We start from the raw sequence: 270,610 nt of genomic DNA on the forward strand, positions 1-270,610 counted from the left end.
CAAGCACTCTTTCAACACAAAATCAAACCAATGGTACCCAAGTATTCTGCGAAGAGACACAGTACCGAAATTTCTTTTTTGAAATTGTATAATGGTAAGGAACCAACCCAGACCAGGGTTCGAATTCCTCATAGGACACTCTCACTAATACCTGCCAAATGAATCAACTTTGAGTCACTTATTAAATTAGTATGCATGTCTTTGGAGTGTTAGAAGAAAACCAGAATTTTGAGGGGAAAAAGTCCTTTAATAAGTTAGGCTGTCTCAGTGTTGACCATTGATGAAGTAGAAACACCTTGTTATTGTACTTGAGTATATTTTTTGTATCTTTCTACTTTATTTGAGTGTAAAATTTTCTGTTTACTTTCATTTTTACATCGCTGCATTTTCAAACACAGATTGGTACCGTTAAACCAATATATTTTACTAAATACATTTGGTACTACAATATTAAAGCAGAAAACAAATGAGCTATGCAAATATACAGAATGATTTGCTCAGTCAATCATCTAAAAAAACAGGCTTCTCCTGTTTTAGGAAAAACTTCAATTTAGGACAATTTTCAAATGTGCAATATTGGTGCTAACACCCAATCATCTGCGATGTCATTTCAAGTGAGTCTTGTAGGAGTTTGCAGAACTGCATGGGGCTGAACATTAGTGACCCACAATCACAATACCACTTACAGTATTTCCTCTGCTGATGCTGTTGTGTTCAGCCACTGCCCCACATCAGTCTGCCAAACAGGATGGGTCCGATCAGCAGGCAGCAGCGAAGTGTACTTGTGCATTCATGTGGTGTGGTTCACTCACCTATTGTCACGAGTGTTGCTCATGTGTCTTTTCACACTATCCTAGGCATTATGGCACCAAAACACACAGTGAACTAGCTGGAAAAGCTCCAAAAAAAACTGATAGGCCAACTATGAAACTGATAAAATCTAGGTAAAGCAATTTGTTTCTTATTAAACTAATTCTGTAAATTTGCATGTAACTTGGTGTTCTTTGAGCAAAAGCAGGGGTCATTTATCGGGCTAGGGAATGCTATACATATCTTCCATTTAAATTAATTGTAATTAGGTGTTGACTTTATGAAAAATCACTTCATGAAAGAGCTAAGATCATAAAAACATAAGAAACTTGACAAAAAAGAGGAGGCCATTCAGTCCATCAGCCTTGTTTATTTAGCTAATGATTAAGCTCTCCAAATATCTTATCCAGATATTTCATAAATGTTCTCAAGGTTTCTGCTTCAGCTACATGGCTTGATAGTTTGTTTCAGATTCCCTCAACTCTTTGCGTAAAGAAGCATTTTGTGGCCTTAGTCCTAAATGCACTTCCCGTTAATTTCCACTGGTGTCCCTAGAGTATGTAATTCTCAGTTAAGTTGAAAAAATTCTGCAGGATCTATCAGGGCCTTTGAGGATTTTGAAGACCTGGATTTGGTCCCCACGCAGTCTCCTCTGCTTGAGACTAAGCAGGTTTAATTCTTTGAAACTGTCAGTACATCATGTCTTTAAGTTCTGGGATGCTCTTGGTTACTCTCCTCAGGATAAATTTCTTGTAGTATAGTAACCAGAAATGCACACCGCACTCCAGATGCAGTTTCACTACTGCGTTATATAGTCTGAGCATAATGTGCATTGATTCATATTCAAGTTTTAATGATTGAATAACATTTTATTTGCTTTGTAAATCACACCTGCACATTGCTTAGATGATGAAAACGTTGTGTCAACATAAACTCCTAAATCTTTTCCTGAGGTTATTTCCTGTATGACAGTACCTCTCATTTTGTATTTATGATAATGTTCCTTTAGCCCACATGTAGCACTTTGAGCTTTTCTACATTAAATAGCACTTTCCAAATATTTGCCCAATTCTTAAGCTTGTCCGAGTCTTTCAGAATTGTTTTGCTGCCTCCTCAGTGTCTGCATTTGCTCCAATTTAGTATCATCTGCAAATTTTACAGGTTTACTAGGAATACTGGAATCTGTGTCATTAATGTAAATCAGAAGAAGTAACGATCTAAGGACAGACCCCTGAAGGAATACACTGATGACCTCACTTCATGTTGAGCATTCTCCCCTTGTCTGTACTCTATGTCTCCTACTGCTTAACCAATCCAGAATGGATTAGCTGCTTTTTAAAGCAGAGGATGCCTGTCCACCTCTTCTATTAGTGGCTAACCTACTGCTTCAAGTTGAAGTTACTTGTCTCATATCTTTAGTGACTATAATGTGGCTCACGTGCAAAAAGGTGTTAGCCAGAACTATTTTAAGTCTATAAGAACATATGACTACACATAAAATAGAGACAGATCTTATACTGTATTGCATTTTTGATATTTATATACCCTCAACACATATCTTACAACTTCTACTTGAAAAGTTTTACCATGGGCAAGTTTTCTTTTGAATGTATTCACTTTTCATAAAAGTATTTTTACTTTTGCTCAGGTATGGCTGTTGAGTACTTTATATCAGTGGTTCTCAAAGTATGGTCCATAGACCACTGTTAGTGTGAGAGCAGGCATCAGTTTGTGCCCGGGCTGACCTAGTTATCTTCCTTAGAAGAACTCTCTTGCTACCAAAGCCACATGAAACAAAGCTTAGGCTCCCTGCAGACAGTAACATCCTTTACTTCTGCACTTCTCCTTCCCTTTCTGATTCTGTATGGCGGTAGTGATTCCTCCCCTCTTTCTCTCTTTCAACATTTCTTCAAACTCAGTCGCTGTGTCTCATCCATCAAACCTAACTCCTTTACATGTACGACTATTTTTTAAAAATCTATCTTGCTGTCCATCTTAAGAGCATATCCCTGGAAATGAAAGTTTCTTAATTCCACTTTCAGTGCCTTACTGGATAAAATCTATTACTTTGAAACACAAACCTAGCAAGGTTTGAACATAAGTCTTGTAATGCAGATTCTCCTTCCAGGTGGGCAGGGTCAAGCATGTGGTTGCTTTTGTAACATTTGTATGTAATGACCATGTCTGTCAAATAGTGACAGTATATGCCAGCCAGACATGAGACAAGACACCGGATGAGAGGTGGAGACCAACAAGTAAAAGGCAGCCAGCAAGGTAACTCATACAATAGCAGTACACAAGAATTAGCTTACAACACAGAAAGAGACTGGGGAGCAGTGCAAGTTTGATAGAGTTCTGATTGTGTGGGATTTTTGTTGTATGTCTTAGGGTACCTTCCAAAGTGGAACAGCAGGAATAAAACAGACAGTTACATTAAAGAGGGATTTTCTAATAAATAGCCCTGTTCAGGACTACTAACTCACAATTGAAGTCTATGTGCCAACTGTTCTTCTTTTCATGTAGGGTCATTGCAGTATTTTTCATGTCGTAATGTAGAACAAATAATGAGATCTTTTTGCCACAAACTTTACGGTAGTAAGTCACTGTTGGTCATTGGTGGTCCTCCAGATCATTGACTTTGACAAAGTGGTCCTCAGCCCAAAACATTTTCAGAACCACTGCTCTGTATAACATTGAGCAACATTATGAAACAGTGTTTAATGGTGCTGCTTCATAGAACCGGTGTCCTAAGTTTGAATTTTATGTTTGGACATGGCTTTTGTAACATTAATATGCATTCTTCATGTCTGCATGGGTTTTCCTCCCTCATATTCCTAAAGCGTAGGCTAATGGGTAACTCTAAATGGACCCCTTGTGGTTGTGTGTATGTGTTTCTGTGGACCCAGTGATGGGCTGGTGCTCTGTCCTGAGGTGATTGCTATGCCTTGCACCTAATGCTGCCAACACAGACGCTGCTCTCTGCCACGACTTTGAGCTGAATTAAGTTGGTTTGGGAATATTATCTATTTAGTTAATGAACTGTTGAATAATTGACACTTAAAGGAAATAAAAACAGTTCAGTGTCTTAAAAGAGTATAAAAAGAAAGAAATAAAAATGTTGTTTTATAATAATAATAATGTGACACACACAGAAAGCTAGGGCAGAGTGGGGGCTCTGAGGCTAAGGATCTATAAGATTTGAATCTCCATTACTGCCAAAAAAGATCCTACTCTACTGGGCCCTTAAGCCCTTAACCTACAATTGCTCCAGGGACGCTATACAATGGCTGACCCTATGCTCTGACCCCCAGGGGTATGCAAAAACTAACAAACTCCTAATACAAGAAATTGTAAAAGGTGAAATTATATATATATATATATATATATATATATATATATATATATATATATATATATATATACAGTGGTGTGAAAAACTATTTGCCCCTTCCTGATTTCTTATTCTTTTGCATGTTTGTCACACAAAATGTTTTTGATCATCAAACACATTTAACCATTAGTCAAATATAACACAAGTAAACACAAAATGCAGTTTTTAAATGATGGTTTTTATTATTTAGGGAGAAAAAAACAAACCTACATGGCCCTGTGTGAAAGTAATTGCCCCCTTGTTAAAAAATAACCTAACTGTGGTGTATCACACCTGAGTTCAATTTCCGTAGCCACCCCAGGCCTGATTACTGCCACACCTGTTTCAATCAAGAAATCACTTAAATAGGAGCTGCCTGACACAGAGAAGTAGACCAAAAGCACCTCAAAAGCTAGACATCATGCCAAGATCCAAAGAAATTCAGGAACAAATGAGAACAGACGTAATTGAGATCTATCAGTCTGGTAAAGGTTATAAAGCCATTTCTAAAGCTTTGGGACTCCAGCAAACCACAGTGAGAGCCATTATCCACAAATGGCAAAAACATGGAACAGTGGTGAACCTTCCCAGGAGTGGCCTGCCGACCAAAATTACCCCAAGAGCGCAGAGATGACTCATCCGAGAGGTCACAAAAGACCCCAGGACAACGTCTAAAGAACTGCAGGCCTCACTTGCCTCAATTAAGGTCAGTGTTCACGACTCCACCATAAGAAAGAGACTGGGCAAAAACGGCCTGCATAGCAGATTTCCAAGACGCAAACCATTGTTAAGCAAAAAGAACATTAGGGCTCGTCTCAATGATTGCCAAGACTTTTGGGAAAATACCTTGTGGACTGATGAGACAAAAGTTGAACTTTTTGGAAGGCAAATGTCCCGTTACATCTGGCGAAAAGGAACACAGCATTTCAGAAAAGAACATCATACCAACAGTAAAATATGGTGGTGGTAGTGTGATGGTCTGGGGTTGTTTTGCTGCTTCAGGACATGGAAGGCTTGCTGTGATAGATGGAACCATGAATTCTACTGTCTACCAAAAAATCCTGAAGGAGAATGTCCGGCCATCTGTTCGTCTACTCAAGCTGAAGTGATCTTGGGTGCTGCAACAGGACAATGACCCAAAACACACCAGCAAATCCACCTCTGAATGGCTGAAGAAAAACAAAATGAAGATTTTGGAGTGGCCTAGTTAAAGTCCTGACCTGAATCCAATTGAGATGCTATGGCATGACCTTAAAAAGGTGGTTCATGCTAGAAAACCCTCAAATAAAGCTGAATTACAACAATTCTGCAAAGATGAGTGGGCCAAAAGTCCTCCAGAACGCTGTAAAAGACTCATTGCAAGTTATCGCAAACGCTTGATTGCAGTTATTGCTGCTAAGGGTGGCCCAACCAGTTATTAGGTTCAGGGGGCAATTACTTTTCACACAGGGCCATGTAGGTTTGGATTTTTTTCTCCCTAAATAATAAAAACCATCATTTAAAAACTGCATTTTGTGTTTACTTGTGTTATATTTGACTAATGGTTAAATGTGTTTGATGATCAGAAACATTTTGTGTGACAAACATGCAAAAGAATAAGAAATCAGGAAGGGGGCAAATAGTTTTTCACACCACTGTGTATATATATATATATATATATATATATATATATATATATATATATATATATATACAGTTAATTGAGAAAGAAATAGAATTAAGAAGATGGTGAGTAAACTGATTGATAGACATACCTATAGATAGATGCCACTAAGAGCAATTTCCCATTTATTGTTCAAGTAATGCATTTATTCTTATGTAGTATATTGCATTAAACTGATTTTTTTTGTCTGTAATTTACCAATGTATTTTAGCAAATACCATACTCTTCTTCGCAGCACTTTCTGTAAAATGACTGATATGTAAGATATTAAGTGTATCTAGTTGTTCTTGAGAGGAGAAGCTTCAAGAATTTTAGATGGGTTCAAATGCATTAAAAGTGTTTTAGTGAAATCGAGGGTTAAAAAAATGCATACCGATGAAGCATTGTAAGATCATCTCTTACTTTTCATGTAAATGAAGCACAACCCCAGGGGATGCTGCGGTCACATATGTACTGCAGCTCTGCTTAAGTGACACAGCATGATTGATTAATGGATTATACCTTTCCTAAAGATCTTATTAGGTGAAAAGTTAAGATTACCTAATAATGCTCTCCATGGGTCACAAGTATGCTACTGTTTTTGTAGTCCATCCAAACACTCCACCCACTGATATTTAAAAAGTGTGAAACATTCAAAGGTAAATTAGACTTTATTTCAAATTCTATGAAGTGTATAAATACGTTATCAAGTTTAGTGAACTTTTATCAACACTTTAAAAAGATACGAGATCGCTCCCTTATACTGTAGCTATTTATTGGTTATTTAGTTTTGTCTTCAAGTACCGATTTCATGCAATACTATCATGGGATACCTGTTGTCAGTATAAACTTGAATACCAAAAGAATGGGAAACAAAATCCATAGTCCCGTTGCTTAGTTGATTTTAACTGTATGGGTTACCTAAAGAATTTCCAAAACGTATACTGTATTTCAGGACAGCACTCATGCGATCCAGTACGGAACTGGTAAAATTAATGTATTTATTTAGGAATATATTTGTTACGCGTTCCAGCAAAAAGATTAAAAATAATGTGATTTATTCTCACAATATGCGCTTTGTATTCATTGTTTTTTTTTAAGAATATTTAAAAAATTCTTATTCAGAAGACAATTCTATCTTTTAAGTCATGCACGTACAGGAAACGATGACTGTTGCTCTTATTTGTTGCTCTTACCCTCTTATCACTAAAGCAAAATCTTTAATGTCACTTTCCCTTCGCATATGACAGAAGATTAACATCCAAGGTGAGCGCTCCGTTTCTCGTCTCTTATTTAGCGACATACAGCCAATGGTAAATGAAGAGGGATTCAGAGCCGCTGATCCTTGTGCTGCTCCGCTTGATCTGCCGCTGTCCTTGGTGATGTACGGCCCAATCCAATTAGGTTTCACCTCTCTCTCGGTGATGCGGTTTGTTCACCCCCCTTACCAACGTCTTCTCCTTTCTTTTCTTAACGCTGTGTGGCTCTGCAGTTCACTACATGGTGAGCTTCTGCCCCTCAGCCCTGCTGTTATTACTCATCCGACATCCGCAGGCACCCCATCTCACCGTATCAACAACAGATGGAGCTTACACAGGGTTTGATCCGCTTTTCTTACAACAGGAGCGACAACCCAGAGCACTAATTTCTTTGCTTGTTAATGTACATTTTCTGGACGTTTATTATTTTTTAAGGAAATGCGGAGCTTATGTGCAACGGACGAGGGTGTTCACTAAACGCTTTGAATCTCGAGCATCAACAGGGGGTGGGAATCCCGGAGCATTACTCTCGTCTCCTAACAGACGATTTCTTATGCAAAAGGTGGTTTCTTTCAGCAAGGTAAGAGGTACGATTTTGCTTAGCTGCAAGAGCCACTTGCTTGTTGCTGAATGACTGTGCGAGTCCTCTGTCTCTAGTTTATCAACATGTGAAGTAAATTCCGCATCGTGTATAAAGTGTAGAAGCAACACAGTTGAACTGAGAAGCAGGGGTGAGGTGGAAGTCTACAGGGTGCTTTGAGAAAACTGCTTGTGAGAATTGAGCGATCGGAATAAAACCCACAATGACGCGCGCATAGAAGTGAGTAGCGCACCTGTTTCAGAATAAAAGTAGTTTCATATTCGCCGCTAGGAATGCGGGATAACACGCGCGGGAAGTGATTAAAATAATTCAGCAATTTTAGTTAAAATTCAGATTCTTAAGACCTGTTTTACGCGCATTATGTTTAATTTACTTTTACTCTTTTTGACGATTTAGTAATGCTAGATGCACGCATACATTTTAGATTCCAGCAGCTGGCGTTAATCGATTTCCTAAATCAGTTCGTAATTTCAATTATTTTATAGGTCGGTTACCTACCCAGTACTTAATTTAACGCTCCACTTTCAACCGGTAACCGCAAACCTCGTTTTGCAAATTAACGGAGGAAAAAAGCTGCTTCTGATTGTGTTTTTTTTTTTCAATTGCATGCGCATTTTCAGGGTTTATATAAATAAAGTGCATGGAATGCAGTTGTTGCCTATATGTGCCCAGAAGATGATACCGCTGTATATGTTTGTATGGGACGATAATAATAAGGGGATGCTCGGAAATCAAGTTAAAGTAATCGCTTTATAAACATTTTAAGGTTGACTTTGAAAGGCGCTATATGAAACTGAATACCGATAAAGAGAAAACACTTACATCTAATATAGGATTTAAAAACTATTAGTTGTATCCTGAAAAACACTTATAATTAGGTTCTGTACGCAGATTATGTACACAGAAGGCTGCTAATATCCATACTCGACGTTCTGCAAAAATGACAAAAAATGTTTTAATGTTGCTTTATGTGTAGCGCTTTTGCGCACTTCTGTTTCGCTCCTTACTTTATACAATGATTGACAATGATATAAGTTAAAACAATTCCTTTGAAGAAGTCGGTCAAGGTGAGACACACCGAAATATGAGCAAATATCAGTTTCATTAAGTGTATCTCTTACTTTTACTTTTGGAATGGATGAACTCATTCCATTAAGAACATTGTTTTTTAGCGGAAGGTTTAGTGTATGGAGCAATATTGTTAGTATGTGTTATTTAGAAATATACCTGCTTGACGTGATATATTCCCTATAAAAACATTTTTTTCTGGCTGATTGTTAGCAGAGATTTAAAGAATGCTGTGTAGGTGTAGTAAACAATAAGCTAATGACTATACGGTGGATTTACTGCTCTAAACAGACAGCTAAATATGCAAAGGCATTTCAAGCTTCCTTTCTTGGAATGATATCACAACAGATGTTATTTTCTTTTTAAATAATGTGAGGCCTTTAAAACCTAGGGAGAAATCTTTGTTGGAAGATGCTGATGACTAGCAATCCTTTTAGGAAAAATAAAAAAGATAGATATTCACGGTTGTATTGCTTACAAGTGGTAGGAAATGAAGTTGACAGTGCTTTAGGATACATATAGACAGGCCTGAAGTTTGTGAACTGTAAACATAATGTGAATTTTATTTATTTTGCATACTGTATGACTTTCCTTTGTTATTTTTGATGTTAAGAACTGCTTTGATTTGATAGGATGTGATTTGCAGCTTCTTCACTAACCTGTCTCCTGTTTTTCAGTTTCAGCCATGCAGGAACTTGTCTGAAGGGGACCCCCCATAAATTGTTATTTTTTATTTCTAATTTATTTTTCAAATTATTCTTTTCACCTGGATAATATTCTACATTTGTTTCGTTCATCATGGCTGAAAAGATTACCTCTGGCCTGACAAAAAACACATCCAGATCAACGGCCTCTCTTCCACCAGAGCCGATGGAAATTATTAGGACAAAGTCATGCTCTCGGAGAGTTAAAATCAATGTTGGGGGACTCAATCATGAAGTTCTTTGGAGAACTTTGGATAGGCTTCCTCGAACCAGATTAGGAAAGCTGAGAGACTGCAATACACATGAAACCTTAATGGAAATTTGTGACGATTATAACTTGGGTGAAAATGAATATTTTTTTGATCGACACCCAGGGGCATTTACATCCATCCTTAATTTTTACCGGACAGGAAAGTTACATATGATGGAGGAAATGTGTGCACTGTCATTTGGTCAAGAACTTGATTACTGGGGCATTGATGAGATCTACCTTGAATCGTGTTGCCAAGCTAGGTATCATCAAAAAAAAGAGCAGATGAATGAAGAGATGAGGCGGGAGGCAGAGACTTTGAGGGAGCGGGAAGGAGAGGAGTTCGACAATACATGCTGTGCTGATAAGCGAAAGAAATTGTGGGATCTTCTGGAGAAGCCCAATTCTTCAGTGGCTGCTAAGGTAGGCCAAACATTAAATGGTAAACGGGGAATATGGAACAGTAGGGTTGCTTAGAAAATTGGTGTTTTATCATATTTATTTATATTCAGATATTTTGTCAATACTCTGTTGAAGATTATGACTTGTGGCTGAAAGTTTACAGAAGTATCAATTTTTTTAAGGGAATTGTACTACTGTAGTTTGAATGGTACACTGGTATGCCATTCTGAAAAGAGGCACATTAGGAATCTCCAAGTTTTTGAATTGTGTAAAATCAGGATTATATCCTGCTAATTTATGTCTAAACTACATTTTCCTCTGATCAGCAATATAGAGTTTGAAGTATGAACTGATAAAGTGCGTTGCCCAGTTAGGACCCGAGTGCAGCTGTGCAACGGGTTACATCTCAGCACCAACTAGTTTGGATGGAATTGAACAGTGTGAGGTTTTTTTTTTTTACACTGGCTGGAGTGCCAATCCTGCCACCAACTCCCAAAACTTTCCCTTGCAAGTTGAAGGACCTCCTTGCAGGGCTGGATACAGGTCAACGTCATACCTAGGGCGGAGCAATTGCAGGTTAAGATCTTGCTCAAGGGCCCAACAGAATGGGATCACCTCTGGCATTTATGGGATTCGCAGATCCCTAGCCTCAGAGTCACCATTCCACCTAACAACCATATACATTGGTGAAATTTGTGTATGATACACTAATATATTTCTCATTATTTCCAACCTATTGTGTGGTCAGATACTTACAGAGATAGACAGAAAATGAAAACCTTCACTACAGAAAGTTTCATCCTATCCTTACTCAACTGATATTTCACATGAGAGTTTAAAAATAAGACCTAATCACAATTTTACAGCTATAAAATGTTGTAGCCAATTTTCATGGCAACTTAATTTAGAAAAAAATTAAAAGTACATCTATTAATATCATCCTGTCATGTAACATTTTTAGCATGTTCCTTTCTCTCTTTATGTTGCATGTTGCGTGTCTAGTTTGAATGTAGTGCAGATGCCATTAAAACTGGTATGATAGAACACCGCAGTTGAACTTTGAAAGCGTTAATGCTACATTACTTAAAGAATACCAATAAAGTTGAGCTGAGTATTTGGTCAGGAATGGTGTCCCACAAATTCAAAGCAACATTAAAGATAATTGCTAGCTGTCTTTGGAAATGAAAGCTTAAGTCAACCAAACAATATATCATCAGAATTGCAACCCTGCAATGGATCTGGGAGCACATTATGCTTCAGGAAGTGAGGGAGTTCATCTGCTAATTTTCTGTGGTGAAGAGTTCAATATTGATATACATCCATTATATGCCTAATGCATACATCTTGTTACACACATACATACACATATACATCCATCTTCAAGACAGATTTTATTAATCGTTAAGACATCAGATTAATCGTAAATATAAGTGATATAGTACTTTATATATCTCTTGTTACAAACATCCTCTCACCCTATTCAAACATTTTAGGAGTAATGTACATTGTATTTATTTTTTGCATGGCTATGTTGTGCCAAAACAAACACACATGGCATAGCAAAAACTACGTATTCATATGTTTTGTCTGGGCTTTCTTGTTCAGAATTTTGGATACCTTTACTAATATGATGGCAGCTGGTCTGCGTTCCCTTCTGCTAAGCACACTTGAATAATCCCTCTTCTAAATCCTTCCCTTGTGCACCATCCTGTTCCCTTGCCACACGTCATCGTGCTGACACTTTTATTCTTTTTTTCAACTTCAAGCTTGCCCTGGCATTCTTAGAGTGAGGTTTACTATTCCCCTTCATGTATTCATTTGTTGAGTGTCAGAGGTTAAACCAAAACACTATAAGTCATCACATATCTTCTTTCTTCTTCAAGGTTCCCCCTTTTGTCAATGCACCAGTGTTACACAAGGTCATATTTTAAAATGACTGGCATCCCAATAGAATAGCTCACTCTAAAGCAGATTAAACACTGTTTTCAGATGCCGCGTCTTCATTTTTTTCTGTATTCTTGTGAAAGCTGTACCTAAACTGTCTCTTCTAACTTTACCCCACCATGTAAAACAACATGTACTATAATTAAGGATACTGTACCACCTGGCTTATTCAGGGAATTTTGGTTTTGTACTTTGCCTGCCTTAAATTCCTCCACTCTGCACACAATCCTGCTCCCTAGCACAATAAGACTTTGAACCCTTCTTGTAAGAGAAGTCATTAGCATGTATAATTTCATTTTTTTGAGTGAAGTGACAGTAGTGCTTTTCCTTTTTTAAGAGACTTCTTTATTATTCAGTGATTTTGGTAAAGCGAGTTTAGTTTTAGTTCACAAATTACCGTTCATTCTGTGACATATGACAATAAAGCAACTAAACTCTAGGGTAGGAATGCTGTTGTTGCAATACATGTAATAGAAAAGTAATTTAGCTTTTTTGAGATGCGTGGATAATAGAAGTTCAGTACTATAATGAAGGGTCTTCATCTCTTTACTAATGGTAGGGTGGTTAGTGACAGTGGGATAGCTTTATGCAGTTGATACTTTTCTGACATTGGTGAAAAGGAGTTTAAACAATGAAGAAGTATGTATATGATCTTTGTTTTGATGGAAACATCTTGAATGGTAGTGATTGCATACCTAAAAAAGTAAGGCTACTAGACTTGTCTTTCGCAAGGACCTAATGCATTAGAAGTAGGTTGGAAGAAAGACTGCAAAAGTTGCGGCTCATTGTGCAGATTATTGAGTATCTGACTGAGAGTGGTCTATTCTCTTGAATGTTTCATGTATGCAGAAAAGTAAACCTTGACTGAATGATGAAGGGTAGATTATACTGCACTGTCCTTTTCACAATGTACTGTACTCCATGACACTTTTCAACACCACCCTATATGGCATGTAATTATTTTACCTTAGAGGAATCTCCCATCTGGCATGAGCTTGATAAGGACAGAGGTACCATCATGATGAGATACCCAACCCTTTAAGAGTTATGTAGGGTTTATGGATGTAGAAACTGTAGTCCAGGTACCACTGAGGCCCCGGAATTGAACGTAGGGTGCGGTTAAAAGCTACCCTTAGGTCACTGGATCTATAAGCCTAAAGTGAGGACAAGAGCTGGAGCAATGGCTTACTGACAGGTGTTAGAAAGTCCAGGGTTAAGTAGGCAAAAAGAGACATGAAGATGAAAGTGCCAGTACTTGAGTGAAACTTGAGTGGTGGACTAATCTGTGAAACAGGATGGAAGCTTACGTTAGTAGTGCTCATGTTTGACCATTTTCAATGATGCTCTGTAGTCTATTTATGTTTATCCGTGTTCAGAAAGAAATGCATCATTTTTGAGAATTCTGACTATGCCATTATTGTCAGTGTGGCGACCTGCCAGGAGGGCACTCTTCTGGTTATATCTAAAGCATTTGTTTGTTATTAATCAATATACTATTAGCTAGAATATTTAAAACAGAATGAGCACTGTAAAAATATTTCTTAAATTTTATTTTGGTGTTTGTGGAAGTTTGTACTCATATAATGAGATTTTTCCCTTAAATACTGCATATTGGTGAAGTTGCTTAAATTGTAAAATTGCATATTTTTAACAACAAAATCTTTTCTTTGAGTTTTAAAATTGTGTAAGATGAGCAGTATCATATTTCAAATGGATTTTTTACATATTCTAGTTCTAGTGGCAGTCATACAGTAGAACTTTGCCACCTCATGTAGTATGAACACAGATTTATCATATGTTAAAACTGCATTTAGATCCTTGTAATAGAAAACATCATGAATAGTTAATTGCATTGCATTTTAGCTGTTGAGATGTTAAGATGAACAGGATGTTTAACAAATTTAAATTGTTAATTTCAAGGTTTAATTTGATACTATATCTTATATTAATCACAAAGATAGCATCCATTGTTTACCATTAGCTTGTATAGTAGCAATTTGAACCCATCCAGCCATTTATACCCTTCCATTCCTATCATAGTTACAAACAATAAAATGTAATTTTCCTTAAGTTAGGATGTTTTTGAACTGGTACAGATATATTTATTGGTCACAATGGTGAAGTGTACTTTACCTGCTTAACATGTTAGCAGGTGACCAGAAAAAACTAGACATTTGTTTTGTGCTCGCTGTGTATAGTATAGTTACTAAAAACATTACAATTGATTTAGTTCAACCTCCCTCATTGCAATAAAGATAAATAAACCCTTTTAAGCAAAGCATTTTAATGTATTAAAATTGACAGAAGGCAGTCGAGCAAGAAAATCATATTAGAAATAAAAGGTTGGCATGGACCTTATATATTGGCCTTGGCAAAATGTTCCCTTCCTAGTATAAAACAATGTAACCATAAAAATATATAGAAGCCATTTTGTGCCAGAAAGATTGCTTAATGCTTTCAGGTTTGGGGAAATTACCATAATTTGAAGGGTTGTTAATTTAGTTATATTAGTTTCATGATTGGTTAAGAGGCATGTTTATTGCAGTTTATCATGATAGATAAAGAAAGATTTCTAATTTATTTTCTTACTGGTGTTATGGTATTGTAATAGAAAACACTCAGTTTGTCTTCAGCAGAATTCTCCTTAAAAAGCTCAGGATATATTATAAGATTTATTCATCCATTTTCTGACACTGCTTACTCAATTGAAGTTTACTTTCTAATATTGGTATAGTGTAAAACTTCATGATTATTATAGTACTGTTTGTTGTAAAAGATGTCATCTGCGTACAGGTTGCTAGTTCAATATTAAGTTTTTTTTCCAATTTTGCCTGGCCAGCTCTTGACAATACTTTACTATATTTTATTCTTTTTCTTGCTGTCTGTTTTAAGTTATATGGCACATAAGAGGGCCGTCAGGGGCATGTGACCAACTGTTTATTGTGGCTTTAGGGAAAATATTTTTTGAGTTATTGAGAGGACACTCATTATATGATTCTGTATACAGTATGTCTGCAATAAAATGTAATTATTAGAAATGACTCTAGATGCACACTTTTAAGACTGGGATGTGGTGGCCAGTGTTTTAAAGCAGAAATCATCAGATTGAAAAATCACTTTTTATTACTTCAAAATCAGTCTCAAATTCCTTGTATATCTGAAGCTTTCATCCATGCATTATCCAACCCGCTATATTCTAACTACAAGGTCACGGGGGTCTGCTGGAGCCAATCCCAGCCAACACTGGGTGCAAGGCAGGAAACAAACCCCAGGCGGTGTGCCAGCCCACCACATATCTGAAGCTTTGATAAGCAAAATTAAATTGCATACCTAAAACTCCAGTTCATGCAGCACCTCACTGCTTGAGTCTTGAGTTCAAGTCCTGCCCATACACTGTATGTGTCCCTGTGCAGCGACAGTGCGTTGAGTTGTGTTTTTCCTGTAATGGACTTCCTAGTACCAGATGTGTGTTGAATATGATTTTCAAGGCTTCCCATATTGAAATAAGTGGTCTGGAAAATGAATGAAGTAACAAATGAATATTGTGTATAATATGTGCATGAAAACAAACTATATTTTCCCTTATAGGCTAAATATCATCTTAATACTTTTTAGTTTATTACACAATGTATACTAAGCACTATACTTTTACAGGTTCATCTAATAATATTTTTATATTAATGGTGATAAACATGATTTACAGTGATAAAGAATTAATAAATGGCAAGAAAGACTCCATTTAAATGGAATTGTCTGTTGTGTTACATTTTTTTAGCCTTTAGGTTAATATAGCAATTAATGTGCTGGCAAACCTGTTACTGCAACCTGTGCAGATGTACAGTATAATCACAGTTTATAAAGAGAACAAGGAGATATTACAAAATGCTAAAAAAACATTCACATAGATTAAAAAAGGTAAATTTTATAAGAAGACTAAAACACAAAATTATTACACTTGTGTGCATGTTCATAAACTGCATTCTTGACTACTAAAAATCAATCTATAACTTCAAATAAAAAAAACATACAATCTACATTCAAAGTCCTGGGTGTGCAAAGGTATAATCATGAAGCAAGTACCAGGTTCCCTGTTGTGACATTTTTTTAACTGACAATCAATATGTCAATAAACTTTGAGCACCCTTTATAATAAGGCATGGGAATAAATAGCAAGAAGGAAACGGTAACTGTGATCTTTGATAAGTAACCTGAGCCATAGGGGAGATTATAACCAAGTGTGAAGGTGGTCACCAGAAATGTATTGTCTTTTTCCACTTAGCAAGACATAAAACATATATATGCAATCTACTAAAGAGCAGTGGCATTATTATTATTATTACTTTATTATTATTATTATTATTATTATTGCTGTGCTCTTTATGATAATATACATCAAATCACTTTATAGAATACTTCATAAAATTTGAAAATAGTTTTTTGTGTTGCCAGAGAGTGGTGATCTGTTGCACATTACTTGTAAAAATTTCAGTGTGCTTAGTTCATGTGACAGTAACTACTGCTACTACTGGTTTTACGTAGATGAATTATAAAAGCAAAAATGTAAGTGATTACGAAGCAACCGAGAACCGTCCTCTTAAGGTTATGATCACTAACACACTCAAATGCATTCAAACCTTCAGTAGTACAAATATGAATGTGAAAATAATTGTAAATATATTGCAAATGACGTTAAGATGAATCTTCAAAGAAAATAATATATCTCTATATTAAAAGTATATTTTAAAGTTTAATACATTTTGTAGTGGCAATAAAAGTTTTTCACCTAAAAAATCAAAATCTGAATACAACTGTTGTCTAATTTAGCTTGACATGACAACCTGACCTTATGACTTTCCTTTTTTGCATTTTCATTTATACACTTGTCTCAACTGCATAGACTTTAGTTTTACTTAATTTACTTTAATTCTGACAGGATAATACTTACAGTATGTGCAATGTGACAGTCTTGCACGTTCAAACTTTTAAGGTTTAAGTAAGAATGGTAAGATGTTGCCCTTTGGCAGGGTTGCCAGACATCCCTTATATACTGTATGGGGCATGTCCCATATTTGATAATTTTGTCCCCTGTCCCATACTGACCTTTCAGGGATGTCCCGTATTTAGTTCATTTTCAAATTTCATAATAAAAATATATTTTTGCTACCTTCTTACGGTACTTAGTTGTAACTTTAAAAGTAATTATACTTTCTTCTCTCAGATTCTCTTGATAACCCAAATGTAATGAGGAAACTAGTGTTTGCTGCCTGTTTGCAGGTTGTTCAGTTTCTATGATTGGCTGAGGACACGTTACCGTTTTGCTCTCTAGCCGAGCTGTTGTGCAGCTCAGTATCAACATTGCAACATACAGTGTCAACAAAGTGTGTTGTTACTACTTGTCACGGTCAAATTTTCAAATTGCCTGTATTAAATAATAATAATATTTCTCTGTTGTCTGTATTAAATAAATATTTTCAAATGATTTCACTTTTACAGAATTTTTTTAGCTTGTATTAAATAATTTTCAAATGATTTTACTTTTGTTTTCCTCATAACTCATTAAAATCCTTGCTTTATGTTTTTAACTTATGTCTCTACTTTTATATAATGTATTGGTCTGGGTGTGTAGGGGGCATGAATAAATGTTTATATACAGTAATATAGGGAGAGATTTTAAGAGTGTCCCGTATTTCTAATTTTCTAATCTGGCAACCCTACCCTTTAGATCTATAGATGTACTGTGTTTTAAATGCTTTGTTTCACCAGCTGTCCTGCCTGATCCGCATAGAACTGCTGGCAGCATTAATTAACTGTGTATATTGGCATCATATTATTTGCAATATGTAGGTGATAACACCCATAAGGTTTTCACACTGTTCATGAAAGTTTTTTTTCTCAAATTTTCACATTTGCAAGAAAATCTGAGATTGACGCTTTACTTAACTTCAAAATGACCCCTTTGCCAAATGTTCACCATGTAAACTGTTGTATTGTCCTTTTGCATAGCTGCAATGATGAGACAAGCTTGTATTTGGCAAATAGCATGTTTTGAAGCGGAAATACCTGCCACTTTCCTTGATCATTCCTTACTTGTAACAGGTTTGTTTCAGATCTGGCTAATGTGGTTGGGACAAATTTATCCATCCATCCATCCATCCATCCATCCTCTTCCGCTTATCCGAGGTTGGGTTGCGGGGGCCGCATCTTGAGCAGAGATGCCCAGACCTCCCTCTCCCCGGCCACTTCTTCTAGCTCTTCCGGGAGAATCCCGAGGCGTTCCCATGCCAGCCGGGAGACACAGTCCCTCCAGCGTGTCCTGGGTCTTCCCTGGGGCCTCATCCCGGTTGGACGTGCCCGGAAAACCTCACCAGGGAGGCGTCCATGGAGGCATCCTGATCAGATGCCCGAACCACCTTATCTGACTCCTCTCGATGCGGAGGAGCAGCGGCTCTACACTGAGCCCCTCCCGGATGACTGAGCTTCTCACCCTATCTTTAAGGGAAAGCCCAGACACCCTGCGGAGGAAACTCATTTCAGCCGCTTGTATTCGCGATCTCGTTCTTTCGGTCACTACCCATAGCTCATGACCATAGATGAGGGTAGGAACATAGATTGACTGGTAAATTTAGAGCTTTGCCTTACAGCTCAGCTCCTTTTTCACCACGACAGACCGATGCAGAACCCACATCACTGCAGACACTGCACTGATCTGCCTGTCAATCTCACGCTCCATTCTTCCCTCACTTGTGAACAAGACCCCGAGATACTTGAATTCTTCCTTTTGGGGCAAGATCTCGCCTCCAACCCTGAGAGGGCACTCCACCCTTTTCTGGCTGAGGACCATGGTCTCGGATTTGGAGGTGCCGATTCCCATCCCAGCCGCTTCACACTCAGCTGTGAATCGATTCAGAGAGAGTTGAAGGTCACGGCCCGATTAAGCAAACAGGACAAAATCATCTGCAAATTCCCATCTGGCAAGATGTTGTAAAAGACAAGGGTAGCAATAAGGTGACAAACTCTCACAAATCCTCTACTGGGACATAGACACATACTTACAGGAAAATTGAAAATCCGCATGGAATTTAGGAAAATGGGGACTTGAGACCTTCTTAAGTATGGTTCCCCATAATGTTTTACAGGCACCAGTGCAAAGAAAAGCGACTGGTTGCCTGGTTGGAAACATTTTGCATTTCCCTTAAGGACATGTGAGCCACCTGATGCCAGGTGCTCCTGACTCTCGCCTTAGGGAGTGAGGGAAGAAAAAAAAAACCTGACAGGAAGCCCTTTAGACCACAAGGCTGGCAGGTGTGAGCAGACAGCTAACATATGAGATCTATTGGATTCTATTGCTCTAGAGAAAGACAGCAGCATAGATGGAAGCTGTGATAGAGACCTGACAATTTAACAGTTGCTGAGCACTAAGGCATGTAGACGCACTAGGGAATGCTAGGGGATGTTCTTGCGTTGGAGCCCTATAGCCATAGAAAGATCATCTCTGACAGAATACCAGATGAGATTCTGGGAATTTTTATGAGTGACCCCAAATATGTTACAGAACATATCTAATTTTCAATTTGAGACTAGTTCAGCACAAAAGATAACTAAAGTGAGTACAGGATCAGGATAGAGACAGAAAGGGAGAGACAGAGAGATGTAGAGTGGGTGATTAGTATGATTGCCTCTGAACTCTGTTTCCTCTGTATTTACCCCTCATTTCTTTAATGTCTTATAATAAACACTAGAAAACAAGTGGACCTCCAGTCATCCTAAGGTTGACATTCCAGCCCCAGTACTGCTCAGGTTCCTGCAATTTGCACTACATGTGCTTGTCATTCTCCTTCTTCTTGTCATGTAATCGGCTACTGCAATTTGCTTTATGCTCAGTAGCCATATCAGCTTCCTGATCATTTTGCCTATTCAGTTTACCAGCAGAAAGACATGGAGGTTGTAATCATCTTCTGCAATTTGCCTCATACTCAGCAGATCCAGCCCAACTACTTCACAAGTACCAGTAGGCTGTCATTCTTCTTTTTCTTCTTGTCACATAATTGGCTTCTGCAAGTTGCTTCACTGTCAGCAGATGTTGCTGTAGATCCTTCCCTGTGAACCATGATGTGCGTGGCTGTGATGCTGCTTGCCATAAGAAGCCATATTACTTGCCGTGGTAGCTCTAACTTCCAGTTGCGTGAGTCGCGTTATGCGTATCTTGTCATAAGCTCTCAATTAAGACCAAGATCAAGGTGCAAGGCCCAGTGGTTCATTAGGTTTTACAGGACAGATGGACTAGCCTTAACATTTTACATATATACAGTAGATACTGTATACAGTCAATACCATTCATGTATATTTTGTCACACATTATTTTTGGCATGAAAAAGTGCAATTAAACTGAGAGTTTCCAGGCTTATTCAGGTAGATATTCTTGGCTCAATGTCCAGCTCCATGTTTCTATTTATTAAAATGCGAACATAATATATCAAACCATGGTCTTAACTATTGGGATCTTCTCAGGATAGTGGCGGTAATGCAATACCAACCAAAGGCGTAGCTTACATACTTAGAATGCAACATGTATTTACAGTTATCTACTATTAAGAGCATCTATAGTGTTTCTTATTATGACTCGCTGCTCAGTAGCCTTATGACATGTGAATGGAAGGTCTGTCTGACCTGTGCTGGATGGCAAAGGTCTCCAATACTAATTTTTCCAACTACTGTAAAAGCAGCACTAGTTATCTAATTTTCAAGCTTCATTCATCACTTTAAGTCAAAGCAGCAAACTAAGTTTAAATGTGACATCCACTTAGAAGTTATAAGTACTGTAGCTAAATGATGGTATGCTGTACAAGCTGTAGGAGGAGCTTAAGGAAAAATGACATTTTTTACTATAAAAATAGATGTGACATTGGGAGATGAACCCATTCATTTGAGGTTTTGGAAATAAATACTGTATTTTTTGACAATGTATTTATATTAATGGATAGAGAGCAGGGCTGATTTACTTTAATTCTTGTATTAGCTACAAAATGGATTAAAATAATTTAGTGGTACATGGGACTGCCACATAATAAACCATAACTCTCTTCTGTCTCTGCTGCCCTCAGCCTCCGACTCTAGGAATACTATATCACTTCATCATTAAGTATAAATTAATGGATGTAGAAAACTGAATGCAGTATGATCAGAATCTACTCAGTATTTGAATAACATACCCACCAATTAGATGTATCATACTGTCAAAAAAACTTTATTATAAATTATCTCCTAGGTAATGAAGGGTAAAATATTATAATCAATAAAATACCATCTGGTAAAGCAACCCTTCTTCTTTATGTTACTTTCTTAATTTGTTCCTTCTGCTTTTTTACTTCATATTTGCTACATAATTCATTGTACTGGTTAAAACAGTAGCTTTTTAAGCAACATCTTTGGAAAAAAAGTTGTAAAACTTTCTTATAATTTGCCAAAAAGACTACAATTAAACTTAACATTACATGTCATGTCATTTTCTAACCTGTTAATCGAGACAAGGGTTGAAGCGAGCGTTTGGGTAGAGCCTATCACAGCCAGCATAGGGTGCAAGGCAGGAACAAAATCTGAATAGTCATTGGGCCAGCATGGACATAATTTGCTCTGTATATCTTTAACAATGCAAAGAAGTGCATGTAGAAGATGCACAATGTAGTGGGAGACTGTGTGAGGTAATCTTTAGCATCTCCAATATGGGCGCTGATAGAGCGGATGTTCAGAGTCTTGGTATGAAATCCTGCCCCAACACTGTCTGTGGAATGTAATTTTCTTTGTTTCAGTACAAGTTTTCTGTTTCCTATACATGCTCTAGTTTCCTCTCATACTGTTTTAATAATTTAGATTTTTTATTTAACAGGCATTTTATCTAAAATGTGAACCATTCTATGTGCTATAAATTAGAAGATTAGAAAATACAAAGTTTACAAGCAAAAGAAAAATAAAACCTGCAAGAACATGAAAAATGTACTGTAGTTAATCCTAATTCTCAATGAAAAACTACATCTCAGTCAAAAGATGAAGATGGTTTATTAGGTCAGCATAGCTGCAGTTATTCATGTGAGGAGAAAAGAGGTAGAAAACCTAAGAAGTGTGTCCTTGACAGCCACCTGAACATCTACAATTTGGATGGTCCTGTGTAGGTCATGGCACAGTGGTAGCGCTGCTGCCTCACAGTTAGGAGACCCGCGTTCGCTTCCAGGGTCTGCCCTGCGTGGAGCTTTTATGTTCTCCCCGTGTCTGTGTGGGTTTCCTCCGGGGTGCTCCAGTTTCCTCCCACAGTCCAAAGACATGCAGGTTAGGTGCATTGGCGATCCTAAATTGTCCCTAGTGTGTGCTTGGTGTATGGGTGTGTGTGTGTGTGCCCTGCGGTGGGCTGGCGCCCTGCCCGGGGTTTGTTTCCTGCCTTGCACCCTGTGTTGGCTGGGATTGGCTCCAGCAGACCCCCGTGACCCTGTAGTTAGGTTATAGCGGGTTGGATAATGGATGGATGTGTAGGTCATTCCAAAACTTGAGAGAGAGATCTGTCATTGTTCATTTTTAACGAATCTAGTGAGAGAAGGCAAGCCAGCTGATAGGCCAAAGGGAATCAAAGACTTCCTGTAGGGATGTATTCAGATACCAGTGACCAAAGGAGTTGAAGAGAAATTGCATGTAGAAACTTGAAGATCAAGAAATGTTTTGTCAATGGACAGAGTAAAACAGAGATAGAGGTGGTGTGGGTGAAGCCTAGGTCAGGTTGACTGCTGATTATGAATCATTATGGCAATATCCGTGCCAAATCCTGTTGCTCTTTTATATATACAGTATATGTAGTGTGCTGAGGTGGGGTGCTCTGATAGCCATGCAATAAAATCAAGCTACAAATGGCACAGTTTCAAGTTATTTTGTATACTTCCAAGGAATCTGCAGTGCTTTCTGGCTCTATACCAAATCTTTTACAAAGACTATTGATTGTTTAACTGAGCATGTCCTTGTGTCTGTCTAATGCAAAGTGTACACCCTGCACAGGGTGGATTTCCTTCTTGATAACACTCTTCTTTGTCAAGTACTATTTAAGGAGGCTGCCAACTGAGGACCAATAGCGGGTCTGTTTCTTAAACTGCAGACTCTGATGTAATTATCCTATTGGTAATTTATGCATCTGGGCCATCCACTCCTTTTTTATCCTGGTTAGATCGGTTTGCCCTCTTTTCTCAGGACAATGATGGACACTTTGGTATGGGATCATCAGTTTCTTGGCAGTCTATTACATGAACTAACCTTAATTTTGCAAAATAACAATAGGTTGATATGTTTCTTGAGGAAACTGTTTTGTTTTGGTCATTTTTGAACCCACAATTGCACTTTAGGAAAGACAGCTTTGTTTGCTTTAAGGAGCAGCATAGCAGTTTCAATTGTGCTACCTCAATTCCAAGTGCCTTTCTAGAAACCATTTAGTTTTTAAACATAATTAATTAACAGTGAGCATTGAGAGTTTACCATTAGGACACTGGAGTAATAGCTCTTGAAAATGGGGCTTCCCAGTCATATATGAAAAATATGTAGATTATAAATCACTTCAAGCAATTGAAGCCTTTTAAAACATTAGTAAGTGTCTTGACTATATTTTAGAATCAATTTAATTGGACCTTCATGACAAAAAAGTATAAATTCTATCAAAAACTTGACAGCTTTTTGGTGATTCCAAACTTTTGAATGCTTGTGTATGTGTGTGTTTATCTATCTATCTATCTATCTATCTATCTATCTATCTATCTATCTATCTATCTATCTATCTATCTATCTATCTATCTATCTATCTATCTATCTATCTATCTATCTATCTATCTATCTATCTATCTATCGCAAATTTGACTGACTGACTCCGTTACTCACTCATACACAAAAACACTATTTCTTGTTTAGTTAAAAACCTAAAATTTGACAGGATGGTGCCTCTAAGTCAATAGGTATATGGCAAGAAAGGACATTATTTTGATATATCTACTGTATATTTAGTGGTAAATCACCACCACAACAGAAAAACTAAATACCCCAAAATGTCAAAAAACGCCTTGACGGATTTGATTGAAATTTATAGATGTTATAGATAAAATAGAGTAGCCAGCACTGTTTTTTATTATTTTGATATTTGTCTGTAACAAAGCTGTAACAAATGAGTATTCTTAGTCAACCCATCCTTTTTGCTTCAGCAAGGATTGGGGTGTGTAGTTCATGCAAGTGAATGCTGCAAGCAGAACCTCACCACTGTACAAGCTAACGCTGTAATCACACAGTGAAATGGGTCTGGAGGATAGTGAGAAAGAGCAGCTGCCCTGTGCAGGAAAAAGAGACATGATGGTGAGTTTCATAAAAAATGAGATGTAAAGTGGATGTAGAAAAGGTAGGCGAAAAAAGAAGAAGACGTGCTTAGCAAGTGGCCTCCTTGGGTAGACTCCGTATTACCTATTCTTCTTACTCCTCACAATGTGGTATAAAATACACTTAAATTCAAGCTGGAGTGTATTGTTGATTGCTCTTCTATGCATAAACTTCAAAGAATGGAGGCTTGGGGAGTTGGCTCGTCAAAATACATGCAATATTGCAGGGAAATCAGGTGTCCCCTTCAAGGTCAGACGGTGATGTGCCACTGTTCTCCAGTTTCAAAGGCAGAAACAGTGAACTGCTGGTACAGCGCACCAACCCACTTGAAGCCCTATTTACAACACAAGCCAGAAGCAATGACATGCCTTGGTGAGTTTAAATGCTTGCACAGCTAACTAAAGGTATCTGCCATGGACAAAACATACAGAGGGTGGACATTGTACATTAGCGTTTCTCAACCTTTAAGTATTTGCGACCCGAGTTTTCATAACAGTTTTAATCGCCCCCCCCCCTAACATTTTTTTGAAATGTAGATGCATATTTTATTATACCTACTTAACTTTTATCAACATTTACCTAACTCTATATTTATTGTTCTAGTATCAGAATGTAGTTTAAGTTAATTTGTTTTGGTTTCAACAGATGTTTTTTTCATATTTTTGATTCTTCTTTTCTTTTTTTCACATCTTTGCGCCCCCCTTTTTGTTACTTCGCGCCTCCCTAGGGGGGCCCGCCCCACAGGTTGAAAACCACTGTTGTACATAGTTCACAGTATTATTTATTTTTTACCTTTTCTTACCTGTAAAGTGCTTAAAACGTTGAGTTCATTCCATGGGACAATTAAATGTGTAGTCTGTGGACATCAATGCTGAATGTAATAAGTTCAGGTAAACCACAATTCAGTGTGTATGGCTTTTGATCTAAACCCTCCCAAACTTTGTAATGGTTCAAGATTACAGATCAAAGCGATACATTCAAATTTGACCACTTTAACAGGATCTGCTATTGGGTGAAATTACATTTATACCAAAAAGTTGCATTTTGCAATGACCATCAACAAAAGCAAAGTCACTAGGAAAAGCAAGAATTGATCTATGGTAGGTATTTTTTACTCATGTGCAGATGAAGTGGGCAGTACGGTGGCACAGTGGTAGTACTGTTACCAAGGGTTATGTCCTGGGTCCTACCTTTGTGGAGTCTGCATGTTCTCACCGTGTTTACGTGGGTTTCCTCTGGGTGTCCTCCCACAGCCTAAAGACATGCAGGTTAGATGGACTGGTGACGTTAAATTAGTCATGGGGTGTGTGTGTGAGTGTGTGTGAGTATTCACCCTGCAATGGGCTGGCACCCTGTCCAGGGATTGCTCCTTCCTTACTCCTTGTGCTTGCAGGTTGAGGCTCCAGTGTCCTTTAGACCATGCTCAGGATTAAACGGGCTTAGAAAATGTGATGGTGTGATGGGTGAGTAAGGAGCTTCAGTGAACTAATAATATTAGCCCCTGGGTGGAAAAAAAGCCCAAATATTGTACAAAGAAAAGTACTCATTTACTTACTGTACATAGTACTTCTGATAAATCTGATTAACTATACTATAACTATTGTTTTAGGAAATGCCCCATATATGTGATGGTTTCAGGACCCATCAGGGGATATGCTGACTTGGTACCTTGTGATACTATCAAACTTTTTTTAACGGTTGCCCCCATAAGCAGTATATTAAATATAATTTAAGGTTGCAGTCTTGTTGAATGAAGGATTTTAAAGTGTATTTTGTAACTGTGCAGTGCAAACCTACCACGGGTAGGAACAGATATTGGTGCTTTTCCAAGGGTATATGTGTGACCTTAAATATCTGAAAAGTCCAGTCCTTTAGCTACATACCTGGGGACAGACAGAGTTCATGTTGGCAGCAGCTAAAGCTTCTGTAACTAATCTAAAAACCAAGTGAAGTGACTGGGTTTCCTATGCCTTTATTTTTGTACAATTTTTGTTACTTAAGCAACTCTTAAAGATCATTTGATTTTCCAAATAGGCTAACAGGATATCACCACACACATCAGATTTGGCTGAGGCTTAGCAAATTGAAGAAAAGATATGCATTGTTTGCTAATCCTGTCCTAGGGCTTTCCCTGCCAAGTTTTCTTTATTTCTGTGTTCTGAAATTCTTCACTGTGCTTTATTTGAAGAGAGGGGTGGTTGTGATGGGAGACTAATTAGAAGGGGATGGTAAATTGTCTTTGTGAATGCTTTTATTTTTATTATATGTAATCAAAACTTGATTACGTATGTCCTTTGGGGTTGCTTACCTGTATCTAAGGTAGAACACTTAAAAATGACCAGTCATTCAAATATAAATAATGTGCAGGCTTTTTTTATTTTCTAAATGGTATCATTTGCCTTGTCTGCCATATGCTTGTAATATAACAAAAAGTAACTCTGGCCAGGGTGGGCTTTTGTCCTCCCCTTAGTAGGCTACTGCACATCCTTCTAAGGGTTATTATTTACCATTTTCATTATTGATGTTTTTTTTTATTGACTAGTGTTTTGAAAGATGTTGACCTCTCCAGTTTTAAGGCAGAGAAGCAGAACAATGTCAGATTCTAGAAGGGAACAGTTTAAAGAATTGTCTCTGCATGCCATCCAGAGATGGCATTAGAATCAGTAGCCTTTTCTAATTTCATTGTTTAGTTGTTTTAATGGGCCTAATAAATGGGCATCATTTATTGTTTTTTGATTTTTTTCCTTAGAATGGAGAAGGATTTTAACATTTCCACCGTGCCATTTACTGCTTGTGATTCATTGATTTTGAATTGATTTTGGTTATGTGCCTCCTCTTAACTAACTGGTCTGATGAAAGGTTCTGGCATAAAGAATGGCTCTTAACAGCGATCATAGTGCTATTTATTTAAGATCATTTTGTAGATATGTTGAATGGTTATGATTTTTATCTAAACTAATGATTCATGAAGAAATTAATGTTTTTGGGTGTTATGCATTTGAAATTTTATCTCATTTTATATCTGGTGTGTGCTTTCATCATTTAACATATTTTTGAGTCATTAAATGGGAGAATAAGAATAACAGCTAATAACAGAACAGGGATCAGCTAATTTTTTATATAAACATCTACACGTGGAAGTGTGTGTGTCTGTCTGGCTCGGAAGTGAGAGGTGGAGTCGGAGTAAGGGCTCTGCTCTGAGGAAACTGAAAACTTGCTAAGCTGCTAATAACACAAGCGAGGCGAGCACATCAGCAAAACGAAACCACACAAGAAAGACAAAGTCGCTTAGCCGCTAACATCAGCAATATGGTATCCCTTTTACTTTTCCACCTGCTGCTAATGCACAAGTGATACAAGCACGTCGGCACAACGAAACCTAGGAGAGAGATGCCCAAAGTAGTTCCTTTCAATCACCTGACATCTCTACATCTCAATCTTTTTTCTGACTATTTCAATAGTTTCTAGGACCCTGGGCTTTTTACAGCGCAGGCTAGTATGATATATTTCAGTGGTCGCCAGCTCCAGTCCTGGAGGACCACTGTGGCTGCAGATTTTCATTTTAACCCTTTTCTGAATGATTGATCTGTTTTTGCTGCTAATTAACTTTTTTTGAACTAATTTTAATTGATTTGTTCTTGAAGACTCAGACCCCTTAATTGTTTCTTTTTCCTTAATTAGCAGCCAAACAATAATAAGATACAAAATGAGCTAAAACAAGTGGTGTCCGAAGTACAATATCTATAAATAAAGAAAGATTAAGGTCTCAGAAATGCCAATCTGTTCAGGTCGCCAAAACATTTGAACAGGGCTCTTAAAAAAAGAGAAATTCAACAATTTCAGAAATGTCTGCTAATGCACCAGCAACAGAGCCACATAATTAAAGAAAGGGTTTAATTAATGACAAGAATTGGCACCTCATTAAGCAGCTAGTTGGAGTGAAATTGGCTGGAGTTTGTGGTCCTCACTCCTGTTGTCTTCTGTTGCTCTCTCACTTCACATTTCATTTCTGTTTGTGTGCCATTTAAGGAAAGAAATGAAGCAGTTCAGAGGAACGATGAAGAAATTCAGGGGACCAAATCTTAAATAAGCAATTCAATTAAAATTAATTCACAAGAAGTTAATTAGCAGCACAAACAGGGCACTCATTAAAAAAGGGTTAGAATGAAAACCTACAGCCACAGTGGTCCTTCAAGACCGAACTTGGCAAACCCTGATATATTAGGCATGAAATAAAGCACCAATATTTAACCAATATATTCAATTCCTTAAGACAACTAATTAGATATACCATATAGCTAAAAATGATTTGTATATTACATAACCAGATATGTTTTTGAACATGGCAACATGTTTTCTAAGGAGAATGACTTAGACAGATAGATAGATAGATAGATACTTTATTAATCCTCAAGGGGAAATTCACATACTTCAGCAGCAGCATACTTCATAAAAGCAATATTAAATTAAAGAGTGATAAAAATGTAGGTATAATAGAGAGTAACTTTGTATAGCGTTAACGTTTACCCCCCGGGTGGAATTGAAGAGTCGCATAGTGTGAGGGAGGAACGATCTTCTCAGTTTGTCAGAGGAGCAGGACAGTGACAGCAGTCTGTTGCTGAAGCTACTCCTCTGCCTGGAGATGATACTGTTCAGTGGATGCAGTGGATTCTCCATGATTGACTAAAGCCTGCTCAGCACCCGTCGCTCTGCCACAGATGTCAAACTGTCCAGCTCCGTGACTACAATAGAGCCTGCCTTCCTCACAAGTTTGTCCAGGCGTGAGGCATCCTTCTTCTTTATGCTGCCTCCCCAGCACACCACCACGTAAAAGAGGGCGCTCACCACAACCGTCTGATAGAACATCTGCAGCATCTTAATGCAGATGTTGAAGGATGCCAGCCTTCTAAGAAAGTATAGCCGGCTCTGACCTTTCTTACCCAGAGCATCAGTATTGGCAGTCCAGTCCAATTTATCATCCAGCTGTACTCCCAGGTATTTATAGGTCTGCACCCTCTGCACACAGTCACCTCTGATAATCACGGGGTCCATGAGGGGCCTGGGCCTCCTAAAATCCACCACCAGCTCCTTGGTTTTGCTGGTGTTCAGGTGTAGGTGGTTTGAGTTGCACCATTTAACAAAGTCCTTGATTAGTTTCCTATACTCCTCCTCCTGCCCACTCCTGATGCAGCCCACAATAGCAGTGTCATCAGCAAACTTTTGCACGTGGCAGGACTCTGAGTTGTATTGGAAGTCCGATATATATAGGCTGAACAGGACCGGAGAAAGTACAGTACCCTGCGGCTCTCCTGTGCTGCTGACCACAATGTCAGACCTGCAGTTCCAGAGATGCACATACTGAGGTCTGTCTGTAAGATAGTCCATGATCCATGCTACCAGGTATGAATCTACTCCCATCTCTATCAGCTTGTCCCTGAGGAGCAGAGGTTGGATGGCTTTGAAGGCGCTAGAGTAGTCCAGAAACATAATTCTTACTGCACCACTGCACTCTGTCCAAGTGGGAGAGGAATCTTAAATCTGAATCTCACATTTTGGAGTGCCAAGAAAGTGAAGTGAAGCTTCAGTTTTTAACATAACTCAGGATCTAAACATCAACATTTTACACTCCTTGGAACAGCCACCCTTGAGGCTTATTTACACCCTTATACTCTAAATGTCATTTTTAAATCTATAAATCAGATACATTTTCCATTTCCCTATTGAAATCCAATTCACAGTCAAGTTAAGCCTAGCTACAAACAGGAATGAGAAGTACTTGGCTGAAAAGAGAACGGAAGAGGGAGAATTTGGAATACATGAAATCTAAGTAAGAAAATATTGAAGCACAGCTGTGAAACTGAGCATTCGGCCATCTATAGTGTTAACTCATTAACTAGCCACAAGTAATCAGTATCTGAAACTGCATAAGAGTCAGGCGTTATCTATCAATAAAGCATGCATTGATGAACAAAATGTATAACCTGCAATACATATCAGTGATAACAGCAATAATTACAGCAGAAGAGAAAGTTTTGAATACTCCTTTATTCTCCCTCATCATGCAGCATAGGTTATTCATCATCTCTGAATGCGTCCATGTCTGGGAACTACCTTGCACTTAATTCGACTAGGATGTGGTCAGACTCTCTTACAAAACTGTACTGAAATAAGAAAGCTCAGAAAATGGATGGATGGGTAATTATGTTTTGTAAATTTGTATTTGAATAGACAAATATTTCTTTATCAGTTTGACATACATTTGATTGAATCTTGGTACCTTCACCCATTCATTTTAAATATATCATTCATTTTTGCATAATGTGTAATTCAAAAATTTTGTATTTTATTGTATTTTGTATTTTATACTGTATATACAATAAGAGGCACTGCCGAGTGCTACCAAAAACTGAATCATATCAAAAAACATTTACTTTATCATAAATAATAATAAATAGGGAAAAACAGAACTGACAAATAATCAAGATTAGAAAAAAACAGCAAACAAAAAGAAACAAAAACCCTGCTGTCCCTTTGGGTCTCATTCTTCTGGTATAAACTTCCTGTTTACTCAGTGGGGTGGCTGGTCCAATTGCCTTTACCAAATAGCTCTCCGCTCTCCACCAAAACACTTTTTGTTCTTCTTCTTACTGCACAACTTATCTTCTATCACCTCAGCCTATGATTATGGTATGGATTTATAACCCTCTCTGGGTTTTTTTTTCCCCAGGGAATCCTGTGAACCAGTTGCCACTTCTAGTTTCAGGACGACTCTGAGGAATTCCTGTAGCCTTCTACCAGAGATTCCTGTATTGGTCCCATATCTCTTTGCATACCTGAGCCTCAATACACAGTTAATGGACCACATGCACCAGATAACACAAGAAGTGCCCGCACCACATAAACTGTAGTAGGAGCCTTGCAACAACCCCTCCTCCTATGACCTGTTTATCGAGTGGCCACAACTACAGTATGTCCGGGGGACACAAACTTCAAAGGTGCATAGCCATCTAATGGTTATTTAAGCATACAGTGGGTTTACCTGTCCACATTCCTGGTCTGTGACTTGCGGGCTAGCTGTCACCATCCCACTCTCAGTGAATTAATCAGGTCTGATTATATTATCTGATTATATTTCATGTTTGGATGCAACCATGTGAAACTTTCCTAGGAGAATGGGGAATAAAAATAGCAGATTCTCACAAAGAACAGCTCTCTAATGGTAAGGTTATTATGAGGTTCTGGGAAAGTTGCCTCAGATTGCCAGGTGACAGTGAAGGATGGTAACATAGGACTGGATCAGCTTTCTGTCTTGTTATAATGAATAGACAAGGTCAGCAATGCTAATGTGGCTAGCACCTAAAATAGTTATTAGGATTAGGGATGCAAAACTTGTGGCCTTTAGTGGAACTTTGAGGAAAAGGCTATAGCGCATACTAGAGACATTCCCGACTGTGGAAATGCTTCCTGAGTTTTCCTCAGAAATAGTCATATGCTGAGGTATAACACAATCTCAATCACATTACTCAGGTGTTCTTGGCAAGAGGAGGTATGTTGGAGTAAAGGCTCAACACAGCAGAGAGGTAGCATGGAAAGAGAAAGAAAGAAAGAGAACGAAAGAGAAATAGAAAGAAAGAGAAAGAAAGAAAGAGAAAGAAAGAAAGAAGGATAAACATGGAAGAGGTTGGAAGGAGCTATTTAGTGCTAGTGGTAACAGTTTTGGATAGTGGCCAACTGAAGCAACCATGCTACTTTTGACACATACAGTGACATTTTTATAGAAATACATACAGTATGAAGAATCAGTAGGTAATTTGACTCTTCAATGAGCCAGTCCATTATTAGTGAGCCAATGCATTACTGGTTAAAACAAACTGTGACGCTCAAACTAAGATTTGTAGAATCATAACAACATACTGTAACATGCTACAATCTGCTTAATCAAATTTAGGAACAACATCAAATGGGGCTCCAGTCCATCTCAGGACCTACACATAATTAGTAAATCAACTTGACAGGCATGTCTATAGGGAAGTAGGAGAATAACTAGAGTATCTGGTGGGAAACCCATTTGAAGAAGGAGTAAGCATGTAAACTCTAGAAAGAAAATAAGTTTTAGTGGGTCTCATCTATCTATCTATCTATCTATCTATCTATCTATCTATCTATCTATCTATCTATCTATCTATCTATCTATCTATCTATCTATCTATCTATCTATCTATCTATCTATCTTATATAGACTGTACATAAATGGAGTCTCAAAACACCTGATTCATCCTGAACAGGTTTTGGGGAAGCTGGAGCCTATCCCAGCAAGCACAGAGTGCAAAGCAGGAATAAACCCTGGACAGGGTACAGTCCAACACAGATTAAATACTGTACATGCATACTCACACACACACACTCTAGGGCCAATTTAGCCTTTCCAGTCCACCTAACCTGTATTGGAAGACTGCAGCATCTGGAGGAACCCTAGCAGACATAGTAAGAATATGCAAACTCCATGCAGGTGGGATCCAGGACATTCAAAGATACCAGACTAAAAAAAATGCCAATTACACAGCCTATCATTAAAAAAATTGGTGGTGCGTCTAGTCATGCTGCTTTATTTCGACCTGTTCAAGAATACTTAATTAAGCAAACTTCATTGTTTTAAATAAACTTTGGGCATATGACAAGGTCCTTTGTACTCATTCTGTATCAGAACCTGGAATACTTTTATGTGAATCACAAATTTGTGTACAAACTATAAATATGTGCATTTGATAATTAAACAACAATAAAAAAATCGGTCTAAGAAAACCCATATAACATCCCAAAGGGACCAATTGTTTGAACAGTATTAGATCCCTTAGTAACAGTATTAGATAGTGTGGCCAGTTTTTTCATACAATTACTTTGTTTGCTTTGTCTTCTTGTATTGTTCTAAACACCTTAAGGTTTGAGACTTGCTAATGCCAAGCCAAAGTACGCTAAAAGACATCATTCAGCTTACAGTTGTCGGTTTAACCCTGCAGCCGTTTAGCTTAAACAAGCACAGGTGCAGAGCTCCCAAATGGCCAGCATAGGGAACCTCCATGGCAACCATAGGAGACAATAAAAGAGAACCAACAAGGGGCATAAACAGGGAGTCAAACAATTAGAATATTGGTGGATGCAGAAATATCAATGAGGTACCTATAGTTATGGTAAATAATTTCATATTTTGTTTTACTCAGTTAAAAAAAAAACTTTACCATTTATGGAAAATAAATAAATATCTTGTGCCATTTTAGTGAATAAAAGAAAGTTACAACTGAAATAATAAGGTTAAAAAAATACATAATATGAAATAGGAATGCTGACGGTGGGTTACGTCAAAGCAATTCACTTAGCCAAATCTTATGTTTTCAAAGAGATAATCAAAACACCAGACTAATAAACAAAAGCACAGATGGTCGCACAGAAGCATGTCCAAGCGGAGGGAAAAGATAAATTGAAGTGTGTGTGCACGCCTGTGTGTTTGTGGGATAACAAAACAAACTGATGCTTTCATGTATACCCCTGGCAGTTTTTCTGGGGGTCAGTTGGCCTTCTAAGGAATAAAGGCCTTTAAAAATGGTATGCTTAGAGGCACCTGTTTGTGGAAATGAAAACACAGGGATGAACAGTGAGGTTGGCAACATGTCTGTTCACTTTTAATTCACGCAGCATCAGAAGCTGCATCTATTTAAATCTAGACAGGCACTCAAACAGTGCACAGTTTAAGAAAGTCTGTCCTTTGAGACCCCCCATGCAGAATTATTTAAATTACCAGCAAAAGAGGAAAGTTGCAGCAGCGGGAGTAAGCAGACCAAAGCTATACTGCTTATGCTATGTGCCGGCAAAGTCATTAGACAAGAGTTGGAGGTTCCAACTTGGCTGAAACTGACAAGAAGTTAGAAATATGTTGACTCTCATTAGCTGAGAATTTCTTTCTTTCCTTTTTTTTTTTGCACAGTCTGTTTCATAATCCAAATTTACAATCCATGTAATGCAGTTTATCTGTGAATTATTCAGTTCTTGACTTTAACATTGAAAGAAACTTTTTTTTTTGTTTATTTAATTCTTTTTAGGGCTGCATGGTGGCTCAGTGCTTGGCACTGCTGCCTCTTGGATTCATCCTCTTTGTTTTGAATCCCACATAGTTTCCATGTTCTTCATGTGTCTGGATGTTTTTCTCCATACACTCTGTTATTTTTCCATATGACAAAGACGGGAGTGTCAGGTTCATTGGCAGTTCTCAATTAGCCTAGGCTTAGCATATGTGTGTGCATGTGTAACTGAGCTCTGTTTTGGTTCCTGCCTTGCATCCAGCATTGCCAGGATTGACTTTGCCTTTTGACTTTGAACTGGTTTAATCAGACTACATAGTGGAAGGCTATATGCATTGGAAAATTGTGTTTTTCTTATAGATGTTGTGATGGATGAACCGGTGTCCCAGCCAGGATGACAACTGTTCCCTTACCAGGTCGAGAGGCCAGTATAATGGGTGGTCAGGAATGGAGGTGTGACATTCCCCCACCTGTCTAGGTGGCGGGCATGGAGGGGCACTGCAATAGCTGGTCCACCGGGTCTGGCATCCCAGCTACAATGGATGAGAATCCCTTACCCAGCTAGGAGGCCAGCATAGTGGATGAATGACTGGGTTCAAAAGCATCCTGACTGGGATTATTGGAAGTCCCGTTATACATCTGGAGGCCAGGATTATGGAACAGTGCATGACTGCCTCCTATGCACAGATCGTCACCCATATGCTGGGTGGCAGCATTCACTGTGACAAGCCTCTGTATGGACACCTGCAGGCCAGCATTGTAGCTGAGGTTCTATATGGCTGCCCTGTTAGTTCCCATAGGGTCAGCCAGGGGGAGCTAGTGGGAGATGAATGCCTTTTCCCTGGGGAGTTTTGTCGGATTCCTTGAGGAAATGATTTGGTCACTGGAAGTACTAAAGTACTTGGGAGTTGGAATCAGGAGAGGAGAGGTTCAACACTCGCCTGGGAAGAGTGGAGGAGAAAGTCAAGGAAAGCAAAGCTAGGCTTGTGCATAGAAGTGTGCAAACTGAGACCAGTAAAATGGTACTATTGTGTTAATAAAAAATAATAAAACACTTATTTGAACCTGGGACTGTCTGTGTGTAGTTGTTTCTGGGTTTTCGGCTCAGTGATGTTTCCTACAGGCCACAGTGTTAAGTGCTATGAAACAATACTCACCATTATGTTGTACATTCAGTATGAGCATCTTTTTCGATCATTCTTCTTCTTTTGGATTGATTTTGTTGCTTGATACTAAGTTACATTTACTAAAATATAGTGAAGATAGTCAAAGACAGTGCAGTTTACCCCTACCTTACATCTCATTCTTCCTCCATGGCAGGATTGCAGAAAGGTAAAGTCTGTTTTGGCAAAGGACAAACCAAACCCAGAATGAGCAGCAATCTGTTGTATTACATAAAGACACACCAATACTATAATGGTTTAAAATCTCTGATTGTGTTAAAATATATTACGAGACTTTGACAAGTAACAGAGACAATGAGAACGCAACATTGACTGTCCTGGAAATTGAATCCAGATTTCTGGTGCTGTGAGACAGCAGTGCTATCTATCCGCAGCACCTCTGTGCCATCTTGTTAATCATTCTCCCCTCCATTCATTTACTGAGACCAAGTCTGGGTGGCATGCCAGTCCAAATCATTACCCTGGACCCGAGAGGCTGCAGTTTCAAACCACTGTGCTCCCATTCTTTCTCTTATATCCTATCATTTTGTCTTTACTTAATAAAAAGCTGATCTTGAAAAAAAAATAATCTGTAAAGCACTATTTCAATGATGAACATGATTATGCAATTTAGTAGCCAATTGCACTTGTCTACTTTGAACAAAGTTGACAGTCACTTTAATACGAAAAAGATAGATTTGAATTTTGGCAATTGCAGACTACTTATACAGCATGCAGCAAATATTACTCAGACTTGCCTTTGTGCCAAGTGGAACAGGTTGCTAATACAATATGATCATTTGTTCTAAAGGCACAAGAACCAGACTCCACAATTCTTTTTTAAAGCTCAAAGAGATATGAATTAGTCCCAAACTCTGTTACAGAGCTAAGAGGAGAGACAAAGCAAAGGAAATCAAATCAGTAGATTATCATTGACATCAGTGCACAATGTGATGCAGAGAAATCCTTCTCCAAATCATTTTACATAACCTGCTAAAAGAGTTACATTTAGGGTGAACATGTGCAGAGCAGAGCAGATTTGTGTTTCACAACTATGAGATTGTCTTTTTCCTCATTCGACAGTTTTTGAGAGACAGGTAAGTATTTATGCATGGATAGGAGAGCCCTCATCTTTATTTATAATTTTTCAGTTTTATGTATTTGCTGAATGCCAGCAGTGTTATCGAGTTATTACTCTAATTTGCAAATTAATAAAAATATTACATAAATGATGAAGTTTACACAGCATATTAGTATTAACAATCCATGACAGTAAACAACAAGGACCAAAAAGGACTGTACCTATTCGTGTTTGAAGGCACTCACATGCCACACCAATGTGGTTCCAAGTGCCAGGAGTTTCGATAAATGACGATTAGTAATATGAAGGAACTCAAAGTCCTCCATTAAACTAAAATATATGTAACAATTTGGTGTTTATGAGTTTTTACAACTAAGCTGGTAGTCAAATCGAGAATTCTGGTGGTGCTGCAGCAGCAGTGTATATACAGAACCCCACTTGTAGGGAATGGTCAGAGTGCTGATGGGACAGAGTTTGGAGGCCAAGTAACCACAGATTGTACCTTCTACAGCAGGGTCACTATCTTTCAGATTGTTAGAAGGTTTGCATCTAGTGATATTCTAGACTAGGTATTATTTCATTCTTTAAACTTAAGAGAAATAAACGCATTTACTACTTTAAATGTCAAAAGGACAGGTTTCACAATGGGCTGCAAACCTTCCTAGAAACAGTAGTTGTCCTTCCTAGATCTTACATCAGTATTCCAAATCATTTATCATACATATCTATGCTTTCTTGAGTATTTCTATTATTTTCTTTTCATTTAATTATGTAAAAACTCTTGCCCAAATTTAAAAAAATCTGTCAACTCTTCCAACTCTGTTTTTTTTTATCAGAAAATTGTTATTAGAACAATTGCTTTACTCATTCCTCAGTTTTTCAAAAATCTAAATTGTGTTTTACTGATGAAATGATCTTTTGTGGGGTGTTTAGTCTCATAGAGCCAGTGGTTTAAGTTTAAGGCCTATGCCAGCCACTTCACATTTATGTAGTTTGCATGATATCCTTGTGCTCACTTATTCTGGTTTCGTCTAACATCACAAAGATCTGCACATTAAATTGTCTAATTTGTCTCTGTCCATCATATTATTATAAGTAACAGTGTTTCAGTATTGGATGTTTTAACTGAAGCTAGCTAGTTAAAATAATTTAATGTGTTGGTGGAGGAACACTAAAATATTTTTTTTCTCATGATGTTAGATGTTTTTATTGATCATTCTTAACAAACTCATTAAGCATTAAGGATTGAAGATAACAGAGATATTTTATAAAAAGTTAGAAAATGTACGGCTGGTGTAACATTTAGGCGTGTTCGAAGGCTGTTCAAGCACTGTGGCCATCAATAGTCTGAGTTTAGTAGGGAAGTTCAGGAACCTTCTCTGTCAATTTCAGGATTGTGGTGGCCAAAGATTATCTCACTCAAATTGGGATGAAGACTGAAAACAGGCCTAGGCAGGATTCTAGTACATCACCAAGACCAGGGGTGTCGAACTCCAGCAATGGAGGGCCGCAGTGACAACAGGTTTTGATTCTAACCTTTTTCGTAATAAATGACCAGTTTTCACTGATAATTAACTTCTTTTCTTTAGCCCTGTTTTTAAGGCTTCAGTCCCCTGAATTGATTCTTTTCTTCATTAAATGACAACCAAACAGGTAAGACCTGAAACGAGCTAACAGATGACCAGTTAAACTGGGGATTCAAACTCCAACCAGTTTCACTCAAACCAGTTTCTTAATGAGATGCCGATTCTTGCTGTTAATTAAACCCGTCATTTAATTCCATAGCTTGTTGCTGCTTTCATTCTGCCACAGCAGACATTTCCAGAACTATTGATTTTCTGTTTTACTGAGATTTTCACCTTTCTTTATTTTCCGCTATTGTGTGATGGGAACAGGTTAGTTGGTCATGTGGTGGCTTGTTTTGGGTCTCATTATTGTTTGGCTGCTAATTAAGGAAAAAGAAACAAGAAACTAAGGGGTCTGAGTCATGTCAATTAAAACAAAGGCAAAATAAGTTAATTAGCAGCAAAAATTATCACTAACAAAGGAGATGGTTAGAATGAAAATCTGCACCCACTGCAGCCCTCCAGGACCGGAGTTTGACACCCCTGACCAAGACCACTTTAATTCACACACACACGTAAACACTTACACGCACACCATATTCACACGCAGGGACAATTTGCAAAAAGCAAATTAATTCCTTTTTTGCTTGAGGATGCCTGGCCATTGTCATTTTCATGAAATGGTACTTGCAAAGCTATTTAATTATATAAAATGCTAGGAAATAACAGAAGTGAAAGGCAAATGTTATTATAGCATCTGTCCATTATGCATACCAGGTCACTCTGGTGGTAAAATATAGGTTGACCAGATTTTCAAAGTCCCAAGCTGGTACACTTATGTAGCATTCATGCCTATGCATAAAACCCATCTTCATTTTTTTATTGCCTGCTTTACCTCCTCATCAACAGTGAGGATTTGGTGCAAAAAAAAGGAACACTTTCACAAATAAACACATATGAATCCAAGCAGTACTTTCTGTTTTCATCTACTTCTTGGTCATTTTTGTGATGCTGTTCAAATTTAACATAACCTCTTATTTAATCTTTTCCCCTTGGAGTATTGACTCTGCTATTATACGTACAAGTACATTACACTGAAGTAGGAGCTGGGGTATGGGGGTGTCCCTCTTGGTTTTTGTGAGAATGCAGCAATATATTTTGAGGATATTTGTTTTGGTGGAGCAATGTTTTATTAGATTGGCAACCTGTTAAAACATTTTGATATTCCTCAGTTATTCATCAGAACGCATAGTGTGAAATCGGGACTGTTCCTGTCACCTGGATGCCTGGCCACACTAGTAAATTATAGTGACAATGAAATAGTGAATCATTATAATCTGCAGGTAATGGAGCTGGGAATTTGGTTTAATGACTAAATGTTTTTTGCTCTGTGCACAATGACTTACATCCCACAGGGTACTTAATTTATATCTAGATAACTTTTTGTTTTTGTTGCTTGAATTGTATACTTTGTAAATTGCAAAGTTTTCTGCATGTGCCCAGCAGGACCTATCTCTCTGAGTGCATGAAAACAGCCACTGACAGCGACTTCCTTTCCTGTACATGCAGTCTGCCAGCTTTTCATTAACTTGTGTTAGGGAATCTGTTTGCCATCAGTATTGTCTGAAGGAGGTGAGAAAATCAAAGATACACAAAATATACAAGTTGTTGGAACCACTGTCAAGGTAAAATTGAAAAAATAAACTAATTCATAGTTGAAGTCACAAAGAACATTTCTGAAGACAGGCAAGCTTTAAAATTTGCTAATGCTTTACAAAGAAAGGTTTTGAACTTTTAAAACTTATAGGTCAATCTGTTCAATATATCTCTCGAAAAACCAAACTCTTTCAACAAATTATCTTGAAGAATAAGACCAATAAGAATTGCTCCAAGGGAAGGATGAGTTGTTTCATACGGACAAACAGACATGGCTATTGCAGAAGGTGCTTTAAAGTTTATATACGAATGCACCTAAAAATAAAGACAGATAAGTAAATAAAAACAATCAGCCTCATCTCTTTGAGTAATAATGTTAGTGTTTAGAGCCTAAGTACATTTTATATTTCTGGAGTGTGGAGTGTTTACTGACTACTTCCTAGTTTGTGGCAGCCATATAAGCAATCTCCTCAAATTTTGCTATGACTTTTTGTGATATGGGTTTGCTACAAGGCTGACAACCAGTGTCCTTAACTATGAAGAATTAGCTTTAGATTTAACTTCCATTTAAATTATCACATAGACTCCATGGTCAGAGAACAAAAAAACCTCACCTTGCAATAGAGATGAAATCAGAGAAATTGAAAACACATAGCCACACGGCAATGGCCCAAAATGAACAACTGTAAAACAGAATGAGAATGCCAACAAAATGTTGGTCTGAGAGTGTGCTCATCAACGAGGTCAAAAAATGAATAATAGAAGTGAACATAATTTCTTTCATGGCTGTCTATTGAGCTGTGTTGTGTTTTGTTGGTCCCATTTTTCATCACACAAAGTACAAGTCTCCAAATGTTTAGATTAGTTGTTAGGCAATGTATTGGTACTCTTTTTTTTTGTCACCCAGCTTCAGTTTGATGGAAATGTTATTCATCTGGATTTAATTAAATAATTTTGCCAATGAAATACTTGTCGTTGTATATACTTGTATTTGTATATATTTCATAGTGTTTCTGAAATAAGAATATGATCTTGCTTTACCCCTGGATGACTTCTCACACTGACTTCATGTTTACTCTTCTCGCTTGTCTCTGAATTTAAAACAAGTTCTGCATCCAAAATAAATCACAATTTGTCTTATATTCAGCTCCATACCTTCCAAAGATCGTGCTTTAGATTTCTGAATTCATATTAATATTCACCCCTGAGCTTCATTCTTCACCACATATCAGACAAATTTGGGTACACAACCAGAGCTTCAGCAATAGCTGATCTGGATAAGAAGGTTTGGAATATGGATAGATGGATGGTATGTGAAAGGTTGCTTGTGGCAAACACCTAAAAATGTATTAGTTCTAAATATCAGTCCTTACATCTTATGCCATTAGTTACTGAGAGAGGCTGCAGCTGTCTGTAGCCTAAATAGAAAAAGGCAGATATAAAAAATTGAAATGAAAATGATCAGAACGATTAATAATTTATAATAAGAGTATGTTGTCTGTAGGTTTAATATGGTGTCATTCTGTTAAGTCCAAGTCAGCTTTTAAAACGTTAAAATAATAATTCTTTGTATTCTTGTCTCTTGCTAAAACTGCTGTTATATTTACCATAGTATTTTCTTTAGTTTTACGTCACCCAGCTTTGTATTTAAAAAGCGTGTGCAGCTTGGTAATTGTGTGGGTGAACCTACTCATACAGTAGTACTGCTTTGCAGTTATTCTTGTTCCTGCTTTACGTCACTTCATTGAAAAGACATAATTATTATGGCTGAAGTGTTAGAGTAAGTCTGACAGTAAATCGTAGTCATTCAAGAAGAAAGTATCTTTCACAGTTTTGTGAAAATTTCTTTAAATTCATTTGATTTGCTAGGTAGCCTGAATAAATGGACTCTTTAGGGCATTTAAATGTGTTGCTTAATGATGAAAATGCTTAGCAAGTTCAATGTCTTGGTCTCTCAAAGCACAGTTGTATACATGCTGGATTTTATGACCGAGGACACTATTTATGTCATACGATGACATGTTATAAAACTATATAGTAAATAGAATGATATGAAAATTGGTAATGTAATTTCATATCTTTTGTTTAAGTTTTCACTGTAATTTGAAGTATAATCTCTGACTCATATGTATATGTAGCAAATCTACAGCCAGGTCTGGATAAACTCTAGCTCTGTACATCCTTGATTTGGATTTAGTGAGTTTATAAATTAAATGTTACTGTATATGTTTGAAGATTGAATATAAACATCATGACCTGAAAGTGTCTGTTTGTACAGTGGAAAGAAAAGGGTAGAAACTGTCATGAATACAGGGGGCAAAATGCAAACTACTGTATATACCAATGAAACCTTTACTGGAAATCATAATTGGATCCAAGCACAATGCTAAATTCAGAATAATTTTGCTTAATCTCTTACAAATGGATGTCTGTATAATTCCCTAGTTTGATATTTGATATATTCTGAGCAACAAATAGGAGGTTAAAATAGGAGAGATTGATCCAAAACAATGCTGCAAGGTTATTGCCAGAGCTTTGCTGCTTGCTGGCTACAACAATTTTCTCTAAGGATCCCAAACTGCAATCTTTTCAACCAATTTTTTTCACAATAACATTTTAAAGTTAATAGATATCAATCCTGTAAAATACATCTTGGTGTTTTAATGTTTAATTTATATTAGCCCTTGTCAAGAATGTATTATACTGAAGTAAAACATACCATCCTCAAAAATACTCGGTGCAGGGTTGCATGGGCAACACAGCCTTCCTTTCTAGCATCAGGCTTTATGTGGGAACACAGGCTGAACAGTTTATTGCAGGACCCAATAACACCCATACTCAAGCTTTTATGTGGCCATTACAGAATTCCCAACCAAACTGCACTTGCATATCTTTGGGGACGTGGGAATAAAATCAGAAGACGTGAAGGAATTGTCATATAGCCATGGGAAGAAGGCACAAGCTTCACTCAAACAGCATGGGATCTGAACCCAGTATTCCATATCTATCAGGTAATGGCACTAACCACTACACCAATATTTTGCCTTGTTTACTGTAGTTTGTGCCAAATAATTCTTCCAAAGCCAAGTAATTCTTTATTAAGGACAGAGTTCTGTGGTCTGCTTAACTATGTGTGCACCTATATAGTGTATCAAACAGAACAAGTGCAATACTATGGAGCACTCAGATTTATAATTTGCAGTGTAAACTCTGTGAAGACACATTTTATTGTTATAAATATACAAATGGAGAGGCTGAAAACAAGTGAAGCATGCAAATATTTCCTTTATTATTATTATTGAAATATATGAAAATGTGAATAAACACTTCTAGTAGAATCATATTTTTGGTTTATGTTTTGGGTCATCTTGGTGGCATACCCTAGTGGTTAGCTGTGTTGCATTTCCTTCCATACCTTTATGGGGTCTCCAATATCCAAAAATACTAAATATTGGGTTAATAGGTGGCTCTGAATTAGCTTGGTGTAAGCATATATGAGTGATTTCTGCTAGGTTGGTTGTGTCCTTCTGTAGCCCAAAGAAAATGATTAAGCTGGTTGAGAAGATGACTGTATATTTTCTTTGTTATGTATAGGTTTATTTTTAAATGATAAATTTACAGGCGACTACAAGTTTGTTTTCTTTGACAAATGTCTGATCTGTGCATGTCTTCTGCTTGTCTGTGATCAACCCTCTGTGCTCCCTGTAGTCAGCCACTGCTTATTCATTAGTCTTTTAGTGCTCATTGTCTTCCTCACGCTGTTTTTTTTACGCATGACTAGCCGCAACCCAATCAAACAATTTATAGCTAGAAGCAGCTGGCTGATATTGTCTCTTTCTCTTTTCTCTTCCGGCACCTACTTGCTTGTCTCCCTCTCTCTCTCTTTTTCTCTCTCTCACTCTCTCTCTCTCTCTCTCTTTTTCCCTTTTCACAGTTTGTTGTATGGATTACTCTTATACTAAAGAAATAACAGCTCACATTTACTTTCCCATTGTACACTTCAACCATACTACTTGCAATCGCCGTTTTTGTAATGGAATGTTCCATGTTCATATCCAGTACTAAAATGGCTGTTTATTTTGTGATGTGCTTCAAGAAAATCTTTAATTACATTTCAGGAGGATTTAAGTTATTGTTATAAGCCATTAAATTCCCCCATTGTTGTGTGCCATATTGTGCATTTCTAACAGATCAGCCTAGAGTCAGGATGAATTCTGGCACGGCCTATGACTAATCTGACCTGTTTGCAAGTGGACATAGTGGAGTTAGGAAGGTTCCAGGATTCAGGTAAACAGTGGGTTCCAACTAATGGCAGATGTCCTATGGAAGAGACAGAACAGGTTCTGGCTGTCTAGGTCTGTGTATGTTGACTATTCACTTTCAAGGCAGGCCCATCTAAACTGAGTGTGCATCACCGCCCTACTCTGAAGAGTGAGGCAGTTGCACCATGACCCATGGAGCAGGGTGGCCCGCGATGACTGCATGGATGTTGTTTGACAAGGCTTGCGTGTCTGCCTACTTGACATTGGAATAAAAAGGTTAATGGTGTCATCATTCCTATAGCTGCATAAAGCTTAATTATGACCATTTATGCATCTTATATGCTTGACATATGTTATTTATGGTTGCCATTTTTGAACTGGATTTAATTTAGCTTCACAAAAGACATGTAGATTAGGAGCGCTGGAGTTGTGTGTGTTCATGCTGTGATGGACTGATGCCATGTCCAGTTCTTGTTTCTGCCTTGTGCTCCCGTTTAAGCTGTCCCACGACCCAGTCCTAGATAAGAGAAGAAGTTAAGAAAATGGATGGATGGATAGATGGATGGATGAGGGGGATTTAATTACTTTTTTTCACTAAGACCCATCAAATTCTAGTTATACCACTATCCATGCCCTTTTCCAATACAGTTACTTGTTAACCTAATAATCTTTTTCCTTCTCATTGATCTGCTATATATTATCACACATATATGTACTGTATGTATGTTTAAGTAAATATATATTCTATTTCTAAAGGTGTTAGAGAAGAGCTTTATAATTGTGGCATAGAGGCTAAGGCTTTGGTCTTAAAAATCTGAAGTTGTAGATTCAAATCCTGCCACTAACACTGAGTGACAACGAGCAAGTCCCTTCACCTATACACCAGTTAGATATACAAAATAAATATAATCAGTTGTATCGCAAAATGTTGTTAGCTGCCTTAGATAAAGGCAAAAGTCAAATAATAAGTAATAATATGTGTGTGTTTGAGGCAAGAAAAAATCAATAAGGCAACTCATGACAAGTAAAAGTTTTGCCAGATGAGCTATCTGACAAGTATACTTTGAACTACAGATATTGATTTTAGTATTTAGTGTATATTAGATATTTTCTTTATTACGCATCACAGATGGGTAAAGCACAGTTAAACATTAACTTTATTTAACAATACTAAAGTTTGATGCAATAATGTCTTCCGATTATAAAGTTCTTATATTAATGACTTGTTATTTAATCTCCTGTCTTTATGATCAGTTATTGCCTTGACAAAGTTTTCTGAGCTGATTATTGCTGCTGCATTCAAGTTCACAGCTTTTTTAATATGTGTTAGTATTCAGAAATTGCTTTCTGATTCTTTTGCATTGTTCACATTATCATTAGATTATTTAAATGTGAAGACCACTTTAGAGACCTCATGCACTGCTAAAATGTGCTTATTTGTGTCAGAGCCAAGCACCTGTTAGATGGACAATCATATCTAACTTTGAATTGAAAGGTCACGGTTTTTATTGCTTTCCTTGGTTGACATTAAGCTCACAGGAAATATACAGCATTGTGAAAGACTTTTGCAGGGACTTCCTAGAACTGTCTAAGAGGAGATGGGGTGTTGAAGATTATAGTGCAGAATGGAATTTGTGACATTTTTCAGAAGCTATTAACAATAAAGAATATTTTTGATTAACTGGATTTTATTTTTTACAGATATTGCGTATTTCAACAATGCTAAGAAAGCTGTGTTTGGTTTCTTAGCTGTCTTGGTACAGATATTAATTTTGGTACCAAAATTATTTGAATTGATATGAATTGTGAATTACAGAAATATATTTTCTGATGTGCATCCTGTCTAGGATTTTTCAGCTTACACACCTATGGTATAGTTGATTTGAGATGAAGCAAATTATATGAACATTTTGAAATCAAACTTTACCAGCTCTGTGAAAGGACATTATCATTCTTCTTTACTATTCTGATTGCCTTTATTTGACTCCATGCCTAAAGTAAGGAAACTGAGGCGGAAAACTTGCATGTTAATTTACCTAAGCCTCGGCTTCCTTTAATCTGAGGTAAATATAGCACTCTATTTTAAGTCCTGTTTCCATTGCTGTACGTCAAAGATAGAGTGATACACACAGGGATAGTATCACTTATTTGATCTTGTTAGTATAATCTTGTTGAGTTTGATCAGGTCTAGTTGTCAGTGGAAGTTGGAGATTTCTTAATTAATGACAAAAATAGATTATCACTAAGCAGAATAGAGAATATTGAGCAAGAAATTGTGTGTAATATATCATTTTTGTTTGTTGTAGTAGGCTATCTGTTTTGTTGCACTTTAATACTCGACTTCAGTTGCATCTGGCTGGGTTTACTTGGTTTGTTCTGCTAAATAATTAAATGCAGTGAAGTTCACAAGTGTACTTTAGAAATTATTTTTATATTTCGTATTTCTGTATACACTTTCTGCGGTGGGTTGGCACCCTGCCCGGGATTGGTTCCTGCCTTGTGCCCTGTGTTGGCTGGGATTGGCTCCAGCAGACCCCCGTGACCCTGTATTTGGATTCAGCGGGTTAGAAAATGGATGGATGGATGGATGTATACACTTTTCTGAATACACAAAAGTATTGTTTTTTGTCCTATTTGTGACAATTTTTGAGTTACTGACATAAAATTCCACATTTTTTGCCACTTATTTCTGATTTTATTAGGAATGTGGGCAAAAATAAATGCTAAATAAAGGCATGTTCACCCTTGTGTCAATGTTGTTTTTAAGAAGACGTTTTTATGAACAGTGTCAACTGGTAGATAGATAGATAGATAGATTTGTTTAGCTTCCTTTAACATGCTTGATTTTCTTCTGTGAAAGTAAATTTATGGATATATACTGCCAAAACCAGCTTAAAATAAGTATAAACTGTTACATAAGTACAAGACCCATGATTATACACACAATATACCCAGTATAGATGTCCTACTGCATGTATAACTGCAAGTCTTTATACAGAATGATAGATGTGAACAAAAAGAATCCATGAAGAGCAACAAAGATCACTATGGTGGAATCAGCCAATGGCTAAAGGTGCACCAGGATGAGGCATCATGTTCAAGAAAACATTAATGTAGCTGAGTGTAAGATTTCTTAATGTAATGTATAAATAAGGTAGCCTCAAACCATTCATCATTTCACATTAAACACTTGCAGATTATATCTTTAAGATTATATCTTAAAGATTAGTTAAAAATTAAAAAATGTAGATGTATGCAGATTCTTCTTCAGCTTATTTAGAATGAAATATTTAATTAATCATTATAAGCACTTCTTATGTAGTTATTATTTTATAATACAAGTGTTGCAATTTAAATCATATCTAACGATAACTATCACCTATAACTATAACAAGCTATAACTATTACCAATGGTTATACATCTTTTTAATTTTATAATAAAAAAAACACAAAATGAAAATAATAGTGCTACTTCTACTACTTCTACTACTATTCCTACTATTGCTTCAACTAAAAATAATAATCCATACAGTAGACTGGTAACGTGTCCATAGCTATATACTGACTTGCAGCCAGGACACCCTGCCTCTTGTTGCGACCCTGAACAGGACTAAGTAACTTTGATAGATCAGATGAGACGTGAAACTGAGGTCCTAGCTATCTGTGGTTATAAAGGATCTCTGGTCAGCCTTCAAAAAGAGTAGGGTATTTCCTGATGTTCTGGCTAAACTGCCCACCACAGCCTGACCATTCTGGCCCACTAATCATACCTTCTCTGTAATTGGCTAATCATATGCTCTCGTACCTTTTCACCACCTAATAGCTAATGGGTGGTGAGGGTACTGGCACAAAATGCCTGCTGTTTCATCATCCAGGTGACTTAAGATGTCCGCTATTATAAATGTCATAAATTATTATTATTTATGGAATAATAATAATAATGATGATGATGATGCTCATCAGAGAGGCTTCAGTAATAACACTTCCCAAACATTTAACAGGAAACGTTTCATCTGTTTTTTCATCTGGCTTAGTTCTGTGCTGCAAGTTGGAAACCGACTCCAGTACATCACAGGTCATACTAACACACACATACTAAAACCCATACCAGGCTAGTTTACAGGTGCCAAACTCAAGAGACAAAAATCATGTAAATGCATGGAAAAAATCCACACTTTTTTCTTGTAACTGTGATGCAACAATGCTAAGCATTGTATCACTCTTCCATCCTAAAATAAATAAATCTATCCATTTAAACTGCAAATCCAGGACAGGGTCATGGGGCAGCTGGAGCCTATCCCACTCATCATCAAGAACAGTGCTGGAAGAACACCTGGACAGGGCACCTGCCCATTGAAGGGTTGAACACACATAACCACACTCACTAAGGCTAAATCAGCAATGCCAATTCACCTAACCTGCATAGCTTTAGATTGTGGTAAAAAACAGTGCAGTCATAATGTGGAATCGGGGAGAACATGCAAACGTCTCGCGACAAGCACATGGCATGTGAACTCCAGCGCTACCAATAAAAAAAAAAATGAATTACATGAAAAGTTTGGTCTTGCAGCAGGAAACCTCCTCCAAAATTGGGAACTCATTGTGCACAGTGGACAGTCAGTATTCGTTTGTGCAAGGTCAGCCACTACTTTTGGGCTTTATGAAAGATAATCTTTGAAAGGATTAAATATTGCGGCAATCCACTGGTGTAAATGTGATGAGCTACAGCAGCTCTAGAGAAATAATAGACTGCTAAGGTTCTTCGGGTTTCCAGTAAATGATGGATTTACTAGCTTACTGTAAATTTGTTGCTGCCTAATGGAGTATGAAAAGAAAAGTTGTTTAGAGTTCTACAAGTTCAAATAGCACTGTACATTTCTGAGCATGCTGAGCTAAAAAACAATTAAATATGCATAGACTATCCAGGTGCCATTATCTTACTTTGTAATGCTAATGCAGATCTATTGCTGGCTGCCAGAAGAGATCTGTGAGGTTAAAAGTCACAAAGAACACTACAACGCACTACAGTAGTCCTTCCACTCACAATAAGTTCAGTGTGCTTGCTTAACTCATTTTACTTTATCAGTAAGATATAAAATACAGATTTGGTACATTTTAGTTGATATGAAAAATATATGAAACAGTTCGGTAATACACAATCAGTAGTAAACTAACCTAACCTGCATGATGTATGTTTTTTTTTTGTAAGGGACTCAGGTCTAACAATCTGAGATTCATCTGTCCAAGTCACTCACCAGATGCTGTTAGTTGAGGCTCAGGCACTAAGTGGATGCTGAAGGACAGCTAAGGCATAAACTTAAGATCGATCCAATGTAACAAAGAGAAATGTGACACTTACAGTGACAGAGGAAACATCTAGTAAAGAGATAAGCAGGAATGTCTGCCCAAATTTAAACCAAAGCAGACGTGTTCAACAGACTAAAACAGTGAAATGACTAAAATTATAAAACAGAATTATGATGGCATCAAAAGCAAGCAGTGCATTAAGTCTGAGGAAGAAGTATAACTTAAATAATAAGAATAGTTAAGTATATTTATGTAGCATTTTTCTCACTACTCAGTGCGCTTTACTTTGAGAGTGGGAAGCCATTTCAACCACCGCTGTGTAGCACCCATCCAGATGAAGTGATGGCAGTGATTTTGCACCAGTACGCTCACTACAAATTAGCAGTTATGGGGTTAAGGGATGAGAGAGCGAAAGTAACTTTAACCAACAGTAAACTTAACTATTTTATGACTATTTCCATATGGTTGTTGCCAAGTTGTTTACAGTCATTATACTATTCTTCCATCTTCCGATCCTTTCCCCTGGTAATAAATGAAAAATTTTAAGAGCAACTTCCTGGGTGTTCATTACAAAATGCACAAGGGTAGATGAAGTGTAAAACACAATGTCCAATGATAACACAAACCACTTGTGGAAACAAAACAATGTTGCAGAATTGTTCAAAATGGAACAAAGCGCATGTATTTCCCCCATTTTGTTGCAGTCTGGTTGCATCACAAGATGGCTTATTCATTACTTTCCTCCCAACATGTCTGTCATAAGCAGTTTCTTGTACCACACAACCTTAAGCAGCTTTTAAAATGTAATGCTATGTTACTATTGCTTATAGTAAGTTCTAAATAACACAAAAAAGTTCTCAGTGTAGTTTCTTAGACTGCAAATTCAATCCATGGAAGATTATAATGCTGTCTAGAGCATGGAAATGAGACAGTTGTGGAAAATGTTAGCTGTTGTGTTGTAATTTATTAGTATTCAGTTGAGAAAGAACAGGGATGTACTGAAGTGCATCCTCATTTACACTTGGTGTCGCATGCAAGTGGCACAGAAAAGGGAGACATTTTATTTTTCAGGTAAGTAAGATTTAACTTCCACTCAGCAGTTGTGGGTCTACAACAACAACAACGCCAACATTTACTTATAAGGCAAGTTTTCATACAGATGATATAGCTCAAAGTGCTTTACAAGATGAAGATAGAAAAAAGAAAAATATAAAATTAAGAGTAGGCAATGCTAAGTAACAAAGAATAAAGTAAGGTTCAATGGCCAGGAGGACAGAAAAAACAAACAAAAAAAGCACCAGTGGGCTGAAGAACAAAAACAAAATCTGCAGGGGTTCTGAGGCCACGAGACCACCCAGTCCCGCTGGTCAATATCTTTGTCTTTTTGATAGTTAAAAAATTTTTAAGTTTAAGTTACATGCTATAAACTATTTAAGCAACCGGTCACCGAGGACTGTTATATATCAGTGTCCATTATTTATTTGATTTTTTTTTGTATGTTTCTTAAAAGAACAACAAGAGAAATAAACAGAGTAAAGGAAGATGTTGCTAGTAAGACACATTTTTAGGGCCATGAGAATGAAGGAAGTATGTCCCTATAGTACATGTCTAGTACATAAATGTCTATTTCTCAGAGTTCCTACGTGACGCAGTAAAACCAAAACTATATTTGTGCATACCCCGTAGGTAAACTTTTCAGGAAGCAAGACTTTTCAAAAAAATTGTTGTGCAGTTAGCAACACTGTTGGCTAGGCTACACTGTGCACCTCAGGTGTTGAATAACTCATTGGTTTCTCTATATCGCTGAATTAGAAATGACAGCAATAAAAATATCTCTAACTAAAACATTTTAGCGTCCAAGATGTATACTGCTGCTACTCTAGATAGGACAACACCTTGGCTTTTTACTAAATAAAAAAGACCAGGCAGAATGACTGCAAACTGCAGACTGGTCTGATTGGCCCAATGCAGATGCTAACCCACATGATTAATAATAATATGAATGTGCCTATATGTAAGGAGAAGGGCAACATCCAGGATTGTGGAAAGTATAAGAATATAAAGCCGACAATAAAAATATGAGAATAATCGATAAAAGGCTGAGAAGAAAGAGAGAGACAGCAATAGGGGAAGAACAGTTTTGTTATTTGACAGGAAAAGGTGCAACAGATGCAATTTTCACCTTGAAACAGATTATGGAAAAATACAGAAAGAAACTGAAAGAACTGCATGTGGTATTTATAGATTTAGAAAAGGCATATAATAGGGTCCCCTGACAAAAAATGTGAAGATGAATGAGAGAGAAGAAAGTAGGAATAACAGATAGATTTCCAGTTAAGGTTTGGTTACATCAATGATAATCATTAGGCTGAAGTCCTTTTACTGTAGTTATGGATGTTTTTGCTAGGAGAATAATAGATCAGCCCCCTGGTGCATGCTTTTTGAAGATAACATTATGCAATGCGGAACCGCTAAGAATATCGTGGATAGGAAACTGGAGGATAGAGGCCTTAAGATTAGTAGTAAAAAGACAGAATTTCTAAGGTTTAAGGGACAAGAACGAGATGGAGAAGTTCACCTCCATGGGGAAAGGAGTGGAAAAGTTCAAACGTCTAGGATCAACCATAAAGGGGATGGAGAGCATGATTTAGAAATAAACTACAGAATGCGATCAGCTTGGAAAAACTGGAAAATGGTATCGAGAGTGTATGTGACTGAACAATCAATGTAAAAGTGGACAGTAAGGTGTATAAAACAGTAGTCAGACCAGCATTGTTGGATCAGAAATCTGGGCAGTCAAAAAGGAATGGGAAAAGAGACTGGATGCTATAGAAATGAGGAAGTTGAGATGGATGTGTGGAGCAAGCAAGTGCAATAAAATCAGGAAGGAGGAAATCAGAGGTGCAGTTAAAGTTAGGGTAATCGCGGAAAGAAGACTAAAGTGGTATGGACATGTATTTAGAAGAGAAGTAAACAATGTATGGAGAAGAACCATGGATATGAAGATGTTGGGACAGAGAAGAAGAGAATGACCAAAGAAACAGTGGATGGATTGTAAAGGGGGTTCTAAGGGAGAATGAGGTATCAGGAGAGGAAGAGTACAAGACTAGAATGGAAGAGACTGGTCAAACATGCTAAGTATTCACAATGGAACTGTTACAAAAAGTGGTTTTCTTTATTTATTTAGTTAGGCTCCTTGGATCAACTGAAAATATACAGCTTTGAATATCTTTAATAATTTTGTGGCAAATCAGAAATATTATTATGATGAGTGTTTAAGATTAAATTATTCATCACAAAATAATACTGGGAGAATAAAGTGGACTGCACGGTGAACTACATTTATTGGTTTCACTCTCAGTCTTTATTTCAACTTCAACTGGAGCGCAGACAAATCAAGAAAAATAATCTGTCTTTGGCACTTTAATAACCAGTTTGACAAATACAAATTGCTTAAATATTAAGTAAAAAGCATAACATTAATTTTATTCAACAGCATTCAACAAATTAATAAAATAAAAAAAAAAAAAAAAATTTTATTCAACAGCAACATGGCCTTGGGTTAGGAAAATAGCCAGCAAATTTCAGCCTCTTGTTCTGGTGTAGTGGTTTTACCCTGGGTGTCCAACGTCTACATATTTATGAGAAACTTCTGATGTTCAGTAAAGAACCAGCTTAAAAAAACTGTGCATTTTTTAACTACCTTATAAAAGTGGATACATTTTTAGATGTTTTTTTATGTCACGAAGTTGAAGAATGAAAAAGTCTGCTTCCCATGTTATGTTATTTAGGGAAGTTTCTAGAAGCTTCTGTGTCAAGTGAGCATGAGAGCCGTGAGACTGCACTGGCTGAATCTGGTGTTGACTGAGGAACATGTGCTGCAAAGTTTAGCCACTCCCAGAGTATAAGGCAAAGTGATGGATGTTCTTTCATAACTACGTAATTAGTTTTGTTTCATGGACTTGCAGATACTTTGAGGCAGACAACTCTTTCAGTTTGTGAATCAGCAGGGGTTAGGCTTAAGCTGTACACTGTATTTGTGATACCTCTACCATCAGTAGAGTGGCTCAGGGATTAGCACTCAGAGTTCCAGAGTCCTAGCCATTGTTTGTGTGGAGTTTGCACATTATCTCCATATTGTGTAGATTTTCTCCAGGTACTCCTTTCACTCTTCAATTTAGATATGACAGTTAGATTAATTGATCTGAATTTTTTTTTGCATCACTTCAATAGACTGATATTCTGTCTAAGGCTGTGTCCTACCTTGCAACTACCTACTGTGTGGTTAGCCAGCTGCAAAGGGATAAATGGATGAATAAATTCTATACCTACATGTCTGGTGAAATCGAGAGAAAAAAAATTGTTTATTTGGTATAATACCACAATGAGCAACTTATCTATATTTAAAGTTTTCCAGACAATATTTCATTATATAGTGTTTGAAAAAAATATATGAGGAAAATATTAAACAGTGTTCCTGTTGACTCTTTCACATTAAATATTTTCAGCATATGCTGGGCATTTCATTTCATTGTAATTTTGCGGCTAAGCTAATTATTTCAGCAATGTCACAGAGGTTCCTCCATTCCTTCTTATGGCATCATAGTGCCCAGGCAGTTTTATTCTTGCTGCTCAAACTGTTTCATTGAAAGAGTAGTGAAATTCTTTTTAAGTATAACATTGGTCTGTCCTAAAGCCAGCTATTTAGTTAAAAAGAAATATATCTATAAATAAATGTCCACAACAAACTGCCTGCAGTTTGAAAGGATGGGAATTTGCCAAGCCCTTTCCAATAGAATTCTGTGCGTCAGCTGGAACGTCACCTGCTGTGACTACTCAAAGCCATTTGTGAAAGGCTTAACTGCAAAAAATAGCAGACAGGTCATCATTAGACTTCAGCGACAATGTGTCGCTTAATCAGGCTCTATTGGTCGTCTTTTCCGTCATTCACTATATGCTCAATGTTACATCTAACCACATGCCTGTTGGCTGTTTAGCTTTAAATGGCACAGTAATAATTTAAGAAAAGTCAGATTGATTTGTAATGTGAAACTTTCACAGTTTTATTTAGAATAGATACTTAACTATTTGAACTTTGATTTAAAATAGAAAAACAGTAGCAATGAAGTTTCAGAGCCCATTACACAGAGGCAGTTAAAGTAATGGTAATAGAATTTGATCACTTCTTTTCTATTATACTTTGAAATGCAGTTTGTTTAAGGTGTGAAGTCTTTTCTCTCTTTGCATTAGACTTGTATCAGATTGTACGGTTTTGTTTTGTGAATCTTTCTTTATGCATACAATGCAAACTAACAGTGCAAAGTGTATAAGGTGCTATATGTAAAAAGACTGATTTAAGGTTAGGTATATTTTTATTACACTAGTCACCCTTATTTAATACACATTCTATAATGAGTTAATTCAATAGTAAGATGATTTGTGTTTTTTTTCAATCTGTAGGAGATTTATTTGTTTTTTTCTTTGTCAGCTAACATTTCTATTGAGGATATGAGGCATTAAGTCAAATTTGGCTTTGCATTATTCTGTAAATAAATTAATTACCAGTAATAACAAAATAGAGGATACCAATTTGTATCACATCTAAGTTTAAGAACTGAAATTAAATAGCTGCCATATTGTTACAGTAGAATTACCCATTTATTACTCTCAATTCAACCCTGCACAGATAGTAAGTCTTTTTTATCTCTCACTTTCACATTAAATTAACCTTGAAGCAAAGCAAGGAAGGTTGATTTGAAAATTATTGTTGTAACAAAAGAAATGGAACAGAGTAAAATGATTGACAGGATTTTATTTAAAGCTGAATGGAGGAGCTTGTTTATTTCTACTGTTCTCAAAAAAAGACTATAGATGAAGGTGTGTTTTCAGATGTAATAAATAATTAGAAGTCATCTCAAGTTACTTTCTTGCATAAAACCTATATAAAACCCCTATTTCTGAAATGGTTTATGTGACCGTTACTTTAATTCTTGTATGCACCAGAGGATAAGCGTGCTATTTGTGAAAGATTTTATTGGCTTAAGTGTATTACCAAGCAAGCTACAATGCTGGGAATTTTATTCAGTGACATTGAAAACTTAACATAAAACAGCCTGCCATTTTTGACACATGGATCAGCTGCTAAATCCAATGGTTTAAACGTCTTGGGAACAGAATGTCAAAAAGATAAATATGTATTTTAATACTAGCATGTGACTTGAGCAATTTTGTAGTTTTACATAAACTAATTCAGGACTATATTCCTGGTAGATCATAGAGATTATTATCTTTACACTGAAAATGTAAGGTAAAAATAAAAAGAAACCCTTCTTTTCAAGTTGTAATTTTGCCAGACAAATCCTTCAGATTGTAATCCAGACCACAGTAGCTTCAAACAGTTGATCTCTTCTGTAATGTTCGGTCAATATTGTTCAATTTCAAATAATTTGCTTTCATGATCAGTCTCTATCACAGCTGCTGTTGTGGCATTTGAAAAGTTTGAGTCCACTAAGGGCTGCTGGGTGAGATTTTGAACCTTTAGCAATATATGAGAGAGAAAGAGTGAGTGAGACAAACAAAGTACAACTTTATATATACTGATTTAAGAAGAAAGGTGATCTAAAGCCCAAAACAGGAAGAAAAATATTAACTGAAACAAAAGTCAAAACATAGCATACAGCATCACAAGGATCTTTAACTGTACAGCTTTCTGTTCATGCCTATGTTGTGGCATTGCTCAAACAATTCTAAGGCACCACATAAGTCAGTTTCTATTACTCACTCTCACTCTCTCTATCTCACACTCATTCTTTCTGATTTTCCCACTAAATGTGTTTCCTTTCTCCCAACTCACCTGCCAACTCTAGCCTCAATTGGGTTTCTTTAATCTCAAGGGAGGTGCTACTTTCCCCTGGTCAGAGTCAGACTGTGAAAATCTACAGCCACCAGATAAGAGTGCTGTCTAGCAGTTTCTGAAGTAGATGCACCTCACTGTACTACAATACTTATAGCAATAGTTCTCAAAGTGTTTAGGATGGAAGTTCCCTTCACCAATGTCTTTAGTTAACATTCATTTTCTAGCTTAAATTCTATTTTACACTGACCACATTTATGCTGCTGCATATATCTATATGAAAAACACAAATACAAAGTTGTTTGACTTCTTAGATATTATCCAGTAACCCGTTAAAACCCCTCAGCCTTGAAGACAGCATCACCAGTGCCAAAATAACAGCGCTGATTATGCTGAAGTGGTGTGCGTCACCAGCAGCATGGAATTAAGGGATTGCCTTTGTCAGAGGTAGGCTCTCCAGGCAAACATCAAGGTAGGTTTTAAAGAGAGTCCTGTGTAGTGACAGAGGTTGTCTGAAAAGGAGGGAGACACATATGTTTAAGAAATTTTGAGCAAGAAGTTGAGCAGAGCAGGAAGGAGTGAAACTGAAGTAAATGGTGTTAACATCATCAAAAAATCTGGACAGAGCATTCTCTGGTGGTTATTTTGCAGAAGTTCCATGTAGTCTTAACAGCCGAGATGTAATTTTGAAAGAGTTCAGGAAATAGTCTTATTGTTAAAAATAAATACATAAGTAGATATGTAACAGACTGTTTTGTCTTAGTAGAGTAATATATTACTCTGCTTTCCCCTCTTGTATTATTAATTTGTAGCCTTTGCAGAATGCCTCATATCTCACAGACTTACCGCTGTTTATAAGGTACTGTACTATATAACTTCTCCTCACCTTCCCTTCCACATTTATAACATCAGGCAATTAGGTGTAGTAAAAGACAAGCAGGAGTTAAGTTACAATTTAAATAACACATTATTGATAATATTCATAAATAATAACAATATGCAAAGTACATTTGGATTTGGCAACCATACAACCTGATAAATGGTGATGTGTAGTTTCAGGTGGCACACAGACTTGTTGCTTACTTAAAATGTCTCTAGTTAAGGCATCATTTTGTAGTCAGCTTTCTTCAGCACAGGCCACATGCCTGTCTCAATATGGCTGGCGAGCTGTGCTCTTCATTGTGTTGTCCTTTTCAGTTCATGGAGTGTGATGGTCTTTCATCAGTTTGGTAAGACAGAGAGACTGAGGTAAAGCAAGCAAATGTATAGGTTTTCTGTCCAAACCCTAGAGCCAATAGGACGTCATGGTACTTAAAAGTTTCTCATACAAGCCAGTTCCAAACAACCATACTTCAGACCAATGGGGCAGAGAACACCTTCACACCTACCCCTGTGAAGCTTGCCAGTTAGGCAGTCTGGCTTTCCTGTTGGTTTTGACTGGGAGACTTCAGCAGAGAAACATTAACCAAGCTTTTCTGAGCCACTTCCCCCAACCCTGTTTTAAAATTCAAAGCGATCCATTCCTAAAAGGCGGTTGGGGGCTATTGGGACATGAATGCTTCTCACTAATGAAACACTAATATTACATTGCTTTGCCTAAGTTACAAATAAAGACATACAAAATATGTGTCAAGTTGTATGCAAAATTTCACATCACAACACAGACTAAATATCAGTGAAATTTAAAGGGATGGCACTCTGCAGGGCATTTTAAATTTGCCAAGGCAACCTGTTGTTTCAAGGATGTCCAACTGGTTTCTTGTTAGTTACCCGTCATGTCTTTTATATGCTGGTGACTTTGGAGGACATACTTACATGGTATTGTATACTGTTAGATGAATTACTGTGTTTGGGCCATCCCTTTATATTAAGTTAATTAAACACACAAAATTGCTTCTTTGTAAATGAATGCAAGTCTGTGCATCCTGTGATGGACTAATGTCCAATCCAGGTTTGTATTTTCTTTCCCCTAATGCTGCCAGGATAAGCTATGGATGACAAAGAAGAGTGAGTGATTGTCAAGATTAGAAGGGGTCATACATCATGCTTTTCTATGCTGGTGCACGACAGGAGACATTCTGCCAAAGTAGCAGCACTTCTCTGTCATCCAAGAAGTCAGATTCCTAACAGTTTTTCTTAGAAGCATTCTACCTAGCTATATTTTTCACAGCAGTGTTGTGGGAGTCATATCAGCACCATCATAGATGTTGATTATTGCTAAGCTGATCATTTTATATCCCCAAGTTCACATCAAGAATGTCCATAAGCAAACTGGTCTGGGTTGGAAGTGTGTCATATCACAGGTCACATCACCTTCCATTTTTGTGGAGCATCTGATCCCATTGGTGGCCAAAAAGTCAAATTTCCCTGTGATTGCTCACTCTCAACCATATTGCACAATACACCAGAGACTGCCAAGCAGCACTCATGGAATTTTTCATTAAATAGCAGATATCAACAATATAAATCAAAATATAAATAAAGAAACAATGAAAGAGCAGGACACAAGAGAACATCTTGTGAAATAATGAGTAAAGGTTTTATAGACAGGTAAGCTGTAAATAGAGGATATCATAGGAGAACTTGTCATGGTGACTAGGGAATAAAGCAAGCTGATCGATTCCAGAAAATTGAGAAAATCCAGAAGGCTTCACCAAATTAACAACTGTGACACTTGGAAAGAAAGCAAATGTGTTAAATGAGCATACTGTAACATAGAATGATCTGGTGGACATCACATACATCAACGTTAATACTCCAGATGCTGCACAAAAGGCTGCAGAAGAAAACAAACTATTTCAGAAGTACACAGTTTGGATTTAGGAAGAGATTGAGAAATGAAAGGAGCAATAGCTTAAATGAAGATATTCTGTAACAAAATACTAGAGTCTGAAGAGAAGCTGTTTATATACTCTTTGCATTTTAAATACATTTTTGAGATCGAAAAGCAAATCCAATAGAAGTATTAACATAAAACTCTGGAAAGATTGCAATAAGGATAAATGAAGATTAATAAGAAAAAGGGAAACCAGAATTGGATGAATATTTAGAAAATATTTATATCTACAATTATTGTTTCTAATATAGGAGTGGAGTGCACTGCTTCTAAATCACTGGTTGCCACCTCTCTAACTGTGCATTCACTTTACAGTCTGAAATTTAATGCCATTGGGCTCACGCTCTACAAGCTATGGGATGTATGAAAGTAACATCTTGATCTTAATAGTCTTCTGTAATAGTTTGCTGAATATGCACAAGTGTGTTTGTGTTAAATGGATTGTTAGCCAAAGATAGATAGATAGATAGATACTTTACTAATCCCCAAGGGGAAATTCACATACTCCAGCAGCAGCAAACTGATAAAAACATATTAATAAAAGAGCAATAAAAGCACAGTGCAAGTTAAAAAATGCAAGATGGAGAGTGTGAGGCAGGTATAACAGTCTATAATCTTGTATAATGCTAACATTTAAACCCCCCTCCCCCCCGGGTGGAACTGAAGAGTCGCATAGTGTGGGAGAGGAACGATCTCCTCAGTTTGTCAGTGGAGCAGGACAGTGACAGCAGTGTGTCGTTGAAGCTGCTCCTCTGTCTGGAGATGATGATACTGTTCAGTGGATGCAGTGGATTCTCCATGATTGACAGGAGCTTGCTCAACGCCCGTCACTCTGCCACAGATATCAAACTGTCCAGCTTCGTGGCTACAATAAAGCCTGTCTTCCTCACCAGTTTGTCCAGGCGTGAGACGTTCCTCTTCTTTATGCTGCCTCCCCAGCACACCACCGCGTAGAAGAGGGCACTCGCCACAACCGTCTGATAGAACATCTGCAGCATCTTATTGCAGATGTTGAAGGACACCAGCCTTCTAAGGAAGTTGGCTCTGTCCTCTCTTGCACAGAGCATCAGTATTGGCAGTGCAGTCCAGTTTATCATCCAGCTGCACGCCCAGGTATTTATAGGTCTGTACCCTCTGCACACAGTCACCTCTGATAATCACAGGGTCCAGGAGAGGCCTGGGCCTCCTAAAATCCACCACCAGCTCTTTGGTTTTGCTGGTGCTCAGGTGTAGGTGATTTGAGTTGCACCATTTAACAAAGTCCTTGATTAGGTTCCTATACTCCTCCTCCTGCCCACTCCTGATGCAGCCCACGATAGCAGTGTTAGCGAATTTTTGCACGTGGCAGGACTCCTAGTTGTATTGGAAGTCTAACTCGGAGTCCTGCCACGTGCAAAAAAAATGAGAACCATTTCCCTTATGTTGTATGTTTGTTCTGATGTTTTACTTGCATGAGTTTCACCAAACCAAAGTCTACATGATAGATGCTATTATGGCAATAAAGTAAAGTAATAATTAGGATAACTTAAGTAGTTAACAATATCAATTAAGTTATGATACAAGATGAGCAGCGTACAGATCCGCATGTTGGACTTTGTCTGAAGAACACAGTAACTGCAGGAGAGATGTAAAATAATTAAAAACATATTAAATAGTATAGCAAATTAGTTTATAGCAAATGTAATATTTGCAAAAAATGATAGTAGGTGTTGATGTGGCTGAATATGTGAATTAGTTTTGTTGCTTAGGTTTCTCATCAACTTATGGAAGGTGTGCAAATAGGATTAATGCTTTATCAAATTGCCAAGGATGCATTCAGTTAGTGAAGACAGTTATTAACTACGTGCATGAACAAATGGTCAAGAAGAAAGCATTAATCTGGTATTGCTGGTAGTATTATGTGCTATTAGAAGACATAAACACTTGTGAATGAAGACATGAATGTAAAATGTGTCTATGGAGAAAAATGGAGGGAATCAAGTGGTAAGATTATGTACAGATACCATTCTTGGCAGAAAGAACAATGTCTTGGATATATTCTAAGAAGCAAAAATGTGGTATATATAAACCATCCATCCATTTTCCAATCCGCTGAATCCTAACTACAGGGTCACGGGGGTCTGCTAGTGCCAATCCCAGCCAACACAGGGCACAAGGCAGGAACCAATCCTGGGCAGGGTGCCAACCCACCGCAGGACACACACAAACACACCCACACACCAGGGCCAATTTAGAATCGCCAATCCACCTAACCTGCATGTCTTTGGACTGTGGGAGGAAACCCACGCAGACACGGGGAGAACATGCAAACTCCACGCAGGGAGGACCCGGGAATTGAACCCAGGTCTCCTAACTGCGAGGCAGCAGTGCTACCACTGCGCCACCGTGCCACCCCATATATAAACCAATACAGCCTAAAAGGATAAAGAATAAACAGAAAAACATTTCTGATGTGGGTATTAATTGAAGTTCCATGTGAAGGTGGACAAGGAGATGTGGTTTGTATTTGAGAAGAACTTATACACTTTATTGTTGATAGTTATAATCAGTTACCTTTTGTCAAACTCAAAGCTCTCATAATAATATAAAAGATGATCCCGTTTTTACATATAGTTTTGTTTTTAATAGCTTTTCAAACTATTTCAACAGATGCAGTGACATTTTTATAGAGATACATCAGTAGGTAATTTGACTCTTCAGTGAGCCAGTCCATTATTAGTGAGCCAATGCATTACTGGGAAATGCTGGCAGCACTCTAGTTAGTTAAAACAAACTGTGACGCTCAAACTAAGATTTGTAGAATCATAACAACATACTGTAACATGCTACAATCTGCTTAATCAAATTTAGGAACGACACCAAAGGGGGCACCAGTCCATCTCAGGACCTACACATAATTGGTAAATCGACTTGACAGGCATGTCTATAGGGAAGTGGGAGAACAACTAGAGTATCTGGTGGGAAACCCATTTGAAGAAGGAGTAAGCATGTAAACTCTAGAAAGAAAATAAGTTTTAGTGGGTCTCAAAACCAAGAAACAACACTACACACTCTTCTACCATTCTTAAATCATATGAACTATTTATTCTAAACAAAAAGAAAACAATATAACACATGCACGATAAGCCTCTGTGAAGCACATTTCTTGTTTTGTCTCACATTCTGTCTGGTTTTGGTGGTGTATATCCATAAATTTACTTTTAAGCAAGAAAATCAAGCATGTTAAAAGAAGGTAAACAAATCTATCTATCTATCTATCTATCTATCTATCTATCTATCTATCTATCTATCTATCTATCTATCTATCTATCTATCTATCTATCTATCTATCTATCTATACAAACCATTGTACAACCTTACACTGCTAAATTATTTGTAACATTGACATTACTGTAAAAATCTTCGTAACCACAGTGACATATGATTTCTAGATGACCCCAGTAGACAACTGGATCAAAGATGCCTGTTATACAGTACATGCTTGCTACCTCTCCTGCCAATAGTAAGTAGTATATTCTGCATTCATTTGCTCATGTAGTATGTGAATGTTTGCCCTCTATCATCATTCAGTGTTAAAATTTCAAGGAGATCTTAGAAACCTGGGTCACAGCCTTTTAACATCTCAATATTTGTGCAGCTTATTTAAACAAAAATCAGCCATCGAGCTTAAGATAACATGTTGCTTATGCAGCCACCACCTCTATATATCCCTAAAGTTTGGTAGCATCTGCTGTATTCAGAAGCAGGCTGAATGGTAAGGAGGAAGGTTTAGAGTGTGAAGCCATCAGTTATTTTTACATTGCAATGTAAACAGGATAATGCAGCAAGGAAAGCCTAAAACTATTTATATTACCCATGCATCTTTTCGATGTATATTCATGCACCTTATGAAAAATACATATTTGAATGTGAATTTCTGCGGTAGAGGTTTGTTTGTCCAGAAAACAAATGGACAACCCACATTAATACTATGATTCAGATACTGTTTGTGGTCACAATGGAAGGAAAATCGTTACGTTTCTACTGTTGAGTAGTTAATTAAAATTAAACTTGGCAAAAGGTCCATGCCTTATGGAGGCCATTGCCGGCTTTACTTAGCCAGGGAAGTGAGGGGTGAATTGTTTCAGCTGTGCACTTGCTGGGCCCTGAGCCCAGATGGAGTTCATTCACATTCATTCTGAATAAATATTCCAAATCAATTTTCAGCCCCCTTTACTGAAATGCATTTTATGTTGGCTGTTTAACAGATTTCTACCTGCCTCCTCTGGTCGACCATAACATGAGTGTAGGTTCAGGTGAATAGTGGAGGCTATTTTGGTTATCATGTGTATATTTTATGTGTCAGAGCACTGACAACTGTGTTTGGGTGTGTGACATATTTGATTATTTTCAGTGTTTTACTGACTTTTTAGTTAAATTGCTGGTGGCAGCTTGCAGACCTCTCAAGAAAAGCCCTGTATTGATTTTTCTTGCCTTTTTCCCAGAGAATACATTACACTTGTGATGCCTGAGTAGTTAAATAACATTAACGGAAATAAAACTTACAAAACCTATTTGAGTTACTCCAGCATACATCAGTATGGTCCAATGGCTTTGTTTCACTTTGCTGTGCTGATCCTTCTGGCTGTAAAGCTAAATTAGGTACCATGGATGTAACATATCTCTTACAGTCACAGACACAGAGTTGCTGGGAAACATCTCTGCAAAAGACATGAGAGACAATTTAGTATTATCTGTCTGTGATATGAAACAGCTTCATGCTACTTGCTCGTAAATCTCAAAAGGGTATAACTCATAAGAAAGATCTTTGCTCTTCCTTATATCTATGCCCTTTATGTATCAGTCTAGGCAACACTCATGCAGGCATTCATTTCTAATCTAAGTCTATTTTTCAGTTTGTTAATGTAATTTACAAATTCAATGAATCACCTTTATATGTTATACAGTACTTACGGGTAATGAGGAGAAAATAACATTTACATCTAGTTCAACAGTTCATTGGCCTTTTGCTGCGCTACTCTTTTCCAGGAAATCTTTTGAATTACACTAAGCCAAAAAAAAACAAAAAAAAAAAACAAGACATATTTCAATATCATTAAAATACCAGTAACGGCGTACTGCACAATAACGTGCAGTGAATACACATGACTTGAGCATTCCTAGTGTTAATCCTCTGTCTTTCTCTGTCACTGTTTAGCATTTGTTTGCTCAGAGGTTGATGCGCTTGCTGCTTCCTGAGCATCTCTTCTTTTCTCCACCCTAGTGGCCCACTTCTTCTCTTCTTTCGTCGGCACCTTTTCGCGTTAAAACTGATTAAATCAGTGTTTGTGTTGCAATTACTTAGTACGTTTTCTTTAATTTTTCACTTAAGCTGGCACTTAAGTCTTCAATCTGCCTCAAGAATGATTTAAGATATGAAGAGATAGGGGAGGTGACAGCTAAGGTGGTAGGGATGAGAACAGCGCCCGTAGGCATGCGCCGCACAGCTGCTGCCGAGTGTTGATTCTGCAATTAAATTAAATAAAAATAAAAAGAGGAATAACCTTGGAGGTCAGTTATCACCATGAAAGCGGATAGTATATGTGTAACAAATTTCAGGTCAATAGGTCAAACGGTTTGCGAGCTACAGGTGATTTAATATCCTGGACAGACAAACGAACAGCCATGGTAGCATAATATATAAGAAGATTTGATTAAGTTAGTAGTCCACCTTAACATGGCTTAGTATAACCGAGTGTTAGTTTATGGATGCTTTTTGATGGACTGACGTTCTACCCAGAGTTGGTTCCTGCCTTATGGTCAGTGCTGCTAGAACAGGCCGTGACTCCCATTACCCTAAATACTATAAAATTTTTGCAGTACCTAAACTAAAGTGTTACCCAGATCTTTACTTCAACCCAGTTTACCACCAACAGAGGGCTTCACCAAGGCATCAACCTTGTGCCATTAAGGGACCATAATTACCATGACCTTGAACAATCTAACCTCCTGGCTCACTTTTCAGAAGTCAAACAGAGACACCAATAACAGCAAGTACAATGTGATACATAGAATCATATACCCTGGGTGAAATAAGTCTTCTTTTAGTCTCATTAGCACAGCAAAACACTAGTGGACACTCCAGGAGCTCAGTTCTTAGTTACAAAGCATATGTTTGAAATCAAAATGAAGACTTACAGAGATAGAGCACTCTGAAAGGGTCAGTTTTTATAAAAAAGGCAGTCGTTCATCCTTTTTACGTAAATAACCTGGCTCACATTCTTATCCGTGATACCAAGGCGCAGTGGCATTTTACAGCTAACCAAAGCACATTTAAAATAATGTACAGAAAATATTATTGGATGTCATTATTTTTATGAACTTGGAGTTCCAAAGCATAAAATGCCTATGGTTGGGGGTGTTTGGGATTTTCAAACCTCTGATAGACATACTGTAAGGGCAAACACAGGATCTTTATAAAATAGAAGGTTTGCTCTGATGCACAAACAAAAGCTCTATGAAACACAAAAGACAAAAGGAATAGCCTGAAAAGGCAAAGGTAAATCATTGAAAACAAAGTGCCAGTAAAGAAATGAAAAGTCAAAAACAGAGCATGAAGTCAAAAATCCCATCCATCCATCCATCCATCCTCTTCCACTTATCCGAGATCGGGTTGCGGGGGCAGCAGCTTGAGCAGAGATACCCAGATTTCCCTCTCCCCGGAAACTTCTTCTAGCTCTTCCGGGGTGAATCCTGAGACGTTTCCAGGCCAGCCAAGGGACATAGTCCCTCCAGCGTGTCCTGGTTCTTGCCCGGGGCATCCTCCCACTTGGGCGTGCCCGGAACACCTCTCCAGGGAGGCATCCAGGAGGCATCCTGATCAGATGCCCGAGCCACCTCATCTGACTCCTCTAGATGTGGAGGAGCAGTGGCTCTACTCTGAGCCCCTCCAGGATGACTGAGCTTCTCACTCTATCTTTAAGGGAAAGCCCAGACACCCTGCGGAGGAAACTCATTTTGGCTGATTGTATTTGTGATCTAATTCTTTTGGTCACTACCCATAGCTCATGACCATAGGTGAGGGTAGGAATGTAGATCAACTGGTAAATTGAGAGCTTTGACTTAAGGCCCAGCTCCCTTTTCACCACGACAGACCAATGCAGAGTCCGCATCACTGCGAACGCTGCACCGATCTGCCTGTCGATCTTACGCTCCATTCTTCCCTCACTTGTGAACAAGACCCTGAGATACTTGAACTGCTCCAATTGGGGCAGGATCTCGCTCCCAACCCTGAGAGGGTACTGCACCCTTTTCCGGCTGAGGACCATGGTCTCGAATTTCAAAAGCACATTAAATACTCACTAATTCCTTAGCACATTTAAATTAACAACCAGAGCCTGTGGGAATCCCTTACTTTTATATGGCTGAAGGCAGCCCCTGGCAGTGATGGGAGGTGATCCCACCTCTTTGGAATCCACCCACAAAACACAAGGCACACCACACAAGAATAGAAAACAGATCAGATAATTAACAAAAGTAGCATTAATATACATAAATGATAGAAAAAGTACATAAAACAAGGAATTGAACCCCAACCAGGGGGCGACAACTGCCAGAAATTTAAAAATTATCCCTGCTTTGTGTTCCAGATTTCCCAGCATGCACTGCATTCCTGATCAGACAACACCAAAGGCTAAAGCCCTTTTACTTGATATTTGTCTGATGAAACCTCTGAAGTATGTCCTGTACACCAGTCATTTGTGCAGTGTCCATTTACATTAACCAAGCTAATTCATGTGCATTTTTTTAATGATTCCTTGTGTTCTATTACTTGAATTTTATTTTTTTTAATTTTGTACATATACAGTACAGGCCAAAAGTTTGGACAGACTTCCTCATTCAATGTGTTTTCTTTATTTTCATGACCATTTACATTGGTAGATTCTCACTGAAGGCATCAAAACTATGAATGAACACATGTGGAGTTATGTACTTAACAAAAAAAGGTGAAATAACTGAAAACAAGTTTTATATTCTAGTTTCTTCAAAACAGCCACCCTTTGCTCTGATTGCTGCTTTGCAAACTCTTGGCATTCTCTCGATGAGCTTCAACAGGTAGTCACCTGAAATGGTTTTCACTTCACAGACGTGCCTTATCAGGGTTATTTAGTGGAATTTCTTGCTTTATCAATGGGGTTGGGACCAGCAGTTGTGTTGTGCAGAAGTCAGGTTAGTTGGACGATCATTTATTTTTCAACAGGACAATGACCCCAAACACACCTCCAGGCTGTGTAAGGGCTATTTGACCAAGAAGGAGAGTGATGGAGTGCTGCAGCAGATGACCTGTCCTCCACAGTCACCGGACCTGAACCCAATCGAGATGGTTTGGCGTGAGCTGGACCACAGAGTGAAGGCAAAGGGGCCAACAAGTGCTAAACACCTCTGGGAACTCCTTCAAGACTGTCGGAAAACCATTTCAGGTGACTACCTGTTGAAGCTCCATGAGAGAATGCCAAGAGTGTGCAAAGCAGTAATCAGAGCAAAGGGTGGCTATTTTGAAGAAACTAGAATATAAAACATGTTTTCAGTTATTTCACCTTTTTTGTTAAGTACATAACTCCACATGTGGTCATTCATAGTTTGGATGCCTTCAGTGAGAATCTACCAATGTAAATGGTCATGAAAATAAAGAAAACACATTGAATGAGGAGGTGTGTCCAAACTTTTGGCCTGTACTGTAAGTATTTTTGGTAGTTGAATATTTTCATCTTTGACGTCACAAATAAATGCTTGATGTATTGCTGGTCAGATACACTTCTTTAGCTCAATCTTATGTAGGGAGCTGTATCTATAACACATAGCAACATGTGTATGCTTCGGAAGTCCTAAATTTGACCAAGAAAGGACAAAAACCCCTTCAAATCAATGAAATCAATAATTATTTTTTGATGGTAGGAGGTAATATTTCTCAGTTGACAATTTCACTGCTTTGTTCTTTTCATAATGAACTTTCATTTTGCATGTTGGGTTTTGCCAATCAGTTCTTTGTTAGCGTTTCTGTGTACTTAACCCATTCCACTCTCAATATCTTAAGCAGCTCTCTGGCAATACTCTGTTCCTGGTTGTATTTTTTTCAACAAGACACCTGAAGCTACAGTGAACCTGAATGGCAGTAAAAGGGTTTTAAAGATTAATGGAAAAAGAGATGGAACTGTATATAGCTGCAATAAAACAAGTCTGTGTGTGTGTATCTGTTTGCTATGCTGTCATTCCAACGGATAGTGCATCACAATCATTAACAGTGATTTTACGAATCCCATTAGAAATGGCATATGACACAGATGCATGTACTGAGTTTGTTAGTCCAACAGGTGGCTCATCACAAACCTTTGTAGTATTGCAATGTATTACTACAAATTTGTGTGACAACTGCAATGAATTTTATTACTACATGTTTTATAAAATGCAGTCCAACTGCAAACGTTAATCCTGAGGTCTACGTTGATTACTTAGATTTAGTCTTAGATGAGTAGCACAGATAGTATGTTAATATAATGATAAAAAAAGTTTTGGAAATTCTACACAATAACTAAATATAAATTAATATTTGTTATGCACAAAAAACAGGGAAAGTTCTAAAATATGGAGATGGGTGACACTTGTGTAACAGATACTTTAAATCCTAAGGCAGCTAGAAATTGAAGAGAGGCTGCATTGTATCGGAGATATTTGGGGTAGTATAGGAAGCAGCACCTGGATGTTGTCCATGACTTTGGCAGTGTACTGTACTATGGACCACTCAGTTCAGCCAGCACTATTAATAAACTGCATAATAGAAATAACAAAAAATGCAAATTTAGATTTGGGATGCTAACGGGAAATTTAATTTGCCAGAAATAAACCGGAATAAAACATAAATAGTGAATCATCTTCATTTTATTGCACTTGTTTTACTGAGTGCTTTAATGTTAATTATTTTTCCAGCACACTGTCAATGACAGCCTCAGATCCATTCTCGGTGATTTAGAAATTATTGTCAATGTATTTATTGACAATTGTGACTCAAGGAAATATGCTTCTCTTTGTTATTATTTTTTTTTAAGTAAAGGTATGCTAACCCATAAATCTGCAGCTGTAATACTCTTTATGTTTGAAATTATATACTTGAGTAACCAATTCATATAACCAGTTTGGACTGCAGACAAAGAGACAGCAGTACAATTTTATATTAGGTTTTGCTAAGTTCAATGTACATTTTACTCCTTTTGAATATTTCTAATTCTAAGCGACATTTTGGGGTTTTTGTCTTATGATTCACTGGCCATATGTTCCCAGGAGCTTGGATGAAAATGTTGAACGTAGAATATGTTTCATCATTCATATTTGGCACCATCATTTATAACACTACTTCATTTCTCAAAACCTATCTACACATTATAAATATAATAATTTAAAAAAAAGGAAATGGGGCTGCAAAAGAATTAGATGAGCATATACAGATGCATCACTTTAAAAACCTCATGCCCAACCATGTGAAATTAAATATTTTAAATGAGATGAATCATCATGACTATATTTTCCACCTAACTAGTTCTTCCAGTGGTACATTTTCTGTGATAAATACTGCATATATTCATTTAATTTGTTTATATTTTTCTTCAGCATTTTGTAAAGTAAATAGATACTACAGAGAGAGAGCATGTCAACCATATAGCAGCGATGTATGTAGGATAATCCTTGGTTGCCTCATCAGAATGTTTACAAGACATAGCCCACTGGGAAAAGAGCCAGGGGATGCCCAATATATCCTGGAAGTATTTTATATATATTAACTCCCTGAGAGCATCTGGGAATTCCCCAGGAAGGACTGTAGAGTGTATGGTTCAGACAGCCCCCCACAAACCTAAACCTCAACAGATGATCAAATGGATGATGTTGACATAGCAGGCAATAAACATTAAAACAAGAAAACCTACAGCGTCTTTGGGCCATCTGTATGGGTCTGAACTCTGCCTCCTACTCATTTGCCTACCTTTTTGTTCCATTACGTGATCCCATTTTATTTGTCTCTATATTTCTTTTCATATTTAGCTGCTGATACTCTCCTGAGTTGAGCCTTCATGAGTCTTTGTCGCTTGTAGCCCAGCCCCACAATGTTGTTATTGGTACGGTCGATAGTCTTACTTTTGCAACAGATGCACCAAGCTAAAGTAAACTACGAAGTTAGAGTGGACATTTCGAGTTTAAAGCCAAAATTTCCACTTTAATCACAAAATAGACATTTTCATTATGTCCTTATTTTTTTTTTCTCTGTGGCAAATATGCCACCGTACATTCTGATAGTATTGTAAAGGTGCAAAAAAATAAAAAATAAATAAAGACGGCACAGAAGACGTGAGACATTTAAAATTTACTTTGGGGAATATGCAACACTTGAATATAAAAGCAACATGAATATATTTGTGTATCAGCATTTTGCTTCACCACATCAAACCATTCATCAAACATCGAAGCAGCCACATCGATCCTGGATGATCCTCAAAGCTCCCGGAGTAGCAAGAAATTCAGGCTGGAGTTCAGGGTTTGAATGTGGAGAGTTATGATGATATTCCAGAAGATGACATGACTGTATTTGGATAAAAGTATATTGTTGTACATGAATAAATATAAGATATCCGCTGAAAATAAGCCCTAGTGCATCTTTTGGGGCAAAAAATGAATATAAGACCCAGTCTTATTTTCGGGGAAACACGGTAGTCAAGCAACTTTTGTCAAACACTAGAAGAAAAGCACAATGCAATAGATACAAGGTATACAAGTGATTCAACACATAGTTTCTTGTCTTGGGAAACCATACCAAAGTTTTTAGTTGAAGATTCCACCAGTTGTAAGTCACATGCCCACAACAATGGGTCACAGGATAGGCAAAATTCAACAATGCCAATAATACAAATGTCTGAAAATGTGTGCATCATTAATGACACTCCAAGGCAGACCAAGTGCCACACTGCAGGATGTTGAGAAAAGGAGATGGGATAGGCTGAATAACTGACACACAGGGAATTTTCCATAATTATTGAAAAGCTATGTGAAAAAGCAACATGCTCATCATCAGCAGTGCCTCTGATAAGAGCTTTCTGGTTTGATTTATATGCAAAGACCAAAGGATATGTGTGATAATGTACTGTAAGTGGTCAGAGAACAATTTAGGACTAAGTGTTTTGGAGGCTTTCCTGGCTCTGGCTTGTTTGTTCACTCTATTTACTCAAGATTTTGCCCTTGATAAGGTGATGAGGGAACTTTCCATTTTCTCTCATTCCCACTGTTTTTTTGCAACTTCAGCTCTCCTGCCTTCTGTCTTAATATCCTGTTAAGTTCCTGATCTGTTGTTATCCTTTTTATTATGCATTGAAATGGACTATACTAAGGCTTAATTAGATGTCTTCAGGGAGTTTTGACCTCTCCTGCATGATGGGGAGAGTGACAAATTTCTGTTTTGTGGCTTTCAGTGTTTTCCACATACACCTTAATGAAAAAGAAAGTGACATTTGTGACATGTTACCATGGCTTTCTACAATGTGTGATTAAGGCTAATAAGCTAAATTTATTTCAGCTTGAAACAAAGCATATGCAAACATTTCAGTTTGGTGTTTATTCCCAAACTTCATGCATAGTTAGTGAAAAGTGTGGTAGAGCAAGGAGTCTGCAGCTACTAATGAATAAATCATGTGCGCATGTTTTAAAAATATAAAGCTCACAGCCTCCACAAAGTGTTTTATTTTTAGCATCATCTTTAATTGGAAATATCCCTTCAACCCACCTATCTTCTGTTCAACACAGATGTCAGGGCTTTCCTTTTTGGCACCTTGCTAAATCCTGTTACACATTGTACTCTGTAGGCCGCGCAGACCATATGGTGAAACTTCCGAGAGGCATACTTTTAATAAACTGAGCCAGCTCTTTAAAATCCAGAAGGCAGAAGCAGTTCAAATTAAAAGCTGTACACATTTTGATTTAAACTTTCATACTTTCTCAGACTTACTTAAACCAGTTCAGGGCCTTGGATGTTGGAACCTGTCTCCATAGCACTCTCCACAAGGTGGGAAATAACCCTGGACTTGTCTCGTCTATCACAGTGCACACACACTCATGCAGAGTGGCCTTTGAGGTTGTTATGCTATGTTATGCACATCTGCAGGGAACATGGGAACAAACCTCGGAGTATGTCTTGATAGCAGAATCAAGGTAAATTAGTGAATAAATCTCCCGACAAGGAAATAGTGTAATGTTTAAAGTTGCTAATGATGTCGGGAGTCCACAGTTGGCAAAATAAATTATTAAATCATGAGCCTATCCTTTAGCTTTGTATTCTTATACATGCAGCTAAAGTTTCTCTGTTTGATGCTGGAGTGTAACCCTATAAAGCTGGCCATTCAGAATAACAGCATTTGTATTAATGGGTAGCATAGAAATGCTGAGTAACTGAGCAACTTAATTCTCACACTTAATGAAGCCTGCTAGTTCTAGGAATGAATATCTTGATTAGAATCTCTGCATTGTAACTAGAGTTCCTCCTTATTTATTCCTTCAGACATACTCGACAAGGCTTTTCCTAAGGAAGTTGTTACATATTAACTTACTTTCATCCATCTTGTCATCCATTCATCCATCCTTACATGTTTGACCTCTCTGTCCAGGTTTGGATTATGGTTAGCTGTTGGCTAATATTAAAAAAATACTATATAATTTATATTCAGTAGGTGTTATAACTGGGAATATGCCGTTAAAGGAATCCACCACTAAAAATTGATATTTCTTTATGTGTTACTGACCCATGTACTCTGTAATGGTGGCCGAAGAAAAAAATGATGTCATGTTTTCATACAGATTGGAATGAAAAAAGTTTATGACCTAAAAAAAAAATAATGGTGGCCAGTGCTGCACAATGGAAAACGATGTGAAAAATGCCCATGAAAAAAACAAACAAAAATGTCTTGTTACTTGGGTTGAATAATCCATATGTCTGTTATGCAGAGGCTTGCTCAAAACATATAAAACTAATGCTTTTTTGATAAAATATTATTAAATAGCTAATTCCAGATTTATCAATGTGTACAAAAGAGTCAACGACTCACAAAACTGCCTTTTTGAAATGAAGAATGGAGTCTTAAGCTACAAATTATAAGTAGAGATGGTCTTCAAATCAAAAAGTCACTTTGGTTTCCTCTTTGTATACATGCCTCAAAGTAACTATTTTACAATATTTTAGCAAAAAAGCATTTGTTTTGCACATTTTTAGCAAGCGGCTGGCTAATAAACATGTGGATTATGCAACAGAAGTAACACAAGGTTTTTTGGCCACCATTGAGTACTGTTATGTCATACAATTTTTCATATCTATTCTGCATGAAAACAATTTTGGCAACCACTACAAAGTGGTAGGTAACGTAAAGAACAAGTACTTCTGAGAGTGTCAGAGGTTTATTCAGTTCTTCTGCAGTAAGAGTATCAAGCTGTGGTATTTGTCATGTGTTAAAAAAACTCATTAGATTGTGTCTTATCATCTTTAAAGTGGGTAAAATATAAGGACTTATAGTACTTTCTAAATGTGTGGGTTATATTTTTATGGTCAATGATTTTATCTCCATCTATGTTAGTAATTTCTGTTATTGTGTTGCTAACTTCCTGCTTGTGGATTTGTTGAGCTAAGATCTTATTAGCCTTCTCTCTGTGTTCATAGTATTGATGTCACGATTTAAAGATGAGCTGTTCCATTTCTTTTGTTCTCAAGAGGTTAAATTTCGATTGCAAAACTTGTCTTTTCCTATAACATGCCACATTTGCAGACCTGGAATATTGTTGATCTATTCTGGTAATTTCATTGATTAGCTCTGATGCCTTCTTGGTTTCCAATTTATTTTTTTGGGTAAGACATGAAATAATCTATCCTCTTAAAAAAGCGTCCAGTGCTTTCCATAGTATTCCTGCAGAGACCTCTGAAGATATTTGTCTCTAAAAAATAATCAGTTTGCTCGGAGATTAATTATGCACAGTTCTCATCAGCTAATAACATGGGTTAAGACGCCAGCTATGAGATGAGTGTGTAGGGCATAGTGATTTAAGCTCCATGATCAGAGGGGCGTGATTGAAGAAAACAATATTGTTGTACTTGCAAGATTTGATGGTGGTCAATAAATTATTATACATGAAGAAACAATCAATTCTTGAGTAACTGTGATGGACTGGTAAGAAGAAGAAATATATTCTTTAGTTTGGATTTAAAAATCTGCATGGGTCTGTCAAGTTATGATCCATTACAAACTGTGTGATTATTTGTGCAGTGTTAAGATGTTATTGACGCTGCAGTTGAAGATCTATTCATGTCTGGACTTAAAACACAAAGTCTTTGGCCATAATAATTTTATGATTGTTCATATTAGAAATGTATTTACATCTATCTTCTGTCATCCATATTAGGTATGTAGATATTTATCTAAATTATTTTAGATTGAAATAAATTACCCTTCATCATGATGTATTGCCCTTCAGGATCAGATACTACATCTAATACTACAAATTAGACTGCTTTATGTATTAAGATTCCCACACCTCTAGTTTTCTTTGTATAGATGGAATGAAAGATTTGGCTAATCTGATCTTTTTGCAACCAAAACTGGTCCTTATTAAGTGAATCTCCTATAAAAATGCTGTTGTAGCATTTAGACCTGTAGGTGAGAAAAAGCTTTTTTTTCTCTTTAGTTTGTGATTGAGACCTTTGACATTCCAACTCACAACGTTCACTGTTTGGCCAGAGAAACACTGCTTCTGAACTTTTGAGGACATCTTGTAACCTTAAGTGAAGGTAGTATGTTGCTTCATACAATAGTTTTAACCATGATATCATATTGCGGCTACATATTGTTGCTGTATTATGGCTAAGTACACGTTTTTGTAGTCTGGCACCTTTATCCAGTTCTATAGCTTCATGGCTCATCCTTATTACCAATTTTAGTTGGCAAAGAGGAGTTACCCATTTTAAATGAAGAAAAACAAATCAAACAGAGGGCACCCCTTCAAGAATGCAAGTACTCACCAGTGTAACATTCCATAATGATATTAATTATCCACCATCAACTTTCTTAACTTTCCACTGTTCTACCAAACACTAATATATTTTATGTATTCTGATTTTGTCAGTTGTCTTAAGACCATCTGCTGAACAATTTTAAATTTGATCTGCATGATTTTATTTTTTCTAACTTAAAGTTAGATCAGATCTTTACAGGCCATATTAGCCTATAGAGAAAAATCAAGGAGGAAAAATCACACCCAGGTTGAAGCATTTTACATTTGTTTTGTTGGAAACCCAACCTAGTTGATTGGATAATGCTCATGAGCTGCATGAATGTTTTGTTTAGCAGTTAGGGCTGGAATAAGTGAGTCCTGCACAGTGTAAATCTGACAATAGTTAGTATTTATCACCAGAATGAAGTTGCCAGCACACAAGTTCAAAAGTCATGTCATGGTAAGCCGAGAAAAACAGAAAAATCTGAAACCCATTGGAAAAGTATTGGTGATATCTCCCAGGTTGGAATGGGTTACAATGGTTCAGTGAACCACAGTTAAAACTCATATTGTGTGAAAATGGTAAATGGAAATAATAACATATGAACATAAGACAAATGAGCAGGGAATTTACAGAGAACAAAGCTTTGAAAGCAGTAGGCCAATGAGTTCTTTATGTTTTCTATTCAAAAGTCACCAAGATGCTGCTTTTAATTATACTGCTGGTCTGCCACATTGCATTGGTGTCTCTTCAATGACAATAAGGGGAGACAGACTAAGGTCGGCCCTTTCAAATCCCACCAATCTACTTCATTCCAATAAACCCATTTTCTAATCCACATCCAGCTAACTGAGTTATAACACCACTTAAGCTAGTTTTTGGCTTTGGTTTCCCCATCCCTAGTGTGTTTTATCTTCAAATATACTGCCCTTCATGTCATCTGCCAATGTTCTGCAATTCTGATGCCTAATTACCCCCAAAATTGTGTCTGTACAATTTATTCAATGCTGTACATACAGCATATCCTCTTAGAAATTAAACATTTGCTTTTAAAAGCAACAAAAAGCTAAAACTTTCTTCAGGCTAGCTTTCCCTTTTTTGATCATATCATCAAAGTCAGTCTTCCGCACCCTTCTAGTCTTTGGTAAAAAGACACAGTCGAAGTCATCATTATTGTGTGCTTCAGATGTCAGAGACTGTGAGGAGACTGGAAGGATGACTGAGTGAGGTGCCCTTTCAGATGTCTGACTTTCTTCTCATAATAACTTAGGCTTTTAGCCTTTATCTAAATGACCTATTAGATAATTGGAACCTTTACATACTGAATCAAACTTGTGTTTCAGTAAGCCTTTGTAGTAGTCACTTGGTTTGTTTATATGCTAATCCATTTGAACTAAAATAATTGCTTATTTTTTAAAATGTTATTTTAATTGTCACCCATTTGATAGCAAAGGAACTGTGATTTATTTTTTTCTAAGACAAGATGCAGGGAATCCCAAAATCCTGCTGTGCCCAAGAGGAATGTGAAACTAAACAGAGCCATATGCCAGGTGCCCAGTAATACATACCGGGGAATGTAGTGAATCCAATTCTGAGTATACAACTGAAGTGGAAGGACCTATGTGTTTTCCTAAAGTAGTTAGGTAGTAGAAGGGTTTGCCCATATATGCCCCAGAAATGGGTAATTTATTCATATTACCTATCACATACTGCATATATTTTGCATTTACTTAGAAGTATCCCTTTTCATTGGGCATGAAAGAAGCTTAAAGCAGACAGAACAAAGATATTTTTCACTCGATTTTTCAGATAAACAAATAAAAAAAGGAATTTTAGCATTTTTTCCATTTATCCTCATTAGGCCAACAGTATACCTATATCTATTGGCTATGCCTTACAGTCTTTAAAGCATTAAGGTGCTATTTCAATCTGTCATTGACAGCATAGCTCTGACTGATACACTTAACCCAAGTAATACAGGTGTAAAGAAAATCATGTCAGCAGTTTTATAATTGCTTTGAATTAACAAGGTACTTTGCAATGATGTACATTGTAAAAAGGTACTATAAAAATGGTTTTTGTTTACATTGTGTAAATAAAGGGCGGCACGGTGGCACAGTGGTAGCGCTGCTGCCTCGCAGTTAGGAGACCTGGGTTCGCTTCCCGGGTCCTCCCTGCGTGGAGTTTGCATGTTCTCCCGTGTCTGCGTGGGTTTCCTCCGGGCACTCCGGTTTCCTCCCACAATCCAAAGACATGCAGGTTAGGTGGGTTGGCGATTCTAAATTGGCCCTAGTGTGTGCTTGGTGTGTGGGTGTGTTTGTGTGTGTCCTGCGGTGGGTTGGCACCCTGCCCAGGATTGGTTCCTGCCTTGTGCCCTGTGTTGGCTGGGATTGGCTCCAGCAGACCCCCGTGACCCTGTATTTGGATTCAGCGGGTTGGAAAATGGATGGATGGATTGTGTAAATAACTTATGTTTACATAACTTTTTCAAATACATATAATAACCACTCCATACAAAAGTAGGCTAGACAACAGTACACTGTTTCCAGCCACAAGAAGCACACTAAGTAGCTCCAATCTCTTAGACGCCAGGGGTTGCTACAGACTGACCATACCTTATAGGTGTTCTATATTCATGCCTGTGCACCCATATAGGCAGCATTGCCATTATATTTAAGGAAGGGCTGAGCAGGCTCTTTTTTCCTTGTTGACTGTGTTTCTTCAACGTGGGTAGTGACAGTCCTTCATATGCTGTATAACTCTGTGATGGCCAGTGCAACTTTGTACACCGTAATTTGTTGGACTGGTAACATGACTTCAAGAGAGACCCACTAGCTGATTATGAAGTTAAGGTCGATTATGGGACATACTTTTGACCCACTGGAGTTAATAATGGAGGAAAGAATGAAGACAGAACTGACAGTTGTTCAATGTTTTATATCGTCTCTCTTACACACTAACTCACTTTTATTCATCAGACGTGAGACAACAAACATTACTGGGGTGCCTTCATTTCTTTGGCAATATGCCTATGTAATACCTCATTATGAATGGGACTGCACTTTTGTCTTTAACCAGTTTAGAAGTTTTCTTCTTTCTTGTAATTCTTCTTTTTGTTTGAAAGATATTATTGTTGTTTGTTATAATATTTCTGAAGCTTCTGTAAAGAGATAATTTGCCCCTTGTGAAAAATAAAGTTCATTCTATCTATCTATCTATCTATCTATCTATCTATCTATCTATCTATCTATCTATCTATCTATCTGTCTGTCTGTCTGTCTGTCTGTCTGTCTGTCTGTCTGTCTGTCTGTCTATCGTAGACTCTCATATAATTATCCAGATATCTATACGTAACAGAGGCTCTTGTCATTATGGCTGTAACCTAGTAAATGCAGAAAAAATGTTTTTGCCTGTTTCAACTTATTTTTTGTCAAACCATATAGTATCAAATTATCATCAGAAATCAAGTCTGGATCTGGTTGTACTGGTATCATATGTTTCTCCTGGACAGAGAAAAAGGAATGATGCCCAAAACGCAGAGTCTAGCTATTGATCAAGGTTTATCTTGGCTATTCCATATAATCTTTTCTTCTATACTGTAGTCCATTTCTTCAGTGTCTCATCATCTGAATTTTTGTCATAAAGTGAAAATGCATATGCTTTTCTACATATATAGTTGATCTACATTACTTTCCAATAAGCGTGCCATTATTTTTTCTATCTAGGAAAAAGTGCTCCTGACACAAATAAAAAAAAACATGGACTTTAAGTTAAAGTTATAGTTGACTTTACCAACTAGAATCTAATTTAAATATAATGTACCTATAAAATTGTACTTCGTTCAATAATTTCCAAACATAAGCAAAGAAAAATCAGCCAAATAACCAATATCCAATCCTCAGTGGTAGAGCACTGGTAATGAATAATTAATTCAATTTGTATGGAAGGAGTGCACTAAGTGAAGAAGACAATAATTTTGTATTAAGAAAAGTACCAGTGGCCAGATAATAATAAAGGCAGTATTCATCTATACAAAATGATACACTCTTTAAGGGGCACATGGCTTATTTCTTACATTTCTTCTTGCGTAACATATTTATGCTTTATACCTGTAGTTGTGTATGCTACAATGGGTACACCTTAAATTCAACAATAAAGTAAATTTTGTTTTTAGTCAGAATATCCAAGGGAAGACTTCAGGAATATATACAACATTAGATAATTCATGATAATATGAAAATAAACCATGACAATATCCACTGCTTGTCTATGCACTAGGTCTAAAAAATAATGTAGCCAATGTTTCAGAATCAATTATCTAGCAATAGATGTGAAATGCTACCTCATAGCTACAGAAGATGATGTTGAAGTCCTGTCCCAGCCACACTGTGGAGTTTGCACATTGTCTCGATGTCTTTGTAGTTTTTCTTGTAATTTTGTAACCTTACACACATTCTAGAGGTTTGTGTGTGTTAGATTACATTGTAGTTTGTGTCTAAAAACTCTGCTGGTGAGGGCCTGTACTGTATGTGATTGTGGTGTGTGATGTACTGGTGGCCAATCCAGGGTTAGTTTCTGTTGGTTTAGAGAAATTTTGAATTGATGTGTATAAACAGTATGGCTGTTTATTGAAATATAGATGCTTCTGTAAGTCTTACAAAAAGTGTCTTTTCTCTTGTATCAACCTCACTATCTTCCGGAGGCTTTGGCTCATTCAGAACACGATGAGCTCTACCAGGTCATTTGGTTTCATCACTCTATTACTTTTATTTCAGAGTATGGAACCAAAGTTATGTGAAACATCTTACTGAGGCATTTCTGTATTTAACTTTCCCAGAAGATCTGCTTGCCCCAGACCTGCTGTTGAATTTTATTTGAAGCTAGTGTACATCAGGAGATGAAAGGATTATTCATTTTTTGATGTAAAAAATCATCAATAATTAATTTCATGATTTTCTAACTCTCAAAAAAGATTTTAGCTGTAGACTACAGTTTAATAACCTATAGTTGATTCAGTGATTGAGTTAAATAAAAAATAAACTTTTCATTAGACAAGAAAACATGATCTTACTGGTTTAATGTTCTAATGGCAAGATGTTCCTGCATTTTATGTTTGGTTCCTCTCTCTTGCGTATAAAATCTTTTGAGTAGTTTTTCAGCATGCATTGCGGTAGTGAGGAGTTATTCCTAAACACTTACATGAGCTTTAGCTAATTTTATCAAAAGCAGCAATTTACTCAGACATTTTAATTTTATTGTCAATATGCATGAAGAAGTTACACGACCTCTTCTCTGTGTGGCTATTGAACATTTTGCAGAAGTTTGTTTTAGAGTTTAATGACATGCTATTAATTTCAGCTGTTGCTTTCTTGTAATACTCTTCTAAATGTCAATATTGTCATTTTTGAAGATTCTTCACCAAGTCAAACACTTGCAAAACGTATGATTTGAGGGATCCAAGCAGCCAGTCTGACAAGTTTTTCACTTAAATACCAATATCGTAGTCTATAATGAAGTAGTCTTACATCATATTACAAACAGTTTTATGAGTGATTCTGATATTATTTGTAGTATCAACTTTCATCTTATTTCAGCAAAAGCATGGCTGACCCATCTGTGTATTATTATTAAATAAAAATGTAATAAGTTTTTGTGGTAAAACCTGGTGGACATATGAGTTTAACTTGTATTTAGTTGGGGATGTGGGAATAGAAAACATTGGATCCATGAAGAGGGAGCAGTAACCACTATACTACAGTATATGTTATACAGTATATGTACACTAAATGTTATACAGTATCTGCCAAATAATACAAAGAATACACAGCATGTGTTTCTCCCTTATTGGGGCTCATCAGGTGTACGCATCTTTGCATCCCATTATGGGGATCAAACCTCAGACATCAGCACCTCAGGCAAAGCCTCTGACTGTGCAGCACAGTAGCTGGTTCGCTTATTCAACAGGGTGAAGATTGGAGTATTACATTCCTAGGTCTGAGTCACAATATGATTATTCGTGAGGTTATCTACCACGTAACTCTTGTGGTTACTCACTCACGTCCTCTCTGTCCAGAGAAACAGATCGTAGGTATGTCATACAGTATCTGCCAATATTTAATCCACCTGAAACTAAGAACGTTCACACCCACCAGTACTTGGATTAGACTTCAACCAGGGAATGCTTGGGTTGCTTGCTGGAAGAGGTTCTGGTGAGGCCAGCAGGGGGCACTTACCCTGTTGTCTGAATGTGGATCCTCATGCTCCAGTACAGTAACGGGGACACTGTGCTGTAAAAATGGTGCTGTCCTTCGTATAAAATGTAAAATCAAGGTCCTGACTCTGTGGTCATAAAAGATCCCTGGGCATTCTTCATAAAGAGTAGGCTTTATCCTAATTTCCTGGCGAAATTGCCCATTACAGCCTTGTTATTCTGACCCCCTAATCATCCCCTGTCTCTGATTGGCTAATTGTCTTTCACCCTTTCACCCCTAATAGCTAATATGTGCTAATCTGCCGTTACATCAGCCGGGTGGATGCAGCACATTGTTAGTGGAAGTTGTGGCTCCCCACTCACTAGGTAAAGCACTTTGAGTAGTAAGAAAAGCACTATGTAAATGTAAAGAATTATTTTTATTATTATTATTATTATACTGTAGTTTAATTAACCTATAAACTAGCATACTTATATTAACCTTGTACAAGCAGCTAAGAAAAGGGCAAATAATAAAACAGGTTAAAATAATCTGCGGTGGGCTGGCACCCTGCCCGGGGTTTGTTTCCTGTCTTGCACCCTGTGATGGCTGGGATTGGCTCCAGCAGACCCCTGTGACCCTGTAGTTAGGATATAGCGGATTGGATAATGGATGGATGGTTAAAATAATTTGATGTTACTGAGAAAATATCCAAATATGATGCAAAAATGTTAAAAGTCAAGAAAAGCATATACAATATTTATCTATATTGTTTTTAACAGTGAAACTACTAACCAGATACATTTTTATAATCTTTAAAAATCACCAGTTTTCCCAGAGTTCATAGTGCTTCCACATTTCATGTAACATTGTTCTCATATATCTAAAGCTCACATAGTATATATATTTTATGGCTTCTCTGTCATTTGAACTGTCTGGCAGCAACACAAGTTCCTGAATTTATTTCTTTTTTAATTGGAGCTGAATGCTTTTGTCTCTTTGCTAACAGTCGTGAACATCTGGCAGCTAACTTAGAAAAGCTAGGGCTGTATTGACAAAAATGCAAAGGCCAGTGTCAGAGATCTGTATTGTGTACCACCACAGTCTTTAAATCTTTAAATGTCAATTAACGCTCCTGGATTCTGGTTGTATTATATGCAACCTTTTGGGATTTTCTAGTTTTGCTACCTCTATTTGTATAAATTTTATTTTTGTTAAAAGTAATTTGAATTTTATTTGAACTACCATTGATAAACTACAGACTCATCAGTGCTGGCTCAAATATTGTAAGTAAACATATAGGTGTATCCAGTATTTCTTAAATATGAACAAATAGTAACAAAATGCATTGTATTAAACATAAAAAAAGATATTTGCTTGCTGCACTGACAACACAGGTTTGATTAATTTCATGCAAATCGACAACACAACAAACTATATATGAATAGAGCATTAATTTTTCATCTTTGGTAAACAGACATAGCAGAGAAGGGAAACACATGCCAAGCGATCACCAAATAAATGTGTGCATGTAAATGGAACAGTGAGATCACCTTAAATAATACGAGGGACACCAAACAACAGCAACCCCCAAAGCAGCCTACCCCAGTGTTACACATGCATTAAACATTAAAGTCATTTACAAGTGCTGTGCCAAAAATCAGTGATGGTTTTAAAAACTGCAAAGAAATATTACAGAGAACAATTCAATGTAATTATATACCATTAAAATACCAATCAGAAAATGACTGTGCTAAACTAAACTCAGTTTCTTAGGTTTCCATTTTTATTAACTTTTGAAATTGTTTTTTAATGCTGATTGCTCAGAACAAAGAAGCAAAAACTGAAATGTTTAGTGTACGTTGGGCTACCTAGCAGGACACTAACAGTTTAAGAAAGCCTGGAATTATCTTTTTAAAATCAGGAACTCGTTGGTATTTTACAAATTTGTGTTCATCTTCACTGTTAACTGCTGTACACATCTAGATAAATAAAGGTTCTTTCAAGAACCTTCATGAAGATGGATCTTTTGGGAACCAAAAATAGCTTCTCTATGGCATTGCTCCGAAGAACCACTCTGGCACTTTCATTTTTTAAAATGCACATCCCAAAGATGATTTTAAGAAGTCTACATTTCCCTGGTGGGAGTAAGTGTAGGCATATGCACTTGTGCACCTTCAGATGGACAGGTGAAGTGTTCCCAATGTTGTTGAGATAGGCTGTTCCTTCCCACAACACTATGATTGTGGCTTGGATTATGCATGCTCAATAAAAGAATGGTTGAATTTAACTATTTTTGTAATAATGAAGATCAAGACAAGTGGCTTTATTGTCATACCATCCACACATGGTATTGCAGCATACAGTGGTATGAAATTACTTTCCACAGTACATAAACATAGGACAAGTGCAAGACAATTAAAGAACTATACTATGCTATACTATGCTAATAAATAAATAAATAAATAAATTCTATGTAATAAACAGAGTTTAATTAATTGAAATAGATAATAATAATACATAAATAATAACTTATGATAAAAACCACAGTAATAACAAATATTTTTCATACTAGCAAAATACCCGCGCTTTGCCACAGAGAAGTAGTGTGTTAAAGAAGTTATGAAAAAGAAAAGGAAACATTTAATTAATAAAGTAACATGAAAGTCAATGTAATTGTCGTAGGCTTATTTTAGTATTGAGAGTGAATTTGATGATTGTAAAGAGTTTAATTTATGATTGTAAATGTTGTGTATGAGAAATGCACAATTTTAGGCAGGGAGCCAACCACATGGTAGGTGTGTGGACAGCAGCCGTACAGAAAAAGGAAGGGGGACCGGGGGCGGCTGTTGTGTGCCTCTGCCGTGAAATAAATTGTCTGTTAATGGAAGTAAGGAGTGAAACCACCAAAAGGAGAGGTCAGTTCCAAAAGTTCCTTATGGCATAATGGTAAGAAACGCCAAAAAGAATGTTATTTTTGAAAGTTCGTTACAGGGCATGGCGCGAAATGAAACATAGTTGACGTTTGTAAGTACAGTGTAAAGGATGAGCATGGGAAATTTGGGCTTCCTACATATATTGGAAGTCTCAGAAATAGTGAGGAGGGGTTTCCCCTATCTATATATACAGTTTAGGGGGTACACCCATTTCCCCCTATTGGGTGTTGCAATAGGACATGAAACATACCTAACTTTTATAAGTACACTACAAGGAATGACTATGCGAAATTTCAGCTTCCCACCCATATGGAAAATGGGAGAATTAGTGATGAGTCAGTGAGGGCTTTGCCTTTTATATCTATACTAATAAAAGGCAAAACCCTCACTGACTCACTGACTGACTCACTGACTCATCACTAATTCTCCAACTTCCCGTGTAGGTGGAAGGCTGAAATTTTGCAGGCTCATTCCTTACAGCTTACTTACAAATGCGTCCTCCATCAGCACGCCTCCCACATAATTGACTGCCTGCCCATAAAAGGCCATCCGTCAGTGGCAATCCAATAGACACGCTGCCACTAAATATTCGCGGGTGAGGACTGTGCTTATGCAAACGAAGATGAGATGTCAGGGATAGACTAGTGTTTGGCACAAACTCAGCAAAAGTGCGAGAGAATCTTTTAAGTGCTGGGTCTTAGCTAACATTAAATAAAGCCGTGGACATCGCAAGATCGCACGAGATAGCACAAGCACAACTGAGAACCTTCGATGCATGTACTCCGAGCAGCTCACGTGAACTGACTGACAGTACGCAGAGAACAAGCAAGAGCTCCAAAGAGCGCTGAACAAAAAACACATTACACAATTGAGAAGGCAGCAAAAGAATATGAAGCGAGTGACGCATACAAGCATATTCATAAGTGCAGCTACTGCGGAAACAAAGCACGGTGTAAACCTTAAGTTTAAATTAAGTTCATAGACACACTACCGCTGGCGTTTGTCATGCCTACGACGAATACGATATTCGCGAGATACAAGTTTAATGAGAAGACGCAGGGTTTAAATGAGACTTTTGATCACTTTGTAACGGAGTTAAAATTGCTGTAACAGAGTTAAAATTGCTGGTGAAGGACTGTGCTTATGCAAACGAATAGGAAAGCAAGGTGTAAAGCTTAACTTTAAATTAAGTTCATAGACACGCTGCCGCTGGTTTTTGTCATGCCTTAGACGAATACGATATTCGCAAGATACAAGTTTAATGAGAGGATGCAGGGTATAAACAAGACTTTTGATCAGTTTGTAACAGAGTTAAAATTGCCGGTGAAGGACTGTGCTTATGCAAAAGAAGATGAGATGGTCAGGGATAGAATAGTGTTTGGCACAAACTCAGCAAAAGTGCGAGAGAAACTTTTTTACGTTCATAGACATGCCGCCGCTAAATATTCGCAGGCAAATCCACAACTTAATACCGGGAATGCCTCTTGAACATCTTAGATTCACAAGTACCGATTTGGGTAGTGATCACTTTGATGAATGAAACCTGTTATCTTTACAACGGTTGACAACGAAGATGAGATGGTCAGGGATAGACTAGACAACTCATAACAGTCACAAAACAATTACATTGACAGTCATGTTACGTTATTTTTAAAATGTTTCCTTTTCTTTTTCATAACTTCTTTGACACACTACTTCTCCGCTGCGAAGCGTGGGTTTTTTGCTAGTGTATAGATAAATAAAATATTGGGAGCAGACCTGAGTGTAGGGGATGGCAGCCGAGAGTTCAGAATCTGAACAGCTAAGGGGTAAAAACTGCTACAGGACCTGTCAGAACTGGTTTAGATGGATGCTACTCTACTGTCTGTCAGAAGGAAATGTGACTAAGAAACTGTGCGAGTGGTTGGGAGCGGCCCTTCCCAATACTATAAGGTGTGCAGATGCAATGCTTCATAAAGATATCTTTAATGGAGTTTTGAGAGGTCTCAATCATCTTTTCTCCTGTATGTACTATCTGTTGACGAACCTTGCATTCAGAGGCACTGTAGTTCCCAAACCAGACTGTAATGCAGCTTGTCAGAAAACTCTTGATGGTGTCCCTGTAGAATGTGGTGAGAATGGGGGGAGGCAGACTTGCCTTACTCAGTTGCCAAAGGAAGTGGAGACACTTCAGCACCTTCTTGCCTATAGAGGTGGTATTCACTGACTAAGCAAGGTCAATTGCCAGGTGGACACCAGGGAATTTGTTGCTCTTGATCAATCCCTTCACAGAGCCCTCAATGTGCAGTGGGGTATGAACGGCACAGGCTTTTCTGAAGTTAACAATCATTGTATCTCCATTCTGAAAGCTAACATATCCATATTGCTAATGAGACCCACCATCATTGTGTCGTGAGCAAACATAATGACGGAGATAAGATCGGTACGCAGCCGTACAGCTGTGGGTCAGCACAGTGAACAGAAGTGGGTTTAGTTTGTAGTCCTAGAGGCACCAGTGCTCAGCATGATGGTGCTGGAAATGAAGTTTCTGATGAGGACTGTATGGGCTGTCTCTGTCAGGAAGTTCAGGATCCAAATGAATAGGAAAGTGTTGTAGTCTAGCAGACTCGGCTTCCTTTTGATCTTCTGAAGTATGATGGTGTTGAATGCTGAACTGATCTATGAACAGCATTCTAGTATAAGAGTCTTGTTTTGTCAGAATGGGACATGTCCAGACATGCAGTGGAATCCTTAGGGATACGTGGTGTATATGTTAGGAATTAAAAAAAGTTAATTTCACATCAGTTCATACAGCGCAATTATGTAGCAAAGCAATTTTACAAAAAGATCTTGAATTTCATTTCTCAAATATTTTTGACATTTTTTCTATGAAAACAATTGCCTATGAGCAGTTGATGTTATACACTAAAATTCCATGTAAATAAACTGTTAGGAAATCGTGTGCATATTTTTAAATTCTTAAATACTTCTGAAGCAGTATAAAATAATCCCCTCCTTCATGATCATTAAAACAAAAGAATTCAGAATTCATGATCATTAGAATAACAGTAATTGAAATTTTTGAAAAACATTTTATTGAGGGCGGCACGGTGGCGCAGTGGTAGCGCTGCTGCCTCGCAGTTAGGAGACCCGGGTTCGCTTCCCAGGTCCTCCCTGCGTGGAGTTTGCATGTTCTCCCCGTGTCTGCGTGGGTTTCCTCCGGGCACTCCGGTTTCCTCCCACAATCCAAAGACATGCAGGTTAGGTGGATTGGTGGTTCTAAATTGGCCCTAAAGTGTGTGCTTGGTGTGTGGGTGTGTTTGTGTGTGTCCTGCGGTGGGTTGGCACCCTGCCCAGGATTGGTTCCTGCCTTGTGCCCTGTGTTGGCTGGGATTGGCTCCAGCAGACCCCCGTGACCCTGTATTCGGATTCAGCGGGTTAGAAAATGGATGGATGGATGGACATTTTATTGAAGAAGAAACTCAGGCATTCATTTTTACAGAAGAATATAAGAGAACAATAAAAGCATGTAGTCATTAGCAATGTCAGTTGAGGTGCGAGAGGTACATATAAGAAAATCCTGGGTAGAGGTTACCATTGAGTTATTCACTCTTAAGAACAAACTTTGTAAAATTTAAAGCAACAGAGACAAGGTAGTGTTATTTTTGGATTGAGGCAAATTATTTTTTGTAAAACAGACAGCTCTTTTTTGCAAACCAAAAGAATAATCAAAATTCATTGTTAGAAGTCCTATCCAAATTAACACCAAACCACACTTTTTAACACTTTGTTCTTCCTTAATGTTATTTTGATCAGATCCTAGGTTGTTGTTCTAAATCTTTGCTAAAGATGTTCTTGGAGTCAATGCCTAAGCAGCGATGGACACTGTGAGAAGGACCTTAAAGTCACGGTGCTTATGGGCAACTTCAAGACACAGCACGAGAGAAAGGAATGGGAAATTAAACTGATGTTAAAATTTAACACATTGCAATGTGGTTTAAATAGAGACAAGAGTTTTATGACCAGTGTGATGGACGGCCGGCAGCTTATCCCAGCCGATACATCCATTCCAGCAGGGCATCATGGAAGATGGAGTTCGGCTTCACAGCCCTCTTGGGTGCCATGGGTGCCGCTGTGTGACGCTGCAAGAGACAAGGGGATTGTTGCTTCCCGTAAAGCCCGGGAGTACTCCCAAGTCATGGGGATGGAAGAACAGAAGTACTTCCGGGCTGAAGAAAAATAAGAGTCTTTATCTGACCCGGAAGTTCTATTACATCACATGGACAGAAGGACAGAAGCACTTCTGGGTCAAGGACTATATAAAGGACTATGAGAGACCCAGCAAGCTGAGCTGGAGTTGGGAGGGAATGTGATGGAGCTGCTGGTAGTGGAGGATTGGTTTATTGTAGTGTATTGAACTGTATTATTGATTATTTGTGTATTGTGGTGGATGTGGTGCTTTAGAGGCACTATGTTGAAAAAAATTAAAATACTTCTTGGTGCTTTTAAACCAATGTCTGCATGTCCGTTGGGTTTTATGGGGCAACAGCAACCCCTAGTGTCCACGTATTGACACCAGATATGAGGAATATTTACATCTCTCTGACTGACCCAGAGAATATGACTACAGATCCACATTGTATACGTCAAGACTTTTTTGGACAGTTATCTTATCCAAAGATCTTGAATCTTAGGCTGGAAAGGTCTGTTATTTTACATCGGAGATGACCCGCTTAAAAGTTTTCTAAATCTGTTTCTGTCTTAGTGTCTATAGAAACATAGGAAACTCCAGTTTCAGAATTATAGCCTGCCTGAAGAAGGGGCTTGAGTTGCCTCGAAAGCTTGCATATTGTAATCTGTTCAGTTAGACAATGAAAGGTGTCAAATTGTTTGACTTTTCATTATCGGGCAATCATCAGTCTTCTGAAAAGGATTAGAATAACCTTTGAGCATTCCAGAGTTTGCATAAAAATGTTTGTGTGCACACATTACAAGAAACTGGGTTTCATGCTAATGATAAATGAGGTGTCTTTACTCTAACCATGACCAAAATATTCTCATTTGATTTATGAGTTTCATTAAAAATGTTTTACAATGATTAAAACAAAAGCTTTGTGTAGATTACAAAAATATCAAAAGTGCCTTTTGGGGAATATTAAAGAAACAGTGTGGTACCTGCAGCGTAAAATTTTAAATTAAGCAATCCTTGTATGTACAGATTATGCTGTTCCTTTCCTAAATATTTCTGCTTTTACTTAGGAAATGCAATTGTGAACAGTACCATTCTATCCATACAGTAATTGTTTTCCTGCACTTAATAGCACTCCCTTTAAAATGCAAGGTTAACCCAGCAATACGTTTCAGCTACATTGCATTCAAGTAATAAGTTTGGACGTGGCACAGATGCAGGCACAATTGCAGTACATAAGTTCATCTTTATGGAAAAACACATGCTAATACGCAGTATACATCTGTTAAAAGGTTTGTCTTCGCCATCTCGCATGCAGTAAAAGACCCTGTATATATTATAAGTGCTGGCTGAGGCAGCCAAAACAACTAGTCATAGTTTAAAAGATCTGCAAAGGCATAGGCCAAACTGGTCATATCACTGCACAGTTAAAATTCTCATTTGACATTCATTTAAATTTAATTTATACATGATGGTAGTAGCTTTAGATATGATCACCACTCCAAAGCATTTCATAGAAAACAATATCCTGAAATCATAGGTGTTAGAGGGGGCATTTTGATTATAAAAATCATATGGTACTCTGGAGTAAATTGATGGTCAGAGTGCCTGCCTCAATATCTCCAACTTACCAAGTATAATGCAAAAATAGCAGGTTGCTAGTCCTAGCAGTGCAAAACAAAATTCAGTTACATACAGCACAGATTACAAGTATCAGAAACAAATTTACTAGTACTGTATATGCACATCAGAAACACACTGGTAAAAATCAGAGATTTCCTAAAAGTCTATGTCAGCATCCAAAGAAAAAACACCACTAAGCTACCCCAGTGAACCCCCCAAAGCATGTCTAGGTCAGTGCGCTCTTTGTTTTTCCTTTTTTATAATTGTTAATATAATGCATTATATATATTTATGAAAAAGAATGAAGTACTAGGGTGTTGTACCATGTTAGCCATTATGAATGTAGTGAGATGTCAAGCAAAATGACACCTTTTATTGGCTAACTAAAAAGATTACAATAGACAAGCTTTCGAGGCAGCTCAGGCCCTTCTTCAGGCAAGATGAAGAAGGGGCCTGAGTTGCCTTGAAAGCTTGCATATTGTAATTTTTTTAGTTAGCCAATAAAAGGTGTCATTTTGCTTGACTTCTCACGAAAAAGAATGAAGAAATAGAATAGAAGGACCAGATAAAAGTGAGCAATGAGGACATTTTAAAATGTAAAGGTAAGTCACCTTATTGTATATTAATGGAACTAGATGAGACATTAAGGAATAGCCCAAGATATAATGTTAGATAAATTGGCTTAGGAAAACAAATACATTTTTGTTACAGCTCCAGCCACAAGATGGATTCAGGAAAGAATCTTCACAAAACTATCTGAATCTACTGTACACAGAATTATATCACTAGGATCTGACTACTGGGTAAAAAAAGGGATTGAGGCACATTCTGAACTGAGCGACTGTAAAGTTTCCTGAGAGAATTACAAAGTCTCCAATGCTTTCATTTGCTCAGGGACCACTGCATATGTCAACTGTAGTGAAGGGCTACACAGCCTAGGGCTATATTTTATTTCTGTAGACATTCAGTAATTACAAAAAGCCAATATAGAAGGTAACTGCAGGGACATCAGACACACACTGGATAATTTTCATACTGATAACGCAAAGATGAATATAATCTGGTGAGATTTCAATGGAGGGCAAACACAGATCTTATCTACAATAAAATGTGTGTACTGTATGTCAATGCTCATGCCAATCTAAACTGAAATGCATTGTCTAGATATTGTATGAGGTAATATCTAATTAGGGATTCTTTTGTACATCAGATGTCATCAAAGGAGTTGCTATATCAATAGGATCAAATGAAAATTCTAATACTATAATGGGTTGGCAATCTGTCCAGGACTATTTCTTGCCTTGATCTTGATTCAGCAGAGATAGGCTCTGGGCCCAGATGACCCCAAGCCTGAATTTAGAAAATGGATGGATGAATGGAAAATATAGTATCCAGTGGAATTTCTGTCTATACAGTCATATTCTAACAACAAATTCAAGTTCATACCATCCAAGTTAGTTCCAACCTTGAAGGCAAACTCGGTAGACTGTATGGTATCAGGGTTAGGCAGCAAGATAGCCATTGTCAACAATAAGTAGCACTGGAACTTATAGGAATTAAACATGCATTTCTGATGCATCTTGTGTAGCTCCTGACCATTTACCGACATCCATCCTGTCTCCGATGATTTGCACATTAAGGGAAGAAATTCCATCCATCCATTTTGTAAACCTGCTTATCCCAACAACAATGCCATAGACAGGGCATCAATCTGTTGCAGTGGTGGAAATCCTTTAATACAAATAAAGAATGGAGGTTCACAAACGCTGGCAACTGAGCGACTTACTAAGGAAATACTCATTCTTAGTATAAATGATATAGTAAAAACAATGAGACAGAGCACAGTGGTTTACAATTTAGCAGAAGGTTGGAATGTAATTGCCCTTTTATAAACAAAACTTTTATACTATTTTTTATTTACTTGCTTTTGTAAATATATTTTAAATACTTCTTTGCCTTTCATCTGTTGAGAAACATTTTGATGTCTTAAGCAGACAGTAAATAATAAAACAGAAGTTTTCTGTCTGCTAGCATGATGAGAACCATATATATTGACCTGAAAGCTTTTCACCACCTCCTGAGGTGTTAAGAGCTTATACCAATTTTCACGCCAATTCGCAAGTGTCACTCATTTTAGAAGCCAATTAGAGTTTTGCAAACTCTTCTCTTCAGTGAAAGACGTTCAACAAACTGACCCATTAGATTGTACATACGACATAGTTTCACATATGTATTTGTGAATGAGTTTTACAGGGTGACCGTATTTTTGTCATATATATGAGATAGGAAACCCTAATATTTTTTTTTTCATTGTAACGCTGCTTGTGAAGAAATTGACAAAGCATACTACTTCCACATTATACATAAAACTCTGTACTAAATAATAATCCACACACCTAAATTGTCTCATAGCTCCCTACGCCACCTTATGGATGGAAAGGAAATTTTAACGCAAACCAAGAAAAGACTTCACAGCATGCTGAAAGACATGACCTCCTCGCTTATGCTGTCATGTAACTAGCACTGTGCGATATGGTTATTCAGTTCTGAGCTTATGACAGACAAAAAAGTGAATCACACTTTCACTTTCCTATTTTTGGATCAAAAGGAAGTTGATGTTATATAACTTCTCTGTAGTTGTCATATTTGTATTTATGAAATTCAGTCCTAGAGTTGCACTCATTTTTCTTGTACAGGGAAACATTTTGGATAACATCTGATTTATATTATTGAGTACTTCAGATTTAAGAGAAAAATCAAGAAGTATAAATTATTTTTGACATAAAACTGATGTCAGACATTTAAAGTACATAGTGAGCTGGAATCTATCCTAGCAGCAGTGCGTGCAAGCTAAACATCATGCTAGTCCATCCCAGGACACAGTCTGGCACCTGTGCTCATATTTAGAAGATTTACATTTACAAGGAAAGACAGACAAATCCTAACAGACGAACCTATGCCCCCATCTTCTGGATCATAGTATACTGTAATACAAATATCATACAAACTTTTTTTTTTTGCCACAAATTTTTGTTTAAGGCAACATTTTTATATTAGTTATGCTATTCATGTGTTGGTTATAACATTGACACACTAATGGTCTTATCATAAATTAGAACGTACACCCACAGATTTACAAGTCAAGTGTTTTTGGTCCACAGAAAAAGTGCAAAATCAGCCCATGACATGTGTTATTGTCCCTTTTATTTATGTTTACCTAGCAACAAAAATGTTAAAAATAAAACTTGAGCATTACTTCCAAATTTTGATTTTGTAAAATATTTTAAACTCTGATAGTGTTTTTGTAAAGAGCTAGCACAAGCTCTTTAGACTGTTGACCTGCCCGCCAGGCCTGCTTGACAGAATATGTCAACCAATGCCAATGGGAACCACCAGGAAACAGTTTGGTGCTGCTTTGAGTCCAGTCCACACTAATTTGCCAGCTGATTTACCAGAGAGCCTTCTGCTTTCTGGAAAGGGCACATAACTAATTGAGGATGGGATTAATGAAGGAGTAAAAAGCCATGTAAAACTTGCTTCAGAAAAAAAAAAATCTATAAGGGCCACAACATTAAATTGCATAAGAAAACAACTGAGATCACTAAGGTGAAGTAGAAGTTTCTCCTAAGAAAGTAACTTGAAATTAATACTAACTTACTTTAGGAAATAAGGTTTCTTTCAGATCTGTGTTTCACCTTCATAGTATACCTTTTTCTGTGATCCTACCCAAAGCACATTCCACACCACCTTCAGCATTGTCTGGGGTGAATTGTTATGGCATAATCTGCATGCTGGTAGAGCCCATAGATCAGTGGTGGCCACAGTTTTTCGGCTTGCGAGCTACTTTTAAAATGACCAGTTTGAAATGATCTACCTACATTAAAAATTATATATATATATATATATATATATATATATATATATATATATATATAGAGAGAGAGAGAGAGAGAGAGAGAGAGAGAGAGAGAGAGAGAGAGAGAGAGAGAGAGAGAGAGAGAGAGAGAGAATACTTTATACATAATGGCACAATAACAATAATAATCTTCATGTGAGAAAAGGCTGACTCACATAAAAAAGTAGAGCCGAATAATGCAGTCAAGGAGCTTTTGAATTCAACCGAGTTGAAAATGACGGCTGTCCGATTAACTGCGATTTTAGTTCTCTATCCTTTCTCTTTCTCAGATTGCTTTTCAGAAGGAAGTCATTTTCGTAGTTTTTATGAACAGTTCGAAAGTGCCTTTCCACATTTTCCTTCCTTAGAATAGCAAAGATAGATTGACAGATCAGACAAACGCACTTCGATTGTAACATTGTGAGAAAAAAATCCTCTTCTAATTCCACATCCAGCCCATACCTTCCCCAAACTATTTTTTTTTAAATCCTTTCTTTAGTTGATATAAATTGGAAGGCTAACAAGATCACAGCTGGAATTTTGCAGTAGCTCGCGCATTTGATCGTGCGTGCGGGATGACCAGTGTGTTAGAAGAAAGGAGATCTCAGTAGGAACAAGACAGAATACATGTGTGTAAATGAGAGGGAGGTCAGTGGAATGGTGAGGATGCAGGGAGTAGAGTTGGCGAAGGCAAATGAGTTTAAATACTTGGCATCAACAATACAGAGTAATGGGGATTGTGGAAGAGAGATAAAAAAGAGAGTGCAGGGAGGGTGGAATGGGTGGAGAAGAGTGTCAGGAGTAATTAGTGACAGACGGGTATCAGCAAGAGTGAAAGGGAAGGTCTAAAGGGCGATTGTGAGACCAGCTATGTTATATGGGTTGGAGACGGTGGCACTGACCAGAAAGCAGAAGACAGAGCTGGAGGTGGCAGAGTTAAAGATGCTAAAATTTGCATTGGGTTTGACGAGTATGGACAGGATCAGAAATGAGTACATTACAGGGTCAGCTCAAGTTGGACTGTTGGGAGACAAAGTCAGAGAGGCAAGATTGCGTTGGTTTGGACATGTGCAGAGGAGAGATGCTGGGTATATTGGGAGAAGGATGCTAAGGATAGAGCTGCCAGGTAAGAGGAAAAGAGGAAGTCCTAAGAGAAGGTTTATGGATGTGGTGAGAGAGGACATGCAGGTGATGGGTGTAACAGAACAAGATGCAGAGGACAGAAAGATATGGAAGAAGATGATCCGCTGTGGCAACCCCTAACAGGAGCAGCCGAAAGAAGAAGAAGTACATAACTATTTATTTTTACACAAGGTTTATCTGTTCATGTGATTCCGAATATTCTTTCCTTGTTATTGTGGTAAAGTCTAAAATGTTGTAAATGTGCAAATGTAGACAGCCATAAAACATCTCGTAATTAGCTGGAGAACTCAGAACAAAATACTTTGTGTTGCTTTTTATGTTTCTTTTTTTAGCATCACTGATTTGGACTATGGGCTTTCTAGCCAATAGTGGATTTGCAGCACTGTTCTTTTGTTTTTCTCGTTGTGATAGATCTGAATTGACAGTTTCTCAAACATTAATACTCCAATTCCACTAAAATTAATAAAAGTGACGTGTAGTGTAGCGGAGATCCTTAGAAGGCTCTTGTAGTTTTCAGGAATGAATGAGAGAAGGTTCCATTTCTGTAAAGCCTCTGGCATGCTGTATATAGTATGTGTATATTTTTTGGATTTTCTAAGTAATGAATATTTGACTTCAAATAAAAATGGAAAGTTTTTTAATTACCTGACTGTTCAGCAGTAGCTTAAAGTGACTAGGGCTATATATTGTGACAGATAGGTGCGCTGTCGTCCCCTTGAACCCTCAGATCAGACGCCAGACACCAGATAAAAGTCCAAAGATGAATATTTGTTATAATAATAAATTGCACAAAGCACCACTACTTCACAATACTCCAATATACAATCAATAAATCACTACAATTAATCAATCCTCCACTCTCCCAATGCGTTGTCCCCTGCCACCCGACTCAGCTCGTCTGTCTGGGATTTCCCATAGTCCTTTATAGTCCATGACCCGGAAGTGCTTCTGAACCCTCAGTCCATGTGACTTCTTAGCACTTCCGGGTCAGATCAAAACTCTTCTTTTTTCATCCTGGAAGTACATCATTTCCTCTGTCCCTGTGACCAGGACGTACTTCCGGGTTATAGGGCACATAAAAGTCTCTGAGCCTCCCTGCAGTGTCCCCTTGAGGCCCCCATGGTATTTTAGCAGAGCTGTGAAGGAAAACTCCAATGTCCATGATACCCTGCTGAAATCTGGGGCACCTCCATGCTGCTGGAAGGGCTGCATCTAGTGGCGTGGGGGTATTGGCCGGGATGAATGGCCGGCCATATCACACAATATGCATAAAAATGAATTGTTGTTAAAAATCCTAGTGATCAAAAGGCAATAGCTGAAATTGTGTTTTGCTTTTTTGAGTGTGGAAGTTTTTAAAAGTTGCCAATGTCATTTATCTCATAATGCTTCCCATTTCAGAGTTAAACTGACTCATACGTTATAACTCTAAATTCAATTGTTTCATTGTTAGAGTGGGGAATGTTTAGTGAAATTCTGACAGCCATCTGGTAATTAATCTGTTTATGATTTAATATTTATAAATTAAAAAAATGTCTACACAAAATATTAGATTCTGTTCTATTAGTTTAAACACAATATACATAGTTGTAAGTGCAGATTGTGGCTATTTCTGGATCCCTGCCTTTTAAGATTGGAAGTATGAGATGACCACATAATGTTTTCATATTCTGGACACTTTCCACTGGATTTTGTGGTTGCCTTCCATTGCTCAGGCTTATGTGTGCTTACAAAGATGACATTCAAAGTCCTCTGGCCTGAGCCAGAAATATTTGTATGAAAATTGTATCAATCAGTTCTACAAAAGAATGCCCAAGATGGGGTAGGCGTGTAGTTGGTTGAGGTCTTCAGGACATGACTGGGTCTGACTTTGTCTTTGATTTTACTCTTACAATTGACAGTGGAACCCCCAGAAGGGATAATGTTGATTGGAGTTTTTGTTTTACTCTCCCCCACTTACTATAGTCCATAGTCCAATGATTAATTAATGGACAGATATTATTGGTTTCCATGTATGTTAATCTGGCTCTACTTTGTTTTCTGTGTGTTTTAAGAAATCTTTGTTTTTATGTGTACTAATTACCTGAGAACATGTTACAGCACTCTGTGTCTGCACTCATTAAAGAACACTAGACAAATATAAACTAAATTGAAATTAACTCAATCATACCACACATTGACTAGCATTAGCTATCATAAACTGCTTTCCAACAAATTTGATTTTTACAGGTAAAAAAAAAGTTAAATGATTAGAATGTTGTTTTCAGCATTAGACAAACAAGAAACCTTTTTTTCTACAGTACCTTTCATTATCCACACCAACAAAATGATTAGAAGATTTGAGAAATATGTTTAAAATGCACTGAATATATGATAAAAGAACATCAAAAGGCAAACAGTAGCTGTGCAGTAGCAAATTCAAAGCAAAATGTTATTTTATTCAGTACAAAGCTTCACAATGCCCTTTAATTTTGCATTCAATAGTAGCGGATAGCCTGCAAACAATAATTGGACCTAAAGGGAGCTGAGGGCATCTTTCAGTAACTGGATATGATGGATATAAACATTTGGTCTTGCCTTAAGAAGAGGGATAGCCTTCGAAGCCATGGAGGTTATTTGATCCCCAACAAGTCAATGAGGTTGCTGCGGAGGCAGGAGTTGCAGATGGAATGGAAGATGCTAAAAAAAAAAGAAATCTGATTGGATTAAATTCAGATCACATAATCAGGGGCTATCCTTGCTCTAGAAGTGCCCTTTAAATTTCTTAAAGAGGCTACTATATAAGTTAGATTCATCAGAAATATCTACAAATAACACATAAATATTCTAACTTTAGAACTCACTGGAAAAATTGGTTTAGAATTTATTTATCAATTTCATGTACCTTCTGAAACATACTGCATGGAAATATAGCATTAATTTAGATAGATAGATAGATAGATAGATGTTTTAATTTTTAAACATTACAATAGAACACTACTAATAGTATAACAGATACTTTTAACATTACATAAGCTTAGGTGAACAGAGGCCAGGGAATGCCTGTAATTGCAGTGACACAGGGAAGAAGTCAGGCTATAAGATGGTCAGGTCAGCAGGACACTGACAAAAGGTTACTGGTGATAACGTGTGGATTTTCACAGCAATTGACTCCCGGGACACCAATGTACGTTCAAGGCACTGGTAAACAATGGAAAACTTGCCTGAAGTTTGAAGTTGGCAGCCTGAAGGTGGGATCAGGGAGACTTAGTATAATGTATGTCTTCTTGTTCATCATTGCCATGGTCATGGCTTTAAAATAATGCAGCAGGCACAACAAAAAAGACTCTTCTAATATCACTCTATGCAATGTGACAATAATACTTCATTGGGCACTGTCCATGGCAATGCTTGGTCCAATACTGACACCATTATTCTGTTCATGTTCATCTTTATGGTGGCTCCACTAGAAGGGGTGTGGCGTATCTGGGTAGAGTGTGGAGAGTTCCAGGCAACCTCTTTGGAGGCAAAAAAGGAAGATATTGTTAGCAACAACACCCCCTCTTGTCCTGGGGTGGCACTGTTTACGTTTTGTGATGGACAGCCATGGCCACTACCTGGCTAGGACGCCAGTAGGGCAGAAGCACCAGGGGAAAGGGCATTGATGAGGCAATACCTCCCCTAGGACACTAGAGGGCAGGCCCTCCTGGGTGGCTGTGGCTCCACGGATTCCTGAAGGGTAAGTCGGGAACTGGAGTTTGGTGAAGCCCTGTTGGGTTCTGTGGGGGCCGCCAGGGGGAGCTGCAGAGCCCTGTAGAGGACCTCCAGCACACCTGGGAGTGATTCGCCACCTGGAAAACTCCCAGGACCTGAATAAGAGGAGTTGTCTCACTCCATTGGGGGGCCAGAGTCGGGAATAAGGAGACAAAGCCTGAGGAAGAGTGGAGGCAGATGGACTGGCAGCAAGAAAAGGAATGGACTGTATATCGGTGTACTGTTGGTGGTTTGTGCACTTTTAAATTATAAATAAGCACGGGTGTTGCGTGAACCTGTGTCATGCCTGTCTGTGTCCAGGGGTTAGGGTGGCAGTATGCCTCCTAGTGGCTTACACTTGTCAGAATCAGGATCTGGTCCCCAGGTGCACATGTGATATATATATATATATATATATCATAAAGGCCAACCCTGATACAGACAGGCGTAGGACATGGGTTCAAAGTACACAAGCATTTTATTTTCTTTTTCTTCACTTGTGGACGACACCTTCCTCGTTCCCAAAAGCACAACACACTGTTATGCACAAACACACCTTAAACAAATCCTTTTTCCTTTTCCTTCTGTTTCTCTTTCTCTTTCTTTCTCCTCCACTCTCCCCCAGACAAGCTTTGTGTTCCTTCTCCTGACTTTGGCTCCCCCTGTCCTCCCAGCATATAGGCGACACGGCCAGGGCCCTCCACAATAAATACAGGGTGGCCCACGAAAAAGTAGCCTTCATGGCGAAAAAGGCGCCCTTCCATAAAGAAAGAACTTGAAATGCAAAAATCTTTACTCACTCTTTACAGAAAGTGCTGAAAATGATTCTTTGTGGAATGGAATACGTCGCTCAGCTCGTACTTGCACGTTTGCACTACGTCTACACAGCTTTTGTGATGAGGGTAACCAATCGGCGCGCCACTCTGGCAGGAAGGCGGGCTACTTTTTCGTGGGCCACCCTGTATATTCCAATATATATATTGGACAGGTAGAAGAAACATAGGGTAAGTCCAAAAAAGTTTGAGGTGCCAGCTTGGTCACCCCTTTTACTTCCTATTGGCTGGTTTAAATAAAACAGGTACTGTATACAAGGGCACAAAATACAAACAGAACATCCACGGCCTTCTTGGATTCTTAAAGTATTAGCTCATTGATTGATCTGGATTGTGAAGATCTGTACTCTATATAGTCAGGGTCCAAATGAGATGCAGGCATTTAGGGGCGTCTGGTTTTTATAGGCCTCCATCTGGCCCCCTCAGTTGCCCCCACGGAGTGTGTACGCAATATACTGTGTGTATATATATATATATATATATATATATATATATATATATATATATATATATATATATATATATATATATATATATACTGTGTATATATATATATTGTAACAACCCGCAGCAAGCGCTGGCGGAGTGACGCTCATGGGTAATTTATGTAAATAGTTTGTGGGGAATTTATGGGTAATTTATAAAAAGCTTATTGTATGTCGAAATTTACGTATTGTCAATTGTGTTGTAAATAATGGTGTGTCTGTATTTAATTGGTTGGGTGGGTTTGGGTCATCGCCATCCGGGGGTTATTTATTTGCAAAAGTACCAATTTATTGAAATGTGTCTTCGTGCGTGACCTTGGCAATGGCGAGCAATAATGTTGAGCTTTTGTTTCTGACTATCTTCTGTAATAAAAGATACAACAGGACAGAGCTGTTTTATTGCTAAGATTTAATCTAAGCAAACTACCGAGACACTCGGAGTCGTGCGGTGTATGGGGCACGAGTGTTCTCTTTCTTAAAGAGCTGGGTGCAGTTGCGTGCATAACGCTGGCAATCCGCTAGCCGACAGCTTCGGAGAGGTGCACGGCAGAGTTCGGCTCGAAATCTTTAAAGACTCCTCCACGGGTCGCTACATTGGTGTCAGAAGTGGGAGACCAGGCTGTTTAGAAGACGCCGTCATGGAACAGAGTCTTGAAGAAATAGAGCGTGCCATCTCGGAAAATAGCGTTATGTTGGAGCGCCTGATCAGCAGAACTGCACGGAGAAAAAGGACAAACTGGCCTGAGGGTGCCAGTATTCCCGGACAGTGTTGCGATCTTCTAGGCACGGCCGAATGAACCTGTAGCTGCCGCAACGACACCCCAAATCACCAGTCGGCCGGTCCTCCCCACACGGTCACCCGCTAAGCTGCCACGATACAGCGGGTTGACGCCCCTGGAGCCATACCTTGCACAAGTGGATCTGGCTGCTCTTCACAATGGTTGGAGCTGCGAGGAAGCTGCAACACACTTGGCCCTTGCCTTGGAGGGTCCCGCACTTCAGGTACTCATCGACCTGCCGCCTGAGGAGTGTCGTGATCTTCAGGCCCTCACCGATGCTCTCACCCGTCTCTTTGGACAGAGAACCTCAGCGGAACACAGCAGGGAGGAGCTGATAACCGACGTCGGCGTGAAGGTGAGAGTGTGGGAGCATTTGCAGCTGACATCAGGGTCTATGCACGGAAAGGTTACCCTACTTTCTCGACAGCAGCAAGGGAAGAACTCAGTCTTCATGCTTTCCTGCGGGGCCTTACACCAGAGCGTCTCCGTCAGCATGTCTGTCTGTTGTCGCCCAGACATTTGAGTGAGGCACTACGGGAGGCTGAACGGGCTGAAGAGGTACTACAGTTTGGGTCTCCGGCATGTCAATCATCACGCCCAAGCCGCTACGAGCAGTTGAGCGAGTGGTAGAAAGGGACCAGCCTGAGGGTGTGGAGGTCAGTCGCCCAGCCATCATCAATCCCCGACAGAGACAAAGATCGGACCGCTGTTTCCGATCACGGAGAACCAGGGCATTTTGCCAGGGACTGCCCTGCTCCAAGTCCCCTGCCTCGCATAACATCACCTTGGGAAACGACCTCGGAGTGAGGCCGTGAGGGGACCCTCGCTCCATTTTTCAGCATCCCTCCGCAATGACTGCCCTAAAGTGGGCGCTGTGGGTTTTCAGGTGGACTGTACCTAGACTGCATTATAGACGGACGGCCATGCAGTGCCTTAGTGGACACGGGGTCCACTATTTGTCTATTACAGAGAGGAGTGTTGCCCGAAACAGCTGGTCCTCTTCCAAAAGACTGGACTCCTTCTAACATCGAACTGCGCACGGTTACGGGTGAACGGACAAAAATGCCCGGAAAGAAACTATTGACTGTAGTAGTAGGGACGAGCCAGACCAGCCACGAATTCTGGCTCATGGACATTAAAGACAAATGCATAATTGGGTTAGACTTGTTGGCCCACTGGGGAGCATGTGTTGATGTGTCCAGGGCCATCCTCTGCGTAGGTAATGAGACTGTGTCGCCCAATCGGGCTGGAATCGTCCTGGAAGGGCTGTTAGCTTGGATTTGCCTGGACACCACGGCTCACCGGCTCCCGACCGTTGTTCGGAAGATGCAGGGACTGAAGAGGAACCCCAGGAGAATATTGCAGCTCAGACCAGTGCTCCCCAACGGTTTTCCTCACACGACCACCCATCCGCTGAGACGGTTGCCGCTGTGGAGGAATTGGGCCATCGAAGTGGTGAACATCTGAGCACGCCACAGCAGGAGCAACTCCAGAAAGTACTGAACGACTTTGTGGACATTTTGCGGCTCGAGAAGAGGACTGCACCATAACCTCGTTAGTCAAACACCACATTGACACTGGCCACGCCGCCCCCATTCGGTTGCGCCCCCACCGATTGCCTCTTGCAAAGCGCCAAGCTGCCGAAGAATTGATTCGCGAGATGGTAACCAACGACATCATTGAGCCTTCGGACAGTCCTGGGCGCACCCATGGTCATGGTGCGGAAGAAAACGGGGTTGGCGCCCTTGTGTGGACTTTCGTAAATTAAATGCAGTCACTCGAAAAGACTCTTACCCATTGCCTCGCATCGATGATGCATTGGACTATGTGGCTGGATCCCGTTGGTTCAGCACTTTGGACTTGCGCAGTGGATATTGGCAGGTAGAACTGGCAGCAGAGGACCGACCCAAAACTGCATTCACCATCGGACAAGGGCTGTGGCAGTTTAAGGTAATGCCGTTTGGACTTTGTAATGCCCCGGCCACTTTGAAAGACTAATGGAGCGGGTCCTAAAAGACATTCCCCGAACCCGTTGTGTGGTCTATTTAGATGATCTGCTGATTCATGCCAGAGACTTTGACCAGGCGGTGCACAATTTAAGGGAGGTCCTGACCGCCATTCGTAGCGCCGGGTTGCGGTTGAACCCTGAGAAATGCAATCTTCTCGCCCGACAGACCTAGTTTCTAGGGCACGTAATCAGCGAGTGGGGTGGCTACAGACCCAGCGAAGGTGACTGCCGTGAGCAACTGGCCCCCACCAGCCAATATCACTGAGCTGCGGAGCTTTTTGGGTTTAGCCTCCTACTACCGAAGGTTCGTAAAAAACTTTGCAACCATTGCCAGCCCTTTGCACCGACTAACGAGTAAGGGCCAACAGTTTGGGTGGACGGAGGACTGCACAGCCGCCTTCCAACAGTTAAAGGCTGCCCTCGCAGCGCGCTGTCCTGGCGTACCCTGACCCCAACCAACCTTTTGTGGTGGACACTGACGCTAGCAATGTGGGGATTGGGGCCGTGCTCTCACAGAAGGGGGAGGCTGGAGAAAGAGTGATAGCTTATTACAGCTGCAGCCTCAGTCGACCGGAGAGGAATTACTGTGTCACTCGGCGGGAACTGTTGGCAGTGATCCTAGCGGTACGGCACTTTCGGCCCTACCTATTGGGCACTAGGTTCACGCTGCGGACTGACCATGCTAGCCTCACCTGGATGTTGAATTTCCGGCAACCAGAGGGCCAGGTGGCAAGGTGGATGGAGATTCTACAGGAATATGACTTTGAGATACAGCACCGACCGGGACGGCAGCATGCCAACGCTGATGCCCTCTCCAGGCGTCCATGCCTCAGCAATGAATGTCGATATTGCCGCCGACAGGAAGAAAGGGGGCTGGGGCCATCGTCAGCATCCGCAAGGATAGATGACACTATTGGAGTAGGGGAGCCGTACACTATTGACCAATTGAGGCAGTTACAGGCGAACAGCCAAGCACTAGAAAAGGTAAAGGGCTGGTTGGAGACACAAGAACGTCCCGACTGGCAAACCGTGTCGTCACAGGGGCCTGAACTCAAAATACTCCACTCTCAGTGGGGCAACTTGGAGTTGCACGATGGCGTAATCTACAGGCGGTGGCACACCGGGGAGGAATTGACCGACTACAACTACTGGTTCCCCAGGCTTTGCGCGCGAGGTCCTCCGATGGGTCCACGGAGCGGCTGGATCCGGACACTACGGGAACGCTAAGACAGTGCGTCGACTACGGCAGCGGTTTTATTGGCCCGGGTGTCGGCAAGACGCAGAGCTACACGTCCACTGCTGTGACGTCTGCACTGCACAAAAAGGACCTGGTCAACGTTCTCACGCGCCATTGCAACAATACCTGGTCGGGGCACCCATGGAGAGAATTGGTGGACATACTGGGTCCTTTTCCTGTAACGGAAGCCGGAAATCGCTACGTTTTGGTAGCAATGGACTACTTTACCAAATGGCCAGAGGCGTATGCAGTTCCGGATCAGAGTGCCTCCACAGCTGCTCAAAAACTCGTGGATGAAATGTTCACTCGATTTGGAGTTCCGGACGAGCTCCACAGCGATCAGGGCGGAACTTTGAGAGCCGTTTGTTCAGGAGGTGTGTCAGCGACTGGGGTGAAAAGACCGGACCACCCCTTCACCCACAAAGTGATGGATTGGTCGAGCGATTCAATCGCACCCTGGCCACTCAACTGGCAATCCTGACCAGTCAACACCAGCGGGACTGGGACCAACATTTGCCTTTGGTCCTATGGGCATATCGGACAGCAGTGCAGGAGTCGAGCCAATGCACGCCAGCGGGGCTGATGTTTGGAAGGGAACTTCGCGCCGGTGGAATTAGTGTTTGGCTCACCCCCTGAGCCTGAGATTATTGGTGGGCCCGAAATGGATTATTTTAGACGGCTAAAAGAGCTGCTGGACACCGTTCATCGACTGGCCAGGGAGGCCCTGGAGGGAGCTGGAGCGCCAAAAACGGGCTTACGACTCACGGGCTCATGGCCCGACGCTGAAGCCAGGGGACAAAGTGTGGGTATTTTGCCCGCAACGGAAACGGGGATTGTCCCCAAAACTAGCCCACCATTGGCAAGGACCGGGAGAAATATTGGACAAAATATCGGAGGTAGTTTTCCGAGTCCGAATGCCTGGACGAGGCAGACGGGTGGTGCTGCACAAGGACCGTTTAGCACCATACCACCCACTGGCCCCAGAACAACAACCACTCGAAAATACAAGCGGTTCTCCAACCTCCACCCCCGGCACCGAGTCAGACATTGACAGGACTGAGCCCGACACAAGTGATGGCACATCCGGCAGGACAAAGCGTATCCATCGACGGCCAGGACATTTACGTGATTTTATCTGTGATGAGTAGGGTTGTGGGGACACTAACCCTCTTAGGAGGGGGCTGTGTAACAACCCGGCAGCAAGCGCTGGCGGAGTGACGCCTCATGGGTAATTTATGTAAATAGTTTGTGGGGAATTTATGGGTAATTTATAAAAAGCTTATTGTATGTCGAAATTTACGTATTGTCAATTGTGTTGTAAATAATGGTGTGTCTGTATTTAATTGGTTGGGTGGGTTTGGGTCATCGCCGTCCGGGGGTTATTTATTTGCAAAAAGTACCAATTTATTGAAATGTGTCTTCGTGCGTGACCTTGGCAATGGCCGAGCAATAATGTTGAGCTTTTGTTTCTGACTATCTTCTGTAATAAAAGATACAACAGGACAGAGCTGTTTTATTGCTAAGATTTATCTAAGCAAACTACCGAGACACTCGAGTCGTGCGGTGTATGGGGCACGAGTGTTCTCTTTCTTAAAGAGCTGGGTGCAGTTGCGTGCATAACGCTGGCAATCCGCTAGCCGACAGCTTCGGAGAGGTGCACGGCAGAGTTCGGCTCGAAATCTTTAAAGACTCCTCCACGGGTCGCTACAATATATATACTGTGTATATATATATATATATGCACTGCTCAATATCTATACTGATATGGACTGGGTAATGTGTTAAGAATGAAAGGATACCACATCGTTTGAAAATGATCAACATACAGAGGGCTGAATTCAAAGAAACCCCGAAAATCAAACTGGAAAAATTATGTGATAGGCAGGCGAGTCCATTTTGCCGAAATTTCATTGCAGCAACTCAAAACTGTACTCAGTAGTTTGTATGGCCCCCATATACTTGTATGTATGCCTGACAATGTTGGGGCCTGCTCCTAATGAGATGACAGCTGGTGCCCTAGGGGATCTGCTCCCAGATCTGGACCAGGGCATCACTGAGCTCCTGGACAGTCTGAGGTGCAACCTGCCGGCGTCGGGTGGACTGAAACATAATGTCCCATAGGTGTTCTATTGGATTTAGGTCAGGCAAGTATGGGGGCCAGCCAATGGTATCAATTCCTTCATCCTCCAGGAACTGCCTGCATACTCTCACCACATGAGGCCAGGCATTGTTGTGCACCAGGAGGAACCCAGTCTAACAATGGGTTTCAAGGATTTCATCCCTATACCTAATGGCAGTCAAGGTGCCGTTGTCTAGCTTGTAGAGCTCTGTGCGTTGCTCCATGGATATGCCTCCCCAGACCATCACTGACCCACCACCAAACCGGTTATACTGAACGATGTTATAGGCAGCATAACATTCTCCATGGCATCTGCAGACTGTTTCATATATGTCACATGTGCTCAGGGTGAACCTGCTCTCATCTGTGAAAAGCCTAGGGTGCCAGTGGTGGACCTGCCAATTCTGGTATTCTGAGCCAATCGAGCTCCACGGTGCCAGGCAGTGAGCATGGGGTCCACTAGAGGACGTCGGGACCTCAGGCCACCCTCATGAAGTCTGTTTCTGATTGTTTGGTCAGAGACATTCACAGCAGTGGCCTGCTGGAGGTCATTTCGTAGAGCTCATCCTGTTCCTCCTTGCCCATAGGAGCAGATACCGGTCCTGCTGATGGGTTAAGGACCTTCTACGGCCCTGTCTAGCTCTCCTACAGTAAGTGCCTGTCTCCTGGAATCTCCTTCATGCCCTTGAGACTGTGGTGGGAGACACAGCAAACCTTCTGGCAATGGCATATATTGATGTGCCATCCTGGAGAAGTTGTACTACCTCTGCAACCTCTGTAGGGTCCAGGTATGGCCTCATGCTACCAGTATTGACACTGACCATAGCCAAATACAAAACTAGTGAAAAAACAGTCAGAAAAGATGAGGAGGGCAAAATGTCAGTGGCCTTCACCTGTTAAACCATTCCTGTTTTGGGGGTTGTCTCATTGTTGCCCCTCTAGTGCACCTGATGTAATAGGTGAAAATAGGTGCACCTGATGTAATATGTAATATTCGATCATTTTCCTCAATAAATAAATGACCACGTATAATATTTTTGTCTCATTTGTTTAACTGGTTTCTCTTTATCTACTTTTAGGACTTGAGTGAAAATCTGCTGATGTTTTAGGTCATATTTATGCAGAAATATTGAAAATTCTAAAGGGTTCACAAACTTTCAATCACAACTGTATGTATATGTGTATATATATATATATACACATATATATATATATCTGTGTGTGTGTGTGTGTATATATATATATATATATATATATATATATATATATATATATATACAGTATATATATTTACAATAATTCTTTATCCTTTATATATATTTGGCCTCCTTAATTTGGGTTCAGGTTGGGCACTGTCATAGACTTAACATAACAGAAGTGTCAGCTATATTTTTTAAGGATGTATTTTCCATGTGTTTTTTTTTAATAGACCTTTTATTTGTTAATTTGTTTTGTACTTGTAAGCATGAGTCCTATGTCCTTTCTTAATAAGGACATCCATTCCTATGTTTTTGTCCGCTTCAGTTGGTCAGACTTTTTTCTGGAATCAGTATACATAGATCATTTTGTGTACGCATAGAAAAACTTTATTCTGAATATGTTGTTAAAAAAATATGGAAATAGTTTCTGCTGATAGACAGTGTTTGAAGGTATTCATATATTTAATGCTTTTCTTAAAAATCTTTCAGTGCTAGAGTAGCTCATTATTAAAGAAACAAAAAAAAAAATGACGTTGAAAAAAATCAGTATTTCTGACAGTGAAATATACAGGTTTACTTTCACTGTGCTTGCGGAAGACATTAAATTAAATTACAATTTGATATTACTGTCAATGTCAATAAAACAAAGACTGGCTCCTAGGCTATCATCTAATTTGGTAAACACAAGGTGTTTTCTTTGCTTAAGTAAAAAAAAAATAACTAAAGTCAATGAAATTTTCCTGTACAGTTACATTTACATTTTAACATACACCTTGGCATTAAAACAACACAAATGTTAGCACTAAATCATTGAAGCTAATGTTAAAAACCAGAGTATCGATCAGTCACTCTGGTGACTGAACTGTATTTCTAAAGGATGGCATACGACTTTGTGGTTGCTCAAGCATGATGAAACTGTTGAGATTTTTATGAATGATTTTTCAAGTCCTTCATTCTATGCTGGGTTATTCTTAGCTTTGTAGCCCTAGGCAACTGTTGCTATGCATGCACATCCATAGATACTGTACTCAGATGGCTGAAACCCGGCCTTATTAAAGAAGTTCCTTTTTTCATGTAATGATATAAATGGTTATCAAATATTAACTTTCTGGGCGTTTTTACTGGCAGTGTGATATTATATCACTCTCCACAGTGTTTCCCTTGCCTAGAGTGTTTTTTGAGTCTCAGATTGCAATTAAAAACTAAACATTGTTGTTGTTTCAGGAATAAACAGAGGGAGAAAAGGATATATATATCCATCCATCCATTATCCAACCCGCTATATCCTAACTACAGGGTCACGGGGGTTTGTTGAATTGGATTATGCAGATTCGAAGATTTTAGAACTGTATTTTTCAATCAGATTCATGTTTTCCTGAAAGGAAAGGTGTTTATATAAATGCTATGTACTTTTAGCAAACTCAGAGGTTAGAAAACAATTGTAAATTATACACATTTCATTTTATATTATTAAACTATGTTATTTAATAATAACATAGTCATTGGCTTTTCCATTCCACATTACTTTAAAGTGTCACCTTATAATGAAATGATTACAAATCAACTGTTTTTCAATCGAATTATGATACTTTTTTGAAGGTGATTTCAGAGAGGGGTTAACTAAGGGACCATTCTGTTATACTTTATGCTCCCTTGTAAAAGTAACAGCTTAAAAACTGGTTTATACTTGATGCATCTGTATTGGATGTGAGGGTTGAGCTGCAATAATGACGTCAGACACTGAGGTACACACTCCTGTGCGGTTGATGCGTGTTGGGTTTTCGCCATGCACTACATATGGAATGCAGACGTAGTACTGTGCATCCAAAGTGGCAAATTTCACTGAGATGCTTGTTGCATGAGGGCCAGAAGGATGAATAAATGGCTGAATATGAGGAAACGGGTCATCAGAGCACAAGACAGACATATAAAAATGTCTGAAGTGCATCTACAGTATTCATCATGTAGGACTAGGAGACTCGCTGGTCAAATGTACCACCACAAACATTAATATGTTTCATTTGCTTACTGCACTTGCCCTTCATGTGGTAAATATATACAAACACCAAGCAGGGTTTTGGGAAATGCACAAAAATGCAGCCATTACCTTAAGTAAGCGCATTTTAAAGTTGTTCATTAATCACTATGATTCATCATTTTTGAAAGACACATCCTAATGACACCAGAAGGTTCAAAAATTACTTCAGTGTCGGCCTTAGGGGTGTGTGGGGTCTAGGGCTGACCAACTCCATGCAGGGCCAGTTACATCAAACACTGTTACCATATTTGTGGACTGTCTAAACTTGCGTGCAAATTTAATAAAAATAATGTTAACATACACCAGATTTTCTCATTACAGTATTCAGGTAGATTTTTGCAGGATAACACGCGGACTTTATCATAATATAACTGGAGAATATAACTTGAAAAATACTCTCAAACGGGACACGCAGACCTCAAAAGTGGGGCCTACCTTAGGTACAGGGCCTGGGACGATAGCCCCACTTTCCACCCCCTTGGTTAAATTTTACTGGAATGCAGCAAGCATTTATATACAGTATATTACATGGAGAAAATGTACATTATATTTTAATTTAGTTTTTGTTTATTTTCAACCTCATCATAATGATTTTTTATTGTGCTTTTCCTGTTATTCTGATTATTCAAACCTTTATCTACTAGTGACAATGATAGTGGGTCTATCTATTTTATTCATTGTTAATTGTCACTATTTGGACAAAATTGAGTCCACAGTAAAGTGAAGTAATAGAAAAATGGCAAAAAAGAGTTTCTAAATTACTCATGAATGTAAATTTTACACTACCACTCTTTTCTAAATGCAAAATAAGAGGGGAACATAGGCAGCTAATTAAACAGTGAGATCAATAGCAGGAAAAATGACTCATTAACTGAGAAACTGAGGAACAAAAACCTTCATCCACACTAGGCCCCCAGTACTCAAACACAACTGCCTTAGCAAAGTCCTAAAGAGTATCTGAAGTGCTTATAAACATGGACAACTTTAAATAAACATGGAAATATATTTTGAAAGTCTTTATTCATTGGTAAATGAATCTATTATTTAAATGAAGAAAATAACAAGAAATTATTATCCATAAATTGTACAGTATGGGGACATTCTTTAAAATTTTCCACAGGAAAACAAGAATGCGTGGGCGGCATGATTACTTAAAGAAAGCAAGAACCACATCTGAGATGATACGCATGAACTGCAAGTTTGTACCGCGGGAATGACACAAGAGATGAATAGTTGCAAGCAGAAAACCTTCACTCTCAAAAACCTTCTATTAAGACCATCTGGACAATCCTATAGATTTTTGGATTTTTGTCTTCTCAAGTAATGAAACTAATATTGACCCCTTTGATTCCAACAAAATACAAAGTGTTTGGGGAAATCTTGCCAATGGACATGAGTAACTGTCACCGTGGGGATTATATATTTATGGTCACAACTGCACAATCTAAAAGAAGATGTTAGACCTTCTGTCTGCCAGTTTAAGGTGTGATGAAAATTGACCCTCAATGTGACATTGATCTACATTAAGAGAATGAAATTTTTATGTTTAAAAAAATGTCAACCCAATATAAATATTTTAGTAATGCTTAAAGCAGACTGATCATGCTGGACATCCAAAACATTTGGAGCACTTTTGAGTTTTGTAAGTAAGAAAAGGAGAGCATTCCTCAAAGCAAATGTGAGAAATTCACTGGTAACTAAAAGAAATGCTTACTTGCTGTCATGAGTGCCAAGGAATGAGCCACCACTTTGCACACTGGAATTATTACATTTCTGTTAAATAAACATATATCCATCCATCTCTGAATCCTATTTGTTTCTGTTTACTGTCCTGCTGGAATTAGTGCAAAGCAACAACCAGACTTGAGGGGAATCCCAGTTCATTAGCAGTCACAATCATACACTCAGCCGTGGACAATTACACAAGGGTAATTTACAGTCAACAGCCAACCCAGTGTAAACTCCAGGTTTCTGAGATGCTGGGGAAGTGTGACACACCCTTGAACAAATCTGAAGTTGATGAAAATGTGAAACTTCAATAAAGCCTATGGCATAGGCCTTGGTGAAGAACCTTTAGCTGTGCACTGATCATTCACACTCCTTCCCAAGATTCCTCTTGGGGTTATACACTTGCCCATGAAGTCCAGAGAGTTACTAAGTCACGTCACTTACATACAACCTGTGGTTTTCACAGTAATCACAAACTGAATAATGTTTCTGGGCCCCCCTTCTCTGTGAGAACATTGGAGAGTTTACATATAATTCTACAGGCCTTCTTCTTTTCACATCAAGCAAATAACAAAGCTACACCTTCTACTTGATAGGATACAGTGAAATTATCCATGATCCACCACATACTGCCATCAGCTCTGGGTTGTCTTGGCTCCCTCATATACAGATGCTAGAGTTTCAGTGAATACACCTCTAGAGTCAAGGTTCCATATGACTAAAGTACCACAACAGAAGTACAGAGGTCATAAGTGCATGATATTACGCAGCAGTCAATTTTCTTTTCAAAGATTAGTCGAGCATCACATAAGCTTTTCTTTACCTTCACAAAAAAGTGTTTCCAGTGAATCTTAAGCCATGAACAGTACTCACCATTTATTTAGGCTTATGGCTACTGGCAAAATGACCACTTCTTAAGGATTGTTTGAGAGCTAGAACAAGTAGTAGTTTGATGGAGCAAGATCAGGGCTGCATGTTGTATTTTCTATGATATCATTGTGTAGCTGCTGAAGTGTTTCAAAGTTCTGGGCAGCAACATGACAAAGACATATTCTTGTAAGTGCACAAAACCTTATGACAGTTGTCCTAATGCTCAAGGATTAGTCCTTCAGAATCACAGTAATCAATGAGCATAACTGCACAAAGTTCTTCTTTAGTTCATATGGTGAACAGAGTGCCAAAGCTGACCATACATGATCTAAAAGGACAAGGTAAATATGATACTACAATAAAGAGAAGAGATACATGCAAGGAGGGACCCAAACATTCTCAGAATCAGTTCATTAGTTGAGAGTAGGGTGTAGTTGTCGCCAGTGCTGCTAGTTATCTTGTGCCTTCAGCCTTGTTAATCAGTTCTCTGAGTGGCATAATGCTGAGTTTTTCAAGGGTATGTGATTTTTTTCCGAAGTCGAAAAAAGTACATTGGGTCAAATCAAACATGATAAACAAATGATGACTGCGTTTTTGCAAATTTATGGTTTTGTTAATAAAGAGTTTTTCCGGGTGAATAGGCTACTAATCAGCAACATTACAATGAACTCCTGAGGCATCTGCGGCAAAGAATCAGTAATGAAATAGCTGGAACAGTGGCTCACACAAAACTGCATTTTGCACCATAACATGCGCCTGCACATACACTGTATTGTGAGTGAAAGTGTTTTTAACCAAAAACAATGTGATTATTGCTTTGCACCCCCTAAATTTGCCAGATCTCACCTCCAGTAACATCTTTTACTGAAATAAAATTGAAACTGAAGGAAAAATGATTTACTACTGTATTAGAAAATAAGGAAAAAAATGTCAAAAGTTCTAAACAAAACATGAATACAGCAAGTGTTTCCAGAAATGGAATAAGCACTTGAAACAAGTCTGTTGCATCTCAAGGGAAGTATTTTGATAGTGACTAAAATGGAATTGCTGTTGTTTTATAATAAAGTTTTATTCAATTCCATGAATTTTTTGGTGTCCCCTCATTAATATAGTGATAGCTGTAACATAAACCTGTAAGAAGGTATTTGCATCAATAAAATTACTTTATTTGAGTCCAGGACTGTCTTGGTGCTGTTGTGTCTGGTGTTTGAGGCTCTGCAACACCCACTACTACTACATATAAATTCAATACAATTTTCGATACACAATAAGGTATGTAATATAACTCAATAAAGCATTTACTTAAATAATTTGCAATTCTGTATACATTAAAATATTAACATTGATAAAAACAAATAGAAATTTTAGTCAGTAAATGCACATACTTATAGTAGTGCAATCTTTTGTAACAGGTAAGAGTAAAGTTCTATAACTAATAAACTATATATAACTAAGTAAAGAAGTTTAAATCCGGTCAACAGTTCTTTTACATTGATGAAAACAAACACTTGTAACTGAGGTAGTGCAATGAAATGTTACAAATTGAATTAAATATCAGTTGTGTAAGTACTGCAATATTTTGGAAACAGTATACATAAAAAATGTGTTTTGTATACATTGTCTGGTGTTACCTTAAATGCATGATGCTGTAGTCACTGTCTGTGTTTGTATTCATTGCATGTAGTTGTTACTGAACTACTGTAGTGTCACTATGAAATTATATTTTACCCTCATCTCAGTGATTCTATATCTCCAACCTACTGAATGGCAGGAACATAAATACAGTACTGTATTTTCACTAATGAGTGTTTTAATGTCAACACATTCTTCCTGTTAGGTAGCCTCATTGATCCAGTTTGCTGGGTTTGAATCCTGTACTATTCTGTAGTTTTTATTCATTTTCTCTATGCCTGTGGGTGTTTTTTCTCTTTGTACTTTGTTTTTTTTTTCTTCATTGTCAAAGTTATGCAGGTTAGGTTAAATTCCAATTTCAGATTGGCCCTCTGCGAGTGTGGGTATGTCCATGGTTGGGCTATAAAATAGACTTGTGCCCTCCATCCATTTTCCAACCCACTGAATCCTGAACACAGGGGTCTGCTGGAGCCAATTCCAGCCAACACAGGAGGAACCAATCCCGGGCAGGGTGCCAACACCCTGCAGGACACACACAAACACACCCGGGCCAATTTAGAATTGCCAATCCACCTAACCTGCATGTCTTAGGACTGTGGAAGGAAACCCACACAGACACGGGGAGAATATGCAAACTCCACGCAGAGAGGACCCGGGAAGCGAACCCAGGTCTCCTAACTGCAAGGCAGCAGCGCTACCACTGCGCCACCATGCCGCCCGACTTGTGCCCTGTTGTTTTCAATTTTATTCCACATACTGCCAGAACAGACCCCAGCTCTCCATGACCCTGAATTAAATATAGTAGGTTTGTGTTATATTTTTCAAACTTCAAGAGCTTTCCCTGGGCATTTCCAATTGAGGTTTCACCTTGGCAATGAAACGTGTGGATTTGCACCTGTTGATGCTCTAAGGTTACATCCAGTTTGGGCCACAAGAATATTTGTCAAGCTAACTGTAACATAACCCCTTTCCACAAAAGCCGTTTGTCTGATAATGTTGTCAGTAGGTGTTAGGATGTGATTCCATTTGCATTAAGTCATCTGTAGTAAGAAACAATTCTCTGTTGGCAAAGGCTGTTTGACCAACGTAGGACCAAAACGTCTTAAGCTTAATTGAAGAATGTAAGTGCACCACTTAAAAATAATTTCCTGTTTCATGAAAAACTGAAAGTCCATTAACTGTTGTGAGGTAATCTATATTCTCAGTCATAGTAGATCAGGAACTTGTAAAGCACATAATAAGCAGTTTGGCTGAGATTACAGCTCCCAGGGCAAATCGCAGTGGCCCACTGGTGTTTAAGCACTAGTGGATTTTTCTTCAATTCTTCATTAGTTTTAGAACCATTAAAAACATAATTATTAATTTAGTGTTAAAAGTTTGTGGTGTTTGTGCTTAGTATGTACATTTCAATTGACAGTTTTCTAACTGGCATCTTCCGAAGAACTTTATGTAATACTGAAGTAAGATTTATAAAGTAATTTTTAGAAAACCAATGATGAAGTTCAGCATAACTGCATAGTTATTTCGGAAGATGACTATTAAGCCTGGAATCAAACACATGCCTAATAAGGTAAAATGTTTAATACGTTTATGTTTATGCCTTTTAAACTGTGGAAGAGTCAGTTACCCAAGGCAATTTCTGCCTGCCTAACAAACTTTTTCAAACACTGTCTGACTAGGGTGGTCAAAACAAAGAACCTAATTTATGGCAACCATTAGCACAAAAGACGGGCATCTCGTTCTCACAAAACAGGGAGAAACAAGACCAGAATTGAGTCAAAGCTTTTAATAGTAGTTAATAACAAACCTAAATTCAATTTGTTATATTATTTTCTCCCTAATTGATTTTCGTCACCTCAAGAACTGGTTCCTACACCGTGCACTGTGACTCTATTGAAGTTAAAGGGGTTAGGAAAATTTGGTGGGCGCAGCTTCATTTCCAGACTGCTGTGGCTCTAAGCCAGTGGGTCCACACAGAGAAGATATTCTTTCATTACTGACCCAAAACAGATATATTGCTTAGACTAAAAGTGGAAATGGGTGCCCTTTGGCATCTCATTACGATAGGTTTAGAAGAATGCAGTGACAGACATACTTGCAGTAATACATAATGTGTATTACTGTATGTGTTTAGTAGAATAATAAAAATGAGTTTGCAATTCTTTAGATTTTCCGAATAGAAATAACCTTCACGGTGGCGCAGTGGTAGCGCTGCTGCCTCGCAGTTAGGAGACCCTGGTTCGCTTCCCGGGTCCTCCCTGCGTGGAGTTTGCATGTTCTCCCTGTGTCTGCGTGGGTTTCCTCCGGGCGCTCCGGTTTCCTCCCACAATCCAAAGACGTGCAGGTTAGGTGGATTGGCGATTCTAAATTGGCATTGGTGTGTGGGTGTGTTTGTGTGTGTCCTGCAGTGGGTTGGCACCCTGCCCAGGATTGGTTCCTGCCTAGTGCCCTGTGCGGGCTGGGATTGGCTCCAGCAGACCCCCGTGACCCTGTGTTCGGATTCAGCGGGTTAGAAAATGGATAGATGGATGGATGGAAATAACCTTTATCATTTTTCCCCTTCAATAAGGATGTTGTTATATTATGTACATTTCATGTATATATTTTGACTAATCTTGTGATTTATTTTACATCTATTTACATTTTTGCAATCTGATTTTTATTTCAAGTTGTTTTAACAAAGTTTATTTTTGTTAACGTCTTGTTGCTTTTGTTGACTCAACATTCTGTGTAGTGTCACATGACCAAGCCTGTCATGTTGCCGTTTTCATCTGAAGTGACGCTATATGGCAGCTGTCATAATGCTTGCTATCTATCATTGAATATACACTCTTCTTCACATCTTTTAACAACAGTCGCTGTCTAATTAGGAAGGCACTAGTGTTATGTTTTTTAACTCTTTTTTTGATCTTCAATTTTTGATTCTGGTGTTGACAGTTGGTTTATTTTGCACAGTCTATTTTCCAAATTGGATATGACCTCTGTCTGTCCTCAACTACAGTTTTTAGTTGACATTTTTCATCTCTTATGCCTTTCAATTTTACATGCTATACTTCCGAGAGACAACGTGTCTTGTAACAGGTGTCAGTGTGTACAGAAATACAGTATAGCATGTGTTTTGTTTATAAGAAAAAAAAAGCTGTACACAAAACATAAACTGAAGAGAGGGTTATTTTTTTAAATCAATTTAGTAACCTTGCTTTAAGCAATCCTTAACAAACTGGTTCTTGTTGACAAAACCTAAATATAATCTTTTGGCTATAAATCAGACTTTTAAGTCTGGGTAAGTACAGGAAAAAGTTGGTATAGTACATGGGATACCTCCCACATGTCAAAGATGTTTGCCATATGTTAGGTAAAATGATGATTCAAAGATGGATTTTCACTGTAGAGGCATATGCATGTGTGTGTGTGTCCTTTAATGCAATGGTGTCCAATCCATCATTAGTTCCTGCCTTGTACCCAATGTTACCATAATAAGCTCTGGTTCCACGTAACATTGTAATGCATTAAGCAAGATCAGAAAATTAATGATTGATTTTTTAGAGCTTATACTTTTTATATAAATATATTAAAATTTTCCCATGTTAGAAACATGTCCTGTGTTGTATACTTTTTAACATTACTGTATCTTCAAAGACGGGATTTAAAAGAGGCCTCATACAACAAAAAAATGTCTCGCTTCTTCTGTTCAATTTATACACATCATTTTTTGTAACTTTATTACTCTATCATTCTGTATGAACTTTGTTGTCCTCTGCCATTTTAAACTGAGGAGTGTGTGTGTGTGTTAATATTGATGTACCTACATAGTTGTTTTTTTTTATTATTTTTTAGAGTATGTTGTTGAGATTCTTCATCCTTGCATTTTTATGTGAAATGTTATAAGCTGTAGGCAATATAACAAGCTAGCACAATTTTTTTCTGGTATTTTATCAGAATTGTTTCAATTGTCAATAATATGACCAGACGTACTGTAGGTGGTCATATTTTACAATTAAAAATCAGTATTTAGTATTGGAAGGCACACAACTGCACAAACAATTCATTTCCAGATGGAGCATTTGATTTGGCAGGAAAACTGTACAAAACTACCCAATAAAAAGATTTGAAAATTATATGCAGTAGTAGAATTTCATCCTTTGGCATCATTTGTTTTCAAATATTAATCACTGTATTTGCTCTTATCTAGATAATGTAAAAAGAGAACAAAAGTGTGTTTACCATCGTGGCATACTTTCAATTGTGTTTAGTCAAGCTGTAGAACTTAAAATGCATTCAAGCATAAAAAAGGTTTATTACACAGAGTCACTCAGCCTGATCCAACATGTAGGTATTCAATTTATGTTCTATTTGCGATTAAACTAAATTAATAAATAATCTGCAGCCATCAAAATGAAATAGTAATGGATCACTCCCTTGACATAAAACCTGTTTTTAAAATTTAATGCGAATCACATATCATTAGCATGTAAACTGGTGAGGTGATATGCAGCTCCAATATATATTTGTAGAAGTACTGCAATTCACTGTTTTAAGAATGGATGAACATGTCATTAATATTTGTACAGTAATCCAGTGGTATTAGGAGCTGAATCTCTGATTTATGGGTTTAACCTCTCATGGCCATATAGATAGTATTATCGTATGCGGGATGCATGCTTGCTGCTTAGGTGCAGGATGAAACTCTTGAATCCAAACACTTTGCCCTACTGTTTTTTTTTTTGCCTATGAGCTGCAAGAAGTCATAAAAATTAAACTATAATGGGCAGGGCTAGAACTGCAAAAGGCAGAACTACAGTTAAAATGAGAAGGTATGTTTTTTTCTTATCATGTTAAGAACAAGATAAACTCCCTTCCGGTAGATTACAGTAATGGATAAACCACTTACTTTATGACAAATTATAAATTACTATAAATTACTATAAATTACTTGTCCTTATTGCATCTGACATTCATAGTGAAGGTCTTTATGTAAAATTAGGTTGGCGTTAAGGTAGGGGATATCAGCCCGAAGGACCCCCCATTTAAATGTTTAAATATTCTAGGTTCTGAGGATGTCTATAGCAAATTCTTAAATTTATAAAAAAAAAAAATGATCTACATCATGGAGATTTCCTAATACTATTCATAATCCTCCAAATGAATAATTAATCCTAATTTTTTTTTTTTGTGCCCAAAATTTGACTACCTTCCTTTTTATTTAAACCGCATGGATTTACTGTATTCGGTTCTTGGATCCATTCCTTCTCTTTTTTAAGTCTTGTTCCAGGTACTATTCTGTTTGATACCAAACACAATTACCGTATACTCTGTGTTTGCAAAATGAGAACATAAAACAGTCAATTTGCTTTTGATTTTCGATAAGGCGGAGGTGTTGTATAAACCTGAATTTTATTGAATTTTTAGTTTCCCTGATGTAAATAAGCCCACAGTTTCGACATTGAATACCATAAACACAGTTGGTGGAATTTAACTGTAGATATTGTAGAATAGATCTCTCCTTTTGAGAGAACCTATTATATAATTTTTTTTTATTTTTAAATGGAATATCCTTTCTTCAACATAATAGGATATTTTAAAAGTAAAAAGGCAAATTCTGTTTTCATTTTCATGTTATTTACTCACCTCTTGTCAGCAAACTCCTTATGGCCCAACCTTAGTTGCCTATGTGGGCTGCTGTCTCAAAACAAATTGTTCTTCTCTAATTCATATCCATTTTATCTCTTGCACCAAAATTCATTAGTGACTGGCATCTTTCTTAACGTGGTCAAAAATGAGAGCGACACACTACAGGACTTGACACAACTTCTAGTCAGCGAGCAAGTCAAATGTGATGACTACACGCAGTAAATATTGTTGCCTCTGGGGGTTTCCAATTATATGAATAACAGTTTGTGACCCTGTGTTAGTATATAGCAGATTGGATAATGACTGACTGGCTGATAGTTCCAAATCTTTTGTTGAGCTGTGAATGTACTACTTTGTTGCGTTATTTTAGCCTTATTTTAGCAGCCAATCAAGTTGGAGCACACAAGAACTGGAACATTATAGTAAACAAACATCATTCACACAATACAACATGCATTTGTGTAGTGTCCAGATTTTGCTGCACAAAGTCTAAAACACTTGCTTTCTTCTTTCCTTTCAGTTGCCTGTGGGCATTTTATACATTGTATCTGTGGTGGAGCACTCATTTGTTACAAACTCTGGCAGATGTAATAGCCCACCCTTACATCTTATGACTCGCTACAAGAAAATCAAACTGATTTGACTGTTGTTGTATGTCACAGAGAGTTGTAGAACCTGTTATGAAAGTTATGATTGAGTCGCTGGGAGTGTCATATTTCACAAGTGGGTGTGAACAATGACTGGTTACAACTAGTTGCAAGATTTGTGAAAAGAATGTAAATGAGCTGAGCAGTGAAAACAAGGCTCATCTTTCCTTTGGACAATCTCCAAATGGACCAAGAAAATTATTATGTGTTTTCAGGCCAACTCTTAAAAGTAAGGTCTTTTTCCAGTGGACATTCTCTTGTAAACCTGCCTTGGGAATTTTGGATAGACATTCAAAATCCACTAAAACATTTTTTTCTAGATTTGGAGAAGATTTAACTTTGTCATGAGGTCTCCCAGTTTATCACATTCACCTCACTATAAGCATTTCAATAACAATTAAAGTTTTATTTTTGTGTTTTGTGTTTTTGTGTTTCGTGTTTATAGTTGTAAGGCTCTTAGCATTATCATTAATTCTTGATGCAATTCTCTTAATGGAAACCTTCTATGTGGAGTTTACATAGACTTAGCATATTCTCCTAATAGTCTAAAATACTTTATATTGAGTGATTGTGCATATGCATTGTATTGCAAAGGACTAATGTCTATTTTACAGTTGACTTCTGCTCTGTGCCTTTTAATATTAGAACTGGGTTTAGATCCTCAAGAAGCTGAACGTGGAAAAAAGGCATATTGAAAATTAAGGATTGTTTTTAAAGAGAATATATTTTTTCAGGAATGATAAAAATCAATAAATGTTTGTAGTTTTACAAAAACAAAAACAACACATCTAATATTGTTTTTGAGATGTGAGAATGTCAAACTTTAAATTTCAACATGAGAAATAGTCATACCAGTTCATCAGATATGGCATAAATTTACCTTTATATCTATATTTAATCATCTGGCAGTTTAATTTGATTGTGCATTGCACTTTGATGGGCCAACATCCAATTCCCAGATGAATCCTGCCTTGTACATGTTAATATCAGACTGGTGTCTAGCCTTGTGTGACCCTGCACTAGAAAAACAAGCTGCCCTTCGTTTTCATGGCAAAATTCTTCATTTAAGAGCAGCTTTAGAACATCTGGCATCATTACAATTGTTTAACAGAGGGGTCATGCACGCAACACAAGACATTTTTTGATGTACAGTATTTCCAGTTTTTCCTCCGTCTTTCACCACATATTAACTACTTATTTTTTAAGTTATATATAGTTTAAGACTCAAATTAACAAATTATGTGGCATCATATTTAGTGTTTTTAAAAAAAGTGTTAATCAGTAAAATGGCATGTCACCACCATGCTGGCATTATGAGTTTAATGTATTACACCTATCTAATGTTTTTCTAATGTTAATGCATTATAGTCAAACGCACCTACTCTATATAATGTCAGTTCACTGCTAACCGTGAGTTTTCCTGTTCAAGCCTTTTATTATTACAGTGTCTTGTTGTCTTTGGCATTCCTTCTAGGACAGCCGAATGTAATCATCTATTGCATATTCACTTCATCTAATTAAGAACATTTCTGCAACTCACACTAAATATGAAAAATCCTAACTTCATATTTAATTTTCTGCTAGAGGATTCGCTAACATTGTAAAGTGTCTACTTAGCTTTTATCTAATTTCAGTTTTGAGCTATGTCATATAAAATTCCACTTTTACAATGCAACTGAATCATTCAAAGTGTTCACATCTCAAAATAAAGCTCATAAATTCAAAGCTTTAATATCCTAATTCATAACACTGCTGTAGGTGAGAAAGAGAATGACTTAGCCAATTGGAATAAAACTTCTCACTCACTTTCTCATTATGTCACTTTTTAGGTTTCTATATGAAATGTTATAATATTAGCATGCAATGATAATGTCATAAATGATTTTAAAAATGTTACACAAAGTTATAATCTGAGCACAATCTCTAATTGTATACAAAAGTGGAAAAAGGGTATTTTTCTGACATAATTAACAACTCTAAGTCCACTAAACTAATAGTCATCTTGGTTAATTTGCTGTTTTATATTTCCATTTTCTGTTTTCTTTTAATAAATACTGCTTTTGTATTTTTAAATATTGAAAAATATGTGCATGCATATTTATATATATATTTATGTATCCATCCTGTATATAGTTTGAAAGTTTAATCTGCCATCTGGCATTAGAAGAAACCCCAAATGTAGGCTTGCAATGTTTGTTTTAGGTGTTTTATATGACTGGGGAGAGAAACATTTATTAGATATTCTGGTTAAGTAATATTTTGAAGTTTTGGATGGCAGCTCTTTTAAATAATATTTTTTATAGCGTGACAAGAATAAATGAAACTGTATTTGCTTGACTGTCATGATGCACAATCCCGGAAATAGAAGATAATTTCAGAAATATTCCCCCTGACATTATATATCAACTTGAAAACAAAAAGATATTTGAATAACTGATCCTTTTGTTTTGGTGGTGAAAATTGTCCTTTCTAGAAAATATAAATTATAACATTTAAAGAGCCACTTAGGGCAGTAGTCAGCACTCCAGATAGGTAGGTATGTACAAGGTTAGTAATAAGGGACAAGAAAGCCTGATATTGGGAATACAGGGTATGTTGGCACAAACACATTGTAGACCCAGAATGTATGTTTTCCAACACTTAGTGCTATTGCTGTACCTGATGAGTCCTTCTTTCTTTTTATAAACATGTTGACATTGTCTTCCTTATACAGTGTGTCACCCTAAGGAATACTAGAAAGAATATATGGTGGTCCTTCTGAGCCTGTTTTATTGAGTTTCAGAGATCAAATGTTCAGTGCTCAAAAAGCACTTTTGCATTATGGCAACCATAATATTTATTGATCCGTCAGTCCTTCCCTGATCCCATATGTTCTCTCTGAATACACTATAAAAGAATTTGCCAGAGAACTTCATTCCTGACAGGGAAGAGGAAAGACACAAGATTCTGTATAAAAGGGAAAACCCCAGGGAGAAACCGGGTGACTACACTTTCCTATTAAGCCCATAAGGAAGAGTTAGAAGTTCTGCTCAATTGTATGTGCATTCTGTTAACTTCCTCCATCTCACTAACCTTACATGCAGTTGTTTAAACTCTCATAGATTGTTTATTGAAATAAAAGAAAATAATGGTTCTGACCTAAAGTGTATTTGTTTAATTGGTAGCTTATTATAAACAGTTCACATCAACTGTTATTTATGGCCACTATATTGTCATATTCCTTTTAATTTTCACTTAGCAGTAAAGACCTTTATATATAATATACTACCGTGGCTGTTCATTTGTCTGTCCAAGATTTAAAATCCCCTGTAGACCTGAAATTTGGTACACATATACTATGTGACGTCTACTATCCAGTTTTGGGGTGATGACTGACCTCCAAGATCCATCCATCCATTTTCTATCCCGCTGAATCTGAATAGGGTCACGGGAGCCAATCCCAGCCAACACAGGGCACAAGGCAGGAACCAATCCTGGGCAGGGTGCCAACCCACCGTAGGACACACACAAACACACCCACACACCAAGCACACACTAGGGCCAATGTAGAATCGCCAATCCACCTAACCTGCATGTCTTTGGATTGTGGGAGGAAACCGGAGCGCCCGGAGAAAACCCACGCAGACACGGGGAGAACATGCAAACTCCACACAGGGAGGACCCGGGAAGTGAACCCGGGTCTCCTAACTGCGAGGCAGCAGCGCTACCACTGCGCCACCGTGCCGCCCGACCTCCAAGATTATTCCTCTTTTAATTTGTATTTTATTTTATTGTGGAATCAACTCTCGGCAGCAGCCGTTCTCATTCCCTACCACCTTAGCCGTCACTTCCCCTCCCTCTTCATATCTTAAATCATTCTTGAGGCAGATTGAAGACTTAAGTGCCAGCGAAAAATTAAAGAAAACGTACTAAGTAATTGCAACTCAAACACTGCCTTAATCAGTTTTAACACGAAAATATACTGATTGAAGAAGAGAAGAGGTGGGTCGCTAGGGTGGAGAAAAGAAGAGCTGCTCAGGAAGCAGCAAGCACATCAACCTCTGAGCAAATGAATGCTAAATGTACAGAGAGAGAGTATGAAAACTAGGAATACTCAAGTCAAGTGTATTTACTGCACGTTATTATGCTGTGTGCTGTTACTGGCTTTAAATAAAACATGAAATATTAACATCAATTACCTTATAACAGGATAATAATTGTACTAATTTTGTATTAAACAAGTATTGCTCTTAGTTACAGGACCCACATTTATACAGAAATTTTGAATTTACTCAGGTTTGAAAATAGAAGTGGAAGGATGATATTTTCTACTGAGGAATATTATTCTTTAAAGACATTTCTCAATGGGGTATATTGCTCTGCCAAGTTTACCAAGGCTTAAGAGTTACGTGAATACTGGGCACTTTACTATTTACAAAGCTGTGGCGACAGGGTGACTGCCTTTTTAAATGTCTAAGGAACTTCTTATCGGCCACCTTAAAGCACTTGATGCTTAATTTAAAATGCACATCTTTACTAAAACTAGAAAGAGTAATTATGCAAATGTACTATATGTTCAGTAATTGAAGTGATCCTTAGTAAACCAATCAGCTCTGTGTCTTGTTATACAAGCTGCAGTCTCGCGGTTAAGTGCAACTGATTGACACAACCCACCAAATCAGTGAATCAGTGATAGGCAGGCACTGGACAAAGCTTTAAACTGTCATACTGTCTTTGCATTGTTTGCTGACATGTGGGAACTCTTATCAGCTATTAATCATAAAACCTAAGCATTCATTTTTATGAGTGCTACATAACAAATACAATCAAATACTAATAAAATTAGGGCGTACATTTTTTCTGTTATCTTTTAAGTTTATTCCTTATTGTTCTAAAAAGAAAATCATCCAATTTGAGTAATTCAGTAATTTAAGGGGAGGAATGCCAAGGCCATTAAAGTTGTAAGTGACAGGGAAACAGTCTGTTTTGAGCCACATTTAAAAACAAAGACCAGTACTAGTGACTTGTGAGCCATCTCAGAATACTGAATCAAGCAGAAAGTGTCTTCTAGAGGGCAGTATGCTCTGAGCTTACTGTCCTCTTTATTTTTATTTTTTATTTGAGGGAAAACTGATTTTTTACAAGAGTTAACTAAGTGAATAAATATATTCACCACACTGAATAGAAAGAAAGAAATCTAAAAGAAGGAAAATTGTCTGCCTTGACAGTTACAGTTACAGTGAGGCAAAATAAAAATGCATTGCTGTTGGTATAAAGGAGCCCCGGTAGAGATTCTTGACATACTTCTGTTGAACAATTTTTTGTGGCTGAAAGTATTAAGTGTTAGTGTGTGAGAGAGTTGGTGTACAGCATTGTTCATAATGGTGCTCAGTTTTGTTTTCATTCTTTCCTTTGCTGCTAGCTCCAAAGGGTCCAGAGTGTGTCCTGTAATTGATCCTGGCCTTTCCAGTAGCTTGTTGATTCCATGGACCTCACTTGTGAAGTGAAGATGCACACAAAGCAGCAAACCACAGCGTAGAACATCACATTGACCATCACAGAGTTGTAGAATATTTAAAGGAGATCATTAACTACATTAAAGGAACACATTCTCCTAAGAAAAAAGGGTCTGCTCTTCGTAAAGAGACCAGTCCAATCTGTCATTGATGTGGACCCCAAGTACTTGTAGCAATTCACCACCTCTACATCCACTCCTGGAATAGTGACTGAACGTAAAGTTTTCTTGGTGCAGCAAAAATCAATAACCAGTTTGTTTTTTTTTGATGTTGCTGAAATTAAGTTGCAGACCATTCTTTCTGCACCAAGAAGTCTTCTTGAGGTTTGCAACTCATGTGACCAAGGAAAAGTTGGTCTGGAGCAGGAACCTCACTTTATATACAGTAATAATATTGAAATGACAAAGAATGCAACTAACATATTGCTTACTGTTCAATATTATATATATATATATATATATATATATATATATATATATATATATATATATATATATATATATATATATAGTATCTTACAAAAGTGAGTACACCCCTCACATTTTTGTAAATATTTTATTATATCTTTTCATGGGACAACACTGAAGAAATGACACTTTGATCCAATGTAAAGTAGTCAGTGTACAGCTTGTATAGTAGTGTAAATTTTATGTCCCCTCAAAATAACTGTACACACAGCCATTAATGTCTAAACCGCTGGCAACAAAAGTGAGTAAGCCCCTAAGTGAAAAATGTCAAAATTGTGCCCAAAGTGTCAATAGTTTGTGTAGCCACCATTATTTTCCAGCACTGTCTTAACTCTCTTGGGAATGGAGTTCACTAGAGCTTCACAGGTTGCCACTGGAATCCTCTTCCACTCCTCCATGATGACATCACAGAGCTGGTGGATGTTAGAGACTTTGCGCTCCTCCACCTTCTGTTTGAGGATGCCCCACAGATACTCAGTAGGGTTTAGGTCTGGAGACATGCTTCGCCAGTCCAGCACCTTTACCCTCAGGTTTCTTTAGCAAGGCAGTGGTCATCTTGGAGGTGTGTTTGGGGTTTTTATCATGTTGGAATACTGCCCTGCAGCCCAGTTTCCGAAGGGAGGGGATCATGCTCTGCTTCGGTATGCCACAGTACATGTTGGCATTCATGGTTCCCTCAATGAACTGTAGCTCCCCAGTGCCAGCAACACTCATGCAGCCCCAAACCTAGACACTCCCACCACCATGCTTGACTGTAGGCAAGACACACTTGTCTTTGTATTCCTCAACTGGTTGCCACCACACACGCTTGACACCATCTGAACCAAATAAGTTTATCTTGGTCTCATCAGACCACAGGACATGGTTCCAGTAATTCATATCCTTAGTCTGCTTGTCTTCAGCAAACTGTTTGCAGGCTTTCTTGTGCATCATCTTTAGAAGAGTCTTCCTTCTGGGATGACAGCCATGCAGACAAGTTTGATGCAGTGTGCGTCGTATAGTCTGAGCACTGGCAGGTTGACCCCCCACCCCTTCAACTTCTGCAGCAATGCTGGCAGCACTCATACGTCTATTTTCAAAAGACAACCTCTGGGTATGATGCTGAGCACATGCACTCAACTTCTTTGGTCGACCATGGCAAGACCTGTTCTGAGTGGAACCAGTTCTGTGAAACTGCTGTATGGTCTTGGCCACTGTGCTCAGTTTCAGGGTGCTGGCAATCTTTTTATAGCCTAGGCCATCTTTATGTAGAGCAACAATTCTTTTTTTCAGATCATGAGAGAGTGTTTTGCGAGGGGGTGCCATGTTGAACTTCCAGTGACCAGTATGAGAGAGTGTGAGAGCAATAACACCAAATTTAACACACCTGCTCCACATTCACGCCTGAGACTTTGTAATACTAACAAGTCACATGACACCGGGGAGGGAAAATGGTTAATTGATCACAATTTAGACATTTTTCACTTAGGGGTGTACTCACTTTTGTTGCTAGTGGTTTAGACATTAATGGCTGTGTATTGAGTTATTTTGAGGGGACATAAAATTTACACTACTATACAAGCTGTACACTGACTACTTTACATTGTATCAAAGTGTCATATCTTCAGTGTTGTACCATGAAAAGATATAATAAAATATTTACAAAAATACACACACACACACGCACGCACGCAGGCAAGCAGACAGTTACGCACACACACACACACACGCACGCAGGCAGGCCTGTGCGAGAGACACATTCACACACACACACACAAGCAGGCCCACATGGGGGACAGACATGCGCACACACACACGCAGGCACGGGACAGAGTCAGACACACACACACACAGGTGCACGCTTGCATTGTTGCAATGTTACTTTTCTTGGTTGTTTATTAAATTACAGATTTTTCAAATGTTCATTTTTTTCCCTTGTGCTTAAAACTCATTAAAAAAGGTGTTTTTAGCGAGCGGGTCATAAGGCTATAGCGCAAACTCTTGCAGTGTTAGTTTTCTCTGTTGTTCAAGGTTTTCTTAGTGTTATTCAATGTTTTTTACATTTAGTTTACTATTACGCTGTACATTCAATGGTATCATTAACTATATTTGTGCTTAAAATCTTAAAAAAATATATATTTACATACAATTCATACGGTCTGGAACGGATTAATTGTATTTACATACAATCCTATGGGGGAAATTACTTCGGTTCCACCGAGGTTCCACTGTATTACTGTCTGACAAAATTACAGTACAGGCATTTTACGGAAATACAAACCAGTATTACTGAGAGAGAAAATTAAAGGCACACAATACAGTGACGCATATTACAGCCACATACAAGGTCTCTTGTCATTTAATATAGACTGTTCCTACTAATGTTTATGCACTACTGTTCTAGCGCCCATTATTGTAATGGGCTTAATGTCTAGTATATATATATATATATATATATATTGTCAGGGATGCCAGGGGCCATGACCCGGCCGGGGCGCCAGGAGGGACCGGAAGAGGGTCAGAGCCCTGCCTGGACCACGGGGTTTGCCTTCCGGGTTGCTTTGGGGCCACGGGTCAAGGGCATGGAAGCCCTTCCCTGTAGGGGCCCGTGGTCACCGCCAGGAGGCGCCCAATGCCTTGGGGACTTGTTTCCCCAGCACTCCCGCCACACCAGGAAGTGCTGGGGGGAAGATTTATGACGGCGCCCGGAGAGCAGCCGGGAGGACAGCCGGCACTTCCGCCACACTTGGGCGTGGCCAGAAGATTGCCGGGAACACCTGGGGCTCATCCGGGTCCTCCATAAAAGGGGCCGTCTCCATTCATTCGGGGCTAGAGTCGGGTGGAAGAAGGACGAGGCAAGAGGAGTTGTGGAGGCGGCCCGAAGAAAGGCATTGTGGCCAGGAGTTTGAGGACTATTTGGGGTTTGTGCACGTGACTGAGGTCTGAGTGACCATTGGCTGGGGTCTTAGTGACCTATTATTGTAAATATTCTGTAAATAAGCGTGTGGTGGTTTTTTTAACAACATGTCCGCCTGTCTGTGCCGGGTGCGTTCCCATCTGGCGTAGTCGGCGAGGATGCTCCGCCTGTTTCAAGGCGGAGACCTGATCAAAAATATTGTTGTGGGCGGCCCGGTGCAGCAGGGACCCCACCCGCGTACGCGGGTGCTGCGTGCACACAGCCCGCTGGGTAAAGGAACCCCACGGACCGCCAGGGGTCCGCAGGAAGGCCATGTTTCCCTGATGCGGGCAGGTGGCGTGCCTACAACGAGTGCAGCGGTCTCCTACAAGCAGGCCGTTGCTGAAGGCGCCCGGGACCGCATGGCGTCAAGAAAGGCCACGCCGAGGAAGTGTCCTCGGTTTGACGAGTCCGGGAAGGTGAGTTCCCTGCCTAGCGGCAGCCGGCCCATGGGGTCCGGGCGTGTTTTCTCTTTTGCAGGCAGGGACCTCCCGGATCCACGCCGGTGGCAGGCGCATGCTGGTCTGCGGGGCTCCGGCAGCGTGGCGGCAGCCGCGAGGGCTGTGGAGGAGGAGGCGCTGCAGCCCGAAAGGCGCTGGCAACAACAGGGCTGCCGGCAGGCACGTCGCCACCGCAGAAGGGGAGGCAAGATGGCCGCGGACCAGAAGTCCCTCCCCTGACAGGCCTTGCGATTGGACGGTGTGTCTTGCGGGCCCGCCGATGACTGCAGAGAGGCGGGACCAAGGAATGTCCATCACGGGCAGGGGAGACCCGATTGGGCGGAGGAGAAGGCCCACAGGAAGTGGCGGCTGGAGGCTGACAGAAAGGTAGGCTCAGCGTCGCTTCACTTCCGTCTTTGCGGCTGCTTTGGCGGAGCTGGGGTGTCCCTTCAGCCCGCCGGGCAGCGTGTGTTACAGGTGCTATGTGCCCTCCGGGCTGAGGTGCTGGAACTGGAGAGGAAGCGCCGCGCGCTGAGAACGTTCAATCAACAACGGACGGCGCGGACGCTGGAATCTCCAGCCGGAGGGTACAGCGGAGACGGTGAGTACAGCCGATTCCGTGAAAGCATACGGGAGGGTCTGCTGAAAAAGGCTGTGATGACAACGATCAGTTCGAGTAAGCAGCCCTCCGACAGGAGGCGGCGCCGCTGGCTGTATCGCTGGCGAGGGGAGTCCGTGAGGACGCTGAATGAACCGCGGGCTGCTAAGTGCCCGGGTCCTAGCGCCCTCCGCCCGAGTCGGCTGCGGTCTTGCGCCGCACTATAGGGACGCAGGCGGGACAGAGCGCCTTTTATTCCATAAGGAGTCTCAAACCGTCATGGCGTCCCAGAGTGAACGGAGGAATAAAGGGCTGGGTGCCGATTCCTCCGATATGAAGGGGACGCAGACGGGACAGGGGCTGCGTTGGTTATCTGAGTCGCACACCGTCAAGGCGTCCGAGAGTGAAGGGAGGATTAGCGGCTGGGTGCGCTTCCTCCAATATGGTGAGGCGCGTTGCTGGGTGCACGCGTATGGCTGGCTGCCCTCTGGGGAGCAGAGGGAATCCCTGAGGCAGGCAGAGAGAGAGCAGGCGGTGCCGGCGACTCCATCATCGAGAGGGACACGGAAGCGGCGGAGAGGGTGCCGATCAGGCAAGTGCGGGGTGATTGGAGGAACGCTGCCGTGCATGGCACGAGCTGGGTGCTGGCAGCGGTTCTGCCCCTGTGTTCTCTTTTGTAGGGGCGGACCCGGGCGGCTGAAGGAACCCTTGGCGGAACAGCCCTCTGATGTCGGGCCGTCAGCGGAATGTTCTCTCTGCGGTGCGCAGCTGCGCTCACAGCTGGAGGAGCCTACGGGGAACAGTGGCTCGGACCAAAGGCTGGAGGTCTCGGAGGGTGCCGATCGAGGAGGCCCCGGGGTGTCGGTAAAAGGGGGGAACACAACCTGTGCGAGGCACAGGGATGCACCAAGGGCTGGTGCTCGGATTGTGTCTCCGCCCCTGTCCCTGCTAGGAGTCGCGGGCGGACCCGGCTATCCTCGAGTGGGACCCGTTTGAGGCTCTGCTGCCCTCAGCGGGGCGGGTCGCTCTTACCCACGCAGTGGTCTTCGCTGGCTGTGGGGCACTGTCAGGGATGCCAGGGGCCATGACCCGCCGGGGCGCCAGGAGGGACCGGAAGAGGGTCAGAGCCCTGCCTGGACCACGTGGGGTTTGCCTTCCGGGTTGCTTTGGGGGCCACGGGTCAAGGGCATGGAAGCCCTTCCCTGTAGGGGCCCGTGGTCACCGCCAGGAGGCGCCCCAATGCCTTGGGGACTTGTTTCCCCAGCACTCCCGCCACACCAGGAAGTGCTGGGGAAGATTTATGACGGCGCCGGAGAGCAGCGGGAGGACAGCCGGCACTTCCGCCACACTTGCGTGGCCAGAAGATTGCCGGGAACACCTGGGGCTCATCCGGGTCCTCCATAAAGGGGCCGTCTCCATTCATTCGGGGCTAGAGTCGGGTGGAAGAAGGCGAGGCAAGAGGAGTTGTGGGCGCGCCCGAAGAAAGGCATTGTGGCCAGGAGTTTGAGGACTATTTGGGGTTTGTGCACGTGACTGAGGTCTGAGTGACCATTGGCTGGGGTCTTAGTGACCTATTATTGTAAATATTCTGTAAATAAACGTGTGGTGGTTTTACAACAACATGTCCGCCTGTCTGTGCCCGGGTGCCGTTCACAATATATATATATATATATATATATATATATATATATATATATATATATATATATATATATATATATATAGTAGCAGTAGAGGGCACTATCTCTCCCTTGAACCCTCAGGTACCATGCCAAAACACCAGGTAAAAAGTCCAATAATTATTATTTATTATAATAATAAATTGCACAAAGCACCACCACTCCACTATTCTCAATAAAGAATACAAATTCAATAAATCACACTCCTCCACTCCCAGACACGTTGCCCTCCTACCAGCCAGCTCAGCTCGTCGTGTGAGAGTTCCCATGGTCCTTTAATATCTCCTGACTAGGAAGTGAATCCATCATACAGTCCATGAGATTCCCTATCACTTCTGGGTCAGCTACAAAGTCTTTTTCTTCACCCCAGAAGCACGTCATTCCTACTGATCACGTGTCCAGGACATATTTCTGGGTTATAGGGCACATAGCACTCCCCAAGTCTCCCTATAGCGGCTCCTGGTGGCCCCCATGGTATCCAGAAGGGCTGATTAAAAAAGATACAAGGTCCATGAGGCTCTGCTGGAATTCGGGGAACCTCTATGCCGCTGGGAGGGCTCCATCGGATGGCTTGGAGGTGTGGTACAGAATATATGGCTGGCCATCCTTCACTATATATATATCTATATATATATATCTATATATATATATATCTATATATATATATATATATATATATATATATATATATATATATATATATATATAAATATATCATTTGATTAAATAATGTGGGGTTTTTTTGGCAGTACAAAGATGCTTTCCAGGACAAAATAATGGACAGAATTGCATAATGTGTCCAGATATTACAATTATATATACATTACTACAATAAATTCAATTTGAAAAACAACACCAAAGATAAAAGAAATATATCTTTTAAATCATCCTGTTTTTCCAGAAGAGGTAGTACAAGGATCCTTTCCAGGATAAAATTATGGATAGAATTGCATAATGTGTCCAGATATTACAGTTTTATATAAATTACTACTGTATATTCAAAACGAAAAGCTAGACCAAAGATAAAAGAAATACATCTTTTAAATCATCCTCTTTCTCCAGAAGAGCACTTAATGAGCTCAGTTTGGGTAATGTTAAGAAATGAAAGCTGGCCAACAAAGCATCCCTCAGGGCCATGCCGTTCCTGGTTCTCTCTTTATGGATGCTGATATACTGTACAATTCTGAGTGCAGACTACTCAAGAAATGTAACATCCATTTAGGGTTACAGAGGCCAGAGACTATGCCAGTAGCATAAAGAGAAGGCAGGAATCAATCCTGGGGTGCTAGTGCATTGTGGGGCCTACTCAAGTACAGGCGCACATTTAAAATGGACAAAAATGATTTAATGAGCTATGGTTAAAATATCTGAGTGATCCAACCTGAAAAACTACCATGTATTGCATTAAAACTAATCTCAAATACAGTACACGTGATTTTGAGTGTAACTGCAATCTGATGCTATATCCAGAGTCCAGTTCATGTTGATCTGGACTCAAATGTGGACAATGGTCTTGGGTCGGCTCTTTGAACCAGGAGAAATGTTGCATATGGGTTGCCTTTGACTCCAGATGAGCAGAGTGAGGCAGAGCCAGGTGGCATGAATGGGACAAAGCTCCTGACCAGGGTGGCTGGCAGATGTGGCCGCTGAGGAAGCCAGCAGTGATTCTTACGGCCACAGACCACCAGACTAGTGTAAAGTGACTAATTCCATTCTTCCCTCTTTCAAATCCCCAAGTCGTTACAATAATAAATTAAATATAGCTTGGCAAAGGAGGGTGTTGTTATAAATCCACCCCTTATGCCTTCTGCAAGCAGAGAAGCGAGCAAAAAATCATATCCTTACGTTAAGAAAATAGTACCAAGAATCTGTGTTAAAATGTATTATTTCAGTTTACTTATGTTGTCACAAGCAGGAATCGGAAACATGGAAGGCACATTTTCTGAAGTTTTTTTTCACTTTGGGACAAAAGTACCCATTAACTTTATTATAAAATGCAAGAGCAGGCTATTTTTTATTTATTTTCTAAAACATGCTTCACTTTAGAAGGCTATTTCACATGACAAATAAATACAGGGTTAGTCAAAATTATGTTAACATTTGAATGGCAGAAGCAATTTATTCACAAAACATACTTCATAGGGCGCCACGGTGGCGCATTGGTAGCACTGCTGCCTTGCAGTAAGGAGACCTGGGTTTGCTTCCCAGGTCCTCCCTGTGTGGAGTTTGCATGTTCTCCCCATGTCTGCGTGGGTTTCCTCCTACAGTCCAAAGACATGTTGGTTAGGTGCATTGGCGATCCTAAATTGTTCCTAGCGTGTGGGTGTGTGTGCCTTGCGGTGGACTGGCACCCTGCCCAGGGTTTGTTTCCTGCCTTGTTGACTGTGATTGGCTCCAGCAGACCCCTGTGTTTAGGATATAGTGGGTTGGATGATGACTGACTGACATACTTCATATGTGCAAGATGATTTTCAGAAATGTCTCAACCTGTTCGCCATCATTTTCAACACATTTACCAAATGTGGCACATAAATTGTTCACAAAAATTTTATATAAGTATATACACAGCAGTACCATTAGTGTTAACATAATTTTGACTCACTCTGTGTATACTATTATTTTGAATAAATAACATCGATTTGAAAAATAACAGACTTAAAATTGACTAAATAGGCTTCGAATTGTGCAAAATTAAAGATTAATTTTAACTAAAGTTAAGAAGAGAGAACACATAACTCCTATTTTATTATCCCTTCATTGCCAGTTTGTTTTGGGATTTCAAGATTTTATTGATTACTTTTAAAGCAGTGCATTGTCTGGCCCCTCATTATATGTCCCAATTATTAGCTCCTACCTGTACATCAGTTGAGGTCACCTGGTTGTTCTGAGACAGACTAAAGAATAAAGGGGATGTTAAATTTCTAGTCCGAGCACTCCTATTTGTCTTGTAATTATTTTTTACTCTAACTTATTTTGCCTTTTATCTTGTGTTCTTTTTATAGTGTGCTCTTATTTTGTAACATATTTGTGTATTATTTGCCTATTGTGCTACTCTTTTTTCATGATTTTACTTATTGTTTCATGTGAAGCACTTTGTTATGTTGTTTTCTGATAAGTGCTCTATAATTAAATAGTATCCATCCATTATCCAACCTGCTAAATCCTAACTACAGGGTCATGGGGGGGTCTGCTGGAGCCAATCCCAGCCAACACAGGGCACAAGGCAGGAAACAAACCCTGGGCAGGGCGCCAGCCCACTGCAGGGTGCGCACACACACACACACAGGACAATTTAGAATTGCACCTAACCTGCATGTCTTTGAACTGTGGGAGGAAACCAGAGCACCCGGAGGAAACCCACACAGACATGGGGAGAATATGCAAACTCCACGCAGGGAGGACCCGGGAAGCGAACCCAGGTCTCCTAACTGTGAGGCAGCAGCGCTACCCACTGCACCACCGTGCCTCCCAATTAAATAGCATTTTTATGAAAATACCAACATAACAGATCAAGTATGCAGACACACATATTGCTGCGTTTAACTGTCATCAGCTTTTAGGTGGAGGTTGGCCTACATTATGAATTCTCTGTTGAACATCTTCAACAATTCAACTCTAGCTTGGAGTCACAGTACACTAGACTGGGTTAGGGAAAGCAAAGATGGTTGGTTAGTCATCATCTCCCTTGTGGTTTTGACTTGCTCATGTTTGCTTGCTGTATTACAGTCAGCAAGGGTCTTTGCAGTGTCTGGTCATATGCCAGTTTTTCACAGTGTTAGCAGATGACAGAGGAATTCATCTCAGCTGGCTGGAATTGGCACACTGACTCGTCCTCTCCCTTGTTTGTTTCACACTCATCTGACCGACAGGGATGACTGCGTTTTAGAGCTGCATCACCTTGCATTGCCTTGATATGTAGGCTCAGTGATTGCTTCATGGAGTGTCCTTGGTGTACAAAGGAGAATGTATTGTTGTAGCTGGTTTGTTACGATGGTCTAAATGAAAGCTTTACAACAAACCTTGGATTCTGACAAAGTGTTCAATAAGGGTCAAATAATTCAAGAGTTATATTTTGGTTAACAGTACTTCAAGCCTCTACCTTTTGCCTTGTGTTGGGTGATTAGCTGGTTAGACTGGTGGTTCATTGCTACTCTTGTTTACACCTTGCCGAATCTTCCAATTAAAGCATAGCGTTGTGGTGAATGTGGATGTTAAGCAGAGCCCACAAACCCAAACTTCTTTCTTTTCTAGTATTAAATGCTACCTTCCCCTTTCTATTATATTTGGCAACCAGCCGTAGTCAAGTACTATATCACTGCCCTGATATCAAGAATTAAAAACAAGGTGCAACCCTTTGGATGATTGCATTAAACCATGTTAGAACCTATACAGAACGTATGCAATGAAAAATTCAAAAAGCATATTTTACTATAAACTATTCATGGACATGCCATTTCACTAGGTGTTTCAATCTCAGAACTATGCAATATTAACAATTTCTTATTATACCCCTGTAAGCTAATTTCCTTGGGAGACTAAAAATGTTTTGTTCTAGAACCATTACCCAATTTAAGTGAAGTATTATTTATATGATAAATATTTGCAGGTTTCCTTTATAAAAATTGTTCTATGCTAGAGATGAAAATGGTGAGAAAACAGCGAATTAGCAAACTATCTGGTGATTAAACAAGGCAGCCTTACCAAATTAACAATATACATTTAAAATATTAAGTTTCTGGACATTGCTCACTGCCAGACCCAAATTGGTGAGAATGAGAGACTGTGTCTCCAACACTGTTATGCTCAAAACAGGAGCCCCACAAAGATGTGTTCTAAGACCCCTGCTCCATTGCCTTTACACCTGAGATTGCATAGCCACACACAACTCCAACTCTGTTGTGAAGTTTTCTGACCACACGATGGTGGTAGATCTGATCTCCAACAAAGATGAGATGGCCTATTTGGAGGACCTAGAGAACGTGACATTGTGATGACCTTTGTCAGCAAAACTAAAGAGCTGGTTGCTGATTTCAGCAGGAACAAAAGCAGTCCTTCAGAACAGTCAATATGAATGTGGCTTTAGTGGAAAAGGTGAGCAGCTTCAGGTATCATCACAATCATATCCCTGAGGACCTGACACGGACTCAGCGAATCCAAGCTCGGGTCAAAAAGGCAAGGCAGCATCTGAACTATCTGAAGTTACTGGAAATTTGGGATCTCCCAAACGATTTTTAAAAGCTTCTACTCAGTCATTATAAAATGTATCCTGACACTGAACATCATATCCTGGTTTGGTAAATGCTCAACACAGAAGGTGGTGTGAACAGTGCAGTGCACCATAAGATCTACTCATTTCTTCCCGCAAGTCATTTATATCAAGTGGTGTAGGGCTAGAACAATCAGAACCATCGAGGACTCCTCCTACCCCAGTAATGGACTATTCCACATGCTGAAATCAGGCAAAAGGTTCCACTGCATTGGGGTCAAAACAGACAGGCTCACAAGGAGATTCTATCATCAATCCATAAAGCTTCAGAAACAGGATATGTCCCACAACATCTTTTGAGCATTATTTACACAAAGAATTTGTTATTCTTTTTTGATGGAGTTAATACCTTTACCTAGCGCAATGGTTGTGTCAATATTATGCCACAATATAAAAAAATAACATACCATTCTGCCATTTGCCATTGTATGTTACGTGTTTAGTCCAGTTGTTTATATTTAGCCTTATTATACTTATATATAATATATTAATATTTAAATTGTTCTGTTTAGTCATGTACTTGCTTTTATATTTCTCTGTATTTCTTATCTTTTGCTCTCTTTTGCATAACCACAGTAGTGAAACAGGTTGACTTTTTACTGAAATTGATCATATATTACTGTGGCACCTCTCAAAGTGAGGCAGCAAGTGAGCAGTCAGTGTTGCGAGCAGGAAAATGGGCAAAATTAAGGATCTAAGCGACTCTGACATAGACCAAATTGTGATGCCTAGATAACTAGGCCACAGTATCTCCACAACAGCAGGTCTTGTGGGGTGTTCCAAGTATGCAGCACTATGTAGTTACCTACCAAAGTGGTCTAAGGAAGGACAACTAGTGAACTAGAGACAGGGTCATGGACACCCAAGGTTCATTGATGCATCTGGGGTGCAAAGGCTAGCCTGTCTGTTTTAATCCCACAGAAGCGCTACTGTGGCATACATTGCTGAAAAACTTAATGTTGGCCATGAGGGAAACGTGTCAGAACACACAGTGCATCACAGCTTTCTTTGTATAGGGCTGTATAGCTTCAGACCAGTCAAAAGCCCCTACTGACCCTTGTTCATTGTCAAAAATGCCTACAGTTGCACATGAGTGTCAGAATTGGACCATGGAGCAACATATAAAGGGAGGTAGGTCTGATAAATCATGTTTTCCTTTAGATAATAAGGATGGGCAGGTGTATGTGTGTGTTTTACCTGGGGAAGAGATGGCAACAGGATACACTGGGTAAGAAGGCAGTATGATGCTCTGAGAAATGTTCTGCTGAGAAAGTTGGGTCTTGGTATTCATGTGAATGTTACTTTGACATATATTACGTACCTAAAGATTGTTGCGAATTATGTACACCCCTTTATGGTAATTGTATTTACTGATGTCAGTGGTCTCTTTCAGCTGCCACACCACAAAAAATGTTCAGGAATGGTTTGAGGAACATGACAAAAAGTTCAATGTGTTGAATTGGTCTCCAAATTCCCCAAGTCTCATAATGATCAAGCATCTGTAGAATGTGCTAGAAAAACCAATCTGATCCATGGAGGCCCTACTTACAAGACTTAAAGGATCTGCTGCTAACATATTGGTGCCAGATAACACAGGACACCTTCAGGGTCTTATGGAGTCCATGCCTCAATAGGTCAGAGTTGTTTTGGCAGCACAAGGGGGAGCTACACAGTATTAGACAAGTAAATTTAATTTTATGACTGATCAGTATTTATATATTGTGATAAAGGCGCTATATAGCGCCCGACCTGGCACAGACTACGCAGAGGCACGTGTTCACACTCGAGCCTTTTTATTTTTTTCTCTTCCCGGTGTCCCACCGGCCCAACACAGTCCCAAGCACAAAACCAACACTTTTCTGCTCCACCACTCCTCCCAGGCAACCTTGTCCTCTTCCTCCCGATTCTGGCCCTGATTGCTGGGAGGCAGGCCCCTTTATACCCCACACGGAAGTGTTCCAGTGCCTGACCAGCTGGTCTTAATTGCACCTCCGGGTGGGGCTGATAAACCGTCCAGTGTGGTGGCTGGTTCTCTGCAGCACCCCCTAGCGGCCACCCCATCTCCCAACCGGGCTGCTGTGGTGGACTCCATGTCCCATGGAGCCACGGGGGAGATTGAGGAGGGATCCACGGCCAGGGAGACTGCCCCCAAGCGCCCCGGGGAAGGTACTGCAATGTCCATGATGGCTCCCCCGGGACGTATGCAGCAGAGGCGTCCCGGCCGGGCATGGGACCCGGCTGTCCGTCACAATATATATATTGTAGCGACCCGTGGTCGAGTCTTGAAGATTTTCAAGCCGATTTCGCCGTGCACCTCTTCCAAGCTGTCGGCTAGCGGATTGCCAGCATTAGGCACGCAGCTGTACCCAGCTCTTTAAGTACGGCCGTGTCCCATACACCGCACGACTACGGCGCCTCGGCAGCACGCAGCTGTACCCAGCTTCTCAAGTAACGAGCACTCGTGTCCCATACACCGCACGACTCCGAGTGTCTCAGCATTAATTGCTTAGATGAAATCTTAGCAATGAATAACAGCTCTGTCCTGTTGTATCTCTTTATTCACAGATAGCCAGAAAGCAAAGCTCAAATTCATCCGCTTAACCACTGTCAAGGTCAACAACGAAACGACATTTCTTAACGGCGGTATCTATTTACATTTTACAACCCCGGACGGCGATATCCCAACCCACCCCACCGGCTCGCACAAACACATATAACATTTACAACAGGAAAGACAATTACGAACTTAGTTAATCTTTACACACAATAACTTTCACATAAATTTCCCATAAATTCCCCACAACTATTTTACATAATTTACCCACAAGGCGTCACTCCGCCAGCTGGACTGCCGGGTTGCTACACAGCCCCCCCCCAAGAGGGTTAGTGTCCCCACAACCCTAATTTTCACAAACAAAGTCTGATAAATGTCCTGGCCGGCGGCGGACACGCTTTGGGCCTGCCTGACTCTTCATCACCCGTGCCAGGCTCAGTCCTGAGACTGTCAAGTTCTGTCTCGGCACCGAGGGTGGATGTTGGAGAGTTGCTTTGGTTCTCAAGTCTTTCTGGTGCTGGGGCCAATGGGTGGTATGGTGCCAAACGGTCTTTATGCAGCACCACCCGTCTGCCCCGTCCAGGCATTCGGACTCGGAAAACCACGTCCGAAATTGCATCCAAAATTTCTCCAGGTCCCTGCCAATGCTGCGTCAGTTTTGGGGACAACCCCCGTTTCCTCTGGGGGCAAAACACCCACACTTTGTCCCCTTGCTTCAGGGTTGGACCATGCGCCCGAGTGTCATATGCCGCTTCTGGCGGGCTCCAGCTCCCTCTAGGGCCTCTCTGGCCAGTTGGTGTACAGTGTCCAGTCGCTCTTTCAATCGCCGGAGATAGTCCGTTTCGTGACCGCCAGCAAGCTCAGGCTCAGGGGTGAGCCAAACACCAAGTCCACCGGCGCGCATCTCCCTTCCGAACATCAGCCCCGCCGGTGTGCACTGACTCGATTCCTGAACAGCCGTCCTATCGCCCACAAGACCAGAGGCAAATGTTGATCTCAGTCTCTCTGGTGTTGACTAGTGAGGATCGCAAGTTGGCGCCAAGGTGCGGTTAAACCGTTCTACCAGTCCATCGCTCTGCGGGTGAAGGGGGGTGGTCCGGGTCTTCTTCACCCCCATCCGCTGACACACCTCTTTAAACAACCGGCTCTCAAAGTTCCGCCCCTGGTCGCTGTGCAGTTCATTGGCACCCCGAATCGAGTGAACATTTCGTCCAGCAGTTTTTGAGCGGCTGTGGAGGCACTTTGATCTGGAATGGCGTATGCCTCCGCCATTTGGTAAAATAGTCCATCGCCACTAAAACAAAACGATTTCCGGCCTCTGTGGTAGGGAAAGGACCCAGCACATCTACCCCAATCCTCTCCATGGGAGCCCCGACGAGATACTGTTGTAGTGGCGCGTGAGAGCGTTGACCAGGTCCTTTCTGCGCGTGCAAACGTCACAGCAGTGGACGTGCATCTCCGCATCTTGTCGACATCCGGGCCAATAGAATCGCTGCCGCAGCCGACGACTGTCTTTGCATTTCCAAAGTGCCCAGATCCAGCTGCTCCATGAACCCAACGGAGGACCGTTGCGTAAAGCCATGGGAACCAGAAGTTGCAAATGGTCAGTACCCCTCTTGGTGCCTGCCATCTTCGGTAGATCACACCATGTGCAACTCCAGGCTGCCCCACTGCGAATGTAACAACTTGAGTTCCGGCCCTTGGGAAGATACGGTTTGCCAATCGGGCATTCCTGGGTCTCCAGCCAGCCCCTTACCTCCTTCAGCACTTGGTCGTCTGCTTGTAGTTGCCTTAACTGGTCGATGGTGAATGGTTCCTCTGCTCCATCCGTTTCTTCTAGTCCGCTGCTGATGATGATGGTCCCATACCCCTTTCCTCTTGCCGGCTGCAATATCGGCAGTCATCGAGGACGCATGGCCGCCTGGAGAGGGCATCAGCATTTGCATGCTGCCGTCCTGGTCGATGTTGCACCTCGAAATCATACTCCTGAAGTATTTCTATCCACCTTGCCACCTGGCCCTCAGGTTGCCGGAAGTTTAACAGCCATGTAAGGCTAGCATGGTCAGTTCGAATCGTGAACTTAGTGCCCAAAAGGTAAGGCTTGAAGTGTCGCACTGCCAAGATCACTGCCAATAGTTCCCGCCGGGTAACACAGTAGTTTTTCTCGGCCGACTGAGGCTGCAACTATAGTAGGCCACCACTCTTTCTCCGGTCTCCCCTTTGGGAGAGTACTGCGCCCCCCCACATTACTGGCGTCCGTGTCCAAAATAAAGGGTTGGTTGGGGTCAGGGTATGCCAGGACAGGTGCACTGGTAAGAGCAGCTTTGAGTTGTTGGAAGGCATCGGCGCAGTCCTCCGTCCACTCGAACTGTTGGCCCTTACTCGTTAGCTGGTGCAAGGGGTTAGCAATAGTTGCAAAGTTTTTCACAATCTTGGTAGTATGAGGCTAAGCCCAGAAAGCTCCGCAGCTCGGTGACGTTGGCTGGTGGGGCCAGTTGCTCACGGCAGTCACCTTTGTTGGGTCGGTAGCCACTCCACTCGCTAACCACATGTCCCAGAAACTGAGTCTGTTGGGAGAGGAGGTTACATTTTGCGGGTTCAACCGCAACCCGGCGCTTCTGAATGGCCGTCAAGACTTCCGTAAGTTGTGGATAGCCTGATCAAAGTCTCTGGCATGGATTAACAAATCGTCCAGATAGACCACACACCGGGTTCGGGGAATGTCTTTCAGCACCCTCTCCATCAGTCTTTCAAAAGTGGCGGTCGTTACACAGCCCAAACGGCATCACTTTGAATTGCCACAACCCTTGCCCTATGGTGAATGCGGTTTTGTGTCGGTCCTCTGGTGCTAGTTCCACTTGCCAATACCCACTGCGCAAGTCCAAGGTGCTGAACCAGCAGGATCCAGTCACATAATCCAGTGCATCATCGATGCGTGGCAGTGGGTACGAGTCTTTTCGAGTGACTTCGCTTAACCTTCGAAAGTCCACACAGGGCCAACCCCGTTTTCTTCCGTACCATGACCATTGGTGCAGCCCAGGGGCTGTCCGAAGGCTCAATGACGCGTTGGCTGCCATCTCACAAATCATTTCCTCGGCAGCTTGACGCTTCGCAAGAGGCAATCGGTGGGGGCGCAAACGAATGGGAGTGGCATTGCCAGTGTCTATGTGATGTTTCACTAAATTCGCCTAGTACAGTCCTCCTCTCGAGCCGCAAAAACGTCCACATAGTCTCTCAAAAGTTGCTGAAGTTGCTCCTGCTGTGTCGCGTTCAGATGTTCCCCACTTCGACGGCCCAATTCCTCTACAGCGGCGGTCTCAGCTGATGGGTGGTCGCGTGAGGAAGACCGTTGGGAAGCACTGGTCTGAGCTGCAACATTCTCCTGAGGATCCCCTTGAGCCTCTGCATCTCCTGAGCAACGATCGGGAGCCGGTGAGCCGCGGGATTCAGGCACATCCAAGCCAGCAGCCCTTCCAGGACGGTTCCGCCCGCTTGGAGCGGCACAGTCTCATTACTTAAGCAAAGGACGGCCCTAGAGACATCAACACATGCTCCCCAGCGGCCAACAAGTCCAACCCGATAATGCACGGATCTTTTATATCTGCAAGCCAGAATTCGTGGTTGGTCTGGCTCGTCCCTACCATCACAGATAACAGTTTCTTTCCGGGCATTACTGTCCGTTCACCGTAACCGTCGTAGTTCGCTATGTGTGGGGTCCAGCCCTCGGAAGAAGACTAGCTGTTTCGGCAACACTCCTTTTCTCAGCAAACAAATAGTGGACCCCGTGTCCACTAAGGCACTGCATGGCCATCCATCAATAGTGCAGTCCAGGTATAGTCCAGTGGAAAATCCACAGCGCCCAACTTTGAAGCAGTCTTTGTTGAGGGTGCTGAAAACGGAGCGAGGGCCCCTCACGGCCTCACCCGATATCGCTTCCCTGCGGTGATGCTGTACGAGGTAACGGACTTGGGGCGGGCAATCCCTGGCAAAGTGTCCTGGCTCTCCACATCGAAAACAGCAGTCCACTCGTTGTCTCTGTCGGGGGGTGGATGTTGATTGGGCGCGGCTGACCTCCACTACCTCAGACAGGTCCCCTTCCACCCTTCGTTCAACGGCTCTGGTTAATCGACTCGGTCGTGGTGTTCGTTTTGCCGGTGACTCCGCCTGTAGTATGTCTTCGACCCGCTCAGCCTCTCTCATTGCCTCGCTCAAATCTCGGGGTGATGATAGACAGACATGCTGGCGAAGACGCTCTGGTGTGAGGCCCGCAGGAAAGCATGAAGTCCGAGTTCTTCCCTCACTGTTGTGAGAAGGTAGGATAACCTTTTCGTGTCAATACCCTGACGCCAGCGGCAAAGGCTCCTATACTCTCACCCTCATGCCGACGCCGGCTAGTCAGCTTGTCTCTGTTGCATTCTGCTGAAGTTCTTTGTCCAAAGCGACTGGTGAGAGCAGCTGTGAGAGCCTGAAGATCACGACACTCTTCTGATGTCAGATCAATGAGTACCTGTAGTGCGGGACCCTCCAAGGCAAGGGCCAAGTGTGTCGCAGCTTCTTCGCGGTTCCACTCATTGTGTATCGCGGCCAGGTCCACTTGTGCAAGGTAGGGCTCTAAGGGCGTCAATCCGTTGTATCGCGGCAGCTTAGCAGGTGACCGAGAGAAGGGACCGCCGACTGGTAACCTGGGGTATCGCGGTGGCTGCCGACGACCCACTCTGGCCGTGCTTGGACGATCGCAACACTGTCCGGGGAACACTGGCACCATCAGGTCGGTCTGCCTCTTTTCTCCGCACAGCTCCGCTGATCAGGCGTTTTAACGTAACGCTGTTCTCTAAGATGGCACGCTCTACTTCTTCAAGACTCTGTTCCATGACGGCGTCTTCTAAACAGCCTGGTCTCCCACTTCTGACACCAATGTAGCGACCGTGGTCGAGTCTTGAAGATTTTCAAGCCGATTTCGCCGTGCACCTCTTCCAAGCTGTCGGCTAGCAGATTGCCAGCATTAGGCACGCAGCTGTACCCAGCTCTTTAAGTACGAGCGCTCGTGTCCCATACACCGCACGACTACGAGCGTCTCGGCAGCACGCAGCTGTACCCAGCTTCTCAAGTAACGAGCACTCGTGTCCCATACACCGCACGACTCCGAGTGTCTCAGCATTAATTGCTTAGATGAAATCTTAGCAATGAATAACAGCTCTGTCCTGTTGTATCTCTTTATTCACAGATAGCCAGAAAGCAAAGCTCAAATTCATCCGCTTAACCACTGTCAAGGTCAACAACAAAACGACATTTCTTAACGGCGGTATCTATTTACATTTTACAACCCGGACGGCGATATCCCAACCCACCCCACCGGGCTGCGCACAAACACATACAACATTTACAACAGGAAAGTCAATGACGAACTTAGTTAATCTTTATACACAATAACTTTCACATAAATTTCCCATAAATTCCCCACAACTATTTTACATAATTTACCCACAAGGCGTCACTCCGCCAGCGCGGACTGCCGGGTTGCTACAATATATATATATACTGTATATATATACTGTATGTATATATGTATGTATATATATATATATATGTATGTATATATATGTATGTATGTATGTATGTATGTATGTATATGTATATATATATATATATATATACAGTATATATATTATAATATTGATGTGTGAAAATAAATCCATACATCTTAAAAATTAGGAAAGTTATAGGCAAGAAAAAGATCATTTGACTCATACTGAATAAAACAAGTTGTGGTTCTTTGGAGCACTTTTTGTGTTTAGTGTTCCCACATTACCTATATGATTATCATCATGTGTGAAAGCATTTCTCCTTTTAGTTACTTTCCTAATCTGTTACAATGATTTTATAATGTATGCACATTTTTTATTTTTCATTCAGCTCATTCCCATTCTATTCTTGTTATATCTATTCTTTACCAATGTGATAATTACCACATCTATCCTTCCATTTTTAGTCGCTCCCTCCTAGTGTTTGACATCATGGAGAGCTTTAGATTGTTCTTTTTACAGTGAATGGAAGGCAACATTAAATCACATGTCTGATATACTGTGTTTATTTTTGAAAACAGGAAACATCAAATCTTGAGATTTATTTCTGGTCCATGGAAAAGAAACACCTTGCTTTGATTTCAGCTTTAATCTTTGTTATATGCTGTATAATTGTATGTATATGGCTGCAATAGTAGTAAAATAAGAATTGAATTTATTTTATTTAGTGTCTAAATCTGTCCTCATTTCCATTTTCCACGTGCTATTCCTATGGAGGTTGCTGCATGGTGGCTGGTCAAACGTTCCTACTCCAAACACATTACCTGGGTTCCCTACAGAAATTTCAAGGTTTTCCCTGGCCTGGTGAGAGATGCTGTATAATTTGTGCAGCTTGTCCTGGATCTGCTTCTCGGTCAATTCTGATTAGGCTGTGCCTGGTATACATCCAATGGGAGGTGCCTTGTGGCTTTTTCAATAAGTACTGCAAGTTCTCAAACACTTATTGGCTCCACTAGTGGATCCTCTTAAATTCTCAGGTCAAGAAAATGAGCCTTGCAACCCTGTGGGGAAATTTGTTTTTGGCCACATGTGCTCGTAATCTCATTCTTTAATTCCTACCCATTGCTCATGACCATAGATGAAATTGGGGATATGGGTTATCCAGGTGGTTGAAAGCTTTGTCCAAGGGATTCATCATCATATTGCAGTACAAGGTCCAAGTACTTCCACCACTGCACAGCTCTTAACCTAATAACCCACTCTGCCCTTGTTATCAAGAAACCTTTAAGGTATTTAAACTTCTCAATTAAAAGAAAGTCACTTTTTTATGGGGGAACTTCAAGCTCACATTTGGATCTGCTGAGAGTTATCATTACAGCTTCATATGTGAGTGCTGAATTGTTGTATTGTATAGAGTTCTCAATGAGTTGAGTCCAAAAAAAGGAAACACCATCCATTAGTGTTGGAGATGCAACTCTCAGGTCCTTGAACTGAATCCAGGCTTTGCATGCAAATTGATACCCTGTCTAAATAAATAGAACAATCAAGAGAGTGGAGTGATGTACGTTTGACAAAGTCCACCCTGAAAAAAATCTATTTGAATCCAGTAGCTGCAGATATGACTCTTGTTCTTCACATGCATAAACAATGTAGCAACGATATTAGTGTTTTCTCAGAGTTCTCAAGTTTCCTTTCAGATGCCAGATATATTTATGTAAGAATGATTGCCGGCCCTAAATTGGCCTGGAGTGAGTGTGTCAGTGTATGTAAGTATATTCTGCAATGAATTTTCATGCTGTCCAGACCACCGTCTGGCTTTGTGCCCAATAAAACTGACACAGTCTCTGTCTCCCTTTGTCCCTGTATTGAATTAAGCAGGTGCTGCAAAATGAGTGAATAATTGATCCTTGGTTAACTTCACAGTAATCCATTTAAGTATTACATTTATATTGTAATCAGAGTTTTGACAATTAATTTAAGCATTACATTTTCTTCATGATGGTTGCTTGGAAAACCAGCATAATTTATTTTCTGCACAAGTAACTTTAGACTTAACCACATCAAGCATACTTGCACCTAAAGAATTAGTCAACACACTTGGGTATGGTAAAAAGCATGTGGTTGAAGAAAATACTATATATAATCTCTTAACCTGATAAAGTTTAATCACAGCAAATCTTTTTCAGGACTTTTTTTTGTCAGCAAAATACTATATAAATAGTGAATCATTTGGATTGAGGGGATCTCTTTCTGTTGTAAGAAAAACGCTATATATAGCGCCTGACCTGACACAGATTAGGCACAGGAGGCACATGTAAAATTAAATAAATTTTATTTTCTTCAGCTGTGAGACATGTCTTCCCCGTGTCCCACTAGCTCAACACAGTCCCAAGCACATAATAAACACAAATTTCTCCTCTTCTTCTCACTCCACCACTCCTCACCAAGCTTCGCCCTCCTTCCACTCGACTGGCCATTGAGTGGTGGTCGCTGGCTCCCTTTATAGTTGTCTCGGAAGTGCTCCAGGTGCTTGATCTCAGATGTCCGGCTGCACTTCCAGGTGTGACGAATTGGTTGCCCACACGGGCTAATGAGTCCCAAATAGAGTGCCCCCTGGCGGTACCTGCGGGACCCAACAGGGCTGCACCCAACTCCAATTCCCAGGATGCCCTGCGGGAACCTGAGACACTGTTCCACCCCAGGGAGGTGGCCAACTATATCGTTCAGGGCGAGGTATTGCAATGTCCATGGCTGTTCCCCCTGAATATAGTGTGCAGGGGCGTCCCGGCTAGGTAAGAACGCCAAGTCCCTGTCACACTGTCTATCAGTAGCCATTATGTTGAGGATTTGCTAATTTTATAGCTTGTAATTGATTGTCTTTCATTTTTGGCCAAGTGAGCAGTTTGTGTCTGTTAGACTTTTAGTGCAGCCTCTTGATGGGAGATGTAAAATATTATGTACTGAGAAGCCTTTTAACACATGTTTTAATGTGATCCACTGAAAATGGTGTGATTGCCAAGCAAGTCATTTGTGACAGCTGAATTTGAAAGAATAAGGAGTGGCAAGTATTGTCCAATAGGTGACAGCATTATGTAAGTGCGTAGCGAGAAAGCACTGGCTCCTGCACACACCTTCTGGGAGGCAGGATAGGGAATGGTAATTAAGGAGACTAAGCCCTTTACGGACTACCAAATACTCAGGCAATATGGACATAAGAAGCCATTTGAGAAAGTTCTAAATTGTTGTTGCAGTAGACTATGTAGATTTGCCATGTGTGATTTGGTGTGAACTCTGGAGAAGTGTTTATGGAGAAAATTCACTAGTGATGGGCATGAGAGGAAAAGTGAGATAGGATGCACATGTGGTACTTTAAATGTGAGCAAGTGAGTGAATCATCCCAGTTTGTTGACAGGAAATTAAAAAGCATGTAGGCAATCCCAGCAGGAATATTCTTTTCCTTTGTTTAAAAGATTTATGTTGTACTTTCTTGCCTCTCTTATTTAAATTTTGTGATCAACTGATAGTACATTCACCGGTTTTGATTCAATTTGCTTTGAAGACAAAGTATATTAAATCAAATCAAATCAAAATGACAGTATACTGTAACTGCAGACATGACAAAAGGCACCATCTCTTGCTACATAATAATTGGCTGCAACAGGCAACCATAGTTCCATATCTGAGATTAGATTAGTTCTCCCCTAAACAATCTTCTATGTATTTTGTTTGTGTCCCCCTTCTGCATCTGTTGCTATGCGACATTTATTATGCAGCAGTCACATGATGGAGGGATAGAGGGCATAAATTGCAGTGTGCAGACAGGTCTTTGCTTGAGCAGTATGTGCTGTTACCTTTACAACAACCGATGTACAGCTCCCTGGTTGCTCATCATTTTTGGAATCCTGTTTCTAGTGTTTAGTGTTTTTTGACTGTTGCACTGCTAATCTGTTCTTGTTTGGATTTCTCGTCTGATTTTGGATACAGGTTTTGAATTTGCCTCTTTTTAGTTTTGGTCTATAAAATATTTCATTATTTTTAAATTAATTAAAGTATATAACATATTTAACACTTTTTTTGTAAGTTACTTTTAAAAGCAACATTCTCCACACTGCTCGGGAGACACAGGTTTCCATTCACATTTTCCGATTCATGGGAGCCGATGAGGATTTTTAACTCAGTTTAATGACATCAGAGAGTTTTGTCAAGGGAGAACTCCATTAGTGGAATCTCACATGTAAACGTGGGTTTTTAAAAAACTAGGTTTCTGCTTTAACAGGAGTACTCACTTTACCCCAGTTTTGTGTGTGCACTTAAATGCACTCACATTGACACAACACTAATTGTAAGCTCAGTATTAACCTTGGACAAGTAAGTAATAAGGTTGTAAACTGCAATGTACTGTCATCAGTACAGTTCTTGGTTTGTAAAAGGTATAAATTGGATCTAAAGAGTTTTTAAATTCTTCTTCTTGCTTTTCATTTGATTGAAGCTCGTTGCCTTGTATTTTGAGATGCTATGTAAGAATCTACAACTTTCCATAAATCGAAAATGTGGGGGTCATGTCGTGCACACCCCTACACATGTAAGTGTGTTTAGTCTGTGTATGACAGAAAAGTGATGAATATATGAGTCTGCTATTGTGCAGTGGCGACTCTGGACCTGCACATAGCAATGATGGTAGCAGTTTTGATCCTAGGTGGGTAGCAACCCATGGAGAGCATATCCAATAGTAATTACAGAATGTATATTTTTATACCTGCTTAGACCTAGGCTTGTAGATTCCTGAAGAAGGATCGAGGCTACCATGGGAACAACATTAGCACATAACAGGGGTATCAATTTTATAATATTTTTGTACAAATTCTGGTCATTATTCAAAATGTAAAATGTCATGTGGGAAGCGGCAATTACACGGTCAAGGAATTGGACATCCTGTGCATTAGATAATGTGTTTTAGTTAGAGGACATTGGAAGTTTTCACAAAATAAATATTTCCATGTCATCTTTAAAATGTATTAGATCTTTTAAATTCTTCTTTAATGCAGGACTTGGAATCTTGTGTAGGCTGCAAGTTTTAAGGACAACCAATATCTCAAAGAAACCTTATTCAGCAAAATAAACATTTTGATGTGCCATTCTTATTTATATATTTTTTTCTTCTTCAGAATAAGTCTTCCCTGTAAGACCAGTGGAAAATCCAATAATTCAGATGTCATTGTTCTAAAAATATTACTGTTTTATTGATTAAGGCAATCTTGGGTTTCTCTGCTGAGTGTGTTCTTTTGCTAAGAGCAACAGGAAAATGGTGTTTTCCTGAAATAATTTAACCTTCATCTTTTCTTCATACTTGATTATAAAATTCACAGAGAGTGAAATGTCTAAATTAGGTTTGATCAAGGCTATCATTTTACTGATACTTTAGATCCTAAAGGCATTTCAATATAATGGACGCATTTACCAGATAGTGTACTGTACCTCTCCCACTGATTCAGTAAGCACAGCTCTAAATAGTTATAGCCATGGCCACCTGGACAAGATATTCATTAATTGATGAAGGCTGTGACATAAATAGGAGGCAAGGTGAATGAGAACAACATGAGCACCATCATGATGAGGAATCAGCACAGTGGTGCAGTTGTTAGTGCAGCTACCTCACAGTTACAGGGCCATTGGCTTTAATCCTTTGCTCACTGGTGTGCTATCAGTTAGTATCAGGTTGTGAGTGAGAGGACATGATCTGTGATGGGCTGGCACCATGATCAAAATTGCTTCCACCTTTATGACTAGTGCTACTGACTCTGCCATCCCCACCATGATCCAATAATTAGACTAATCATGCTCATTTATGGAATAATTTAGATTCACTAATCCATCTAATCTACATGTTTTTCGTTAGTGAGACATGAGTCATGTGAGATATTTTTCTCTTTAGCTCTATAAAAAGGAAATAAGTACAACTTTATAATTATAATCATTGTGATCTAGGATCACAGTATATTGCTTTCAAAACATTTTGCACTTGCCTTAGAAGCAGGGCTTGTCTTAGAGGTTTATTATAGGGAAAGGAGGTGAGATGGAGCATTGCTCATTGAAACAGACGCTAAATCATTTTGGAATGTTGAGTTTCACGTTCATTATTTGGTTTAATTTAACACATTCTCACTTATGAATACCATATAATAATTACAAATATTGTATGAAAGAAGTAAACCATAAAGATATTGTTGCACATAAAGTAAGAAACATCAAAGAATGTATATAAAAATATAGATACATACAATGGATTAAGTTAAGGGTTATGTCAGTTTGCATGTGAAAAGAAAAAAAGGAAAAGGTCATTCCAATTCTGAAAAGAAAAGACTTTATTACGCAGCACGTGGCGCAGTGGTAGTGCTGCTGCCTCGCAGTTAGGAGACCTGGGTTCACTTCCTGGGTCCTCCCTGCGTGGAGTTTGCATGTTCTCCCCGTGTCTGCGTGGGTTTCCTCCAGGCGCTCCGGTTTCCTCCCACAGTCCAAAGACATGCAGGTTAGGTGGATTGGCGATTCTAAATTGGCTCTAGCGTGTGTTTGTGTGTGTCCTGTGGTGGGTTGGCACCCTGCCCATGATTGGTCCCTGCCTTGTGCCCTGTGTTGGCTGGCATTGGCTCCAGCAGACCCCCGTGACCCTGTGTTCGGATTCAGCGGGTTGGATAATGGATGGATGGATGGATTAGAACTGACAGATTTCTTTACAGGTTCTTGATAGTTCCATTGTGTGGAAATAGGTTACATTAGACTTACTTTAGGTCCCATTCTTGATCTGCTTATCTTACAAAATAATGACAATTGCCTTCTCTCTTGTAAGATTCTTACTATCCACAATTTTCTTAACCCTCTTACCCAGGGCAGGGTTATGGGGCATCAGGAACCCAACCCAGCAAGCAACAGGTGCAAGACAAGAGTTACACTTGGACAGTATGCAAGTCCATCGTAGGGCGAACACACACACACTAGGGACAGAACACCAATTCACCTAACCGGTGTGCCTAGATAGATAGATAGATAGATACATAGATACTTTATTAATCCCAAGGGGAAATTCACATACTCCAGTAGCAGCATACTGATAAAAAAAACAATACTAAAGTGATAAAAATGCAGGTAAAACAGACAATAACTTTGTATAATGTTAACGTTTACTTCCTTGGGTGGAACTGAAGAGTCTCATAGAGTGGGGGAGGAACGATCTCCTCAGTCTGCCAGTGGAGCAGGACAGTGACAGCAGTCTGTCATTGAAGCTGCTCCTCTGTCTGGAGATGATACTGTTCAGTGGATGCAGTGGATTCTCCATGATTGACAGGAGCCTGCTCAGTGCCCATCACTCTGCTACAGATGTCAAACTGTCCGGCTCCATTCCTACAATAGAGCCTGCCTTCCTCACCTGTTTGTCCAGGTGTGAGGTGTCCTTCTTCTTTATGCTGCCTCCCCAGCACACCACCACGTAGAAGAGGGAGCTCGCCATAACCATCTGATAGAACATCTGCAGCATCTTATTGCAGATGTTGAAGGACGCCAGTCTTCTAAGGAAGTGTAGTCGGCTCTTTCCTCTCTTGCACAGAGCATCAGTATTGGCAGTCCAGTCCAATTTATCATCCAGCTGCATTCTCAGGTATTTATAGGTCTGTATCCTCTGCACACAGTCGCCTCTGATAATTACGGGGTCCATAAGGAGCCTGGGTCTCCTAAAATCCACCACCAGCTCCTTGGTTTTGCTGGTGTTTAGGTGTAAGTGGTTTGAGTTGCACCATTTAATAAAGTCCTTGATTAGGTTCCTATACTCCTCCTCCTGCTCACTCTTGATACAGCCCACGATAGCAATGTCACCAGCGAACATTTGCACGTGGCAGGACTCCAAGTTGTATTGGAAGTCCGATGTATATACACTGAGCAAGACCAGAGAAAGTACAGTCCCCTGCGGCACTCCTATGTTGCTATCTCCATGTCCACCCGAGGAGGGCCTATGTGTTGTATGTGATTATTCAATCAATTATTTTACATTCAGTTATTGATTATTATGGTCTAAGACTTTTGGGAAATATGACATCTTCATGGAAGGGTGTGAGTATTGAACAAAGTACTGTAGTGTTGTTAGTTGCACAAGGTTAGTAAATAAGCAGCATTAGAAACGTACTTCTGAGTGTGTCTTTGCTTCATCCTTAAGAACAATATACTATGGACTATAGGAGGACCCAGGAGCACACAGAGAAGACCCATGCGAACATTGGGAGAATATCCAAACTTCATGCAGGGAACACCTAGGATGCAAGGCAGTAGCATTACCACTGCTCCATAATCCTGTCCATGTTCTTACCCAACTGTGTAATTGTCACACGAGTCCTTAAGTACATCAAGGGAGTATGATGGGTAAAAAATATAGACTTATGTGTCCTTAGGCCCAAGTTTGACTTTTGCCAATTCCTTGTACCATATGATAATATGACAAAAGGTAGTTTTGATGGCTTAATGTTTAGTCTTATACCAGTAAGAACGAGAACCCTGGACATTTAAAAAGCAGAGTATTTACCAAACAGAAATAACTGCCATATGCTTTAAATGAAATAATTGTACATCCACCTTTTATTAAACTACTTTAGTCCTGTTTACTCACAGAGGATGATGTTTTTCCCAGCAACATCAGGTTTAAAATAAGAACAACTCTAGTTGTGTTTCTTAAACTTTGGGCTGCAACCGAAATTGGGTCACAGACACATCTGTGAATGGGTCGCCTCATGACTGTGTAGTAAAGTTTGCACATAGATAATATTTTTGCATCCTTTAACTTCTCATCAACATAATTCTTCCACTGCTTTCAAGTTAGAAGCTTTGTTAAACGGAACCTGCCCAGTTTTCCTCACTTCCCACTTTCTATTTCTATTCCAGAATAAATATTGATCAGTCTCTCAGACTCAGATAGCAACTCTACAATTTATAAAACATTTTAAAGTCCCTTCCTTTCAAAGATTTTAGGGTACACTGGGGAAAGGATCTTTCACTTAACATATCAGAAAAGGAAGCCATGCACAGAATACACTCTAGCTCCATATGCACAATGCAGGTAATCATTCAACTCAAAATCTTCTATTGAGCGCATTTATCTCATTTAAAATTGTACAATATGTTTCCAGAGCTGGATTCAGCCTGTGAATATTGCAATCAAGCTCCAGCCTCACTGGGCCACTTGTTTTAGGCATGCAGCAAATTAACAACATTTTAGAACAAAATCTTTAAATACAGTACCTTTCAGACAGCTTTGGTATCACAATCACTCCAAACCAAATAACAGCTGTGTTTAGTATACTTGTTGGGCTTAAATTGGAGAAGGACAAACAAATCTTAATTTTCCTTTACCTCACTATTAGGATGTAGACTTATTTTTATGAACTGGAAAAATCCCAACTCGCCTCTTTTAAGTCAGTGGGTAACAGATGTTCGATACTATTTGAAAAGTGAAATCCTCACTTAGAGGATCTGTTCAAAATGTTTTAAAAATATGGCAGGATCTAATTAATAACATTTTAGAATAAGCTTCTATTTCGGGGAAATACTTTGGGATACTCTTCCTTTCTTGCTGCTTTTAAAGATTAGCTCTGGCCATTGGCTCTCCTCTCCTCTCTTTCTCTTCAGTGGGGGTTGAATTTTGGTTTGTTTGTTTAGTTTGACTTGATTGTATAGAATGTAATTTGCTTCTAATTAAAATCGATACATAAAAAAAAAAAAGTTAGACAAGTTCGTTCATTCAAGTCCGAATTCAGTGTCAAGTGATACCAACCCCTAGTTTATGCTGCATATATAGCGGTAGTGTGCAAAACACCTTTTTTGATTTGTCATAGAGAGCCTACATTTCTATGATATGAAATTATAATAAATATTCCCCACTGCACAACCTTTGTCCTCTCACAGTTTGTGAAACAATGAACTGAGATAACTGACAAGAAAAGACAAGTATAAGAAGGGGGGGAGAGGAGGGAATGGCAGTCAAGCTTGTGAGATGAAGGGACCACAAAGCTTGAAATTTCAATATGAAAATAACAAGAATGTGGAATTTTTTAGGTTGCTCTGAAGGTCAAGTAAATAGGTCAGGGTGTATGTAGTGCCATGGCAGTAATATATGCTAAAATTTCTGTTGGTGACTATGGACAGTTGGCAGGTGTTTCATCATTCATTCACTGTTACAGAATACATTGAATCCAATTTTGTAACTGAGGGGCAAAAAAGATATTTAAAATACTTAAGTGAGCAAGAATTCCTTCTCATAATACTGTTTTAAAGTGATAACCTTCAATCTGCTGGTAGTGTGAAAGACACTTTTAGACCATTAAGAACTAAAAGAATATAAGAAAATATCAAAGAAATGAGGCATGCTGTTCATATTTAGCATGATGTCAGTCAGTACCATGAAACATTTCAGACTTAACTGTTCAAAGAGCAAGATTTATCCTATCACCCATATAAACAAATGATGCATAAATTTCTTTAGGAATAACTTAAAAAAAAATGATATTTAAGACCATGCAAATAAAATTGCACCAATTATTTTTTGACTACTTCTATTCCTTATCTGGCACCATAAGTTAGCTGACAAAGTTAAGTGACCATTCATACAATCTTTTAAAGCTTTACTAAACCTTACACTTAGCAATTAGGCACTTGCATAGATATACATCAAGAATCTATTCCTTATTTTACATGACAATTTTTCCTTTATTAACATTTCTCCTTTAGTCATATTCATATGAGAAATATGCTTGAAAAGGAAACCAAAACACATGATTTTTTTTTAATTATATGAACAGTGCCATTTGACTATGTATGGCTCAGCTGTCATCTTATATATAAACATCTATGCATGGAAGTGTGTGTATCTGTCTGCCCAGCCCAGAAGTGCAAGGCGGCCCGGAAGTGCAAGGCTACAGCATGAAGCTCAAAGAGCCAGTAAGGTGGCCCCAAGTTAACGAGTTGGAAGAAGAAAGAAGTACGAGGCTACAGCATGAAGCTGAAAGTAGTCGACTCTGTCACCAAAGAAACCGCAGAGGAAAGACAAGCAAGAGAGAAACTCGTTTAGCTGCTGATAGACAAGAGGGGCAAGCACATCCGCAAAACGAAAAATTGCCAACTCTGCATTTCAATTTTGTTTCTGACGATTTCAATAGTTTCTTAAAGAAAAATGCCCGGGCTTACACAGCTAGTTATGATAATAATCCACATCTTGGATCTCATTAGGGTATTCATTTTCCTTTTTGGATGCTCAGATTAAAATGTTTAAGAATCCCTGCCCAGTTCCATCGGAGGGTAAATGCATGAACACATCTAAATTCAATAACACAACAGTTTATAATTGTCACATTTTTGGAATGTGGAAGGAAAACCAGTACCTGGGAAAGAAAAAAAACCCACACAGATATGAGGAGAACTTCACACAAAATAATAACCAAGGTGAGATTTGAACCCAGTACTCTGGAACTATGAGACAGTAGCACTAAACACTGTTTTACCTAGTAAGCATTTAGCAGTTTTAGTATATAGTCTAGCTGATCTTTAAAAATTTTAAATAACTAAAAAACACAGTTGCTACATTTTTTTTTTCATACTATCTTTTTGGTGTTATTTTTGAAGTATGCATCATTTTAGCCTTTTTAAAATATTTAGCTTCAGCTTGCTATAAATTCTCAGAGAACATATTTATAATAAAGAAGCAGCATTAAATGCTTTCGAAGCAAAATAAATCACCCCGGGGCACTCGGGTGGAAGTATCTAAATATAAAGCTAGGTTTCCGCTTTGATTTGTCTTAATGAGCTGTGCCAGTGAATTTTTGTGTAAAGCTGTAAGGGTAGTTGAGCATAATAAACCAGTTAAATTAAATGATAATTTTGAGCACAGACCTGGAAAAGCGAGGGCTAGCTTTAGACTGTCACTGCAGCCCAGCTAACGCTAATGTCTTGAGATTCATATATTTCCGCCTTTCTGACATTTAAGCATTCGTCTTTATTTCACAGATACTTGCACACTTTTCTATTTTGCCTACCCTCTTTTAATCTTATTTCTTAATTCACTCTCGGTTTCTTTGCACCATGACACTCAGTAGATAAGCAGCAGACCAGGCAAACAGAGAGGTAGTGATGCTGAAATGTGTTTGGGAAATCCCTTTCTTAGGAAGCAATCAGTCAGCCCAGTTTGCATTCCAGAAAGTGTGTGACGCTACCCTCTGTTCTGTTCTGTTTGACAGCTTGGTTAAATGCATATAGTAGTCTTTTGTTAAAAAAATGGATTGCAGTGCTGCTTCATAAAATCCTTGGTTCAACAAAAACCTAATAAATTTAAAAAGCAGAAGGTGCTTCATACTTCATCAACCCAGCTTTAACTGTAGTCATGAATGTGCATTTTTTTTAGTCAGAGACATTACTATTAATTTCTGTCTTCAGCAACTCCAATATCACCCATATTTCTGTCTGTAATGTAAAAAGCTGCCTTTACATCTGTCTCTTCTTCATTTACACAGTGTGCACGTAACCCTTCACTTGCAAAAAGCTAAACCCATTTATCATAAAATGCAATTAAATATCAATATTCAGCACTTGGACGATCAATAAAGTGCTGCTACAAAACCTGTGATCTGTTGCTCACATGTAAGTGCTTATCAGACCAGTTCAGGGTGACCCAAGTGCTCATATCATGTTTATTGTTAAAGCTCTCATCCTCTATTGATGTGTTTAATCTACCCCTGCTGCCTGATGGCAATAGGAGCCTCTATGGCCAACTCTGATAAAAATGCCCTGCCGGAGAAGCAAAAACAAAGGAATCCTCTTTATTCCAGGATGTATGCCTTTATATAAATCACTCATAGGATGGGATTACCATAGGGATAGCACAAGTAGCCAAAGCAGATCTGACCCCCTCAGGAGTCTGGCTAATACTCATTAATGTGTTCTCAATAACCCTGGTATGGATAAGCCAATTACACAGTACAGCCACTGAGTTTTTCTTTTTGTCCACTCAGATCTTATCCTTCTGCACCCTTGTTTTACATCGGAAGTAAAAAATACAAGATTGTATGCACAGTGGGAGGTCTGAAGTCTTATGAGAAGGACTTTGGTGTTGTGGTGGACTCATCACTGTCTACATTCAGAAAGTATACAGAAGGCTAATAGGATGTTAGCTTACACTGTATACCATGATGCATAAAGTACTAGTTAGGACTGGTTGTGCTTAAGTTATATAACCCACTAGTGAGGTCTCATCTGCAGTACTGTGAGCAATTTTGGTCTCCATATTACAAAAAAGATATACAGTAGCAGCAGTAGATAAAGACCAAAGGAGAGCAACTAGGTTAATTTTAGGTCTGCAAGGTAAAAGCTATGAGGAAAAATTGAACAGGTTTAAGAAAATAGATCAAGAAGTAAATTTTATAAAATAAACACAAGAACACGGTAAACGTTTTGGGGGGATGCCCCATATACTGTCGTGCCAGAAAAGGAAATTACCTCTTTACAGAAAGAGTTCGACTTGGAACTGACACAAGAGAAAATAATGGCAGTATATATATAGTAGAGATTGCAGGAAGTGATGCTATGAAGAGGTAGGATCTTGAGGGTTAGAACCAGAAGTGGTGTCATGAGAGGTGGGTCTTGAGGATGGGAACCGGAAATGATGTTACTGGGTAGATTCCTCAGTTGTTCTGTTGGGAGAGAGGAAAAAGAGTTAGAGGGCAGTGCCAACTGCTGGTTCGGCCGGTAGCTGCATCTATTTGAGCCTGTAAATTGTCTCCCAAACACATGTATGTGACAAGGTGTTTAAACTTATGAAAGGAATTAGTACAGCAGGTCACAGTTGTTAGTTCAAAATGGATTCCTCAATGATAAAACAAATGTTAAAAAGTGTTTCCACACAAAGAGGACCGCAGACACATGGTGAGGTAGAGAGTAGTATTTTAGGGTCCTTCAAAACATGACTTGATGTAATGATACAGAAATTAAGTGGATAATATTGCCATGCTTGTGAAGCTGAATGGCCTGTTCTCGTCATAACTGTTCTAATGTTCAAGGAAACTGCAAACATAAAATGCGCTTGTAGGTGCCTTGTTGCTGTATGGGAGAACTTTTCGATCTCCTAATGGAGTGTGGCTTTTTGTATTTTAGCTACATTTCCAGTTTGTGTAGTTGAGCCCTTTGATCGATATATGTAATTTACTGGTCTATTACTTGCAGTACATTCTGTCTTTAGGTTTGCAAATTCATTCCTGGTAGTATACATATAAAATAGTTTCCAACTTAAAAACCAATCCATTTTCTTGCTCACTTATCCAGCTGAGTTTCATGGACGATCCGTGGAAAGGCGTGTCTACACACACACAAGGTCAATTTAGAACTAACCCGTCAAGCAAAATGTGGGATGTGAGAGGAAAATCACAGTGTCCAAAGAAAAATTCAGAATGAATGTGTGAACATCACACTTCTAAGATTGGATCTGAGAACTCTAGAGAGTAGCAACAACAACTGCACCACCTAGCTGCAATTCAAACCTGATAGAGTTTCGGGTAATTGATTGGATGCAAGTTATCAACAATTGATTTTAAAGTATATATTTACTAATTGTCACTCATTTAGTCATTGCTTTTCTTAAACCACTTGGTCGAGAGCAGGGATAGGAAACCATAGCCTGTGCTCCCAACATCAAACACAAAGTAAGAATGAACTATGAATGGGAAGGGTGGTCTGTAGCAGGAAATTATAAGCTAATTTTGAGATGTCAATTAGGTTGACATTGTTTAAATGTGGAAGGAAATTTGAGAAGCCTTAGAACTGTCAGACAAGCACATGAAGAAACTACATATAGGCAGTCATAGCTGGCATGTCACCCTGACTATTTTCAAAAATACTGACTCCTATTCTACTACCATTGGAATGCAAGTAATTGAATCCATTGAGCTCAATAACACCAGGTGTAAAAAAAAAAAAAAAGATAAATATATCAACCAATGGCTTTATCTGACCATTATGCATCTTTAAATAGGAGTAATCCCAAAACATGTAGCAATAATGAATAAAACATGAATAATCTGGCAATGTTATCAAAATATAGAGGACTTAAATTCTTAATGTGAAAATGGTTCACATTCAATAAACACAAGCTAGCCTGATAAACACGGGGAGTGTGACTGCTTCCTTTTCTGTCTGTGAATCAGCCTCATTTGGGGAATCACTGCATCTTCTGCACACTGACAGCATGATGCATGAATAGCTACACAATAACCCAATAGAGGGCTAGCACCGAACTCTGCAGGCCATCTTTTTTTTTCAGTGCAAAGCACTGTTTATCTGTGCCATATGTGGTCAAGAAAGAAAAGCATCCCATTTGAATTTGAATGGTTGAGTGAACATGCATAATGAATTACTGCAGTATAAAGATAATTTTCTGCTTGCCTAGGAATGTAATCCACATCCTGTTCTTGCAACTTACTAGTGTGCTCTTAAAGGTTCCTCCTTTTTAAGCTGAACAGCCTTATAGTCTTGATTAATAACTGTACACCATAAAGCACGTTGATAGGTGCACATTTTGCTTGAACTTTGATGAAGATAAATTCCTTTAGGCTTTGCAGATGATTTTTGTTCATCAGCTGAGTGCACCTTAACAATGCTTATCTCTAATGATTACACAATGAGCAGTCGCTATCGACAAATGTTTAAAAATGCACACCCGCTGTTTTGTTGTCTTAGCAAAAACTATTAATTTCCATTCAGTTTATTTTTATGCACCGCACTTTCAATTAAAAAGCTTACAATGTTGTTTGCATTTGCCTACATCCATCCATCTGTTATATTCTTGAGCCCCTCCATTGCAGGGATGTGAAGAGCCTCTCTTTGATGGGAAGGCTAAGTAAATCCAGGGAACATACCTGGGTTGGGTAAAACTTCAGCTTATACAAAAATATTGTAGGAAGAGAACTGGAATTCCGGATGAGACGGGGAAGAAGCCATTACCTGCACGGGAGGCCAGAATGACGACACAGATGGATGGGCCGATGGAACAAATGAGTAACTTTGTACCTGGCTGGTGTAAATTAATGGAGGGTCCAACAGAAGCCAAAAACTGGGAGTCGTTCCATCCCCCCATATGCCAAGTGGCAGTGGTCCTCATGTGGAAACCCCATCAAGACAACTGATGAGATGGAGTCCGGAAGTGCAGCCCTTTCAAGGTCCCTGGGGATCGAGAGAGGGAGCTGTCGGTGGAGGACCTCCCTACTTTCCTCATGGGCTGGAAGTGCTCCCCAGAAGACATGGCATGGCACCGGAAGCATTCCTGGGTCTGGCATAAAAAAGAAGCCCTCTGCCTTACATAGTTAAGTCAGAGTTGGGTGGCAGCAGGCAACACTCAACAGGAGGAGAGAAGGGGGGAGAATTGCTTATTTATTGTATAATTGTGGCACACTGCTGGAAGGAGGTCTGTGAAGGTGTATTGTGGAATAAATATCCGTCATTTTATTCTATTAATGTGTGGTATATTGCTGGTGGTTTGGGGCTCTTTGGTGCTTTCTTGTGGTTACAATATTTAAATGAAAACACAAAAATAAATCAACACAGACATGAAAACATCAAGCAATATTATCAAGCATGACTCATTCTGTGTCTGCATGATGTTTTCTCCAGGTATTCCAGTTTCTTCCTATATCCCAAAGACTGCTGTGCATATTTAATATTCAAAACTAAAATTATCAAGTATAAGTAAGTATGAATGTGTATCCTGAGATGGACTGGCATCCTGTCCAAGGTCAGGTCTTACATTACCCCAATGCTGCTAGCATATTCTTCAGCTACCGGTGATTGTAAATTAAAACTGAACAAATATAGAAAATGTATGGAGGGATGAAGTTTGTGTCTGTCGTTATTTAAGTGTATTCTGCAATGAAATGACAGGGTATAGTTTCTGCCTTTCATCCAGCACTGCTAGAATAAGCCCAGTCTAAACTTCTTCTTCTTTTTTCGGACGCTCCCGTTAGGGGTTGCCCCAGCGGATCATCCAAAATCGCTATCCGCATATTAATTTGGCAAAATTTTACACCGGATGCCCTTCCTGACATAACCCTCCCCATTTATCCGGGCTTGGGACCGGCACAAAGAAACACACTGGTTATTGCATCCCCTGTGGCTGGGTTATAAGTCCAGTCTAAACAAAAAACCTAAATCTGAAATGAGTAAATCCAGTATAGGATGGTACATGGATGGATAGATGGAAGGATGGATTGAGTGTGGCGGGAGGTTAACTTTTTGGGATTAGTTCCTGCCATGTACCTGATACCTTGAAATTTTCAAGGTCACCATGGCCATGAAAGTCAAATCAAAAAGTTCAGTTGATGGATCGATCAACGGATTTTTGGATGGATGGAGTAAATGTAGGATTGTATGAGAGTGGATACTGTCCAGGGTTGCTTCCTGCCTTGTGCCATCTGCTTAGAGGATTGGCTTTGATTTCCTCTGACACTTCAAAGGAGAAAGCAGGTTAGAAAATAGATGGATTAATGTAATAACAATTAGCTTAGCTTTAATTACCTGAAATGAAATATATCTCAGTCACAATTTAGAACCCCAAAATAAATAAAACACTAAGCAGACTCATTGATCATATTATTCTACATTGAAGAAATTATTAATGGATTTGAGTACTGCATGTCACTATCAGGGTGGCATTGTGGCACAGAAGTTAGTACCACTGCCTCACAGCTCCTAGCATCTGTGCCTATTTCTTAAAAGAAAAACTGTGCAAAGTGATTTGAAGCAGGTAGGAATATTATGATTGTCTATGACCTGTCCTCTTGATATAGTTCAACATTTTTTGACAGAGATTAAATTTATTGGGCACTGTGCTGCATTTTTCAATTTAATTAATGGTTTCTTTAGGCTGTTTGTCTTGAAGAATTTGGTTTAAGAGTTGTCATTTGTATTCAGAACATCTCATAATACTCTTTACTCTAGTAAATGGTCATGCTGTTCATGCCAATCTCTGAGGATGAAAACTAGCACAATTTTTTAAACATTTAATTGCTTTAACCTTAAAATTTCAACTGATATATTTCTTGCCTCCAGTGACAAAGTGGTTAGTGCTGCTGTCATACAGCTCCTGCATACTTTGCTCTGGTCACTGCCTATATAGAGTTTTTCTTTAGGTGCTCCATTTTCCTTTTCACATTCCAACGATAATGCAAATGCTCTAAGTTAGCTGTCACTGTGAATTCACCCTGTGGCTGTATGTGTTATTATACCCTGTTATAGACTGACACGCACTTGACATCTGTATCCTGCCTTGATCCCATTTCTGTAGGGATAGTCTATGACATGCATAACCCTTAGATCGAATTAACCTGATTTGACAGAGGATGGACGTCAATATCAATAAATAATAAGGCTCTCTAATTTTTAAATATCAAATAGACAAAGTGATAAAAAATATGAAATGTAATTAATTAAAGCAATTCATTTGGCTTCTTAAAATTCCTTATATTCAAAATGTGTTGTCTATTTGGTCAAAATAACTACAAATATGTAATGAAAAGACCACACAAGTAAAATCATCAGACAGACAAAAATGAACATTTTGTTAAAACCCAAATTTTACCTCGAGGAAGGCTCTCACCTTGAAAGTGAATGACAGCGGCCATTGTCAGTTCTAAAATAGATCTATAGTCACTCTTTTATTTTTACAGCTTGTGCTATGAACACTGTAACTGACCTGACCTCTAGAGAGATCTCCATTCCACCTGCACTAAAGTGCTTTGAATAGGCAAAGGTTACATTCTTCTCTTCTGCTTTCTTCATTTCTGAAGTTCAGCAGCCGGCTGGTAAACCCTGCAGCCGTTAAGCTAAATGAAGAGAAATCCAAATCTTGCAATTAATCTTCTTACTGCCCTGCAGCCAGATGTTCCAAGGACAGCATTTTAATACAGGTCACAGATAGCTTGAGTGCTGACAGCTGCGTGAACACTGCGACCAATGAATCAAAGACACGGGTAAGGCAGAATATACTGTGTACTGTATGGGGAGATGAATGTTGCAATATTATTGTTATTTTTATTATAATTGTTTACTACAGGCTTAAACCAATGTAGCGCCAAATTGAACTAGATAATATCTTGACAGAACTGAGTGCACCGCAGGAATCAACTCTGACAAAGAGCCAATCCATTATCTGAGGTCCAACACACACATACCCACACTCACTCTGGGCCAGTTTAAGGATGCCAGTTAAACTAACCTCCACACTTTTGAAATGGGAGTGCCTGAAGAAAAACTCATATGGATACACATTACAAGAACTGAGGTAGGATTCAAACCTAAGTTGCTAGAGCTGAAAGGCAGCAGTGCTTACCCCAAGATTAGCTCTACTATATGGGCATAGAAGACTCGTGTCTAGAGGTGCAAAGCCTGGGAAGGTGGCATTTTTCTAAACATCACAGATCCTGATGTATAAACACTCTGTCTCAATATAACACCAATTTGATGTTGAGGATTGGGGACCAGACAGTACCCCATTTAATAATGGAAAATTATTACCATTTATAGGAACTGCATATTGTGGACCACCAGAGCATGTACAGGTGACATAACACAGACAGGCAGGACGCAAATTGCCACACAGCACACATTTATTTATTTATTGATGGGGAAGTGCTTTCTTCGCTCCCCACAACAGCACAATGTCCACAAGACAAAAGCACAGTCCTTTTCTTTCTTTCTTTCTTTCTTTCTTTCTTTCTTTCTTTCTTTCTTTCTTTCTTTTCTCCTCTTCTAGCAAGCTTCATCCACTTCCTCCCATCTCTGGCTGTTTGAATGGAATGAGGTGGCTCCTTTTATTAAGCTCCTGGGAATGCTTCAGGTGGCGCATCAGCATTAAGTGGAATAAAATACAATTTATTTTTGTATAGTCCAAAATCACACAAGAAGTATCGCAATGGGCTTTAACAGGCCCTGCCTCTTGACAGCCCCTCAGCATTGACTCTCTTAAAAGTCAAGGAAAAACTCCCAAAAAACCCTTGTAGGGAAAAAATGGAAGAAACCTTGGGAAAGGCAGTTCAAAAAGAGACCCCTTTCCAGGTAGGTTGGGCATGCAGTGGGTGTCAAAAGTAGGGGGTCAATACAACACAATACATAGAACAGAACAAATCCTTAATACAGCATAATAATAAAAATTTTAGAAGTACGGAGCAGAATTTAACAGTAGATGATATCACATAATAAGATTTGGATATTTTTAGAGTCCTGGAGACCTCATCCATCAAGCTGTCTCCCCCATTTGACCATTCCATGGCTGAAACAGTGCTAGGCCAGCCAATCCGATGAAAGGACCCCTCTTCCCATAATTCCTGCGATCTTCTGTCAGGGATGGCAAACAGCAAACAGCTTGGCAGGTGGGCGTGGCACCAATTGCCACATTTGAGTACCGAGAACAGAAACAGAATAGGTGAGGGTTAGTAACAAATTAGAATTATCATGTTACTTATATTTTAGTGCTAATGACTAACAACAGAGATGCAGTCTGTACAGTTAATCAACAGCTCTAGTCAGGATATGTTAAACTGAAGTAGTGATTGTTCAGCCGGGATTTAAAAGCTGAGACCTAAGGGGCTTTTCTTATAGTACTAGGCAGACAATTCCACAGTTTAGGGGTCTCTGTAACTAAAAGCTCGACCTCCCACTGTTATTTTATTAATCCCTGGAATCCTAAGCAGACCAGCATCTTGAGATCTTAATGTGCGCTGTGGCTTGTAAGTCATGATAAGTACAGACAAGTAAGCCAGACCTTGGCCATTTAATGCTTTATATGTTAAAAGGAGGATTTTTAAATCTGCCCTAAACTTAACCGTGAGCCAGTGTAAGAATTTAAGAACTGGAGTTATGTGTTCATATTTTCTTGTTCTTGTAATAATTCTTGCAGCCGCATTTTGGATTAACTGGAGGCGGTATAAAGAACAGTTTGAACATCCAGTGAACACCGCATTGCAGTAGTCAATCCTACTAGAAATAAATGCATAAATTAATTTCTCAGAATCCTGTTTATTTAGAAAGCACCTTAATTTCCCAACATTTTTAAGATGGAAGAAACATGATTTGGACAACTTTGCAATATGCGCTTTAAATGACATGCTAGAGTCAAAGATAACTCCTAGATTGCGGGCTGATTCAGTACTGAGTTAAATGTTGACAAAATATTGTTGTTATCAGTGTCATTCCGTCCAACAATTAACATCTCTGTTTTATCTGTATTTAAAGACAAGTAGTTCTCATCCATCCACTCCTTTAATTCACTAACACAACTAATTAAAGACAACATCGGAGGAACTTCATTTGATCTAAATGGTATAACTAAAAGGTATAACTGGGTGTCATCTGTATGATAGATCTCAGTGGAAGAAGGTAAAGTGAAAACAGTAAAGGTCCCAGTACTGAGCCCTGCGGAACACCATATCTCACTTCTGTGCATAATGATAGAGTGCTGTCAGCACATTTCTGTATATATTGGAATCGATTTGATAAATAAACTAAACCAAGCGAGCACAGTGCCTGTAAGCCCAACATCATTTTCTAGCCTGTGCAGTCAAATAGAATGCTCAATGGCGTCAAATACTGCACTTAAGTCTAACAACATAATTACAGTGGAGTTCCTTAATCAGACAATATCAGAATGTCGTTTACAACCCACGTTAGTTTCATTTCTGGACTATGACCAGTGCGGAAACAAGATTGGAAATTCTCAAATAAATTGTAATGCGTAAAGTGTGACTGAAGCTGATTGGTGACTACTTTTTCTAGTATTTTAGAGAGAAAGGGTAAATTTGAAATAGGCCTATAATTATTTAGTATGTGTGGGTCTAGGTCTGACTTTTTAAGTAATGGTTTAATGACTGGCACTTTTAGTGCATCAGGTACTGTGCCATGCAATAATGAACTATTGATAATGTTTAGAATAGGCACTGCAAGAACATCCATTTCACTTTTTGCTGGTTTTGTTGGCACTGGATCTAAGGAACAAGAAGTGGGTTTCATTTTAGAAATTAAAGTTAAGACTTCTTGCTCAGTTACAGGATTAAAATTACTAAAGTTCTGAAGGCAATGTGAGGCAGGGTCTGCTATGCTAGTATGCAGTTTGTACTGTGATGCTGAGATCTGGGATGTTATATTTTTCATTTTTTCGTTGAAGAAGTTCATAAAGTCTGTACTGTTAATATCTGTTGGTCTTTTGCACTGTAGATCTGAATTCCCATTTGTTAATTTAGCAACTGTTCTAAACAGTACCCAAAGAATTTTATTATTGCTATCTATTATTGTAGAATAGTATTCTGAGCGAGCTTTAAAGAGAGCTTTTTTATATTTTTTAACACTATCAGTCCATGCAATTTGGAATCACTCCCAGGTGTGGTGGAAGTCTACTGTAAGGCTCTGCAGCTCCCCTTGGTGGCCTCCACAGATCCCAACAGGGCTGCACCAAACTCCCAGTCCCAGCGTAGCTTGCAGGAATCCACGGTGGTGCCTCGGCTGTCCAGGGGTGCTGCCCTCTAGCGTCCCAGGGGAGGTAGTGCCTCACAGATGGTAATGGTCGAAGATGCCTATCACAATATATGAGATTTTCTTCCAGATTTTCCTATGGATAGCATGGTTTTGTATTTGCTTTCCAAAAATTTACAGTTTAGGTTAATTGGTAACTGTTAATGGGCCTTGTGATCAGGGCTGAACTGGGAAGCTTATTCAGACTGGGAATCCCAAGTCTAACCCAGGTCACACAATATACATCAGTTTTCTTGTACAACCAAAGATTCAAAAAAACAACAAACTCCATTTAGTGAGTTAGTAGGAGACAGTATATTCAGCTTTTGCACATACATTTCACTTAAATATTAGTCTCAAGACAACCTGATAAAGTGTGGAACAATACTTCTTAAATGTAAACACTTCATAAATAAACCATGTAGTTCTGTAATATTTATATAAAAACAAATGTGCAAAAAGCACTGAACCACAAAAAGGAGTTATCAGTGGAATCAACGGTGCATACTGTAGATTATGTTTGCAATTTCATCTGTGAGTCTGGAATCTACAGAGCCCAGCCGCTGTCCATGTCTGGATGGTAATGCTGAATTCTCTTATACACAGTTTGAAATGTTGGTTAAAAAAGACCATTTTGAATTTCTTCAATAAACAAAAGACTCAAAAATGTCTCAGTGCCACAGAATTCTGTTAAGCATTTTTTGAAGAATGCACTTAGTAAACAAAACACTATGAAACATTTTGTTTGGCCCATTCAGTCACTCTCTCATCATAGCCCTAAGGTTTAACTGTCAAGAGTGCAAGAGACGCACTTTAAAAATATTAAAATAAAGTAAAAACAAGACACGTTCATTAACAAACTTATAATGAAATAAAGAACAACAGGTACATTTAAAAACACAAATCATTCCACTCACATACGTGTTTCATTAATAAAAAAATAAAATAAAACATTTTGTGTAGCCTATTCAGTCACTCTGAGAGAAAAAGGAAAAAAAAATTAAAAATGTGACCATGTGTTACACTTCATTAAAATTTGAAACAAAATAAATATATAGTAACAAATACCAAAACCCATACAACATCCAAATACAATTCAGTATATTATAAAATTTTAAACAATCTTCATATATAACTTTAATCACAAAGCACCAGACATACGCACCTCTCATCATCCTGCTTAACTGTCACACAAAGTAAAAACTTGACTTGAACAAAAACAAGAAACCATCCAACCAGAAAAGAAATCCTGCAAGGATTTGTGCCCATTACAGAGCAATAACGCCTGCTCGTTTTCCAGTATAATAACATTATATAATTTCGCCATTAGTTTATTTCACTGGTTGCTCTGAATGCCAGGCCAGACCAGGCAGCAGGCCACTGGGAAAGCTCCTGCTGATTGTAAACGTCAGTCCGGCTCTGCCTGTGAGTGAGACTGCACCCTGTGATGGGCAATCCTTCCAGGATAGGCACAGATTGATTTTACCTATAAACTAAATTATTGACTTAAAAATGGATGTATAATAACAATCATCTTCATTATCATAATAACTGCGTTTGGCTGGTGCCCTGCCTGGGGTTTGACCCTGTAGTTAGGATATAGCAAATTGGATAATGGATGGATGAATGGATTATCGTATAATGTGTACCCCAGTTTTCTAAACTGCATATCTTCTTATGCACATCAGTACATACTGAGTAAAGGCTCCCCCATCCAGTTTCTATGTTTTTTGGCATGGAACTATACATGAACTGTGAATTCTTATGATTAATGTCCCAACTGATGCAATGCTTTTTCCCCCAAAGAGAGGTTTTACTAATGTTAAAACACACACTGTTTCATAGAAAAACGAGAAGATAATAAATGGCAAGGTTTGCGTTGTTACATCCATATATAGTGAGTGATGATATTATCTGATTATTTTCAAATGACATGCTTAGCTTTGCTTTCACCGTAGTGCATACATTGTTTGTTTTAGTCAATGAACCCACTAGTAACTTTAATTAGTTCACACTTCAGTGGCTCCTCCAGATCTGTACTCCTTCAAGGACACTCAGGAAGATGTAATTTGCCCTTGAGAATGAGAAAGCAAATCGCCGAGGGGAGCCTCTGTTGTATTGTTGTTTTCGTTGTTATTTATTTCTTAATTTTTCCGGTTGCCCATAATTCAAGAGGGTATTGAAGTGTACAGTCTGTACAATTTCAAGGAGGACTGCAGTTTTCCATTTTTTTATGAATGAGCAGAAAGTTTCTATTCAGCCATCCTTGTTTTTCCAGTGTACCTTCAGTTGTGTAATTTATTCATTTTAATGTTTTAAAGCACACTGCTATTGTTCAGTACTCTACATAATAAAATTACTTGATATTTTCTTTTGGTGATATAATATGGATTGTCTGGCAAGTTTGCTTTTTAAACTGTAATATGCTTCGATTAGATAGTGAAACTCCGACAGATATAAAGTTATTGCTATAAAACATTGGCTACCAGTGCAAATATGTTTCTCTTTTTTATGCAAGTTACCTAAAGTCTTCAATTCAACACTGTACCAGAAGAAATTAAATCAAAGGGCATAGGGCCGGTGCATTAAATAATGTCATCTGAGGCAAGGCACACTTTTGCCACTCACTCCACCAAACCATGCTTACTAATCTTGAGAAGATACTGTTAATCCAAATACAATATGTGTTCAGATACTGGCTTCACAATATAATACATCCATGACACAAAGCATCCTCAATACAATGAACGAAATGGTAAATAAATTACTAAATAACATATTTTTGGAAAACTGAAAAAGATAAGATTTAAAACAACACAACACAATAAAGAGGCATTGTAAACAATAAAAATGTATAAATTCTTCACCATTTCTATTTGAGTACCCACCCTCAAAAATGTTTCTACTCAGTTTTGCATTGCAAAATTGAATGCGAAATGAAACTCGACTGTTTTGTACATTCTGAACACTTTTCTAAACACCTTGGCAAACTCTAACTCCATCCAGTAAACTCCAGTAAAGTAAAAGGCATTTGCCATTTTTAATTAAAGATGTGTTTTGCAAAATTATGATGTATTTAACAGACTTAACATTACATTTGACCAGCACCTTATTAACATTCCAGAAATTATCAAAATTGTAGCAATATATACACAATACATTATGTGAATATCAGGAAAATAAATGACTGACATATAGCAAAAGTGTGCCTACACCAATTTGATTTTTGGAAGTTTGAGGTGTGGCGAAGCTGTGCTATAGGCGTTGTGCGCAATTTCTCACCGTCTTTAAAGGCAGTAAATAAATAAGGAACTGGACGTGAGTGCAATTTTTAAGGTTCATAAATCATTCTAATGTTTTGTAGTAGTATTTTCTAATGTTAAAAAATATTTTTGCATGAAAGTGCCACCCTTACCAAAGTGCCACCTAAGGTGACCACCTTATTGTCTCATCCCCATGCAATGCCCCTAAAACTGTGAAACTCAAACCATCAAATTTCGAGCTTGCTTAATCTGATTAAAGACATTTGGAGGTTAGAGCCTTTCCTGCCAGTTCTGAGAGTTCAAGGCAAGATTCCACCCTATATGGGGTTTCGGTCCTGCATGATGTGCAGGTGTTGGATTGCGCATGACCCTAATTGATGCCGGGAGCTGTTGGTTGCCACGGCTGTGCCACCTGCCCCCTTTTAAAAAGGGAAGTGTAAATGTGAGGGGGAGAACAAAAAAGGAGTAGGAACTGAAAGAGAAACAGAACAAATGAGAACGTAGGTTAAAGGACAGAGAGGAAGGCAGGAGCAGTAGCTAGCCGGTGCTTAGAGTGGAAGCAGGCGTATGGGAATGGTGCCCCAGCTCTCAGGATGGGACACGAAGATCACTCCTGCTGAATAGCCAAGAGCAGGAGTGATTGTTACTCTAAAGGAGATCCTCCCACCGAGTGGAGCCTGTGACTGGCAGCAGTGGGCACGGGAGAAGGGTCCGGTGGCTCCCCGTGCAATGCTGTGGATTGGGCAGTGGGGACATAGGCGAAGATTAATAGGTGTCTATTGGTAGCCATCTCTCCAAGCTGCAAGGTCCTAGAAGGATAAGTCAGAGAGGTGCTACATTTTTAAAGGTGAGCACAGAGGAACCAACATTTTAAAGAAGACTCCTGTCTGAATCTTAACCTTGTTTTAATGGATGTATTTAACCTCCACCTGCACTTTGATGTTTTTTATGGATTATTTATTAATTAAACTTTTTTGAGCACTGTACTTTTTGGAACACTTGGATTTTGATTTGTTTTAATAAAAGCACTTGCTCTTTTCACCATCCCCTTGCTTGGTGTGTTTTGTCCTCATCAGCTCAGCTCATCTGGTTATGTTGTCGATGGTGTCGGGTTCAAGAGCTGAACCACACCATCACACTCCATCACAGGAGCATTCAGGCAAAGTATGTTTTATTTGGGTGAAAGTAAAATATTAATAAAGTCTTCAAAAATTATTTCATGATCAATGAATACAATTGATGGCCAATGGCCACAGAGTGAGCTGAAGTGTGCTTGCATTAGTCCTGAAAAAGACAAAGGTTTGACCAAACTTTCTACAGGCAAGAATGAGATTTATATGATATTATATTATATGAAATAGGCTGAGCCCAATCACTATTTGTTTATTGAGTTTTTTGTTGCTCTGCTTGTGAATAATGACTCACTTAAAAAATACAACTCTTTCAATTTTTCTTGACTATTCGGGTCTGGATAAGATGTCATCACTATTTTACAGGGGCAACTGTTTACAAAAATTAAAAACTTGTTGAACACAAAATGTTTACTGCACTTTTATTATTAGTTGTATTATTGAAATGTCTAATGCTTACATAATCAACTATGTTGATACACCACTTTGAAATATTGGAGTCATTCAAATGTGATTAAATACGCTTTTAAGCCCTCTTTCGAGCTGCTCAGTGCCCTCACTGTGCCATTTCCCATGAATGCTCGGTCAACTGTGTTTTTCTGTCTTCCTTAAAGACAAAACTGTCACTGTGTGTTCGACTCAATTACAGTTAAATGTGAGAGAGCTGACAATGTTAAGCACACCAAGTTTATAGTTCTTTCCTTAGAGTTACGTACATTTATTCAGACAATTTTATTTTTTGTGTCATTATTTTTTTGCATAGGCTCAACAATTACACAGCAGTTGAACATCTGTTAATCCTTAGGCTGTCCTCTGTGTGGATTTTCCATGTTTTGTTTTTTTTTTTAACATATCCATGTGGCTTCTCTGCAAATACTTCACGTTTATTCCCATACCCAAGAAGCATGCATGTTAGGTGATGCCATTTTGTATCTGGAGGTTGTGGGTTTTCCTTATCTTCATAGCTTTTTTTCTTGTACTCTAGTCCTTTCCCACAATCAAAAGGTAAGCAGCTATTTGGTGACAGTAAAGTGAGGTAGTTTTTGTGTACATGAGAGTGCCTTCACATCCTGTTGTCATGAATCAAAAAAAACGTTAAAAGAAAGTCAAATTCCAAAAATGGATCGACTTATTCACCTACATTTAAATACAAAATGACACATTTTCGCCTTTTAGATAATTGACAAATTGACATCCTTTGTAGGTGTTTGACAGTTCAGTGGTAAGGGTGATTGTCTTTCTGGAGTTTGTGCGATCTCTCTGTGTCTGTGTGGGTTTTTCTCTAGGTATTCAGGTTTTCCTCCTACATCCCAAGGACGTGATTGAAATTTGTGAGAATGACTGTGTGAGTGTGGCTGGCAATCTGGTTCCTGTAGCCCTGAACAGAATTAAATAGGCTTGGTAATGAATGGGTGATCATTCTTTGTATTAATCTGTACTTGTTGTACATTATTATTATTACTGATATCTTTCCTGGCACTTTCAATGATGCTTTGTTCATTTTACTGCACAGAGTGAATTTATTTTTTTCCCTCACATTTCTGTAAATTATTATCTCTTGAATTACAGCCTTGTTTTTTTATTATATGCCGCAACTGCATAATAAAATATTTTATATAAGCATTAAATCTGACCTACAGTATTAAAGACAGCAGGTAAAATTACGTTTGCATTATCAAAAACATTTTAAGCAGTGTTCATTTATGAAGCAAATATGTATCTCCTAAGTGGGACCACATCCACTGTCCCCTGCCAAAGTGCCAAATGCTTGAGTGCATACCTCTCCATAGGGTATACCAGCAGTGTGAACCCACTTCAGTCCATTCATACCCAGACAGGACAGAGCAGCAGGTTCCATGAGACACCCCATACTCGCACACTTCTTTTGGTCTATTATGTCACAATGCCATAAAGCAGTCAGCCACCATGCACAAGTTCATCGTATAAAATAACCCTGTTGTGTGTTATTAGCATGAACATTTTTTTGTATTTTCTTTATTGCAGCTCTACATTTTTAGTTTTGCCCTCTCGTTCAGAATAAGAAATGTAATCTTGACACTAATTACTGCCTCCCAGGAAGCCACACAGCATGGTAAATGAGAGGCTGCCATCTACTTATCATGGGAACATGACATACTTTGAACTATGGGTGAAACCAGACAATGCCCCTTGAGCTACTTGGGCATTGAGAGAGGGGGCGTCTTAGGGAGCTGTGTTTACTGCAGGTGATGGCAAATGGGAGCATTGTGAGCCACAATAAAGCAGACAATCATAAGCTCATTTTAAGCACAATAACATAAAGGCAACATTTTTATGTATTTTTTAGTTAAACTGAATTATTTCATCTGTCTTTGGAGCAAATCTAAACTTTCAGTCAAAATATGAATTGGTTAACGAAGCATATTGCCAGTTGTTAAAAATACTTTTAAATGTCTTTATACGTCAAAACAAAGCACACCCTTCTCTTATTCACTTTATAGTTGTTTTTTGCAACTGGTATTAAGGTAATATTGGAAGCTTTATAATGAATAATAAAAAGCCAACAAAGGGTTTAGGTTTTAATGCATGTTTATGTATGTAGTAGTTAGCACTGCTGCCTTACAGCTCCAGGAGCCTGGGCTCTGTCACTTTTTATGTGGTCTTGTGTGTTTGCACAGTTTTTTCACTGGGCATTCTGGTTTTTCTCCCACATTACAAAGACATACATACTGAGCTAACTGGTGAATCTCCCTTAGCCAGGCATGAGTGAGTATTGATATGCCCAGCAGTGGATTGGTTGCTTCATGCCTTGTACCCATAGAAGCCAGCATAGCTGTCAGCTCCTCCTGACTCAGCCACCGAACGGTTTTATGGCGTACCGCCCAGGAGTTTTCCAGAAGGATGTTAACAAATAATAATACTGTATATACAGAACCATCAAATATATAACAACATATTTAATTTTATTTTCCCATATTCTTCACTGATATGAATTAGGATGTGCGTGAGTGTTCTCTGTATATCTTTGGGATGTGATGCAAACACCAGAGTGCCCAGAGAAAACACCACACAGACACATGAAGAATAACAGACGTCACAGAGACAGTGAGCAATCCGAATTTCAACCTAATCTCCTGGAACTGTGAGGCAGCAGAGCTTTTCCACTGTGCTCCCATGGAACTGTTAGTTGCTTTTATATTATTTTATTTGTTTCTATATTTATTTCCCATCATTTCTCATTTCTTCAAAAAAAAAAATGTTTTATTAATGCTCACAGGCGAGTTAATCTCTTTCTGTAGAAGTGCCAGAATATACACACATTCTCATATCAGAGTAATTTTATCATTGCTGTTTACTCCACCCCAGAACACCTCAGTCCACATTTAGAAGTTACAAGAGCTACCACCTTGGTGTGTGGTATATATATGAAAAATTAAGACAAAGAGTTTATTTCTCAGAATTCCAAAGCACTCAATTCACTTCCTATTACAATCACTTTCTGTATTTAAATGGAATATTCTCCCTCTATCCATCTGGATTTTTGTAAAAATATTTTCCTATCTCCAACATCCCCATGATAGTCATGTATGGTGGTATAGCTTGGTGATGTTATGATCTCAATAGTTTTTTGCATTCTGTTTCTTTTTGCTGACTGGCTTGTGTTTGTAGGAAGTTTGTATGTTGTCCCCATATAAATTTAATCTGCTATGGTCATTTGAACTTCTATTTATTTTTACAAAATATATGAATTCAGGGCAAAAATTACCAGCAAGTTTATTTATTTTTTAAGATCGGTAAATAATGAGAAAAGTCTTATTTTGTAGAATATAAAGAATTTAACAACCCAGTTCAATATATGTTGATATATTTTTTGCATTCACGCCTTAGGAATCAGACCACATTAAAAGACATTTGCTGGCTATGAGGATCATCGCATGTAAAAGTACTGAACATTTATATCACATTTAATGTCTTGCTGCAAACTTGACATTTACCAGATCAATGAGCAAGTCTGTGCTTAACCATTCATTATCCAGCCAATGCACTTTGCCAGGCTCTTTTTTTTTGCTCTATAAAAAACTAAGAGGTTCTTAAATTAGGTGAGGTAAAATGCTAAGCGATGCTCCCAATGCAGGCATCACTGTTCCTGTTGCTATATTTATACCAGATTGTAAGGATAAGGATAGCAAACTAATCCTTTCTCTGCCTCTGACCTTCTCCATTAAATCTGCAGTCTTAGTGTTTCCTTTTGTTGACATTGATTCAATCTTGCCCAGTGTCTTAGCAGAGTATAATATATTTTTTTTTAAATTGAAAAAAAAAATGCATTCCTATTCAAGAAACATGTAATGTTTTCCCCTGTTATAGTTAATTCTCTCTACTGTATAACACATCATTTGGCCAGGTAGGTATCCAAATTAAATGTATAGTATCCTCTTAGTCCCACAGCCTGGCTGAGTGAAATGTTCATGATTGAAAAAGGCAATAGGGCATTAATGAAACTGGCATTAGGGAATGAGCTGCTCTCCACAGAAATTAAAAATTTAATCATTGGGTCATTTGTACTGTTTCCATAAAAGAACCAAAATCCTCAAAAATTGAGACAATGCTCATGTTACTATTTTAATAAAGGGATTGGTGATGTAACAGACTTAAGTTTTGTTGGTCGGTAATGCATTGTGGTTTTTGCCTCATTTTGACACCGAGGTTAAAGCCGCAACTAAACAAGTCAGATTATTACTGATTTAGATGAAAGAGCATCTTACTTGATATCTTAATATGTAAGACAACATGGTACAAATTATTAATGCAACAGCTCTGCAATACTTAACACATTTTTAGAAAATTAAATGAAAGTCAACATCCAGCATTAAGTAAGACCAAAAACTGTTTTACTTCAATACTATTCTCATAATGCATATATGTTTAGAATAAAGAGAAATCACTGGACCTATACACTCACCTAAAGGATTATTAGGAACACCATACTAATACGGTGTTTGACCCCCTTTCGCCTTCAGAACTGCCTTAATTCTACGCGGCATTGATTCAACAAGGTGATGAAAGCATTCTTTAGAAATGTTGGCCCATATTGATAGGATAGCATCTTGCAGTTGATGGAGATTTGTGGGATGCACATCCAGGACACAAAGCTCCCGTTCCACCACATCCCAAAGATGCTCTATTGGGTTGAGATCTGGTGACTGTGGGGGCCATTTTAGTACAGTGAACTCATTGTCATGTTCAAGAAACCAATTTGAAATTACTCGAGCTTTGTGACATGGTGCATTATCCTGCTGGAAGTAGCCATCAGAGGATGGGTACGTGGTGGTCATGAAGGGATGAACATGGTCAGAAACAATGCTCAGGTAGCCTGTGGCATTTAAACGATGTCCAATTGGCACTAAGGGGCCTAAAGTGTGCCAAGAAAACATCCCCCACACCATTACACCACCACCACCAGCCTGCACAGTGGTAACAAGGCATGATGGATCCATGTTCTCATTCTGTTTACGCCAAATTCTGACTCTACCAATTGAATGTCTCAACAGAAATCGAGACTCATCAGACCAGGCAACATTTTTCCAGTCTTCAACTGTTCAATTTTGGTGAGCTCGTGCAAATTGTAGCCTCTTTTTCCTATTTGTAGTGGAGATGAGTGGTACCCAGTGGGGTCTTCTGCTGTTGTAGCCCATCCGCCTCAAGGTTGTGCGTGTTGTGGCTTCACAAATGCTTTGCTGCATACCTCGGTTGTAACGAGTGGTTATTTCAGTCAAAGTTGCTCTTCTATCAGCTTGAATCAGTCGGCCCATTCTCTTCTGACCTCTAGCATCAACAAGGCATTTTCGCCCACAGGACTGCCACATACTGGATGTTTTTCCCTTTTCACACCATTCTTTGTAAACCCTAGAAATGGTTGTGCGTAAAAATCCCAGTAACTGAGCAGATTGTGAAATACTCAGACCGGCCCGTCTGGCACCAACAACCATGCCACGCTCAAAATTGCTTAAATCACCTTTCTTTCCGATTCTGACATTCAGTTTGGAGTTCAGGAGATTGTCTTGACCAGGACCACACCCCTAAAAGCATTGAAGCAACTGCCATGTGATTGGTTGATTAGATAATTGCATTAATGAGAAATTGAACAGGTGTTCCTAATAATCCTTTAGGTGAGTGTATATGGCTGACAGCAGAAAGTTTAACAATAAAGCAAGGTCTTTGGTTTGAGGCAGTGGTGCCGGGCTGTAAAGTGACACCAAGTTTAAAACTGCAATCCACCTGTACATCACCAACTGTTAAGATTAGTAAAACATTTTGACTTCACTAAAATTAAATGCAGACAATTTTGCAATCAATGTAGCATTGCAATGTTTTTTTTAAATCGGAGTTAATACTTTCTTGCTGAAGAAAGGAAAGTGGCAGTGGAAGAAACGGCAGATGAATTCAGCATTGCTGCCTCATAGCTTTGTAGCTCTGGTTTCAAATCTCTGCTCGAGCATTCACTTTGTGAATAGTCTCCATATGTCACTTGTGATTTGTTCGTAAATACTCCAGTTTTCACCTACATCCTAAATATGCGAATGTTAGGTTAGCTAGCAATTCCAAGGCTGCATACTATAAATGAATTTTGATGTGTGTAACTGGGTCCTGTAATGGATTTGTGCCCTGTTTTTACTTGTTTCCTCACACTTGTGGGATGCTCTCCTGTAGTGAAAAAAGCTGGTTTGGAAAATGAATGAAAGATTGAAGAATGTCAGCTTCCTGTCTTGGGAAATCTGTTGGGAATTAAAATGAATCCATGCATCTTTAAACAAAGTACACAATGCTATACCAGCAGCCAACCTGCCATCCTTAATAAAGCTGATGGCCTTTCTGATCGTGATAAAAATCTGAAAAATACTCTAAGAAAAGAAGCAATAAACAATCAGTTAAGAAAAGGGAAAACAAAACAGTTTTTTGAAATATTAATACAGTAAATCTGTGGCCATCCAGAAAAGAAAAAAGAAACACAAAGCAAGAGGTAAACTGGGGGAAACAAATATACTTCTGTTAATATAACTCAATAAACAAAATGCAGAAATAATAATCCATAAATCCAACACACCACAAAAATAATAAGATACTCATTCTTTGCTAGAATTGTGAAGGGCAGAATCCTAAACAGCTTGATCCAAATATCATTGAATCGTGACCAAGACTGTGACCTTAAGAAAGGAAAAAAAGCTACTCTAAGCCCTTGAGGGGGCTGGAGACTTGACTGAGGAAACTCAATGCCAGAGCACCACCCTAAGGCAGAGCCCGCACTTTTATTACTGGGAGCCCTTCAGGTGACTGCCAAGTAATTACTGGAGTAATTCACCTGGAGGGGCAATTAACAAATTTAGGCCATAATTGTCTGTAATTAACAAAATGCTCACACCAGCAAATGTACCGAGTGATAACTGAGCCTATTTGCTAAAAAAGCACCAAGTTTAAGACTTAGCGAAAGAGCTGGTACACTTGCTTATGTCTCTTACTTAACAAAATAAAACGTAAGAATCTTCCAGTTCATGGAACCTTTTAAACAGTTACGGTTTATTGTTTGTTTCTGTGAGACAGTTAACAAAATGCTGGAAAGTAAATATGCCTTAAGTGTGCATGCATGGTTTCTTTTGTACTATCTAAGTTGTTAAAAATTTACATACAGTAGCACAGCTACTTTTCTTGTTTCATATCACAAGTCTCAAGGTTATTAGAGAATCCTTTTACGAGACAAGCTATAGATATTGAAAGGTTAAGCCTATAATACAAAAGATTAGTAACTACATAGTAAAGTGAATCAGATAGTGTTGACATTTAAACATACATTTCAAAGTCTGTCATCAGAGCTACTGAACCATAAACATGACTAGCACATTATAATACCGTATTTGAAAGGATATTTAGTCAGTATAAACTAAAAAAATACTTTCTGCAGAAATGACAAATAAGTGAAATCGCACTGGAGCTCCAAAGTCCCAAGTCTGGTTCCTGGCCTAGGTGCTACCTGGAGTTTGCATATTCTACCCATGAGCGTGTGACCTTATCGCCTAATTCCCAGGTTTACTGTTCACATCCCATAGACATTCATGTTAGGTCATTTTAAACTCTAAACTGTCCCTATGAGAGTGAGTTTGGATATATGAATGAGTGTACCCTGCAATAGAAGCAGTCTAGGATTGCTTATATCTTTGGTCTGATACTTTGGGATAGACTGCAGATTTAAGCTAACAACTGGATTAAACTTCCTTGAAAATGGATTGATGCAGCGCCTATTACACATTTTATGAGAAAACTATGCCTTGTTTTCAAATTTTTAATACTTTTCTATAGTGTTTATAGGATGACTAGTTTAGTGAAATGTCACCTAATAAAATATAAATGTGTTTTTGATGTTCACTGGTGTTGTTCATTTATATCTTTACAGTTAAATATAAATAGTAATTTTCATGGAACAACAATACAAAAAATGTAATGAAAATAAATGATGATTTTGTCATATACAATGGACTGACATCATGGCTTACCTTATATTAGTTGGTTTTGACTTTCTTCTGCCCTAACCAAAATGAAATGATGGATATTTTTTTCTTCTCCAAAGAAGTAGTTATTTTGCAAGTAGAGGCAGAAAATATTTATCCGATTTTTTTTTTGTGTGTGTGTGTGTGGTACTGAGTTGTCACCCATTACATAACTACACTCGGGTTGTAATTTGGGATCCTGAGATGGTTTGTCTTGTGGTGGGTGCAGCAACGCACTATATCAGTGCATACTCCCAACCTCTCATCTCCTTATCTAACACAAACTCTAACACACGAACACTGAGTACTTTCAGGCAACAAAATATTCAGCAAAAGTATTTTAAGAAACACTAAGTTTTACACTTTAAGTTTCCACCAAATAGCAATATATCTGCATTATGCCTCACTGTGACTGTGACTGCCAAGTCAGGACTTTTCTTTCTTTTGAATTTTCTTGTTTTATAGTAACTCCAGTGTGTGTTCAGACCAAAATGTATGTGTATAATTATTTATTTACTTACTTATCTATCTGTTTATGTATTTATTTATTTTAAAAACTTACAGTATGTAAAAAACCATCTATCAATCTATCAAAGATGTTTTTGTACCTGTTGATCCAGATGAATGTTACCCATGTTAGAAATGTCAGTTATAATGCCTTGGAGAGAAACTGATTTCTGTAAACTGTACCTTAAATTGAATTAACCATGATGCTCTGATTTTCTTGAAAGTTTATACCTTGCTTATTATGAAGAAAGGATACAACAGTTAATGGCCTTATTGTACTGTACAATAATTATAAATTTGTACATAATCATGTAAACAGGGTTTGCACTGTATTTTAAAATTATCAGACTGAATCATACAGTATATTATTGACTTTTGAATAAATGCTACTATTTTATGTTTTGAATTTTTATTTCTTGATGTTTATCGATGCCATATGCTTTCAAGGCCTTTCAGGTTGTTTCGTGTGGTGGAATGTTGCTAGACTAGTTGGTGATCATTTTTAAATTTCTTTGATTAGTATTAAAAATATGATCAGAATATAGATGATTGTTAATACCCCATTAAGTTGAGGATAAGTACTGAACATTTAGTTTCCTTTTATATGAAGATTCCCTTCCATGAGTTTGATCCCTTTTTTAGGCTATATTCCTTCTTGTTTTGGAAATCCATTCATTTTGGTGTTCTCCCATTACTGGAAGTGGATTTGGCTCAGAGAGGTGGTGATGTCTTTTAGCTTGGCCCATCCTCTTCTGGCCACACACACAGCAAACGTTAACAAAAAAAAGGAATGATGAATGGCACCTTAAAAAGAAACGCTATTAAATTGCAAGTTCCACTAGGTGACCATACACACAAAAGGTCAAGATTCCCCTCTTGACACTTCAGAGGGATATATTGTTATTTACACTGTATACATGTAACTGTTGCATTTCAAAATGGGCCTCAAAGTATGTAATAGGGAATTTTTGCCAATGACCAATACATCAAAAATACTTTAGCTAGTTAAATTAAAAGCATAATTATACAGAGCCTCCTAAAATAATTCTAGATATAAACATCATACTCTATATTTGTTCAAATTCTTTTACGTTGATAATTGCTAGAGACACAATTAGGCAGAAGTATTTAAGAATACAGCTCTATTATATGAAAACTGCATTGTACTTTGCAAATTATTTAATAAATCTTAAAGTTGACTGACGCTGTGAAAAGTAATTTGTAACTGTGACACTGCAGAACAATCCTGCCTCATGGATTTTCAATCAATCAATCAATCAACATTTATTTATATAGCACATATTCATACAAAAAAAATGTAGCTCAAAGTGCTTTACAAAATGAATAGAAAAATAGAAGACACAATAAAAAATAAACATAAGTCAACATTAATTAACATAGAATAAGTAAGGTCCGATGGCCAGGGTGGACAGAAAAAACAAAAAAAAAAAAACTTCAAAGGCTGGAGAAAAAAAATAAATTTTAAATAAATAAATAAATAGATTTTGGACAACACTAGTCTCGCTGAGCCAGACATATTCTCGTTTGAGTATCACATCTGACCCCGAGAGACTAGGACATCTCTGACATTAATATCCCCTGATTTCCTGGTTCCCTTTCTCTGATCGGTGCATTTATCAAATTTAATTTAAACTTTCCTTTGTCTTCACGTTGTTCTTTAATACGTTTCTATTACGCGTGTATACATGCAAGGGGATAAAGCAAACACATTTCATAGGAAACCATTTCATTTTAGTGTTGCGGGCAGCTGGATATTATTCTGGTAGAATTGGAATAATTACAATTATTGTCAAATAAAACAGAAACATATGGAAAGCACTTGAACAACTCAATCCTTTAATTTTCATAACCCTCTTATTCATCTGATGATAGCACACATTATGCAGCAGTCATGAATGAAACCTTAGTGAACTTTTGCATTATGGTCACCACTTTACGTAGTACTGTATTCATATTTCTTCCATATTTTTCAGTTAGGGTCTGGCTAGAATATGTACCTGAAAGTATAAACATTACATTTTCGTTTCTACTGTTGAAGCACTTTTGCCAGCTGCAAGGCATATAGTATTTAACTCTGAGTTTTCCATAACTGAAAAGAACCATAGTTGTTAAGTGTTGTGTCTACAAAGGGATTCCCTTTTATAAAGCTTAGTTTAAACAGAAGCTGACATGGAGCCACTGAAATTTAAAACCTTTATTGTTGTTTTGGAAGAGAATTCTTTCAGGGACACAAGGGGCTATTTATTTGGCTTGTTACTGACGCAGTAATATCATATGGGACTTTTTGTATCTACACAGCAGGCTGGATGAGGTATCACCAAATTCCTGGGACAACGTGCTCAGGGTCAACAAATGCCCCAGACAAATATGACATTACTTGTAAGCATGTCCTGTCATATGAAACCGGATTCAGCTGAATATGTTCAGTGACAGAGAGATATTCACACCCAGCTGAATTATAGCCAGCCTGTACCCCTCTGTTGTATTTATATCTCTTCATTCCATGCATGACAATTTACTTGCTATTAATGCTTTCAAATCTGATTATACTGAATTATTGCAAAAGTCAAGGGAGAAGCATGAATATACTATTGTGGCAAGTGCTAATTGATCTAAATAAGTTCAATTAGAATGCTGTGGAATAACAGAAACTTAACAGGAGATTCAGCATGCAGCAATATTTAACAAGTGAGGTGCCAAATTATGTAATTTTAAAATGCGTGAAATGCATGTAATGCAGCAGTTTATTATGATTTTACTTTATTTTGCTTTCCCTAATGGTGGATTAGTGCGTTTACTGCTTATTCAAAAGCCGACAATCTCAGTGAAACATGAGAGCCTGTTTACTTGCTGTGGAACATTGATTGTTGAATAGGCACAGCTGGACTATCCAAGGGATCAGGAGCATAAAAGAAAAGTACCAACTGATGTCCCAGTGGGAAAATTAATGATTGCATCTAGTTGAAGATGTATTTAGTTTTTTTTTCTTTTATATGTTATTCCTTAAAGAATCACAGTATTTTATGCTGTAGTATTATTCAGACCTAAATATCATGATGTGGTATTAATCCCACTGCATTCTTCTTCTCATTATTATTATTAGAATTAATATCTTTATATCTTATACAAAAGGTGCATTTTTATAATGCACAGGTAATTCATTTACAGCAACAAAATATGAATTTCTAGCCACAGGAATCTATCCTTACTCTCTATTAAAATCTGCAATTGAGAAGTCAAACCTAGTTGTTGGCAAGAAATATTTTCCTCATATGCTTCTGTTTCTGTATTTCATATAATTCTGTTTTCAAAACAATGATGCCACATGCATTGACATTGTGTGTGAGTATGCAAATGCACATAATAGTGCAATGTGTCCTGGAAGTACCGAAAGGCCATAATGTAGTGGAGCACACAGTTTCAAAAACTTTAATTATTGTCTTCTGTATTTTCTGCTTTATTGGGTTCTGCTCTGACTTTTCAGTTTTGGCTGTCTTTGTGTTTAATTTGGCTCTGACCTTCTGTTCTTTTTATTTTTTCAGTCGAGTGACTGTTAATGTAGTCATTAGATGTTAAAACAGTATTTAAATCTGACTGACTTATTAAGTGGGTAAACTAATGTTAAGCTTGAAAGAAAACTAGATATCAAGGTATAAACGCAAGATGGAAATATTAATTCACTTAATGTCTACAAATGTAACATGACCTAATATTCTCATACTTGTTTAATTCACTTCAGAGTTGGAATGGGTGCTAGACACCATCCTGACAGCATTATATGTAAGGCAGGACAGTCCTATGCAGGGTCCAATAACGGACAATCACACTTACACTGGTGTAAGTTTACAGGCTTCAATTAAACCTAAACTTCGCTTCTTTGGGCATGTGGATAAAGAACTATATTTAGAGAGCATGCAAACTGTGTCTGACAACAATTTGTGTGCAAAACTCAAACCCAGGATGCTTGATCCTTGAAATAACAGTACTAACCTGTGTACCACAGTGCCTCCCGGAACTATACATATCCTTCAGCAAATGAATTCATTAACTCGGGCACTTACAAGATATCATTTAAATGCTACAAAATAAAGAACTAAAGGTTTATTTTGCTTCTGTGAAGTTGGTCAGAAAATGTTTAATATCTAAAGAACCAAACACATAACAATCACTGGCTACAGCATTATTCTAGGAATCATCAAGCCTGCAGGGTTTCCTGAACTGAAGTTATTTGCTTCTAAAGTTGCAGCCAAACCTTTGTCTATTGAAAGTCCCAGGCAATGTGTCGTATTGAATAGCACTTATTGTACCTGTTGTATACTTGTTGCAACCTTCAGGAGTTTATAGGAGAATTTATGAAGATAAGAGTAGTTTTAGCAAAAGTGGATTATTCATCCCATTCAGACCATCATAGCTTATAATTTCCATTTAGTGAACATTTGCAAATTATGAGAGTTGAGAGTTAAAGGTGGCAATGGTACTACTCTCTTTCTTTAGAAAATTCTTTCTTAGAAAAATATTTTCTATAATTTGTACAAAATTTTAATTTAACCAGTTTCCATCTGTACATGTATTTTTACAGAAGAGACTATTTTAATTATAAAGTATAAATCAGGATTTGGAGACATTTTAAGTGTAATGTTTCTTCTTATCAAGTGACTAGTTGAATTACTCAACGTGCTAAATGTTCTAAAAATGAATTTAAATCTGGGCACTTTATATCATTATTTTAGTATTTTAAAAGATTTTTACATATAAGCTTTCATTTTTTTATCTTTGCTTACATGTATAACTTGCTATTTAGATCATTTCAGTCAGGCTTATCAAGAGTTTGCAATGAAGATATTAAGGCATTCAAAAAATTGCATACAAACATGGGAATTTGCTTTGTTATTGCAGCGAAGGTATTTATTACAATAAAAATATAAAATATTAGAAGTTACATTTTGTTAAAAATTATTAAACTGCATAACAAGTGGAGCTACCTCAGTATTTATGAATTCATTGTTCCTTTCATCTTTCATACTATCCTCCATTCTGTCACCTTCTCCTAATGATGTGTAAAGAAAAAAAAAGGTATTTTGGGTGTGATATTTTATCCACTGGAATTATATATGGTCTCAGTTTGTGTCCTGCTAGTCTTGCAGAACACGAGGTATAAAACATACTTCTGGAGACAGTCATAAATGAATTTGGCTTGAAAGCTTGTGGAAACAATTAGATTGTTCACAGAATCTGAAAATTCTATTGTAAAAATGTGCAATGAAACAATAACAGGTTTTGGTACAAGCAGGTACCCCATTTAAAAAATAAACAGATTAGGGAGCTTTCAGTCGAGTTGTCTCCGACGAAGGTCTGGTATGAAATGACAACCTATTCCTGTTGGTGGCATGTTTTAATGGTGTAGCGGAAGAAACTGGGCAGTTGTCATCCTTGGCAGAAGTGATGTCATCAGTCATTTGGATGGTTCTACTCAATTCTAAGGTAAATAAAAACTAGGTAAGTTGCGGTGTCATATTCAAATCCTTCCAGGTAATAGAGTAAGCCCATCACTCGTGAAACACATCCTACACTCTAATGCTTGACACTACACATATCCAAGTCCTCCTCTAGGTGGACATCAGAGTAGGGATGGTGACTTAAACAACAGCAAGTAACAGTGCGCTTCATAACTTATTCCAACAGGTAGAAAGCCAGTTGTTAGAATAGATATACCTTCTATGGCTGAAAAATCTTCTAAAATACCTAATATAAGCATATAAATATGTGTCATGTGTGTCGAGAACACATTATGCGTTAAAAATAAACAAAACCTGTTGCAAAGGAAAAACCTTTCTTTTAATCTAGATTCAAAGGATATTGCTGGGGTAGTGATAAAAGTGAATGATGCCTAGCTGCCAGCTCCTTGCGGTTTCTGTAGCTTTCAGGTACCTATATCAAGATGAACAGTAAAATCCTCATTTGAACTAAATGGTGTGACTGGCACCTAATGTTTAAAGGAATTGATGGATGGATGGATGGACTAAACGGTGTGCCATCACACCCAGTTAACAGGAGGTGAAAAGAACTGCCATTACACAAGTTGTTAAAGAAGAGACACAGGAGTTATAATTGTGAGTCCTCCGTATACAAAAAAACGTAAATGTGGCTAACTACACTGACACAACTCCATCAGAGCCACAGATGAGGGTGCACAGCACTCAACATCTCACTGCACGTCCAAAAGAATAATTAAAATAAGTTAAAATTATTGTCTAATTGGAATTTCCAAACATGCCATACCTGAAAATTGTTTAGTGTTTTAATATGTAGACTATCATGCTTCCTTGCACTTGCTACTGTTATGCCATGTAATGATACAATAGTCAAAATGACAGCAAGATGCAGTATGTAAACTAATAATTAAGTTTCAAGTATTGAGCCCTTGAATTAATAATAACAGTTTACCTGTCTATTTTCCCTCAGAGTCAAGTCTTTATTAATTTTCTTTTTCCCGTACATATTTGTGTCTAATACATGAGTTGAAATGGGACTCTGCAACCCCGAACGTTTAAAGTGCACAGACTGGATTAAACTGGGGACTGGGAATTTAGAAATAAACCCCTTTTTGGCACTGGATTTTGTTGCTCTTGACTACAAACTTTTTAGTTTCTCATTCAAGAGTCACACCTTGCTCCTAAAGACTACTGTTCTGCATGCTCCTGCCTTATTAAAAGATTTTTATAAACAGTTTCCAAACAAGAGAGTTAGGTTTATGCAAAGACAACACCGTGTTAAAGAAATACTGTCAATTTAACAGGCTGTTTGTTTTATTCTCCATTCTGAATATAATGACTGGACAGACTCTTACTCTCTGAAATGCCATTATAGTCCTAATCATCTTCTGAATCTATAGTTAATCATTAACCTATGTAATTAATTGAGAAGTTAATTTTAAAATAGGGATTTGCCTCAAATACAAAATTATTTAAAACAAAAAAATCTGCAGCCAGAGTGACAGCCCCAAATAAGTGATGCCTTCTGATAATTTATACTGTAGCATATTTTGAAAAACAAGTTAAACACACCCAAAGACAGGGATATACTGTATACTGCTGCTGGAGTATGTGAATTTCCCCTTGGGGATTTATAAAATATCTATCTATCTATCTATCTATCTATCTATCTATCTATCTATCTATCTATCTATCTATCTATCTATCTAACTATCTATAAAACATTTTAAACCACAGTTACAGGTTTGGAAATTTAAAATTACATTATGTTATGTTTCTGCCCAAAATAACCTCAATTCCGAGCATGCAGATTAAATAAAACTCAAACTTTTCTTGACCCTTCAGAATGAGAATTTTCAATACCATAAACAATCCAACTTTGTACAAGTAGGCTCCAGTGACCCTAGGTGTGTAACGCTTTCATTGAAGACATTTTCTTTTTTGTAATCTATGTAACACAGACAATGGGATCTTACTCTTTTTTTAGCTTCATTTCATTCTTTATAGCCTTTGTAAGCATATATTTTTGCACGGACAGGATATCTCACCAGTCATGGACAGGCAAGCTGCGATAGAAATTTTCCTGCCATCTAAATAATAGGTTGCCTCATCTTTTGTTTGTTTTTGTCACTTTGTTTTTGCTGCTTTATGCAAAAGTATATGCTGTTGCTCGACAGTCTGACACTGCTCTTCTGTTTGATGTAGCTTTATTCCTGCATGGTGGTATTTTTCTGGTTGAAACTTTGGATTCTTTCACATTTTATTTCTTAAAAGTGGGCCATCCCAGTTATGACCAGAAAAGGTTATACATGGGTGGATTAATTCCAAAAAAATCTATGTAAATGTAACAGCATGATATACTGGTTGAAACAGCTGTGCCACAGTAAGCATTATTAGACAGCACAATTGAATTTTGGAGCTTGGAAATGTGAAGCATGTCTGATTGCCATTTAAAGCATGCTGTAATGTGCTACTATCACAATTAGATAGATGATAGCTTATCAGTTACTATAACCTTCTTTTATAAGCCAGAAACTTCAATTCATTATTAACCATAGCTTTCCTTAGTCGCACCTTCATGTGCCATGTGGAGACACATGTATATTTTAAACAGTGACAGGACCCAAGCCCACTACTTTAGTTCTACTAATCACTTTCATTCACAGTATATAAAACCAGTATCAATTGATATAATAAATACAAGTCTTTTGTTTAATCCACTTATTTAGTTCAAGGTCCTGGGACCCCAATGTTTTTATACCTCCATTACAGGGCACAATGCAGGAATCAGTGGAGTTAATCAAAGTTGCTAAATGCTAACTGACTACTTTAGCTTCAGTCTCAGTGGCTCCTGTCACTCAAGTTTCAAGGAAAACAGCAAAGTGAAGGCAAGAAGGAGTATGCAGTGATACTCCAACTAAAATATGTGTCAATAAGCAAAAAGAGGTTTGTTATACAATGATATACTTTTCTGAATTCATTACTTTACCTCCTGAAGCTTGGGGAAGTTGAATTAGTAGCACCCTTTGCCAAGAAAGCTAACTAGGAAGACTAAATATACTTAATACTGCTGGCTGCATTCCTTTAGCACAAATGACTGTTATTTTTTTTCCTTGTTTAATAATTGATCCAAGTTAATTGTTTAGTCTACTTTAATTTGATTATATTTTCATTTCTTTTAATTTTGTAGCCTTTTATGCTGTGCAGACTATTGATCCTTGGATTTTCATCCATCCATTTTCAGTTAACTCACCTAATCCATTTCAGAGATGCTAGGTGTAGGATTTATTTTATTTATATAATATTTGCTTTGCTCTTATTGACAAGACTGTTCTGTCAGGGCTTTGTGGTTGATTCATTATTTTGTGGGGGTTTTTTTGTCTGTATGTGCATAAAAGTTTTATTCCCATTTCTTATTGTCTTTCCTAATTATTTCAGTAACATCGTGGTCAGTATTTTATTTCTAAGGGTTTCTTTTTGTGCTGATGCATTATTCATTTTTAATTCTTGTTTCGATACTAAGTTGTTCTCCTTGTTTTTCAACAAGCGCCACCATTTTATTGTCACAGATGTTGTACATTACCATGCAAAGCGGTGTGCTCCTTTGTCCGCATGATTACACCATAATAGAATGCAGTGTGCACATCGAATCCTTCAAACTTTGAATAACTGATTGCTGTCAAAAGCAAGTAAAACAGAATATGTTTCATTTTGTATGAATTTGGATCAGTCTGCATTAACATAAAGAAAGATATTTAATCAATTTCACATCTCGATGTTGCTAACATCACCTAATACCCTCTTGCCAACTATTAAATGACAGATATTTACAATCTCTCCTACTTGGGAAATCCCGGAATTCCAGGCTGTTTCACCAAACATGTTAGATTCCCACCTTGCACCAAAAGCTGCTGGATAGGCACGGCTCCTGTCATCCTAAATATGATAATACGGTGTACCAAATACCAAATAGGTAGGTTCAAAAAATTACTAGATGGATAATTGATTTGATTGTTGAAATGTTCTGTTATTACATTACTGTATTTTTTGTGTTCATTTTTAAAGATAATATCATAACACTAATTATAGTATTAGCATTATATATAAATTATTGTAAAAATGTAATATTGTAATATTAATAGTAAAGCTTTCTTTTTCTTATCACAATTAACATTAACATTGTTGAGTTAGTGCTTGTATTAATTACACTGGCATGCATGCCGTTTTATACTAAAAGTAACATTTGCACCACGCATTTCTTAACAGTAAAATTTCTCAAACTGTTCAGCTCTAGTTTGTTGATGAAAATGCCTATTGATTTTTGCTTTTGTCCTTTTTGTTTATCAATACTTAAGAGTTTCCCCGAGTTTATCCCTGGTTTATATTATGTTTAGTTAATTAATTGCCCTTTTCTATAACTTAAGCCTTCTTCAAATTCATTTTAAGTTGCTTTGGCAGAACCCAAGGTGGCCATAATACGCACATATGCTGTGTTTTGCATTCATCATAGCCATTGTGACAAGGTTTGGGCCAGCCACCCGTATATTATATCCTGACTGCAAAAGTTTAGATAATTGAACAGAGATATTCACAAGACTGAGTCCAAAACAGGACTGTCAGACTGGAGGTAAGATGGAGGCTTTAAAGGCCCATAGAGGAAGTGATGTCATCAGGGCCAGAACCAGAAGTGACATCATCAAAGGCACCGGAACCTGGTGGGATTTCCTGGGAATGGTCTACAAGGAACTGAGAAAGACAGTCAGTACATCCTGCCATCCCCTGGTCTGATGTGGCATTACAATTACTCAAGCCCTTTAGCTTCCTTCTACTCACACATGTGTGACACCATAATTATTAAAAATAATATCAAATAGGCCAATGTATACAAAAATAGATGATTTATTAAATAAATAAACTACTGCAGGGAGAACACAAATACTGTAAATCGAGCAGACAACAGTAAATGCTGTAGCTACCATGCACATTATTAAAGATAGATTCTTCTATGTCTTCTTAGTAGGATGAGTCATCCTCTTTCCCATTAACATAATACAAAAAGCTACACCATTACATTTCTCGCTCTCTCTTTCTCTCTATAAGGAAGACAATTTATACTTGACATTTACTGGGTCACCTCCCCTCTAGCATCCTGGGAGAACATCACATGCATCTCACTCTCTAGCACCTTCATGTCTCTGTCTTTAGCTTTTCGTGGGCACCATTGCCCTTTGCAATGCCCTTCCTTGAACACTGACATGATGACATATCCCTGGCAGTGCATGATTCCCTTTTATCTGCGGTATTACTGGATCCTGTCATGTGCCAAACTTTACTGTCTCCCATTCACCTGTCAACTGAGCCACCAGTTAAATATGATATAATTAAACTTTGCAAGCCTTTCTATTTGGTGTGTCCCTAAAGTACTTGCCCACCTTATCTCCTGTATCACCCTTTGTATCTTCTTATGTTTTCTTCCCAAAGCAGTCATCCTCTTGTCTCCCATAACTGGACTCCAAGTCCAGTTATGGGCTAGATGGAAGGAGTTTTTAAGAACTAACAAAGTGTTATGTCTTTGGCACTCCCTATATACAGTAAACCAGGGGTCTCCAACACGTCACTCGCGAGCTACCGGTAGCTCGCAACCCGTTCCCAAGTAGCTCGCCAAAGATTTAATGAATTCTACATAAATTTGAAAACCTGATTAGTCAAATTAGGTGTGGGCGATCTTTCCAAAAAATCATATCGCGATCCTTTAACTCAAAATCACGATCCACAATCTGAATGGCAATCTATCTTTTCAATGTGCCATACACTTAAGAGAATATCCGGACTCAAACTCATCAAGACCTAAGTAACACTTTATTTTAAATATCAAACAAAGTTGAATTCAATTGTTCTCTCATTCGCTAGTTAAGTGGAGTTAAGGAATGCGCCCCGAAGCTGACGAGCGAGTGAGGAAGGCCCCTCCCCGACCCGTTGCATTTCAATCGGATTAGCACAAATAAATCAGTACCGCAAGCCAGCTATGATAAATAGCAAAATGAGAGAAGTCACAAAATCAACCGGAATGTTCAAGCAAATTATAGAAAAAAAACAGATCTAAATCCGTTATGTAGTTCTCTTGTGAAAATCAGACAGACATACATGCAGACAGCGAAACATTGAATTTTATATATTATATATTAGTAAACCTTCAAAGTAATGTGCAGTTAAAGTCTCAACACCATTCTCAGGATTTCTGGAGCTTAGCAGAGCCAGATAACTTTACAAATCTTCACCAAGCAGCTCTGAAAATGTCTGCTTTGTTTGGGTCTCCATCCTTCTGAGAGTCTGCCTATTCTGACATGAATGTCATGAAATCAAAGTTCAGAACAAGACTGACAAATGAACATTTAAATGACTCCATAAGAGTGTTCCTAAGTGGCTACACTCCACCATACACCTGCCTCTCTTGTTGACTCCATGCAGTGCCAGTCAAAAACACATCACACACGCAACTGGACATGTGAATACTCTTGTGAAGTGAAACAGTGACATGGAACAAAATGACAAATGAATAAGTCATATCTGTGTATTTGTAATTGCATTGTTTTGTTTTGACAGCTTAATGTTTTAATTCAATAATAGTGTGAGATACACTAGAAAATGCACACAGACTTGCAAAATGCACTTGCAGGTGAACTAAATATTGTTTGTGATGTTTTAATGCAAAATGTGAGTTGTGGACACCAACATTTTGTAAATGTTCAGGCAAAACAAGCGTATTCGGTTTGTTTGGGTTGAAATAAGCTATGAGAATAAACGTTAGAAAACATGAGTAGCCCTCGGCCATTTTCATTTTGTAAAAGTATCTCTCAGGGGAAAAAAAAGGTTGGAGATCCCTGCGGTAAACATTCTTCATCAACACCCAAAAGTAGTCTATTTATCTTTCCAGCGCTCTTGTTACCTGCAACAGTGGTACTTACCTGGCAACCGATTACAATATCTATATTTCACAGGATAAAGATAGGTATAGTAACTTCCTCAGGGTCACACAGTTAGTCTGAACAGCCTTAAAATGCACAGTCCAGTGTTCTTATCAATGGGTTCACACTGCCTGCCTGTGACATACTGTATGAAATAAAAATGTCAAGTTTCCTGTGCATCTGAATAACAGCAAATTGCATGAGATGTGCTGTACTCCTATTCTTCACTAGTCCTTATTATGGATTTGATACACTACTGCGGTATCAAATGACTGCACTACCTTTAAATATGGCTAAGGACATGCATGCTTGCTTGTGCATACCGCAGTTTGTATATAATGATCCATTTGACATTTTTACTATTTAAACTGGACCCAGTAGTTTTAATTTCTTTCAGACATTTAGCTACTAGCCATATATTATACAGTTAAATCCTAAGGTGGGCTAGTAAGAGTTGCGCATCTAAACACATATAAGGAATCAATGAAGGCGTATCATGAAGGTCAGAGGTGCTAAATTGACTGTGCATTGCAATTCCACAATTACTGCCATGATCTTTCAACTGTAGTCAGTAAAACAACACCAAGTCTGATGTGATGTGTATGCATACATTACTATGTTGACAGCACCTAGTATATAACTAAATTTGTTTTGCAAGATGAGCAAAAAAGAAGAATATAAAAGTCATACGGGTAGATTGAGACATAGACAGGCTGTGCTGTGTCTGAGGACGTGTAAGGATAACTGTAATAGGATTTCATTTCTATGTATAGAAAGGATAGAAAGAGGCTATGAGCAGTTACTCATTCTTTCCTAATAGGAAAAATTGACAAATAATCTGATATTGTTTCACAAACCATTTTAGTATGAAAGGCCGCTTAGAAATTATGTCTTAATCACTTACTGGTGCTGTATGTCAGTGATTTATAGCATAATGATTTGGACGCATCTTGAAATGGAAATGCAATACTTCCTGGGTTTGATAGAAGCTCTGCATTAAAGTCATTTTGTGACATCACAATCAATGAATTCCAGAAACACAAACCAAAATACAATTGTCCGTAAGTAGGGTCCCCCACGGCAGTCACTGCAATTTCTAACGCAGGCTATCCTTTGCAAAAGGATATCCTCTAGATAAGTTTGTTGGAGATTTTGTGTGATGAAAGGAAAGCTTCTGGAAACTTTAAACACAGTGAAAATGTTTTTGTAACAGAAAGGTGGCATGAAAAAGAAAAATAACCTTCATTTTCATTTATTTGTTTGATTTCATTTTATTTTGTTATGATGGAATATGTGACAACTGCATCATTGTGAACTCTGCTTATGATGCTAATGTCTTTTGTATCCTTCCACTTGATAGTGATCATTTTGCCTTTTTGCCACGCTGAAGCTTGTTGTGACCAAATTTCAGAAGGAATATCACAACGGTTTGGTCATCTAGCTTTGCATTAAAGGAATTTGTAAAATTATTGAATTGTAACCTCCTTTTTCATATGAATGAGAAACATGGAATTCTCTATTTCCATGTATTAATTTGAAATGGTATTTACAGTGAGTGCTTTGGGTTCTATGTAGTGGTCTTAGTTCGTGTAGACTAACACGCTTTCAGCCATCCATCGTTCTTCTGTGTTCAGTCTTCTAATTTGAAAAAGCAGGTTGGTGCAGTTAAATTATTAGACAGTGAAAGCAAGGAGGCCATTCAAACCATACAGACGTTTTTAGTATTTTCCTTATTAAAATCCAATGTTCAGATTTTGAAATGGCTAAAAGAGAGACAAAACAATAGCAAAAGAAGGCCTAGAGAGTCCTGGATTTGAGGTTATTAATATTATTTAAATTTGAAAGAGAGGATTGAATTGTAAGTGTTTCAGCATGTTTTCATTTTATGTAGCCGTTTTGTTGTATTTGCACTTTCTTTTGGTCTCAGTCTCTGCATGATGCTGAGCAGGTCACTTAACCTGCTTGTGCTCAATGTGCATAAATATGTATTTTTCTTAAACAGTGATTACATATGCAAACAGTTTTGGAATAGTACAAAATAACATTAAGGATGTGTAAGTCTAAAGTTGGTGGCAGAAAACTGTGCATTCCCCAGTGCGGACTTTACAGAATTTTACGTCTTTCAAATTCACCACATTGGTTACAATGGCATACTCTTTAAAATTTACTGTTCATTTTGGTTGTAAATAGTACATCATATAGTACTTAAAATTATGTATTTCTGTCTTTTACTCTGGCTTCATTAAGTATAGTAATTCTAAACTAAACGAAACTCAAATGGGATGGCGACAGCCTGATTCTGGAGAAAAGAAAAAAATGGTAAAAGTTAATTCCATGATGCAAAATAAAACAGAGACCAGGTAAACATGATAAAAGCTAAATAGTCAAAACATGGTCTTATTAATTTATAATATTTCAGCATACGGAACAAAAGTATGAATGACTCTTAAACTAGCACTTATTTTAAATCATTCATAATATTTAATTTTTACTGCTTTGGAACACAACTAAGGAAACAGCCAGGACAGGTGTTTCAGGGACTTGCAGATCTTGACCTGATGTTATTTTAGACCGTCTACTAGATGAATATTATGTGACCTTGCTGGGCTGTTCTTGTCATAATCGCTCTGATGTTCTAGCTCTTCTCCAATAAAGCTTTGGAACACAGAGAAAGCCAGTTGATGACAATCTTATTTCGGGTAAGTTTATAAGATAAGATACATTATAAGATATAAGTTATAATATAAAATTATATTATATAACAATCAGGTATCACTAGCTAAGTGGAGCCAAGGTATGCTCCAAAACATGGTGAGAGATAGAGTGATTTGAACGGAAGCTGGTGCGTGAATGAGGAGGGCCCCATCCGGCTCCCCACTCCTGACATCACGCTTCCCACTCACCTTGGCCTGCAACCTCTGTCTCGGATTAATGTGAATATATCTCTCCTGCAAGTGAACTATGATACTTAGCGGAATGAGAGAAGTTGTAAAATCAAGTGGAATGTTCAAACAAATAATAGAAAAAAACCCAATCTAAATCCTTTAAGTAGTTCTCTCGTGAACAGCGGACAGACATACAGACAGACAGAGAGACATTGGGTTTTATATATAGAGAGAGATAATATATTATATAATATAATATATTGATAATATATGTTCTAATATAAGTTATAATATAATATTTGCAATATTATAAATTATAAGTATAATATAAGCTGATTGCTGAGTTTGGTTTTTGAGGTATATGACTGACAATCAGAATCATATTGATGATTCTTAAATGGAAGGGAGGAAGAACATAATGAAATTTTGAGTATATTTAGTTAGTTCTTTTGAAATATGGACTTTGAAAGACAGGAAGCTGAAATGTGTACACAGTACACAGTACACAGTATCTTGAACATTTGCCATTTATTCCCCAAATATTAAAGCTATTACAACCATATCTCGGGAAGAGAGTTCATTGTAGTAAGTGGTTTGAACTGTCTTGTTTGCATAATAAGTGGGTGTACCGCCACTATACATAAGCTTTGTAAAAGAAATTAGTAATATTTTCAAAAGTATTTAAGTTTTACAATCAGACTTTATGTCATCATTCTGAAAACCTGCTTAATGCAGGTTTGCAGAGTTCTTGGGGCTTGGCCTGGCTTTATTGGACACAAATCAGAAACAAACCTTTCACTGGCTGCTAGTCCATACTAGAATATTAAAGAGATTTGATTACAAACCCAATACATGTGATTTGTATGTCTATTGGGTGGGGGTGAGGCATATTTTATGTTATTTTTGAATTTCATGATATTAACCATTGCTGCCAAGGGATCTACATATTTAACAAAAGAAAGTAAGCAGAAAAGCTGGCAATTCAAGACCGTTGTATTTACTTTTTCCTCATTATTCTCAAAGCAACTTACAGTAGTCTTGACAAATGTTTACTGTTTGAAAATCTATAAAATCCTAATGAATAATTCATCATTTCATTGTTTAATTCTTTAAAACCCAAATATTAAACGAGATGAAAATAATAAATCTGAAAGTGCTTTTGTTTTAGCTTAGAAGTGAATAAAAAAAGCTCTTTGTATATTCTAACATTTTTAGCTATCTCAAGTGTAATTTCTTTGAATGACCTGTTTTCTTCTTTAACTTTGTAGCTTAGCTACTACATACTACACATAGTAAATCCATTGATTGCCAGTACTTGTATTCCTGCACTTTTATCTAAATCCTCCCTAACTTCTGTTAGGAGATGTGATGTAGTTTGTATGAAGAATTGGATCTCTGCAGTGATATCTGAATAAAATGAGTTAAAGCTTATAGAATTAAATTGTCAGGAAGAGCCTTTGTTGTTGAAGAAAAAACACCTTATGAATATTATAAGTAAAATGTTAAAAGATAAAATAAGCTAAGGAAAGGTTTATTGTGGTTTATAGTTTTTCTGAACCTGTCTGTATCCCTATAACGGTATGTACAGTAGGACTATGATTCAAGACAGGAGCCCACCTTGGAAAAAGCCACTCATACACACCACTCTTCATTATCTGTTATACTAGGTCAATGTAGAATAATCAATCAACCTAACACTAAAGTCTCTGGACTGGAGAACAAAACTGGGAAAAACTCAAAGTGCAGGCTGGACTGATTCCACACAGATATTAATGAGATGAGAATATCAAACCCATAGATTTTTGTAGCACTAAACATGAAATGACATTTGCGTATGCAGAAGTAAAGGAGGGCTGTTCGCTGGTCTGTACATACAGCATCTATATTGTGACCTTTGTTCTGGCTGATTTGCCGTCCTTGGTGGCGAGAGGCAGTGGTTGCTCTAGACAGCGGCTCCTCTGGTCCATGTTTCTAGCACATAACTGATATGCGCTGATGCTCTCTTAGTTGCGAGCTGACTCTCTGTTAAACAGTTAATCAATGGCGAAGAAACACAGCTGCCCTTTGAAAACCCCTGCCTAAACAGTATTTCAATGGGAAACAAACGCACTCTTAACCAGCCTTTTGCAGGATTAGCTGTGACTTTGTTCTTATACCATGTAAACATTTAAAAGACCAAGCCCCAGCCAGCCAATTGCTCATTCTTCAGTCCTTTATTTCTGCCCCAGCCGCTGCTTCCGAGACAGTGAACCTGCTCGACAAGGAAGACCGGCCGCTGCACCAGACAGAAGATGGCACTGGTGCTTCTGTTGTGAGCATGATGATCTAGCTAAGGAGTGTCGCCTCTCTCCTCCTCAGTCTATGGAGATTGGCTTGGCCAATGGTTGTTGCTATCAGGCCCCCCCCTAAACTTTGAGAACTATCACTTTGGTGGGACACGAGATCCCAGCCCTATTGGACTATGGTAGTGACCTCTGCATAACCAGATGTGACTTGCCCTGGAAGGTTCCCTGCACGGTCATGAAGCAAGTGAATATTCGCTGTGTTCATGGTGATGTCAAAGACTATGAGACTGTATATACTATATACAGTATATATATACACACATATATATATAGTGATGTGTGGGTCTTCGACTTCAACAACAGAGAAGGAGGTGAGTCCAGGTTCCTGAGAAAATCAGCTTTATTGTAGTGAAGACAGGAACAGTCTCAGCATTTATTCAAATGGGAGCTGTCACTTGAGCCCACAAAAAGACTGCCAGCAAGCAGTGACGCTGCTGGTCATCCTGCATTAGCTCCCATCTTCAGATTAAAAGAACAGATAGCCTTTCTCATCAGCTAGGTTCAGCAGCTATGCATCAGCAGTCGGAGCAAGGTCATTCTGGAAGAGAGAAGACAGAAAGAAAGCAAGGGCAGGTCAGTGGCCGGTTTTGAATGTTCCCTGTATCAACCATCAGGCAACAGACACGTTACTTGGTGAGCCTTCGAACTTGCATTTGAATAGTGGACAACCTCCTCTGCCTGTTTTAACAGAGTTTCACCACACAGGGTTTTGTTGAGCACCATTTGCAGGGTTACTATATATATGTATGTATATATATATATATATATATATTTATATATACAGTAATCCTTTAGAGCCCTCTAGACATGAAATTACACCCTTTAGTCAAAAGTTTAAACTGTGCTCCATGACAAGACGGAGCTGACAGTTCTTTCTCACAATTAAAAGAATGTATGTTATGAGCAGAGAATATCAGAGAGAGAGAGCGCACGAAAGAAAAGCAAACAATCAAAAACTCAATACGTGCTGTTGGGCTTTTAAGTATGTGCACCGCGATAAAACAGCCGCAAAGAAGGGAGCAATGTGAAGGTAGTCTTTCAGCATTTTTTAGAGTAGCGTCCGTATCTTCTAGGCAAACAGCCTCTGTGCAAACAGCCCCTCTGCTCACACCCCCTCCGTCAGGCGCAGAGAATGTCAGAGAGAGTGAGAGAGACCGAGAAAAGCAAACAATCAAACTCCGCTCAGGAAGCACATTGTATATCATTGAGGAGTTTTATTTAATACATAATACATGTTCTTATTGGGTAGCTTCTAAGCCATCCGCCAATAGCGTCCCTTGTATGAAATCAACTGGGCAAACAAACTGAGGAAGCGTGTACCGTAAATTAAAAGACCCATTGTCCACAGAAATCCGCGAACCAGCGAAAGCTCCATGATATATATTTAGATATGCTTACATTTAAAATCCGCGATGGAGTGAAGCCGCGAAAGTCGAAGCGCGATATAGCGAGGGATCACTGTATATATATATTTATATAAAACACACACATATATTCTATATGCTAGCCATGCTACCCATCTAAGACAGGTTGAAATCTCGGAAATCAGCATAGACGTCATGCATTCATTTTTGCAGTGCACCATGCAGTGCCTAAGTTTATTTTATTTGCAATTTAATATGGAATTCGTGAAAGCAGTGTGAATGTTTGTGATGTGCCATCTATTGGAATGACAAATGCAGTATATTTTATTAATTAATTATTTTTTGATTTAAACACTTTTTGAAGACATTAGAGACTTGATTACTTTATGTTAATTCATTACTGTGCATTATTAATAAATTAAGGACTATGAACTAATTGATTTGTTCCTAAGACACACACTATATGACATCAGTTGTACTTTGGGTGCAGAGGGATTAGTGGGATTTTTGATTTAGACATATGTAATAAACAATTGAGTACAGGAGAGACTTAAAAAGACAAGAGTTATTATAGAATAGGCAAGAGTCAGTAAACTAATATGCAGAAAGAGGAGCAGATGTGCTTTCAGCCACCATACCAGGTGTAGCCAGGAGGATCACCTCCCTATGTTAACCAAACCCTAATGGGTATAGCTGCCACAGTGCTAAGAAACAAAGTCAAAAAAGAACAAAATACAACTGTCCATAAATGGTAAAACAAAGTATGTGTAGGAATGCTTTTATAGTGGATTGAAAATGTTGAGGATTGTAAAACGCACAACCCTGCCATTCTTTGGAACGATGTTAAATCACTAGCAACACAAAAGATAAAATGCACAACATAGCACAATGTTCATTCAACCAATTAACACACTAAGTAGCATTAAGTTAGTCATTTTTATAAAGAACTAGGGGTGTGACGATGCAGGTTAGCTTCACACTCCCATCTGGCTTCTGGGAGCCCTCGAACCCGACACCGTCACATTTGGTGGCAGTGGTGGGAGGGGCTGGCAGAAGGGACTGAAGAGGAGACAGAGCAGCAAGTGGGATTAGTGCCAGACGCTTTAAAGAACCCACGGACCCAAGCCAGAGTAGGACATTTTAAAGGACAGAGCTTTTTAATGGACATTTATTTATTGATTGTTTTTATTGTCATTTTAAAGTTCTTATTCTCTTATGTCCTGTTTTTACAAGGGGGGCTTGGGTTGGTTTTAGTGTGGGATTTGTTTTAGCGCTTTTGTTTATATTTAATTTTAGTGCAGTGGTAGTAGGGAATCCATTCCTGGACGGGTTTATCCATTCCCGGGAATTCTGGAATCCCACATGTCATTCTCGGGAATCCCGGGGTTCCCGGGATGACACAGTGCACGGGCATCTCACATGTGAACGGTTTTAAAATGACCGACACTTATTTTTAATAAAACTACTGCAGTATGTTGACACCAATAAAAGACTAACCTTATCTACAAGCAGTTCATGCTGTTATATAAGTACATGTATCTAGTGCAGAGGTGCCCAATGTGTCAATCGCGATCGACCGGTAGATCGCAAAGGTAGTGCAGGTAGATCGTGTTGCATTCAAAAACAATTTTTTTTAAAAGTTAGTCTATCATATATCCTCCCTATGGCATTTGCCACTTGATTGACATACAGGGCAGCCAGTCTGAGATCTTTCTTCTAAGGTCATCCCGCACGCATGATCAAACGCCTGAGCTACTGCAAAACTCCGGCTGTGATTTAGTTAGCCTTCCAATTTATATCGACTAAAGAAGGGATTTAAAAAAAATGTTTGTGGAGGGTAGGGGCTTTATGTGGAATTAGAAGAGGATTTTTTTCTCTCACAATGTCATAATTGAAGTGCGTTTGTCTGATCTGTGAATCTATCATTGCTATTCCAAAGAAGGAAAATGTGGAAAGGCACTTTCGAACTGTTCATAAAAACTACTAAACTGACTTCCTTCTGAAAAGTGATCTGAGAAAGAGAAAAGAGAGGGAACTAAAATCGCAGTTAATCGGACAGCCGTAATTTTTCACTCGGCTGAATTCAAAAGCTCCTTGACTGCATTATTCGGCTCTACTTATTTATGTGAGTCAGCCTTTTCCCACATGAAGATTATTAAATCCAAATACTGTAGTGACCATAAATGTATTGAATTGTTATTGTGCCATAAAGGTTATTCAGTTATGCAAGGTACGACGACATATATTTTATGTATAAAGTATACTCAGTGTATGTATATGTATATATATATATGTGCTTCTCGCAACATGACGGACATTAGCCGACTTGCTGACCAACCGCAAACGTTACCTGGCAGGAAACCACCATACAATCGGATTGTGATTCAGACTATGAATGCCTTGAATGTAATCACCCCAATCTGCATACTGTCAAATAAACGAAACACAACGTAAGAGGCTTCGCTGATGCCCGAGGTTCGATTCCCAAGAGGGAATCCCGAGTGCAGTGAGTGTGTACGCCTGATGAGCCCAGAATTAGGGCGAAACACGTGTCGCGTACTCTTTGCATTATTTGAGAGTAAAAACTATTTCAACCATATATATATATTTATTTTTCAATGTAGGCTGATCATTTCGACCTGGTCATTTTAAAAGTAGCTCGCAAGCCGAAAACCTGTGGGCACCCCTGATCTAGTTAGTTGCGGTAATAAGAGCGTAGAAAGCATAACTTGTCCAGTGTGCGGTCGTCCAGGCAAGAGAGTACTTCGTGCAGAGTATGCCAGCTGACGAGAAAGCACGCTTTGCCTCCGCTGAAGTAGGCAGCACAGTCATCAGATACACTTGTTCTAAACAACGCCCTTGCTTGCCATTGCTGCCAAACACCGCCATTTCAGCTGTTACTGATGGATCAAGTTTCTTGTCATCATTCTGTGATGGCAAGTTTCTTGGCATAGATAATGCGGATGCAACAGACTGACGTATTGCAATTTCAAGTTGCTGTTCAAAGCTGTTGTCTGACAGACGTCAATGAAGTCTTCAGTTTTCAACTATAACTCTGTTATTTCTTGATCGATTTTTACACTTTTACGCGCTATATATGCGAAGTTGGCTGTTCCCGGTTTCCCAGGAATTACAGCAGTTTCATTCCGAGGAATGTGGGAATGAAAAATGTCCGGGAATCCCGGGCTGTAGTGTGGCCGAGCTGTGGACCTGGGCCGCTAATTGCATTGAGTTGGCAGTGGCATGGAGTCTTCCCGTGCAGCTGGAGCTTATGGGGGGTGGAATGTGGTTTAGCAGGTCCACAGCTCATGTCAAAGGCCACTTTTTTAAATAAATAATTGCCGCACTCACAGCTTAGCGAGGGGGCATGGTGGTGTGTGCCTGAAGCGGTTCCTAGGGAGTTCATGATGTGGGCATTTCTCACCTAAGTGCACAGGTGAGAAGCTGTGTGCATCCGTAATTCTTCCCGGGAGCTGCTGATTGCCACAGCTGTCACGTCCCCATTATAAATAGAAGCGCAAGGCGGCTAACAGGGAATGCAGAGAGGAGAAAAGAAAGATGGAGGTTGCAGGAGAAGAGGGTGGCAGGAAGCAGGAGGAGAAAGTCGGTGCAGACAAGCAAGCAAGGCAGCTAGACTTTGAGCCCTAGCGGGGTGTTTGGCCAACACCTAGGGCAGTGGGTAGTGGTCGCTCTCGCTGAGCATTTTTGGAGGAGCGAGAGTGACCGGAAGAAGGATGACTGGCCGCGTAAGGCCGAGAAGGCAGTGTCCTGGCCATTGGTGAAAAACCAAGTCTCGGTCTGGAGAGTGCTGAACCGAAGCCAGGGATCGGGAAGCCTCCAGACCAGAAGGAAGAAGGAAGTCCAGTTGCAGGTAGAGTGGCTCCCCTGGTGCATAGCCTGGATAGAGAGAAGCTGGGGAGTCACCACTTAAAGAATGCACCGGGCTTGTTTTTAAAGAGACTGCTTCATGCCGTGGTTTTAACCTTGTTGTTTAAAAGGACGTTTTTTTTTTCTATTGTGTTTTTTTTTTAACCTCCACCTTTCACTCATTTATTTATTTAAGGAATTGAGAAGCACTGCACTTTCATTTTGGACACTTTGTTTTGTTTGTTGGTTTTTAATAAAAGCATTTTGCGCCTTTTGCACCATCCCCATACTCCAATCGTTATGCTTCACTGCCAAGCTCATCAGTGACATTACCGACGGTGTCGAGTTAAGAGCTCCCAGAAGCTGAATGGTAGCATGGAGTTTAAATCCAAACAATATATTCAATCTCTTTTTACTGTTCTGTTATTTCACCGAGTAATAATTTCCATTTGTTTGCGCTAATGTGATCTTTACTATCATTTTTTGAGACTGTCGAATTTTAGTACTTTCATTATTTCTAACCTGCTCTGCATGTGTATCGCACCAGTGTTTTTGAATTCTTTACAATGTTCTACTTTGTCATCTACTCTTTGTGTTTTATTTCTGGCCCCAGGCGTGGTTAAATCTCTTGGCACAAAATCTCGTCTCGCAGGACGTGAAAGTATCCATCCGTTGAATCCAAACACAGGGTCACGGGGGTCTGCTGGAGCCAATCCCAGCCAACACAGGGCACAAGGCAGGAACCAATCTCAGGCAGGGCACCAACCCACCGCAGGACACACACACCCACACTAGGGACAATTTTTAGAATCGCCAATCCACCTAACCTGCATGTCTTTGGACTGTGGGAGGAAACCCACGCAGACACGGGGAGAACATGCAAACTCCACGCAGGGAGGACCCGGGAAGCGAACCCAGGCCTCATAACTGCGAGGCAGCAGCACTACCACTGCGCCACCTTGCCGCCCCACATGAAAGTATCTCTCTGAAAAACTCATGTCTCGTCCCAGGCTAAAAAGTCTGGTCTCGTCCCAGGATTTTTTTGTCATAGTAGACAGATATTTATCATTCACAAAACACTTTTAAAATGCACTGTTTACCAAGTATAATATAGATATTTACAGATATCAGTATGTAGTTGTTTTGACACATGAAACACGCATTGCCCTATAATGTTGCATATGCTGCTAGGTTTTCTATCCTGAAGAAATTAGGTGACATTACGGTTAAAGACTTACTTTGGATGGTCAAACAGTGTCGCTGCATAATTTGGTGCTAGTCCAGTTTATTGTTAATCTGTTGTGGGAAAGGCGCTATATAGGCGTCGACCCGACACAGACTGACAACGGAGACATGTAAAAATGAAACAAAAAGATTTATTTTCTTCAGCTGGGGGCCATATCTTTCCGTGTCCCTCAGCCCTAACACAATCCCAAAACACACAAAAGCACAAAGCAAAACACCACCACAAAACACTCTTCTTTCTTCTCCACTCCTCCAAGGCAGCTTCGTCCTCCTCCTCCCAACTCTGGCACCCGGAGTGGTGACTGTCGGCTCCTTTTATAGCCCACCCGGAAGTGCTGCAGGTGCTCATTGACCTACTTACGGCTGCACCTCCTGGTGTGGCTGCGTTTGTAAATGTCACATCGCAAGACTGTAAGTTTGTGGTAGGCATTTCAATTTATATATTAACTATAATCCATCTATCCATTCTCCCAGTTTAACTAGTTTACCCAGGGCAGGGTCGTGGCACAGCTGTAGCCTATCCCAACAAACATAGGGCTCAAGGCAGGAACAACTCCTGGACACGGCACTGCTCCATCACAGGCTGAACACACACACACACAAATAGCACCCATTGAATACATTTCACTTAATAACTTTTCCTGTTAATGCATTTCAAGTAACAAGGTGCAATGGTTTAGGCCAGCACCTTGTGAGACTAGCTCATCATAAGGCAATATGAAAAGGCAATTATAAACTAAACAAATAAATAAATAATTACTAATAATACAAAAATAAAATATAAGTTTTTAAATCATTCAAATATTACACATTTATGAGAGATGGAGCAGCACAGTCCATGTTGGCTACACAAGTATTGTTTATGCTTCCTGCTGATATGGCATGTCACACCTTACTGAACTAAAAAAATATATTTATCAGTAAACACGAAATTCAGCAATGACAAACCTTTAGGAAATAATTGATTCAAGTTTTTTTAACCAGTCTGTTATTTATACATGGTTTCCCTGTTTCGAGCTCTCTAGCAAGATGAGTAAATTGTGATGACTGATAATTATGCCTTTTTGTCAGCATAAAGCAAAATTAGACCTCTTATTTTAGAAACAGGGCACTTTTTAGTCAAATGTCAGAAGTAACGATCAGAATAACAAAGTCTGTCTAATGAAGTGGCTGAACCACTTATAATCAGAAGCATCCAAGGGTAAAACTTTCTTGGAAGTGTGGATGTGTTGTATATTGAGTAGACTGATAAATTTGGTGCTTTGTATTGTTTGTCATTTACTTGGCTTTAGCTTGCCTCCATTAGACCCCATATCTTCCAAATGAATTCCTAAAACCTCGGTTTTAGTATACAGTGACAGGCTTAATTTGTATGCAGCATTTCTACTGCTCTCTATATATTCAGCCTTTTGTAGATGTAAGTGCTAAAACTGGTCCTGAATGACAAGTTGATGCTTTCAGAGAAACATAAAATACCTTCACCAAGGTTAGATGCAGGTGGTTTTAGAAAATCTATGGGTTGCAATTGACATTGAATTCTGCATTCATTATGTGCTCATTGTGTGCAGCTCCCCTGGACATACTGAGCCTTCCTACAAATCAGAGTAAAATTACATTGAATTGTGCCTATTTTTAGGTGTGTGCCAATCGTTGTCTTCAAGGCTGCCGTTGATTCACCCAGTAGCTTATTGTAGTCTTTTATGAAAATCACAGTAGGAGTCTAGGCAAAAAATAAATAATGTATATTCAACTTGGTCAGTTTCTCCCACAATAATTTCAAGGAAAAAAGACGAATTAACATGTTACATTTTTTATCATTTCTTCCATAGTTGTTTCGATGAGCAAAGCAACATCTTTCATTAATAAAAAAGCAGATGGAAAAAGAGGTCAAGTCGGTTATTTGTGAAAGAACTGTTTCCAAAATAGCTCATCATCATACCCTCAGGTCTTTTGTAATGATAAAAAAATTCAATATACAGTACTTTATAGTCTTTAATGTAGATTGTTGCCAAAGTCATCTCTGTGCACGGTAGCTAAAATATCTTACATTTTTAAAAAGACCAGGATCAGTTGTAAGACTATGTATCTCAGTGTGTGTGTATATATAAATGCTGCATATGAGTATATACACCGTACATCTACATTTGTGTCTGTGCATAGTATAATAGCAAAAGTTGTTAAGTAAGTAGAGCCCCTTCGCTAATTATGCCAAAAACAGTAAAGGTCAATGAAATCTAGACAGTAAGCTTGTACGTTACTTGCTGTGATAACCAACAAAGCCACTCTTTATTCCAGTCAAAAAATAAAAAGCACCAGAGCAACCATTGTGTGTAATTTGGATTCTGTTGACGATGATGCTCATTTTTTAGATAACATCGGGACTTAGCAGTTCACAGAAGTACATTATAACATCAAAGAGGTCTACTGCTTCTCCTTCTCTGGATTCGGGGTTCTCCTTGCTGGAGAGCTGATGCCTCCGCTCCACTGTAGCTCCTAAAGACATCCCATTTTTCTTTACAATATACAGTGAAAATGAACAGATTTCAAATGTATTACTATGTGAATTGAATAATAACACCAACCAATGTTTGGCCAATTGTTTGGCAATTTATATTTTTATGAGCTACGTTTTGTAACATATAATGACAGTTATCTTAAATCTTTTACTGAAATCTTTAAATGGTTTCATTTAGCATTAGAGATGGTCAAGGTATTTGCATTTGTATTTTGTCAGAAGTCTCTATTCTGTATAATGTTGTTCATAGACATTGTATTATACATCCAGTTTGCTAGTTCTGCCTTTTTAATATTTTGAGGTAGCAGGTGCAGGTCGTCTCATAGATCTTTTTTCAAGAAAGAGCTAGTTAACATGGTGTCAGTGACAATGGAAATATTTTAGAAGGTTCAGTAGTAAAAGGTGCTTAGAGTTAGACTCTATGCTGCACCCATTTTGACCCTAAATACTGTACCGACCATCATTTACTTCTGAATGACCTGCACGTTGACAGCCTGCCTGGAAGCCATGAATTCATTATCCATGTATTCCCAGAAGTTTTTATTATTTTTTTCATTCATTCTTTTCCCCCTTTAATATTAAAAAGGCGTTGGTGGTCATTTCAATTTTCAGACTTATTTTAGAAATATGAAATGAAACCTAGACATTTTGTATACAATGCGGTATATTTTTAAGATAAAATAAAATACATAATGTAGTTTTCTGAGTCTCTACACTAAGAGAGGAAGAAATTGGTTTGTTCGTTTCCTGACGTCCATCATTCTCTGTCCTCCTTTTTCTGTTCAAGGTCACAGGGCCTATTCAATTCAAATGAGTTTAACCATATAGGGAATTGCCCTTTAGTTAAGAAATTATCTGAAAAAAAAAAATTCAGAAATAATCCATATGAAGTCACAGTACCAAACCCATATATCCCTGCCATATATCTAAAGGCTAACAAGTTAAAATCAGATATTAAACCGTCACTGTAGTCAGTCATTAACAATGTAAATTTCACTTTCCAAGGATGATTTAAAAATAATGCAAACTCTGTTTTAATTTTAATTTCCCACATTAAGGCAAAATGTTCTGTGATTAAATGTGAGTAAAATAAATATAATGGCAGATTATGAGATCAAGAGCATTTAGAGAAAAAAAGAAGCAGAAATGCACTGGAAGTAATCAACGCATGGCAGATAAGAACAGATTCTCATTTACTCATTTCTAGAGTTAGTAAGATCACTGCCATTATCTGCCTGCTGTTTTTAACTTTTTCCAATTGTCTCTTGGTCTGTAAAATTATTTGAAACATTGTTTTGGGAATTTTGTATTCAACATAATCCAGTAATAAGTTTTTCAATGAAATTAAATATGACATACATTTTCCCATGATATCAACTTGTTTTTCTTATTACTAGTGACATTTTGGGACCTCTCTGTTGACCGTGTAGTTGTTAGTCGTACGTTAAAGTTAAAGGTATAAATATTACTGTCATGTACTTCCTGCTTTTCCAAGTTTGTGGATAAAACCCTAAAAAATAACGCATTATTTCTGAGTGTTATTAATAGATCTCTGGTTTCAACTCTGTCTCTATTCTTTGAGTATGAGTTTGATCCTCTGTTTTGGCTCTTATTATGCAACTTATTTTGGTTATCAACTGCCTCACAACCTTCTTGAACTATAAATTTAGTTTTATGTTCAGACCTTTGTTTGCTATACCTTTGTCTTTCTGCTATCGACCCTTGTCTGCTTTATTGGTCTCAACTCATCTCCTGACTCCCTTTCTAATTTAAAATTTTCTTCAATCCTGCTCAGGTGATACAGTAAGCATGTTAAGGATTAGGCCATATTTAGCAGGAATATAAAATAAATGTGTTGATGTTTATAGTGCAGATGCCCCATAAATTTACTTTCTTTTTTCACCATCAACGGTAATTGTAAATTAGGGTTGCATTAACAAAAATTAGCAAATCAGTAACTAACATTAGGTAGAACTGTACATTTTTTTTTGCAAAACACTTAAGTGAATTCTATCCATGTTGATTTTTTCTACTTTTTCTTAATAAGATGGTATCCTAGGTTTGAATTCTATGCCTGGTTCTGTGAAGTTTATTGTTATACCAGTGGAATGGAAAGTGGCAGATGTTTGATTTTTAACCAAGGGACCAGAGAATGAGATGTGAGTCGTAATAAAAACAAAGGTTGCAACTGGAAAAATAAAACAATTCGTCATAAAGCCTAAACTCAAATTCCTAAATCAAAGTTGAAAGTTGTTGTACTTAATTCAAAAGTCAGAATCAGTTGCAAAGTGTACTAAACTTTCAAAGATATGTCTCCATTTCACGCCAGTGATTTCACAAGGTGTGCCATTCCTATACTTTCCTTGGCAACCTGGTATTAAACACTTCAAAATACTGCACTATCTGAAATAAGGCAGCTTACAAATTAGAATATATAACTATATGATATATGAATTTAAAGCTAGTAGTATATAAAAGGAAGAGTATATACTGTAGATGTGAATAAAAATTGATATATTAAATATTATATATAAAGAATAGATATTTGTAAACGGGTGAAAATATACATAGTGTACAGTCAGAAATGACAGATATTTAGAAAGGTCAGCTATTGAGTGTTAAGGGTTGAGTGTTCAGAATTGTGATGGTGTTATGAAAGAAACTATTCCTGAGCCTGATGCCTCCATAATGGATGGAGGGTAAACAGTCCATGGCTGGGGTGTGAGGCATTCTTGATGACGCTGCGAGCCTGTCACAGACACCATGTATGCTGCAGGTCAGAAATAGTTGGCAGCGGGATACCGTTGATGTGCTGGGGAGTTTTCACCATCTATTGCAGGGCCTTCCTGTCAGCTGCAGAGCAGTTGCCATACCACACTGTAATGCAGTTTGTCAATATGCTGCCAACAGTGCAGTAGTAACAGTTCAACAGAATCTGAGGAGACAGTCAGGCTTTCATTACCCTCCACAAACAGTAAAGTCATTGTTGCACTTTTTTAACCACACTAGAAGTATTTATTGTCCAAGAAAGGTCTTCAGAGATGTGGACGCCCAGGAATTTGAAGCTGGAAACACAGTCCACCTCAGCCACATTTAAAAGGATGTCTGCTGCCGTTAGTTTTCCAGTAATCCATAATGAGCTTTTTAGTTTTATTCATGTTGAAGGCAATGTTATTGTCAGCACACCATGTTGCCAGGTGCTGAACCTCCTCTCTGTAGGCTGATTTATGATGGAGCTGGAACCATATAAAGAGACACAGTCCTGGATGAAGAGGGAATAGAGGAGTGGGCTGAGTACACAGCCCTGTGGAATGCTGTGGTAGGTGGTGCAGTGGTAGTGTTGCTGCTTTGCAGTAAGGAGACTGTGGAAGATTGTGGGTTCGGTTCCTCGCTGTGTGGATAGCGTTTTGAGTACTGACAAAAGCTCTATATAAATGTAATGAATTATTATTATTGTCAGGGTAGAGGATGTTTGGTTGTAAGTCTAAAAAAGTCTAAAAATGTCTATACCTAATCATCAGATATTCCAGATCAGCAGAGCGATGGCTTTCCTTTACAACAGTGTCCTCACACCAAGCACATTGTTCACATCCATGCACAGACCTCCAACTTACCGGTATTCTCTATTGATCTGTCAGCTCGGGAGACAGTGCGCTTCTCCAGCTCAATAGCAATGCCCAGGATGCAGTCATTTAACCATGTTTTGGTGAAAATCATGATGTTGCAGTCCATAATATGTGAGTGTGAGGTAACCTGTTGTCATAGTTCATCTAACTTGTTCACTAGAGACCAAATATTGGTGAGAAAAATGCTTGGCAGAGATAGATGGTGGAGGGTTTGCTAAAGCCTTAGCCAAATACCTCCATGCTTTCCTCTCCTTTGTTTATGATCTGAACACTGCCGCTGGGCTCTTCCTCGTGTTACAGCTGACTCACTAGACCACAGTGTCCTGGCTATCTTTGGAGGCAGTTGAACGTTGCCCAGTGCTGCATTTTTGCCAAGGGAGCCAATATTCAACAGTTCTAGTTGACTATACGAGTATTTGCATAGCTGTATTAGAACATAGAATTTGCCTTTCACTTTCAAAACTAGACTTGATGTTTTTTTTTTTTTTTTAGAAGAATTAAGTGGATAGGACTGGTGAACTTTGTTGGACTGAATGGCCTGCACGTGTCTAGAGTGTTCTAATGTTCTAATTATAGCAGTTGAGATGAGATGAGGCATTCACATTTTGCAATAAAAAAACAAATAAATTCTACATTTTCAGACTTTGTAATTGTAAAGCAGTTAAATTTGAATGTGTTGTAAATGGGGCACTAATCGCAGCACAGATTGTATAAAATGTGAGAGTGATGGTCAAAGAACAATAAGTCCTTAATTAAGTGCAGTTAATGAGGTAGTAGTTTAAAATGCAGTAAAGTGGAGGTAAAAGAGAGAAGGTGAAAGGAAATCAAGGGTGAACATAAATACAAAGATACCATTAGGAATTTAAAATAAGTCAAACCAAATCAAATTCAAATTTGGGGTGTGTGTAGTCAATCCAGGCAACATATATGGAACAAGGCAGTAAACAAGCTGGACACTCTTCTGTCTCAGGGTATATTGAAAAACAAACACATACTGAATCAATCAAGGCCAATTTAAAGTAACAGATTATTACACATCATTTTAATGTGGGGGAAAGCTACTGTTTCCAGATTAGAAGGTACACAGATTTAAGCAGAATGTTGAAACTCCACACACAGTGCCTAAACCAGCATTTAAACCCAATTCCACCTGTATGTTGACCCACAGCATAACAGCTGAATCCTCTAGTTTAATGCAAAATATAAAAACATTAGAAAACTGTATATTACACAACTTGCTTTAGCAGCCCTGGTCATGAAAAGTAGCACGAAATAAAATAGAATGCACAAAGCATGTTCTGGATTGATTGTTTTTTTTAAATAACAGAGATTCTTAACAAAGAAACAGCACCTAGTATAGATATCTGGTATTTAGTAGTTGCAGACTAAAGAAAAGAGCTAGTCCATCTTTCTTGTAGAGCCTGCAAGGGCTTGCTTCAAATGTTGACTTTGCATGGAGTGAGTGAGTATCTGCCCACATAACTGTTTCCTGCTGAGTACAAGAACACCACAATGCAGAAAAAAGTTCCAAACAAGAAAAATGTGAAGAACACACAAACAAGTTCATTTTCTTATTTACTGGTATGTGTACACTAAAAAATGAAATTCTTACTTGCATCTCTCCTCAAAATACTGACACTAATACAGCAATACAATATTAACAATAGCATATGTACATGTTCTTATTGCCAACGAGTAAGATTATGAAAGGGATCAGGAGTTCAGAATGTAGTCGGGAGATTGTGCTGGTGTTGTTATCAAAGAATGCAAGCTGATCAGTCATGAAGTTCCAAATGCAAGACAAATTCAAAGGTCTAAAGAAACAAAACAAAATACCAATAAATCTTTTAACAAGAATGAGATTCACACGTCAGTGCTGTTTTTTCTAAAACCTGCACATGAAAGTCACGCACATGTTGCTTTTGCTTTGACACACATCTAGCATTCCCATGTGATACTGGGATAGATTACTGTAGCAATGGCAATATGATCACTTGATCAAATCAAATGGTGGTGCCCATTATAAAAAATATAGTGTTTAGATGAGATGGTAAACAATGTTATTTTTAGATCCCATGAAGTTCAAGACCCCTCATAGGAAGCATACATATTGAAAATCCATCCATGAAAAATAAAATAAATAAATACATCTAATCATATCAGGATAGATAGATAGATAGATAGATAGACACAGCTGTTACCTGACTAAATGAAAGGACCGGGGGAGAGAACATCGATGAGGCAATACCTGACTTTGGACGCTAGAGGGCAGCCCTCCTGGATGGCTGTGGCACCATGGATTCCCACAGGGCATGCTGGGAGGTGGAGTTTGGTACAGCCCTGCTGGCTTCTATGGGGAGCACCAGGAAGAGCTGCAGAGTGATTCCAGGTACTCTTGATAAGCCATCTAAGCACTCTCAGGATCCAGTTGCCACCACTTAATGGCCTGAGTCAGGAGGAAATGGATGAAACGTGTGAGGAGGAGTGGAGGAGGAAAATCTAACAAAGAGAAGAGACTATGGTGTCGAAATATACTGGGTTTCTTTCTGTAAATAAACAGTTTGCTGTGTGGCAACTTTTGTCTCAGTATGTCTGTGTCGGGTTAGGGTGGCTGTACATGCCCCAGTGGTTCACAATAGATAGATAAAAACAGTCCCGGGATTCACTAGTAGAAGTGTACATGGTCCAGTATCATTTGTAAGAAAGGAGTAATAAGAAAAGTCACTAAACATTACAACGTGGTTTAAATAGAGACATTTAAGAAGTCTCACTTAATGGTTTTCCAATGTTTTATCTATCCTAGTGTCTATATTAACACAGGGAACTCCAGTTTCTGTATTACATCTTGCCTGAAGAAGGTGCCTGAGTTGCCAATAAAAGGTGTCATTTTGCTTGGCTTCTCACTACATTCATAATGGCTAACACGGTGCAACACACAAATACTACGAAAGGTGTGGAAAGAACAACATAGCACTGCCTATTGACAGGGAGTGATTAGGGCATCTAAACATATATAACAGAGAGACTTCTTAATGTAGACTTAATTATTTGGATAATATTTTAGAGACTGTCCAAAAATGACACACAACAATTCCAGTTGTTTTCAAAAATAAGATCAGACTATTTTAAAGAGAAGCTTAAATAATTTGGACCCCAAAGCCTACACACCGTACATAACAGGTGGCATGTTAATGATGCTGAATGCAGGCTGTTGCAGCAAAGACATGTAATCTCTCTGCCAGGGTCTTACAAATTAATGGTTCTTATGCCTAAAACAAGATTTTTTAGAAAAAAGAAAAAAGAAAAACATAAAAAGGCTTAGTAATACTGTACTTGCTTACACTATCACAGAAACAAAAGTATCAGTTTGTTATTTCACCCAAATGAAAAGGTACATGGTTTGATAATAGTAGACCTGTACACATTTACCACTAACTTGTATCACTGTGTTTATGGTTTTGTGTCTGAAATAAGGTGTAAGTTATAATCTATAATAATTTGAAGTTAAGTTCAGTAAGCACACATTTGTATACCTGTTCTTGGATATTGTATTGTACAGTATTGTAAGTATAGTTAATTGATTATGATACTACTTAAGATGAGATACATCTTTAAATTAAATTTAAGCAGAGTAATAAAACAGAATACATTTCAGTAAAAAAAAAAATGTCAGAATTATACAGAAAACTGCAGACCTTGATACACTAATTAACAGAAGTTCAGACCTCATCTCTTCAGATGATATCCTTGTATCCATTACAGGTAGTTTTATTTTTAAACTATAATGAGCGTTTTTTTTTCTTGTAAATTTGGTACAGCTTGTGCTTTAAATAAAAAGAAATGAATGGTCATGATGCTTTCAAATGCAAATAATATAGTCAATCAATATCAGTCAGCTTAGGTTTACTCCTAAGAAATAGTACAAAAAGAAATTTGCATAGGTTACATCAAGGGCACACTGTACAGTATGTTTTTACGTAGATAACTTTGTGCTGGCTTGGCTTCTTCTGTGATGAACTATTTACCTCCCTACAGAAAAAAAACTCTAAAGATTTCATTAATTTTTTGTTGTGTAAGGATGAAGTTGTACAGAATATATAGCCACAATGTAAATTTCATTTGCTGGTATTGAAGGTTGTACTATACCTTTTAAAAATGTACACTACTTAATAAATACTTCCAAATACATGCAGTTATTTTTAGGCTGGTGTAAATTTAGCTTCAATGGTAAATAGCAGAAGGTCTTTTTAACCTGCAGCGTCACATGATTGACTTAATGCAAAAATGATAATATTAAATTACTGGGAGACACTCTAGATATTCCTTAAGATATACCTTCCTCCATTTCTGTTTGCTTCACATATAAAGAATACACAGTGTAAAATTAAAGCAGAAAAATCTGGAAGTGGGCTGGGGGTTTCCTGAATGGTGATGTAATACCAAGGTACAAGAAGGGGCCTGAGTTGTCTCAAAAGTTACATATTGTAATCTTTTTAGTTAGCTCACTACATTTATAAAGTGCGATAAACACTATTGGTATTGCCAAAGACACAAAAGTGGTATCTTGAGTTCTCTTCTTTTCATGATCATAACAGACAATTCTTGAGACTGTTGGAGAGAGGGTCCTCCTTTTAAAGACAGATGCAGTTGGAAGTGCCACAGGGCAGGCAGATTGGCAGAGGCAGACAAATATATAAATTCTTTTATCATTTCAACAAACCTCTCATATGCCCCCTATTTTCTTAGTCATATCCTTGTCAACGACCGTAGTTAAATGAACACTTAAACTGTAAAGCAATGAAAACCTTTATATGCTTCCCAATTTAGTGGTAGCTTGTTAATCTATTACCAAAAAGTGCTGTGCTACATACGTTTTTTCCTCTCATTTTTGAAGTGATATTCTAGCACTGATTTATAAGATCTGTATAACTCCTTGAATAGTGTACACTTTCATTGAAGTGTAATTACAATTTTGATATAAAATGTGATTAGGTTTCCCTTATTGCATGCCTAGTTAATGTTTCATCATATGACAAGTATAACTGCATAGAATAAGCAGGGTGCAGTATGCCTGCCTGGGTAAGTCATTTGTGTTCAAGGTGGCCATTATCTTTCCCAGTTTCATTCTGCCTGTGCAACAGCTAAGGGCTAGAACTCAAACCTGCCCTCTAGTGGAACCAATGAAATAGCAGCACCTATCATAGGATCGTGATGAATTTAAAGGTAAAAAGCAAAAAATGATTGTTGAAGCTTACTTATTCTTAAAGCTCTTAAAATGTTTATGCACAATATAATGTAAAAAATGTCTTCATTGATGTATTTCAGTTATCCCAGATTAATGATTTGTGTGTTTTTTGTCAATTAACTTACCTTTATGCTTCTACAATGATAGGGCAAGTCAGGTTGGTCACTTAAACTTTTCAGAACAGCCGTAGAATATTAGATTGAAAAAATGGTTAGATAAAACCTTATGGTAGCAACATTTTACCAATCATCAATCTAAAGAAGCAATATTTGTGTAGCTGATAACTGGTAGTGTTAGGGACTTAGCACAAGTATAGCTAATGGCTTTTTCTTTCCCATACACTGCTGGCAGTGTTAATACTTAGAGCTGCCATAATGGAGGATGAATTCTGTTAGCTGTAAATGGGAGAATGCCAGAGACGTTATGGATGGAGTATGAGGACGTGGTAACCCACAAGAAGCACATTCTTACTTCCATACAAGTCACTCTCCACATTCATTGCTAAAAAAAAGTGTACTATCAACACACGCCATCATGAGACAGGCATCAAATTACAACTGCCTGTCTGATGGTGGTGGGCAGTATCTGTCACTATAAAGCCATTTTACATTAGTTTGGCACATACTGGAGTTTGAATTTTTTTTAAATTTGGCAGCAGTTTATATCATACCACATTTCAGCAAAATGGCAATTAAATTCAGATTTGCCATGATGTTAGGTTCATCAGCCAGCTTAAACTGGTCCATTTTGAGTGAGTGTAGGTAAGTAAAAGCTTTGTGCTATGGTAGATACAGTGTTATGTGTAAGAATGGGTTCTACTTTTTGAGTGATATTTCTAGAATATTTTCCAGTTCACCATACGTTTTTCTGGGTAAGTGGGTTCACGCAGAGGATAAATAGTGGGAAATAAATGCAGCAAATAACACTCTACATTGACCCTCATACTGTAGGTCATATCTACATTTTCTTTTATTCCACGCACCTCCCACTCGCACTGCATAACTACAAATTATCTTCATTCTATCTGAAAACTCATTCTTCTTCAGTGAAGATCACTTCTATTTTCAGTACAAACATGCCCCAATTGAGGAAGTGGTACCAAGAAATGTTAGTTATTGCTGAAACAACATTTTGACTTAATTACTAGAAAACTCATTTATGATCATCATCTGTTTGTGTCAAACTGTAATGCATATGAGAAACAGTTTTGTGATAGACATTTCCACAATTATTTGATAGTATGCTTCCAAGTATAAAATATTCTGCTAATTCCAGCTTCCTAGAACACTGCTTAATTAATTTATTTGTGGAATTCTTCATGCGCTACCCAAGCTGAAAGCCTTTCTGCTAAAATCGATGGAAGCCACATGTTTATCTCGGGTTTAAGAATGGTGGCCTACTTTGAAACTTTTTTGCTTTATTTTTAATGTGCCTGGTTCAATAAAAATAGGCTAAATAAAAGAGCGTCAATTTTGTAATATCGATTTTGGACAATTGTGGATGTGAAGGGGGTGTTAATGGCAGATTTCACAAAATGTTACCACACATATTACAGTATGTAGACATTTTACATTTGATTTTATTTGGTCTGAAATGTATTGAATGTACTACTTATGAAATATACAGTGAAGACCCTACAGCCATGTACTAAATATAAAATATAGAGGTCTATCTACACTATTTCCAGTCTGATGTCCTAGTCTGATATATCCATGAGGACATCTTTGATTCACCATCAAAAATGTACTCTGTCGGAGATTCTTTCTGTCACATCCTAATTAACTTCACAGCTTAGTTACTTTACCTAAGATGCCATACTTCCAAATTCACTGCCCTATTCTAAGTAGACCTTTGAGAAACTCTCACCATAGGATCCGACAGATACATTCCACATGACAGGGAAGGATCATGGCTTCATAGAAGAATGGACAACTTTCCAAGCAGGTGTTGCCCATTTGTTAGGCACCCTTCAAATTGCTCCCCTGCCACTCATTGCTTTTTAAAAGGACAGTCACCCAATAACCTCTAATTTTTTTGAATATCCATTTTAGGGCATTAACAGGTTTTTAGTAGGTGGTCTTCTGTCATGACCATTAGCAAGAGTTAGTACAGTCTTCATTGCAGTATCTCTGCACATTTCTAAGACTGTAGTGCCCTCTGACACTGATTGAATGCAGCTACTTATTGTTCTTTATAAGAAAGAAAGAAAGAAAGAAAGAAAGATGCACATTTAATACATAGTATTATTAAAAGACTCTAGGGAGTGCCAGAGTATTTCTGAAAAACCAAAAAACATTAAAAAAAAAACAAAGGATGACCTCTATTTTTTTCACTGGAAAATTTCATTTTCAAATGACCTGATTTACATTTATTTTAAAATGTTATCAACATTTTTGGAAATGCCTTAGAAATACGTAAAAAGTAATTATACACTAAATAATTGCAAACATTTTCAAGGAAAAAACATTGGATCAGAGTATGTTTAAATGACAGCATGAGGTTTAAAGTCTGGAAAGTAGCCTCTATGGGAAAATCATTCAAATGTATCTCTGATTAGCATAACTATGGACCACTCTTCCTTTTAGATGTCATTGCAAGGATACATTAACAAGATACTATGAATGTAATTGAAAATGCAATTATTGTAAGTCTAAAGCTTGTTCAGCCTTTTTGAAATTCTTTTTTTTTTTTGGGTCTCTCTCTTTAATTAAAGCCCACTGGTGCACTAGCAATATTTACATAACTGCAAATCTTTAATGAATTGCATTGTAGCAACATTTAAAAACACTGCATCAGTCTTTTGGTTTTCAAGGTCATGGTAAGGCTAATAGTCTTTTATGGTCAGCGCTTGAGGTTACAAGCTGCCTTTATCTCATAAATATCAATTGATATCTCATCTGGAGTGTGCTTGTCCTTGCAGAACATGATTGGTTCAAGGGTATAAATATAGACTGAATTCTTTTTAACAGTTCAATTACAAAGAAGGATAGGTCAATCATCCTTAAATCATCTATCTATCCATCCATTATCCAACCTGCTATATTCTAACTACAGGGTCACAGGGGTCTGCTGGAGCCAATCCCAGCCAACACAGGGCGCAAGGCAGGAAACAAACCCTGGGCAGGACGCCAGTCCACAGCAGTCCTTCAATCATATACACAGTTTTATCATCGTAATCAGATGAATATCAACACTTTATTTTTCTAAAACTAAGAATACTAAGCTTAGAGTGTTATAAAACATTTGTGCAACGAGATGGGATTGAATTATTAATTATTTTTAATTTCTTCTAGAGGAAAAAATAAGTGACAATAACAAACTGGACTAATACTTTTACCTCTTTTGGGTTGCGATACTGCACTACACAAAACTGACCCAGCGGCCTCCTTTACCTCTTCAATTACAGCTGCAGCCTTACCTAAGTCAGCCTAATTAAAAGCACATCTTGACTCATCCTACAGTTGTGCAAAATAACTATGCAAATGTACATAAAGGACACTTAAAGAATGTTTGCAGATCACACCACATTTTACCATAGGATAATCTGAAACAGGAGGACAACTAGACAGAGCAATATTACGGAAATTTTTCTTCATTCTTTGAAAAAAGCTTTCTAGTTTCAGGGTTGAGCAATCAGATACTTACACGACATTGTACTCCATCTAAAGGTTTATTTATTTGTTTGATCATTTGCTTAAGTGATTTTTAATCCTTTAATCACCATATACAATTTCTTGTATTAGGAATTTGTCAGTTTTTGCATAACCCAACTTTCTCTCCAGAGAGTTTTTTGGGGTTAGCACACAGGGTCAGCTATTTGTACAGTATCCTTGTACCATTTGAAGTTTAAGGGCCTTGCTCAGGGGCCCAACAGAGTAGCATTCCTTCTGTCACTGCCAGGATTCAAACTGGCACCCTTCAAATTACCAGCCCAGATCCTTTGACCACAGAGCCAACGCTCCGGTAATATCATTTAAAAAGAAAACAAAGTGCTTTAAATCATTGTATACTACTGATCAATGGATATTGAATATTTTGTCTTAATTTTTTTCCAACTTCCCTTGGCCCTTTGGGTACAAATTTACAGTTGATTCAGAGGTTTCCAACCCCTGGGAAGTCAATGATGACATTAGTTTTTGCATTAGTGTTTAGTTTATTTGTTGTGAAATATTTTGAAATGTGTCTGTGGATTTTTTTGAACATCTGTTGATAAGGACGTTTCCTTTGAGGTTGTGAACTGTTAATTACAATGCGACAGAGTAAAAGTTTACCATATCCATATCCAAGTTCACTGATTCTGAGAAATAAAATTAAATGCACGCTTTTCTTTTTTTTAAGAATCTGCTGGCTAAGACCTTTGTTTTGATATGTTTGACTCATGTTTTGGTTTTGGTTGCTGTAATTCTTGTACTTCCGGTATTCAACACATTTCTGTCTTTTGACCTTGCCCTATCTCCTGTTTTCCTTATAAAACCCTCTATGCTTTCCTGCATAGTATAATAAGGGATAAACACATTTGTTAATATATATGAGTGTAAGTCAAAAATGACATGTGCTTTTGTGATAATTTTGTTTGTGTTGGCTGTAGAAGCATGGTGTGTTTGTAGTCACAGTAGTAAAGTTCAGACGTTGATTAATCCGTTTCTCTTGTTGTTTCCAAAGAGTAAACATGGCCACTCCACCCTCAATTTGCATCAAAGAAGTGCAGAGAGGAGTGATCTGCTTTTTATGGGCTGAAGGGTTATCAGGGGACGAAATAACATAGAAAGCTTCTTGCACAATATGGAGACAGTATTTTACCATGGCAGAGTGTTTACAAATGGATTGAATAGTTCAATAATGTCCGGGCAAAGGTTGAACATGAAGAAGGAGCAGGACATCTGTCCATGTCTACTACCAATGACAACATTGACCAAGTCCCTACCATGACCCTGACAAACCCGCAAGGATTTGGGCCTCTTGTATACCTTCAGCCCATAAAAGGCGGATCAGAGTGGCCATGTAAATTGTGCAGAAAGTGAAGGAGTCTGAGTAATTTCTAAATCCACTGTACATAGACAAGTTGGATAGATCTAAGACTCTGCACAATTCAGGACACTGTTAAATCCCAACAGAGTTGGAAAATTTCAGGCCCAGTAGAATTTTATATATAAAAATTGAAATTAGGTTCATTAAATCAAGTGGAGAATTCAGTCTTCACAGCCTGTGGGGAATTGTGGGAGCTGCAGAGCCCTACTCTAGCTAAGAATGTTCATGTAAACAATTTAATTTTGATCATTTGCTTTAGAACATGAAACCAGTCAGTACTGTCATATTTAAATTAGAGAGAATAAAATCTTTAGTGTCACAAACAATGCAAGAGCATTGCGAAATTCTTGTACCACAGTTGCAGTATAAATAAATACATTAAATAAATCAGATTGGCAGAAGAGAAATATATATAGAACATATGTATGTAAAATAAATAAACAAATACAATAAATAACAATTTTGAAAAGTTACATACAGTGCAGTTACACATAAACCAGCAGGTGGGTACATTACAGGGCACAGGCAGGTAGGATCGAGTTACTGGAAGTTTGGTGACCTTATGAGGAAGAAGCTGTCCCAGAAGTGGATAGAGGCACATGTTGAGGCTCTGGTAGCACTTCCCCGAAGGCAGTAGTGAAAACAGGGGATGAGCTGAGTGGCTGTCATCAGAGATGATGGATTCAGCTGTCCTGAGATCTGTCACCAATTTGTTATGACCAACAAGAACTATTTCCAAAAACAGACTTTGTGCAGGTAATTTTGGATTTTACATTATTAATCAATACTCATCACTTCACCCATCACAATATTTGCTGAATACAATAAAGAAGTTCCATAAAATTTCAAATTTCATTCGGAGAATATTATTTCTAGAATTAGAGGATATTTCTTGTGACTACCCATTGACAATGTTTATATATTAAAACCAAAAAGGAAAAATATATTATTTAAAAAATTTCTTTGAATTTTTTTGTCCATCAAGCTACTCTCAATAACCCATAATGAAAAATGAAAACATGTTTTCAGAAAAGTTTGGGAATTTGTGGTTACTAGGCCATCCTTAGTCATTTTTTCTGAAGTGGTTGATTTCCATTTAAACATTAGAGGACTCTCATTTTAATTTTAACCTTCTCTTTTAACAAGGTTCAGATGAGTTCCTTATGTATAGCACATTATTAAGTAGGAGGACTTGTGCCACTGCAAATGGGTATGTTACAATAATAATCAATTGTTAACAAAACATGCCGTGAGAAATTTTAGCAGCAACTGGGAGACAAAGAGAACAGCCCATGGTAAAACATTACTAAAGGCTATATTGTGTGACTAATGGTGGCCAGCACCATTACCCAGCTGGGATGCCTTCGAAATAGAAGGAGAGGAGAGGTCTTCCAAAAGGTGCTATATACCCCGAACAGTTACTTGGCAGCTGCCCTGGGTTGCATTGGCACATTGGATTCCCTCAGGGCTATATGGGAATTACTAATTTGCCCTTTTGGGTTCTGTGTATGGGGGGACCTGTGGGAGCTACAGAGCCCTACTTTGGGCTTCCGCCACACATGAGAGCAATTCCAGACTTCCCCCCCTAATGAGACACCTGGAGTACTTCCGCATGTGGCTTAAAAAGGAGACAGCTGCCTCACAGAGGAGAGCCAAAGTTGGTGGTCAACACTTGTCAAGTATGCTTGCGGAGAAGGAAGGAGGCTGAAAGTTTACTGTGCTTATGACTGTTGCTTTCAGTCCTTGGAGACTGCTGTGGGCTGGGTTGCCTTTCCGTGAATAAAAGCCTTTGTGTTGGAGTGAACTGGTGTCTTTGACTGTTTGTGTTGGGTTGGAGTGGCAGGTGCGACCCTGGTCTTTACAATTGTTATCCAGAACAATTCAGCTAATCACAAGACCCCTACATGGCAAACACAATGGGCAAGCATACTATGCTCCCAAGCCTCCATTTAAACAGAAAGAAGAGAGAGAGAGAGGTTAGGAGCACACGCTGATACAGCACATTGCTGCATCCACCACATAACAAACCAACTCAGGATCCCAGATTAGGACCCGAGCCCAGTCAAGCAACAGGTGATATCACAGCACCATGCTAGTTCAAATGGACCAAGAGTGAGTTTTTTTATGGCGGCTGGAGTGCCAATTCTTCCACCAACCCCCAGGTTTTTTCCTGCTTCCCTGCAGGTGGGAGAGCCTACTTGCAGGGCTGGATGCAGATTAACGTCATACTCAGGATGGAGCAATTGCAGGTTAAGGGCCTAACAAAGTAGAGTCACTTCTGATTGCCAGTGCAGATCCCTAGCTTCAGAGCCACCATTCCGCCCCAACATAGAAAGAGGTAGCCTTGTTAATGTTACACATCAATTAATGCAACCACATCCATCATCTTATGCAGGCAACACCACACAATTAACCAACTTCAGTCCAAAGGAAGAAATCAAGTAAGAAGTAGCAACAAAATAGAAAAAGAAAATCAACTGGATAAACACCCAGGATGTCACACACCAACACAAACATGCAGTCATTTGCTGTCCAAAAAGTAAATAAAAAAAAGATTGACTTTTCTCTGCCTGAAGTCTTTAATTTCACATTTTGTTTTAGCCACGGTTACTCCTTATTCATGATAAGTGATCCTACAAAAACACCAATTTATATAAATATGAATATTTTGCGAAAAAAGGTTAGTGAATTAAGGGAAGATATCCATTTTAATTGTGTTAGTTCTCCTTACACCTAATGACCAGTTGATATTGAATAATACTTAGTAGATTATGTTTTAATATATTTCAAACTAGTTTAATATGAATAAACCTTTTTTTGGATAACTTCAAAATTATATTTTAACAAAAACTGAGCCTCTTAGTAACCACTGTGGCACGACCCTTTTATTATATTCAAGACAGGCACTATGAATGAGTCCCGCATTTAGATTTTCCACAAAAACACTCTGGTATGTAACTTAGCTATGCAGTTTCCTTGGCACAAAAGCATCTGGCCCCTCACCTCCACAATATCCATCTTTTGTGTCCCAGCTGACAACATGTCCTTACAAAGAGGTTACTTGAATGAGCTTTCGTCCTTTTCTAAAACAGGTTCTGCCTACAGAATCCAGCTTTCTTTCTGTTCCCCAGATATCTTTGTTAACTGCCCGTTCACCTTTACCAGCTGTTTCATACAGATATAAATGTGGCCACCTTAGTTCTTCATTTATTCTTGATTTAGTACACCATTTACAGTTGTGTAATGGATGAGCAGGCAGCTGCCACAAAACAGTTTGTGCTAGACCTTTTGACAGGGACAGTCCTTTAATTGAGTATACTATCGGCTTAATTATAATGCGTTTCGGTCTGAAAGTAGTTTATTTGGGGTGACATTGAGGGCAGCAGCTCTTTTTGACAAGGACCCGTCATAGGATAGATTATACAGTATATATATATGCACTACATATATATACTGTGTATATATATATATACGTATATACACTGTATATTATACACCTAGACATAAATTGTACATACTTCATAGAAATGCTGTAATATTTTAATCAGTGAAGGCTTAAGGCACCTCATTACACTGTTCAGATATTTTGTCCAAATACTAGCCATTTTGGAGCCAGTTTGCTCCAGAGATTCTAATGACTACATTGCTCTAGTTTGTGTGAATGTAGCTATGTTAGTGCACCTTCTAAATTGGACTACCATCCAATGCAAATTAAATTACTGCCTTAAGTCATTTCTCCCCAGATAGGCTTAGATTAGGATAATACAGATTTATGAAATGGAACAATTTTTTAATAATCTCTCTTTTTATTATAGCTATTCTTGACACACATTAAATGAACTACTTTATCAAATTTAAGTGTTATCTGAAACACAAAGAAGTAATGAGTAAAACAATTTTAACAGTAAACAATTTCATCATTTAATTTGTGTTTAAGGTACTATACTGCATTACTAATAATTGTGGAATGACAAACGACAAGTCCGGTAAAATTGCAGGTCATATTTGTTGCATAGGCTTCTGTTTTAAGTGCAGTTTATATTTTAGTGTATATAAGACCTTCAATGTCAGATATATTTGAACCATGTTAAATCATTAATCAAGAAGATTACAGTGCTATATGACACATAGTAACAGTGAGGAATTTGAAACAGAATGGCAGATGCTATATCCATGTGACTAAGAATCTTGTTTTACAGAAAGTATCTTTCATTGGAAGAAAAAGCCTTGTTTCATTTTCAGATGAAAGGATCAGTGTATATTTATATTTATTATGTAATAATATATTTGTGGACAAACTCAACTGCTTATTTTATTTTTTATTATTTTGTTGATTTTATTGAAAATACACAACATTCCATACACATAAATCCATTTTTACAAAAATAAGATGGAAAACAAATCAACCCCCACCCCTCAACTGCTTATTTTAGTGAAGAATACTAAAGATGAAGAAATTACTGCTTTAGCTATTATTAACTCAAAAATAGAATAAAATGTTTCAATAATTTTACATTTTAAATAGTTTCTTGGATAACAATATACAACTCCAATTCCAAAAGAGTTGGGATACCTTTGTAAAATGTAAATAAAAACAGAATGCAATGATTTGCAAATCTCATAAAGCCATATTTTTTTCACAATAGAACATAGAAAAGACCAAATGTTGAAGGAGAGACATTTTACTATTTCATGAAAAATGTTAGCTAATTTTGAATTTGATGGCAACAATATATTAGAAACAGAACTTCTATTACACACAGCTCTTAAGAGGATAATTAACACGGCCAATACACAATATAAATGCAGTACTTACTCTGTGGTCTCTCTTCTCTCTCTTTCTCTCTGCCCACTTCCCTCCTGCAAGTGTTGCCTTCTTTCCTCCCAACTCTGACTCGCCCAGATATGGCAAGCGGTTCCTTTTATCTCGGACCCAGGAGTACTTTCAGTGCCAGGGCATAGCCTGTTGGGAGCACTTACAGGTCCATCGGAAGTCCCAGAAAGGACAGGTTGTTAGCCCCTTTCGCTTCACCTGGTGGACCCCACAGAATCCAACAGGACTGCACTATGGCACTACAACTCCCAGAATGCCCTTTGTGCATTCCGTGCGGGGATCCTGAGTCAAGGAAGCTGACACCTAAAGTATGGGGGGAAGAAATTGTCTTGAATGAATTGTCCTTCCCAGTCCTTCCTTTATACTGGTATCCTGACCAAGAAAGGATTCCTGTTCAGTCCTGGCTGGGATGTCAGTCTCTGTATACCATCTCTTACTATATATTTATTTATATATACAGTATAGACAGCTGCTAAAAACAAAAGAAGGTAAAAGACACTATGTTTGGTTGTATAGCTTTCATCATGTGTGTAACAGAAATAGAAAAAGCACATAGTGTAGGTAGGAGGGGAAGAAGGGAACAAAACCAGAGCAAATGAAAGGAGAAAAGGTGAGAGTTGGTGAGAAAAGGCTTCCCCTAAAGAAGATTAAGAGAGAGTTTTAAAAAGTTAGTCATTAAGACCTGAAGAAATATATTATGCCAGTGTAGAAATGAGCTTTGTTTTTCTTTTAAAATAGTCTTTAAAGCCCCACGAAAGAACGCAAATTAACAGATCAGTGTGACTGTGATCAAGGGATGTGAAATGTTCTACAGTAGGTCTTGTAAGGTCTTTAATTTTAACGGTTCGAATGTGCTTTCTAAAATGGTCTGCAAGCCTTTCCCCTATCTAGATGACTGGACACTTTCTGCAAGAGATGCAGTAAATAAGATTTTTAGACCGTTAAATATTAAATTTATCAGAGGGACCAAATGCAATGATATTATTGGTGACATACTTGCAACTGACACAGTAGCTCCTGTTATAGGTGCCTGGCAGGGAATGTGTCTCTCCACTGTGAAGTGAGCTGCAGATAAGAGGTTTGTGTAGATTAGTTGTTGTTGTTGTTCCTTTCTTCTTCTCCTATATATGGTTCCTGCTTTTTCCATTTCATTTGTACACCTAATGAAGCCTATACAGTCAAAATGTGTCTTCTACCTTTTTTCCTTTTCAGTGTGAAAATAACCTTTCACCTTTTTTCCTTTACAGATGCACGCTGATACAGTTCTACACTAACTCCAAATAAATATAAATTTTCTTTATGCTTTATTTTAACAATTGTTGTAAAGTAAACTTGTAGATTAGAGGTTCACTTTTTAAAAAATGAATTGCATTGAGTTGATAGCATTCAATAGAGTGATGTTGTGGGTAGTATTTCTGTTTCAAGGATCAAGAGTCCTGGGTTTAATTTTATGCCTAGCTATCATTTGTGTAGGGTATGGATGTTCTTTCTGTGTCTCCATGACTTTTATTTCAGACACTCAACCTTACCTGTCACAACCTCAAGGACATGTGAGCTAGTTAAGTTAGGTTGGACATTCCAAAGTGACCCTGTGTGGATGTGGACATCGGTGGGCACTGCAATGGACTGGCACCCTGTCCAGTTCTATTTCTTGAATAGCACCACAGGGTGGCAGGGATAGTCTCCAGATCCCCATGATCCAGAATTTGATAGAGAAATTTTAATCCTATTGTCTGATAAATTAATAGTCATATATGGAGACTTTAATTTACAGTACAGATTAATTATCAAATGTGTCATTATTTGGCATTTTCAGGAAGCACAGTGGCACATACATTAGCAATGTCCAGAGTCTTATCAGTTACATTTTACACATTAAGTTTTCATTCAACTTGTCAAAGATGTTCAGTTTGGGTTGATTAATACATCTGTATTAATTTAGTATAAGAGAGCTTGGGTTGGTGGATCTATTGTGAAAATAAAGTAATGAATCAATTATTTGTTCCTGAGGATCATTTCTTATAATCTTTCTTCACAGTAAGTGATCTGCAGTCTACTATATGTTCCTGATGTACTTTTTATTTCTCTTTTTTTGCAGATCTTGGCTATAATATCCATTTTGTTTATCGTTCTTTCAACCATTGCACTGTCCCTTAATACGCTTCCAGAACTTCAAGAAACAGATGAGTTTGGACAAGCCAGCGACAACCCACAGCTGGCACATGTTGAGGCAGTTTGTATTGCATGGTTTACCATGGAGTATCTTCTTCGCTTCTTGTCATCACCCAACAAATGGAAGTTCTTCAAAGGCCCCTTAAATGTCATAGATTTATTGGCTATTTTGCCATATTATGTCACCATTTTCCTAACTGAGTCTAACAAGAGTGTGCTTCAGTTCCAGAATGTGAGGCGTGTCGTCCAGATATTTCGTATCATGAGGATATTGAGAATTCTGAAATTAGCAAGACATTCTACAGGATTGCAGTCTCTAGGATTTACACTTCGTAGAAGTTACAATGAACTGGGCTTGTTAATCTTGTTTTTAGCAATGGGAATTATGATATTTTCCAGCCTGGTTTTCTTTGCAGAAAAGGATGAAGATGGTACCAAGTTCACCAGCATTCCTGCATCTTTTTGGTGGGCCACAATCACCATGACTACTGTAGGTTATGGTGATATATATCCCAAAACACTTTTGGGAAAAATAGTTGGTGGACTTTGTTGTATTGCAGGGGTGCTAGTGATAGCCTTGCCTATTCCAATTATTGTAAACAATTTCTCTGAGTTTTACAAGGAACAAAAGAGGCAAGAAAAAGCCATTAAGAGACGAGAAGCACTGGAAAGAGCAAAGAGAAATGGGAGCATTGTTTCAATGAACCTCAAAGATGCGTTTGCACGCAGCATGGAACTTATGGACATTGTGGTGGAAAAAAATGAAGACATTAAAAATAATAAAGCCCAAGACAACCATCTTTCACCAAGTAAATGGAACACAGCCAAGAGCACATTATCTGACAATAGTTCTAACAAGTCTTTTGACACTAAATACCAAGAAGAAGTTAATGTTGAGTTAAAAGATTGTCTGACAAACCCTGTAGCAAGCCCACAGCATCTGAATGCTCAAAAGCTGGAGGAAATCTATAACCAAATGACAAAAACACAATCCAGTCCTAACCTAAACACTACAGACAAAGATAAAACTAATAAATCACTGCCACTACAATTAGAACTTGAAATGGAACCAGTTCCAGGCCCAGCAGATCCATTGTTAATGGAACACACAGCCACAGGTATAACTGACATGCGGAGCATTTCCAGCATAGATAGTTTTACCAGCTGTGCCACTGATTTTACTGAAACTGAAAGGTCACCTCTTTCTCTAATGACCGGTGGTTTCTTGCAGGCAAGGTTTGCTGGTGTTCCTTCACCTCTGGAAGGAATTCCTTCTATGACCCATGTTGAACTATCAAATCATGCAAAGAGCAGACAAGGTTATGTCAATAGGAATGACACTTATGAACTGACTGAGCTGAACAGTGCCACTGGCATTGAAGACAACAGTGCGTTTTTACGCCAAGTTGAAAATATCCGAAGCTCATTTAAAAGCAATCCAATGAAAAACAGGAGTCTAAAAGTAAATTTTGTTGAAGGCGCAAGTAGTGGTCCACCAACGCCTCCAAGCACCACTAGACCATTACCGGTGACCACAGCAGACTTACAGGCATCACCTCCTCAGCATATCAGTACTATCCTACTGGAAGATAATTCACCTCAGGGAGAGAGGCTATGCATTAGCTCTGATATAACAACTGTTAGAGATTCACCACAGGGTGCAAAGAAAGGCTTTTTTGCTTTCCCCTCAAAAGCAATGAAGAGTTGCATTGAGACAAATAGTGCAGAAAAAGATAAAAGTGCAGAGGACAGGGAGGTTAGTTTGCACAGCAACGATCAGGAAGTTGAACTGAATTGTTCCAAAGAAAACCATAAGACGAAACATCTCGTGGAAGACGTGGAAGCCGTAGGGCCTTCTTCATCTAAAACAACTGGAAATAACTGCACCCAAGGTGGTTCTCCCACGACGGGTGAGGATAAAAATGACAATAACCAAAGTGAACTCAAAGTAGAAAATCACATGTTTACGCCTGAAATCCATCTAAGGTCAGAAGAAGGAGGTTTCCCTCCAACATGTGAAACTAGCATGTGACTATTGACATAAATATGAACCTGGGACTACAAAACATGAGAATAATAGCACACACGTGTGCTGACAAGAGTGATATTTTTGCATGGCATGAGTCATTTCATTAATCATTATCTCAAGATATAAGAGACTGCTTTTATTTTTATTTTATTTTGGCAGACAACTGACTTGAGACATAATGAAACATATTAAAAGGCTCTGTTTAGAGCACACATGTAGCAATCTGACATTTGTAATCAAAATGTAAATGTAACCTTTTATTATCATATTTTGGTAGATAATGAAATGCACAAAAGATGGACAAATCTTTAATGCATGTCTTTAAAATTGTACAGTTACTTAACGGTGCTTAGAGTTTGCAGAATGCATTTATTTGTAAATAGATCTGGGGAAAAGCAATGACAATGCAACTCGAGGTAACAAAAACACATCTTTTTTTGGAGTGCCGGCATTTTTGTCTCTGTTCGTTGAATGGCTTTAACAGATCCCTGTTAAAAAAGTACAACCAATGAAAAAAGTTACATATCAATAAGGTGATGAAGTAATGAGGCTAAAGTGCAGCTGAGAATTTCTTTTTGATTTAGAAGTACTTTTTACATCAGTGTATAAAAATTAGCATTGTTATAGGTGTAATGACCATAAATAGATTTTGTTAACCGAAATAACTGTGTTACATACCTTTATATTTCATTCAGCACTTCTAGTTGCCAAAAACATGAATCAGGAGAGGAATACCAGAAATATGATGATGTCATAATTGTCTACACAAGTGCATTACCGCCATGTGATTATTTTACAAGTCAAAGACCTTGGGTATGATAGACAATTCACATCAAAATGTAGTGATATTGTTTGACCAGATGAAGATTGTACGTATACTTGCATTATAATTGGTTTTCAAAAGCCTATAGAGTCAATAGAACACGATTTCATTCATACAATATAACTGCTTATATCAATTGAGCAAAGAGAGACTGACTCACTGGCTCAGGGTCAGGCATTTCATATGCAAGTGAGTAAAGGTGCAAGATGAGAGTAGCATAAGGGTTTCTTTGGGACTAATGATGCCCTGATTTATGCTTTAGTATTGTACATTCCTGGAACAGCTGGATATGGCTGTGTCCAGTTTTTAGCATGGTTAAGTAATATGAAATTGTTAATCATGGTATTTATGGTGTTCTGTACTGTACACCATATTGTAAAGTAGAGCAACATCACAAAAATCTAATATCCACTGATTTATGTAACGTACATTCCGGTTCCTTAAAAAACAACTGAGCATCTTCCAAAGGACTTTGTTGGTGTCCAATATTGGAATACTCTATTACTATATAGGTACGGATGATCCTGTCACCAAAAATGTGTTCCATTTTTGAAAATAGACAATCCCTAGTTAATTCTCGTATATTTTTAAGAAAAGATCCTTGAATGGATGTAGCAGGTTCAGATGTCCATAAGGTAGATTAGAAAATGTAATAAAAAGTATGGTAAGTTAACAATTAAGACTCTATTTATCTATTTTTAAAATTGTAGTTTTAACACTACAGCCAAACCTTATTAACTCTGTTGGGGGTGTTCTCCTCCTAAATGGTACAGTGGCTTCTAATCTTAATTTTAAGCCACCAAAAAGCTGAGTGAAGGAATGTGTGTGAGCACAAAACAAATTTTTGTGAAATCTCACTGCAAAACTGAGGATAGTTTTTGCTTCTTCTGTTGAGGCCTAATTACGCAGTGAGTTCATTAAAGTTAATAAGTGTCTTGCTAGAAAATCTTACAAACAGCAGTAGCACGTTGTAACATAAGCAAGTACAAGCAAAAAAGACTGCATTTTTTTCAACAGGAAACTACAAAGATCAACACTTTAGACACAGTCCTAAAGTCTTATATTTATTTTAATACAATATCTGAAAGCATTATATCAAGACCATCTCTCTTAGACATTTTAATCATTATTAAATTAAATCAAGTGTCATCGGGACAAAAGTGCCTTGTTTTAACTATTCACCCTCAAACAGAAAAAAAGTGGTTATAAATTGTTCAGATCTGTTTTTGACAATGTTCCTCTACTCTTTATGACTTGTAGTAGAATGGATGTGAGGCAATTGTCAGTTTTATCAGCAGAGACTACTGTCTCTACAAGCAAGACTACAAGCAAAAGTATCGGATTTAGTGGCTTATAGGTAACAAACATGCACGACAAAATTATAACAAACAAATGATTTGTATTAATTACCAGCTTACTTGCGTTATCTGAACTTTCTCTGAGGAAATCCATTTTCTCTCTAAAATGCATGTCACCGTTTTGCTTGAAATAACTGAGTACTACATAAAATGTGGCTATCATTACACCTCATTTGCACTCACTACTGCTGGTCTCGAAATTACTACATGAATCGAATTGCAAATCGTAACTGAAATGTCTGGTCATTGATTCCTAGACTTGTTATATTTTGTTTTCTTTCAAAAAACGTGGCAAGGCGGTGTATTTGCACACAAGTGTCTGAATTGATAAGTGTAGAGAAAATAGTTCTCCTTTATTTTTATTTCTGATTTGAACTCTTTTAACACTTAAAAGCACCTAGTCTATGTGAAGATGTGGTTCATTTAGATTAATATCCAGCCATTGCCCTATGCACTTATGTAAAAACACAATTCTGTATAGAGATAATGTATGTAATGTTCCACAAAACTCAGTGAAATGTCATTTCCTATTTTCATTTGCCATTTTTTTATTTTGTCTTTTTTGGTGCTGCTTTAATGGTGAAAGATGACTCATTATTTTTGGAAAACTGAATTCTGGCACCTTTGTGTTATTTTCTGTTTCCTATTGAAATATTTCAATGTTTGCCTTTTAGTTATAATAGATGATGATTATGTATTAAAAATGCTCTCAGGCTTATATAAATGTTCACAAATTTCAATGTTTCATAGAAAAAAAAATTCCTCCCTTATCTTGTATAAAAACTGTCAAGAGATTTCTAATCTATGCAGTGAAATGATTGTAGTCTACTAGTTTTTGAATGCTGCACAGAAAGATTTGATTTCTTGTTCTTTATAGTTTTCTATTTGAAAATGCAACTGATAAATAAAAAGCAATGAATAATAGTTAATATTGTGGAATGGAAAAGCAATGCCATTAAGTTACAAATGCAGCCCTCCATTATTAGTTTTTGAAAAGCAGATTTAAATTGGAATGCCGTGTGTATGGTATGGATGCATATACTATACATTTATATACAACATACAGCCTAATTCAAACATAGCATAACAAACCATTTTTTCTCTGGGGGAATAGAAGTCTACCTACCTACAGTACATGCCATTGCGTGTGCTGCAAAGATGTCTAATGTAATCATGTATTCCGTCTAACACTGTTTTACAAAAAGCAATTAAGTGTATCAAAAGAAATAAGGCACACTCCATCGTTCATTGTAATATGGTCAGCACTTATGAGCACAATGTTCAAACATGAAAAGAGTTCAGTCAGCTTCTTCCTAAATGACGGAGATGACGAATTGTGCATTGTGAGCAGGTGTCAAATATTAAATTTTGTATAAACTTTTGCCTGCTATTTCATTAAATCTCTTCCTATACTAAGACTTTCATTATTAGCAGTAGCAACTCTGCTAGGATGGGACAAGTGGTGCTTTTGCAACATGTACTTTGAAGCCCTAAAGACACTGAAAGTCTCTTTTAAGGATTTACAGAGTTGTATACAAAAGCTAATATTTACAGTATGTGCTCTGTTCTCCATGATCCCAGTGGGTCAATATGGTTTTCTTTTTGCCTGCTGTTTTTAAGCGTTTCTTCTCTGTGATCTGTGCACAGATGCTGACTGCATTCTTTATCAATGAAGTCTTACTGGTAAGTGATACACTAAGCTGCTGCTCAGTAAACAATACACAGTGAGCATTTGTGTTGCCACAGTTGTCTCATCATGCTAATTTCAGTCTATAAGTGCATACAGTACAGTTAGTTATATATATGCACACATACAAGGATTATCGTCATCTGATTTAATCTGTGAACACTTCATTGAGACATGGAAGGTAGCTTCTCTAACAATAAGTCTAACTTGCACATCTGAACGTTTAAAGTCATAATAAAACTGACCACAATATTACTTTCAAAATGTTGTTATGAAAATGATTGCATTATGAATTATTGCATTTTTTTTTCCAGAACGTTAAAATGTGTCCATGTGATCCTGCCAAATAGTACTTAAAATGTATTGTGCCTTTCCATAAAATGTGATTTATGAAAAGGCTAAAAAAAGCGTGGCTTTCTCTGAATAACAAATTATAATTTTTTAAGGAGAAATCAGCTGTCCAGGGAGGTTGTTCAAAAGAGAAAAAAGAAGTGAATGTATTCTCAGGGTATGTATATATTATGGGGGTCAAATCTGTCAAAAGAAATGTGTGATTTTGTTTTTAATTTATAGTCTATTACAAGACGCACTCTTAAATGTCATCAGTATAATTGCATATTTTTCAATGTCAGGATGATCAAAGTTTCCGAAATTAAGCAAAAGCTGTAGCAGCAAACAGAGCGCTCTATGCTCTTTAGAGAAGATTGTTAAGGCTAATATTCACTAACTCATAATTATTTTCATCTGACAGTATTGTATGACAAATAGAAAAGAAAGAAAAATCTGAACTTTGATATGCCAGATCTTTTTTTTTTGTTTGTTTATTTGTTTTTATTTTTCATTTAAATAACATATAATGTCAATGGTTTTATCTTCCCACTACCCCTGGTAGAATGACATATCTTCTAAGATTAAGATATGTCTTCTTAAAATATTAAAATATTTTCTATTTATCTAATAGAAGTGTTTGTTTAAGGTCTCGAGTTCATTCCATTTTCACTATAAAAGTTAAGGCTTAATTGTTAGCATTCTGTCCACCTTCTAATGGAATTAACCGATGCTTAAATGGCAACCATAAACCTTCTGCTAGTATGAAATGTCATTGATATTAAAAAAAGCATTCAGCCTCAGAAACAAGCTTCATTAGGTCAGTTACGCAGCTCACTTTATTAATTCTGTTTTCCTCTTCAAAGATTAGTAAAAAAGGGAAAGAGCTGTATTTTATAAATCTAGTTACAAGTTTCATATCAGTATAAGCACTTCAAAATTATGACATCTTTGTCCAGTCTTTACTCACAATATAATAATGGCTATTGATAAAAACGTATTTATAATTTAATTACAATATAAGATTCAAGCAAGTGTACAGTACAGTATGTAAGAGTGTATACTCTTCTGTGGGTCTTGGTCTCTAGTGGGTATATTTAAATTGCTGTGCAATCATAAGACAGAAGGGACAATACAACAAATGTTGTACACTGGGATATCTGGATTGGGTTTCTTCCACAGGAACGTTTCATAGGAAAACTTTTATCACTTATTATGCTTTTGTTCATCTAGTATCATTTTTTTATGTTGTCATTAGAACTGATCCATTACAAGCAATGCTGAAATTAATAAATGGTGTTCATTCTCATTTTTCAATGATCTTTTGCATAATACTGAACAGTACATATTCTGTCATGTAATTTGCTTTCCTGCAGACTATTTCTGTAACATTCAGCATCTTTGTATGCACGTATTAATGTGTTATATCATGTGACACAAAATAATTGTCTATTTTGTTCGACTGTCTGTAAAGATTAACAGCATTGTTCCCCATATTCTCTGTTAGAATATGCAGGATTACAAATAAATGTATATATGAATCATGTATTTCATGTTCCTCCATATGTACTCATTCTTCATTTTCCATTAAATGTAAGATTCACTGTGTACAACTGAGGATGGTTTTTTTGAATTTCAGTAAGAGTAGTTCAGCCTTGTTGGGTTTATTGTTGAAAATGTTACATCAGCTTGCATTATTCCTTTGCTACAGCCCCCTTAAATGGCAAAAGATATCCTGAGAAGTTTAAATGTTGTTGAGAACTTCATATGTTTCTTAATGTGTGCAAGATAGCCAGTAATTAAGTAGACAAAAATGGTAATTTGTAAGCATTTTACCTTTTGTGATAAATTCAATATGTAAATACTATCTTTAAAGTTCTAACATAGTATTTCAATTTAATAATATAAGATTTCAGTATGAGGTACCATTGCTAATTGCTTATTGGTGCCCTTCATCATTCTACAGTATGGCATACACGATAGGGACTGCATTAATATGAGTGATTCTACAGTACACTATGTTTAGTAAGCTCTGTTACAAGTATCCATTCTTATTTGATCTGTTTCATCTTGTTTACATATTACCCATTAATTTGTGTTTTGGTCTTTCATGCTTACACTGTATCTGTAGCTTATCAGGGATACATGTAATTTACATTATTGAATGAAACCTTCTGATTAGAATAAAGTAAAACTATGACAGGTAACATCTTCAGGTAATACTCAGCAATACTCCCTTATCTACTAAAACGTATAGTTTGTTTATATGTATGAATGAAAACGTGATATATGTGTATTATTCCAAATGCAGAAATTAGTATAGGGATATGCCTTATTTATCTTAAACAAACAGCTAATAGTTATTCTAATCACTAACAAAGTGCAGTGTTGCAATCATAATATTGTCCCAGATGGGGATACATGTTACTTTTTCCAGCTCTTTCCAGAGAATTCCCTAAACCTCACACAATAATTTAAATATACAGTACATATACAGCCACATCCCGAAGGTTGGTCCTGTTGGTACATTCTTGGTACACCTTCAGTGGGAAGCATCTAGTGCATTTTATGTTTATGCCCACACCATCATAACTGACTCTACTCGATCAGGATCATCATTCTACTCTGAGCCCTTCACCCTATCACAGAAAGTAAGCCCAGCAACTCTGTGCTGGAGTTTCATTTTGATCACTTGCACTTATGAATTAATTATTTTGGATACTACCCATAGTTTGTCATCATAAGTGTGGATGAAGATGTACACTGACCAGTAATTTAGAAGCTTTGAGTGAAGATGTATTTCGCTCTTCACTGCCTTCGGGTATAGTGACAGCAAAACTGAAACTGTTTCCATTTGGGGCATTTCTTCCCACTTTCTTTGTATTTAGAGCAGCACCTCAATCTACCAGTCCTGAGGCACTGTCCTCCCATTCAGATCTCATCCACTTTATGGTCTTGCCGTGTTGGAGCTGCTACAACCCCATCTACAAAGATGGGTCCAACCCTAAACATTGATTCTGGCACCACCTCGTGTGAGGAGGGTGTAACCACCAAATACAGTTTAACAGTGTGGGCGATATTCCACTGACTTTCGAATGGTTTGACACAACCTCTTGAAGCTGTCCAGAAGTGATTTTAAAAGGCCCCTACAAACTTCAACTCTGCTGAATCCTTTCAATCAAATCCTGCTAATTATGCACAGAAGACTTCTTTTTTTAATGGGTCCACCGACATTACCTACGACGACTGTCAAGACAAACACCAACAAATTTTGGAAACTGCTTCTTGCAGGTAACTCCACTACTGAGGGTTTGAACAGACACTCTTCATCACTGAAATCTGCCCAGATGCAAGGGAAGCTTTTTCATAGGTGAGAATTGAACTTGTACTGAACCAAGGCATCTTGTGGTCATTCCTAGCACACTCTGACTACAGGCTTAGGTCTTCTAGTTCTGTCTGGCAGGCACTATACATCCATCTGAGTTAAGTTACTGTGAATTAGCACAGAACCTTTCTTTACCTTGGAGAGTCACTATACTCTTGTGTGTTAAAATGTAATATGTAAATAAATGTTATGTCGAGTGTCAGTCATTGACCTTTAGTCAGAGGTAATCTACACTTATTGATCAACCTTGTGATTGAATATAGTGTTTGTTAGGGACAATTCACTGAACTACAATAGCTATTCACCACTCAGATACATTCCAATCATACACCTCCAGGTCTCTGTGCCATTCCCCATGTGAGTGTTGTCAGTAGATTATATAATTTTCTGTACCAAACCCAATGTTTCTAAAAAGAACAAAATACTATGAATAGATGTTAGGCATATATGTGCAGACAAAGGTCAAACTTTTCCCTTCTACAACTTGCACTTGCATTAAGACCAGCCTTGACTCTGGGAATGGATCCAGTTATCACTGTTTTGAACAAGGCTCCCTTAAGTTTATTTGGAAATATAATGAGAGTGGTATTTTTGGGTTATTCATTTCTGTATCTGGCCTCTCTCCTCAATTTTCTGTAAGTAGCACTATCAGAAGAACACGCACATCCAGACAATATTGATGTTAACGTCACTGAGATACTAAAGTTCTTCCTTCACATCAAGATCATAAACCCAAGAGGGGGTAAATCTTTTCAGCTTATTTCAAAATTTATTTGAATAAAGAATGATAGCTGAAATGAAAGAATAAAAAAAAATGGAGCAGTAGAGAAAGTGCATGTTTTTAACCATGCCGTTTTTTCTTTACCATTTTATTTGATGGCTATTTAAAACTGAATTACTAAGTAGAGCTTCTTCAATTCAATCCCATGAAAAATCCTTGTGGACGTGTCATTCATCTGCCAGTTCCTTATGAACTGAAGTTGCCAATAAATCCTCCTTAGTGTTTCTTTGCATTAAATAATAAATGCTGCCAAAATTGTTCAAAGTAATCAAAGTTGGCTAAATAAAATATGTCCGGAAAATATCACATTTTTTTAAGTGTTTCCATAACAAAAGTTATTGGGAAAACTCTCCCTGTGATTAATGTTGTTCTTTCCTGCTGTATATATGCAATTAGTAGCCAAAATATATCACCTCCTAAACTGTACTATATCTTAAATGTATTTTAATAATTATTTAAATAAAACTATATTCATAATAAATTAATGTGATCGATTATTGTACATTGCTCATCAACAGAGGGGTAGTTCCTGCCTGGTACTATTTGTAACCTTGTTATAGAAACTGGTTTCAGAAAATGGATTTTTTATTGCAAAAATAATACATGTGAACTTACAATTAATCATACACTGGAAAATAAGTTTGCTGCTGTGAGCATTAATAATAACCTGGCTGATGTGGTTTATGGGATATAACATAAATGCTCTTAAAAGTAACCCTGTAAAAGATACTAGATAGGGGAATGTATAAAGTATTGAAAATAGTCTATAGCTTCTTGACTTTCTATTCTGAAAGCCTCAGTAACAACAACAACAACAACATTTATTTATATAGCACATTTTCATACAAACAGTAGCTCAAAGTGCTTTACATAATAACGAATAGAAAAATAAAAGACATAAGAAAACAAAATAAATCAACATTAATTAACATCGAATAAGAGTAAGGTTCAATGGCCAGGGGGGACAGAAAAAACAAAAAAAACTCCAGATTTAGTTGCAGGTTTTCTCTACTAAATAGACACTAAATAAACACTGGTTTACAGTAATAGTGGAAGACTTCAGATGACCTGGCCAAGCCATTAAGCAAACATGAACACTAAACAATAACAATTCTTGGTATGCAGTCTGATATTCAGTATTGTTGTACAAAGATCTTTGTGAGGCCTGTTGCAATTATTTCATTCAGAGTACAAACCTGTTCTTCAGGTGTAAAAATAACCAAAGCATCAAAATGGTAACAGATAGGTCTGTATTAATAGTATAAGTAAATATATATATATGAATGTATTCCTTGCCTTGTCTTGCAAACAACAATGACCCTTAACAAGATTAAATAGGTTTAAAAATGAAAGGATGCTATTGATGTGGTATCATAATCACATCACATCTGACAACTTCAGACAAAGAGAAAAGAGCTGTATATTTTGTGATGGTCAAGAAATTGACCCTTCCTATTCTTTAATAAGAAATATAACGTAGGTATAGGATAATAAATAGTAGAAGAAAGGATGTTGTGTCATGTCTGCTAGGTTTGTATCTTCTTATTTTGAATATGGTGACTGACATAATTCAAATTTAAAAAAAATACTCAGTATATTATCTACATTTTGTTTTTATTGATTCTTGATACTCAAGATGATATGGGATAAATTACCCACAAACAGCTATTTTAGGAGAAGCAAATTATTATTTTAACTAAATCAAATGTCAAATGAAGTTGAATAAACCCAATATACTATGAATAATCAGTTATTTCAATAAACACCAATTTTGCTGTGCTTGCAATTTTGATAAAGAAGGAAGTCATTTTTATTTTGACTTGAAGCAGATACTTATGGCATAAATGATACAGTAGAGTGGTTATAGAGAGAAGGTTATATGTCACTAACATTGATAAATGTTATGAATTCAATACCTTTTGCTTATTTTCTGTTTTGCATGTTTTCTCATTCAATGCCCATTGATCTTGAAACCTCCAAGATATGCTGATCTGAATATATTTTCCACTATTTAAATAGATTTGTCTAGGCTAAACAGATGGATCTTGGTAGCCCATTTACTAAAATTGAGCAAGGAGTAGTTTACTACTATGAAAATGAATTACTGATATATTTGCATTATACGGTGTATGTTTCCTCAGAATGTTATAATAATGTTTAAATTTTATCAAGGTATACACTTAAAACACATATACTGTACAAGAGGGCATTGAAAGTATGAGCAAAACCCTATTAGTGCATTTGAAGTTTTACTGGATTCCCTAATTTGTCTTAGAACAGGTAGTTTACCTCAAGCAAGTTCTGTTTCCAGGTTTTGTCAAGGTATTATTTCAAAACATTGCTGTACAATTTAGTTTATACAAAAAAGCAACATACATGTCTGGCTGCAAAACAAAGACTCATACTGAACTCTAGCCATCTGGAATGGAAGGGGTAATTTAATAGGATAAGAGGAATCTGCTGTATACATACATATTTATCACATCCTGTTAAGATCATGGCACCCTATCCTGCTCATAAGCCACCCTTATTGAAACCAACAGTCATAACTCTACTGCTTAGGAGAGAACAGTTTCAAATATGAAATAGAAACAGTGCCAGTGATTACACTAAAGACCCAAAAATGCAAAAGAACTCCTAACACAAAATAACTTGGGACCATTAAGGAAATGCTTAATACCTGTATAAAAAAAGCACCAACATGATTCACTTGTAGTTTCTTCTTCTCAAGGTGATCATGCTAATTACCCATTGTACTTCCATTGCAACCTGTGGAGCTCTTTCTCTTTTGGTGGTGGGGGTCAAGGCTAATGTTATGTCAAAAACCTGAATTATGAAAAGAAGTACTAGTGTGCTAATTTCAAACAAAGCTCTGCACAAAGACAAATGTGAAGTGTGTTTTAAATAGATAAAGATAACTTCACATTCTGGCAACCCAGTTCCATATTCACATGTGCCATATTAATTCCATCTTCTTGAGAACATAAGGCATTTGACAAAACAAGAGGAGACCATTCAGTTTATCAGACTTGTCTATTCAACTAATAGCTAAGCTGTCCCAAAATGACGCATTCATGCACTTCTTAAAGATTGACAAGGTTTCTGCTTCAGCTACATGTATGAGTAGTAAATTCACTTTCCTATAATTTCCACTCGTGTCCTCGAGTATGTGATTCACCTGTAAATTGAAAAAATTCGGCAGGATCTACTTTATCAATGCTTTTGAGGATTCTGAAGACCTATAGTAATTCGCTACGTAGTCTCCTCAACTCAAGACTAAAATTCTCTGAGCTGGTAGAGTACAACATATCCATAAATCCTGGGATGCACCAATTTCCTCTTTTCTGTGGAGCTTCAAGTGCTACTGTTATGTCTTTTTTCTAACATGGTGACAAGAACTACAAACAATACTCCAGATGTGGCCTCACTAGTGCATTATATAGTCTAAACATAACATCCCTCGATTTGTATTCAACAGTTTTTACGATATAACCTAACATTTTATTTATCTTTTTAATTGCTTCTTCACATTGCTTACGATGAAAACATTGTGTCAACATAAACCCTTACATCCTTATCAGATGTTGTTTCTTGTAGGACAATGTCTCCCATCTTGTATTTATAGTTGACATTCCTGTTGCCCATGTGTAGCACTTTACACATTCCTGCATTAAACCACATTTTCCAAGTGTTTTCCTAGTTCTTAAGCTTGTCCAGGACTTTTTGAATTAAAACTCTTACTCTTCTTTCAGTAAAACATTGTTAACTTCATATAAGAGAGGCTGCAATGTCTATTATAACACTTATGAGAATTTTCAGGTAGTTTTAAGACCTTAGTGCTCCCCTAGTGCAAACACGTGAATGCAAAAGGAGGATTTTGGCCTAGTCAGTCTGTTAAGTTGGGTAAGCAGATTCCTGCAAAGTACATAGCAATAATCAATTATTTTATAATGGTCACATAAGACTTGTAAACATGTTTAAAATTTTTGAACAAATAACACTTTAACATATCTGTCATGAACAAAATGCAAAGTATTTGTTGGTGGATCATGGAAAGGCACCTCATGTGCAAGTTGACTAGAAAAACACTGAATAAGTATTGTGACGGCACTAAACACAAGGATAAACATTACAATTTTTATGAAATTTGATAAACTGTTCTCATAAAATGTTGTCCTCTAATGATCTATTTATTTCTTTTTAGCAGCATGCCTCCCTCTGCTCTACACTATTTTGGGGTATTTTTATTATTTTGAGTGAATTTTGTATTCAGTAATCTTTTTAAATACATTTTAAATATGTCAAAAATAAACGGCAGAATATTTCTTTCAGAATTTTGTAGCAGTTTACTCAGTCAATGATATAGAGTGCACATGTAAAATATAACACAGTATGTGGCAAATCAATACAATACATTAAAAAAAATGATGGTTATGCCCAAAATGTCTTTTTCATTTACATTTCATTTACAGATTAGGAGTACATTGCTAGGTAAAAAAAATGAGCAGTGAGTACTCAAAATATAAGGAAAATGGATGTATTTGTAAATCAGGCTAACATCAGAACTGTGAATACTTTCATCTTTCGAGAAGCCCACAACAAGAATTAAAAATCAATCAAAAGTCAAAAGGACATGCCTGAAAGTCGATAACCAGAAAAACCTAAAGACTACTAAACTGAAGCACAAAAGAGTTTAGAGATATCCACAATATTGAATAAAAAAATAGGGCATCGACAGCAACCTTTTATCCTCTCTGGTGGCATTACACAGCACATGATTCTGGGTTGTTTCCAAGGAGACATATCAACAAATGATGGCAGCCATAAGAAAATAAATACAGCAATGAAATGGTATAGCACTATTTTTAATAGTGCTGAAGAAATGTCAAAAATAACTAACATAAAAATCTGAATCTCAATGATAAAAAACCTACAGGGAGAAAGAGAGCGAGAAGACATTAAGAAAAGGCAAAGGGAGGAAAAAGAAAAATGGAATATTGTAACACCATTATATCAAAATATCAGAAATGTAAATAATTTCAGGAATATCTGGAAAAATTTTCATGAAATATCAAAAAGAATGTATATTATTCAATACCTTTCTGAACAGGCAAAAACCACACAAAACAATTTTTACTACTTACATATAGTTCAGGTTATCTTCTGTATGCTTTATTCAAACTGCATATTCTGTACATCAACTGAAGCAGAAACATTCACAACAGGAAAAGTAGAAAAGGTTTCACAACAAACTACAACAGTGATAATGAGTAATGACACGTACTATAACAAAATGAAAAAACAAAACCAAACAATAAAAGGCCAAATATCTTCTGCCCTACAGTAACCTAACTACTTGCTACGAGACAAACTATTCACTAGGTGGTGTACTGCATAATGATAGATAGATAGATGGATAGATAGATAGATAGATAACAACAACAACATTTATTCATATAGCACATTTTCATACAAACAGTAGCTCAAAGTACTTTACATAATAAAGAATAGAAAAATAAAAGACACAAGAAAATAAAATAAGTCAACATTAATTAACATAGAATAAGAGTAAGGTCCAATGGCCAGGGTGGACAGAAAAAACAAAAAAAAACTCCAGACAGCTGGAGAAAAAAATAAAATCTGTAGGGATTCCAGACCATTAGACTAGATAGATAGATAGATAAAGTTCTATCTATCTATCTATCTATCTATCTATCTATCTATCTATCTATCTATCTATCTATCTATCTATCTATCTATCTATCTATCTATCTATTTTTCAGTGGGGCCAACTCTTGGCTTTTACAGAAGCTTTTTAAATAAATAAATATACACACAAGCTATGGTCTGAAAACATACCAGAATCACTAAAAAACAAGAAAATTAAACAGAAAGAAAAGTTCTGACTTCAGCAGTCTCAGTCACAGTGTGGTGTTATGCAGATGTACTGAATTGCTGTTGGTGTAAAGAAGCCCCAGTAGCATTTCTTGACACACTTCTGTTGAATGATTCATTGGCTGAAAGTCCTCAATGTTAGTGTGTCAGAAAGAGGAACTGCAGCATTGTTCATAATGATGCTCAGTTTTGTTTTAACTCTCTCTTTTGCTACTACCTCCAGGGGGTCCAGACTGCATCCCATAACTGAGCCTGCCCTTTTAATTCACTTGTTTCAGAGGGCCTCTCTTTGAAGTGATGTTACCAGTCCAGCACACCACAGGGTAGAAAATTGCACTGTCCATCACACAGTTGTAGAAGATGTGAAGGATGTCACTTCCCACATTAAAGGAACACAGTCTCCTAAAGAAAAAGAACCTGCTCTGCCCTTTCTTATGTAGTTCTTCTGTATTCCATGACCAGTCCAACTTGACATTAATGTGGACCCCCAAGAACTTGTAGGAGTGGATCACCTCTATATCCACTCCTTGAATAAAGACCGGATATGGAGGTTCTTCAGTGTGGCGAAAGTCAGTACCCAGTTCCTTGGTTTTGCTGATATTACGATGCAGACAATTCTCCACCTGATTCCTATACTCTGTCTCATCCTTCTTATCAATACAACCCATACGTTCAGAAGTTGAGTTGAGAATTTCTGTCAGTGACATGACTTGCTGTTACAAAAGTAAAGAGAAAAGGAAACAGGACTGCTCCTTGTGGTTCTCCAGTGTTGCTCACATCCGTATCAGAAAACAGATTCCTTTAGTATCACAAACTGTGGCCTGCACAACAGGTACTCCATTATCCAGGACACCATAGCCTCATCCGCCTGCATATCTCTGAGTTTACGCTGTAACATGGATGGCTAAATGGTACTGAAGGCAAGTGATGAAAACAACCCTCATCCACAGGCATGGTAACATGGATCACTCGTAACAGAGTACTTTCTGCCAGGAAATGTTCTGGTAAGGCACCTATCCTGAGCAATGTCAAATTACCTGCAGTCCCAGCCTGCTTGCCTTTCACAACAGCCCCTGATTTAGGAAGATGAAAAGGATACACACTTATATGGAATGTACACGCAGCCATAAAATTATTAAATGAATTTTAATTAGGGTTAGGGATAGGGTTGCTTGTAATTAATGATCTCAGTGATGTACACTGACATTGGCAGCATTCTTTTTAAGAGTTTCGCAGAATGTTATCTCTCTGTGATCATACTGCATTCTCTCAAATGACGCTGTATGTCTTATAATTGACAAATAAAATAAACAGCAGGTTGCTAAACTGTTGTAGGCATACAGTATATACCAACAATCAAAAACTATTACCTTTCTGCAACTGTCATCTTTGCTAAGTGATAACAAATTACGCCTTATTTTGCTTGTACTTTGTATTTGAAACTTTCATTGCTCAGAAATATTTTCAAGCAGCAACTCATTTTTAATATAACTTTTCAGAATTACAAACCTCTTCAGGTATGACTCCATTCTGTGAAAAAGACATCTGTCTGTTCTCTGTTTGGAAATAATATTAACACTGCCCATTAACATGTTGTTGAATTAAGGAATTCCTTAGGAAAAACTGCAAAATGTTTAAGAATAGGGTAGCCTGGTCTGTACTAGGGTCCACATTAGTTTTAACAGATATAATACGTTTAGCTGCCATTCTAATTATTGTATTATTTGTGGGGAGTGTGGAGTTTCACATGGGTCATACATGAAGGTAAATTTGAGAAGGGAGGCACAGGAGCTTTTGCTCGAAGATCGGCATCACAACACCACAAGATCACCCCATTACTCACTCTGTTGTTATAGGACTGTCCCCATACTAGATAGAAATGTCTCCCTCTGGATGCCAGTAGAGTTTGTACATAGCTGTACAGTGATCTAAAAAGAGGTTAAAAGAAAATCACAATGAGTCATTATCTTCATCTAAAAACAATTATCTTTGCTGTTTTGTGAGAAAACTAAGCCAACTCTCGCTGCACAGCAGGGAAGATTATAGACACTCTGCTATCTGTCATGCTACAACGCACCCAGCTGTGTGATTAGAGCAGGCTTACAAGAAGCCGTGTCTACGTTTACTTCTTTGTGTGCCCTGTGCCAAAGAGCTGTACTGATAAAGATGACCTTTGACAACATTTGTATTTAGATTATAATGTGTTAAAGCAAACTTGACAAAAGCAGTGTATAATTAGAAATGGCAAAGAAATTCAGGATCTCGCAGGAAGATTCTCTCAAAGCAATAGACATTGTTTATTCTGCTTGGTTATGCATTAATAAGGACCAGCCTTAAGCTTGGAGGAAAAATAAGGCACTGCATTAAACATCCAGCTTATGTGTTAATGGCTAGAGTGGCAATCAGCACTGTCTTCATTGTTCCTTTTTGGACACAAAGCGACAATAATGTCCTAGAAATTGGGCCTTTCTTGTACAATGGACTATATTTAACCCCACATAAGAGCCACCTGCCTGAATTCAAATTTCAATATCCAACACAAAGGTTTTACACTGTAGGTTTGCCAAAACTTCCTTTTTTAAATAACAACTACCCCTGAACTACTGTGCTGCTATCACCCTTTACATACTGTACTGCTGCACAGTTTTCATATTCTAATCCAAACTGTTTTCCTTCGGAGTGGGATAAATAATTCCTTCATCAAGTTTAACAACACTTTTTAAATGTCGTTTTTGTTCTTGAGTGTGTAGATGTTAAAATGAATAAGGCCATTAATTATCAATGATATTTGAAACTCCAAAAGTGACTGAAGAAAGCTACTGAAATCATTAAACATTTTTAGCATTTGTATAATACAGTTTTTTGCCATTATTGACACACTTAATGCAGAATTTGGCTCAGGGTGTCAATACTCTACACACAAGCCATAAATGAACATCTTACTTCTATGTCAAAATGAAACTCTGCAATCAAAACCTAACAATTGTTTTTTTCAAAATGGCGTTTTTGCAACAGACTGATACACACATGAATCATTTGAATTACTCTTTCACAGCAGCAACAGCACACAGATTCATCTTTATACAAAACACTGCTGACTTTAGTACTTTGTGTACCTGTTTAATTTTCATATACAGGCTTCTGTGACAGATTGTTCCAGTCCAGCACATCTACTCACACAAAAAACACACACACAAAGAAAAATAGAATTACAGTACAGTGATCAATACAATATGTTAGAGTAAACTCACAGAAGCAAAAAATAATTACAGTAAAATTACAATGCAATGGTAAACAAAAAATAGCATTGTAATCACAAGCAATGTCATCCCTGGCTATGCAATGGGGAAAATATTACCTTGTGTACCATATCCAACCCTGGGCCAATCCCACCTCAGTGTCTCTGCATGCCTCTTCAATTGCTTGCAGAAGAGCCAGGTGTGCATGTGGCTGACATTCATACACTTTCCAACGCCATAAAATAGTAGAAGCTATTAATGAAAAATAACAGTACTGGTATTTTAATAAACACTCAAAATGGCTGAATATGGGAAATGTTATGGCTTGCATACTAAATCCAAAATGTGCATGTACTGAACATAAGATGGAGCAAAGTTTTGAGGATTGGAAAAATATATTTCTGAAATAGGCATCCATCCTGTAATCAGAGAATAGAACCAATGCTAAGATGTTAGTTTTTTTTTTAATAGTTGCAGTTTTTTACGATTGCTTACACACAAAAATTAAAATGAACACAAAGTTAGTGATACCAGACACTCAAGGAACATTAATATTTACATTTACATTTATTTGCTAGACAGGCACTTTTATCCAAAGTGACTTACAAAAGAGGTAAACATAGTCGAGGATCATTTGGCGAGGGCCTTTTTGTTCAGCAAGTGTAACAGGACAGGAAACTAAAGTTGATTGCCATAAATGAAGAGATGTAATAAATAATAATTTACAATCATAGATTACATTCAGTAAAGCAATTAAACTTAAACAACAAATTAACCAATAACATAAAACATCACACAGCCAACTTTTTTTGTTTTTCTCTCAATTCGACAGATATTTACAGAACAGATGGGTCTTCAATTGCTACTTAATACATTGAATATAAACCACTGCCCAGATCTGCACAACTACAAGCACATTCTCAGCCTCACACTTTTTGCAAAACACTACACACAATATTTTGCAAAACACTAATCACACTTCTCTACATTAGACACATAAATCTAACATGATGTCACTTCTTTACCATTTCGAGGTACAACTCTCCAAAATACCACACTAATGAACAAACTGATAAGACATCAGGAAGTAGGTGCTTCATTGTAAATTCACCAATCAGGTGCAAGCACTATTAAAATGCAACAGGTGAGTTTACTTGTCTTCAACCAAAATGCAAACCAACATTGCACTGGGAAGAAGAGGGAGAGTGAGAATGAGAGGGGGGGTCCACAGATGAAGAGGGGCAGGTGGAGGTCGACCTGAAGGAGGATGTGGACAGAGAAGACAAGGACCAAATTTATCAAATAAGACTACAGCAACACATATTGACCATGTGGTAAACCATGGTTTGAGTCTGAAAGAGGCTGGACCAAGAGTTAGGCCTAATCTCAGCAGATATACTGTTGCATCAGTAATTCGGATGATAAGGTGAGAGCAGAGGGGAAAAACAACTTTTCTCTACAGTTTCTCTACAAAGCCAACTACATGTACTACATCAATACTTTGAGGCAACTGACATCTATTTTGATTGATCTCCACAGGATTGAGGATCGAGTACATCAAGGTGGAAGGAACCCCATGTTCTCAACAGAGCAAGAGAGAACAATAATACATGTGGCTTTGGCAATAACGCTATACGCCTCAGAGAAATTCAAGCACACATCCTCAATGACAACACTGTTTTCAACAATATTCATCAGGTCTCGTTATCACACCTGGAGAGAATCCTTAAAAACATCAGTTACAGATGAAACAGTTATACAGAGTGCCTTTTGAAAGAAATTCTGAGAGGGTAAAAGACCTGCGGCCTGAATATGTAGAGGTAAGTACTGAACACTTCAGTACTATGCTCTACGCACACAGAATCTTTTACAGAAACACATATGTTTATAGTATGGATTTACTAAGCTATACAATTTTATATTTTTTTAAAAAATAATGCAAATGGATGTAGATGCAATGCCACATTAATTTGTATTCATAGATAAAGCAGGGTTCTTACAAAAGTAAGAAACAGTGGGAGAAACATTGTTGGCCATAGAGCTATTGTGAACATCATGGGCCAGCGTGGTGGTAACATCATGATGTGTGCTGCCATCACACATAATGGAGTCGCCCACCACCATGCCAACCTGGTTCTTTAAAATACACTTCACATACTTGCATTTTTTGATAGAATATACAATATTGTTACAGCAGCAGGCCAATTAGAAGCAGAGCAAATGTGATTCTTTGTCATCTGGGACAATGTATCTTTCCATTGATGCCCTGTGGTCCAGAACTGGTTTTATCAGCAGACAGAATTTTTACTGCAAAACCTCCCACCATACTCTTCCTTCCTGAATCCAACTGAGGAGTTTTTTTCAGCATGGCATTGGAAGGTTTATGTTCTCCAGCCCTATACCACTCATTCAAGCCATGGAGAAAGCTTGCGACCAAATTGATGTGCAAGGATGGATGTGCCATGCAAGAAGATTTTTCTCTCGTCTTGCAAGAAATAAAATACCCTGTGATGTAGATGAGGTCCTGTGGACAGATAGACACAAGGTGAAGAGATGATTTTTTTTTTCTTTTTTTTATCTGCACACTTTTTGTTGTCTTTACATTGTACTAGCCACCCCTAGTGGCTCTGTCTTTGTATTAACGAAACGAAAAATCTATAAACAAAAATGTATCGCTAGCTAAGCGGAGGCAAGGTACACTTCAAAGCACAGAGGTAGACCGACTCCCCACTCCTGATGTCATGCTTCCCCCTCCCCTCGGCCCGCAGCCTCTGTTTCGGATTAGCGTAAATATATCGCTCCTGCAAGCGAACTATGGTTCTTAGAGTGATGAAGGAAGTTGCATAATCAACCGGAATGTTCAAGCAAATTGTTGGAAAAAACCCAGTCTATATCCATTAAGTAGTTCTCTCGTTCGCTAACTAAGTGGATGTTAGGTACACTCCGAGGCTGGAGTATGAGTGAGGAGGGCCCCACTCCCTTCTTCTTGGCCTGCTGTGTCTCTCTCGGATTGGCGTAAATAAATTGCTACCGCAAGTGAACTATGATACTTAGCACGATGACAGAGGTTGCAAAATCAACCGAAATGTTCAAGCAAACTGGAGATAAAAACCTGATCTAAATCTGAAAGTAGTTCTCTCGTGAAAAGCAGACAGACATGCATTAGATTTTATATACAGAGAGATGTACTGTGTTTGTTTTGTGTGGAATACAGTATATTCTGTTTTCATTTTCAGTGCTCAGGCGTTCTTCTACTCTTGTGTGTTTGTGGGAATTGTGTGTAGAATTTTAAAAAATTAGCCCTATTTTCAAAATTGTGTGTAAAAATTGTAAAAAACTGTAAAACACTACATTGAAAAAATTCCCCCTTCCCTAAAATTATCAATAGAATTTCAAAACCACCCACCCACTTGTGCAAAATTTAAATGTTCCTATTTAAATTTAAAGTAACCACTGAAAATAAACAAAAGAATGCAATGCATTCATAACATAACCATAACAAAAAATAGATATGGGCAGGTAATTTGAACAAGAAAATAATGAATGCATAAAACAACTTGTTTTGATCATTATCTCGCTCCAAGAGTAGAAGGTGCAAAACCAATTCTATTTCCTTAATTGTTATGTCAATTATTAACCAGGACATATTATTCATTAGGGGTGAACTTTTAAATCTTTTTACGGTTCTGGGGTCTCATGTATAACGCCGTGCGTAGAACACACTAAAACATGGCGTAAGCATAAAAGCCGAAATGTGCTTACGCACAGAAAAATCCAGATGCAGGAATCTGTGCATACTCCAACTTCCATGTTCTTCCGCTACATGAATCCCGATCAACGTGAAAATTAACGCTCATGCACGTGCTTTATGTAACGCCCCAACTCCTCCCAGAATTACGCCTCTTTGAATATGCAAATCAATATAAATCGCCCTTAAGTGCAGCCTTCTGTGAAAAGACAATGGGAAAACCACAGGGGAAAATATAAGAATACCAAGTGGGGGTGGGGATCGATCTGTTCTTAGCATAATTTTTTTTTTTTGTAAAAACTTGATTGCTATATATTGATTGTAATAAAATTAATAAATAAAAAAAAAAAAATTAAAAAAAATAAAAAAAAAAAAAAGAATACCAAGTGGAGGCAAAGGAAAAACATACTATTTGTTCAAATAAACCGTGGTATAATCAACAAAAGGAAGTTGATCGAGTGACATAGCATGTTGGAGAAACTTGAAAGCTCACATCCACAAAATCGCACAGTGCCGGAAATAAAAAAGAAGTCACATATCAAAGTCGCCGTGAAAAGGCGTGTTGTAGCCCACTGTCTGAGTGTCATATGAAAGCTTATTAGGGTACAGAGAAAAAAAAGCACACAGTGGGGAAAAAGCACGAAATGTCAACTTCAATCTCGACATTTCCACTTTAATCACATAGTTTATTTTGTCATTAAAGTAGAACATCATAAACTTCATCTTAAAATCGTTTAATTAACCAGTTTTTCAAATCACATCGTAATTAAAGTAGCATGTTAAATGGTTTATGTTAAATGTATTATGTTTTGTATTTCATCTTCTATGTGCTCTATGTGTGTGAATCACTACTTGCTTCTTAAACCGGCTCTCTTCCTCCAACTGGACACAGAATCCATTACATTCGTGATATTACAGCTCTCTGAATAACTAAAATACTGAGATGTATACGTGATATCATTTTCATGATGATAGGAGTTAAAGCACGTTATTAAACATGAGTTTCACGGCGCAGTGATTGTGTGCTACCTTCGATGAAATAATTTATTGCAGCAGTACTCAGGGGCAGCTCTAGGCTTGTGGTGGCACTGGGCAGAGGAAGAATCAGTGGCTCCTTTGCCCGCCAATGTCAGTAAGGTAGCTTATGCACGGTGAATGGCCACGTCCGTTGCGGACACTGCATAGCCGCCTCGTGCTCATGACACAAGCATTTAACTTTTGCCGAAATTTGTCGCTGCATTTTTAGTTGTGTTGTTATTTTCTCTTCGTGTTTTATATTTAAAATATATTGGCGTAGCCGCCACTGCAGTCCTTGCTTGTCTTCCCCCAAATACCCAATCACCACACAATCAGCTCTGTAATAGAAGTTAAGCCATCTGTAAGCTTAGAGCGCCAATTCTTCAAAACGTTTAAGGAACATCGAAATATCTTCGTAGTACACGTTTAATTATTCTATCCTTCACGACACTCCCAGTGAAGAATATAGATTATTTAAATGAAGTTAAAGTTTTATCTGTATAATATAATAAACATATTTTGCTGCATTACACCTTAAAAATGATATTGTCATCATATGTAAATACGAGCTTTATAAAGTGGCTCAGGCTGTGCGATATTATAACTGTAGTGCAAGTTTACAGAGGGGTGATTGTACTTATAAGAATAAACAGTTATACAAGGAGCAATTGATTAAGTGCATTTAAAGTTCTTGTGATGAAACTGTTTCTGAACCGCGAGGTCCGTACAGGAAAGGCTTTGAAATGTTTGCCATGGCAGAGACAGCGTGTCCTTGAAGGTGTATGCCGATAATTCTTTTTCCAATAAGCTGCTGCTGTGATTCACTCTCAGATACAGTGATATAAATACTCCGAGTGGTGCAGTGAGAGTAATATGGAAAAAGATGATCCGCTGTGGCAACTCCTAATGGGAGGAGCTAAAAGAAGAAGAAGAAGAAGAAGAAGGTGCAGTGAGAGTAACAACGCTTAAGCAGTTATGGTATTTGGAATACTATGGCTATTCCCTGGACCATTATATTGTTACAAGTTAATTACAATCAGATGCTTTACACTAATAAACAATATGCGGTTAGTTTCAGTGTATTTATAAAGCCGCGTCAGGAAAATAAGGTGTAACCACACAGGAACAGTAGCATTGCTTTGACGCTGGGTGCCGTCAGTCTGCAAAATCGAGCGGAGAACTTGCGTACAACAAGGTATGAGGTACCGTGGAAAAGTGTGTGGCTTTACACCAAGTGTAGGTTTTATACATCGCGATTTGAACGTGGAAAAGTTCTTAGGCAACATTTATACATGAGGCCTCTGGTCTTTCAGCCAGTTACATGGATCAGCATTTTTCATTACAAATTGTAGGTAGATGAATGGACAGATATGCAGAAACTTCCTTGCTCGCTTTTGCATGCTATATATGGTTTGCTTTCTAATTTTCGAATCTTCTAGACATAGTTGTTGATGTATCTACGGTGAATAAAAAGTACTGTCATAAAGATTAGATTAAATTTACATGGCAGACATTATAGATGAAGCCTTTTAATGAACAGTTCAGAATTATTACAGTATGTGGCTTCTCTGACAAAGATTTTACCTCACTATTTTCTTTTTGCATTCTTTATGTTTCTATCTAATTCTTTTAATTTCAGTCTTGAAATTGAACAAGCACAAGCTATTTTCACTGACATGAGGCTAAACTGCCTAAATGATCCAAAACCTTACAAAAATCATTACCATGCCCTCTTTTCCTGCCCATTCCTTACATAGTTGTACAGATATCAACCTGTCCCTTTTTACTTTCTTGTATATAAAGAATAGGGAAAGTATTGGGATCCTCCAAAAATACCATTTTTGGAATTATGATTGTGTGTGTGTGTATGTACAACCAAATTTTGCATAAAAGTATTAGTTAAAAAACATAGATTTCTATCAACTATGGGGCTATTTCTGTTAACCAGAAGTAGTATTTTACATGAACACAAACTCAATTTGTTTTTTTTTATTCATGCAGCTGAGGAGTCTGATTTATTCAACTTTACTTTTATAATAATTGTTCAATATATTATTAATTTGATTTGAATTGTTGTTGATGGTTCTTTAATGTACATAATATAAAAATATAATCATTGTCTTGCGGTTTACTCCTCAAATATCCATCACTATATCTGAGTATACGAGACAGTCTAGGGGGGACCACTCCCGATTTTTTATATCGCATTTCTTCATTTAATTGCATTAACCAAGCTACTGTGTCATTTACAATTATTCTCCATGCTTTAGAATTTTATGGTGCTTGAATTGCTTGCTAATGATTTCAGTGCTTTTTCTTCATTGGGTTAAACTACAATTTTTATATTACTACATTCATAACATCTACAAAGTAGACTCCAAGCATAAAAAGCTTAAGCTATATACCTGTAATACTGCATTCAGAGGTCTTATAAAGCTTTTACATGACACAGGGAAAACTTAACTGCACCATTGGAGTTAACCACAAAGTGCTGTAGTTTTAAAAGTGAATGTTTCCTTTACTTTTGGCTTATCATGAAATATCATGACTGCCTGAATTTAAACTAAGGTTCACAAATTGAAAAATGAGCTTGCCATGTACATTTTTCATCAGCCGCTCGTGTTATTGATTCAGAGCATGTTGCTATATAGACAGCACAAGGAATTCACTTTCCTCTTTTTCTATTGATTTATCATTGTCCGTATTCTTGTATTTGCTTCATTTAAAAGCAATTACTTTATGATATACTTAAGTGAATGATAAATTAATCAAATGTAAATGTATTATTTTAAAAAAATATAGGAAAGAAGGATGTTTAAGAGGCTGATAGCTCCCTCAAGTGTAAAACCTGTACTAAGACTGTTGGATCAGTTTTGTCTTACCTTTACAACCACTGGTGGGGAAAATCTTAAGATGCCCATTAGCCAGACTACTAAGAGGGTATTCTAATGTTTTGAGAGTTGAAGGAGATGCAGTAACAATACACAATAGCAAAGAGTACAAAAAGTATACGCCTTCACAATCTTTGCCCTTAAATGAAAAGTCAGGAAGTAGAGTTGCAATGTGCCTAATGGTGACTGGGAGGCATGGTGTCATGTAGATCTTGGAAGCTCTATGTAGTTGACGGGTGCTTCATTCCAAATCTCACTGATAACAAAAGTAAGGCCAGGGTGCACAGATTGGAAGAGTGGAGAGATCATAAGAGATTCAGCTTTTTCTTCTTCTTCCTCATCACCTTTTTCCACTTCTCTGTGGGGTCGATGTGCTTGATCATCCTTCTCCAAACAGCTCGGTTCTGCACCTCCTTGCCAGTCAAGACCCTTTCCTTCAGATATTCTTCAGATCTTCTTCTACTTTATCCATCTACCTCCCTTGCTTTCTTTTCCCTTGTACTTCCATTCCCATCACTCTTTTGCACATATATTAATTGTTTTTCCTCGTCATACGTCCATACCACTTTGATCTACTTTTTTGCCTCTCCTGCTTTTGTTGTTCTTCTGATTTTCTCACTTGTTTTTCTGTCCTTTTTTGTAACTTTATACGTTTCTGCCGCATCTGTTCTTCTCCTGCACTCCTCATGTCTCAGCTCCAGACATTATTGGTGGTCTTATGACTGTCTTAAAAACTTTACCTTTAGTCTTTGCCTTAATTATTCGATCATGCAATACTCTTGATATCTACTTCCAATGGTTCCATCCACACCGCACTCTATCTCTGCCTATATGAGATTCAACTAAATTCAATTAATGGTGAAAAAATATTTTCTTTAAATGTGAACACCTTGGAGGGCAAGCAACTCATCCTATATGCCAACTAAGGTCCATAATGTTTGACTTGATGCACGAGAAGCCTTTGATTGCCATTGTTTATTCATTTATACTCAGTCTGTTTCTGTGTGAGATGGTTTATATGAGGATTATTTCAAAATTAAAAAGCTAAATAAATAATAGTTTTGTTTCTTTATTTCAGATTATTGTTTGTGCTTAAAAGTACGGTTATCCCATGAGAAATAAAAGCTTGCATTTAATTAATTAAATTTTACAGAGCTGCAGATTGTGGTAGCACCTGCTTTTAGACCAATAAGTTACTTAATTTCTGGATGGTCCAAAAGTCAGTCTTCTCCAAAAGCAATCTAATAGTAAGGAATTTAAAAGACTAGGGGGCTTGCCCCCTGCGCACTTCGCTAGTCAACCCCCAGGGATAGGCATTGGGTGCCAGCTATTTTGTGGCTGGGCCACTTGAAGGGTGTTGAAAAGCCCCTCCATTAGACAAAAGCGATTGTATTTAAAGATATGGCAGAGAAGAGTATGTGGGATGCTGGAGGAAGACAATTTGGTCCTTAGTTATTAGAGTTAGAAAATCAGCTACTTGAGTATTTCACTACAACTGTCTATTTTTAGTTGGGCTGGCACCCTGCCCGGGGTTTGTTTCCTGCCTTGCACCTTATACTGGCTGGGATTGGCTCCAGCAGACCCCTGTGACCCTGTAGTTAGGATATAGTGGATTGGATAATGGATGGATGGAATATACCCTTCTTTGGACAGTGGGAGGAAACTCACGGAGACACAGGGAGAACATGCAAACTCCACGCAGAGAGGACCCCAGAACACAAACCCTGGTCTCCTTACTGCAAGGTAGCAGTATTACCACTGTGCCACCGTGCTGCTCTGGAGGATAGTCCTTTCCTAATTTCTTTGTACCAGCTGACAGGTGTACCTTAAAACTTTCAGATATTTCTCCATATTTATTTTGTTAGGATTTTATATTTTTCAAGGCTTTGGGAAACTTATTCTTGTTTATAACGTTTATAACATATATAAGCAGAGGCGTAGCAACATGACAGGCAAGGCATGTAATTGGCCAAGGCCCCAAAGTTGGAGGCGGCCCATGAATGTGTCTGTTTACTGAGGTATTCATTGCAAAGACAAGTCTGCAGGAACCCCTCTTAAAGTATAAGCTCAACATACTACAACAGCATAATCAGAAACACCTTTAAGATGAGCCCAAACCCTATTGCAAGAGTGTTTCTAAAGAATGTTATTTTTTTGTAACAAATCTAATTAGCACTGTTTTGATAAATAATAAAGAGGGTATACATGGGTTGACCCAGTTTGTTTAGACAATTTGGCCATTTCTAATTTGGCTTCAGTCAAGTTTTTCCAGGCCACACAGTAGTCAATATACAGACAAAATCAAACAGCACCAGTTCAGCCCACATTGTGAGTGGGTAACTGTGAGGCGAGGGTCAAAGAATTCTAAATTTAGTCCCTCCTCAGTCCTGACTCTTTCTATTACTGTTACCTCTGGTGAGAGAAGTTTTTCATCTTTAAGTCCAATTAAATTTTACTTAAGATCATCCATGTGCCAGGAGAGACTTTCAGACCAGAGCTCTATCTTCAATAGCATGAACTATAGGAAGGTCTTTGAATTAGGAGGAGACAGTGGCTGGATTTCTGTAGATAAAGCCCTCAAACAGCCATTTTGAAAGTTACAGTAGTACTGTTATTAACATTTTTTAATTCTATTTTGTGCACTTTTACTTTGTTTTTTTAAATACTATGTTGTGTAATTTGTTTGTATTACTATATGCATTTTACATTTATTACATTTGATTCAACTTTTTCACTAATTGAGAGCATGGGGAGGCTTGAGTGGAACGATGGACGGATTGGCTGGCTGGGTGGAAAGATAACTCTGTGCCCAGCCAGTATAAAGTAATGGGTGGACCAGTGGAAGCCAGAACTTAGGAGTGGTTCCATCACTCATACACTAGGTGGTAGTGGTCTTTGTATGAGAATCTGGTTGGGAAAACCGCAGGGGTGCTAGGGAAAAAGTGCAACTCTGTAGGGGTGCTGTCAGGGGAGGACCTCTTTACTTCCATTATGGCCTGGAAATGCTTTCTGGAAGATGGGATATTGTCCCAGAAACATTCCCATGTCTGGCTTAAAAGGAAGCCCGCTGCCACACATGGATAAGTCAGAGTACAGAGACAGAGCAAAACTCAGTGGAGATGAAGAAGGAGGAAGAATTGTTGGTTTACTGTAGTTTATTGTATAATTGTGGCTCGTTATTGAGAGGATTGTGAAGAGGGGCCTGGGAAAGGAATGAAAATCTTTTATTTTATCCTATCAATGTGTGGTGCTTTACAGTGTCTGTGGTTTGGGGCTCTCTGCTGCCCCCTTGTGGTTACAGTATTTTATTTTTTATAGAGCTTAATTTATATAAAGTTTTTTACAATATTAAAATAAAGGGTTTGTTTTTACTAAATTCTCCCTGTTGATCTTATCAATTTAGACTTTGCACTAAAATAATGTAAATAAATTTTGCCATGCTGAGACTCAGACCCAGATACGCAAATCATTATTGTGGTTGATTTTAACCATGTCAGTTTTAACCAGGTCTTTCCTAAATATCAACAGCAAATAAAATACCCTACCAGAGATGGAAATGGCCTAGATCACTGCTATGCAGCTATTAAGGATGCTTATCTTGGTAATTCTGACCATTCTATGATTCATCTTATTTCTGCTCAGAAACAAAAGCTGAAAAAATGGAAAGCCATTCAAAAGAACTCTTAGAAAGTGGACCAGCACAGCAATGGAGGAGTTTCAGGACTGCTTTGAATGTACAGACTGGAGTGCCTTCAAAACTAAAACCTTCAACATGAACAAATATACTATAACTTGCTATAACTTCATATTATTAGTTTTGTGAAGATGTTTGCACTCCAACAAAAACAATTGTGAAGTTAAGCAATGACAAGCCTTGGTTCACCACAGAGCTCATACAACAAAGCCAGGACAAAGAGGGTGCTTTCAGATTTGGCAATCATGAGGAATAATGGAAAGCCAAGTATACATTGGAGAAAGGGATCCAAAGTATGAAAAGCAGATAAGCTGTAGGAACAATTATCTGCAAATGACAGCTCATCCGTCTGGAGTGACCTTAAACAGGTCACTAACTACAAGAAGCAAGCAAAATAGTTCTGCTGATTCCAGTCTAGATAATTAGTTAAATCAGTTCTATGGTCTCTTTGAAAGACATTGACACAAAAACCTAAATGACGGTCTCATTGTTACTACTCTACACTCCTCTTCTTCTCATCTCCCAACTCCTGTCATCACTGCAAAATACTTCTGCAGCTTATTCAAAAAGCAAAATATTTAAAAAGCTGCAGGCCCGGACCTTATTTCCTCTTCCATACTCAGGCACTGTGCAGACCAGTTGTCTACAGTATTTGCAGGCATCTTCTACCAATCTCTGGATCTGTGCATTATTCCTGCCTGTTTCAAGACCTCCACCATCATTCCAGTAGCAAAGAAATCAAAGTTCATAGGCTTAAATTACTATAGACCAGTAGGTTTAACCTCTGTGGTAATGAAAACCTCGGAATGCCTTATTCTGAATCACCTCAAGAATGCTACAAAAGACTTCTTAGACCCATTTCAGTTTGAATACAGAGCCAACTGGTCTGTGGATGATGCAATGAATTTATATGTTAGCTTTATTTACTAACACCTTGATAAGCCAGGGACACATGTGAGGATCTTGTTTGTGGATTTTAGTTCTACTTTCAGTACAATCATCCCAGAGCTCCTACATAAGAAACTCACCCAGTTCAACCTGCCCAGTTCAATCTGTCACTGGATCACAGATTTTCTTACAGATAGGAAAAAGTGCATGTCGTTTGGCACACACATGTCTGACCCATTAACCCTTAGTACTGGTAAACAACTGGGATGTGTCCTTTCCCCATTACTCTTTATCACTTTAAAGAAATGACTGTACCTCTGGTGATTTGTCTGTCAAACATTTTAAATTTGCAGATGACACAACGCTAATAGAACTTATTTCAAATAATGATGAGTTCATAAACAGACAACAGGTGGAAAATCTGACATTGTGGTGCAGCCATAATAATTTGGACCTTAACATTCAGAAAACTCAGGTGATGATCATAGATTTCAGAAAACAGTCACCTGCTCACCTATCACCTGCTATAAATGGCTCAGCCATTGGAATGACAGAATCATTTAAGTTTCTGGGCAATGTGCTGTCACAAAACCTTAAGTGGAACAATAACATCACATGCATTATTAAGAAAGCCCATTAGAGAATGTTCTTTTTGTCTGAGCTGTGGAAATTAAATCTCCCTTAAGCAATATTGGCCTAATTCTACGCAGCCATCATCGAGTCCAGTCTGACCTCATCTATAACTGTCTGGTTTGGTGCTGCCTCTCTTCAGGCTAAGGCCAATCTGCAGTGTGTCAGTGTGTCATAAGAGCCTGTGAAAAGATCATAGGCTGTAACTTACAACACATTGAAGTCTTATATGAGTCCAGTGTAAGAAAAGGGTGCTGCAAATATCATTGCTGATCACCCAGGGCATCACCTGTTCCAAAGACTACCCTCTGGCACATGTCTTTACGCAGTAAAAGCTAAAATGACCTGTCACCTAAACAGTTTTTTTCCACGTGCAGTTCTTACTAATCAGGTCTGAGCTTATACTCTGTATCTATGTATACCTGTACACTAGACTGTCTGGACATTTTAATCCTATCTCTTTAATTTTTTTTTTGTATTGCCCTTGTATGCTTTATCATATTTTATCATTTTGTATTTTATCTTCTTATATTTATCTTTTGTATTCTGCGCTGTCCTAGTATATGTACCAATACTATCAAGACAAATTCCTACTACACATTAGTGTAACTGACCAATAAAATGAATTCTGATTCTGAAGTAATAGTATATCATATACATTTTGCTGATTTCAAGGTATCAATACAGCACAAAGAGAGTTCGAAATGTAAAAAAGGACAGAGGGTTATCAGTAGTTAAGAATGGTAAGTGATTATTTTGATAACTTTTAGGAGGGTGTTAACTAAGGATTTGTTGAGCATTTGTTGAAGGCTAGCCACAAACTGAAAGAATTTTAAGTAATACATAACATCATTTTCCCATTGCTTTGTGATAGTTGGAATGGACTCCTCAAATTGAGCAGAATAAGGCGGTGAGCTAGTAGCGTTGTGAAGGCTATTATGATAGAGTGCTCATTAAGCTGTAATGTACTGTCCAGTAGTTCCCTAAATTGGCAATTAGAGAGTGGAATTTATAGTGAACCAGACCTATTCTTTATTTTTAACATTGTATATGTAATGAGAACAGTTGGGGACCAACAAAAAACAGACCCAGGTTGATTACATGTAGTACTTAATCTGAGAGCTTTTATTTTTGTTTTTCTTTCAGGTTCTGCTTTTCTGATGTTTATGGTACAGTACTGGCATTAAAACTATAGATTGTGGAGGATTCTTTTTTTGGTGGTGCTGTGATGCAATTAATCATTAGGTTCACAAACCATTTAATTCTGAGAACAAATAAAATATTTTGCAAAAATCTAAGGTTGCTCAGTATCATGTTTCAGCCAGCATATCACCCCTGGCTGGAGTTCAAAGTCATGTTTCAGGTCTATTATGCCTATTTTTATGTCATTTATTTGTATTAATGTTTCTGTTATTTATTATGTACATTATTCTTATTTATTTGCACGTAGCCAGCTTACGTCTCTTGTGTTTTGTGTATGGTCCCAAAACGTTGCGGGCCATTTGCCAATCACTGTCAGGAACAGCCCTCAACCCTATTTATGGGAGGGCCTTCCATAGAACCTGGAGGTTCATTGTGAATGTGCTAGGAAGAGTAGTGTTTGTTGTTTTTACTGTACCAAATACAGTAAAACCTTGCACACTGGTAAGGCTCCAGATGTGTGGCTTCACATGGTTAACCATTTACAAGAAATCCTGGGCAGACCCTACGAGGCTTCCTTTTTCCTTTCCTGTACCTATGATCTGGATAATTACTACACCTATCTAGGAATCAATGGTCAAGTATGAGGCTGGTATGCTACTGAAAGTCAAAAGATGTTTTTTTATAAACATTTTTCTGGCCCTTTCTGGCATCTAGTTTAGGTTTGACTGTATTTCCCCATCCAAGAGAGCAATCTTGAAAGTGCTTTTGGAGCCTTTATGCTTCTGGGACTCTCCAGGTCACAACACCCAAGAAAAGTCCTGTATTTCTGAAATTAGTTATCTGTGCAGCAAATATTAATCTGCACATGAAAACACTACCATTAGAATAAAGACAAATAAACATTGATACAATAAAAAAGCAACAAGAATGTATTGTGTTTTCCAAAACCATATTGATATCTTGTGAAATGCACAGAGTATTAGTTAACAAGATCTTCACCTCTGCTTACATCTGTTGAACTGGGTATGTGGTCACTTGCATACTGGCTTGGATTGACTCACTGAAAATGACTGCAGATGTTATTGCCTCTAACCCCAAGTAAGCGGTGTGAGGTAGAGATGAAGCTGATGGTGTAAATGTGTAGGCAATGGGAAAGTCAGAGGAAAGATCTTGGAGCCAAATGAAGGAGTCATGAAAAATCAGAGCAGTGTTGGAGGGTGGTTGATTAAGGAGATATCTTCTGGTAAAACTCTTGTGAGGAGAAAAGGCAAAGACACTGCATTTCACCCAGATTGGTGATTATAAATATTCAGTCAAATAATGCTATAAAATTACACAAAATGAAGATCAATGAATATAGTATTTTGTCATGTAGCAGAACCATCAATGAACAGTATTAAAAAAATATGTCAACATACATCAAATATTTACCTCTGCAAGCAGAACCACAAATGATTATTAATTCAATAAATGGTATACAACGTGCCTAGTACATACTAGTCAACACTCGACATATTCTCAATGTCAGTCCAAAAAGTTTGGACATTTTCATGTTTCACTGTCATACAACACTGAACTTGAACACTGAAGTTGATTTAATTTGGCTTTTTTGATGTTGATCAACATTAAAGGACTCTTTATTGTCAAAGTGAAAACAGATCAATTTGATCAAAAAAATCTTGATCCCAGCACCTTCTCAATACCCAGTTCACTTTGTCAATAAAATATACTGTAAAATACTCTCAGGAATCCGGCAGGTATGTACAAATTTAAAATGCCTCTGGAACAAACCAAATAAGATATGTGTTCTTGGCTTGTAAAGTTCATTGTTTGGACAAGGCTTTTATACATACGAATATGCAAGAGCATATTTAGCATATACCTGATAACATCTAATTAATAGGCAAGTACATTTACTTAAGAAGGGAAAAGATTACACACATATTATGAATATGAAAAGAGACTCAAGGTCAGAAGCTGCTTCCTACAGGAGCGTTTGTATATTTTAAAATGAATACACAAAGGCCAGTTAAAAGCACCTTGGTTATACTGGTAGTCTTATGGCATCTTTTCAAGAATAACTTTAAGCCAGCTGCATCTCTTAAAACACTGCTTGCTTATTTAACACAGTTAGAAACATTGTGAACCTAAGAGTCCATGATGCTAGAGTTATTAAAAGAATTTCTCCAACAACACACATGAAAGAAAAAAAAATAGAATATAACAATTTATTGGGTTTTTCATGCTACCTCTGCCAAGGTTGCTCCTAGTTCCATTGACCAGAGATTTTGATTCATCAGAGCTTCCTGCACATCTTTTTGGAAACATACTTGTGCTTGAATGTGACTCTCTGGAAGCAAGAAGTATATAATGTAATTTATACATACATTTATTCATAGTATCCAGAAAAAAGTATTTTGTTAATTGTGTTAACATACAGAAGTGAAAGTACACTAAAGTTGGATTCTTCTTTCATTTCTTGGCTGTGTAAGATTATCATGGAACATGTAAAGCAAGTGAATCCAGCCTTCAAAAGCAACTGACCTCTCAGTGTCACTTTTCATCAGTTGCTTATGTGACAAGGAAGCCAAGTCTCAAAGATGGACAATAGATCAGCACACTTCTGGTCCTGCAGGTTGTGGAGATACAAATATTAAACAAAGTAATTGAACGGAATAATAGAAAGTTTTTCTTCACACAGAGAACCATGGAAACATAGAATAAATTGCCAAGTAGTGTGACAGAGAATAGAACTTTAGAGACCTTTGAAACTTGACACAATCTTATTACGGAGAAATTAGTTTGATAGGATTGGTGAGCTAATATTGGGCTTAATGGTCTGTCCTCATCAATGTTTCTGAAGTTCTAATTAAACCCAACCATATTTTTGTTACCATGGCACAATGTGTTTTTTTTTTATTTTACTTGTCCCATTACATAATTATTGCTGATTATGAATAGATTGAACCAAATACTAAGAAAAAAGACTGGCTGAGGAAAAATCCCAGCCCCCATCCAGATCTAGGTGTGAAAAAGTTATTATAATTAGGGTCTACATGCGGAATACTTTCATTACTAATCAAAACTAATTTAGCCTTGGTCACAATAAATGTAAAAACATCAGCCCATACTATCAATGTGAGGTTACTATGAGATTGATTTTAGTGGCCATTATAACACAGTCAAAAGATATTCGAAAAAAACAATTAAAAATGAGTGATGTTTGTATTCACAGTTATAGCCATAATATACAAACGGAGAGAGTCTGGAACAGTAGGGAATATTCTCAATAGTGGCTACTATGTGAAAATATGTACGTAAGCAATAAGTAAAAATGCCACTGTTTTCTAAAAAATGTACATCAACATACAGCATAAGATTAACAAAACACTCTCATCTCAGTTAAAATCATAAAGCCACCGTGCGATAGCCTCTGGGTAAAACTAAACTGCATGATAAAGCATACTGAGAACAATAGTAAGAACATAAGTGCTCACCTCAAGTTTTCTGAAATGTATCTGGACATTCTTTAAGTGACAATAATGAGGTCCTTTGAAGAGATGACTGAAAAGTGGAACTTTTAGATAAAGGAAAGCACTAGCAACATGTTGGTAGTCACAGTGATTGCCATGTATAAAGTAAAAGGTTTACTTCAGCAAATAATGGAATCTGGGAGCTCTGTACCCTGTAATAGTTTCATTTATTATTGAAACAGAAAGAAGGTATTAGACATTGCAGACATGAGTTCCATAAAGTAAGGAAGCTTTAGAAAGAAGATATACATCATAGTATGAATGTAAAATACTGTGTCATTAACTCATGGTATGGTTCGCTTTTTTTCGTCCTTATTGTCACATGTACAGAGTACAGAGCAAATGTAACTTGCATTTGTTAATCTATATGCAACAAGTCACCACCGTAATAATTTAATGATTATTTTGTCACACCATCAGACACTCTGCTAATATCTTCTACATGCTTAATGCTTTCAGTCTCTCCCCTATGTTCTACTCACGTCACACTAAATTTGCAGTCCGGTGACTGCAGTTATTTAGCAATTATGGAATAAGGGAGTCCATGAATTTAAATAAAGCTTCTGAGCTATGGTCATCTCTCAGTTTTTGAGAATTTTGAGAGCATCTTCCCTGTTCTTTGAGCGCATTTATCAATAGTCAACCATTAATTTTGAGCTCTTGCCTCTTCAAGGAATCAGGAAGACTGATTCACAACTCCAAACCCAACCATACATTTTGTTCTCAGCAGTTCTTGCCCTTTAAGGAATCGGAAAAACTGTCCATTGATGCACTGAACCAGCTTTTAGTGTCACAGAGAGCAAAAAAAAAAAAACCCAACTCTTAACTGATAACCTGTACATCACATACATACACACAAACTCACACTCACTCAGACCAGCTCAGTTTTTATTAATCATTTAACCTATCATGCAGGTCTTTCAGATATGGAAAGAAAACTGAACTTCTCAGAGAAAAACCCATACAGACATGAGGAGAACATTCTATATAAACTTCTAACTGACTGTGCCTGAATTAGGATTCTAAAAAGGGTGATCAAAACTTTTCCATGCATATTAATTAGCTAGTATTTTATCTTCTTTCCCATCTGCTCCCTTTATCGCATTTTCTTCTCTCACATTTAGTGAGAATCACTATATATATTTAGCATATTTTAACATGTAAAAAGGGAACCAGTGAACTGGCTTAATGACTTAATACTGTAAATGAATAAGCCACAAATTTGTAAGAATAAAAAAATTAACAAAAATTAAGCAGAAAAAAAACTGGTGTGATTTGCATTTCACTATAAACACATTGAGGAACTAAGAAAAAATAGGCTACTGCAGATTAAATACATGCTTCTGAGATATAACCTAACTAAAGTGCTAAAATACTGCAGAAATAAATTTCTGCTCAACTGAAATAGAGGGCCATTTATCAAGATGCTTTGTCCTGAGGCTACCTAAGTTCCAGAGATGAAAAATGTGCAGCCCTTATCCCCTTGTTTACTTATTTGTCATTTTTATCAGCTTTCCACAATCATTACATTCCCTTTCTTCCCAATATTTCATTATTATAGGACAGTTATTGGACGGTATGGTCTAAGTGTCCACTGCTATGCCGATGAAACACAACTTTATATAAGTGTTGATGCAATTGCAACATCTTCACCTGTTGCACTGACTGACTGCATTCGGAAAATCAATCATTGGATAACAGCTGATTTTTTACGACTTAATCCTGATAAAACAGAAATCCTATTGGTTGGTACCAAATCTGTCCTCTCTACCCTTCATGGGCAAAAAAATTGATATCGATGGGATCCTGGTTGATCCCTCAGCACTACTCTGTAATTTGGGTGTCATCTTTGATCAGCTTCTTACTTTTCAACCACACATTAGCTCAGTCGTACAGACAGCTTATTTTTTTTAAATTAATTTTATTGTAATCATTCCATACAAATCAATCAATTTTTACAAAAAGTAGGATTGAGAACAAGTCGACCCCCACCAGACAGCTTACTTTTATCTTTGTAACATTGCTCATCTGCAGTCTTTCTTCAGTGTGAAGGATACTGAAACACTCATTCATGCTTTCATCAATACCCGTCTGGACTATTGCAATGCATTGTTTTATGGCCTCCTGACTAAATATATCAATAGATTACAATATGTTCATAATTCTACTGCTCATCTACTTACACAAACTAAAAAATCTGCTCACATCACTCCTGTCCTTTATTATTTGCATTGGTTACCAATCTTTTCAAGAATCAAATATAAAATTATTCTTCTCACTGTCAGGGATGCCAGGGGCCATGACCCGGCCGGGACGCCAGGAGGGACCGGAAGAGGGTCAGAGCCCTGCCTGGATCACGTAGGGTTTGCCTTCCGGGTTGCTTTGGGGGCCACGGGTCAAGGGCATGGAAGCCTTTCCCTGTAGGGGCCTGTGGTCACCGCCAGGAGGCGCCCCAGTGCCTTGGGAAACTGTTACCATGGCACTTCCGCCACCCCAGGAAGTGCTGGGGGGAAGATTTATGACGGCGCCCGGAGAGCAGCCGGGAGGACAGCCGGCACTTCCGCCACCCTGGGGCATGGCCAGAAGAAGATTGCCGGGAACACCTGGGGCTCATCCGGGTCCTCTATAAAAGGGGCCGTCTCCATTCATTTGAGGCGAGAGTCGGGTGGAAGGAGGACGAGGCAAGAGGAGCTGTGGAGGCGGCCCGAAGACAAGGCATTGTGGCCAGGACTGAGTGATTGGTTTGGGGTTTGTGCACGTGATTGGGTCTGAGTGACCATTGGACTGGGTCTGAGTGACCTTTACTGTAAATAATTGTGTTTAATAAACGTGTGGTGGTTTTTAAACAACATGTCCACCTGTCTGTGTCCGGGCCAAGTTCACATCACCTTTAAAGCCCTTCATGGTTTAGCCCCTCATTATCTGTCTGAGCTGCTGCTTCCTTACACTCCTGCTTCTGCATTAAGATCATTGTACACTAACTTATTCATTGTACCCATATACAGGTTAGTAACTATGGGTGGCAGCGCTTTCAATGTGATAGCCCCTAAAATTTGGAATGCTCTTCCTCTCAGCCTTTGCAAGGAAAAATCTATTATTCATGTCAAACTCCTATTAAAAACACATCTCTTCAATGAGTATTATTCATTTTCTTGTATGTAATTTCTATTGTCTTGATAATGTGTTTATTGAATTGTAAAGTGTCCTTGACTGTATGAAAGTCAGTCAGTCATTGTCCAACCCGCTATATCCCAACACAGGGTCACAAGGATCTGCTGGAACCAATCCCAGCCAGCACAGAGCACAGGGCAGGGACAAATCCTGGGCAGGGCACCAGCCCACTGCAGGGCATGCACACACACCTACACACCAAGCACACACTAGGGACAATTTAGGATCACCAATGCACCTAACCTGCATGTCTTTGGACTGTGGGAGGAAACCGGAGCACCCGGATGAAACACGCGCAGACACAGGGAGAACATGCAAACTCCACGCAGGGAGGACCCGGGAAGCAAGCCCAGGTCTCCTTACTGCGAGGCAGAGTATATGAAAGCCATTACATAAATAAAACATATTATTATTTTTATTAATAATAATTCTTATATCCCTTCACATACTTGCAAAAGAAAATCTTCTTTGCAAATAATATTCAAATTCTTTTGGAATGGTCTAGATGGACCATCTCTGAGCATTTTGGTCCTGCAACATTGACACATGCTCTTCACTTGAGGTAATGGAGAGTCATAAGCAATAAAGTCTTTTAAAATCTTCAGTATTCGATTATTGTATATTTCTTGGTTACTTTTAATTTTATTTATCATAAAACTAATGTCGTGCTTGATTCACTTGGCTGTTTTCTTGTTCTCGTTTTATCTTTTTAACAATCCAGTCCAGAGTCCAGAGTGACTGGAGTGATAAATTAGAACTATCTGTGGCTTTAATCTGTTGCTTTTTAAAATTTTCCTTATGTTATGAATTTTGGGTGAAGAAGGAAAATAGGTTTCCACAACATTTACATATTATTTGTTGCTGTATTCATTCTATTCCTGACTTAGATTTAAAATAAAATCACTGTAAGGTGAATCCCTCTTGTAAGGTGTAAAAGGCATTTCTAGGTGCTTTGCATCAAGAGGGGCATCTGGCCATAAAACATTAACTCTGATACTCCTTATATACTCAGCAAAAAAAGAAACGTCCTCTGACTTTCAACTGTTTTTACTTTCAGTAAACTTAATGTGTAAATATTTGTATGAACACTAAAAGAGTCAACACCATAAGACATAAACTAAAAATGTTTCACAATGTGTCCCTGATTGAAGGGAGGCTCAAAATCAAAAGTACCAGTCAGTATCTGGTGTGGCCACCAGCTGCTTGAAGTACTGCAGTGCATCTCCTCCTCATGGACTGGACCAGATTTGTCAGTTCTTTCTGTGAGATGTTACCCCACTCTTCCACCAAGGCACCTGCAAGTTCCTGGACATTTCTGGGGGGAATGGCCCTAGCCCTCACCCTGCGATCCAACAGGTCCCAGACGTGCTCAATTCCTTCGACGATAAACACGAATCTGTCCATCACCCCTGGTGAGACAAAACCGTGACTCATCAGTGAAGAGCACTTTTTGCCACTCCTGTCTGGTCCAGCGAAAGTGGGTTTGTGCCCATAGGCGGCGTTGTTGCTGGTGATGTCTGGTAAGGACCTGCCTTACAACAGGCCTACAAGCCCTCAGTCCAGCCTCTCTCAGCCTATTGCGGACAGTCTGAGCACTGATGGAGGGATTGTGTGTTCCTGGTGTGACTCGGGCAGTTGTTGTGGCCATCCTGTACCT

At 38.3% G+C, this 270,610-nt stretch overlaps 1 protein-coding gene across 3 annotated transcripts; it reads left to right on the forward strand.

Annotated features, from left to right (window-relative positions):
• The first annotated feature begins 7,130 nt into the window (after positions 1-7,130).
• kcnb2b (potassium voltage-gated channel subfamily B member 2b) lies at positions 7,131-236,546 on the forward strand. Of its 3 annotated transcripts, none has more exons than XM_039754654.1 (3): positions 7,131-7,661; positions 9,428-10,127; positions 228,641-236,546. In XM_039754654.1, exons 2-3 carry the CDS (start codon positions 9,549-9,551, stop codon positions 230,744-230,746), a joined length of 2,685 nt encoding a protein of 894 aa, XP_039610588.1. In that variant the 5' UTR covers positions 7,131-7,661; positions 9,428-9,548; the 3' UTR covers positions 230,747-236,546. The 3 variants fall into 3 exon arrangements, with proteins under 3 accessions (XP_039610588.1, XP_039610590.1, XP_039610589.1); XM_039754656.1 differs by lacking the exon at positions 7,131-7,661 and adding an exon at positions 7,826-7,901; XM_039754655.1 differs by lacking the exon at positions 7,131-7,661 and adding an exon at positions 8,676-8,749.
• The last annotated feature ends 34,064 nt before the right edge of the window (positions 236,547-270,610 follow it).

Source organism: Polypterus senegalus, chromosome 5, assembly GCF_016835505.1.
Source record: "Polypterus senegalus isolate Bchr_013 chromosome 5, ASM1683550v1, whole genome shotgun sequence".
Lineage (NCBI taxonomy): Eukaryota > Metazoa > Chordata > Cladistia > Polypteriformes > Polypteridae > Polypterus > Polypterus senegalus.

Excerpts from the sequence above, each read along its gene's own strand:
- kcnb2b (XM_039754654.1), top strand. The coding sequence starts at position 9,549 with ATGGCTGAAAAGATTACCTCTGGCCTGACAAAAAACACATCCAGATCA. Across the intron at positions 10,128-228,640 it reads ATTCTTCAGTGGCTGCTAAG|ATCTTGGCTATAATATCCAT; the intron begins GTAGGCCAAACA and ends CTTTTTTTGCAG.